This window comes from Bubalus kerabau, chromosome 16 (assembly GCF_029407905.1).
Source record: "Bubalus kerabau isolate K-KA32 ecotype Philippines breed swamp buffalo chromosome 16, PCC_UOA_SB_1v2, whole genome shotgun sequence".
Classification (NCBI taxonomy): Eukaryota; Metazoa; Chordata; class Mammalia; order Artiodactyla; family Bovidae; genus Bubalus; species Bubalus kerabau.
In genome coordinates, this window is record NC_073639.1 from 44,418,034 (window position 1) to 44,706,391 (window position 288,358).

Sequence of the window (288,358 nt, forward strand, 5' to 3'; positions counted from 1 at the left end):
AAACGTGCTTGTTACTCCAGGTATCTCTTCACTTCCTGCTTTTGTATTCTAGTCTCCTATGATGAAAAGGACATCTGTTTTTGGTGTTAGTTCTAGAAGGTCTTGTAGGTAAGTCTTCATACAAGCGTTCAACTTCAGCTTCTCCATCATTAGTGGTTGGGGCATAGACTTGGATTACTCTGATATTGAATGGTTTGCCTTGGAAATGAACAGAGATCCTTCTGTTGTTTTCACATGATTCATTTTACTTCACGACAAAGCACGATCCTGATGCCACCCAGCAGAAAAGCAGACTGGAGCCTCAGACGTGCTGGCCTTGCACACTCAGGTCCATCCAGCAGTGGGTTCAGGATTGGAACACTGGGGAATGAGCAGGGAACCTGGCATGCAACCCACAGTCATTCACAGCCATGAGATCGCTGAGCAGCAGGAAGGGGTAGGTCAACGTGCTGACTGAGACCCCCATCACAAATTTAGGGTGGCTCTGGATAGCCAGGGCCTGGCTGAACTGGGAACCTGGATTGTGGTCTCATTGCCCAGCCCTCCTGGGATGTCCCTCATGCAGTCACCCGCCAGGTAGGCATTGATGAAGTGCCCAGCAGGTCCACAGGAAAACTGCATCTCCCAAGAGTTGAGGGGTTAAGCCCATAGAGAATCCCAGCAGCCCCTCTTTTATGAAAATCTTCCCCATGGGGCTCAACTCTGGGCTGTCCTTGGCCCTCCGTCCACAGAACCAACTCTGCAGATGATGGAGATGATAGGCAGAGGGGCGGGCCAGCATGCGGGACACGACCTGCATTGGCGTCTCTAGGGGTCTCCTTCACCACTTCCGTTCAGAGAAGTCCTTGTGTCATCTGTGCTGGCAACCATCTCCATCTCAGTCAGAGGAAAAGCAGTCCTCATACCACCCAGGTCACGGTGGGGAGGGCGACAGACATCAGCCAGGGGCTCAGGCCTGGGAACAGCCTAGCTTCCCATCTGCTTGCACAGGGTCCACAGTGTAGATGAGGAAGCTTGGTGGGCAGAGGACCTTCCTCCCCAGCATGCTGGTCCCAATGGTGGGACCACTCATGACCTATCTTGATAAGAGACTTCACGTAGAGCAGCGGGTTCCTGAGCACTGCCTCACCCAGCACTGGGAAAAGAGCCTTGGTGGCCAAGGTGTTTTCCCTGGAGCCCAGCCTCGTGGATGCACCACAGGCCTGGGGTATGTGCTGGGGTGCCAGTGGCAGATGGGGAACCTGGGCCTGCATCCGCACTGATACTCTGCCTCAGCTCTTGCTTGGGCTCCCCACTCCCCATAACTATCTGGTAACTGAGCACAGAAGAATTGATGCTTTTGAACTGTGGTGATGGAGCAGACTCTAGAGAGTCCCTTGGACTCTAGATGATGCTGATGCTGAAGCTCCAATACTTTGGCCACCTGATGTGAAGAGCTGACTCATTAGAAAAGACCCTGATGCTGGGAAAGATTGAAGACAGGAGGAGAAAGGGGCAACAGAGGATGACATGGTTGAATGGCATCATTGACTCAGTGGACATAAGTTCAAGCAAACTCCAGAAGATGGTGAAGGACAGAGAAGCCTGGCCTGCTGCAGTTCATGGGGTCACAAAGAGTCAGACATGACTTAGTGACTAAACAAAAACAAAAGTTTTAAAAATCTACTAAATGTCCACTGACAGAGGAATAGATATAGAAGATGTGGTACATATACACAATGGAATATTACTCAGCCATAAAAAGAATGAAATAATGCTAGGCAGAGAAAGACACATACTACATGATATCATGTATACATGGATTCTTTAAAAATGGTACCAATGAAATACTTACAAAATAGAAATAGAATCACAGATAAAGAAAACAAATTTATTATTACCAAGGTGGACAGTGGGGGAGGGATAAATTGGAAGATTTGGATTGATATATACATACTACTATACGCCAAAGAATTGGTTCTTTTGAACTGTGGTGTTGGAGAAGACTCTTGAGAGTCCCTTGGACTGCAAGGACATCCAACCAGTCCATTCTGAAGGAGATCAGCCCTGGGATTTCTTTGGAAGGAATGATGCTAAAGCTGACACTCCAGTACTTTGGCCACCTCATGTGAAGAGTTGACTCATTGGAAAAGACTCTGATGCTGGGAGGGATTGGGGGCAGGAGGAGAAGGGGACGACAGAGGATGAGATGGCTGGATGGTATCACTGACTTGATGGACGTGAGTCTGGGTGAACTCTGGGAGTTGGTGATGGACAGGGAGGCCTGGTATCTGCGATTCATGGGGTCACAAAGAGTCAGACACGACTGAGCGACTGATCTGATCTGATCTGATACATAAAATAGATAAGAACCTGCTGTGTAGCACAGGGAACTGTACTCAGTACCCTTTAATGGCCTATACTGGAAAAGAATATAGAAGAGTGGATACATGTATATGTATAACTGAATCACTTTGCTGTATAGCAGAAACTAATACAACATTGTAAATCAACTATTTGTTGTTCGTTGTTCAGTTGCTCAGTCATGTCCGACTGTTAGTGACCCCACAGACTGCAGCACGCCAGGCTTCCCTGTCCATCACCAACTCCCAGAGCTTTCTCAAACTCATGTCCATTGAGTCGGTGATGCCATCCAATCATCTCATTTTCTGTTGTCCCCTTCTCCTCCAGCCTTCAATCTTTCCTAGCATCAGTGTCTTTTCCAAAGAGTCGGCTCCTCGAATCAGGTGGCCAAAGTATTGGAGCTTCAGCTTCAGCATCAGTCACTCCAATGAGTATTCAGGATTGATTTCCTTTAGGATTGACAGGTATTGATCTCCTTGCAGTGCTAGGGACTCTCAACAGTCTTCTCCAACACTACAGTTCAAAAGCATGAATTCTTTGGGGCTCAGCCTTCTTTGTGGTCCAACTCTCATAACCATACATGACTACTGGAAAAACCATAGCTTTGACTATATGGACTATTGTTGGCAAAGTATTGTCTCTGCTTTTTAATACACTGTTTAGGCTTGTCATAGCTTTTCTTCCAAGAAGCAAGTGTCTTTTAATTTCATGGCTGCAGTCACCATCTATAGTGATTTTGGAGCCCAAGAAAGTAAAGTCTGTCACTGTTTCCATTTTTTCCCCATTTATTTGCTATGAAGTGATGGGACCAGATGCCATGATCTTAGTTTTCTGAATGTTGAGTTTTAAGCCAGCTTTTTCACTCTCCTCTTTCACCTTCATTAAGAGGCTGTTTGGTTCCTCTTTGCTTTGTGCCAAAAGACTGGTGTCATCTGTATATGTGAGGTTATAAGTCCTTTTGGAGGAGGTCCCTGTTAGCTCCACCGTAGAGCCACTGAGCTGACGATCCACAAACTGGAGAACAATGATAAGAAAGAGGTTCTTGCCCTGTTGGAAAAGTTCTAGGGCCCACAATGGATTTCCCAACCTGGGAATTTGGCAAAGAGACTGAGAACCCCCAGGGAATTTGACTTTGAAGGCTGGTGGGATTTGATTTCAGAACTTCCACATGACTGGGACTCTTGGAGGGCACAACAAAACCTTGTGTGCACCAGGACGCAGAAGAAAGGAGCAGTGACCCCACAGGAGACTGAGCCAGACTTACCTGGGAGTGCTGGGAGTCTCCAGCAAAGGTGTGGGTGACAGTGGCCTGCCACGGGGTCAGGGGCACTGCGTACAACAGTCCTGGGAGCTGCAGTGTGCTGGCATAAGTCCTTTTGAAGGAAGTTGCCATTACTGCCATTGCCTCTATCATAGTTTGGCCTTAGGCCAAACTATAGGGAGGGAACATGGGCCCACCCATTAGCAGAAAATTGGATTAAAGATTTACTGAGCCCACCAGAGCAAGACCCAATTTTCCCCACAGCCAGTCCCTCCCATCAGGAAGCTTTCATAAGCCTCTTATCCTCATCCATCAGAGGACAGACAGAATGAAATCAACCATACTCCAATAAAAATTATTAAAAAAAAATCTCCTTAGGCAAAGAGCATGACTAGAAGGAAAAGTTTTCCACATACAAATGAGAATTTCTCATGAGTTAGTCTTTGAACAATTAAGAGTTTTGGTATTATTTAAACTTCTCTCAAACATTATTAGATTTTGGAGAAGGAATGAAAATACTGTGTGTACTCTAGAATTATATATTTATATATAGCCAAGTTTTGCTTATAGTTGTGAGTTTTGAGCAAACCTGGGTGAAATTGTGAGTTCATGGGGAATTCTTTTTCTGTTTGACTTTGATGTATTTAGACCATCATTCTGCACTAGTTTTTTCCTCAATGAACTGAGCATTGAGGTCCTACTCTTATCAGATGTCCTGCTATTAACCTTCCACCATGTTTTCCCCCATGCTTTGGGAATAACAGCTTCTCTTCTTTCTCTGGCTTTTAATTTTTTAAATGGAAATCATTTTTAGGCCATGCCATATATATAATATTAACAGGTGTCCCCAGACTCTAGTCTCTTAGCCTGGTGAAGTATTTTCTGGAATTTAAGAAGACTTAGATCAAATCGCACCTCCCCTATAAAATTGTTAGAGAACTCCAAAGTCTAATATTCCAATTTTTTCCCACAGTGTCTTGAATATAATACATATTATTATGTATATGCATTATTATACATAAATTGCACATATATTATCATGATTTGTCTCTTTTAGAAAACATTGAACTCCTTAAAAACAGCAACTCTGTTGTTCTTATAACGATATGTTAGCCCAGCAGGTTTTAGGTACTCAGTAATGTTGGCTGAATAACAACAGTTTTTTTTCCCAGTAGATGTTGTACTGCTAATGGAAATACTTCAGCAAATATTATCACTCTATTATATATGAGTATCTTATTAGCTATAAAAGTAAACCAAAAGAATAGAGTCCTCATCCAACATGTATCAAGATTCTGAGTACAGAGGAATTCTATTTTCCTAGATCTAGTTGCAATTTAGTTGTGTACTAAATAATTATGATCTAAATTCTCCATTTGAAGCTTAAAAGCTTTTTTATTTTTTTAATGACCTGAATACACGGCCTCTTTTCAACAGTGTGATCCAATAGTCACTTTTAAGGGATTATTCAAGAAGCGACTGAATCTGTTGGCTCATGTTTTTTTTTTCTCAAAAGCAACAATGATAAAACTGTCATCACTAATGACAAAAACAAAATTGTTATTATTGGCAGATATTCCCAAACATCCAGATAGGAGAAGAACAATGCCCTTGGGGACCTTGGAGGCATGTCTCATGGCCTGACAGCTCGACATCATGGTCTTGGGGTACTTCTTTAATGTCTTATACTCCATTTCCTCCTCTGTGAAAAGGGATCCAAACACCAGCCTCACAGTTTTATATTAACAATAAAAGCTGACCTTTTTTGGATGATGCTCTGTTGTATGAATTTCTGGAGCAATCATCAGAGTTCCAGGATTTAAATAGATCCACCGTTGTGATCTGAAAAAAATCAAAACCCTCTCTGAAACCTTTCTTCTTAGCAAGGTGAGATATTCCATTCTGTGGGCGAAAATACAAAGTCAGCTCTTTGCTTTTGGTGTGCAGTCCAGGGCACTTGAATGACTCTTCTCTCAACTTCATAGAAATCCTTCCTTTCCCATTGTTGCTTCCCAAATCTTGATGATGAAGCCACAGCACAGCACCAAAGCCTAGCTGAAACCACAAAACAATCAACAGGAATTGTATAAAGAATATGATAACCATTAAACCCTAGCTTCACTAAACATAATCAAATTCAAAGTCCTTCAAATTTGAATTCTAGGAACCTATTCCCTTCAATAGATACTACTATTCTGCCCACCTGTAAAAATGACATAACAGTATGTTCATTTGTTTATTTGTTTTTGAGGGTCAAAATAAGAGAAGGAATTCGGAAGTAGTTCATTCTGTATTTTTGGTATTATCAAGAATGCCTTTAGTCAAATATGGATGAGAGAGCTGGACCATAAAGAAGACTGAGTGCCGAAGAATTAATGTTTTTGAATTGTGGTCCTGGAGAAGACTCTTGAGAGTCCCGTGGACTGTAAGGAGATCAAGCCAGTCAACGTCCTTAAGGAAATCAAACCTGAATATTCATTGGAAGGACTGATGCTGAAGCTGAAGCTCCAATACTTGGCCATCTGATGTGAAGAGCCGACTCATTTGAAAAGACCCTGATGCTGGGAAAGATTGAAATCAGGAGGAGACGGGGATGACAGAGGATGAGATGGTTGGATGGCATCACTGACTCAATGGACATGAATTTGAGCAAACTCAGGGAGATGGTGAAGGACAGGGAAGCCTGGCGTGCTGCAGTCCATGGAGTTGCAAAGAGTTGGATATGACTGAACGACTGAATGGCAAGAGCACATTCTATAGATAGAGAATAACTTACAAAATGTATAGGAGCCTAAACTGCTTTATAATATCAGGTCAAAACTGAGTTATGCAAGAATAAACCGAGTCCAGCACTAACGTCATGAGGAGCTCAAAGCCCTTTACATATCTTGGTGTTTCTTACACAATATTTAAAACTTGTAGGTTTAAAGATAGAGTGTTAGGTTTTATCTTTCTAGTATTGGGTTGGTCAAAATGTTTGTTCGTTTTTTTCTGAAGATGGTTCTAGTTGTGCTTAGTTGTCTTTAATTTCATTGAAAACAATTTTGTTAAATTGTATTGTGATCGCTCTCATATTAGCATGCATTAAAAAAAAACTTATCAAAATTGGTGAATTTTTGTGTACCCATTTTAAGATTGAAGATGGAAGAAAAAAGCAACATTTTGGCATAAAAGCATAAAAGCTTTATTATTTCAAGAAAGCTAAAAATATAACTGAAACACAAAAAAAGATTTGTGCAGTGAATGGAGAAGGTGATGTGACTGGTCAAACATGTCAAAAGTGGTTTTTGAAGTTTCATGCTAGAGATTTCTCTCTAGCATGGTCAGGTAAGCCAGTTGAAGTTGACAGCAATCAAATCATTAATTGAGAACAATCAATATTATACCATGCGGGAGACAGCTGACATACTCATAGTATCCAAATCAAGAGCTGAAAATCATTTGCACAAACTTGGTTATATTATTAATAATTGCTTTGATATTTGGCTTCCACACAAGTGAAAAAAAGCCTTCTTGACTGTATTTCTGCATGCGATTCTCTACTTAAAGGTAATGAAAATATTCTGCTTTTAAAATATACTGTGATGGGTGATGAAAAGTGGATAATGCACATAATGTTGTGAAATAGCGTATTTCCTGCCGTATCTGTAAATAAGGATGTCATCGCCATCAGCTATCCTTGGCCTTCCAAAGGTAAATTTCTGGGCCTGGAGTGACCCCAGGAAGAACAATGCCTGCTATGTGGCAGCCAGTGAACCACCTCAAGCTGCCACTCCTCCCTACACCAAACGAGAAACTAAAGATGTAAAAAATCAAATCACAAGATACTGATCCAGATAACTAAGATACACATAAAAGAAATGATTTCAGTAAGCCCAGACTTGTACATCTTCCCATACATAAAAAACCCACTAAATTCCTTAACTTGAAATATCTGGTTGTCCTTAATTAATAATAATGTTTTGATGTTCAGACTACCTGCCTCTTGTTACAAACTTCTGTATAACCTGATTCACCCTACCCCTGCGTCCTCAGAAAGTTCTCTCAGGGTCACTTGTAATGCTGTCTGTTGGGGTTAAAGTCCTAAAATTGCCACCAAATAAAACATAACTCACAACATTTAGGTCTTGACTATTTTTTACCTTGGCAGTGTGGAACGTGGATTCCCTGGTGGTCCAGTGATCCAACTCCTGAGCCCAGGCACTGCAGTCACTGAAGCCTTCACACCTAGAACCTGTGCTTTGCAACAAGCAAAACCAGCCACTGTGATGAGAAGCTCACACACCACAATGAGGAGTAGCCACCACTTGCCACAACTAGAGAAAGTCTTTGTGCAGCAACAAAGACCCAGCACAGCCAAAACTAATAAAATACATTTTAAAAATAATGTGGAACAGAAGAGATTGTGGGTTAAGCAAAATGAAACACCACCAACCACACCAAAGGCCAGTATTCATCTAAAGAGGGTGATAGTGTATATATGGTGGGATTGAAAGGGAGTCCTCTATTATGAACTCCTCCTGGAAGACCAAAGGATTAATTCCAACAAGTACTACCCTCAGACCAACTGAAGGCACCTCATGAAAAGTGTCCAGAAGTAGTCAACAGAAAACACATAATCTTCCATCAGGATAACTGAAGGCCACGTATTTCTTTGACGACCAGGCAAAAACTGTTACAGCTTGGGTACGAATTCATCCCCTGTATTCACTGAGCCTTTGAATTTCCATTTATTTTGGTCTTTACAAAATTCTCTTAATGGAAAATTTTTCAATTCCCTGGAATACTGTAAAAGGCACCTGGTATTAATAGTCACTCAGTCGTGTCTGATTCTTTGTGACCTCGTGGACCGTAGCCAGCCAGGCTCCTCTGTCCATGGGATTTTCTCAGTAGCAGTAGTGGAGTGGGTTGCCATTCCCTTCTCCAGGGGATCTTCCTAACCCAGGGATTGAATGTGGGTCTCCCACATTGCAGGCAGATTCTTTACTGTCTAAGCCACAGAGCCCTGGCTTGCTATTAATAGTTCTTTGCCCAATAAGAGAGGAAGTTTGGGGAACATAGAATTATGAAGTTGAGTGAAAAGTGACAAAAGGTAGTGGAACCAAACTGAATATATTGTTCAATAAAGTTTTTGGTGAAAATGAAAAATGTGTCTTTTCTTTTTACTTAAAAAAGCCAAAGGAAATTTTTGACCAACCTGATACATAGTGAATTGGCTTTGGAGTCAAACTGGGCAACTTTTGTGACCTCACTGGCACTTATTTGTCTGATAATAGGATGTTAATATCCCCTATGACACAGTTAAGTTGAAGACTGAATAACATTCATTATGTAAAGCACTTAGCACAGAGCCTGGCACATGGCAGTGAACAGTAGGTGCGAGTTATTATTTTTGTGATAATTATAAAATCCATGTCGAGGAAGTCCTTTTAGATAAATGTAAACTGGATTTCAACAATGGTTTTTTGGGTTCACATCAGTGTATCATTGGTTCTGCTCTATCAGAGAACTACACATTTTGCAACTGAAAAGTTAAAATTAATCTTATTTCTCCTCAGAAAAGGAATAGACATAGACCTCTTACTTGGTGTCATTGTCAACTGATCATCAGTAACGTTTTTGTTGTGTCACCTCCAGCACCTAGAAGAATGTCACACTGGGAGTCCTCAGGCCCGGAGTCCCAGGCACCATTTCTGTCTGTGGGATGATTTCTGCTCGTGGCAGACTCTGCTGTCCCCTGGTGGCCTCTGCTGTCTTCCATTGGTTCAATGTTCCAGGTCAGAAAACCAAGTTATTCTTATAGAGTCGTACATATAGTAGGCAGAGCCCGTGAATTGCCTTTCCATTCTTGTAGTGGAATCAGCCATTTCTCTATGTGGTTCAGAGCAGGGGCCCTAAGTCAGTACTCTCTCCCTCACATTACCACCTCATGAACACCAGCCCTCCCCTCCAGGAGCAGAATTGTGTTGTCTCCTTAAAGAGTTACATGTTGACCAGTTCCAATTTTGCTGTCAGTTCAGTTCAATTCAGTTCAGTTCAGTCGCTCAGTCGCGTCCGACTCTTTGCGACCCCATGAATTGCAGCACACCAGGCCTCCCTGTCCATCACCAACTCCCGGAGTTCACTCAAACTCACGTCCATCAAGTCGGTGATGCCATCCAGCCATCTCATCCTCTGTTGTCCCCTTTTCCTTCTGCCCCCAATCCCTCCCAGCATCAGAGTCTTTTCCAATGAGTCAACTCTTTGCATGAGGTGCCCAAAGTATTAGAGTTTCAGCTTTAGCATCATTCCTTCCAAAGAACATCCAGGGCTGATCTCCTTTAGAATGGACTGGTTGGATCTCCTTGCAGTCCAAGGGACTCTCAAGGGTCTTCTCCAACACCACAGTTCAAAAGCATCAATTCTTCGGCGCTCAGCCTTCTTCACAGTCCAACTCTCACATCCATACATGACCACAGGAAAAACCATAGCCTTGACTAGACGAAACTTTGTAGGCAATATAATGTCTCTGCTTTTCAATATGCTATCTAGGTTGGTCATAACTTTTCTTCCAAGAAGTAAGCGTCTTTTAATTTCATGGCTGCAATCAGAGCCTGACTTAAAACATCTAAGATCTTGAAGCTTTCTCCCCAAACCCTGGTGTCCTTCCTATTTCTTGTCTTTGACAACATGCTTGGGTGCCAAGGTTGTCTGTGTCCTTGTCACAGCCTATAACCATGCAAATGTATAAACACAAATTTATTTTTTCATAACTCACCTTTAAGTTCAATTTTGAATTGTCTATTCCAAAGGGTTGGTGATACCATAATCTTTGCCAATTTCTGGTATCCCACCTTTCCCCACCACCAAGGTTGGATCTAAATTTGAGAATGTCTAGTGTGGCGGCAAGTGTTTAGGTTGGGACCTCTGGTTCCCAATGCCATCTGTCTACATGGGCATACAGTGAGAAACTCAGCATCCTAACCCAGTCATTGGTTCTTCCAGCCTCTACCGGGCTCAGAGTTCCTTTCTGCAAGCTCCCATCTAAGAAAGAAGGTGTCTCCTCTTCCAGGAGGAGAAGAGGGCATCAGAGGATGAGATGGCTGGATGGCATAATTGATAGAATGGACATCAACTTGGGTAAACTCCGGGAGATGGTGAGGGATAGGGAGGCCAGGTGTGCTGCAGTCCATGGGGTCGTGAAGAGCTGGACACGACTGGGAAACTGAACAACAGCAAGCTCCAGGGCACACTGACAAATACAGGGATGTTGTTTTGCTCACTCTCCAAGTTAAGGATCATTTACACCGGTCCACTTCTACCTTTCCTCTTTCTCCCCACTTTCTACCATCTACAACCTCCTCTTTCTCCAGCACAAGAGGGGAGTTTGTTTGTTTCAGTTTTTTTCTGTGAGTGGAAAGCCATGCTCTTACAGAACATGTTTTATCCACATCTCTTGCTCTGCCAGTTTTTTTTTTGTTCCTGTAAGCCAAGCCTTTTGCAGTATGAAAGCCAGGACGGACTCCTTTTATTCTCTCCTCTGTTTTCTTTCTCTGCATCTTTCCCTTAAAGCAATAAATAAGCACAGGATACCTAGCTGCTTGTTTGGGGTGGAGTCATGCACAAAAACATTGAAAGAAGATAATACTGGTTAGGGGAGGCAATCTGTTAATATTATCTTACCACACTAGGAACAGACAGAAACAGTAACAGGGCTCTTAGGAATAATATCCCTCCCTCTCTCCGAACGAAATTGTGTCCTTAGCCTTAAGAAATAGTGCATAGTCAACTGAGTCCTTTTGCTGTCCACCTGAAACTATCACAACATTGCTAATTGGCTATACTCCAACATAAAAAGAAAGTTATAAAAATTATATATATATATAGAGAGAGAGAGAGAAAGAGAGAGAGAGAGAAATAATTCATAGTCTTGGTGCTGTTCCTTCCTACACATTGGGCAAGACTTCAGAACTCAGAGTCCTGTCTTAAGCAGACTGACAATGAGACAGGTTGTCTTCTAGGATAAGGATTTATCAGTTCTGGAAAGATTTTCAAAGGTAGATTCTGTTAATCCAGTTGGTTCTAGGAATATGGCAGTTTATATAAAGTTGTGACTTTACTGTGAAAAATCTAGACAGAATGTGAGTAACATTTGGATTCGTCTTTTACACCCAGAAACCTGTATCAGAGAATTACGTTGCATTTTCTGACAATGCAGAGGCATCCTCAAAGCAATTTGCTTCTTTCATTTGAAGTATTATTCAAAATTGATATTAGTAACTTTTAATATTAGTAATTAACTGTAATATAGTATTTAGTAATATCAACATTGATATTAGTAATATCAACGTTGGTATTAGTAATTATAATAAAGTATTAGCTATTTATGGTTAATCATTGCTTACACTTGAGTACTTACTATGTGTCTGAAACTAAAACACCTAAATAACTTATTTACTCCTCATAAAAACATTAGAAAATACATATTGTCTTAACTTACAGATAAGGAAACTAAGACACAGAGAGGCTAAGTAACTTCTCGAAAATCACAAACTGCTATTAGAGATTCAACCCCAAGTAGAAGTGCTTAGCTATGCTGCTTAGTTAATGGTAATGATAATCAACCATAATAACGGAAGATTATAGTGCATGAAAGACTACTTTTGGAATAAGCTAAAAGCTGAGTTTAAGCTCGTAGATTAGAATAAAAATTTTACTTAATCATTTGATATTTGTGAGAAAAAGTCTAAGCTACCAATTTGTAGTTCTGAAATGAGGTTGGGTTAAGGAATAATTTATTTTGACTCTATCAAGCGGCCTTAGAGGTTATGTGCTAAGTAATTTCTTCTGGATATTCAGGGAACCACAACGGATAAACACCATGAAACTGAAGGCCACTAATGCATAAAAGAGTAACATTTTACATTAACTTTAATGTGCTGGAATTTGAAAGGATCAGTACGAGGAGCTGATACAGGAACTCTTCCCGCATTGTACATAAAGGCATATGAAAATGAAATTTCTTGACATTTTCCTATAAACATTCTCAGGGCCTGACACTGTGAGAAGTGTTGAGGTTAGAAAGAAGAACACCAAATTCTTGTCTTCGTGTTTAACGGGAGAAGACAGATGAATAGGTCAATAAACCATTAGAATATTATCAAGTGGTAAGGACCATAGCACCACTCTTCTCCAGAATTAAGCTTTATCAAGAAGTTAAGTGTGAGGTCATGCAGCGAAATCAGAAGCTTGAATACAGCTCCCCAGGGAAAGCGGGCGATCTGTAAGGCAGCTGAACCAGGAATCTTCGGCCTGGCCTCCTGCCACTGCTCACACGGCCAAGTAAGAGAATCGATTTACAACACGGCCGCCACCGCACAGGGATCAGCGACTCGCCGCCGCTAGCTGCGCCGCCAGGAGGGTACTGAGGCCCACCGTCTCCACCCTCTGACGACCCCCGATGTGAGCATTTCCAGCCCTGTTTCGCAGACAAACGGATTTTCAGACAGCCGGCCCTTCGCCTGAGAGCGGAGCCCCGAGGTGGAGCGCAGCCTCGAGGTGGAACGGGGTGACAACCTGACAACGCTCTCCCAAAACACGAGCGACAGGAATAAAAACAACTGCCTGCAGCTTCAGTGAACCAGAAAAGAGGAGAAACCGGGCTCACAAAGCGCAGAGCCAGCCGCGCGGGCTCAAGCACCAGCGGACTCCAAGGGCAGCGAAGCCGGAAGTCGGGCCGCGCCTCAGGAAGTTGAGGGGCGGCGCCGGAAAGTCGGCCGTGTCCTCCGTGCCCCAGCCGGAAGCAGCTCACAAGTGGCGCCGTTCTTCGCGGACCTTGTGGCTTTAGGGTTCGAGCTGCACGGTGACCACGCGGTGTTACGAGGCGGTCGTACACGCGTCCTAAGGCCACAATGTCGCATCCATCCCCCCAGGCTAAGCCTTCCAACCCCAGTAACCCTCGAGTCTTCTTCGACGTGGACATCGGAGGGGAGCGAGGTGAGGAGGCGGGGCGCCCTGGGTCGGGGTCCCTGAGGCTGGAGCGCAGCTCGGGCAGGGGGCTGCTCTGAGGTGGGGGCCGGCTGCCCACACTGGGACCTGGTCTGGTCCAAGCCTCCGGGCTGGGTTGCGCCCGCGACCTTGTACCGGGGCCGTGGGGCGTGGAGAAGTTTCTGGAAATTTCTATTCGAGGAATGCTGGAAGCCTTTGGGTTTATCTGTCCCGAGTTGGCCTCACCTGCCCGCCACCTAGCACCGTGAAGTTAGCACAAAACGAGATGATTTTATGTTTGTAGGGCGAAAACCTGTTTTGAAAACCCCAGGTTAAGCGTCTGGTGGGCTCCCGTCACCCTGTGTCTTTTGCCACGTGATGTATGTCAGCAGTTGCCATGTTATCTGTAAATTAAAGCGACTTTTGCGTGTTTTTCTTTTTTTCTTTTTTACTACTGATTCTTCTTTACTACTGATGCATTCAGATTGGTGGACATTTCCTCCGTTTTGGCATGGGGAAAATGAGTTCTGTGTGGCGGTGTGGTTGCCTAGGCTACAGTCGCAGCTTGGAGGCGCCTCAGGTCTTGTGAATTCTCACGTTGCTTTGTAGCTTAATTGCTCCTGTTCTGGAAGACGTTACAACTGCTTTAAAGGAAAAAACTGAGGCCTTAAGCCTGGGACAGAGTTATCTCAGCTCTGTTCAAAGAGATGGGGAAGGAGTCAAGGTATATAGGAGTTTTTGCAACAAAGACCAGGTGGTCGGAATATCGAAAAAAGATTACTGTTTATTAAAGAAAACCAGGTATCTCTAGTTAAGGAATTTAGGGCTTTTCTCTATATGGGAAGATGTAAGAATCTGGGCTCCCTGAAATCATTCATTTGATGTGCATCTCAGCTGTCTGGAGCCAGTATCCTGTGTTTTCTCATCCTTAGTCTCCTCAGGGTATACTGTTCAGGGTGGCTGCAGCAACTGACTGGTAGGTGGACTTGGAAGTGGGCAGCCCGTTTGTCTCCATGCTGAGTTCCCTCAGGGCTCTTCAGCAGCCTCAGGTCAGCATAATGTGATGGCTTGATGGCTGCAACATTCTTTGTTTACTGAGAAGGCAGGCAAACACACACAGAGAGACTTAGGTGTGCATTCATTTTGTTCTGAAATTTAGTGCTAGGTTTATTGCCTGCATTAGGAATTGCCTAGAATGGCAACTTTTTCAGGTTTTGCTGCAGAGGCAGCACTAGGCAGGTTCCACAGAGCACAGAGACTACAGCTAGACCTAAAACTTGGCCAACCTGACCACTCAGAATATTTCATTTTCTTCTATTGGTCATTTGGTGATTTAAAATTATGCACACATGTCAGAGAAAATCAGTCAAATGATGGTGTCCTTTGTTGTTGTTGAGTCACTAAGTCTTATCTGACTCTGTGACCCCATGAACTGCAGCATGCCAGGTTTCCCTGTCCTTCACTGTCTTCCGGAGTTTTCTCAAACTCATGTCCATTGAGTCAGTGAACCCTGAATATTCAGTGGAAGGACTGATGCTGAAGATCCAATACTTTGTCCACCTGGTGCGAAGAGCCAACTCATTGGAAAATACCCTGATGCTGGGAAAGATTGAGGGCAGGCGGAGAAGGGGGCGACAGAGGATGATGGTGTCCTTATATGCTGCTGGCTACTGTTTATGATCTTTTGTAAGATGTAGTAAAGTAGTTATTTTAAAGTCATCTGGATACATGATACTCAATTTAGGTAGACTGAATTAGAATATTAGAAAAATGACCAAAAAAGGAAAACTTGGTATTTTTCAGTCACCGTAATTTTACCAATTCTATCATGTGCTTGTTTAGTTGTTTTGCATACTGACACAGTTTTATTTTTTCTTTCAGTTGGTCGAATTGTCTTAGAATTGTTTGCAGATATTGTACCCAAAACTGCAGAAAATTTTCGTGCATTGTGTACAGGAGAAAAAGGCATTGGACCCACCACTGGGAAACCTCTTCATTTCAAAGGATGTCCTTTCCATAGAAGTATGTATACATTTTGTGAATCTGATTCTTCTTAGAGGTCATTGAATCCTGTTCCTTAGGGAGTTAGGGAAGAAAATACTAAGGAGAGGGTGAGAGTTAAAAATTACTATTAGTTTCAAAAGGATGCTTTAATATCTGAGACTATAGGTCAGTTTCATTGATGTTGGGCTGTGAAAGGTGGAAGTAATTATGGGAGGGTCCTAAAGGTTTATTTATTGAGAAATGGGTTACCCTTGCTTCACCAGGATGTGGCCATGATAAACAAATAGAGCTTGGGTAGCTTGACTGCCTGGTGACAAAAAGTTATGCCTACTTCTTGGGCAGGATTGCTTGGGAAGACTGCAGCTGACTTAAAGATTGCATATTTTGGATCCCTGGTGTGACATGTGATGACAAGGTGACCTTTCACTGTGTTGTAATACTTCTGTTTAGTGATGATTTGCTGGTACTCCCCATGGAGTAGCTCCATATTTGAGGAACTGCATCTTCTCACCATTTTGTCCTCAGCATCTAGTATCGTTACTGAGTAGGCACTCAATATTTATGTAATGAATAAACAGATAAGTTAATTTGTAGTTATATAAGTATTTAAAGAAACTTGATTAAGAAAAAATTAACATTGATTTTAGATTACTTAAACTGTTGATTTACTTTTGTGTTTAATAAAATACCAAAATACAAGCATGTGTGTTTGTGCTTAGTCAGATCCAACTCTGCGACTCCATGGACTGTGGCCCACTAGGCTCCCCTGTCCATGGAATATTCCAAGCAAGAATACTGGAGTGGGTTGCCCTTTCCTTCTCCAGGGGATCTTTGCAACCCAGGAATTGAACCTGCATCTCCTGTGTCTCCTTCTTGGCAGGTGGATTCTTTACCACTAGCGCTACTTGGGAAGTCCCAAATACAAGCATACCAGGGAGATATTGTAGGTTTGGTTCCAGATTACTGCAATAAAGTAAATGTTGTAATAGAGCAAGTGACAAAGTTCTGGTTTCCCAGTGCCTATAAAAGTTATGTGTGCAGCATACTATAGTCTATTAAAGTGCACAGTAGCATTGTATCTGGAGAAAAATACATATCTTAATCTAATACTTTATTGCTAAAAAAATGCCAGAACAATTACAGTAGTAACATCAAAAATCACTGGTCACAGATCACTGTAGCAAATAATAATGAAAAAGTTTAAATATTGTGAGAATTACCAAAATGTGACACAGAGACATGAAGTGAGCACATGCTGTTGGAAAAATGGCACTGATAGACTTGCTGATGCAGAATTGCTACAAACCTTCAAGTTAAAAAACCACAGTATCTGCAAAGCGCAGTAAATCAAGGAGTTGCCTGTATTCTAATAAAGTGTCTGTGGACAAGAGTTAACATTGCAGACCTGAGATTGCTGTCCATAAAGTCTACTTGCAAGGGTGGAATTGCCTGAAGTCAGAGCACTTAACCATTCTCTGAATTGTAAGGTGGCTTACTCTGCTGAGACTGTACAGTTTGATTTATGCTGAACAGTTGCTTTCCTTTTGAAGATGTGGTGGAATTTTGGTATCTGCTAGGCAGAGAGTGCCTTCATCATCAGCCCCTGTAGAAACCTTGGGTGCTGAGTTTCTCAAGGGCTTTCCTGGGAAGCAGCATTGTACACGTGTTGCTGCAATTTTTTGGCTGGGGGAAGAAGGCACCCTGTGACCTTTCACATAAGGAAACACATGGATTCTTCCAGGCTCTGCCTTATCTTTTTCCTTTATTGTCCAGCTGTGTCTCCTGACCACATGAGTGTCATACAAGCAGATACAGAGTTCTGGGGAATCTGAATGTGGTGGCAGTGTTAAGTAATAACATTTGCAGAAGTAATTCCAGTACAGTGTAACAGGCCTCTTGGGAATAATTGGTTTATTCAGTAGGCATTTTTGAGTAACCATTATGTGCCCAGCCATGCACATGGTTACCACGGAAGAAAAACGGTGTTGCTGTTCTTAATTGTTTGCTAGAAGAGACAGATCATTACGATCCATATTATAAAAGAAAGGTAGAATCAAGGTACTATGGGAGAAAAGTTAGTAGATCCAGTCTTGAGGTTTGACAGTGTTGTAGGGGAGGTGCCATATGAACTAATTCTCTGAGTGTTAGGGGGGATTTGGATTGGGAAAAGCCTTTTAAGAGCCTGGAGTTGTGCGTATAGGTGGGGAGAGCAGGAGGGAAGTTGTCTTTATCGCCACACATTCATTAGTTAACATTGCTTTGGTCATCTGTATTGTAGTTTCTAATGTTGATTTTCCTTTTTTTTTTAGTTATTAAGAAATTTATGATTCAGGGTGGAGACTTCTCAAATCAGAATGGGACAGGTGGAGAAAGCATTTATGGTGAAAAATTTGAAGATGAAAATTTCCATTATAAGGTAAAGTAGACAAAAATGTGTGTTGCTAACAATAAAGGTTGTCCTGTGTCTGGGATTCTTGTCAAATTAAGATAAATGCATCAGATGTGCTTAGATTGCCTTTATTTGTGAAAGGTATCATATTTATAAGTACACATCTTTAATATGAAAAAACTCATCCAGCAATGATTTTATTGGCAAAAATACAACAGCTATTTCAGTGTGATTCAGGTTTGTACACTGCAGTAAAGCCACTGAGTTTTCATGGGTGGTCAGCATATGGCAAAATTGTTTCCAGGAAAAATGTTCCCATTAGAGGGATGGTAAGTTGTGCATCTTTATGCCTAAATTTGAAGAGCAGCAAAACCATGGCTAGTGTCCGGGGTGTCAGGGCATTTGCAGACTAGCAGATCTCGTTAATGTCCAGGCTCCTAAGGGACCTTCGTGACGCTTGTGCCTGCTTAACTTCAGTGACCCTGGGGTCCCGGTCGGGGTGTGGTATCATTCAGTCCTGACAATGGACATGTAAGAGCAAAAGTAAACATGGGTTTTTGGAAATGGGGAACAGGAGCAAGGTGATTAGGATCATTTGAGAATAAACGTCATCAATGTTTTAAGCAGTTTATTTCCTGTAGCTAATATAGTCACTGGCACCAAAGAGTTTATAAAAAGGAAAGACCTTCATGATAGGGAATAAAATCTTGCCAAAAAGGCAAGATTAAGACACATAGGGCAACTGGAGAATAATGTAATAATAGGCAAGTAAATGCTAAGTTGACCAATACCTGTGCATACTACAGGAGAAAGGTATGACTCCTGTGGTCTGGATTACTAGGGAAGACATCAAGGGGGAATGGTGCATGAACTAGGCAGACTGGACCTCACCAGGTGGCTGAGATTTGGTTAGAAGGAACTAAAATTCAGATACTTTTGAGGGAGGGATATGAGTGAAGAGGGAAGAAGGCATGAGGAGGCTGAGGAAATAAAGTTAATAATATTTAATATTGTGGGGAAAGCACCAGACTTTTGGAAGGGAGAAAGAAAGTACCAGAAGGATGAAAACTCAGATTATGTGATGGAAAAGTTGATCAAAAGAAAGGGGGTAGACTTCCCTGGTGGTGCAGTGAATAAGAATCCGCCTGCCAATGCAGGAGACACAGGTTTGATCCCTGACGTGGAAGATCCCACATGCCACAGAGTGAATAAACCCATACGCCACAACTGTTGAGCCTGTGTGCTGCACCTGGTGAAGCCTGTGCACCTAGCGCCTGTGCTCTGCAGTAAGAGAGGCACCACCATGAGGTGCCTGAACACCTCAACAGAATAGCCCACTCGCCACAAGAGAAAACCTGCACAAAAGCGACAAAGACCCAGTGCAACCAAAAATAAAAATAAAATTTTAGAAAAAGAGGGGCTATTTCATGGACACATGATTCTTCCGCACACTTGGTGGTCTTGAGAGCTGGATTAGATTTGGGTTTAGGGGTAAAAGGCATTTCAGGTGGGAGGGCTAACATGAGTGTTACACGGGTAGAGAGTAGGAAAGGACCTAACTTTGCTGACGTGTGAAGAGAGAATCATAATGTAGGCCCGAAAGTGGGAACACTGTTGAGTGCCTTTCAGAAAAAAAGTGCTTCAGTCATAAGAAAGGGTGAAGCAGAATTACTAGATTTCCCTCCTGTGGCATCTTCATCTTAATGATGAAGTCCAAGCATGTTCTCAGTATGATCAGTTTAGGAGTACCACCCCTGCCCCCACTGTTGTTGCATCTTATTTTAGTTTCATAAGCTCTCCTTAAAGTTTAAAAAGTGGTTAAGTACTCTCATGTTTTGTGAATTAAAGTCGCACTTGATAATGAAGTAAAATCACTCAACATTATGTGCTCTAAGTGGTATTCCAGCAGTGCCACCCCCCCTACCTTTTCTGTGAATGGTTGGCAGAGTAGAGCGGGAACTCTCATCTTGGTTTTCTTTATGGTTTATTCCCGCAGCATGACAAGGAGGGATTGCTGAGCATGGCCAATGCGGGCAGCAACACCAACGGCTCCCAGTTCTTCATCACCACCGTTCCGACTCCACATTTGGATGGGAAGCACGTAGTGTTTGGCCAAGTGATTAAAGGAATGGGTGTGGCAAAGATTCTGGAAAATGTGGAGGTGAAAGGTGAAAAACCTGCCAAAGTGAGTAGCAAGATGGTAATATTATCTTAGCTGCTGGATTAGAGAAGCGTAAGTAAAAGGGTGATTGTTAAAAAATGTCCTGAAGGCTCTTGTTCTAGAAGCCTGTACCTGCCACTTTTTCTTTGAAGCTGTTTTCTACTGTGGGAAAGATGAGGGCAGCTTAAAAAGAGACTTCTATTATTTTAACTTCAGTCTTGCTGATCTTGATAACTGAAGTCTCCTACGCCTGTAGAACTTTGCGTCGGTGTGTGTACGGGTGCAGAGTACAGAGCAAGCAGGAAACCAGGAGTCCTCTGGTCTCCTCTGCCATGTAACTTGTGGTCTAGCCTTGCTCTTGTGATTTCACTTTCCTTGGCCTGATTTCTCATCCTATAGAAATCACTCAAGGGTTTGGACTAGATCCTGTCACTGCCAAGATCCTTGTGTTCCACATGTCTGTGGATCAACACAGCCATCACAGGCACCCTGCATCCACAGGGTTGGGAGTGGAAACTGGAGAGTCAGACCTGCGGGGGGTGTGCTGTCACTCAGTGTGCGAAGCAAAGAGTCAGTTGGAAGCACACGTAAGGGAATGGTGACACCGTCCACTCACTCTTTGTGCACTGAGTTACTGGCCGCGGTGAGTGCTTCCGTAGCGTAGGGGCGTGGCTGTGCCCCTGCCAGTGTGTCAGGTGCCTTACTGCAGTCGCAGCAGGTGCGCCTGCCAGGAAGCGACGTGGACAGTGTTGCACATGGCTTGCGGCTGTAGAGCTTTTAAACCCAGACCTTTGAAAAATCATCATTAATGTAGGAGTGCGCTTCTACAATTGAGGGTTATTTTTACAGTTGTGCGTTATTGCAGAATGTGGAGAACTGAAAGAAGGGGATGATTGGGGAATATTCCCAAAGGATGGATCTGGTGACAGTCACCCAGATTTCCCCGAGGACGCAGATGTGGATTTAAAAGATGTGAGTAACTTAAGATTTGGGGCTTTCCTGGTGGCTTAGATGGTAAAGAATCTGCCTGCAATGAAGCAGACTGGGGTTGGATACCTGGGTTGGGAAGATCCCCTGGAGAAGGGCATGGCAACCCACTCCAGTATTCTTGCCTAGACAATCCCATGGACAGAGGAGCTTGGTTGGCTACAGTCTACTCAAAGAGTCAGACATGACTGAGCAGCTAACAAACACTTTCAGATTGGCCAAACTGCTAAAAAAAATTTAGTACTAAAATTTTTTAAATTTTACTTATTTATCGGCCATGCTGTGTGGCACGTGGCATCCTCGCTTCCCAACCAGGAGTGGAACCATGCCCCCTGCAGTGGAAGCACAGAGTCCTGACCGCCACCAGGGAATTCCCAGTGCTAAAATTTTGAGCCCTTTGTCAGTCTGTCTTAAAGATAGAACTTGGGACTAAACTGCATTACATACTCAAACCCCACATATTTGTATTCTTTCTTTTTTACAGGTAGATAAAATTTTATTAATATCAGAAGACTTAAAAAACATTGGAAATACGTTTTTCAAATCCCAGAACTGGGAGATGGCCATTAAAAAGTACACAAAAGTTTTAAGGTAATAAAACATTTTTAATAAATTGCATTTAAGAACTTATAAATTGAATTACAAAGTGAAATTCAAGAGTTGCTTTTTGCATTTTTGGCCTACTACTTGCAGAGTAACCAGGTATATTGAAATTTTAGTTGCCTACAGATTCTTAATTGAAAAATTTCAGAATATGGAAAAATTAAGAATAGTACATGAATACTCATGTACCTTTATCTGCATTCACCAATTTTTAACTTCTGCCACGTGTATTTTTGCAGAATCATTTTGAAAGGAAGTTGTGGATACCATGACACTTTACCCCTTAATATTTTAGCAAGTATCACGATTTCCCCCAAATGAGGACATTTTCTACTTAGCCTAATGCATAAAAACATCTCCCAAATATAGATACACTGTTATCTACTATGTAATCCATATGCAAATATGCCCAGTTGTCTCAAAATGTTTTTTTAACTCCAGTATCCATTGGATCATTTGTTTTTATGTCTCTAAGGCATCTCTAATCTTTAATATCCATGTTTTTTAAGTCATTTCCATTTTGTGGAGTCTAAGCCAGTTGTCTTAGGGAATATCACCTGTATGTGTTTATTGCTTCCTCCAGATTAGTTTGAGGTTAAATATTTTAGCAAGAGGATAGTTGATGTGTCTATATCCTATGTATCATGTCCTGAAGGCACATGGCAGTTTGGCTTATTTTGAGTTCTGGCACTTGGTTAAAGTGGTGTTAGTCATATGTCTCTATTACAGAAGTACCTTTACCTTTTATTTATTTATTTATTTTTTAAATTTAATTTTATTTTTAAACTTTACAAAATTGTATTAGTTTTGCCAAATATCAAAATGAATCCGCCACAGGTATACATGTGTTCCCCATCCTGAACCCTCCTCCCTCCTCCCTCCCCATACCATCCCGCTGGGTCGTCCCAGTGCACCAGCCCCAAGCATCCAGTATCGTGCATTGAACCTGGACTGGCAACTCATTTCATACATGATATTTTACATGTTTCAATGCCATTCTCCCAAATCTTCCCACCCTCTCCCTCTCCCACAGAGTCCATAAGACTGTTCTATACATCAGTGTCTCTTTTGCTGTCTCGTACACAGGGTTATTGTTACCATCTTTCTAAATTCCATATATATGCGTTAGTATACTGTATTGGTGTTTTTCTTTCTGGCTTACTTCACTCTGTATAATAGGCTCCAGTTTCATCCACCTCATTAGAACTGATTCAAATGTATTCTTTTTAATGGCTGAGTAATACTCCATTGTGTATATGTACCACAGCTTTCTTATCCATTCATCTGCTGATGGACATCTAGGTTGCTTCCATGTCCTGGCTATTATAAACAGTGCTGTGATGAACATTGGGGTACACGTTGTCTCTTTCCCTTCTGGTTTCCTCAGTGTGTATGCCCAGCAGTGGGATTGCTGGGTCATAAGACAGTTCTATTTTCAGTTTTTTAAGGAATCCCCATACTGTTCTCCATAGTGGCTGTACTAGTTTGCATTCCCACCAACTGTGTAAGAGAGTTCCCTTTTCTCCACACCCTCTCCAGCATTTATTGCTTGTAGACTTTTGGATTGCAGCCATTCTGACTGGCGTGAAATGGTACCTCATAGTGGTTTTGATTTGCATTTCTCTGATAATGAGTGATGTTGAGCATCTTTTCATGTGTTTGTTAGCCATCTGTATGTCTTCTTTGGTGAAATGTCTAGTTAGTTCTTTGGCCCATTTTTTGATTGGGTCGTTTATTTTTCTGGAGTTGAGATGTAGGAATTGCTTGTATATTTTTGAGATCAGTTGTTTGTCAGTTGCTTCATTTGCTATTATTTTCTCCCATTCTGAAGGCTGTCTTTTCACCTTGCTAATAGTTTCCTTTGATGTGCAGAAGCTTTTAAGTTTAATTAGGTCCCATTTGTTTATTTTTGTTTTTATTTCCAATATTCTGGGAGGTGGGTCATAGAGGATCCTGCTGTGATGTATGTCAGAGAGTGTTTTGCCTATGTTGTCCTCCAGGAGTTTTATAGTTTCTGGTCTTATGTTTAGATCTTTAATCCATTTTGAGTTTATTTTTGTGTATGGTGTTAGAAAGTGTTCTAGTTTCATTCTTTTACAAGTGGTTGACCAGATTTCCCAGCACCACTTGTTAAAGAGATTGTCTTTAATCCATTGTATATTTTTGCCTCCTTTGTCAAAGATAAGGTGTCCATATGTGCGTGGATTTATCTCTGGGCTTTCTATTTTGTTCCATTGATCTATATTTCTGTCTTTGTGCCAGTACCATACTGTCTTGATAACTGTGGCTTTGTAGTAGAGCCTGAAGTCAGGTAGGTTGATTCCTCCAGTTCCATTCTTCTTTCTCAAGATCGCTTTGGCTATTCGAGGTTTTTTGTATTTCCATACAAATTGTGAAATTATTTGTTCTAGCTCTGTGAAGAATACCGTTGGTAGCTTGATAGGGATTGCATTGAATCTATAAATTGCTTTGGGTAGTATACTCATTTTCACTATATTGATTCTTCCAATCCATGAACATGGTATATTTCTCCATCTATTAGTGTCCTCTTTGATTTCTTTCACCAGTGTTTTATAGTTTTCTATATATAGGTCTTTAGTTTCTTTAGGTAGATATAGTCCTAAGTGTTTTATTCTTTTCGTTGCAATGGTGAATGGAATTGTTTCCTTAATTTCTCTTTCTGTTTTCTCATTATTAGTGTATAGGAATGCAAGGGATTTCTGTGTGTTGATTTTATATCCTGCAACTTTACTATAGTCATTGATTAGTTCTAGTAATTTTCTGGTGGAGTCTTGAGGGTTTTCTATGTAGAGGATCATGTCATCTGCAAACAGTGAGAGTTTTACTTCTTCTTTTCCAATTTGGATTCCTTTTATTTCTTTTTCTGCTCTGATTGCTGTGGCCAAAACTTCCAAAACTATGTTGAATAGTAATGGTGAAAGTGGGCACCCTTGTCTTGTTCCTGACTTTAGAGGAAATGCTTTCAATTTTTCACCATTGAGGATAATGTTTGCTGTGGGTTTGTCATATATAGCTTTTATTATGTTGAGGTATGGTCCTTCTATTCCTGCTTTCTGGAGAGTTTTTATCATAAATGGATGTTGAATTTTGTCAAAGGCTTTCTCTGCATCTATTGAAATAATCATATGGTTTTTATTTTTCAATTTGTTAATGTGGTGTATTACATTGATTGATTTGCGGATATTGAAGAATCCTTGCATCCCTGGGATAAAGCCCACTTGGTCATGGTGTATGATCTTTTTAATGTGTTGTTGGATTCTGATTGCTAGAATTTTGTTAAGGATTTTTGCATTTATGTTCATCAGTGATATTGGCCTGTAGTTTTCTTTTTTTGTGGGATCTTTGTCAGGTTTTGGTGTTAGGATGATGGTGGCCTCATAGAATGAGTTTGGAAGTTTACCTTCCTCTGCAATTTTCTGGAAGAGTTTGAGCAGGATAGGTGTTAGCTCTTCTCTAAATTTTTGGTAGAATTCAGCTGTGAAGCCATCTGGACCTGGGCTTTTGTTTGTTGGAAGATTTTTGATTACAGTTTCAATTTCCGTGCTTGTGATGGGTCTGTTAAGATTTTCTATTTCTTCCTGGTCGAGTTTTGGAAAGTTGTACTTTTCTAAGAATTTGTCCATTTCTTCCACGTTGTCCATTATATTGGCATATAATTGTTGATAGTAGCCTCTTATGATCCTTTGTATTTCTGTGTTGTCTGTTGTGATCTCTCCATTTTCATTTCTGATTTTATTGATTTGATTTTTCTCCCTTTGTTTCTTGATGAGTCTGGCTAATGGTTTGTCAATTTTATTTATCCTTTCAAAGAACCAGCTTTTGGCTTTGTTGATTTTTGCTATGGTCTCTTTTGTTTCTTTTGCATTTATTTCTGCTCTAATTTTTAAGATTTCTTTCCTTCTACTAACCCTGGGGTTCTTCATTTCTTCCTTTTCTAGTTGCTTTAGGTGTAGAGTTAGGTTATTTATTTGACTTTTTTCTTGTTTCTTGAGGTATGCCTGTATTGCTATGAACTTTCCCCTTAGGACTGCTTTTACAGTGTCCCACAGGTTTTGGGTTGTTGTGTTTTCATTTTCATTTGTTTCTATGCAAATTTTGATTTCTTTTTTGATTTCTTCTGTGATTTGTTGGTTATTCAGCAGCGTGTTGTTCAGCCTCCATATGTTGGAATTTTTAATAGTTTTTCTCCTGTAATTGAGATCTAATCTTACTGCATTGTGGTCAGAAAAGATGCTTGGAATGATTTCTATTTTTTTGAATTTACCAAGCCTAGCTTTATGGCCCAGGATGTGATCTATCCTGGAGAACGTTCCATGTGCGCTTGAGAAGAAGGTGAAATTCATTGTTTTGGGATGAAATGTCCTATAGATATCAATTAGGTCTAACTGGTCTGTTGTATCGTTTAAAGTTTGTGTTTCCTTGTTAATTTTCTGTTTAGTTGATCTGTCCATAGGTGTGAGTGGGGTATTAAAGTCTCCCACTATTATTGTGTTATTGTTAATTTCTCCTTTCATACTTGTTAGCATTTGTCTTACATACTGCGGTGCTCCCGTGTTGGGTGCATATATATTTATAATTGTTATATCTTCTTGGATTGATCCTTTGATCATTATGTAGTGACCTTCTTTGTCTCTTTTCACAGCCTTTGTTTTAAAGTCTATTTTATCTGATATGAGGATTGCTACTCCTGCTTTCTTTTGGTCCCTATTTGCATGGAAAATCTTTTTCCAGCCCTTCACTTTCAGTCTGTATGTGTCCCCTGTTTTGAGGTGGGTCTCTTGTAGACAACATATGTAGGGGTCTTGTTTTTGTGTCCATTCAGCCAGTCTTTGTGTTTTGGTTGGGGCATTCAACCCATTTACGTTTAAGGTAATTACTGATAAGTATGATCCCGTTGCCATTTACTTTATTGTTTTGGGTTCGAATTTATACACCGTTTTTGTGTTTCCTGTCTAGAGAATATCCTTTAGTATTTGTTGGAGAGCTGGTTTGGTGGTGCAGAATTCTCTCAGCTTTTGCTTGTCTGAAAAGCTTTTGATTTCTCCATCATACTTGAATGAGATCCTTGCTGGGTACAATAATCTGGGCTGTAGGTTATTTTCTTTCATCATTTTAAGTATGTCTTGCCATTCCCTCCTGGCTTAAAGAGTTTCTATTGAAAGATCAGCTGTTATCCTTATGGGAATTCCCTTGTGTGTTATTTGTTGTTTTTCCCTTGCTGCTTTTAATATTTGTTCTTTGTGTTTGATCTTTGTTAATTTGATTAATATGTGTCTTGGGGTGTTTCGCCTTGGGTTTATCCTGTTTGGGACTCTCTGGGTTTCTTGGACTTGGGTGATTATTTCCTTCCCCATTTTAGGGAAGTTTTCAACTATTATCTCTTCAAGTATTTTCGCATTGTCTTTCTTTTTGTCTTCTTCTTCTGGGACCCCTATGATTCGAATGTTGTAGCGTTTAATATTGTCCTGGAGGTCTCTGAGATTGTCCTCATTTCTTTTAATTCGTTTTTTATCCTCTCTGATTCATTTATTTCTACCATTCTATCTTCTAATTCACTAATCCTCTCTTCTGCCTCTGTTATTCTACTATTTGTTGCCTCCAGAGTGTTTTTAATTTCATTTATTGCATTATTCATTATATATTGACTCTTTTTTATTTCTTCTAGGTCCTTGTTAAACCTTTCTTGCATCTTCTCAATCCTTGTCTCCAGGCTATTTATCTGTGATTCCATTTTGATTTCAAGATTTTGGATCAATTTCACTATCATTATTCGGAATTCTTTATCAGGTAGATTCCCTATCTCTTCCTCTTTTGTCTGATTTGGTGGGCATTTATCCTGTTCATTTACCTGCTGGGTATTCCTCTGTCTCTTCATCTTGTTTAAATTGCTGAGTTTGGGGTGTCCTTTCTGTATTCTGGCAGTTTGTGGAGTTCTCTTTATTGTGGCATTTCTTCGCTGTGTGTGGGTTTGTACAGGTGGCTTGTCAAGGTTTCCTGGTTAGGGAAGCTTGTGTCGGTGTTCTGGTGGGTGGAGCTGTATTTCTTCTCTCTGGAGTGTAATGAAATGTCCAATAATGAGTTATGAGATGTCTGTGGTTTTGGGGTGACTTTGGGCAGCCTGTATCTTGAAGCTCAGGGCTGTGTTCCTTTGTTGCTGGAGAATTTGCTTGGTATGTCTTGCCCTGGAACTTGTTGGCCCTTGTGTGGTGCTTGGTTTCAGTGTCGGTATGGAGGCGTTTGATGAGCTCCTGTCAATTAATGTTCCTTGGAGTCAGGAGTTCCCTGGAGTCAGGGTTTGGACTTAAGCCTCCTGCTTCCAGTTATTGGTCTTATTTTTACAGTAGTTTCAAAACTTCTCCTTCTATACTACACCACTGATAAAACATCTTCGTTAAAGATGAAAAGTTTCTCTACCGTGAGGGTCACTCAGAGAGGTTCACAGCGTTACATGGAGAAGAGAAGAGGGAGGAAGGAGTTAGAGGTGACCCAAATGAGATGAGGTGGAATCAATAGTGGAGAGAGTGGGCTAGCCAGTAATCACTTCCTTATATGCACTCCACAACTGGAATGCTCAGAGTTGTTCACGGAGTTATACAGAGAAGAGAAGAAGGAGGAAGGTGACAGAGGTGGCCAGGAGGATAAAAGGGGGGAATGAAAAGGAGGGAGACAGATCCAGCCAGTAATCAGTTCCCTAAGTGTTCTCCACCGTCTGGAACGCACAGAAATTCACAGAGTTGGGTAGAGTAGAGAGGGGTTAGGGAGGAGACACAGGCTACCTGGTGGAGAAAAAGGAGAGTCCAAAGGGAGAGAGAGCAGTCAAGCCAGTAATCTCGCTCCCTAGTGAAAAATGGGTACTGAAGATTGGGTTCTTAAAGGTACAAAATTGGTAACAAATACATAAAAGCAAAAATTAAAAATCTAGAGTAGAGTTTGGAATTTCAAAAATACGATGTTAAAGAAAAGAAGAAGGAAAAGAAAGAGAGAAAAAACAAACAAACAAAAACAAACAAGGCTGCGAAAATTATAAAGAAAATATAGGTACAAAATTGATAACTAATGCCAAAAAGCAAAAGTTAAAAATCTAGAGTAGAGTTTGGAATTTCAAAAATACAATGTTAAAAAAAAGAAGAAGAAAAATAAAGAGAGAAAACAAACAAACAAACAAAAACAAACAATGTCGTAAAAATTATAAAGAAAATTGGTTCAAAATTGATATCAAATACCAAAAAGCATAAATTAAAAATCTGGAGTAGAGTTTGGAATTTCAGATATACAATGTTATATAAAAGAAGAAGAGAAAGAAACAGAGGAAAAAAAAAAAGTCACAGAAATTATAAAAAAAACTATAGGTACAAAATTGATAACATATACCAAAAAGCTAAAATTAAAAATCTAGAGTAGAGTTTGGAATTTCAAAAATACAATGTTTAAGAAAAGAAGAAAAAAAAAAAACAAGGTCAAAAAATGATAAAATATATATATATGAAGTTTGCTGAAGAAGAAAAAAATAGGATTTTTTTTTTTTTTTGCAAAGTAATAGGTTATAAAAGTGAAAATTAGAGGAATAATAGAGGACTTAAAATTTTTAAAAAATATTTAAAAAAAGAAAGGATGATCGTAAAAATAGTAAAAATATATCTAGGTCTTTCTCTGGTTTTGTTGTGAGTATTGTGGGTTCAGTTCATTTTTGGCTAGTTCCTTGGTCTGACTTATATTTCTCAAGATCTATAGGCCCCTTCCTATGTAGTCCGTAGTAACCACAGGGTTTTAATCTATGGCCTGTAGCTTCCAAGGCGTTTCCCTCTGTTATAACTTCTTCTGTTTGCTGGTCTCTTCAGTGTCTGGTTTCCGCCCTGACACAAAGGGGATGGTGGAGGACACTTTTTTTTTTTTTTTTTTAGGCTCACTTGTTCAGTCGCGCTGTGGGGAAGGAGGGAGGGAGGGATGTTGCAAACAAATAACACTGGCGTGCGCTCGCAGTGCCTCAGCCACACTGGGTCTGCCCCCGCTCACTGCGTGTGTAGCCTCCTTGCCCACACTGCTCGGGCTCTAGGTTGTTCCACCGGGAACCATCCGAGGTCGGCCCTGGGCCGCATGCACCTCCCAGGTCCAAGCTGCTCAGGTTCAGGCTCTTGCATAGTTCTCAGAGGCGCAGATGCAGTTGGGCCTGCGTTTTGTGCTCTTCCCAGGTCCGAGCAGCTCAGGTGATGAGGTGTTTGGCGGGCGCCATTGCTGCAACTTATCGCCTCCCCGCCACTCGGTTATCTGGGTGTACAACTGGCGCACCTTCTCAGGCAGATGTTGACCGTCCAGACCCCCAAGAAGTTTTAGTTAGCAAAGAAGCTTGCTTACAGTTTTATAGATAATGTCTCTCTGGGGCTGCGATTGCCCCCTTCCGGCTCCGGCTGCCTGTCACCGGAGGGGGAAGGTCTGCAGCCGGCTATCTCTGTTCAGTCCTTTGTTCCATGCGCGGGCCTGGCGGTGTCTTAGGTTAGGGCTGGCTTTTCGTGTGGTAGATATCCCACAGTCTGGTTTGCTAGCCCAAATTATTTCGCTTAGATAGCGCTCGGGGTATTCAGGCCAGATCCTTGCAATGCAGCCCGCGCTGCGCCTCCCTGCCCAGCCCCCGCTTGCTAATGGCGTGTGCAGGCGTCTGCGCTGCTTCTCCGCTGGGGGAGTTACCTTAGGGCTCGCAGTGTGCGAGTTTTGTTTATTTATTTTTTCTCCCTGTTATGTTGCCCTCTGTGCTTCCAAAGCTCGGCACAGATTAGGCAGTGAGAAGGTTTCCTGGTGTTTGGAAACTTCTCTCTTTTTAAGACTCCCTTCCCGGGACGGAACTCCGTCCCTCCCTCTTTTGTCTCTTTTTTTGTCTTTTATATTTTTTCCTACCTCCTTTCGAAGACTTGGGTTGCTTTTCTGGGTGCCTGATGTCTTCTGCTGGCATTCAGAAGTTTTTTTGTGGAATTTACTCGATGTTTAAATGCTCTTTTGATGAATTTGTGGAGGAGAAAGTGTTCTCCCCGTCCTACTCCTCCGCCATCTTGGCGCCTCCTCCCTACCTTTTATATAAATAAGACGTCCTCTGTGCAGTGGTGCTGTGAGATTGTATGACTAAGTTTCTAGGAATTCATCCAGTGGTCTCAGCATCACTGAAGACCTTTGCCTGAATCACTTACTACATTGAGGCTTGCAGAACTGTGATTTTCTGATTTTACCAGTCATTCTCAGTTACTAGCTGTCATTCTGTTTGAAAGGACTCCTTACCCTTTTTAGTATCACTATAGATCTGAAGGTTATTTTTTTTTCAGTTCAGCCTATTATACTGTTCCCATCATTCTTTCTGATGCTGTAAGGTTTCGGATTTGCCCAGTGGAAGCCCCTTGGCTGCACCCATCTGACGTGTTCCTCTTAGTCTGTGAGCACTTGTCTGCTTTCTGCCACAAGATGGTCCAGGCTCATCTTACATTTAACCTCATGTCCAGATCTGAATTTCTTTCAGGAGCCCAGATTCTTTTCATTGAGGGAGAGAGACTAGGGACTAGACTGTCGGACCAGGTACATGTACTGTTTCAGGGCCCCTTTCACGGGAACTACAGTAAAAGATGAGTCAGCGTTACTACCGCCGCAGGTTTCCTCACCTTTCCCAGTCCCTCTCCTGCTATGACAACCTTAGTTCCAAACCTAATTACATTGGAAAGTGGCTGATAAAAACCTTAATTTTACAAATAGAAAAGTGTTAATAGTATATATAATCTTTAGGTTTGGGGATTGTTCTTAAGTTGGTGTTTTGAACATTTTGGGGAAAAAAGTTGGAACAAAAAAAAATCTTCTAAAGGAAAGCATGTAATAAAAAGATGGTGGTCATTAAGAATATTAATATTAGCATCGGTGAACTTTTATATCAAAACTGATGAGTTATGAGTGAGTCACAGGCAGACTTTCTTAATGGGGTGTTGCTTGCTGCTTGTACGGGGGTGTTCTCCAGGTATGTGGAAGGTTCCAGGGCTGCTGCTGAGGACGCAGATGGAGCAAAGCTGCAGCCTGTCGCTTTGAGCTGCGTGCTGAATATTGGCGCCTGCAAACTGAAGATGTCTGATTGGCAGGGCGCAGTCGATAGCTGTTTGGAGGTAAGTCTGTTGATGTTCTTACGTCTGAATATTTGGATCTCAGTTCTTCCTCTCAAACCATTCATTTAGCTTATAACACGAGATCACTTAACTTCCATGAAGATACTGTCTTTCTCAGCTCATTTATTGACTATTGAGCACCTATTATGTGCTGGACATTGGAACATAAACCCAGGAATGATTAAGAATGTGGCTGTGGAGTCAGTCAGCAGACATGGTTTTTCTCTTAGACCACTGTCACTTTTTTATTTTGAGGAGGTTCTTAATTTTAGAGTCTTAATTTCTTTGTGTTAAGTGGAAATACTGCTTTCCTCCTGGGATTGTTATAAAGACTGTGTTATGTGTGTAAAGCATTTTAAGCGCAGTGTTGGGTACAGATTAAGCAGCTGATAGGCGCTTAGGTGTTTTGATTGAAAGACCCTCCCGTCAAGGAATTTACTTGGTGGGAGAGGGAGTCAGTTTCAGTTTAGGGTTGTCAGGACTCTTCTGGGGGGATGAGTGCTGTTGGAACACACAGGAAGGCTGCCTGCCTGCATGGGGATGTCAGCAGTGCTGACGGAGGGAGCTGGAAGGTGGCCCCACTCCCTCCTTAAGCACAGCAGTTAGGACAGTGTGTGTGATCAAGTTTTTCAAATGAGAACATACATTTCAGAAAGACCACCTCCAGTCATTTTTATGTATATTGCCCATTAATTGGTGTACACAGGTCAGCTATGCCTGAGCAAGTAGAAATGAAATGAGGTCCCAGTTTATGGGGTAGGTGGAATAAGATGTAAGAGTATATTTAGAAGGGAGTAGGCAGCAGAAGACAAGGTGGTTCTTCACTCTGGATTGCTTTTTTGACCTTTGCGAGGCAAGTAATATACCCTTTTCAGTAAAATCTGAGTGCTGACCTTTAAAAGATGTTAAATAAATAAAGTTTGTTTCAGAGGAGAAGCCTATTAAGTTACTCATGTTCCTGCAAAAAACCTAGATGTCAGCTTAAATGAGTATATACAAATTTTTATTCAGAATATTTTTTCCTATCAGCTAGGGCCCAAACAGAAGATAGGTATTACACAGGAATTTCTGTAGAGAAAGTTTACTGTAAAATAGATATAAGGGGGAATTGGAGTAATGGAGGTTGGCTAGTAAAGAGAACCCTGAGGAATATGGCCACAACAGGTATATATGTATTTATATGTGCATCTGTATGTATAACATAGGAGTGCCCACTCCCTCTGGGCTGGGCTGAGATCCAGAGTCCTTGCGGAGGGGATGGCCTTGCTTCACTGGATGGCAGGGAGGTTGGGTGCTTGAGGAGCCTGCAGGCAGGAGCCTGGAAGGGACACAGGTTCCTTGCCCATGTCCCCTTAGCGCCCTCTGCTGACCAAACAACATGTCAGCAGGCAGAGGAGGCTCTCCAGGGTCTAGCGTTGTCACAAAGCGGTGAAGAATCGATTTGGAGCTGACAGGCAGTAAATTGAAATCTAAGATATATATTTAGTATTTAATGTTTGGATAAAAAAAATGATTTTATAATTTTTTTGTAGGCCCTTGAAATAGACCCATCAAATACCAAAGCACTGTACCGTAGAGCCCAAGGATGGCAAGGATTAAAAGAATATGATCAAGCATTGGTAAAACTTTGTTCTAAATTTTAATTAAAAAAAAAAGCAAACCACTTTCATGAATCATAATCTATTATTTCTTTTTTTTCCTCTCCCAATTAAAAGGCTGATCTTAAGAAAGCTCAGGAAATAGCACCAGAAGATAAAGGTAAGTTGGCAGTTTTTGGAGTAAAAGTTCACTTTGTCTTTTAAGAATTTATGTTTGTGAGCCATTGTACCCTTTGCCATTAAAGAATTTTATTTGTTAAGCAGATACTACAGAACGCCTGTTATGGGGCCAGGCTCCAATCACACTGCAATGAATGAGTCAGGGCCCTGCCCTCGGCTTAGTCTAGTCTCTGTCCAGAACACCCATTTGCACGTATCTGGACTATTTGCTTTACTGTCCGGTAATGCTAGATGAAGGAGCAGCATTAGAAAGATCGTATTTATGGCAGATTTAATTAATGTTTGGGACCATTCCTTAAGCTGAATGTGGACATATCCCGAATAGCTACTGGATATGTTGTAGGAAAGTTTTGGAAAGCTGTGGCAAAAATAAGGTGCTTTCCCAATAAACCAATTACAAATAGTGATCATCAGTCTAGATATTGAAATATATCTTGAGTCTTTTGCTAAAATGAAACAGGGGAGACACTTAAGAGCCGCCTCTAACAGAAGGGAGAAGGCACATCTGTATGTAATTGTTAGTTCTCTTGGTGGGCAGTCTTCTAAATTATGCTCTGTTAATAGGGCTCAGTTACTCTTCAGGAGAAGAGTTTTATCTTTTTTTTTTTAAACCATACTAAAGCATCAGTTTGGTCAACGTAATTTTTTGGATGTTTTGAGAAATAACTTATACTCCATATTTATTTTGCAGCGATCCAGGCAGAATTGCTGAAAGTCAAGCAAAAGATAAAGGCACAGAAAGATAAAGAGAAGGCAGCTTATGCAAAAATGTTTGCCTGATGAGGAATTCAGTTTTGCTTAAGTGTGTGTTTATTGTATGAGCGAGGAACAGTTTAATGGTTTGTCTGTTCTGTGGTCCCTCCTGTGCTCCCTCGGATACTTCGGTTCCCTGTGTTTACAGTCCAGAAATATGGATAGGGACTTACTGTTTAACACACCAGTGTTATAAACTACAATGGCGTCGATTCCCTCTTCAGTGACTCTCTGCATTATTCAAAGGATAATGGTGTTTCCAGCTTGTTTTTAAACTCCTAAAGACACATCGTGTTTGAATAAACAGGCAAAAGCTTGAGTCTGTGTATTGTTTTTCTCAGTTCTTTGATGCGCCTCTCTGCAATACAGGCTCTGGGCTGGCAGGCGTCTCTAAAGGGTCAGACGTTACTGTCTCAGCTACTCAGTTCTGCACTTGGAGCTCAGAAGCAGCCACTGACAGCATGTAAGCCAGGAGGTGTTGCTGGGCTCCATAACACTGTTTGTAAGAGTGGTGGGCTGGATGCCAGCCTCTGGTCTACAACATAATACACACTTTACGTGAAGTGTTGAACTTGACAAGTCAAACGTACATTACAGGCTAATGGTGTATCTTGCTTTTGGTGCTGAATCTTGGAAGAATTGGAGACGTAAATAGATGCTTCAGCACTTAACAAAGTTTTATTTAAGAGAAATATTCATAATCTTTATGGGACAATTGTATAAAATGATTTCACTGGTAATTATTGTTTGAATACTGATCACTAATATATTGTAAGGTATTTTGATACCTGTGAACTTCCAAATACTGGAAGTTAGTTTGCCATCTGTTTTAGAGACTGAAGCCAGCTGCAGTTTACATTCCGTTGTATGCAGGGCCTCCCCCGCCTTCAGGTACCACCCAGTTAATGTTCTGACTTGGATCCTTAATATCACATGTTTTACAGTGCACACAGTTCTGAGCATTTATCTGTAGCCGAAATCCATCACCTTGTTCCACAGGGACAAATTCATAAACTCCTGTGAGGAAAAATAGACAACATGGTGCAGTAGCTGACTTCAAAGTAGAAGCTGAGGTCCTGGAGAAACTAGCCACAGAAACCCACAAGGTTTGCGGACGGAACATTTACCCACAGAGAATATTATAAAGATCTGGGTATGTGCATTTGCTATTGTTTTAAATCAGATACGATAAAAGCAGAAGGTGTGGTAGCATGTGGTTGAGTTGGTGTAACTAACAAGGGAAATCTTCATTGAGCAGTTTCTGAATGTGATGTTATATATAGGCCTGCACAGGAGACACCACAATACAATGAAATAGACTGCATAATGGGGGTTTTGTTTTCAGTGTATGTAGCAGTTACATTATAGTGTTACTATCTGAGCCTTCAGTCAGTCACAGTAGTAACATCAGAGATCACTGATTTCAATATCAAATATAATGAGAAAGTGTGGAATTTTGCAAGAATTTCATGTGCCATGTGAAATGAGTAAATGCTGGGAAAATGGCACCAGTCGGCTTGTTCAATGCACGATTGCCACAGATGTTCAATTTTTAAAAAGCGCAACATCCACCAAGTGCAATAACATGAGATCTGTTCATATGTATGTGGCTACAGCTGCAAAGATCAGCTCTTACCCTCAGTTTACAAGCCATTGAGATTACAGGGTTAGGAGCGAAAGTCAGAGACGGTCACAGCCCTCCCCTTGTCCAGAGTACACTGGTTTTCACACACCTGAGTACAGTCTGTCTCACCACTGCTGGAGACTAGTTCCTACTATAATTCTAGTTGAAAGCTTAGCACTAAAAGATACAGTATCCATGATGGATTTAAAGTCTGGAAGCATTTCCCTCGGCTGCATGTGGCCAAAATCTAGTATTTTAGGATATCTACATACATATTGTATGTGTATATGTGCGTGTGTATGTCAGCATAGAAACCAGTCAATCCTAAAGGAAATCAACCCTGAACATGCACTGGAAGGACCAATGCTAAAGCTGAAGCTCCAATACTTTGGCTACCTGATGTGAAGAGCTGACTCACTGGAAAAAACCTTGATGCTGGCAAAAGGAGAAGGGGGTGGCAGAGATGGTTAGACAGCATCACTGACTGGATGGACATGAATTTAAGCAAACTGGGAGATAGTGAAGGACAGAAGCCTGGTGTGCTGCAGTCAATGGGGTAACAGTCAGACACAAGTTAGCAACTAAACATGTGATGGGTATACACACATACGGATGGGAGCAGCTGTGACAAAAATGGTTTTTAAGTCGCATGAATATGGAGAGAGATGTTTGGTGCTTTTTCCCACAACCCTCACCTTGGGCTGAGGGTAAACAATTTTTCTGAGAAATGCCATCTAAATTAGGCTTAAGAAATCCCTACTCTAAATTGCTAATGAGAGTAAGAACCGTAAGAATAATGGTTTTCAAAAGGAATCTAGATGTAGGAGTCGTTTACAATTTCTAAGCAATAGGAGGAGAAATTTCTTAAAATCATAGAAGCCTGTTTTTGATGTGTTAAAGCGGATACTTGGAGCACATGTGGAAATGAACGTACTAACCTGCAGGGCAGAATCGCTGCTCGGGCCCATCATATATGGACAGGTTTCTGTTGACAGGCACGCTGTCGTCTTTCAAGGTCAGATGTGCTGGCTGGTCGTGTTCATGGTTGGTACCGCTCAGAGCCACGGATGACAGAAGGTCAAAACTGATCTGCCCGTCTGGTTTTGGATACTCAATGGGTGTGCAGTCCTTGGCTGGCTTGAGCTTATCTGAGTCAGACCCTTCCAAAGTTTTGAGGAAGATTTTTAGTAAAAACAACTAATTTTAAAGTACTTCCTTAGACACTTAATAACTTGTAAATATTATACTGAAGAAGCAAGATTTTAGCCCTCTTAAAACAATACCCTGTTCTCTTAACGACACTGAATTAATTTCTCTCATATGGCAAGTTTAGAACAGTAAAGTAAGAAAATTCTCCTTCTTCCGACTGACTGGATCCCGTTCCTGAGTTAATGACTAACGCTTATGCTCACAGGGGCCAGAATTACCTTTATGTTTCAGAGTCCAGGGCTCCATCCCCCTGAATATCCAGTAGAAGATTCCAGTGTAAATCATCCCTCCGTACACACCCAGGATGCTGTGGCAGGACGGTCGGATGTTCCTGACAGCATAGAGCTCTTTCCACACCCACGACTTCTTCAAATTGTCCTCGTACTCAGTTATATCAAGCCCTTTTTATTAAAAAAAAAAAAAAAATAGTGTTAAATTGCCTCAAGGAGTCTTACTGTCAAGGTACTTGGCTACCAAAATAAGTGATGCATCTTACGTAATTACAAAAAGCAGGTGGTCATGTAAGACTACACTTGAAGAATCTTTTGTACATAAATGTTGACATCATCCAAAAAGAACCCATTTGATGTGGTGTTAATAGGCAAGGCAGTAAGGCCAAACTGGTAGCATGGGAAATAAGTTTCAAAATTCAGTGAACCTGAAAAGGAAGCTAAGAGAGCTTATGCTACTTATGAAAGTGAGAAATCTCAGAACTGATCAGCGAAGCCCTCCTACCTGCTATGGGTTGCACTGTACCCACCCCGAAAGGCATTTTGATGTTGTAATCCTGAGGAGTCTCAGACTGGGTCACGCTGGGCTGTCTCAGATGGAGTCAGAATAGGGTCGCTGCTTGTGTAATGAGTTCAAACGAGGTTATATTGGAGTGGACTGGGCCCTCAGTCCAATGATTGGTGTTTTAACAAGATGACACACACAGAGAAGACTTCAGAGGAAGCCAGGGCAGAGGCTGGAGTTGCTGTGCCAGGAGCCAAGAATACCAGGGGCTCCCGGAAGCTGGAAACCAACCTGGAGAGGGAGTGGTCCTGCCAACACCTTCACTTCGAGTTGCTGGTGTGGGGAACTGAGAATAATCAAGCCGCCCAGTCTGTGGTGCTTTGTATGATAGCCCTAGGAGATGACTGCCTGACAATGCCTAAAGCTCGGGGCTTGCATTTAACCTCTAGCAGGATGTCTTAGTTCTGGTTACCTCCTGTGAGCTCCACGGTGAGCAGCCTCACTGCTCCACCTGGTCTCGGTGACCTGCTCACTCCGCCCTTCCGGTATGGAACCCCGTGTGCAGTGAGAGCACCCTTGGGACACACCCTTGGTGCGGATTCTGTCCCCTGCAGCTCCTCCCCCTCCCCACTGCCCAGGCCTCCACGCCTCCAGGACACCTGAAGGTACAAACTCCTGGGCAAGCATCAAGTTACTGGACTCTGGAGTACGGTGTAAATCAAGTATTGAGTTGCTACTGTTGTTTGCGGTTCACAGGGAATGAAGCCCCTGCTCTTGATTTTCCATCCAGGAGGCAGGAGATAAAGTTGATCAATTTGGCCGAAAGGTGGAAAATACCATACGGAAAGAGGGGCTGGGGCTGGGAGTGCTGTGTGTGTACATATGTGTGTGTGTACATATGTGTGTACATATGTGTGTGTGTACACAGTGTATGGATCAACATGGAGCCACTAGAGAGATCTGAGCAGAGGTGCAGGGAACTCAGGGGTGCCTGGCGCTCCCAGGACCTGGGAAGCAGCAACAGGACCAGAAAGGAGAGTGAAAGGAGGTGAAGGCCAGAGGGGTGGGGCAGGTCCTGCTGTTCTTGGGGAAGAGATGAGACTGCCTGAGAAGAGGCTGTCCTTGGATGAACGGTCTCCTGAGGGGTCCTTGGGCCAGGCCTGTGGAGCCTGCAGCCATGACTCCTCTGCCTGCCCAGGAACAAACATCTGGGGGTGCTGGCGAGGGTCTCCCTGGGCGTGTGTACGATGTGATGTGGGGCCCTCATGCCGATTGTGTTCCTGGGGCCGGGACACCACAGGCACTGTTCCACTTTCCACGTTCATAAACTAGAAGGTGGCCGTACAAACCTCGCTCACTGTGAGTAGGCCATAGGTTTCTTTGCCCAGCACGCATCTTAGTGCTTTGTATAAAGGGACAGACACAGTAAGCATCTTCCAGTATCCAGTGAAATAGACATAAAGACCAAGATTCTTAATTGTATTTACTGTCCTCCTCCATGTGCACACTGAGTGTATGTTTAAACATGTCTCTGTGAAGAACCTGAGAATACACAGGAAGTTCTTACCTATCGTCTTTGATTGGCGATTTTCATTAGTTAGTTGATTAAAAATAGATTCTGCTGCCAAAATACCACTTTTCATTGCTGTGTGAGTGCCTTTGATCTTGGGAACATTCATGAAACCAGGGCTACAACCAATAAGTAATCCCCCAGGGAAGGTGAGCTTTGGTATACACTGAGGAAAGAAAGAAAGTGCATTTGTTAGTTCAGATTCAACAAACACTCTACAACTAAATACTCCACACTACAGCCTCTTTTAAAGCTGTAGAGAAAAACTGAAAAAAAAAAAATTACATGAAAATGAATATAGTTAAAGGAAAAATCGGAGCAAAAGCAGTTTTCCCCCTTCCCTGAAAATGAGGATCAGAACTGTCACTCTTTTTCTATTAAGGATTTTCCCATCTTCCTCCCCATGACTTACCCACATGAGACATATGTAAGACCAGAGCATCAGCACTTAAATAAAATGTTATTTATACATATCCATGTCATAATTAAAAGTATTCTCTAAACCTGAAAGACTATTATGTAAATTGTGATTTGCTTTTATAGCCATTCTGGGTAACACAGGATTTACCAAGAATGTTATCTTAACTCTACGTGCCCTTTTGTCTTACCTTGATGTTCAGGGATGGAAACCTAGATTGTAATCATGGCATCACCACAATTAGCTACCACCCTAAATAATATATTTTACTTAACCTAAGAGTAAACTGAATTTCCAAAATAAATCTTAAGACGACTGTTTGGACCTTAGTATACATTTCTGATTAAAAACAATGTAATCAAAGGTGGTGATGTTTTGGTTTAGTCCCATAATGTAGCAGCTAAGTTGTGGATAGTTAGCACGGGAAAATGTACTGTAATCTAATCTACAGAGTAAAAATGAAAAAAGAGACAGTGGCTCTTTCCTCGTCATGTATTATTTCCTTCTCTGGAACCTTCCTAAAGAACGCCATGAGTCTCTGCTGAGAAAGCGGTGGGTGGTGACAGTCTGCCAGATGAAGCTGACAGGGACCCCGAGGACACCAGCTGCCACACCGACGGCATGCTGCCCCGGCTCCTGGCAGTTACTGAAGTCTAACCTTGAGGGGGAGGTGGTAACAAGTCAAGGGAGTGCTGGCAAAAGAAGGGTTGGGCCAGGGCCTTTCACAGTACGTGTGGGGGTCACTGTATGACTGGGGTTCTCAGACCAACTCAGTATCAGAATCACAGAGACAAAAGAGCACAAAATTAGGATCACAGAGCAGACACAGAAAGAATGCCAGGGGCTGAAAACAGAGATAATGGTCAGGAACCTGGATTATGACAATGCTTTTCTCAAATAAGGCTGTGGCCTTGCTATTCCTAAATTTGATTCAAGAACCAGAAGACTGAAGTTTAATAAAAGGACATGGATTGCTAGTGTAAATTCTTCCCAATGGGCGCTTAAGTCTTAAGTGTTATGGCCCAAGGGAAATGCGTGTTTTCCAGTTCTGGGAGGACCCCAACCTGTGTGGGAGGAGTTATTGGCAGTTGAGCATCTTGTTAAGGAGCTAGGGGCCCAGGAAAACTCGTACTGAAAAATGTATCCTGGGACAACTGTTGAACAGGGCTAAATAATTAGAAAGCTTTGGTACAGACTGAGGAAAGAGAAATAAAAAAAGTCATGTAATACTTGTTATACTCAAAATAATACTTGTAATACTCAAAATAAAATCCAATGTTCTCAATTTTTGCATCTTAAGGGTCTTCAAAAACTTAATGGGAGTTTCCGAATCTCTGACTAAATCAGAAAACTTAGGTAAGAAGTGTGTGTGTGTGCAGGGCGGGGGCGGATCATCTCTTGCTGCCCATCTAAAGATCATCCGGGACGCTGAAGTGAACAGGCAGATGATGTAAATACGAATCTGTATGTACTGCTGAGTATACAGAAGCCTTTATACTAGAAATGAAAGAGCAGCATTAGGGTGGCAGTAGCTATTGTGGACATTATTCAGAAGAGTTTAATGGGCTTGAACACAGGGAATTTAACAAAAATTACTGCAAATGAGTAACTACTCTAGAAATAAAAACCTCATGAGAGGTAATCCTGTAGCAATGGAACTTAGGGACAGTGTTATTTTAGAACTCTAGCAATTCCATTCATAATTTAGTTGTGATTTTACTTGACTTTATGAATGTATTTAGAACTTCACTTAAGGTTAAGTTAACTTAAAAAAGATACCCAATTTCTGAAGTAGTTCTAATTTTGAACATATACTACAATAGGACAAATAAGGGTAAAAACTTAACAGAGGTCACTTAAAGGACATGGATATTACTAGGTAGTTGAGATGAATTAATTACCTTTGCTGAAAACTACTATTGTCCTTGACTTTCCTGGCAGCTAGCTAAGGAATAAAGGAGAAGATCTTGTTTAAATTTTCTGGTTAAAAACAAACCAACAAACAAAAAAAGGCCCATGAATTTTTCTCTAGAAACAAGTATATCCTTAAAACCAAATCCATGGTATAATTTATTTAACTCTGGTGTGGTAGGTACAGTTTTATAAATACTAGAGTGCTTTGCTTGGTTACTTAAATTTTCTCCCTATGAGATAACCTTCTATTGTTTACCTAGAGTTGTGACCTCATGTTTCAACATTGCATTCACCAATACAGAAATAAGGAATAAAAAAGAAGGCAGAGTTACCTGAAGGCCACCTTCATTGAGTGCTCTGGCTCCATAGGCAATCCTTTTCCCACCTTCCAATGTTGACTGGACGCTGGGGTGGTGTTTCCACCTTTGAAACTCTCTAAATGGACTGAGGTACGGGTTTTGATAGTCCAGACCAACCTTAAAATGTTTATATTTAAATAAGACATTGCGATTTCAAATTATATCAAGATGAAGTATGGGCAATTATTTATCAGAAAACATATACATTAAAATTCTTATTCTCAAAGGACTTAGAGAAATATATGCAATGATCCAAATTTAATTAAATAATTGGAATAAAATCTCTTTGGAAAAGAAGGGCAAACAATACATGCCATGTGTTTATAACTTGCAAAACTTAAAATACTTAGAACATACTAATAAATCACTGTACTAAGTCAAAATTAAAATTAAAAAATATTTGTAGGTAGGTGTCATGCATTATGTGTCTACAAAAGGAGTTGTAATAATTTATTATTCATTTATCAACACCAACTCTAGAAATCAACTAATAAGCTCTATATAGTACACTGAGGCAAAAATTAAGAAACCGAATATAATCGTATTTATAAAGAGGGCAAGAAATATGAGGTTATATTTTACACGGTATTATGAAATGCTGAAATTAGTAACCAAGTCTTTTTTGCTCTGAGAAGATTAAATCACTATAAAAAATAAACAAAAGGAATGCACTGAAGACACCAATAGTGCACAAAGTTAATGTATGATATACAAGTCTAATCAACATTGAACTATAAAGCTGCAACCAGCGGCAAGGCGCAATTACTCATTGTTTTCCATTCCCTGTAATGGTCAAGATGTAATTTATTGCAAAGACGTAAGAGACCAAGAGGGAGAAAAGGTGCCTGTTAAAAAGTTACAGGTTCAAACCTGGTGTGGACTGCATTTCCAGAGATGGTGTGCCTCAGTGGACACGGGCTTCAGGTAGGACAGGTTTGGGCGGGAGTCCTGCCTCTGTCACTTAATTGGGTGTGTTTGGGAAGGCTGTTTTGCCTATGGGAACTTCAGTTTTCCCATAAGTAAAATAAGGATGGACAGACTTCATGGGAATCTTATGGAACGGCATTCCCACGGAAGCACCCAGCACAGGGTCTGGCGTGTAGCAGAAGTAGACTGATGTTGACAATGGCCATAAGCATTTCATGCATGGATAAAAGCAGAAAGGAAGCTTTAAGTGATTAGCCTTTCACATTCTCCAGATTTGACACCCTGGTTTTGTAACACTGAGGAGCACTGACTCTCACAGTGGAACTTCCTATCATGGGCATATGACTCACCACAAAGCCAAGTGCTACCAGGGGCTCCCCTTCATTTAGGTGGTAGAAGAACGAGCCCCCATAGGTGTGTCTGTCCAGGGGCCAGCCGACGGTGTGATCCACTCTCCCAGGTTTCCACTTCTTCTCATCAATAACCCATAACTTAAAAAAAAAAAAAGGTCCTAGTGTATAATTTAGATATTTTATGTCACCACATGTACAAAAGCTGCTAAGTTTTATGTTTTATTTTTGAAGTTATAAGTGGAAAACTGTAATGAGAGAAACACATAAAAGGCATTTCAAACATCCCAGCAAACTGCAGGGATGAATGGAAGTAAATAAATGAGTTAGGAAATTCAGGAATGCTTAAGACATTAACCAGGTTCTCAAATGGGTAAGGTGTTCATGTTTGTAGGAAATGCCATAGTGGGAATGAGGTCTGGTAGCCACCTAACATCTGGATCCAGGTGGGGGCCACGCAGGAGTGCTTGCCTCATAAAGTGCACTGAGCCCTGCATGTCAGAGCTGCTACTTCACAGGACAGATGTTATTTTTCAGTAGAAAAAAGTTTATTTCCTCCTGCACTGCCTTCCCCCCAACTGAAGCAAATAGATCATCCTACTTTCAGAAGGGTAAGGTCTAAATTTTATACAACAATTTTCATGTGAAATACTATCTAAAAATCAGGTTTTACGTGACATCACATAGTGTTAAGTGCTATCTGCCAAGTGAAGGTTGCTCAGTCATGTCCGACTGTTTGTGACACCATGGACTATACAGTCCATGGAATTCTCCAGGCCAGAATACTGGAGAGGGTAGCCTTTCCCTTCTCCAGGGATCTTTCCAACCCAGGGATCAAACCCAGGTCTCCCACATTGCAGGCAGATTCTTTACCAGCTGAGCCACAAGGGAAGCCCAAGAATACTGGAGTGGGTAGCCTATTCCTTCTCCAGTGGATCGTCCTGACCCAGGAATCAAACCAGGGTCTCCTGCATTGCAGGTGGATTCTTTACCAACTGAGCTATGAGGGAAGCAATCCACCAAAACAAGCCCTTATTCACAATATAACAACTCTAGTTATGTACAGAATTTGAACCTTTCTGAGTTTTACCCCCCAAAATATTTTTAACAAAAGAATTATAATGAAACTCTTATGTTAATAAACCTAAAGTTTGGGAAATCAGACTAGAGATCGGATAAACTGAGAAAATATCATTTAACCTAATAAAAATGTATGCTGCAGATTAAATATATTGAGTGGGTACTCCATAAACTAAGTTATTTTTACATTATAATTTTGTATAAGCAATTCTTATAGGATGTGGTCATCTTACAAAGAGCATATGGATAACAGGTCAAATCCTATTAGGGAGATGGAATTACAATGAAAAAAAATTAATGTCACAAATATTTTCAAATTCAAGACTTATTTCAATCAACATTTGACAAAACAAGTAGGACATGCAGACACAATTTATATAATAGTGAAATTTGATTAGTTATATTCTCTAGCCCCTTGAAAGAAAGTGAAGTCGCTCAGTCGTGTCCGAATCTTTGTGACCCCATGGACTGTAGCCTACCAGGCTCTTCCATCCGTGGGATTTTTCCAGGCAAGAGTACTAGAGTGGGCTGCCATTTCCTTCTCCAGGGGATCTTCCCAACCCAAGGACTGAACCTGGGTCTCCTGCATTGCAGACAGATGCTTTACTGTCTGAGCCACCAGGAAAGCCTCTTGAAAAATATCCCAAATATCTTCAGTCATTATGAACATTTCCAATTAATGATAATTACATGACAATACAAATGAGTATAAGCTTCATCTTGCCACATTAAAATTACACCAGCAAATGCAGGTACCTCCTTCAGCCCAATTCCATAGGTCTGAGGCTCGCAGTTGGCCCTTAAGTCGAACTTCCTATACAGCTGCTTGGCCAGGTGTCCGTGGCAGCCCTCTGCAAAAATTGTGACTTTAGCATGTAGTTCCAGTCCCCGCTCGAAAGTTGTCTAAGAAATAAGAACACGTTAAATTGCAACATTTGACAGTTTTTAAAATATTCACATTCTGGTTGGTTTTGAATTGAACTATGATTTAGATATAGAAGAGAAGGTACAAATATATAATTTTAGAAGTAAAACTAATTACTGTTATAAGTGGAATTTAAATTTATAAGGCAGTCAATCAATATCTTGTGTCTTTATTATATTTACTTTTTCACTTCAAAAGTACTTGATTGAATGGTTAAGTTTGTAAGAATTAAAACAAACAAACAAATAGAGCATGCTCCCTCTCCCCATTACCTACAAATGAATGTACAGTGAGAAGTGAGGGGGAAGGGCCAAATGGATGAAGGGGGTCACCTGTGCGGTGACAGATGGTAACCAGGCGTGGGGTGGTTGTCACTCTCCAGTGTGTACAGAAGTTGAATTATAACACTGGATGCCTGAAACTTCTATCATTAAAAAACATTTTTTACCTCACACCAGTCAGCAGGGCCAGCAGCAAAAAGTCTGCAAATAACAAATGCTGGAGAGGGTGTGGGGAAAAGGAGACTCTCCTACACTGTTGATGGGAATGTAAACTGGTGCAGGCGCTATGGAGAACAGTATGGAGATTCCTTAAGAAACTGAAAACAGAGTGACCATATGATCCAGCAATCCCTCACCTGTGCATATATCTGGAGAAAACTCTTAATTCAAAAATCTGGAAGCACTCCTATAGTCATTGCAGCACTATTTACATTAGCCAAGACATGGAAGCAACTTAAATGTCCATCAACAGATGAAAGGATAAAGAAGATGCGGTGCATATACACAAAGAAATACTCAGCCATAAAAAAGAATGAAATAATGCCATTTGCAGCAACATGGATGGACCCAGAGATGATCATTCTAAGTTCAGTAAGTCAGACAGAGAAAACCAACTATCACATGGTACCATTCATACGTGGAATCTAATTTTTAAAAAATGAGACAAATGAACTTAGTTACACAACAGAAATAGATTCACAGACTTTGAAGACAAACCTATGATTACCAAAGGAGAAATGTGTGGGGAGGAGGGGAGGAATCAATCAGGAACTTCCATTACTGGGAGTGTGAACACCTTTCACATTTGCTGGTAACTCTGTGCTTGTCTCGTGCATCATCCACGTGCACGTGCACCCTATAAATGACTCTGCTTAGTGCCTCTGAATTTGTTTTTGTCTTCCTCTTACTACACTTCATCATCCATAAACCATGTTAAGAACCTAGTGTGCGGAGTGTTACCCAAATATATACACACACCTATATACTGAGATCTTACATATACAACCAAACTTTTCTGGTTCCTGATGTCACAAAAATAGGATCATATAATCCAACCTTTTGTGCATCTTATTTTCTCACCATAGCACTTCATAGAAATCTCGAAAGTCACTGTGTGGCTCAAATCTTTCCATGCGGGAACACCACAGGTTGGTGCTTCGGTAACAGGTAACAGACATTCACTGTTTCCAGTTCATTTGTGATGAACAGCGTGTTATAAAACATACACCCTGTGGACGTGCCCTTACAACATTGGTGCTTCTGTTCCTGAGTGTTAGGTTTCCAGGAGTGGCACTGCTCCTCCTGGACACACCTACTTTAATTTTGCTAGCTGTCCCCAGAATGTCTTCCCCAGAGTCTGAACAAGTCACATTCCTGCCCGCAGTATGTAAGAAGACACTGTCCCTATTTCCAGCTCGTGACAGTATGTGTGTGTGCGCGCTCAGTTGTGTTTGACTCTTTGCGACCCCATGAACTGTGGCTCATCAGGGCTTCTCCAGGCAAGAACTCTGGAGTGAGTTGCCATTTCCCTTTCCAGGGGATCTTCCCAACCCAGAGATTGAACCTGAACCTCCTGTATTGGCAGGCGGATTCTTTACCACTGAGCCACCTGGCAAGCCCATACCTTTTCTTCTTATGTTTTTGCTAAGTGTAGTACTAACGCACTGCTATGCTAATTTGCATTTTCCTGATTACTCTCTTCAGCATCCTTTTCTTTTTGATTCAAGAACTATTAACTGAATGCATATGGTGTACCAGGTTCTATGCTAGGCACTGGGGAAGAGAGGACAGAAAAGCACCATTCCTTCCCTGGGGTGAGGCACAGGGGCAGGACTAAATATCAGGAACTACGTGGGTGTACAAGGACCAAGTGTGACTGGATGCACGGAGGAGAGCATGGTGGTGGCAGGGGTTCTGGGGAAGAGCCGCGTGACTGGGAGAGCAGGAAGGGTCTCTGTGAGGAGCTGGCCTGGGAGCCGCAGACCCTGGACAAGAGATGTCTAAGGACCTGCCTCCTGGTCAGTGCTCACCTGGATCTGCTCTTCTGTCCATTGTTATGTTTTAAGATTCTGCCTGTTTTTCTAACGTGTTCTCTTTTTTTCTTGTCAATGCAGAAGTGCTCTTTGATATCACTGGCACTTAAACTTTCTCCAATCTACTGCTTATCTGCAGACTTTTTGGTATTTTTGGTATACAAAAATACGAAAAAAGTGCTTAATTTTTAAGTCATTAAAAAAGGCCTGTCTCTTATAGGTTTCTAATTTCTGTTATAGGATGGCTTACCTTACACCTAGGTTGTAATTATAATCTAGATTTCTTTCTAACTTTTTTTTATTGTTTTAAGAAGTCATCAGAATTTTTATAAAATGAAGGTCCAACCCTATCTGCTTCCAGATAGACATGCAGTTTATCTAGCTTAACTTACGCCACAACAATTCAATCTCAGTGAACTAAAGTACTCCTCAGTATATTTCTGCTTCCTCTTAGAGGCAACATACCCTTGTGTGTGCAAGGGGCAGTCCTGGAGCCATACCGCCTCTATTCCAATCCCAGCCCCACTGCCTAACAGGGGTCTGACCCTGGGCAAGTCACTTAACCTCTGAAATGTGAAAACATCCACATCAGAATTCTGACAGGGGGCTTCCCTAGTGGCTCAGTGGTAAAGAATCCACATGTCAATGCAGGAAATGCGGGTTCGATTCCTGGTCCGTGAGGATCCCACATGCTGCGTAACAACTAAGCCCATGTGCCCCAACTACTGAGCTTCTGCTTTAGACCCTGGGAGCCACAACTACTGAAGCCTGCGTGCCTTAGAGCCCGTGCTCCACAACAAGAGAAGCCACTGCAATGAGAGAAGCCCATGTACTGCAATCAAGAGTAGCACCCACTTGCTGCAACGAGAGCAAAGTCCTCACGCAGCAACAAAGACCCAGAGCAGCTAAAAATACGCAAACAAATAAAAATTAAAAAAAAAAGAATTCTGACAGTAAGAAGCCTGACAGATCTAAGATTAGAGCTACTGAATGAGCAGCTGGACAATAATTCTGGGACTTGGAGGAGAGGTGTTTAAAGTTATGTCACTAAATGAGGCCACTACGGAGAAAATATAGGCAGAGGATCCCACAGTGAAGCCTAGAGCCCAGATACTCAGAGGATGGGCAGGGTGGGGGCAGCAGAGGATGCGCAGGCAAAGGCAGAAGGGGGCCCATGAAATATCAGGAAGACCAGGAGAAGGTGGGGTGAAAAGCAGGAAGTGTTTCCGGAAGAAAGTTATTCAGCTGTGCCAGCGTGCCCACCAGGAGGCCGGGTGACAGGACAGAGAACTGGGTCTGCTCGGCGAGGTGTCTGTGAGCCATAAGAAGGGCAGGGGGAAGCCCAGCCATGCCGGAATAAATGAGCCGAACAGCAGAGGACACAGAGTCCACCTTCAGTTCTTCCCCTTCCACACGGCCATCTGAAGACAGACTGAAAAACTTAGACTCTGTAGCTCAAGTTACTGAGATTCCACTGTACTCTTCTATGCTGTTACATCTATACATACACAATATATAAAATATAAAAATCTTTTTACAACTACAAAGTACAGAACACAAAAATATACATTTGGACAAATATCACCAGAACACACACAAAAAGAAAGTATCAGAGTGGGAGAATTTGTGTGCTTCAATGTTGTAATATTAAAAGTAAAATTTTTTAAAGACTAAATGGCAATTTATAATTACCTGACCATAATATAGAAAAGAATAGCCATAACACAGGAAAGAATATAGGAAAACAATATTCTGTTATTATTATTAAGTCCCCTTAAAACTAAGTTCCCCTTCTTACACTGTTAGTAGGAATGTGAGCTGGTGCAGCCACTATGGAGAAGAGAATCGAGGCTCCTTTACAAACTAAAAAGAGAACTACCATATGATTGAATAACCCCATCCCTAGGCATATACCCAGAGAAAACCATAATTTGAAAACAACACATGAACTTCAGTGCTTACTGCAGCACTATTTACAACAGCCAGGAGATGGAAGCAACCTAAAATGTTCATCAAGAGAGAAACAGATAAAGACGATGTGGTATGTATACACGATGGAATACTACTCAGCCATAAAAAGGAATGGAACTGTGCCATTTGCAGAGACATGGATGGACCTAGAGACTGTCACACAGAGTGAAGTGAGTCAGAGACAGAAAAAAAAATTGTATATTAATGCATATATGTGAAATCTAGAAAAATGGTACAGATGATCTTATCAATATTTGCAGAGCATTAACAGAGAGACAGATGAAGTGAACAAACATATGGTTACCAAGGAGGTAAGGGGAGGTGAAATAAACTGGGAGATCGGGACTGACATATATACACTACTGATACTATGTATAAAATAGATAACTAACGAGAACCTACTGTATACCTCAGGGAACTCTACTCAGTGCTCTGTGGTGACCTAAATGGGAAGGAAATCCGAAAGAGAGGGGATATATGTAAACATATAGGTGATTCACTATGTTGCACAGCAGAAGCTAACATTTTAAAGCAACTGTACTCCAATAAAAATTAAAAAGAAAAAGACAGTAGCAGTCATTTCTCTACCAAACGACGTCTTGGACAAGGCTTACTCTCTTTTCAATAAGTCAATAAAAAATACTATGTACTACTTAAAAAGAAGTTGAAAATGTAAAAAAAAAAAACTCAGAAAACTGAGTTCCCTAAAGCAAGTTTCTCTCAATCCAGAATTTTTTTCCCTTTCTGTCGCCTCTGACCTCACCCTGTGCTCTCTGAACACCAATCCACCAGAGTCAGGTGACTACAGTGGCTGTTATGAAAATGCCTTTAATGCACTACAACTGCTGTTACAGGTCCATCACTAACGTACAAACTCAGGCTGTTTCTCCAGTGCGACATGAGCCCACAAACCCTGGAGGCACGGAGCACCTAGCCAGAGAACCATAAACCAGAGACATCCTGACTTCCCAGTCAGAGGAAGTGGTTAATCCCAGCTGCTGCTTTTTTCTCTTGGCCACACTGTGTGGCTTGCGGGCTCTTAGTTCCCCGACTAGCAAATGAACCTGGGCCCTCAGCAGTGAGACTGCCAAGTCTTAACCACTGCACCCCCAGTGAATTCCCAATCCTAACTTCTTCTGCTTTAGGATACCCTCAGCTCGAAGACCAAGCTGGCGTGGATCTGAGGGGCTTCTTTCCCCATGCTGCTCGGCATCCTGGAATAAACCCTTACTTTGTCATAAACTCCCGTTCTCAGAGTTTTGGCTTCTGTGCTGCAGGTACATTCCACACTTTGAGAAGCAGGATGAGATGACAGGTGTCTGCAAACCTGGCTGTGCATCAGAATCCCTGGGGCCAGTTACAAGACAGCTCCGTGGCCCTGCCATAGGGCAGGCTGAGTCCCACAACCTCACGACATTCTGTACGGCCAGGTAAGCCAGCAGCAGGAACAGCGAGGCACTAAGACTTGAGAACGTGGGCACGTGTTTCTCTCTAAGCATGAAGGAGAGAGAAGCAGGAAGACCTGCTTGGGGAAATGCTAGACTAGAGGCGCAGTTCTGTTGTATAATGGGAGAAAAGGACTAACTAGGAGGTGACCCATCTTTCCGGAGGCCCTGGCATTACCTGGCTCTGTGCCAGCCTTGGCGTAACCCTCCATGATCTCAGCCTTCAAGGAGCCTCTATTCTAGTTGAGAAATTAAGACAATAAACAAGCATGAATAGACAAATTTGTTTATCAAGATGTTAATCTGTGTTTTGTTCTTGTTATAGGAAAGGAAGGTTATTCTTTCCTTGTCCTTTCCAAAGGACCTAACAGAGCTGAAATCCATGTAAGAGCTCTTCTTTTACAAATTCAAAAATAATGAGCTGTGAAAACTGGAAGGCCATTCAGGCATATTCTGAAAGCTAGAAAGGCAATCAGTCTTGTATTTACCAAAAGGTGTCAAAGATTCAATCCACATTACTGACAGCAGTGATGCAAACGACTCTCGTGCACAGAAGTGAGGACTGTGGAGGGGAGTGAGCAGCTGGCCCACGCATGCACGGTGTTGATCTCCTTGACCTGGCTATCACATCTTACCAAATCCCTCATGAATAAATGAGTGAAATAATATCTGTGACCTGTGTTTGTTTTATATTTATACGAATCATGTTTTCACCTTTTAAGAAAATTGTTCTTAAACATGTTATATCCACTTATCTAAATTATATTTAATTCAAAGATGTTTATTTTTTAACAATGAGATAAAATTCCACATTAATAACTAAACACTAACATGCACTTAATTAATGTGCAGTCTGTAGCAAGACTAGATCATTGAGTGTGAGTTAATTTTATATTTTACTGTCAGTCTGCAGAGCATGAACTGTCCACAGGCTCACCTTTGGTGCACCGTCCTTCTGTATCCCTACGTCATTTGTGGCAATTCCTTTCACACTGCCATCTTCATGAAAAAGGACCTAAAACAAAAACACTTTTCATTATCACCTAGAGACTCGTAACTGTCTTGCAAAGAAACAACAAACGGCTTTTGATTTTTAGAAGGTGAACTTATTCTGTAGATTATATAGACACAGGCTTAAGAATGTTCAAGTAAAAATAAGAGATGTGCTTTTAAGATACTCCCTTCAAGATCAAACAGAACTCAACTCAAACAGCTTGAAATGGAGGAAATGTCCCAACCTGACGAGGAAGAATGGGAGAGCTACCGAGAGGACACCAAGGAGCTAGGAAGATGCAATGTTTCAGAGGTCAAGGGCATATGTACACAGCCTGGACTCAGGGCCTGTGACACACTGGACTGTCAGTTGGGGTCGCTGAGGACAGTGTCAGGAAAGCCTCTTCCCCAGTGAGCTCAGACCCCAAAACCAAACACTCGAATAAGACAAAACAGAGTGGGGCTGAAGACAGCCCGGGGGTGATTAAAACTTATTTCTGGACCACGAAGAAAGAGGGAAAACTGATCAAAAGTGTGATTGTGAAGATGAGAAGGAACAATTCTCTCTTTTACTCAGTTTCTGTTTCTTCCAGAGGAAGACACTCTTTGGACAGGAAAGAACTGGAACCTCGTGCCAGAAAGCATGCGAGTGAAAAGGTGAGATGAGAACCAGCAGCAATGCACATGGCACCTTGAAACAAACCCATGCCAGGAAGGGCTGTGGCCTGGACCTGTAGACGGCCTTGACAAACAGGAAACTGCAGAGCAGAGGAGAGCTGCTGGGGACTCTGAGAGTGAGTGTGTGTGTGTGTGTGTGTGTGAACCATGGATGCCACAAACCACCTACTTGTGGCTTGGACACTGACTCCCATTAAGAACAGTTTATTTGGGAGAAATGCAAACCCAAATCCACGTGTATGAACTGGGAACATAGAAACCAGTAGCAGGACGTGTAGTGCCGAGGCCCATGTGTTTTATTTGGCTTACATCTACTGTAATGGGAAAAACAAAGATGGTTTTAATTTCACTGGTGACAAAAAGGACAACTCCCTCTCCTATCCAGATTCTTTCAGCATTTCCTTTAGAAAACTTGACTGTAAATTCTTTCTGTCTCTCGTAGATATATGGGAATCATATAAAAAGCTAAGTAAGATTTCTGGTAGGTCAGCATCTTAGTGTTTCTTGGGTCCTCAGAGACACATCTGACATGTGACCACGGAGGATGGTGTCCAGTCTCCCTGTCTCTGGGGGATAGTCTGGGCTACGTGCCTGCCTCCACATTGTCACTTGCTGCCAGTCAAAAAGATATAGGACGCTTTATTTTTTCCTCTGGAGAAAGATGATTAACATGTATGTAATGGACGGTATCTGTCTGGCTGAGTAAAAGGTTGAGCTCCCTCCGTCTTGGCAATCACCCTAGCAGATGGCCTGTAACTGCACTGCAGTCTTGGTTTAATGCTCATTCAGTAATAAAACTGCTTCATTTTTGTTTATAATTTGTAGAGGTGAGTTTTTTCTGGTTTGGCTGGAGATTTTATTTTTAATAATTTCCCCAACAACAAGTAGTGAGACTCTATATAGTGAGATGTAGTTACCAGAGTTATTTTGAAGGAATTATTGGAAGCACAGTTTCTAGAATGAACATGGTAACCCTTGTTACCATGCTGTAACCAGGCTTCAAGTAGTTGATTCACTCTGGGTGGCAATGAGAATACTGCAGCAACTCAAAATATATAACATGGTGGTTGTCAGAATTGAGAATATTTAACCTGGAAAAAAAATCACCAGTGAAGGTGGGGCAGGAGAGCGGGCATAATAATTGGAAAGCTGTCCTTGGGGGAGGGCACAGATTTGTTCTACACACTGTAAGAAAATAAAGAAACGTCTACTCAATTTACAGAAGAAAGCATTACCAACAATCTGTACAGAGGCTTTTTTCATTCCAGGTTGACCAGAAACCTGATGTGGAAATACCAGGACTTCAAGTACTCTTTGGATTGATCCTGCTAAGATTTCTTCTGATCTTACAACTCTAATATCCTACGGCTTTTTGAAAATATTTATCTATTTACTTCTGTATCATTCTTGGTTTAGTTTCAAAAGAAAAAGTGACCACTTCCCATCAGCATTAGGAGGAGAGAGGCACAAACCTCGGCAGCTGCGTAGCCAGGGTACACCTCCACACCCAGGGCTTCCGCCTGCTCCCCCATCCAGCTCACCAGATGGCCCAGGCGCACGATGTAATTGCCGTGATTGTTCATCGGGAGACCTACAGACAGAGGCTGGATTCAGAAGTCTCACTTTTTAGTGGTAAGTTACAAAAACCTAAGTACTAAATTTAGAAATTCTAAGGTCTAATTTCTGCATTATATACACGCATCATCTTCTGGCCATAATTTCAATTTACTTCCTAATAATTTTGGTCTAGAGTTCAAACTGTTACATTGAAAACAACGTTACAGAGCTAAATCAGAAACTCCTGGTTGCTTTACAAGACTATCCCAATGCTGCTAGACTGGAAGACAAAAAAGCTCTGGGCTCTGGTCCTGCTTTCTTTTCCACAAGCTAGCTGTGTAATTTTGGGCAAGTCCTTAAGGTCTCTGGGCCTTTGCTTTCTCATCTGTAAAAGGAAAGGATTTAACCAGATAAAATGTAGTTCCTTCCAGCTGTGGAATTCTGTATGTCCACAATATTTATCATTCTTTACCTGGAAGAATTGGCACAGGAATTCTGTATTTCTCTGTTAAAATTCCAAATCTATCTTCTGTTACAGGAGTGTTGAGAGGGGCCTGGAAACAAGAGGAGGAGAGAAAAGGGTGTTTTGAGTTCATATCTGTAAGGGTAAACACAAAATAGTAAAATAATATGTCAAAAAGGAAAGAGAACTGTCTTCCTCACTTTTCTTCCATCACTTCCTTTGGAAAACCTGACACTGTAAATCCTTTGTCTCTTTGAGATGCATGGGAATCTTTTTAAAAACTAAACAAGCCAGTTTTCATCTCAGGACTGTCTTTCCTGGGGGACCTGGAGCCACCTTTGAGTGAACCTAAAGGAGGCTGGCCTCCTGTCTCCCTGCCTCTGTGGAGGTCAGGCTGGACACTGGCTCCAGTGCTCAATGGACACAGAAGAGAGGCTTTATTTTTCTTTGGATAAAGACAATTAACAGGTATGGAATGGATTGGATCTGCCTGGCTACATGAGGCTTTGATGTGAAAATTTTTTTCTATTAATATTAGAATTGCTATTTTGTCAATACTAATTAAATGATGCCTATTTCTGAAATACACTGAAGAGAGAAATTAGGCATAATTACAGCATGTCAAGTTTCAAGGAGTCTGCTACTTTAGAAGGAAGAGCATTGTCACTCGTGCAAAGCCCCAGGTCAGCACACCCAGCCTCAGCGCTCACCTCCCAGCCTCGGCGCTAACCTCATTCCATCTCAGCCTCTCTGCCAGTCCTGGTGAGGTGTCCTCCTGGATTCCCCGCCTGGGAGGCGACAGTGCCTGAGACAGCGCTTTTGCTTATGACTCCCGTGCCCCAGCCACGTTCTGTCTGTCAAATCCTCTCCTTTTCTGCTGCTCTTTGGAGCTCCTTTCTGTTTGCTAGATGGGGTGCTGCTCAGAATCACTGAATGAAGCCAATTTGACCTTTAGATTTACTTAGGTGAATTGTGTTTGTTAACAGTTTTCACAACTGTATATATAGAATACTTAGTATTCACAGATACTAAATATTCTAACCTTGAATACCTTGAATAGAAATAATATGGCTCATCTCACAGAAGAAAAAACTGAGATACGCAGAGTATAAGATTTTAACCAAGGTCATACAAACGATGAGCATAGTAAGACTAGCACTGGGTTCTCTGTATAGCTCGCCGGTGACATGTCTGCTTAGGTTATAAGTCTTACTAATGTATTTCTTTAGAAAATTAGATTAAATTACCCTCTTTGGCTTTAGGTATTAAAAAATAGGATAGTTATAGAAAATTTTATTAAGAACAATGATATAAACACCTATGGAGTAAGTTAGGAAATATCCTCAAAATCAAAAAGCTGTATTTTATTCAAAGACTTTCTCAAGATAATGTCTTCTCATAAATCCAGTACACAAACACAACATGTAGAAAGCATTATGTGAAAATGAGTTAATTTAAAAATTATTGACTATATTTGACGTTAGTCAATTTTTTTGGCCCTTTTAAAATTAAAAACCTATCTATAGTTACCCTCTAAGAGCTAGAACCAGGTGAAAAGGGTTCTCCACATTCCTTTCATCTGGACATAGCAATACAATCAAGATGAGACTTGGTATAAATAACAACTTTTCATACTCCCTTCTCCTTCCAGTCTGGGAACAGCTCTTGGAAAGCTCGTGGATCCAGGCACGCCCCTGAGAGGGTGTGAGCGCCTATCTGAGCAGCTTTCTCCACCAGACACACACGGATGTCCTTCTCATGCTGGGCGGCCAGCTGCTTGAGCCGTGCAGCCGCGGAGAGCCCCGCGGGACCGGCACCCACAATCACCACGTCTGCCTCCTCTGCAAACCGCTCCATGTTCACTCCTGGGAGTGAAGAGGATTTAAACATGCATGACAATTCTGGGATGACTATGACCTGATAAAATCACAAGGTTGGGTTATGAGTACTCACTATCCTTTATAGCATTATTATTTTTTTAAATAAACTTTTTGTTTTGTATTGGGGTATAGCTGATGAACAATCTGTGATAATTTCAGGTGAATAGCAAAGGGGCTCAGCCATACACATACACGTATCCATTCTTCCCCGAACTCCCCTCCCATACAGGCTGCCACAAGGCATTGAGCAGAGTTCTCTGAGCTATACAGTAGGTTCTTGTTGGTCACCCACTTTAAATATAGCAGTGTGTACATGACCATCCCAAACTCCCTATCTGTCCCCCCATTCTCCCCTCCCTGTCACACCCCCCCAAACATAAGTTCATTCTTTAAGCCTATGAGTTACAGCATTATGTATATAAATTGTCCCTCTGCTTCCTGCGAGAGCTATACTAAGTATATTATTGTTTCAGCAGAATGTTCTCTTAGGTTCTGTTTGAGGGCATTATCTTACTTCAGCTTCCATAAATCAACTTTTATTACTGAGATCTATTAGTGTAAGTTTGCAAATATTTGCTTATCTAAATATTAATATGTAACAGATTTGACAAAGTTATAAAATCTTAGGTGATTTTATGCTATCATGAAAGATATAATATCAATATTTACCTCCACAAAATGATACAAAGTTTCTAGAAAGATCTCAACAGTTTCACAGAAATGAAGACTTACCTTCCCATCGCTTGTCCTGATCCCGGGGATAGACAGTATAGTGGGTAGTAATTCGAGGTACAACAGAAGTTGAAGACCATCGTGTGGCACAAAGAGGTAGGTAATTTTTCTTAATTTTTATGGCATGAAAGCACTGGTAAACTGCACAAAAATTAGGAACAGTATTATTTTTTCAAATAGTTTTTCTCAGGAGTAGTTTGGAAAAAATTTTAAAGCGCACACACACACAAAATCTAGGACTGGGGATCTGATCTGTTTTCTGTTTGTTGTTGTTTAGTCACTTAGTCACGTCCAACTCTTTTGTGACCCCACAGACTGTAACCTGCCAGGCTCCTCTGTCCATGGGATTTCTCATGCAAGAATCCTGGAGTTTTCTGTTAATTAGCCCTAAAACCTTAAAGAATCACTCAACTGTTATAGGTTTGTTTCCTCATTCAAAAAAGTAAAGGGTTACCAGGTGATCACTAAGGTACCATCTTTTTTTTTTTTTTTTTTTTTTTTTAAGTCTTGCCACACAGCTTACAAGGTCTTAGCTCCCTGACAAGGGATTGAACCCAGGGCCACGGCAGTGAAAGTGCTGAGTCTTCACCACTGGATTGCCAGGAAACCTCCCCCCCCACTAAGGTAACTGTGTGAGTCCACATGATGCCTTCTCTTTGGAAACCTGTTTATCTTCTGGCCACATCAACACTGCAGACATTCAGTCAGTGAACAGTTAAAGCTACACTGCAGAGCCCTTAGCTGGGAGAGAACTGAAGCAGACTATCCTCTTTCCAAGGTAGACAATCCAGTTGGCTTTTCCTCATAATGCAATGTTCACAAACTAGAACATTTTAAAAGCTTCTTAATAAGCTAATCTATTCAATTTACCTTATGTCAAGCTTCACCTATAAATAGAATGACTGTATAATTTACCACCTAAACCAGATACTTGGAGAGCGCTACAGTGAAAGTGAAAGTCACTCAGTCATGTCCAACTCTTTGTGACCCCATGGACTATACAGTCCATGGAATTCTCCAGGCCAGAATACTGGACTGGGTAGCCTTTCCCTTCTCCAGGGGATCTTCCCATCCCGGATTGAAGCCAGGTCTCCCACATTGTGGGCAGATTCTTTACCAGCTGAACCACAGGGAAGCCCTTCATGGTCAGCACCAAGGGAGGTACTAATGGTTACCCTGGGACCACGAGGGCAAACTGTGCTTCAGGGTCGGCTTCATTTTAAATGAAGGAGACCCACCTTCCAACTGAGTTAATGTATATATTCTTTGAGTTAGCAAATAAGAATTTTATGGAAATAGACATGTGTGCCAAGATTTATCTGCAAGAATGTTCATTAAACTTGCATTGCCCTTAAACCTGCATCTCTCTCTCCTCCATGCCTTACCTGAAACCGAGCACAGCAGGCCTCACAGAAAGAGAGAACTAGTGAGGTGGGAACTGTCTCAGTTCCCAGCAAGAAGTTCTAAAGTCATCTGTGTTGTGTTGGACCTTTGTTCATTCACTTAGGTTACATTAAAGAGAGGTCTTTTCTCTTCACTTAGATGAATGCTTCCACCTGGATGATGAGGCTTTTCTCTCCCATCTTCTTAAGAGATATTCCTACTTTAAATATTAATACCCTCCTTTACTCCTGGATCTTCAATTTCTTACCCCCTTCTCTAGCACTCCTCTCCACAGTGATCCTTCCCTTAATAATAATAAAAATAAAAAGACAGAATCCTTCCTTGGCAATAGCCCTGAATGCTATCAAAACTTACATATGGAGCTATGGGAGTCTGTCATGGGAGAAGGAATAAAATCATCAAAGGAACAGAATAAAGAGTTCATAAAAAGGTAGAATACATATAAGGATTTGGTATATGATAAAGATACTTTTTCCGGAGAAGGCAATGGTACCCCACTCCAGTACTCTTGCCTGGAAAATCCCATGGGAGGAGGAGCCTGGTAGGCTGCAGTCCATGGGGTCTCGAAGAGTCGGACACGACTCAGCGACTTCACTTTCACTTTTCACTTTTATGCATTGGAGAAGGAAATGGCAACCCACTCCAGTGTTCTTGCCTGGAGAATCCCAGGGATGGCGGAGCCTGGTGGGCTGTCGTCTCTGGGGTCGCACAGAGTCGGACACGACTGAAGCGACTTAGCAGCAGCAGCAGCAGCAAAGATGCTTTTTCAAATCAGGAAGAAGAGATAGTTCTTCATTAAATGCTCAGATACTGGAAGAAAGTTAGCTTTTTCTTAATATCAAAATGAATTTCATTTGATCAATGATTTTAATAGAAAAAAGTGAAAGTATAAAGGATTACAGTGATAAATCCACAAATTATGAGTCTCTGCTTTTGAGTGTGGGCTGAACTTCAGAATCAGCTTCCAGTGAGTAGAGTGTGGCAAGGAAAATACTAAGTTTACAGTGGAGAACCATGACAGACACTCTGACCAAGTGATCAAGTTTACCATTACTGCAATAAGATATATTAGTATCACACGATGTGATGTGATGAGAAAAGCTCCTCACCTCTGTGGCACACCTCCCCCAAGTCTACAGCCTTGATCTAATTGTGAGAAATAACCAGACAAACTCAGATCAAGGGACATCCAACAAAATGCCTGCCCAGTGCACACTGAAGGTGTCAAGGTCATGAGACACAAGAAAAGAGAGAGGAAGTGCCACACTCAAGTAGACGTGACAGGAGAGGACGTGACAACTAAAGCAAGGTGGGGACCAGGCCTGGGTCCTGAACAGAAGAAGAATCTGGATAAAGGCCACAGTTTAGTTAACACTGTTGTCTCAGTGTTAATTTCTTTACATTTGATGATTATTTTATGGATACGAAGTTAAGCTGGATGAAGGATATAATATCTAGAATTCCTCATGCTATCAGAAAAGATTTTGAAAGAGTGTAAACGCTTGTGACCTTGGATCAGGCAATAGTTTCTTAGCTATGGCACCAAAGCACAAGCAACAAAAGAGAAAACAGATAAACTGTACTTCACCGAAATTAAAATCTTTTGTTTTCAAAAGATATCATCAAGAAAGAGAAAAGATAACTCATGGGAGGGGAGAAAATATGTGCAAATCATATCTCTGATAAGGGGCTTGTATCTAACATACACAAAGAACTCATTTCTAGTAATAAAAAGACAAATAACATGATTAAAAACACAAAGAACCTGAATAGCTGCTTCTCCAAAGGAGATAAACAAATACCCAATATGCACATGAAAAGATGCTCAATATCTTTAACCATCAGAGAAATACAAATCAAAACCACAATAAGATACCACTTGATATCCACTAGATGGTTATAATCAATAAGATAGATAACAACAACTGTGGGTGAGGATATGGAGAAACTGGAACCCTCCCCTACACTGCTGGTGAGAATGTAAATGGTGCAGCCACTCTGGAAAACAGTCAGTCGTTTCCTCAAAATGCTAAGCTTAATTTCCATGTAAATCACTCTTAAGTATATACTCAAGATCAAAGAAAACATGTCCATACAAAAACTTCTGCATGAATGTTCATAGGTACATTATTCACAGCAGCTCCAAAGTGGAAATGACCAAATGTCCATTAGTGAATGGACAAATAAAAAGTGATCCTGACATACTATTCAGCAACAGGAAGAAGTAAACATGGACAGACCTTGCAAACATTAAGTTAAAGTGACTAGAAGCCAGCCACAAAAAGACCACATTAGGGACTTCCCTGGTGGTCCACTGGCTAAGACTCCATGCTCCCCTTGCAGGGGGTCCAGATTCAATTCCTGGTCAGGGACCTAGATCCCATAATGCTGCAACTAAGAGTTCACATTCCACAATGAAAGCGTTCACATGCTGGAACTAAGGATCCTGCATGCCACAACTAAGACTCAGTGCAGTCAAATAAATCTATATTTTTAAAGACCACATATTATATGATTCTATGTATACAGAATATCCAGAATAGACTAATTTATAGCAATAGAAAATAAATTAGTTACCTAGGGCTGGAGAGTTGGGATTGATTTCTAACGGGTATGAGATTTCTTCCTGGGATGATGAAAATGTTCTATCACTGTGTGATGGTTGCAGAACTTTGTGGACATACTAAAAACCACTGAATGGTATACTTCAGATAATGTAATGATATGGTATATAAGTTACATCTCAGTAAAACTGTTATTATGGAAAAGACATTATGGGATTATGGGAAAAACACAATTTTTAGGAAGAAACTTGGATTTGGAAAAGTTTTTCTAACTATAGTTAAAAAAATCTCAAAAATCATAAAATCATTTAACTAAAATTGTAAACATCTATATGAACAAAAAATGACATAAATAGTGTCTTATTTGTATTCTCCAGTAGATAGCATACTCCTATTTAATTTTTGTGTGCTAAATCTTAGTGCTAGCCTATATATATGTATAAATATTTGTTGACTGAGTATCAGTCCTTTTTATATTCCTTTGTACCGGAGTACTTACTTATGACTGACTCATGCTATTATGAAACAGGTTAGTCCTGTTTTATTGTAATTCTCTGTGAAAAGGCAGGCTAGAGTCATAAATGAGAAGCATTAAAAGGCCAACAAGAGGGAAAGAAAAGCTAAGCCATAGGCTGGGAGGAAATATCTGCAGAAAACATAGCCGATAAAGGGCTGACATACAATATACACGAAAAACTCATTTATCGATAATTCAACAAGAAAGTAAACAGCTCAATTTAAAAACAGGCAAAAAGATCTGGACAGACACCTGGCCAAAACAGTTATTCATATGGAAAATAAGTACAGGAAAAGATGCTAAACACCCCGTTTCATTAGGGAATTGCAAATTAAAACAACTGCAAACTAAAACACCTATTAGAGTGGCCAAAACCCAGAACATGGAGAGCACCACTGAGGAGGTGGAGCAGCAGAACTCATTCATTACTTCTGGGAACGCAAAACGGTATAGACACCATGGAAGACAGTTTGGCAGTTTCTTACAAAGCTAAAAATACTCTTTCCCCCCCTCCTTTAAACTCTTTTATTAAGTAAATACTTTATGATCCAATGTAAGTATTAAAATAACACAATGCTGAATAAAAGGGAAAGTGAAAATGCCCCGTCTCAAAATGTTTCAAGAATAAATGAATGCAGGACTTCCCTGGTGGTCCAGGGGGTTAAGAATCTGCCTTGCAATGCAGGGATGTGGGTTCGATTCCTGGTTTGGGAACTAAGATCCCACATGCCGCAGAACAACTAAGCCCATGCCACACCTCCTGAGCCCATGTGCTACAACTACTGGAGTCCATACAAAACAACTCGAGGGCCTGCATGCCACAACTGAGCCCATGTGCCACAACTAGAGTCCATGCACCACAACCAAGATCTTGCCTGCAGTAACTAAGACCCTGCTGCTGCTGCTGCTGCTAAGTCACTTCAGTCGTGTCCGACTCTGTGCAACCCCACAGACGGCAGCCCACCAGGTTCCCCTGTCCCTGGGATTCTCCAGGCAAGAATACTGGAGTGGGCTGCCATTTCCTTCTCCAGTGCATGAAAGTGAAAAGTGAAAGTGAAGTCGCTCAGTCGTGTCCGACTCTTCGCAACCCCATGGACTGCAGCCTACCAGGCTCCTCCATCCATGGGATTTTCCAGGCAAGAGTCCTGGAGTGGGGTGCCATTGCCTTCTCCGGAGTAAGACCCTACATAGCCAAATAAATAAATCTGAAAAAAAAAGAAAAAATGAGGCCATGCTGTGGACCCCCTGCCAGCCCTTCCTCCACCTCTGCCTTCTCTAGACGACTCAGGCCCTCTGTCCCTGAGAGGAAGCCATATTCGGTCTCCTTCGAGGGCCCGAGGTGCAGCCATGGCAGACAGTGGGGACACCCATGTGATGGGCAGTGGCAGTGCGGGCCAGGCCTCCACAGGAGCCGCGATGGCACGATGGGCGCTGTTGGGAGCGGTGGCCCCATCAGCCCGGCCTCAGTGCCTCTCTGGGACCTCACACTCATCATGCTCGTCTTGGAGCAGTTCAAGAACCAGGACCTATTTGACAGCTTCTGCCAGGCCTGCCTGGCCCAGATGGACATCAAGCCAGCTTACCAAAACCAGAGGCAGAAAGTGGATAATTTTGTTGTCAACACATCTGGATAAGCAGGAATGGAATCCTTCTATGAACAAAAACCAGCTGTAAAATGGTCTGAGGCAGAGTGTGGTTTAGTCAGGGATGTTGGAAGCTGGAGTGGACAGAATTCCTTCTGAGGTGGTGGATCTCAAACTAACTCATATCTTCTGGCCACAAACAGAATGAGCAATTCATGAATTCCTGGCAGCCTAGAAAAAAGAAGTTGTTCCAGCGCTGCCCGCCGCCCCCCACCAATCCCCCTGAGCCTGGAGGCCAAGACCCTCCAGCTCCACCCCAGAAGGCTTCTCTAGAACATGCCTGACACATTTTGGAAGCTCCTTTGAATTAATGGTGAAGAACTGGATTCAATTACTTCATTCAACTTCAGAATGAAGACAAGCCAAGGTCCTCACTGACTTCAGAGTTCAATGCTGACTGTGGGGTGTTCAGACAGGACAGGGAACAAGCAGGGCTGTAGGAAAGTGACTGTGTGGGCCCCCGCATGGTGCTGCCATCTGGCCAGCCTGTCCTAGGGGATGACACCCAGCAGACACTACAGCTATATTAAGAAACACCACATCATCTTGGGGGTTGTCCTGAAAGTAACCTTCGTTACTTAAGAGACTGTGTAAGCAGAAGCTACCATGAATTAACACAATGATTCTCAAAGATGCAGTTTAAAAGAATGACAGTAAAGGTTGGCCAGGAGTAGGTATTTGACAATGCTTATTTGATACTGTTTCTCAAAGTTGCAAATCAGAGTGTACAAGCTATTAGCACCAGATAGCTGTAAGATTGTTGCCACCCTCTTTACATAACTCTTGTAGCTTCTGCTTCCTTTCCACTGCAAAAGGGGTCAAAACATGGGACCCTCGAATGGCTGAGGAAATGCAGAGCTGGGTGTAGGGAAAAACATTTGCAGACTCTCTGTCCAGGGCTTCTTCCTATCCTGCAAGGGCTAGGAAGTCTTGGTGTGTTTATTTTATTCTCCTGTTTGTGTTTTTTAGAGGGTGAATAAGTGGCTTAAGTTTTATATTAAATCATTTGATACTCTGAAAAAAATAAATGAATATAAGATAAATTATATATTCTTTAGAAGAGCATACAGGATCTCTTACTATCTGAACCCAGTTTATCTTTTGAAACTATTTCCCAGCATTAATCTATTAAACACATTCCCAAATATTGCATTTTTTTCACACCACTGGGCCCTTTGCTTCGTATTTTGCTGTTTTTCTTAAAAATTATTATTATGGTCAAATATACATAAAATAGGGTTTATTATCTTAACCATTCTTAAGTGGACAGCTTGTTATTTTCTCTGTCTGGAATATTAAGAAAAAAAAAATTTTTTTTTTGGCTGGGCAGCAAGGCATGTGGGATCCTAGATCCCAGACCAGAGATGGAACCTGTGCCCCCTGCAGTGGAAACGAAGAGCTTTAACCACTGAACTGTCAGGAAATCCCCTCTTTGCCGGGAATTTTCCTTCAGTTTTCTATACTGGTTAAACTTCCTTTGGAAATTTTGAAAATTTTTCTTGATAGTTCTAACCCCCTCCTTGCTCTTGTAACACATTGTACAGGATTGTCTTATCTGTCTCCTCTCAGCTTGTGGATTCCTCAAAGGCAGAGAGGGTCTGATTTATCCTGAAAACCTAGTGCCCGTTACAGGGGCTGAGCAAAGAAAGTGCTCCATCAGCTCTTCCTACACTCCTCTGCATCTCTGATACTTGCTTCTGAAGCTAAACATACTCTTAACACAGGATCCAGCAATTCCTATTGCATCTGGCATTCACCAAAATGAGTTGAAAATTAACATCCATACAAAAATCCACAAACAAGATGAACAAACTCTAGAGATCTACTGTACAACACTGTACCTATAGTCAATAACATACATTTAAAATTTTGTCCAAAGTGTGTATGTCATGTTGTGTTCTTATCACAATAAAATATACAGAATTTAAAAGATTCACCTGAATGTTTATAGCATATAACATAACTACCGAAACTATCGTAACTATCGAAACTGGGGAGATGTCCTTTAATAGGTGAGTGGATCAACAGACTGTGGTGCACCCATACAATGGAATGTTAATCAGTGCTAAAAAGAAATGAAGAGACACTGGAGGAAATGAAAATGCATACTGAAAATGCTACACCCTTTATGATTCCAACTCTATGAATTCTGGAAAAAGGACGGTAAAAGAGCAGGTCAGGTGTTCAGAAAGAGGGAGGAAGGGATCAATATGTGGAAAAAGGGGATCTGTGGGGCAGCAAGGCTATTCTGTATGATAATGTTATTAATGGAGGATATGTGTTATTACACATTTGTCAAAACCCACAGAATGTAGGACACACAGAGTGAACCTGATATAAACTCTGAACTTTAATGTATCAATACTGGCTCCCCAAGTGTGACCCATGTACCACACTAACGCAAGATGTTAGCAGGGAATGGGAGAAAGTTAGAAGGAAACTCTGTGTACTTTCTGCTTGTTTTTTTTTTTTAATTTAAAGCTGCTAAAAGAAATAACATTTATTAACTGAAGAAACAAACAAAAAAGACAACACAGAATAAGGTAGCAGCTAAGAGAGTTCCAGAAAAACATCCATTTCTGCTTTATTGACTATGTCAAAGCCTTTGACTGTGTGGATCACAAGAAACTGTGGGAAATTCTGAAAGAGATGGGAATACCAGACCACCTGACCTGCCTCTTGAGAAACCTGTATTTAGGTCAGGAAGCAACAGTTAGAACTGGACATGGAACAACAGATTTGTTCCAAATAGGAAAAGGAGTACGTCAAGGCTGTATATTGTCATCCTGCTTATCTAACTTCTATGCAGAGTACATCGTGAGAAACGCTGGGCTGGAAGAAGCACAAGCTGGAATCAAGATTGACAGGAGAAATATCAATAACCTCAGATATGCAGATGATACCACCCTTATGGCAGAAAGTGAAGAGGAACTAAAAAGCCTCTTGATGAAAGTGAAAGAGGAGAGTGAAAAGTTGGCTTAAAGCTCAACGTTCAGAGAACGAAGATCATGGCATCCGGTCCCATCACTTCATGGGAAATAGATGGGGAAACAGTGGAAACAGTGTCAGACTTTATTTTCCTGGGCTCCAAAATCACTGCAGATGGTGACTGCAGCCATGAAATTAAAAGACGCTTACTCCTTGGAAGGAAAGTTATGACCAACCTAGATAGCATATTCAAAAACAGAGACATTACTTTGCCAATAAAGGTTCATCTAGTCAAGGCTACGGTTTTTCCTGTGGTCATGTATGGATGTAAGAGTTGGACTGTGAAGAAGGCTGACCACTGAAGAATTGATACTTTTGAACTGTGGTGTCGGAGAAGACTCTTGAGAGTCCCTTGGACTGCACGGAGATCCAACCAGTCCATTCTGAAGGAGATCAGCCCTGGGATTTCTTTGGAAGGAATGATGCTAAAGCTGAAACTCCAGTACTTTGGCCACCTCATGTGAAGAGCTGACTCATTGGAAAAGACTGTGATGCTGGGAGGGATTGGGGGCAGGAGGAGAAGGGGACAACAGAGGATGAGATGGCTGGATGGCATCACTGACTCGATGGACGTGAGTCTGAGTGAACTCCGGGAGTTGGTGATGGACAGGGAGGCCTGGCGTGCTGCGATTCAGGGGGTCACAAAGAGTCGGACACAACTGAGCGACTGAACTGAACTGAACTGAACTGAAGTGAACAGACTCTGGAGTTTGTCTAGACTGTGTTTGAATTCAGCAAGTTATGAACTCTCCCCACTTCATCAGCTCTGAGGTTTATTGTCAACCTTTGTCTAGAAAATACTATTGTGCAGGACCCAGTACGTCTCACACAAAGCAAGTGACTAATACACATCTGTTAACCTGACAGGTACCCTCCTAATTACAAGTGACTAATACACATTTGTTAACCTGGTAGGTACCTTCGTAATTACAATTTTAACTCATCCAGCAATCTGCAAATCTCTGGTTTATTTTCCTAAAACTAATTCCTGGATTATAATGATAACGATGAGGCCTTTCTCAGTTTTTGTCTCTTATAGTGAAGCATCTGTCTGCATGTGAAGGAGTTTCTAAACATGGAACAAAAAGAGTAAATCTCAACAAAGGGTTTTGTATTTTGGATTTGGAGTATATAATAAAATTTATATTTTCATGGGCATATAGAACAGTTATGAATTTTCAATTTTATTACCACATGGTACTCTTTTATGACTTTATGAGACCTGTGGGACAGCTACAATCCTCATTTACAACAGAAAGAGAGAAATTCAGATGACCCCAGTTAACCCAGTCTCTATCCTTCCAACACCAGTCAAACTCTGAGGCTACAACTGGACTTGACCTTGTCTCTGAAGTTATAGGACCTGAAACTAGCTGTTTCCTTCCTCCCTCCCTTCTTCCTCTCGCTTTCCTTCTTTTCTGATTAAAAGGAGATGTCGGCCTGGCAAAGGCTAATTATTTATATTCTTAAGCACTCAACTGCATAACTGATTTATTTTTACGCTTTATGCTTTCCAATAAAATGAATTTTTTAAAAAGTAAAACCTAGCATCAGACAATTAGATTATGATGAACGCAGGAGGGGAAGGGGTTTGAAGCACTGAACCCTAAAGCCTCTTAAACACTAGAAATCTGTTTTCTGAGAGTCACTCTTTTATTAAAAAAAAAAGTCAAGGTATTAATTTTCTCTACTTGCAAACAGCATACTAAAAACTGTAATATTGGGAATAACTTTTTAAAATCTACGTATCCCTTCACCTTTACTAAATCTTAAAAAAAAAAAAAAGGCAAATAAAGATATTATAAGAGAGCTCAGTTCCAGAATTCAAATAGAGTATTATCATCATTTAAAAGAATACTTACTTATTTATTACAAAAATACATTTTTTTGATGCATTGTAATTAAGCATACAGAAGTTATCATTTGCTTTAGAAATCTGATGGTTTGGTCCCAGACAAAACTGTAATTCCATTGCTATATAGCTAATAATTTTCTTAAAAATATCTGGAACTGGGTAGTCTAATTTCCTTCAGGGGGTTAAAGAAAGTCACAACCTTTACTCCTTTTTTGAATACAAATCTGACACTTAACTTTAGAGATTTAAACACTTAGATACCTTGGCTAAATTTTGGTAGAGAAGTGAGGTCAAAAAGTTCAGCGAACTCATGATATCACCATACAAAATCACACTGATGGCAATTCTATGTCCATTTCTTTGATGTCTGTAGTCCTAACACCAGGCCATGAAAACAGCAATGATTTAGCTGCTGCTGCTGCTGCTGCTGTTAAGTCGCTTCAGTAGTGTCTGACTCTCTGCAACCCCATAGATGGCAGCCCACCAGGCTCCTCTGTCCATGGGATTCTCCAGGCAAGAATACTGGAGTGGGTTGCCATTTCCTTCTCCAATGCATGCATGCACGCTAAGTCGATTCAGTTGTGTCCGACTCTGTGCGACCCTATGGACAGCAGCCCACCAGGCTCCTCTGATCACAGGATTCTCTAGGCAAGAATACTGGAGTGGGTTGCCCTTTCCATCTCCAGCAATGATTTAGAGACCTAATGAAAATAGAAACAGTAATTCTGGTGGGATCTGGATAGCACCTGACCCAAGAATGATTTCAATTAAATTAAGAGGAGGGCAGATTGCATCTGATTACTCTGAAATTTTGATAAACATAAAGCATATTGTGGACAAAAAATGTCACCTGCTAATTTCAGTAAATGAAAGATGTTGTGGCCATCAAGCGATCAGCCATAGCAGCTGCCTCCAACAGTACAACCCTGAGGGGATTCAGAATGGAGAAAAGCAAGGTGCTGGCCCTAGATAGTAAAGATGCTTGTCAAAGGAATAACTGCAACGAGCCCAGACTCTCGCATCTTCCCATACAGAGAAAAGTGCTAAATTCATTAATTTGAGATGTCTAGTTTTCTCTAATTAGTAACCTTTTGATGTTCCAGCTACCTGTTTTTTCTGTTTTCACTTCCCCAGCCCTAAACTCCTGTATATCCTGGCTATTCCCCTAACTCTCTGAAACAGTCCTTCAGAGCTATCTCAGAGGCTGTCTCCTGGGTTTAAGTCCTCAGCATTTCTGTTGATCATATCAGGCTTCCCTCATGGTTCAGTGGTAAAGAATCTGACTGCCAATGCAGGAGATGTGGGTTCAATCCCTGAGTCAGGAAGATAACCCTGGAGAAGGAAACGGCAACCCAATCCAGTATTCTTGCCTGGGAAACCCCATGGACAGAGGAGCCTGGTGGGCTACAGCCCATGGGGTTGCAAAGAGTCAGATATGACTTAGCAACTGAGCATGCACTCATGTCTGTTGAATAAAACATAACTCTCAACTTTTAGGTTTTGCCCTTCACCCCACACACCTCACTAGTTGACCTGACTAGTTGGTGACCACAAAAGGACCTAGATCTGACTCCTCTCCTTCAACCTGAACCCTACGAGGAACGAGAGCCTTGGTACCAGTAGTGGCCTCTTCTGCTCACCCACCTCCTTGGAGAGTCAAGATGAATCCAGGTGACTCTTTCCTGGTTCTAGGAGCTCCAGATTATTGGTTGATGATTCTGAGTTTTATCTGGAGAAGTATAATAGGTACCTAGCTCCCCAGTTTGCAGATGTTGAGTTGAAAGCTCCCTGGCTGAAAGACACTGAGTGGACTGGGTGATTAAGTGAGAGGCTGGCCTAATATCTTTGCCTCCAATTAACATTCCAGCTAGGTTTATCTACATACAAAACTTACACTTCCAAGTATTTACTTAATTGGGAATTATAGGAAATCATGCCTTAAAAATGACTAAGATGGGGTTGTTTCATTGTGTACAGAGTTAAGTCAGAGAAAGCCAGCTTGATAAAACATCTTTTCAGAATTCCCTTAAAGAAATAAAAGTCCTCTAGGAGGAACTTGCATTTCTCTTTCTGTGTCTTTGCCTACTTGCCTAAATGCCTACTTGATCTTTGGTGTTGTATGGGGATGTATGTGTGTGTGTCCTGAAAGTTGGTCTCGGCCATCCAGAAGGTACACATATGTGGTACATCTGTCAGCCAATAGAACAGACTGAGATTCTGCACAGTCTGTTGTCCACTGTGCCAACTCTCAGGGACTTTGCAATCTTAATCTTTATTGTGTCAGCCTTCATTTTCTTAGACTATTTTGGGGAGTAAAGCTTCTGGATCTTGTTTAGGTGGCATTCTCCACACTCTCTTGTGGGGAAGCCTCTTGCATCTTATATGTTTGAGTCACTTTTAACATATAGCTCTTTAAGGGCCAGATGATGATCTTTTAATTGGAAAAACTTTTAAATTGGTAAATTTTTAGAGCGCTCTCATAACAAGCACTGTTTTAATGGTACCCATGAAAAAAGCAAATTAGAGGGTGGGAAAACACATATAATGATTAACCTAAGAACTCCTTTAAAACAAACAAAGAACAAAAGTTTGGGAAGACTTATTTTTGGTCTCTGCTTCCCCCTCAATGGGTCTTATAGATGCTAATAAAAGCATTAGAATAATTAATGTTAAGATGAAAGTTAAAAAAAAAAAAACTGAAGGGGAAGTCTACAGACTTCTTCCCAACAAGGTGAAAATTTTTAAGGTACTTGTTTCCCAAAATAAAGAAATCTATAGATGGTTATTGATAAATGGGATAAATAAGACAGATGTTAATGGGATTAAAGCAAAAGGATTTGATGCAACACTAAGTAAAGATGGATGAGCCAAAGGGACCCTGTTGGTTCCCAATATTAATGAGCCCCAAACAAGTCTGCTGTATTTACCGAGTTTAAAAAATATATACCCTTAAAAGGCTGGGGAAAAAAATATACTTAGCTACACAGAAGAACTGTACAAAAAAGATCTTCACGACCCAGAACATCCTGGAATGTGAAGTCAAGTGGGCCTTAGAAAGCATCACTACGAACAAAGCTAGTGGAGGTGATGGAATTCCAATTGAGTTATTTCAAATCCTGAAACATGATGTTATGAAAGTGCTGCACTCAATATATCAGCAAATTTGGAAAACTCAGCAGTGGCCACAGGACTGGAAAAGGTCAGTTTTCATTCCAATCCCAAAGAAAGGCAATACCAAAGTATGCTCAAACTACTGCACAATTGCACTCATCTCACACACTAGTAGAGTAATGCTCAAAATTCTCCAAGCCAGGCTTCAGCAATATGTGAACCGTGAACTTCCAGATGTTCAAGCTGGTTTTAGAAAAGGCAGAGGAACCAGAGATCAAATTGCCAACATCCGCTGGGTCATGGAAAAAGCAAGAGAGTTCCAGAAAAACATCTATTTCTGCTTTATTGACTATGCCAAAGCCTTTGACTGTGTGGATCACAAGAAACTGTGGAAAATTCTGAAAGAGATGGGAATACCAGACCACCTGACCTGCCTCTTGAGAAACCTGTATTTAGGTCAGGAAGCAACAGTTAGAACTGGACATGGAACAACAGACTGGTTCCAAATAGGAAAAGGAGTACGTCAAGGCTGAACATTGTCACCCTGCTTCTTTAACTTATATGCAGAGTACATCGTGAGAAACGGTGGGCTGGAAGAAGCACAAGCTGGAATCAAGATTGCCAGGAGAAATATCAATAACCTCAGATATGCAGATGACACCACCCTTATGGCAGAAAGTGAAGAGGAACTAAAAAGCCTCTTGATGAAAGTGAAAGAGGAGAGTGAAAAAGTTGACTGAAAGCTCAACATTCAGAAAACGAAGATCATGGCATCTGGTCCCATCACTTCATGGGAAATAGATGGGGAAACAGTGGAAACAGTGTCAGACTTTATTTTTGGGGGCTCCAAAATCACTGCAGATGGTGACTGCAGCCATGAAATTAAAAGACACTTACTCCTTGGAAGGAAAGTTATGACCAACCTAGAGATTAAAAAGCAGAGACATTACTTTGCCAACAAAGGTCCGTCTAGTCAAGGCTATGGTTTTTCCTGTGGTCATGCATGGATGTGAGAGTTGGACTGTGAAGAAGGCTGAACACCGAAAATCGATGCTTTTGAACTGTGGTGTTGGAGAAGACTCTTGAGAGTCCCTTGGACTGCACGGAGATCCAACCAGTCCATTTTGAAGCAGATCAGCCCTGGGATTTCTTTGGAAGGAATGATGCTAAAGCCGAAACTCCAGTACTTTGGCCACCTCATGCGAAGAGTTGACTCATTGGAAAAGACTGTGATGCTGGGAGGGATTGGGGGCAGGAGGAGAAGGGGACAACAGAGGATGAGATGGCTGGATGGCATCGCCGACTCGATGGACGTGGTGAACTCCGGGAGTTGGTGATGGACAGGGAGGCCTGGCGTGCTGCGACTCATGGGGTCGCAAAGAGTCGGACACGACTGAGCAACTGAACTGAACTGAACTTGTCAGGTTGTCAGGTTCAGTTCAGTTCAGTTCAGTTGCTCAGTGTGTCCGACTCTTTGCGACCCCATGAATCGCAGCACGCCAGGCCTCCCTGTCCATCACCAACTCCCGGAGTTCACCGAGACTCACGTCCATCGAGTCGGCGATGCCATCCAGCCATCTCATCCTCTGTCGTCCCCTTCTCCTCCTGCCCCCAATCCCTCCCAGCATCACAGTCTTTTCCAATGAGTCAACTCTTCGCATGAGGTGGCCAAAGTACTGGAGTTTCAGCTTTAGCATCATTCCTTCCAAAGAAATCCCAGGGCTGATCTCCTTCAGAATGGACTGGTTGGATCTCCGTGCAGTCCAAGGGACTCTCAAGAGTCTTCTCCAACACCACAGTTCAAAAGCATCGATTTTCGGTGTTCAGCCTTCTTCACAGTCCAACTCTCACATCCATACATGACCACAGGAAAAACCATAGCCTTGACTAGACGGACCTTTGTTGGCAAAGTAATGTCTCTGCTTTTTAATCTCTAGGTTGGTCATAACTTTCCTTCCAAGGAGTAAGTGTCTTTTAATTTCATGGCTGCAGTCACCATCTGCAGTGATTTTGGAGCCCCCAAAAATAAAGTCTGACACTGTTTCCACTGTTTCCCCATCTATTTCCCATGAAGTGATGGGACCAGATGCCATGATCTTCGTTTTCTGAATGTTGAGCTTTCAGTCAACTTTTTCACTCTCCTCTTTCACTTTCATCAAGAGGCTTTTTAGTTCCTCTTCACTTTCTGCCATAAGGGTGGTGTCATCTGCATATCTGAGGTTATTGATATTTCTCCTGGCAATCTTGATTCCAGCTTGTGCTTCTTCCAGCCCACCGTTTCTCACGATGTACTCTGCATATAAGTTGAATAAGCAGGGTGACAATGTTCAGCCTTGACGTACTCCTTTTCCTATTTGGAACCAGTCTGTTGTTCCATGTCCAGTTCTAACTGTTGCTTCCTGACCTAAATACAGGTTTCTCAAGAGGCAGGTCAGGTGGTCTGGTATTCCCATCTCTTTCAGAATTTTCCACAGTTTCTTGTGATCCACACAGTCAAAGGCTTTGGCATAGTCAATAAAGCAGAAATAGATGTTTTTCTGGAACTCTCTTGCTTTTTCCATGACCCAGCGGATGTTGGCAATTTGATCTCTGGTTCCTCTGCCTTTTCTAAAACCAGCTTGAACATCTGGAAGTTCACGGTTCACGTATTGCTGAAGCTTGGCTTGAAGAATTTTGAGCATTACTTTACTAGCGTGTGAGATGAGTGCAATTGTGTGGTAGTTTGCCAATTAGTTGGGGCAACATTTAGACCAGTTACAATATGACAAGAGGGCTTGTGCCCCTTGGCTCAATCCCTTACTAGGGATCTGAGAACCTTTTATACAAAATGGTCAAAATGGTTGGAGAATAAAAGAAAGGAAAGCTTCTAGGACTGCTTTTAAGACCAAAGCCTATTCATTGGGTTCTAATTGTCAACTAAAAGTTGACAGAATTGAGATGAAAGTTTATAAAAATTGGTATGTTTAAATAGGCTTTATATAAGATGTTTTACATCTCTTTTGCTGAATTATATTGTGGGATAGACATGTTTCACTGGGCTTCCTCTTCTTGGTATTCTAAGACAGGGTATATTAATCTGGCCCCTAGGAAATATTATTTAAACATGTGAAAGGAAACCAATAGGGTTACCTGAGCCAAGACAATATAAAGTAAAAACTGGGAACTAATATTCAGAGGCTAAAAAATAATAATAGACATTTTGCTCTGGGTCTTACCTATGTACTCAGAAAGAGGGGCTTTGTCAATGCATTACGCAAGTTTTTGAAGGCATGACAAATTAAACCCTAAAGTTCTAAAACCCAGGACTCTTTTTTGATTTGCAGTTTAGCTGGAAATCTCTGATACAAAAGCAAATCATAGTAAGTATAGATGGACAAATCAGTCTTTTACTATCAGGAGCTACTGTATCTTGCAAGTCTCTACAGATCAGAAATGTAAATACAGCTCCCAAAAAACTGAGACTGAGGCTAATTAGCTCAATCAAATAAAACCTGAACTGGAGGGGGGAAAGTGGGAAAAAGACCTTTTAAAACTCAAACTGTTGGAAAGGTCCCCTCACCCAAAATCTAATTCTTAGCCTCCTTAAGGGTTTATCAAGGACAAATATAAATCTGAAGACCTTTCCACAAATAGTGAAGTATTAATCTGACCAAACAAATTTATCTTATTCCAACTGTTACTTATAAACTTGTGAGTTTATATGGCAATACCCGATTCATAACTAAGTTTTTAGAGTGAATCTATGCGATCTCTAGTTTTGTCTGTTTATGTGTCTGGGTGTACATCACATATGAGATATCTCTGACTCTGGAAAATATGAACAAAATTAAACTTATAAAAGAGGTCTATTTAATTGACTTAAAGTAAGTGTTTACAAACTAAATATTTCTAAATATAAAAGCAACTTGTTGGAGGGAATTTGGGGTTCACATGGTCTAGACAATATTCAATATTAAATTAACATCTGATATTAAAGTTATATTAAGCTCATTGGTTTAGTCAATACAGACATGTCTTACTTTTATTGTACCTAAGTTTACTGAAGGTCAGTAAGTTCATGTCATTTCTGTTATAGAGTTTGTCAATGTGAAAAAAAAATTAATTTGATATGACTTTAAGTTAACCAATAAAGGTAAATGAGAAAAGTTTTCTGGTGAACTCTTTAGGAATTCTTTTGTTTTGGGTATGTTTATCTTAAAATAGTTTCTTCAGATTTTTGGTAATTTGAATTTTGATAAGTTAAATGATGGTAATTCCTTGAATATCCAGGTCATTTCAAATAAGATAAAATACTGGAACATTAATTGCTAAACAGGTCTGAATTGACCTACTTTTGTTTCCTCACAAGAGGGAAACCAAAGATCTTTGGCTTTATTGGACATATCTTATATCACATAGAATAAAGAAATTATGTTATGAGAAGATATATGTTTCTAGAAGTTATAGAATATCCCAAATGGGAAATGCTGGTTTCACAAACAGTTCATAATCACTTGTTCCTTTCAGGTTTCTGCTAAAGATTAAGGTTTTTAAGGGTTAAAACTATAACATGTAATCAAAGCCACTAAAACTATCAAGGGAAGTAGTTCAGTGTATAAGCAAAGTAGGATGTATGTTTTCGGCAAAAGAAGACTGAAGAATAGAAATGAACCTGTTGGAACTGTAAGGGTGATTTTGTCCTAGAGCCAGTTATTTCTGGATTAAAAAACTTAAGGAACAAACTAATAAGAATAGAGAAAGTTGTGGAAGGTCTATAGAAAAAGAGCCCTGAAAAAGGAGTTTTGAAAATGGTCAGGCTAGGATTAGATTAAATTTAATAATGTAAATGGATTTTGTAATTAAAAGTAGGCTGGAGTAGGACTGGTCTTGGTTCCTCTCTCTGTTAAGAGAAAAAAATTTTCCCTGCTTTTGATAACAGATTGAGTTTCTGTGCCTCTAAATGATCTGTTTTTGCTTTTGAAATATTTTGTCACTTTGGTTAAGTGAATAAGTGTTGTTTCACAATGACCTATGATCCTACTTGACCAGTGTTTTGAAACCTTTTTGATATTTTTGACAAACGTCCCAAATAGCAAATTCTAACTAAAGTCCTTTTGACCTTCAACTAACTCTGGGATACTTCAAAGGAACCCTGATATCGCAGAGAGATATTAAACTAATTAGGTTTATTTATGTTAACGTACATGGGAAACATTGTCACATAAGCGGTGGTGAAGCCATCTAAGGTTAGATGTCATTAACACATATATTCTAAAATAAATAAAGAACTCCCACAAATCTGGTATACCCTGTTATCAATATAATGCTATTAATCATAATTCTAGTTATTATCTTAAAATGCTGTCTGTCACAGAAATATCCAAGTTTCTTGTCAACTGCATTGTAATCAGATCTTTAACCATGTCATTTTAAGTATTTTGTCATTTATAGACAATCATTGCTTCACTCTGATACTTTTGTAAAGTGAAGATTTTCAAGATTTATAAAAATGACTTTTTGGCATATACAAATTCCTGATAATTTTCAGATCATATCACTGAACTGAAAAACCTTTCCTCTTACACTTACCTACAACAAGTTGATAAAGTATACCTTTGTAAATGAAGATGAAACATTATCTTTCTCTCTATGTGATCCCTCCAAAATTTGGCTTGTTCAGCTGGTTCTCCTCTGGGTTGGATGGCTTATTTCAACCAGACTACAACTAGTTATACTGATCATTGTTTTAATTTGCTCTCTTGTTGGATTCAAATTACTTATGACTCGTCCCTCTCTCTGCTGCACTATGACCTTATTAATGTTATTAGCTGAATTACTTATATCCTTTCTATTTCATAAGATTTCCTTTGGCATCATCCAATGTTTAACCAGGCCTCCAACAAAATTAATGTCTTAAGACAATTTACATATAGATTAACTCTACACAGAATAATTGTAACAGTGCAATTCAGATATGGGAATAAACGGCAAGGGAAAACATCTCCTGGATCATAATAAACTAGTGAGACAGGCACTCCAGAGAATTTTAGATTATCAACAGGGCCTGATCCAAAAATAACACATTGGGTGGCCTATCAACAGAATCTTCGCCCGATCTAGGAATGAACCTTCCTAGCACCAAGGGACAAAAACTGGTCATGAAATGATTCCCAAACGTTGGTCAAATTTATGACTTAGAGGAGGCACTGTGGACAAAGAATATCACCTGCTGTATCAGTAAACAAAGGATGTTGTGGCCATCCAGCTCTCAGCTACTGCAGCTGTCCCTGACCGTGTACTCTGAAGGGACTCAGGATGGAGAAAAGCAAGACACTGGGCCTAGATAGTGGAGATGCATATCAAAGGAATGATTTCAATGAGCCCAAACTCTTACATCTTCCCATACACAGAAAAGCTCTAAATTCATTAACTTGAGATATATATTTTTTAATTAGCAGTAATCTTTTGATGTTCCAACTACCTATTTTGTGTGTTTCACTTGTTTGTTTTTGCAAAAACTCCTATATATCCTGGCTTCTACCTTACCTCTTCAGAGCTGTCCCTCTTAAGAGGCTGTCTCCTGGGCTAAGTGCTCCCTGTGCCTGCTGAGTAAAACATAATCCTCAACCTTTTAGGGTGTGCATTTTTTTTCAGTCAACAGTATTTACACATTAGGTGTCGTAAAACATGCACCAGTAACAGAAACTTTAAATTCCAATTATTTAATACATGGTAGACAAATTTGACAAAATTCTACTTTTGTGAAATTTACATAATAATATCCGTGAATTTGCAATATGTACACTTGTTTATTCTAGAACCAAAATTTAATTTAAATAAACTACAGAAAACATTAAGTCAGTTTTGAGAGATATCTTGGAGTAAATTTTTTTAACTGTTTTTAAGTAAAACAAACAAAAACCGTCCAACGACATCATTCTACTTTTTTTAAGGTGAAAGGGGAGGTAATGAGGTATTACCAAGTCATCATGATGGTTCTAGGGGCAACCATAACACGATACGCCGTAGAGTTAATTTTAGACAACACAGAAAAATTCCCGGCTCCAGAGACAACCTGATGACTTGGGTACCATATAAAAGTCAGTGTGACAGAACAGAGTTCAAATTCTTAAGAAAGGAGTAGGACGGCTGCAAGACGCAAGTCAGGAGAGGACCAAGGAGAAAACCTGTGTAATAGCTAATTTACCCATTTTCCAACAAGGCTGTTGCAAGTCTAGGACATCTGGGCTTTGGGAAGAGGGTCAGCACCAGGGTTCGGGGAAGATTCCGCTCGGGAGCCGCGTTGACAAGTTTCCTCCGCCCGTGACCTCTGCCCTAGTTGTCAACTTTTTCAATAGGGACAAGCCCGGGGAGGAAACCAGGATCCACCTGGCGCTGATCGCGCGCCCTTGCCCGAGTTCCTCCCTAGAGAGGTGAGCCCGGACTGGCCCCGCGACCTTGCCCTGTCAACCCGCGCCCGCCGACCCCGCTCACCCGGGCAGGCCAATCTGGCCAGCAGCACCTGCATGTTCACAGCAGACAGGACGCTGGCCGACGCCAGGGGAGGAGGTTGGGCTTGACTCGTATGGGCGCGGGACCTCTAAGCCACTGGGGGCGCCATCGCCCGCCGAGACGCAAGCAGTTACCACCTGTCTGCTCCGCGGAACGCTCCAGCTTCACCAGGCTCCCGCCTGTCTTGTTGTACGCGGGCGCCACGAGTGACGCCACGAGAGACGCGACGCGACGCGACGCGACGCCCGCAGCGCTTCCGGGTCACGGACCGAAGGGGCAAGGGAAGGGACTCAAAGTCCCAGCGCCGCCCGCGGCTGCAGGCTGAGCGGCCTCTCACCCGGCGTGCGCTGAGGGCGCCAGAATGGTTGGGGAGGGGTGGGGGGGGACCACAAATCCCAGGATGAATTGCGCGCAGAGTCCCAAGACTGTGAGGCGGAGCGGCGCGCACGGCACCTTGGGAGCTGTGGTCTTCTGCTCCGGCGTCTGGGAGCCCGTTGGGAGGTTTTCCCCTGGAGCGGAGAGCAGCCTCAGGCGAACTCATTGGCATCTGATTGGCTGTCCCGAGAAAGTGACAAGGCTTCGCGGTCCCCGGCGGAGAGCCGAGAGGAGGCGGGCCCGCTGGGCTTTGGGCGCGAGCGGTTGAAAGACGGTTGGTATTGGTTCGGCCTCCCAAGTCCGGTCCAGTCGCCCAGCCCCGCTCCATGGCGAACCCTGAAGGGCTGCAGGTTTCCCCGCCGCCGCCGCCCCCTTCTTCTCCTTCGTCTTCAGACACGTCTTCAGCATCTTCCCCCAGCGCCCCGGGGGGTTTGGGCTGGCCGGTTCCGAGCAGGAGCAGCGGCCGACTGGTGGACCCGCTGGAAGAGGTGGAGCTGCAGATCGGAGACGTGAGTGCGGCCGGCGGGTCCGGGCCGTGTCCCGCACGTATTCAAGAGCCGCGTCGGGAGTCCAGGGCATCCCTCTCCCGCCGCGCCCGCGCCGGGTCTTCGTGCCTGGACGTCTGGTTCAGCTCTCGCGCTGTAACCCGAAACGGCGCAGTTTACAAACCCACCGCCCTGCCTCGTCTGCGGGGCTGAGGGCCAGACAGGGATTCCTCTGCTGGATCTTGATCCGTCTCCCTCCCCCTCGCCTTGTTTAGCTGGCCGCCTGCCCAGAGCCTGCTGGCTAGGCGATTATCCTTCTGAGCGGACCCAGTTAGGATGGGTTAGTCCCCGCCCCGTGGTCCAGATTGCTTCCCCTAACAGTACAAAGACCCGTCCCTCTGATGGCCGGGATTCCTGGTCTGAACTGCTCCTGTTGAGTCTCCAGTTTGTAGACGCGCGCGTACACTCACAGCCACCCAGCCACCCATCGCACACAGTCGGGTTTCTCAATTTAAGGTCAAGTGAATGAAGTCTGTAGGGTGTCGTCTTAACTGGGAGATCCTCCTGTGCAGATTGCAAACCGCGGGGTGAACTCCGTTATTCTCTCATTCCTCAGCAAGTATTTGTTTTAAAAAGGTGGCTGAAATGCTAACACAGCTTCGTCTTTGCTGAACCAGGCTGTTCCAAGTGAGTGTGTAGAATGCAGTGCTGAAGTGTTTGTTACCCAGGAACAGTGTTACTTTACACGGTGGGTGAAGAAAGCATTTGATCAAGAAATGAGTTTTCCACCAAGAGTACCGTGTTTTCTGCATGGGTGTTGTTTTTGTTGGTGTTAATTGTGAGCTCAGAGTGTCTGTTCTTTGGTTCATACGATTTCATTGTCTCCAGTGTTAAACAGATAAAAATAGCGGAGCAAGTCGCTTCCTCCCATCAGTAAGAGCTGTATCCTAAGTCCTTCAAATACTTCTGGTACTTGGTGTCAACGGGCCCAAGTCGTCTTGTTGAGCTAAATGAGACTCTAGTGTATTATAACCCGAAAAAGATGCTGACTGGTCATGTCTCATACATAATGTATATCTTTCTAGTAGGCATATGTCCTCAAAGCTTACTTAATGTAGAAATTTTTTTAGGTTCCACTAAAGAGCTGACGTGTCTTAGTTTGAAGATTTTTAACTTTTTAAAGAAAAGAACTTGGGCATTGGATTCTAAGCTATTTTCAGCCAGGTTCATAAAATAGGGAGAGAATTTAAAAAATAAACTTACATTGTTTGATTTTTTTTTTTTTTTTTTTTAACTTTCAGGCAGCATTTTCATTAACCAAACTTCTGGAAGCCACATCTGCAGTATCAGCTCAAGTGGAAGAGCTTGCTTTCAAATGTACAGAAAATGCACGTTTCCTTAAAACATGGCGGGACCTCTTGAAAGAAGGCTATGATTCCTTGAAGCCTGACAATTGATTTGACTGTAATAATGCATACCTCCTCATCTATGGTGTTTGCACATGTACCATGGAGACTGGATAATCACACGGTTTTGGATACTGAAGATGAAATTTTTCTTGGTTTTCTTCATTTTGTGTAAACAGGATGCTGATGTTATTTTTGAGGCTGATTCATATTTGTTTATCTTTAAACACTTTCTGTTCTCTGAACTTTCAAAGAATCTTTTATGAAAGTTATCAGTAGATAATAATGCCACAGTGTTACCAGTAGCAAACTAGGTGGACCATTATGCTCTTCTATTTGCAAGAAGATGCCAAGAATAGCAGAATTTGAAATTGAGCTTTATTTATGGCCCAAAGAAGGTAAACTTTCATGTTACCAATGTTAGATTTAGCTCCACTGGGCTAAGTTCCCTAGAACCAATGATTGTGTCTTAGTTACTTACATATTTCCAGAAACCTAAAACACTGTTACACAACAGTCACTAAATGTTTGTTAAATAAGAGTTGACAGCATAATTAAAAGCTGCTTTTTCTTCTTAATTTTAGCATAAGGATGTTAATTGTTTCTTGAAAAAGTATTTGAGTCAGAACCTCACTGACTTGAAGGAAAATGTTATCTTTTTTTTTTAAACAGGAATTTGAACTTTGATAACAACTTTTTAAAATATATGATATTTTTTGCCCCTCTGTGATGCTTTTCAAAAAAACTTTTACTGAAGCCTATCTTGAAAAAATACATATTTTTTTCCCCCTCTATTTCTGAGGTTAACTGCTTTTATGGATATTTCTTATATTCACTGTTTTGTATGTTTAATTGTTCTCCTTAAAGTGCCTTATAAAATTATGGCTTTGTGTTATTACTTTTGGAGCTTGGCAGGTAATAATTTTATATTCTGAATGTAATAATTCTAAACAAGTACTTTAAAAAATGCATCAAATTTAAATGATGTAATTATTTTCATATTATTTGATCTTCATGAAAATGCTCTGTTTTACGTCTCATATCATACGTTGTGCACGCGTGCTGTCTCTTTTGGTGAGTTTGTGTCATATGTATCGATGATTAAGCCAACTAATTCTCTGTTGTGTGACTTCTGGACATATCTGATGCAGCATCTTAATTCTTGTAGCTGTGGAGGTATGCACAGAACTACACTTCCAAGCCCCACAATGGGCCTGTGAAAGGGGACACATGGATGGGCAAAGGATAGTTTTATTTAACATATTAAGTCACGGTTCTTGATTAATCTTTTATGTTAAAGATAACATTTGTGGTGTGTTACTATACCAAAGAGATGCTTATTTTGATGCTAGAAAAATATTTTTCTTATGTGTCGTGAAAATTGCAATTTTTAAAATCTATAAAAATAAGCTTGTTCAAAGCAAATGTTATTTTCATTTCTTCAGGTTCATTATTTTAAAACTTTGTTGAAATATTTCAAACGTAAGAGGAAAGGTGAATCACTTAAAGAACACCCGTATATTTCCACCATGCAGATTTAATAAATGTTAGCATTTGGTTATTTTTTCTTTAGATCTATGAACATATTAATATGAAAGTGTTAGATGCATTTGAAACTTATTTTATTACCTTTTGATTCCATCCCTTTCTCCCCAGAGATAACCTCTGTCCTAGAGGGATTGCATATTCTAGTTTGTGTTTTTATGTTTTTAATACACATATGTGTTACCAAAACACTACAAAGTACTATCTTGAAACTAATATTATTGACTGTATGTCAAATAAAAAAAATACTATGTTGTGTGTGTAGTAACCAGCCTCCAGAGGGCCCCAGTGGTCTTCTTCTGATATTCCTTTCTTATAGATAGTCCCGCACACTGAATAGTGCTGCCTCGTGTAAGTACAGGACATTGAGGAAATGCAGTATGATTTCGCAGGTGATACCTTTTGCCCATTTTTCTGTTATGTTTTGTCTTTTCTGTATGGATTTATAGCTATTACATATTTTCGATACTACATAATGCTCTGTTATGTATGTTCTTTCCAAAAGTTTAAAAAAAGTTTTTAGTGTTTTTAGTGTTTAGATGTTTAATCCACCTGAATTTCTTTTGGCTTGTGGTTTAGTTCTTGGGTTTTGTTTTATTTATTTTTGTATGTGTATAGCTGTTCCTCCAAATACCATGTTTCAGATGCTATATGTCATTCAATTCACATACAAATGACCTGGTCTGAATTCTGCATTCATTGTTTTGATCTGTTTGCTTCATCTCATGCTAAGATTCTCTGTAACTTCCCCTGGTTTAGCTGTATCATAAATGTGATCTGTACTACTTTGCTCTTTGTGTGTGTGAGTTCCTCTCCCTGCCTGCCCCACCCCCCAACATACGTTTTTCTAAGGTAGAAAAATCATGTTAATTGATTTCTAATTTTATTCAATTGCCATTTGCTTGGGTTAACCCCCAATTTCAGGCAGTGAGCCTTCTGAGGACACTTAATTCCTCTTGCAAAACTCATAGCCGCTATTGTTTGGAGTCCACAGGCCCACAGCTCAGCTCTGCTCACAGTTTCTGTTGCCATGTGTGGTCCACAGAGAAGTTCATCTTATTTTCAAGAGTGACTTAAAAAAAATCATACCTTTTTATATTTCTTTTTGCTGTGCTTCATGGGAGAGATGGGGAAGGAGGTCAAAATGTAAATATTTTGTCTTACTTAAAGACAAAAAATTTTAAAACTTAGTAGTTCATTGCCATATCTACATAAATCTCAGAGGACAACTTAATGTTCTGACTGATGTAAACTTTTAAGAGCCTCAAGAGGATGATGACAGTAAAATGAAATTTTTAGTATTAAAATAGTATGTTTAGTTTCAAAAATTCTGAGCATGAAATACATGCCAAACAATGTTAGGTTTATAAACATTATTTCATGTAACCATATTAGCTCTTTGAGGAAAGTGATATTCCTATCTATAGAATGGAGAACAGGCTGAGTTGAAATAATTTGCCTGAGGGTCTCCAACACCAAAACTAATATGCTTGTCTACACTATGCCTTGCTACCTATCTCTTGGTTAACCTTATTAATATTCAAGGCTGTGATTTTACTTAGTTTCCCCATCACTTCAGTTCAGTTCAGTTGCTTAGTCGTGTCCGACTCTTTGCGACCCCATGAATCGCAGCACGCCAGGCCTCCCTGTCCATCACCAACTCCCGGAGTTCACTCAGACTCACGTCCATCGAGTCAGTGATGCCATCCAGCCATCTCATCCTCTGTTGTCCCCTTCTCCTCCTGCCCCCAATCCCTCCCAGCATCAGAGTCTTTTCCAATGAGTCAACTCTTTGCATGAGGTGGCCAAGGTACTGGAGTTTCAGCTTTAGCATCATTCCAAAGAAATCCCAGGGCTGATCTCCAGAATGGACTGGTTGGATCTCCTTGCAGTCCAAGGGACTCTCACGAGTCTTCTCCAACACCACAGTTCAAAAGCATCAATTCTTCGGTCCTCAGCTTTCTTCACAGTCCAACTCTCACATCCATACATGACCACAGGAAAAACCATAGCCTTGACTAGAGGAAACTTTGTTGGCAAATTAATGTCTCTGCTTTTGAATATGCTATCTAGGTTGGTCATAACTTTCCTTCCAAGGAGTAAGCGTCTTTTAATTTCATGGCTGCAGTCACCATCTGCAGTGATTTTGGAGCCCAGAAAAATAAAGTCTGACACTGTTTCCACTGTTTCCCCATCTATTTCCCATGAAGTGATGGGACCAGATGCCATGATCTTTGTTTTCTGAATGTTGAGCTTTAAGCCAACTTTTCACTCTCCTCTTGCACCTTCATCAAGAGGCTTTTTAGTTCCTCTTCACTTTCTGCCATAAGGGTGGTGTCATCTGCATATCTGAGGTTATTGATATTTCTCCTGGCAATCTTGATTCTAGCTTGTGCTTCTTCTAGTCCAGTGTTTCTCATGATGTACTCTGCATAGAAGTTAAATAAGCAGGGTGACAATATACAGTCTTGACGTACTCCTTTTCCTATTTGGATCCAGTCTGTTGTTCCATGTCCAGTTCTAACTATTGCTTCCTGACCTGCATACAGATCTCTCAAGAGGCAGGTCAGGTGGTCTGGTATTCCCATCTCTTTCAGAATTTCCCACAGTTTCTTGTGATCCACACAGTCAGAGGCTTCGGCATAGTCAATAAAGCAGAAATAGATGTTTTTCTGGAACTCTCTTGCTTTTTCCATGATGCAGCGGATGTTGGCAATTTGATCTCTGGTTCCTCTGCCTTTTCTAAAACCAGCTTGAACATCTGGAAGTTCACAGTTCACGTATTGCTGAAGCCTGGCTTGGAGAATTTTGAGCATTACTTTACTAGCCTGTGAGATGAGTGCAATTGTGCGGTAGTTTGAGCATTCTTTGGCATTGCCTTTCTTTGGGATTGGAATGAAAACTGACCTTTTCCAGTCCTGAGGCCACTGCTGAGTTTTCCAAATTTGCTGATATATTGAGTGCAGTACTTTCACAGCATCATCTTTCAGGATTTAAAATAGCTCAACTGGAATTCTATCACCTCCACTAGCTTTGTTCATAGTTATGCTTTCTAAGGCCCACTTGACTTCACATTCCAGGATGTCTGGCTCTAGATGAGTGATCACACCATCGTGATTATCTGGGTCGTGAAGATCTTTTTTGTACAGTTCTTCTGTGTATTCTTGCCAACTCTTCTTAATATCTTCTGCTTCTGTTAGGTCCATACCGTTTCTGTCCTTTATCGAGCCCATATTTGCATGAAATGTGCCCTTGGTATCTCTAATTTTCTTGAGATTTCTAGTCTTTCCCATTCTGTTGTTTTCCTCTATTTCTTTGCATTGATCGCTGAGGAAGGCTTTCTTATCTCTTCTTGCTAGTCTTTGGAACTCTGCATTCAGATGCTTATATCTTTCCTTTTCTCCTTTGCTTTTCGCTTCTCTTCTTTTCACAGCTATTTGTAAGGCCTCCCCAGACAGCCATTTTGCTTTCTTGCATTTCTTTTCCATGGGGATGGTCCTGATTCCTGTCTCCTGTACAATGTCACGAACCTCATTCCATAGTTCATCAGGCAGTCTATCTGTCAGATCTAGGCCCTTAATCTATTTCTCACTTCCACTGTATAATCATAAGGGATTTGATTTAGGTCATACCTGAATGGTCTAGTGGTTTTCCCTACTTTCTTCAATTTAAGTCTGAATTTGGCAATAAGGAGTTCATGGTCTGAGCCACAGTCAGCTCCTGGTCTTGTTTTTGTTGACTGTATAGAGCTTCTCCATCTTTGGCTGCAAAGAATATAATCAATCTGATTTGGTGTTGACCATCTGGTGACGTCCATGTGTAGAGTCTTCTCTTGTGTTGTTGGAAGAGGGTGTTTGTTATGACCAGTGCATTTTCTTGGCAAAACTCTTTGTCTTTGCCCTGCTTCATTCCATATTCCAAGGCCAAATTTGCCTGTTACTCCAGGTGTTTTCTTGACTTCCTACTTTTGCATTCCAGTCCCCTATAATGAAAAGGACATCTTTTTTGGGTGTTAGTTCTAAAAGGTCCTGTAGGTTTTCATAGAACCATTCAAGTTCAGCTCCTTCAGCATTACTGGTTGGGGCATAGACTTGGATTACTGTGATATTGAATGGTTTGCCTTGGAAATGAACAGAGACCATTCTGTCATTTTTGAGATTGCATCCAAGTACTGCATTTTGGCCTCTTTTGTTGACCATGATGGCTACTCCATTTCTTCTGAGGGATTCCTGCCCGCAGTAGTAGATATAATGGTCATCTGAGTTAAATTCACCCATTCCAGTCCATTTCAGTTCGCTGATTCCTAGAATGTCGACATTCACTCTTGCCATCTCTTGTTTGACCACTTCCAATTTGCCTTGATTTATGGACCTGACATTCCAGGTTCCTATGCAATATTGATCTTTACAGCATTGGACCTTGCTTCTATCACCAGTACATCCACAGCGGGGTATTGTTTTTTCTTTGGCTCCACCCCTTCATTCTTTCTGGAGTTATTTCTCCACTGATCTCCAGTAGCATATTGGGTACCTACTGACCTGGGGAGTTCCTCTTTCAGTATCCTATCATTTTGCCTTTTCATACTGTTCATGGGGTTCTCAAGGCAAGAATACTGAAGTGGTTTGTCATTCCCTTCTCCAGTGGACCACATTCTGTCAGATCTCTCCACCATGACCTGCCCATCTTGGGTTGCCCCACGGGCATGGCTTAGTTTCATTGAGATAGACAAGGCTGTGGTCCTAGTGTGATTAGATTGATTAGTTTCCCCATATGTGATAGTTAATGTGTCAACTTGACTGGATCACAGGGTACCCATATGTTTTGTCAGACATTAAGGGTGTTTGTGTGAGGGTGTTTTTGGATAAGATTAACAATTCAGTTAGTAGACTGAATAAAACAGATTGCCCTCCATAATGTGGGTGGGCCTCATGCAATCAGTACAACCATGGACCTTCCTGCCTGATGACCTTTGAACTGGGCCATTGGCTTTTCCTGGTTCTACAGTAGCTTCTGGCCTTTGGACTTGAACTGGGATATTGGCTTTGCAGGTTTTTGGACTTGCCAGCCTCCATAATCTCATGAGCCAATTCCTTATAATAAATCTCTTGGCATATGTAAATATATATATTTTTGTTGAAAGTATGACATTCTTCATGTAAAAAATGTATTATTTCATGTAAGAATGGAGAAGGCAATGGCAACCCACTCTAGTATTCTTGCCTAAAGAATTCCGTGGACTGAGGACCCTGGTGGGCTGCTGTCCATGGAGTCGCATAGAGTTGGACACAACTGAAGCAACTCAGCAGCAGCAGCAGCATATAAGAACAGAAAGGACTCAGACCTGGCTTCAGTAATGATGACATACAGGCTTATTTGCCCCACAACCTGTGGGGTCTTCCCAGTTCAGTTCAGTTCAGTCACTCAGTTGTGTCCAACTCTTTGTGACCCCATGAATCGCAGCACACCAGGCCTCCCTGTCCATCACCAACTCCTGGAGTTTACTCAAACTCATGTCCATCGAGTCGGTGATGCCATCCAGCCATCTCATCCTCTGTCGTCCCCTTCTCCTCCTGCACCCAATTCTTCCCAGCATCAGAATCTTTCCCAACGAGTCAACCCTTCACATAAGATGGCCAAAGTATTGGAGTTTCAGCTTTAGCATCATTCCTTCCAAAGAACTCCCAGGACTGATCTCCTTTAGCATGGACTGGTTGGATGTCCTTGCAGTCCAAGGGACTCTCAAGAGTCTTCTCCAACACCACAGTTCAAAAGCATCAGTTCTTCGGCACTCAGCTTTCTTCACAGTCCAACTCTCACATACATACATGACCATTGGAAAAACCATAGCCTTGACTAGATGGACCTTTGTTGGCTAAGTAATGTCTCTGCTTTTGAATATGCTGTCTAGGTTGGTCATAACTTTCCTTCCAAGGAGTAAGTGTCTTCTAATTTCATGGCTGCAGTCACTATCTGCAGTGACTTTGGAGCCCCAAAAATAAAGTCTGACACTGCTTCCACTGTTTCCCCATCTACTTTCCATGAAGTGATGGGACCAGATGCCATGATCTTTGTTTTCTGAATGTTGAGCTTTAAGCCAACTTTTCACTCAACTCTTTCACTTTCATCAAGAGGCTCTTTAGCTCCTCTTCACTCTTCACCATAAGCAGGGATCAAATCCATGTCCCCTGCATTGGCAGGTGGATTCTTAACCACTGGACCACCAGGGAAGCCCTTAGAACTTGTTTTTGCCCAAGAAGTTACCCTGTACTTCTCAGGTATCATATCTCCAACCCCTCTACCCTGGTAACCTCTGATCTACTTTCTGTCTGAATTTGCTTATTCTAGGTATTTCATGTAAGTGGAATCATGTAGTTATTTCAACTTTTTGTGTCTGGCTTATTTCACATTCATTATGTTCTAGCATGTGTCAGAATTCATTCCTTTTTGTGGTTGAATAATATTCCATTGTGTGTGTACTCCACATTTTGTTATCTGTTCATCAGTTGATGGGCACTTGGGTTGCTTCTATCTTTTTGCAGCTATGAATAATGCTATGATGAGTATTTGCAAACAAGTATCTGAATCCTTTTTTCTTTTGGGTTTATACCCAAGAGTGAAATTGCTGTATCATATGGGAATTTTACAATAAACTTTTGTGGAACAACCAAATGGTTTTCTACAGAGACTGCATCATTTTACATTCCCACCAGCAATGTAGGGGCTTCCCAAGTGGCTCAGTGGGTACAAAATCTGCCTGCAATTAAGGAGACTCAGGAAATGCAGGTTCGACCCCTGGGTCAGGAAGATCCCCTGGAGGAGGGCATGGCAACCCACTCTAGTAGTGTTGCCTGGAGAATTCCATGGACAGAGGAGCCTGGCAGACTATAGTTCATAGGGTCACAAAGAGTTGGACATGCCTGAGCATGCATGCACAAACAAAACCAGCAATGTAGAAAGGTTTCAGTCACCATATCCTTGCCAATGCTTGTTATTTTCCATTAAAAAAAAAAAAATGTAACCCCCTAGTAGGCCTAGTCAGAGAAGGCAATGGCACCCCACTCCAGTACTTTTGCTTGGAAAATCCCATGGATGGAGGAGCCTGGTAGGCTGCAGTCCATGGGGTTGCTAAGGGTCGGACACGACTGAGCGACTTCACTTTCACTTTTCACTTTCATGCATTGGAGAAGGAAATGGCAATCCACTCCAGTGTTCTTGCCTGGAGAATCCCAGGGACGGGGGAGCTTGGTGGGCTGCCGTCTATGGGGTCGCACAGAGTCAGACACGACTGAAGCAACTTAGCAGTAGCAGTAGGCCTAGTGTTATCTTATAGTGGTTTTGATTTGTATTTTCCTAATGATTAGTGATACTGGACATGCTTATTGGCCATTTGTATATCTCCTTTGAAGAAATACCTGTTTAAGTCCTTTGACCATTTGAAAAATTGAGTAGCTTGTCTTTTGTTGAGTTGTAAGAGTTCTTTATATATTTTGGACATTACACCCTTCTCAGACATATGATTTATAAAAATGTCCTTTCATTCTGGAAGGTTGTCTTTTCATTGTGTTTGTTTATGTTCTTTGATGCACAAAAGTTTTTGATTTAGGTGAATTCCAGTTTATCCATTTTTTCCTTTTCTTACTCATGCTTTTCATGTTATATCTAAAAATCCACTGTCAAATCCAAGGTTTTGAAGATTTCCCATATATTTTCTTCTAAGTGATGTATGTTATGTTTATATCATTGATCTGTTTTGAGTAAATTTTTATATATAGTATAAAGTAGGAGTCCAAATTCATTCTTTTGCATGGTAATATCTAGTTGTACTGGAATCTATTGATAAGACGGTTCTTTCCCCATTTGATTATCTTAGCTTATCTGTTGAACATCAATTGACTGTAAATATGAGGGTTTTATTTCTGTACTCTCAGTTCTATTCCACTTATCTCATTCTAGCTTTTCTGATTCATTCCTTTGCAATACTTTTATCACTTTTTTACAATCTCATATAATGGTGCTCATTTAAAGCAAAAAGACAACTGGGCAGGAAATTGATAGAAAGGTGCTGTTTTGAGTTACTATCAGAGCATCTTTTTTTCCATAAGAATAAATGTGTATTGCCTCTCAACTGTATGAAGACTTGAAGAGAGGTAAAATGAGTTCTTAAAACAAAATATCTGTATTTTGCAAATAATGAGACATTTTCTCTGATGTTAATATATTGATTATTAGAAAACATTAAACTTTTATTTAAACGTGTCCATGATCCTTATGTTTCAAGACAGGCAAAGCTGTACCTTACACTAAAAGTTGCAGGTGGTCTTTGTATTAATATATTCTTGTAGTTATACAATTTAACATTGCAAGATTTTTTACTATCTGCTCCCAGGAATTTACCACAGTGCCATGCACATAGTGGGTACTCAGTAAATGCATGCTAATAGAACAAATGAATCTTTCTGAAATATATTTCTCTTAATTTCCTATCCAAAATATGTACTAATACATACATATTATCAATATAATTTATTTCCCTTTACACGGGCATCAGTCATTTTGTTTTCTCCCAAATAACCTCATGTCCTTCTAAGCAAATTGATTTTAGCCATTATTATAAATTATTTTGTGGCATTTAGTTTATACTCATAAATCCATCATGAAACATCTCACAGTATTCTCTGTTTAGAATTGGTATCCACCAATTATGAATAGGAGTTGAGTTTAGTTGATTGAGAAATAAGTGATAATTCAGAGGAATCTGCGAAAAGAACTGGCTCCATTAACTCAGAAGGCATCTCCTGCATGGGCCACATTTCTATCCAGATGAATGACGGAGCATATGTCTTCTGACTTCCTTTGCTGTCTATAGATCTTCTCTGTCTGTAGTTATACCAAAACTGATGGATCATTTCTTTGAATGGTCTTGTGGTAAGAGTATAGAGAATTGGGTTCAAAGCACTGTTGATAGGCAGAATAAAAATCACTACCCAAGAGGTTATGGTACCTAGAAGAGAAAAATGAAATTCGTTGAGTTTCTGTGGATGTTTATAAGGTATGTAAACGTCTTTTCCTTAGTTCTCCCCCAGCTGTCTTTTTAGTCTTAATTTTTCACCCCTGATGTCACATAATTAAATACCAAGTCTACATGTAGTTCCAGGATGTTTTTCCAGGGTGCTAGTATTTGAGGGGGTGCTGACATTTCACCCCGTATATTGTCACCCTACTTATTTAACTTATATGCAGAGTATATCATGTAAATTCTGGGCTGGATAAAGCACAAGCTGAAATCAAGATTGCCAGGAAAAATTCAATAACCTCAGATATGCAGATGACACCACCCTTATGGCAGAAAGTGAAGAAGAACTAAAGAGCCTCTTGATGAAGGTGAAAGAGGAGAGTGAAAAAGTTAGCTTAAAGTCCAACATTCAGAAAACTAAGAGCATGGCATCTGGTCCTGTCACTTCATGGCAAATAGATGGGGAAACAGTGGAAACAGTGACTGACTTTATTTTTCTGGGCTCCAAAATCACTGCAGATGGTGACTGTAGCCATGAAATTAAAAGATGCTTACTCCTTGGAAGGAAAGTTATGACCAACCTAGACAGCATGTTAAAAAGTGTAGACATTACTTAGCCAACAAAGGTCCGTCTAGTCAAAGCTATGGTTTTTCCAGTAGTAATGTATGGATGTGAGAGTTGGACTATAAATAAAGCTGAAGAATTGATGCTTTTGAACTGTGGTGTTGGAGAAGACTCTTGAGAGTCCCTTGGAGTGCAAGGAGATCCAACCAGTCCTCCTAATGGAAATCAGTCCTGAATATTCATTGGAAGGACTGATGCTGAAGCTGAAACTCCAATAATTTGGCCACCTGATATGAAGAACTGACTCACTGGAAAAGACCCTAACACTGGGAAAGATTGAAAGCAGGAGGAGAAGTGGACAACAGAGGTTGAGATGGTTGGATGGCATCACTGACTCAATGGACATGAGTTTGAGTAGTGGGAGTTGGTGATGGACAGGAAAGCCTGGTGTGCTGCCGTCCATGGGATTGCAAAGAGTCAGACACAACTGAGCGACTGAACTGAACTGACATTTCAAGGACCAGTTTTCTGCCTAAGTAACCTCCTGAATATATCAACAAAAGAATTCTAGTAGCTAGAAATGTGTTTTTGTTTTTGTTTTTTTAACCGGGTGATTACATATTACTCTGATATGATTCAATTTTAGGAAAAACAATATTGTTTAGTATTTAAATCATACCTTTGCAAGTGCTTTAATTATTAGGTAGTACATGTATTTCTTAGAATATATAGACTTATCCTTAATATATTTCTGCTATTTATTTGGTTTGAAAAACTGGTATGCATTTTTAGGCTTTTGACTAGCTATTTATTTCAATAAAAACATCTTTGGCTAAACTTTTTTTAAAATTACTGTATATATATGCAACTACCAAATCTGCAGATTTTCTTGATGATTTAATTTATGCTATGTTTCCTCTTGTACTTGTAAAATGTAAGGCACTGTCACCACTAACCATGGGAAAAAGCAAAATTAAAGTTGTATGTTTATAAATTTTTAAAGTATGAGTGCATATTGCAACATGCATACAGTTAACAGGATTTTATACATTTTTATTGTGGTAATTATACATAACATAAAAACTTCCATTTTAACCATTTTTAAGTGTACAGTTCAGTGGCATTGACTACATTCAGATTGTTGTGAACCATCACCACCATCCATTTCCAAAGCTTTCTTGTCTTTCCACACTGAAACTCTGTGCCTTTATACAATAACCCCCCATACCTTCCTCCCCCTAATCCCTGACAACAGCATTCACAAAATTTCTGTCTTTGTGACTTTGATTACACTAGTTGCCTCATATAAGTGGAATCATACAATATTTGTCCTTTTGTGACCGGCTTGTTTCAATAGCATAATGTCTTCAGAATCTATCCATATTGTAGCATATATCAGAAATTCCTCCCTTTAAAGGCTGAATAATAATCCACTGTGTGTATATAATATATTTGGTTTAAGCATCGACCAGTGATGGACAGTTGGGTTGTTTCATTTCCACATTTTGGCTTCTGTGAATAACGCTGCCTTGCACTTGGGTGTATGAATGCATGGTTCCCTAATTTCAGTTCTTTTGGGTATATATTCAGAAGTAGAATTTCTGAGTTCCATGGGAATTCTATGTTTAATTTTTTGAGGAACCACCATAGTGTTTTCTATAGCAGCTGTGCCATTTTACTTTGCTACAAGAGTTCTAATTTCTCTACATCCTCACCAGTACTTGTTGTTTTCTGTTTTTGAGAACAACCATCCTAATGAGTGTGGTGCACCTTATTTTGAAATATCAAGAGTGCCTTATCATCTCTCACACTTTGGGGCAGTGTTCCTTAAGTTGCTATGTATTTCAGAAATAAAAATTTCTTATGTTCTGGAAAAAATGAAGCAATTACTTGATAATCATATTGACCTGTGTTCCTTTCTGGTCATATCGAGCATGGAATTATTAGAATTTCAACACACTGAGTGTAATTTATTTGAGTAATTAATACACTGCTGCCGCTGCCGCTAAGTCACCTCAGTCGTGTCCGACTCTGTGTGAGCCCATAGACGGCAGCCCACCAGGTTCCCCCGTCCCTGGGATTCTCCAGGCAAGAACACTGGAGTGGGTTGCCATTTCCTTCTCCAATGCAGGAAAGTGAAAAGTGAAAGTGAAGTCGCTCAGTCGTGCCCGACCCTCAGCGACCCCATGGACTGCAGCCTTCCAGGCTCCTCCGTCCGTGGGATTTTCCAGGCAAGAGTACTGGAGTGGGGTGCCATTGCCTTTTCTGAATTAATACACTAGAGGATATCAATGGTAGATTGGGTGATACAGAAGAACTTGGAAGACAGAATAGTGTAAATCACCCAATTAGAATAGCAAGAAGAAAAAATAATTTTAAGAAATGAGGATAGTTTAAAGGACTTCTGAGACAAGTATACAAATATTTGCATTATTAGGGGTCCCAGAAGGTGAAAAGAGACAGGAAGGGGGAAAATGTATTTGATTAAACAATGGCTGAAAATTTCCTTCACCTGAAGAAGGAATCAGATATCCAGATCCAGGAAGCACATAAAGTCCCAAACAAAATGAACTCAAAGAGATACACACTAAGGCATACAATAATTAAAATGGCAGGAGTTAAAGATACAGAGAGAATTTTAAAGGCAACAAGAGAAAGACAAAGAGTTGCCTACAAGTTGATTTTTCAGAAGAAATTTGCAGGCCAGAAGCGAGTGGCATGATGTATTTAAAGTGCTGAAAGAAAAATACCTATAACCTGGCAATGTTATCATTCAGAATTGAAAGAGCACCAAAGAGTTTCCCAAGAAGAAAAAAATTTAAAAATTCATCACTAGTAAGCCAGCCTTACAAGAACTGTCAAAGGGACTTTTCCAAGTGAAAAAAAGAAGGCCATAATAAAAAAATAATATATATGAGGAAAAAAATCTTATGGATAAAGGTAAATATATAGAAAAGGCAGTGGATCAACTATTTAAAAGAACTAATATGAAGATTAAAAGACAAAAGTTGTAAAATAAACATCAAATATAACTTAAACAGTTAATGCTGTAAAACAGACATCAAAATGAAACTTCACAGGGAAATAATAAAATGTAGAATAAAAAGTATATATATATATATGTGTGTGTGTGTGTGTATAGGAAACTACAAACCATAAACCAACAACAGATACACACAAAAATACAAAGGGAAAGGAATCCAAACATAACACTAAAGAAAATCAAGGATAGATGCTAAAAGACAAAAAGGAAAACTATAAAAACAACCAAAAAACAAGTAGCAAAATGGCAATAAGTACATAACTATGAATAATCGTTTTAAATGTAAATGGACTAAATGCACCAGAAGAAAGATATAAGGTGACTGAATGGGTTAAAAAATAAGCACCATCTGTATGCTATCTACAAGAGAGTCACTTCAGAACAAAGAGTCACACATACTGAAAATGAAGAGATGGAAAAGGATATTCCATGTAGATGAAAAGAAACCTGGGTTAGCAATATACATATCAGACAACATAGACTTTAAAGGGAAGTCTGAAGCCAAAGACAAAGAAGGGCACTTATATAATGAAAAGGGGTAAACCCAAGAAGAGGATATATAACATTTGTAAACACATATGTACCTAACACAGAAGCACCTAAATATATAAAGCAAATATTATCAGACATAAAGGGAGAAATTGACAGTATTACAAGATAGTAAGGGACATTAATACCCCACTCACATCAATGGCTATATCATCCAGACAGAAAATCAATAAGGAAACAGTGGCTTTAAGTAACACATTATATCAAATGGACTTAATAAATATCTACAGAATATTCCATTAAAAACAGAAGATTAATAATCTCAAATGTGCAAATAACCTTTTCTAGGATAAATTACATGCTAGACCACAAAACAAGTCTTCATAAATTTAATAAGACTGAAAGCATATCAAGCATCTTTTCCAACCACAATAGTATAAAACTAGAAATCAGTTACAGGAAGAAACTGGAAAAACACAGATGAGTAGATTAAACAACATGCTACTAAAAACCTAATGGGTCAACAAAGAAATCAAAGAGGAAATAAAAATAGCTTAAGATGAACAAAAATAGAAACACAACCCTACAGAATCTATGGACTACAGCAAAAGCAGTTCTAAGAGGAAAGTTTATAGTGAGTCATCACCACCTCAAGAAATAAAAAATTCCAAATAGACAACCTAACTTTCTAATTAAAGGAACTAGAAAAAGAACAAACATAGGCCTAAGTTAGTAGAAAGAAGGATGTAATAAAGGTCAGAGAAGAAAGAAATGAAATAGAGACTAAAAACAATAGAAAAGAACAGTGAAATTAAGAGTTTGTTTTTGAAAAAAATATTGATAGATCTTTAGCCAGACTCATCAAGAAAAAAGAGAGGAATCAAAATGGATAAAATTAGAAATGACAAAGTAGTTACAATTGGTATCATATAAGTACAAACAATCGTCAGAGAAGACTACAAACAGTTATATGCCAACAAATTGGGCCATCTACAAGAAATGGATACATTCCTAGAAACATAAAATCTTATAAGAGTGAATCAGGAAAAATATGGGAAAAGGTATTCCATGCAAATGGAGATCAAAAGAAAGCCAGAGTAGTAATATTTATATCAGACAAATGACTTTAAAATGGAGAGTGTAACAAGCGAAAAAGACTCTTACTACCTAATAATGAAGGGATCAAATCAAGAAGAACATAGAACAATTAAGTCTCCTGCATTAGCAGACAGTTTCTTTACCACTGATCTACCTGGGAAGCCAAGCAATACAAGCTTACCTCAGGAAATAAGAAAAATCTCAAACAACCTATACATACAGGATCTATGGAAAAAAGAACAAACAAAATTCAAAATTAGTAGAAGGAAATGAATCATAAAAATGAATCATAAAAATGAATCATAAAAAACAGAGCAAAATAAATGAAATAGAGACTCAATATACAATAGAGAAGATAAACGAAACTAAAAGCTGGTTCTTGGAAAAGATAAACACAATTGATAATGCTTTAACCAGACTCATAAAAAAACAAGGAAGAGGGTTCAAATCAATAAAATCAGAGATAAAAAAGAAGTTACAACTGACATCATAGAAATACAAAGATCATAAAACTACTACAAAAAACAATATACCAATAAAACAGACAACCTAAAAGAAATGGACAAATACTTAGAAAGGTACAATCTCTCAAGACTGAACTAGGAAGGAATAGAAAATCTGAACAGACCAATTACAAGTACTGAGATTGAATCTGTGATTAAAAACTCCCAACAAAAGTCCAGGACCAGATGTATATTTTTATATACCAATTATGAACTATCAGAACATGAAGTCAAGAAAACCATCCCACTTACACTCAAATCAAAAAGAATAAAATACCTAGGAATAATCTAACAATGAAGTGAAAGACCTGTATTCTGAAAACTGTAAGACACTGATGAAAAAAATTGAAGATAATACAAATACACGGAAAGATATACCATATTAATGGATTGGAAGAATTAATATTGTCAAAACGTCCATACTACTCAGTGCAATCTATAGATTCAATGCAATTCCTATCCAAATACCCATGATATTTTTCACAGAACTAGAACAAAAAATACTAAAATTTGTATGGAACCACAAAAGATCCCAAATAGCTAAAGCAATCTTGAGAAAGAGGAACAGAAGTGGACGTGTCATACTTCATGACTTCCAACTATACTACAAAGCTACCATAATCAAAACAGCATGAGGACTTTCCTGGTACTACAGTGATTAAGAATCTACCTGCTGGGACTTCCCTGGTGGTCCACTGGTTAAGATTCTGACCTCTGAATGATGTGGGCCTGGGAATTAGATCCCACATGCTGCAACCAAGAGTTTGCATGCTTGTACTAGGACTTGGCACAGACAAATAAATAAAAAAATAAAAGAATCTACCTGCCAAGGCAGGGCACATTTTTTCAATCCCTAGTCTGGGAACTAAGATCCCACATGCCACGGAACAGCTAAGCCCATGCACCACAATTACTAAGCCTACATGCTGCAACTACTGAAGCCTGCATGCCCTAGAGCCCATGCTCCACAACACAGAAGCCACTTCAATGAGAAGTCTATACACAGCAACTAGAGAGTAGTCCCTGTTCACTGCAACTAGAGAAAGCCCATGCACAACAATGAAGAGCCCGTGCATGAAAAGCCCATGCACTACAACAAGGACCCAGAAAAGCCAAAAATAAATACATAATTAAAAAAAAACAAAAAAAAAAAAACAGTATGGCACTAGCACAAAACAAAGACACAGTCAATGGAACAGAATAGAGAGCCCCAAAATAAACCCACACATTTATGGTTAGTTCATCAATTCTTCGGCGCTCAGCTTTTTTCACAGTCCAACTCTCACATCCATACATGACTACTGGAAAAACCATAGCCTTGACTAGACGGACCTTTGTTGGCAAAGTAATGTCTCTGCTTTTGAATATGCTCTCTAGGTTGGTCATAACTTTCCTTCCAAGGAGTAAGCGTCTTTTAATTTCATGGCTGCAGTCACCATCTGCAGTGATTTTGGAGCCCCCCAAAATAAAGTCTGACACTGTTTCCACTGTTTCCCCATTTATTTCCCATGAAGTGATGGGACCAGATGCCATGATCTTCGTTCTCTGAATGTTGAGCTTTAAGCCAACTTTTTCACTCTCCTCTTTCACTTTCATCACGAGGCTTTTTAGTTCCTCTTCACTTTCTGCCATAAGGGTGGTGTCATCTGCATATCTGAGGTTATTGATATTTCTCCCGGCAATCTTGATTCCAGCTTGTGCTTCTTCCAGCCCAGCATTTCTCATGATGTACTCTGAACTGTGGTGTTGGAGAAGACTCCTGAGAGTCCCTTGGACTGCAAGGAGATCCAACCAGTCCATTCTAAAGGAGATCAGCCCTGGGAGTTCTTTGGAAGGAATGATGCTAAAGCTGAAACTCCAGTACTTTGGCCACCTCATGCGAAGAGTTGACTCATTGGAAAAGACTGTGATGCTGGGAGGGATTGGGGGCAGGAGGAGAAGGGGACGACAGAGGATGAGATGGCTGGATGGCATCACTGACTCGATGGACGTGAGTTTGAGTGAACTCTGGGAGTTGGTGATGGACAGGGAGGCCTGGCGTGCTGCGATTCATGGGGTTGCAAAGAGTTGGACATGACTGAGTGACTGAACTGAGCTGAACTGAATGTATGACAAAGGAGGCAGGAATATACAATGTGAAAAAGGCAGTCTCTACAATAAGTGATTGTTGGGAAAGGTGCACAGCTACACTGAAAAGAATAAAAGTAGAACACCACATTATACCTTATACAAAAATAAATTAAAAATGGATTAAAACCTTAAATGTCAGACCTAAAGCAATAAAACTAGAAGAAAACATATGCAGTAGACTCTCTGACATTAGTGTTAGCAATATTTTTTGGTTTCTATTTCCTCAGCCAAGGGAAACAAAAAAGTAACAAATGAGACCTGATTAAAAAGCTTTTGTACAGCAGAAGAAGCCATTGACAAAATAAAAGGCAACTACTGCATGGGAGAAGATACTTGCAAAAGACGTGACTGACAAGCGGTAATATCCAAGATACATAAAGAGCAAATACAACTCAATATAAAAAAAATCTGTTTAAAAAATAAGAAGAAGACCTGAGTAGTCATTTTTCCAAAGAAGACTTATGGATGGTCAACAGACACAAGAAAAAATGCTCAACAACCCTAATCATTAGAGAAATGCAAATCAAAACCACTGTGAGATATCACCTCACTCCTGTCAGTGTGGCTATCACCAAAAAGACAAGAAATAACAAATGTTGGTGAGGATGTGGAGAAAAGGAAACCCTTGTACACTGTTGATAGGAATATAAATTGGTGTAGCCACAATGTAAAATAGTATGGAAGTTCCTCAAAAAATTAAAAATAGAACTATACAATCCAGCAATTCCACTCCTTGGTATATATCCAAAGAAAATGAAAACACTAATCCAAAATGATATATATATCCCAATGTTCATTCCAATGCTGTTCTCAATAGACATGATATGGAAGCAACCTAAAAGGCCATTGACAGATGAATGAATAAAAAAGATGTGGTATATAAACATAATGGAATATTACTCAAGCTTAATAAAAAAAAGAATTAAATCTTGCCATTTGTAACAACATGGATGGCCCTGGAGGGTATTAGGCATAGTGAAATAAGTCAGAGAAAAACAAATACTATATGTTTTCTCACTTCATTTAAGAAAAAAACTTAATTTACAAGTAAATAACATTAATCTAAAAATAAAAGGAATGGCTTAGGAAAAAAAGAACTAAGCAACTTCCTCCTAGTAAATATCTGATGGATGAACAGAGCTTTAACTACATGTAACTCTGACTTATGATTCTTGAAATGAGTTACTGTTAGGGATCTTAATACTCTTTCTAGAGGAACTCTGTAGAAACAGATTTATTATTTCATTATAGGAAGAAAAAATTTGTACCTGGTATTTCTACCTGAAGCAATGAGAGAAATTTCAGTATAAAGATGGGTATCCAGCATAATGCATCAGTAAATACAATAAAGAAAAACCGTTTGGCAAGGATCATCTCTTTTTTAACTTGATTCCGTACTTCATTTGCTGTTATGGCACTTTGATGAATGCTGTAAAACATACTTCCGTAGGAAAAAACTATGATGATAAATGCTGCCAAGTTAATACCTATTAAGAACACATAGATTATTATTAATAAATACGAGCATTCTTTCAAAACAAACATACCCTTAACTGTTATTATAAAGGAGAAGGCAAAGACCACAATGTGTTTTTTGTTCTTTATAAGAATTACTAAAGTGCAAAAATCATGAATTAAAAATTTTAAATATTGTTGAAGTTATAAGGATGATGAAATGTTTAATTTTAAAATGACATATTACATCAACATGAATCTGCCACAGGTGTACACGTGTTGATGTATGGCAAAACCAATACAATATTGTAAAGTAATTAGCCTCTAATTAAAATAAACAAATTTAAATTAAAAAAATTAAAAAAAGGCATTTATTAAAAAAAATAAAATGACATACTAAAATTAGATTTCAGTGATTATAATGATTCAGTGAATATCCTGGGCTTATTAAATTAATATGTCTATTTTTTTTGTAATTCAGTTACTTTAAATTATACTTTGAGAATATTTTTTCAAAAGGAAACACTTGTCTACTCCCAAGCCAAAGACCTGTGTTGCTACTTTGAATCTATTCATATTATAAAGGCAAAGAGTTGAAATATATTTTGCTTAGTATTATTAGGGTGAATGCATGAAATGCAAGTGTTTAATATCTTGTCTTTTATTAAAGTGCATCATATGTGAATTAATATTATAAAGTGGTAATTTAGAAAAAAATTCCCTTTAGGGAGTTTTGATAAAATCCACCCCCAGTGTCCATTCTGGCTAGAAGATCTGAAATTAAAATGTAAATGTTAAAAGGCATAATGACATTCATATTGTGACTTATTTTAGCACTTAAATAAAGGGGCTTTTAAAAAATACTCATTTTAAGTCTTGAATCTGCTACAATATTTTTTTCTGTTTTTTTTTTTTTTTGGCTGAAAGACATGTAGGATCTTAGTTTCCTGACCAGGGATTGATTTTATTTTTGCTATTCTTTTTTTTTTTTTCATTTTTGGATGGCACACAACATGTGAGATCTTAGTTCCCTTGCCAGGGATCAAAATCCACATCTCCTGAACTGCAAAGCAGATTCTTAACCACTGGACCACCAGGGAAGTCCCTCTGGCCAGGGACTGAAACTGCACCCTTTATATTGGAAAGGGAAATCTTAATCGCTAGACTGTCAAGTCCTTGAAAAGGCTTTTAATACAGAATTTCTTACCAAGAAAAATTGCCACTGAATAAATCTGGGCTCCAGTACTTTCTGCATCTTCTGAATGAAGAGGGAAACATACTCCATTGGTACCATAGTAGTTTTTGAAAAATTCCTTATTGCTCAGTGGAATGAAAGCCACGATAACCCCAATAATCCAAATAAGAATCAAAACTGTAATGGTTCTGCATTTTCCAGGTCTTAAACATCTAAAAGGATACACAATGCAGATATATTTTTCCAGTGTCAGAAATGTTAAAAGTAATACAGATACTTCTGTGGACAGAATGGCCAGGGACCCCAGAAGCTGACAATGAATGCTCTCCATCCACAGCTGCGCATGTTTATTGTATTCTCCTCGAAACTTCAGGTCAAAGGCTCCGATCACAAATAAATAGATTCCCATCAAGCAGTCGGCACCTGCAGGAATCAGTAAATTTAACAAATGTAGAGAAATAAATAGGCGAAACGGAATTATCATTAAACAGTAATATTTTTAACATTAGCCCCAAATAGACAAGTGTCTCTATCTTGGGGGGAGGTAAGATGTATTCTAAGAATTCATTTATGCGTGAGGACCTTTTCATCAACTCTCTATGATAACAACGCTTACAGCATCCTCTGCAGCTAAATATGTAATCATGTCTCTGCTTTTATCTAACACACAGATCTGTAAGAGCAGGAGTCTTGTCTGTTTTGTTTTCCTTCCTAGTCCCATCACCTAGAAATGCTGAATAAATGAGTAAAATGCAACTATGTTCTGCATTCAATTATGAACAAGATAGGGGTATTATAATTTGGTTCATTTCTTCCACTGAAATTCTCCCAGTTTAAGAAGTTAAGTCATTCAAAATCCCAGAGAAAGTGTTTCAGAAGCTGCTATGATAGAGTAATGACTATGAATTTTGAGGTCTATAATTTAGAAGATATGAATAATTATGAAGTGCTCTGTAGTTAGTATAATTTTAAGGGGCTTAAATGTCTTATCCAGAGGTGGTCTAAGCAAAACTGTTCTGATTCTTTCTTCCCATGTTAACATCTTTCTCTGTCTCTTTTCAGACTCCTCCAAATCAGTTATTCATGTGATACATTTCTTGGTGTATTTTCTTTTTTAAGTAAATATTGCATATCATAAAGAGAATTTTTTTTAACTGTGCAAACATTCTGCACAATGATCCTAAAATCACATCACAGTATTAACCACAAGGGTAGCCTTAATCTTTAAACACTTAGGTTATATTCTAGCCTTTACCAGGGAAATTGAGTGAACTCAAAATTTTATAGCTAGCAATACAAAGTAGTTAACAATTTCTGAGTTCTGTTTCTTAGGCAGTTTGCAATGAACAAACAGCTCAGCCTTAGACTTTGAATGAGTGCAGGGGTAAGACATAGCACAGCACTCATAAAAAGCAGGACATCATGTAGATGGATGTTTGCTTGAGGGAGTATGGGTGAATTATAGGCCACTTGACCCAGATTATAAGCAACCGGAAAACTAGTTTCTTGCTTTTATTTATTTATTTTTTATATTCTTCCTTTAACATACTACATTGCATTCACGTTTCAGCAACTTAAAAAAAATTAATACTACTTAAAACACTTTCTTATTTAAATATTTCAAATTATGAATGGAAAAGATGTTAGAAGCTCAGAGACCAGAAGAACAATAATGTCTGAACTTAGTGTCTATGAATTGGACGCGCACACAAAAAGTAAACAGAGCTCTGGGCGTGGTAATGTGATAATGAAAGGTTTCAAGGTTATTCATAGTACAAAATTTTACATGCTTTCAAAAAATACTACACTGGCTTCCTGGTGGCTCAGCCGGTAGAGAATCTACCTATAATTCAGGGGACCTGGGTTCGATTCCTGGGTCAGGAAGATCCCCTGGAGAAGGAAGTAGCAACCCACTCCAGTATTCTTGCCTGGAGAATCCTATGGACAGAGGAGCCTGGCGGCTACAGTCCAAGAGGTCACAAAGAGTTGCCCACAACTGAGCGACTAACTCACAAAATATTATACCTTTAGAGAAGAAAGTGAATGAACAAATGCTTCCTTATCAGACAAAATTAACGAATGAGTGCTTCATTAATCTGTGTAAGGTGACTGAGTTTTCTTACTTTAAAAACTTTCTTATCACTTTATTTTCATGTAGCATTTCATTGAATGCTTAGAAAACATCTAAGCAAAGGGGAGAAAATTTTAACATCCTATGATTCTAGTACTCTGGTTACTTATTTTCTAATAGTAACACTTTTATACATTTCAAAACTTTTAATTCCTCTTCAGCCAGGAAATACTCACAGCAGAGAGAAATGATTGACATGGCATGCAGCTTGTTCTCAGACCTGATATAAGGTCGCATACAGATGACAAAGATGTTTCCAAAGCATGTAACTGCAGACACAACCCAGACGAACACTCTCTGAATAATGCTCGCCAAGAGATCCTCTAAAGATGAGAGTCCATCGGTGTTTGGTTTACAGATGCGAACATGCGGTGCATAGCCACAGTACTGAAATCTCTTAAAATAGCTGTTGTGCAAAGAGAAGGGAAAATAAGACTTTAAACGGAAGTGTCACTCTACCTTAACATCTATTTTCTCCATTACCTCAGTAAAAAGAAAACATCTTAATATCAGTCTTAGAGGAATAAAGGTGAACATTCAGGACACTCAAGTTTTATTAAGAAACTTGTTTAATTCGTATTAACTTGATTTTACTATAAACGAATGTGTGGGTGAGAGCAGTAAATGGGCATAATGAACAGACAAGCATTAGACATATTTTAGAATGTAAATCAATTGTTGTCATGTGATCTAGATAATCCACTGAAGGAAACTGTTACTGGGTTTTCAGTGTTTGGTGCATAACTCCTCTGTTGCTGCAATTGATTTTGCTTTTTTAAACCCAGGGGAAGAGAGTTAAAGGCTTTGTCCTCTGTGCTCTTATGGCTTTTCTATTATGGAAGTTGTATGATCTGTAACTACTTGCTAACACGTTTATTCTCACACTAGGTTTTGGTACATGATAAGGTGTTTGATAAATATTTGTTGAGTGAATTCTTTCATCAGTAGAGAGACCTCCCTTGTTAATAAAAGACACCACGTGGATAATCAGTAGTTACTACTGTGTACTACCGACACCCACACCATTTATTGAGCATCTTCTAAGTATAACTTCTCAAATCAGGAATAACTTCTTAAATCAGTTCAATGAGGTTGGTGTTGCTATCACCATATGAGAGGAGGCAAATTATCTGCTAGGAAACTTTCTACTAAGTGCAGAAATTTAGTATTCAAATTAGATCCGTTTGCCCCTAAAGCCATGTACTCTGGCAAAAAGTATAAATGATCTTTATAGTATAAAGAGCTGTAGTAATACAAGATAAAAACTTGACAATTGCAGTCTATAGTCCTGTTGTTTAACTCTTGCTGCCTGGATCCCAGGATCTGCTCATTTCAAGTCTAGTCCTTGAGTTGTTTCTTGGGTTTTATGAGTTACACCATTTTCTTTCAATAAACTCTGCTTTGCTAAATTTAGTCCGAGTGCTTTATATTGTGCATAACCAAGGAAACTTTTATAAACATGCCCTGAGGAATTATGGAAAAAAAAGTCAGTGTCCTCTGTTAGATTTAAAATATAAGCAAGATTATAGAGTGGTTGTGGCTGCCATGACATTTTCTAAATTATTGAGAATTAATTGCCTTGGCATGGAGCTCACTCTAATATTGTGTGTGTATGTGTGTGTATATTATATATATATATATATTGCTATATACTACATTCAACTAAAGAAAATGTTTCTAAAGCTTGTAATGATGGCATGATGAGACATGATGTTTGAATAAAAGATTTTTCAAAGTTTGCCATTTTATCCATACACCCCTGCTCCATCATGTACTGACACTGTGGGCAGTTTTCACTGAGGAGGCTTTCTCTCTTCCTTCCTCCATTTACATGAATTATTTATAATTGTTTGATGTCGTTTATGTGACTTCCTACTTTTTCACCTGGTTGCATTTATGCCATGTGCACCAGTTGCTAGCTCAGTGGACAAACTTGAATATCTGTGAATGTCACGAGAGGTCATTAGAGCTTACAAGCCTGAGTGGGTTCCCTCCACACTCCTGTTGTCTGACACTCAAACAAATCTCATTTCATTTTCTCAGACCAAACCATGGACAACTAAAAATCACCTCACCCTATATCTATGCTTTAAAAGTTAGTTATTGTTTAGGCAAATTAGTCAGTAGAAAATGTTAATAAATTGGATGTACTGCATATGGGGGTATTGCCACAATACAGGTGGAAACCTAAAAGATTAAAAATCAAGGTGAAGAACAAGAAAAACATCTGCTTACATGTAAGAGAGATTCATGAGAGGTCTAAACATCCTTTGTTGGATATTTGAAATTTCAATTCCTTCTAGGCTGCTAAAATATCAAATTATCAAAAAACATATGTTATGCAGGGTATAATGAGCTTTTATGAAGGACAGTTTAATATACAATTATTTAACACTTATTCTGAACTAAAAATTCATACTTAGCCTTCCCTGGGCACTTTCCCAGTTCCTTTCATTGCATGAAAGATTTTTAAAATTCTATAGTGATTTACAATTTTCCAAAGTTTCACACACATAATTCCACATGATCCAATAATAACCCTATTTTCCCCCAATGCCTTTTTGACTCTGCTATTTATATACAATATAAATACTTATATTTATATTGATTCTATATCTTTCCTATTTCAATTTTTGGCTTCTAATAGATTGTGGCATGATGCTTTTTTTCATAGTAACTACTCAACAAATATTTGTGAAATAAATGAATAAACATTGCCTTTTGATGATGCAATTGCAGAGAGGGACATTTTACATTCTTGAAATTTTTCTAATAATTTTTAAATAATTTTTTTCTAATAAAATGACATTTTACTGAGGGAATACTTAAAAGAACTGAAGCACACTTTCTTAAGGCAATTCATAGAACTAACATAATTTAGGTTCTAACATAATTTAGGGTTAACACCACACATAATGTGTGTGTGTTTGTGCATGTGTGTGTGTGGCAAGTAAAGATTTATATAATCTAGAACATTCTATTTTGGGATAACAATAGTTTTAATAAACTCTTAGATACCCCCAGTGTTAATGAAGGAATAAATATGTATAGATGCCTTCAGAGGATCAAAACAAAGAATCCAATATAAGCTCCTGGTGATTATAGAAACATAGAAAGTGATTACTTATTATCTAATTTTTAGCTCATAAATATGAAAGATTAAACGAATAGCCATCTGTTTGTTTATAGCTCAGCAAGTACTCATATGGTTTCTGTAGTTTAACTAACATCCTGGGAATAAAGCTTCTGATTCAAGATTCTATTAATCTTATTTTATAGAATTTATTAGCTATTAGTACATATGTAAAAAATGTATCATAAAACTATCCCCATAGGCGTATACTTACAGAGACTTGAGTTTGACAAGATTATCAAATTGGTTGGCTTGAATTGTCTGGATTGGGTTATAGGAAAGATTCCTGTTTAAAAAAAAAAAACAAAGAGCAGCAATTGGTCATTTCTAGAAAGGATTTGAGTAAAGAGGAAGTATACCTGTTGACTGAGGGTTGCTTGTAAACATTAGCAAAAAAGTACATCAACGGCACTTGTACCATAGGGCTCATTAGACATCAAATGGATTAATGTAGATAGAACTCTTAGAACCATGCGTGGCTCTCAGTAAGTGTCTTAGTGACAGAGAAAAGCTAAGACCACATGATCATGAAGGTGGGGTGGTCCAGGATGGTCCCACCAGGGAACCTGCAGACTTCCCAAACGGAAGGCACACCACTTCAGATTTTGCCTATCATCAGGTGTGATTTAAATAAAAGAAAAAGAATCTCATTTAGTCAAAATTTGAATGAATGAAACCATATTGAATTCTTTTTACAATAAATCATGTCAAATAGTGGCATACTGTGTTAGCAAGTTATGAGGCATGAAGTGAAAAGTAAATGGCTTTACGGCTAGGAACAAAGAGATGAAGATAGTGCTAGAAGTTCTATCCAGAGGGATTAGGCAAGAAATAAAATAAAAGGCATCCAAATTGAGAAGTGAGAAGTAAAATTATCTGTTTACAGATGACATTTTATGTGCGAAAAGTGAAAGTGTTAGTTGCTCAGTGGTGTCAGACTCTTTGTGATCCCATGGACTCTAGCCCGCCAGGCTCCTCTGTCCGTGGAATTCTCCAGGCAAGAATACCGGAGTGGGTAGCCACTTCCTTCTCCAGGGGATCTTTTCAATCCAGGAATAAAACCTGGGTCTTCTGCATTGCAGGCAGACTCTTTATCATCTGAGCCACCAGGGAAGCCCATTTTATGTGTATAAAACTTTAACGATTTCACACACACACAACTGTTGGAACTAATACACAAATTCAACTAAATTGCTAAATACAAAATGAATGCACAGTAATCAGACAATGATGAATAATCAAATGCATTTCTATACATCAACCCTGAGCAATCCAGAAAGAGAATTAAGAAAGTAATATAATTTACAACAGCATCAGAAGAATACTTAAGAATAAACTGAATAGAGACTTCCCTGGTAGTCCAGAGGTTGGGAATCTACTTGCCAATGTAGACAACATGGATTTGATTCCTGATTCAGGATGATCCCACATGCTACAGAACAACTAAGCCCATGTACCACAACTACTGAGCCACAAGAGAAGCTACCGAAATGAAAAGCCTCCGTACTGCAATGAAGAGTAGCCTCCGCTTGCCATAATCAGAGAAAGCTCATGTGGCAGTGGAGACCCAGGGCAGCCAAAAAACCCCAATAAACTGAATAAAGGTGAAAGGCTTGCACTGTGAAAACAAAATATTGTTGAAAGAAATTAGACACTGATAAATGGAAAGACATTCTGTGTTTTGGGACTGGAAGATTTAAAATCATTAAGATGGCAATACTACTCAAAGCAATCTAAAGATTCAGTGTAATGTCTATCAAGATCCCAGTGACGGTTTTTCTGAATAAATAGAAAGATCCATCTTAAAATTTGTTTGGAATCTCAAGGGAACATGAATAAGCCTTGAAAAAGAAGGACAAAGTTGGAGGTCTTACTTTCTGAATCAAAACTTACTACAAAGCTACAGTAATCAGTAATAGTGTGGTGCTGGTATAAAGACAGTTTTATAGGATGATGGAATAGAATGGAGAGCCCAGGAACAAACTTTTGTATGTATGGTCAAATAATTTTTAACACTTGCCAAGACCTTTGAATGGGGAAAGGACAAACTTCTCAACAAATGGTTCTGGGAAAGCCAGATAGATGTCCACATGCCAAAAAAAAAAAAAAAAAAAAAAAAAGAGCTTGACCCTTAGCTTCCACAATGTACAAAATTAACTCAAAATGGATCTAAGTCCTAAATATAAAAGCTAAAACTATAAAACTCTTAGAAGAAATCATAAGAGAAAAACTTCATGACATTGGATTAGGCACTGATTTCTTGTATATGTGATACCAAAAGCATAGGTAACAATAGAAAAAAATAAAAGAATTGGACTACATCTAAATCTAAAACTTTTGTGCATCAGAAAACACTATAAGCAGAGTGAAAAGACAACCTACAGAATAGGAGAATGTATTTGTAAATCATATATCTGAAATTATTTACTATCTAAAATATATATGATCTAACAACTTAACAGGGGTTCCCAGGTGGCACTAGAGGTAAAGGACCCACCTGCCGATGAGGGAGACATAAGAGATGCAGGTTTGAACTCTGGGTCAGAAAGATCCCTGGAGGGCATGGCAACCCACTCCAGTGTTCTTACCTAGAGAAGCCCATGGACAGACAGGCCTGGTGCACTGCAGTCCTTAAGGTCACAGAGTAGGACATGACTGAAGTGACTCAGCATGCATACACAGCTTAACAATGAAAAACCAAACAACCCAATTTAAAAATGAGTAAAGGACCTGAATAGACATTTTCCAAAGATGTGCAAATGACCGATAAGCACATGAAAAGATGCCCAACATCATTAATCATTAGAGAAATGCAAATCAAAGCCACAATGAAATACCATGTCACATCCATTAGGTTGGCTATTATTTAAAAAATACAAAATTACAAGTGCTGTTGAAAATGTGGAGAAATTAGAATCTTTGTGCAGTTAGAATGTAAAATAGTGCAGCCACTATAGAAAAGAGTATGATGTTTCCTCAAAAAATTAAAAATAGAGTTACCATATGATCCAGTAATACTATTTCTGGGGCTATATATGCCAAATAATTGAAAGCAAGTTCTTTAACAGATATCTACACACCCATGTTCATAGCAGCCCTATTCATAACAGCTAAAAGGGGGAAACAACCCAAGTGTCCATCAACGGAAAAATGGATAAATACAATGTGGTACTTACACACAATGGATTGCTAATACGGATGATAATATTCAGAAATTCTGACACATGCTACAGCACGGATGAAACTTGAAGACATTGCTGCTGCTGCTGCTGCTGCTAAGTCGCTTCAGTCGTGTCCGACTCTGTGCGACCCCAGAGACGGCAGCCCACCAGGCTTCCCCATCCCTGGTATTCTCCAGGCAAGAACTCGGGAGTGGGTTGCCATTTCCTTCTCCAATGCATGAAAGTGAAAAGTGAAAGTGAAGTTGCTCAGTCGTATCCGACTCTTCGCGACTCCATGGACTGCAGCCCACCAGGCTTCTCCGTCCATGGGATTTTCCAGGCAAGAGTACTGGAGTGGGGTGCCATCGCCTTCTCCTTGAAGACATTAGGCTAAGTGAAATAAGCCAGTTGTAAAAGAACAAGGTATGTATGGTTCTACCTCTATGAGGTACCTAGAGATGCAAATTCATAGAGACCAAACAGTGATGGAGGCTGGTTGGGGAGGGGTGTCGATGGGGAGTTAGTGTTTAATAGGTATGGAGCTTCAGTTTGGAAAGCAGGACAAGTTCCGAAATGGATGGTGGTGATCGTTACACAACAGCGTGGATGAACTTGATACCACTGAACTGTACACTTAAAAATGGTTAAAATGGTAACACACATACTGATGTGTATTTTAATGGCAATTTTAGAAAATGAAACAAATTAAAAATTAAGATAAAAATTCATATCAATCTTACAGTTGTGAGAGCTCCTTCAGATCCTTAAAGATATGTGGAGAAAGATTTTCAATCTTATTGCTTCCTAAATCCCTAGGGAAATAATTGCAAACATGTCATGTTATTTTCTTAAGACTTTATCTATAGTTCTGTGATTTATTAGAAAACCATTATACAACTTTCAAACAATGTTATTAGTGAGCTATATTAATTGGTGGTGGTGGTTTAGTTGCTAAGTTGTGTCCAACTCTTGCGATGCCATGGGCTGTAGCCCACCAGGCTCCTCTGTCCATGGGATTTGCCAGGCAAGAGTGCTGAAGTAGGTTGCCATTTCCTTCTCCAGGGGATCTTCTAGACCCAGGGATGGAACCCGGGCCTCCTGCACTGCAGGCTGATTCTTTACTGACTGAGCCACCAGGAAATTAACAGAAGTAAAAACTTTAAAAAGGGAATGCAATGTAAAAGATAAAAATATTTCCTCATTTTATTCCTCATTCAGAGACAATGCTTGATGGTATTTGATCTGGTTCTAATAGATCCAGTTTTCTAATTTAATTAATATTGTGCTGTCTTCTTTTCTCTTTTTCCCCTCTGCCACCTCTCTCTTTCCCTCCCATCCATTCTTCTTTCCTTCCATCTGTGCTAAAGTAGAAATATGGTTTGGAGATTTAATTTTTTCTATTGTTTCAGTTGATTATGTATATTGTCACCCTGCTTATTTAACTTATATGCAGAATACATTATGAGAAACGCTGGGCTGGAAGAAACACAAGCTGGAATCAAGATTGTCGGGAGAAATATCAATAACCTCAGATATGCAGATGACAACACCCTTATGACAGAAAGTGAAGAGGAACTCAAAAGCCTCTTGATGAAAGTGAAAGAGGAGAGTCAAAAAGTTGGCTTAAAGCTCAACATTCAGAAAACGAAGATCATGGCATCCGGTCCCACCACTTCATGGGAAATAGATGGGGAAACAGTGGAAACAGTGTCAGACTTTATTTTTCTGGGCTCCAAAATCACTACAGATGGTGACTGCAGCCATGAAATTAAAAGGCACTTACTCCTTGGAAGGAAAGTTATGACCAAGCTAGATAGCGTATTCAAAAGCAGAGACATTACTTTGCCAACAAAAGTTCATCTAGTCAAGGCTATGGTTTTTCCTGTGGTCATGTATGGATGTGAGAGTTGGACTGTGAAGAAGGCTGAGCACCAAAGAACTGATGCTTTTGAACTGTGGTGTTGGAGAAGACTCTTTGAGAGTCCCTTGGACTGCAAGGACATCCAACCAGTCCATTCTGAAGGAGATCAGCCCTGGGATTTCTTTGGAAGGAATGACGCTAAAGCTGAAACTCCAGTACTTTGGCCACCTCATGTGAAGAGTTGACCCATTGGAAAAGACTCTAATGCTGGGAGGGATTAGGGGCAGGAGGAAAAGGTGATGACAGAGGATGAGGTGGCTGGATGGCATCACTGACTCGATGGATGTGAGTCTGAGTGAACTCCGGGAGTTGGTGATGGACATGGAGGCCTGGCGTGCTGCAATTCATGGGGTCGCAAAGAGTTGGACATGACTGAGCGACTGATCTGATCTGATCTGGTGGTTTTTAACTGGAAGTGGATTATTTCAGGTTCCAGTTTCTTCCATAGCTGATATACACGAGGTCTTATTTACTCTTGGGGCAGGATACTTCATATATATATAGAGGTTGGGCTGCCCACTGTGGTGTGACTTTGTAGCTTAGCTGTGAGAAGATTTTGGACAGTACCAGCTCTTATGGTAGCTTTTACAGTAGCAACTCTCATGAGAAAGGCCTAGAATTCTTCTAAACAAGGTAGGCTTGATTTCTCCAATGTCATCACGAGAAAGTCTAACCACTTTCCCTATCTATCCTCAGAAGTATTAGTTGCCACAGGGAGCGGTAAGGATGTAGATCTAGATGCCATGATAAATTGGAGTGCTTATAAATCAAAAGTTAGATTATTGAATTTGAAAGGGCAGGGCAGTTTTAGATTGAGTTTTAAAACTAAAAACAAGTAAGTAACATAATCGAAATTATAAATGTCTTTGCTGTAAATGTTATATTTTCATATTGTAAAATGGTTCTTGAGACTGTTTTTGTTATTTACATATTTTTGGGTGAATTGTCTATGTGGATAGATTCTCTGATTTGATAACCAAAGGAATCTTTCAAAAATTTCATCCCCTTTTAAAAATTCTTCAATGGCTCATTGCTGCATAAGAGATAAAACCAAAACTGCTTAGTGTGATAGAAAAAAGTCTTTAAATATTTTGTACTTTTCAGCTTAGTTTCCTATCAGTTTCTGCTCAGTTAAATTGACTTTCACCAGGACCTCAATGCACCTCAGTATTCTAACTTCAGGGTTTTGCCTAGGTGCTTCCTTCTACCTGGAAAAAGCTTTACTTCTGGTCTTTCAGGTGAACACCTTCAAGATTCTGCTCAGAAAAACAAAACAAGGAATTACTGTATAGCAGAGGGAACTATACTCAATATCTTGTAGTGACCTATAATGGGAAGAATCTGAAAAAGAATAGATGTGCAAAACCAAATCATTTTGCTGTACACCTGAAACTAACACAACGTAGTAAATCAACTGTACTTTTTTTGGGCTGTGCTGGGTCTTCGTTGCTGCGCACAGGCTTTCTCTAGCTGTGGTGGTGGTGGGGGCGCGTCTCTAGTTGAAGTGCTCGGGCTTCTCATTGCGGTGGCTTCTCTTGTCACAGAGCACGAGCTCTCGGTGTGCCAGCTGCGGCTCATGGGCTCTAGAGCTCTGGTTCAGTAGTTGTGGACGGTGGGTGTAGCTTCTCCTCGGCATGTGGGATCTTCCTGGACCAGGGACTGAACCTGTATCCCCTGCATTGGCAGGTGGATTCTTAACCACTGGACCACCTGGGAAGCCCAACTATACTTTTAAAAAAAGATTCTTTTCACATGTCACTCCTTCATGACTGGGAGAGTCAGGCGTTCTCAAGTACAGTACTTACAGCATCATATTAAAACTTTTTCTGTCCCTACATTCTTTTCTGAAGGGTGTGAGCTCTTTCAGGGCAAGATCTGGGTTTCCCAGCATATAGCTTAGTTTTGGACTAGCTATTCTTTCCATCCCTACTGGCAGACTATTAATAGACTGAAGATCTCTTTTCATATTTAAGTAAAAGGGGCAGGATAATTCCAGTTCCTTGTATGGGAAGCCAAGTAAAATATCGATCATGCTAGTGAGGCAATGTGAAAAACAGATTTAGAAGAGTCCACTAGAATGTTAAATCTCGATCCATGTTCAGCCATTTCTGGTGAGAGTGCTGGCTTTGGCTATTGAAGCAAATTCGGACAAATAATTCTTTCATCATCAATAACGTAATGGGGACCATTTGGCTTAGATCCTAAGTGACAAGAACAAAGACCATTTTATCAGTTTAGTTTTAGAAAAGTTGGTCTAAACTTAACTAGACTTGAGGTCCATTTCTGAATGGGCTCAGGAAACACACTGTCACCTTGAGTAGTTGCTTTAAAAGCACAAATTAGGGCTTCGCTGGTGTTTCCGTGGTTAAGAACCCGCCTTGCAATGCAGGGGACAGAAGTTTGATCCCTGGTCCAGGAAGATGCCTTGGAGCAGCTAAACTTGTGCACCACAGCTCCTGAAGCCTGTGCTCTAGAGCCCAAGAGCCGCAACTACTGAGCCCACGCGCTGCAGCTACTGAAGCCCACATGCCAGGAGCCAGTGCTCCACAAGAGAAGCTGCAGTGATGAGAAGCCCGAATACCATAGCTAGAGAGCAGGCCCCACTTGCTACAACTTGAGAAAACCCATGGAGCGAAAAAGACCCACCACGGTCAACAAATGCATCAATCTTATTAAAAGAAAACTAAAAAAGCACAAGTAATAATAAATCAAGTATGTAGCAAAGTTTCTGCCACTATTTAAATTAAAAAAAAAAAATGTGGCTACACAGTGGGGCATGTGGGATCTTAGTTCCTGACTAGGGATGGAACTCATACCCCCTGCAGTGGAGGCTCCGAGTCTTAACCACTGGACCACCAGGGAAGTCTCACCAGAACTCTTTAAACTCTACTCTGAGAAGTGAATCTGACTGTTGCTAATTTTGCCCTCATTTATTCTGTCAGTGGGATCAAGCAAGGAGGGGCACAGAATACAGTCCAACCTTCTTTCAAAGGGAGAGTCACTCATTTTAGGTCTAGACCCATCCATTTAAGGGACCTCCCTGGTGACTCAGATGGCAAAGAATCTGCCTGCAATTCAGAAGACATGGGTTTGATCCCTCTGTCCAGAAGATTCCCTGGAGATGGTAATAGCAACCCACTCCAGGATTGAGCGACTTCACTTTCATGCATTGGAGAAGGAAGTGGCAACCCACTCCAGCGTTCTTGCCTGGAGAATCCCAGGGACGGAGGAGCCTGGTAGGCTGCCATCTATGGGGTTGCACAGAGTCAGACACGACTGAAGCGACTTAGCAGCAGCAGCAGCAGCAGCCAGGATTCTTGCCTGGAGAATTCCATGGATAGAGGAGCCTGATGGGCTACAGTCCATGGGGTCACCAAGAGTCAGAAAAGACTGAGCAACTAACACTTTCACTTTCATTCATGTAAAACCATTACCTCTTAGAAAACATGCCGTTTTCATCTTTGTAAATCTGATTTTTCAGGCATGGGATTTGACAGGATTTAGGTAGGACTAATTCTTGATGCCAAAGCCTTTGACTGTGTGGATCACAATAAACTGTGGAAAATTCTGAAAGAGATGGGAATACCAGACCATCTGATCTGCCTCTTGAGAAATTTGTATGCAGGTCAGGAAGCAACAGTTAGAACTGGACATGGAACAACAGACTGGTTCCAAATAGGAAAAGGAGTACATCAAGGCTGTATATTGTCACCCTGTTTATTTAACTTATATGCAGAGTACATCATGAAACGCTGGACTGGAAGAAACACAGGCTGGAATCAAGATTGCCCGGAGAAATATCAATAACCTCAGATATGCAGATGACAACACCCTTATAGCAGAAAGTGAAGAGGAACTCAAAAGCCTCTTGATGAAAGTGAAAGAGGAGAGTGAAAAAGTTGGCTTAAAGCTCAACATTCAGAAAACGAAGATCATGGCATCCGGTCCCACCACTTCATGGGAAATAGATGGGGAAACAGTGGAAACAATGTCAGACTTTATTTTTCTGGGCTCCAAAATCACTACAGATGGTGACTGCAGCCATGAAATTAAAAGACGCTTACTCCTTGGAAGAAAAGTTATGACCAACCTAGATTGCATATTCAAAAGCAGAGACATTACTTTGCCAACTAAGGTCCTTCTAGTCAAGGCTATGGTTTTTCCTGTGGTCATGTATGGATGTGAGAGTTGGACTGTGAAGAAGGCTGAGCACCAAAGAATTGATGGTTTTGAACTGTGGTGTTGGAGAAGACTCTTGAGAGTCCCTTGGACTGCAAGGACATCCAACCAGTCCATTCTGAAGGAGATCAGCCCTGGGATTTCTTTGGAAGGAATGATGCTAAAGCTGAAACTCCAGTACTTTGGCCACCTCATGCGAAGAGTTGACTCATTGGAAAACACTCTGATGCTGGGAGGGATTGGGAGCAGGAGGAGAAGGGGATGACAGAGGATGAGATGGCTGGATGGCATCACTGACTCGATGGACATGAGTCTGGGTGAACTCTGGGAGTTGGTGATGGACAGGGAGGCCTGGCGTGCTGCGATTCATGGGGTCTCAAAGAGTCGGACATGACTGAGCAACTGAACTGAACTGAATTCTTGGTGTGGGGACCCTCTCTGCCACTTTGTTGCTCTTTCTTTTACCTCTGAACCTGGATTAGCACTGGCTGAGGACTAAGCTGTCCTGCCCCATGCTCACTACTGGTTTCAGAATCAACAAAGTGGTGTCCTTTTATCTCCTGGTCTCTGAATCCTAACTCTCTAGAAAACTTAAAGATAAATTTGCTGTCCTTCTCTGGCAATGGGTTAGAGCAGTGTAGGATGTATTTTACTCGTTAATTTCCCCTGACTTTATTCTTTCTTGCACCCACACCTTAGGGCCACTGTGCAAGTTCGAATTTGGAGAAACTTCCTTCTGGCATTTAAATTGGAGTTGCAAGTATGATAAAACAAGGAAAAGTATGGACCCCTTGACTAACTTGTATTTTAATGGCTAGATAGTACCTTTTGAGTCACCTGCATGCACTGCTCCCCACTGCTGAGAATAAAATAATTTCCTATGTGCTGATGGTATAGTTCATTTGCCAGACACCAGGAGTCATAACAGCAGATGTTTGGTTCTGATACTTACTGAGATTTTTCTTGTGTGTTTTGTGAATGATTGGTACTGTCTACCAAAAAATGTTTCAAGCTTAAGGTTATGGAAAAAATGTTGGGGTTTCAATGGCTTGTTTATGAAGTTTTGGAGCAGAATGCTGGATTGTTTCCTGAGGGATGTTTTTGCCTGTGGCATGTGTGTTTCCTCCACTTGTCTTAGTATGCAGGTGAGAAGGAAATGGCAACCCACTCCAGTTTCTTGTCTGGAGAATCCCAGGGACAGGGGAGCCTAGTGGGCTGCCGTCTATGGGGTCGCACAGAGTTGGACACGACTGAAGCGACTTAGCAGCAGCAAGGTGTCCTGAGCAAAATTTTAGTTACATTCTTTAATTTTTTATGGAAAAGTTTTAATGAATCCAAGTTCTGCCTAGCTAATTGTCAAAACATGTAGTTCTGTTCACACTCCAGATTCTTTTCAGAAAACACAAAATCAAACTAGTGGCGAGTCCAGACTTTAAAAAAACTCCAATTGAAGAAATGAAGCCATAAAAAAAGAAATACAAACTGTCTGAAGAGCATGGGCTTCCTCCATTGTCTTACGTATATTTTATTTGGAGAATCAACTACTCTGTGGCTTGACTGCAAGGCTTTGTTTCATCAGAGATTTGCTTTACTGTCCTTTGGAACTGTGTCATTGATCTTAAAATGGGACGTTATAAATAGCTGTCTCAAGCTGCTCTCTTGACCTTTATTACAGATTTGGATGTTGTTATCCATGGCTGTGTCTAATCTTACAGATCCAAGATTGTTCTTTGGTTTCAGAACCAGCAAAGTGATGCCTTTTTATCTCCTGATCTTTGAATCCTCACTTTCTAGAAAATTTAAAGATAAATTTGCTATCTGTCTCTAGAAGTGGATTAAAGTGATGTAGGATGTAATTTATTTATTAATTTCTCCCAGCTTTATTCACCTCCACAGCTGTTTCCTTTACTTCAGTTTCCTCAAATATTTATTTTACAGATTCCTTTAACACATATTTGTGAAGCTTTCAGAATTCCTGAAATACCTGTGGCTCAGGGTATACAGAAGTAGTGCTATATTTGTAATCAAATTTACAAAATACATGTGTAATCAAACTTACAATTCATCTAGTTTCTGGAGAGGTGCAAACGTATTTTCACTAAGGTGATTAATTTTGTTTTTCCTCATTACCCTGAAAGTAAAAAGAAAAAAGATGTTGTAGCTTCTGGAGGTAACTTACAGGTGAGTTATTGGAGAGGAGATTAACAACCCGCAAAAACAAAGATAATTATGTATAATGCATTTCCATATCAAGGTTCGTTGAAATAATATGACAAATTATCCAAGCTCATTTTAATCTTAAATTTCCCAAATCTTTTAGTGATGATAAAAGTAAAATAGTGTTCACATTTTAAAGTGTTTTAGGGAAGAGCTCCACAGCGATAAGAGTGAAAAATCTCGACCTCTGAGAATACAGTCTGAGTATCAGCACAACACTCTTAGAGTCGCCTGTGCAGTCTTTGTGGCATGTCTGTCTAACAAAATATAGCCCCGCCCCCAGCACCACAATAGTACTCGTGCACGTTGGGTAGTTGCTGTGATTTAAAGTGGAGGTGCTGGAATATGTCTACTCTAAGCTGGACCAACTCAGAAGATCTCTGATTTGTGATGCTGAATCAGACTCTAAGGCCTGACAGTTCATTTCTGCACTGATCTGGTGTTATGAGCTAGCAACATGGATTTAAAATAAGACAGAGTGGCATAGGAGAAATTATATTCGATAACATTCTATGGTTTATCCTGGTGGGTGTCATAGTCGTATCCTCACAGATGTGACCATTCTGCAGCTTTTGAAAAAAATTATAATTAATCTTTTCCCACAACCTTTGCAGTAATAATTCTCATAGAGTAGGACTTGATCTTGGTATTTCTCAAACTGCCATCCAAGGACAGATTCTAGGTGGTTTATGAGAATTTTTTTCCACTAAATCGGGTATTACTTAAGTTTGAGAAAAGTAGGTCTCATGTACAAGTACCACTGTGATGATTCATGTACTGATATGTTGTGAATCTGTGGTTACGCCTGCTTTGAACTTCAGTAATTTTGCCAATGTGCTTCCATTTCAAAAAACTTCAAAATGAAAGGGAACATTTGCTATAATTACTATGCATGTGTATGCCAGAGCCTGTTCACATAAATGATTCATTTGGTTTGTAAAGAGATAAAACATTACTTCAAAAGGACAAAACATTACTTACAAAACAGTTAAATTACTGCAGGAAATAAAAGTCAAGTTTCTTAAATTATGGATATGGTTGCCTTCAAAATCCCTGAAATATAAAAATAAAAGTGACAAAGCTAAATTTTAATCACAGACAGAAATCAATTGGTTAAGAATTATTTAAGTTTTCTCATAAAATATCTTTTCCCCCACATACTGTTTATTTCATATAAATTCTCATATAATGTAAGTGTAGCCAGCTACCTAATAGCTAAAATGATATATTTATATATAATGTTTCTTTTTTCTGTGTTAATAGTAAAAATGCTTTGAGTGGCATCTGTATCAGGTATTCATATGGATATATATGTTATCCCAACTAACGTGAAGAGAATGAAGAAAATCGCGTGAAACACTTCCAACTACATGCATGTGTGCTAAGTCGCTTCAGGCATGTGTGACTCTTTGTCACCCTATGGACTGTATCTGCCAGGCTCCTCTGTTCATTGGATTCTCCAGGCAACAACACTGAAGTGGTTGTCATGCTCTCCTCCAGGGGATCTTCCCGACCGAGGGATCTAATCTGTGTCTCCTGAGGCTCCTGCATTGCAAGCAGATTCTTTACCACTGAGCCACCAGGGAAGCCCCACCAACTATATAAACAGATATCAAATGGTGATCCATATTAAACATCTGTCCAGAGATCCAGAGGTACCCATGACTACTCTAAGTGGTGTGCCTCCATTTGTTCAGAAGATCCCACTATTGCAGAAGTTGCCACTGCCAAAATAAAGTTTAACCTCTACTTCCTCTGCCTAAACACTCCCCAGAAAAAATTCTCAATAGTCTTTTACCACTGAGAACACCCTTTCTTGTTTTAGTGTATGGCCACATAGGCCAGTGCAGAGGGAGACCCACAGCTGCCCTTGGCTGTCCACTCCCAATTCAGGATGCTGTGTGCAGACCTGATTTGAGCTCCCTTGCTGTGCGATACTAGGTTACCAACAGGAATCTGGTCTGAACATCAAAACTTGTCAAATAGTTGATGTTTTATTATCTCTACTTCAGAGTTATCATGAAGGTATTCTTCTATTGTCTTTAATCTATCATAAGGCTTATGGTGGAATTTTGTGGAACAGAGTAAGCTGAGCTCAGGAATACACTTTCAGAAATAGATGCTGGCTCTTAAATCTATTTATTTTACCCCAACACTTTGCTGACTGATCACCATACCATGAAGAGCCATTCAGGAACAATTGGGACTAAAATACATGAGCTGAAGTGTGACACAGCTACTAAAATCATGAGCATGAATAGACGAGCCTTTGTTCTGCTGGCGACGCTGTATCTGGGATACAGTAAAAATGGATGCAGACAAATCAAAGTCTATCTGAAAAATCTAGAAGGCCAGCATGTAAGGGTTCTAGAAATCAAGTCAATGGGACGAAAGCGTGTATTTATCACAGAGAAGAGCAAGTCAGAGAGATATATTCGAAGTCAGGCATAGGGTTTTTCTCTTTGGCATTGGATTGCAAAATCAGATTTACTGGTTGAAGGACACAAAACATTTCAAATTTAAGCTCACAGCCCATGGTGTACAGAGACTAAGCTTTTTATTGCTGTAGTGATTTAGCAAGGGCATACACTGTAACATACCATAAGAATTCTATAGACAGGATTTCTGTATTATATGGAATATTGTATTAAAATCTTAAATTTTGATCCTAGATTACCCTTTTAAAGACAAATTCTATTATTTTATTAAGTTGGAAATGAAACACATATTGGGTCATTAGGTTTGGCCAAGCCCTTTGGCCTTCCATTACACAGCCTGTCAGTGACAAAAACTGTTCATTTCTTTTTCCTGTTTTTGTTGCTATTACTATGAATCTACCACCAAGGGGGGGACTCTCTCTTGAACCTCACAAAATATCTTTAGGAGAGTTGATGTTCTTTTCTTGTTAGCTACACTTATAACTTTCTTTTTCTATTTAAGTAGCAAAAATATTTCATTTAATATTCATATTAATTTACTAATTTGTAAAAGTCAGTAAGAGGTATAAACTAGGGAATTTTGATCAAATTGTTACATTCAATGTTGAATTTATTTCAGTCTTTATTTGTGAATTTGCTTTGGCTTTCTTCCTAAAATTAGAGGTATTAGTTCTTGATATTCAGGGATCAGGTATACAAATCTGCTGCTTGTGCCAGGGCCCCAAGCTCTAAGTGACTTGAGGGGGTGTTTTGCTTACTTAATTCCTGGATCAGTTTTCCAACTTAATGAGCCTCTGAATCTAACCACTGTAATTTTTCCTTTATATATAGCAGGACTAGTTGAAAATGAAAATTTGGTTTTTGGACCTGAAGTACAATAACAGAAAACAAAAATAATCTTTCCTGCTCAGCTCCCTCTCTCATCCCCTAGTGGCATTGTAAACATGCAAATCTCCTCTACCTCTACTTCCTTCCCTGCCTTTTAAACACTTCTGGCTTTTCTTTCACAGAGAAAATCTAGGCAATGAAGGCAGGAAAAGCCTCTGTCTTTCCGCCCAACATCTGTAATTTACCTGAATGGGCACCTGGTCTCCTACACCCAGTGTGTGATGACCCTCCTCTTGTTTTAAGCTAATCCTATGTTTTCTGAGTTTGGTTTGTGAATTTGGAAACTCCAGGAGATAGTGAAGGAAAGGGGAGCCTAGCCTGTTGCAGTCCATGGAGTCGCAAAGAGTTGGACACGACTGAGCAACTGAACATGTCTTAAAATACATGGTCAATTTTGGTGAATGTTTTTCAGCCTTTTTTCACTTTCAAGTTTATATCTATTAGGATTAAGTGCAGTTACACAGAACAGAGGGCTTCCCTGGTGGCTCAGTGGTAAAGAACCTGCCTGCCAATGGAGGAGACGCAGGTTAGATTCCCTGGGTTGGGAAGATCCCCTGGAGAAGGAAATGGCAAAACTTCCCAACCAGTATTCTTGCCTGGAAAATCCTATGGACAGAGAAGCCCATGAGGTTACAAAGAGTTGGATACAACTTGGTGACTGAACAAGTACTCTTGCAGGCATGCATGTAGAACAGAGAACCAACTATGATAGCATAACATCACAAGGATTTAAAAAAAAAAAAATCTAGGGTTATGTAGTCCAAGGCTAGACTGGTAATTTTACCAAGTTGTTAGAAACCTAAGATCTTTCATATTCACTGTTCATATGCCCTTGTCTTCGTAGTCCAAGAAGATTCTAAAACTCAAGCCATCATATCCATCTTTTCCGGATAAGAAGAGAAAGGAAGGGTCTGTCTGTTTCTCTATAAGGGGATTTCCCAGAAGTTCCACCTGATGCTTCTTCCTCGTCATTAGTGCCTAGTCATGTGACTTTGTCTGGAGCAGGGAAGTCTGGGAAAGTAATATTTCAGCTGGGTACACTGCCATTCCAAACAAATCAGTTCTGTTGTTGAGAAGGGACTTGGCAGTTTGATATGTGCTGATCAGAGTTAACTCATTAACAGTGTTATTTAGTTCTGCCTATTGTTTTTTGGTGTTACTTGATCTTTCACAGAATGAAACAGGCTGATTCTTATCTCTTACCAATTATATATGTTTATTTTTCTTTTGGTGGTTAGATGCATCTATTCGGTGCATATATACTCTTAATATAATATCTTATATTGGAAATTGCATTTTTTTTCATTATTTTAAAAATAGTTATTTCTTTGGCTGTGTAGGATCTTAGTTGTGGCAGGTGGGATCTTCATTGCATCATACGAGATATTTCCTTGCGGTGCACAGACTGGCTGAGGTGTGCAGGCTTAGTTGTTCCACAGCACGTGGGATCTTAGTTCCCTGATCAGGGATCAAACCTGAGTCCCCTGAATTGAGATTCTTAACCACTGGACCATCAGCGAAGTTCCACAGTACAGCATTTATATGTCCTTCTTTGTACTGCTTAATCCAAATTGGCCAGAATTCTACTATTTAGAAAAAAAAAAGTGTCTGTTTTTTTTTGGTTTGCATTTACATGGCATACTTTGGAACAGTCTTTTATTTTTAATCTTTCTTAATCACTTAGTTACAGTTGCCTTTACTTTGTAAATAATGTTGAGTTTTGCTTCGCGAGCCAATCTGAAAATCTTTTTTCTTTTTAGTAGGTAATTTTAGGCCACTTATGTTCATTGACAAGGCTAATATACCTGACCTTCACCTGCTATTTAAAAATATTATTTTATATATATATATATTTAATTTAAATAATACAGTTATTGGAGGTGTGTGTTTTCTACCACACTGGATTAAATAAACTTGTTGAAGTATGGTTTTTGTCACCTTCTGGGACATTTAGTAATTTGCTGTTCTTTCTTTTATGTACCTGTTAGTACATATGGCCAACTGATCACCTGTAAAAGGTACATCTCATCTTATTAGATACACAGGTAAGAAAAGTTACATTCATCGTGTCCTTGGCTCAAAGCAGCAGGGCTCCTTAGCACACAAATCTTGGCAGAATCAAGTGTCTACTATTTTATAAATACATATTAATATTAAAAAGCAGTAAAAGGACCAGACTGCTTGGATTAAACATTCTGTGCAGAAGGATAATACTAGGTTTTGCTTTTGCTTTTCCTCAGCTGTAGTAAGCTACCCTTGACAGAACTAGCTGAACTGTTCCAAATTTGCTTCAGTGCAACCATATGTGATAAAGGAAAGCGAAGTCCATGAGACTGTTTCCTCACTTCCCATCGTGTGTGTCTCTAACCTATTCTTTCAGGAATGATAGAGTAAAGCATCTTTTCTCCAGTTTCATCAGATGGATCTTGATCCGGTCCTACGGTGAGGACAAGGTGGTCTCTAAATTGCAGTCTCGCTGTGTTGTCCAACCCTGGTAACTGTCCACCTGGTGTTGAAAAGCTCTGCCGAACTTCCCATATAGTAAGGAGAGAATCCATTCATGGCAACATCCTTTCTCATGTCTGCTGAAGGCAGTTCTTTGATGCCCTCTAGCTGGTCTGCAAGCATCCTCAGAAAGCCACCTTATCTTCTTGTTGCAACAGCTGTGGTTTCCATCTGTGGGAGCAGCCGCCGGCGGATGCCAGCCCGGAGCTCAACGTCTGCCTTGGTGGTATCAAACACGAGCCCCAAAATGGTGTCCAAAAGGAAATCTCTCCACGAACTGCTCCGGAGGTGTGGATGGTCACGTGCGTGGAGTTGGCCAGACCCTCCGGAGTGTCCGCCTGCTGGATGGTCCCTCTGCGAAAGCTCAGATCTGCCGGCTTCAGCGTGAACTCCTGTGCTAGCGCCCCACGTTTCATTCCGGTGCCCGCGAGGCGGCTGAGGGGTAGGTGGGGCGGGGGGCGAGCGGCGGGGCGGGGAGCGGTACCGTGAGTTGGTACAGGCACCAGTGTTTCTTTCCCTCCAGCTGCAGGATGAAAACCTCGACATCATCGTAGTGGGGCTGCAGGCCCAGATCTCCCGCGGGGGTTATGTACACATTGGAGTCAAAGTAGCATTCCAGCTTCTCCTAGAACTTCCAGAGCTCATCCGTAATTTTCCGAGCCTAGTGAAATGGAACTGTTGCACTTTTCTGATCAAAATCTTTTCTCAGCTGAAGAAAGTGCACTTTGCCCTCTTGTTTTAAAACCTTCTTCTTCCCATGGACACAACTGTAGACATTTTCGAATCCTCCATAGTACTCTTCAGATCTGAGAGCGTGAACAGGAAGTTCAAGGTCATCTCTCTGGATGAGAAGGGGCTTCTGCTCCCGGAATTCCTTGAAAAAAGTCTCGGACTTGATGGGCGAGATTAAACTTTCAAAGAGGCCACAGGGGCTGTCAGAGTTGAAAGGGGAAGGTCCACCGGCTGCCTCCATCTTCGTCTGCTTAGGAACAGGCCCCCTCTTCCTTCCCATCCCCAGCAGGCTTCTCTTTCTTTGACCTTGCTGTCGTCCAGAGGAGGCAGTGAGGAAATGCAAACCAGACTCAAGCCTGTTGCCAGCGGCCTCCCTATATTGTTTTTATAGGCTAAAAAACCTTTGAACAAATGGCTTTAACTTCTTCTAATATTTAAAAAGCTTTGTATATTCTACTGGTGACCTTTATAACTTTATCCAGTATACTCTATCTTCTTTTTCTTAGAGAGTAACACTAGTACTTAACAATTTCCTATTATTAGAAATGATGAAATTAGTATATATTGTCTTCCTGACTTTCTTTCCATCTGTCTCTCACCATAGGATTTCGATCAATTATATGCTATTTATTAATGTTCCTCTTAGGAATATCAAATATCCACGTACTGGTAGATTTCTTAGTTTTAAATGACATCTTTTGACACCTAGCTTTTTTCCTTAGTAGTTTTATGGTTTCACTTTATTCATTTTGAAACTGCCTTCCCTTTTAAGTTATTGTGTCCTCTTCCTGAATTGAGCCCTTTATCATTATGTGATACCTCTCTTTATCCTTGGTGATAGTCTTTGTTCAAAAACCTCTTTTTCTCCAACGTTAACACAGCCCCTCCAGCTTTTAAAAAAATCACTGCTGCATTTCTTATCTTCATTTAGCAGCATGTATTATAATATCTCTTTTTTCTCTGGTTGCCACAAACTCTTTTCCTTTATCTTTGGTTTTCAGGAGCTTGATTATCATTTATCAAGTTTTTTCCTTTCTACTTCTGTTTGTGTTTTTCTCTGAGGTTCTTAGATTTTTTGGGTTCATTATGTTATTTTAGAATATTCTTGGTCATTATCTCTTTAGATATTTCTTTAAAATTGAGCAGGACCCTGTGTCTCCTGACTTGCCTCTTGTTTCTAGAAGAGTTTTATCCTCTTTCTCGAATTCCAAGGAATGACTTTAATCAGAGACGTGAGAAAATGCAGAAACAAAGGAAAACAGTCAAGCAAGACTGTTAGCCATAAAACAAAGTCAAGGATGTTAATTTCCTCCTCAACGGCTGTAGATAACACCCTGAGCTGTGTCCTTGAGTTGTTTTGCAGATAGTCACCCCACCAGGTGGAGGAAGTTAACTGCTGACCACCAGCATGTAGATGCTAGACTGACAGGAACCAGAAGGTTGAGGATTGAGATTCTTGAAACACCACCTTGCTACCTCACCATCAACCAATCAGAGAATTGAACCTCAATTGATCATGCACCCTGCAATATTATCCCTCACCTTGCCTTTAAAAACCCTTCCTTGAAAGACATCAGGGAGTTTGGGTCTTTTGAACTTGAACTGTCTGTTCTCCTTGCTTGATACTTGCAGTAAATGCTGTCCTTTCCTTAACCACCCCTAGTGTTAGTAAATTGACCTTGCGCATCGAAAAAGCAAGAGAGTTCCAGAAAAACATCTATTTCTGCTTTATTGACTATGCCAAAGCCTTTGACTGTGTGGATCACAATAAACTGTGGAAAATTCTGAAAGAGATGGGAATACCAGACCACTTGACCTGCCTCTTGAGAAATCTGTATGCAGGTCAGGAAGCAACAGTTAGAATTGGACATGGAACAACAGACTGGTTCCAAATAGGAAAAAGAGTACATCAAGGGTATATATTGTCACCCTGCTTATTTAACTTATATGCAGAGTACATCATGAAAAACACTAGGCTGGAAGAAGCACAAGCTAGAATCAAGATTGCCAGGAGAAATATCAATAACCTCAGATATGCAGATGACACCACCCTAATGGCAGAAAGTAAAGAGGAACTCAAAAGCCTCTTGATGAAAGTGAAAGAGGAGAGTGAAGACGTTGGCTTAAAGCTCAACATTCAGAAAATGAAGATCATGGCATCCGGTCCCATCACTTCATGGGAAATAGATGGGGAAACAATGGAAACAGTGTCAGACTTTATTTTTCTGGGCTCCAAAATCACTACAGATGGTGACTGCAGCCATGAAATTAAAAGACGCTTACTCCTTGGAAGGAAAGTTATGACCAACCTAGATAGCATATTCAAAAGCAGAGACATTACTTTGCCAACAAAGGTTCGTCTAGTTAAGGCTATGGTTTTTCCAGTGGTCATGTATGGATGTGAGAGTTGGACTGTGAAGAAGGCTGAGTGCCGAAGAATTGATGCTTTTGAACTGTGGTGTTGGAGAAGACTCTTGAGAGTCCCTTGGACTGCAAGGAGATCCAACCAGTCCATTGTGAAGGAGATCAGTCCTGGGTGTTCATTGAAAGGACTGATGCTAAAGCTGAAACTCCAATAATTTGGCCACCTCATGTGAAGAGTTGACTCATTGGAAAAGACTCTGATGCTGGGAGGGATTGGGGGCAGGAGGAGAAGGGGATGACAGAGGATGAGATGGCTGGATGGTATCACCGACTTGATGGACATGAGTTTGAGTGAACTCTGGGAGTTGGTGATGGACAGGGAGGCCTGGCGTGCTGCGATTCATGGGGTTGCAAAGAGTTGGACACGACTGAGTGACTGAACTGAACTGAACTGATATGTCTGGAGAGCAGACCCAAGTTTTGTTTGATGACATCTTGTTTTTCCTCTCCTCTTTTTCTGTGACCCTTTAATGCAGTTTTAGGCAATTTTATATTATCCTGCAACTTTTGGATTCTTGACTCTGTATTTCATTTTTTATTTCTTTTTGATTCAAATGAAAGCTCTCTATTGATCTATCGTCAAGGTGATTGATTCTTTGCTCAGCTGCTAAGCCTGTTGAAGTAATTCCTTGATTCTCTTTAAAGCTTCCATCTTTTTTGCAGACATTTTACACATGTGCATGTATGTTGCCTACTTTTTCCAATAAATCAGTTAACTGATTAATGGTAAGTTTTTAAGAAAGATTTTTTGACATGGACCATTTTTAAAGTCTTTGTGGAATTTATCACAACACTGCTTCTGCTTTATGTTGTTTTTTGTTTTTGTTTTTTTGCTATGAGGCATGTTGGATCTAAACTCCCCAACCAGGAATCAAATCTGCACCCCTCTATTGAAAGGGGAAGTTCCAACCACAGTACTACTGGGGAGGTCCCAATCATAAGTATTTTAATTTCCTTGTTTGGTAGCTGTAACATCTGAGTTATCTCTAGGTCTAGTTCTGTTGATTGCTTTATAATGTGACAAGGATTATTCTTCCTGCTCTTTTCGAGGACTGAACTTTCTCAGCATTGCTGTTAATCATGACCCAGAAGCCCCAGCCCACTTTGTAAAAGTACAGGATCCTGGGCTGGAGAGGCTTATCTGCCCATGTTGCTGGAGTAGAGAGCTTTGGCTACTACCACCCTTTTGGGTTCCCAGGTGGCTCAGTGGTGAAGAACTTGCCTGCCAATGCAGAAGCTGCAAGAACTACGAGTTTGATCCCTGGTTTTGGAAGATCCCCAGGAGGAAGAAATGGCAACTCAGTCTAGTATTCTTGCCTGGGAAATTCCATGAAGAGAGGAGACTGGCAGATTATAGTTCATGGGGTCGCAGAATTGGACATGACTGAGCACACACGGAGAAGGCAATGGCACCCCACTCCAGTACTCCTGCCTGGAAAATCCCATGGACAGAGGAGCCTGGTAGGCTGCAGTCCATGAGGTCGCTAAGAGTTGGACACGACTGAGCGATTTTACTTTCACTTTTCACTTTCATGCATTGGAGAAGGAAATGGCAACCCACTCCAGTGTTCTTGCCTGGAGAATCCCAGGGACGGGGGAGCCTGGTGGGCTGCCATCTATGGGGTCACACAGAGTCGGACACGACTGAAGTGACTTAGCAGCAGCAGCAGAGCACACACACACACTGGTATCATAAAGCTTTTGCTTCCTAAGAAGGAAGTGTCTCAGGAAGAAGGAGGGGTTTGTGCCTGTGGGCCACCAAAGAAGACTGTCTAGTTTCTTTAATCAACCCTAGCCTTGCTGTGAGTTGGTGGAGACCAGAGGAAAAGAGCCTGTTAGGAGTAGCTGACTCCCCTGAGTCTGGGGTTCACAGCTATTCCAGAGGGTTACACTATCCCACACTTAACCTTTACAGATTTATTACAGTTTTAGCAGTTTTCTTTGTACCTGCTTTATGACCATCAACTCTTCACCTTGTGCTCTGTTAAAGGCAAAATACTGTAGATGTCCTATCTCTCCTGGTCATCCCTTAGAATTCAGTTTACTTGCTTGCCTTATGACTGTAGCTCTCTGATGGGCTTGAGAAAATTATGATTGTGTAGATTGTAAAGTTCTTTCTCATTGGTAGAGAGGGAGCAATATTGTCTTGGGGGTTTCTATACCTTCAGCACAGCATTGTTGGAATGGAATTGTAATATACACTATTTTCTTTATATATATATTGATAATATATAACAAATATATATATATAATATTTTATTATATATCTATAATATCTATTTTATTTATATTATATTTTATATATTGCAATATATTATTTAATATATAAAATAATATGTATATTTTCTTTATACTTCATATTATGATCTTGAAATTGCACTGTGTTGATGGGAGCAGGGCGGGTACATTCATCTTTACTGTACCTGTGTTTGTACATCACATCTTAATTGCCTGTCCTTTCCATGGCTTCCAGGACCTTGCTCCATAATGCATCCTCACTGGTTTCTATATTTTCAAATTCTTTATATTAGCTTCTTCTCCCTATATATAAATTTGCTTAGTCTCATCCAAAAATGAAAGTTTACTTTACTCTTGGGATCATCATTTCAACTTTGGCTATTGCCCCAGCTTTTCGTATGCTTATTTACTACTTATTTTTCTTCCTTTTTGAATTTCACATATTTTATTGTGGTGTTTATAGGTTTTTTAAAATTGCTTTGAAAGAGCTATTGGGTTTGGCCAACCCTGGGTGGCACATGGGTAAAGAACCCACTTGCCAATGCAGGAGATGCAGGAGACGCAGGTTCTATCCCTGGGTCAGGAAGATCCCCTGGAGTAGGTGATGGTAACCCACTCCAGTTGTCTTGCCTGGGAAATCTCATGGACAGAGGAGCCTTGTGAGCTACAGTCCATGAAGTTGCAAAGAGTTGGACATGACTGAGCTACTGAGTATGCACGCACATATTAAAGGTTTTAGTCTGCTGTCTGTCGTATATCTTACAGGTATATTCTCCTAGGCTGTCATGTCTCTTTTTATTTTATTTATATTTTTCTATGTTTGCTAACACATCCAACAGATTTTCTAGTTTATACTTTGCTAAATGAAAGTTCATATGCAAGGTAAAGTCATTATAATTAATTTAAAAGTGAATACTTATAAAGCAAAAATTATTACTAGCATTAAATTTGGGATAGTATCACTATCAGGAATGCATGTGGAGTGAGTTGTTTGGATAGTTAAAATTGAAAGATTATAATTTTTATAAAGATTACAACTTTATAAAGAAATTTAAAAAGTCTACCTCTTTAGTGATAAATCCTAATTGTTTTATTTTTATCTGAAATGTAAATTTTCCTACCTTTTTAAAAGCAAAGCAAAGTTTTATTATTGTATGAGTGCCCCACATTTGCTTCTGTTTTCAACCAATGCATGGACTTTTAATTGCTAATTTATTCATGTAAGTATTGCTCAATTTTACTTAATTATTAAGTTGGGATTACTGAGTATAACAGTTAATGAATTCTTTTGAACCCAAATTTAATCACCACAAATGATATTGCACTTAATTTGCCCTTTGCTTTGTCATTAGTGAGGGCACTATACTGTTATACCCAGATTCCCTCTGGACTTAGTAAGTAACGATTTAGGAGATGTTTCTCTTTTCCTAGATGGTTCCAAACTAGTGTGTTTTGAATTACAGGGTCTGCTTTTTACAGCATTTCCTGCTGCTGCTTTGTTATTAGGTTGATAGTTGTTACTTCTCACTAAAACCAACCTTACTAACTTCCCCTCCTACTTTCAAGCTGGCACTTCTAGTCTGCTGTGAGCTTAAAACTCCAACAACCAAACTTTTGGGAATCTCCTATAAAATAAAACACAGGGAATTTTCATATGACACAGTGCATGCAATTTATGAATCAAATTTTGAAGAGATATTTTGGATTCACTTCTTCATTTTTTTACCTGTCTCTTAGCCACATTTACTGGATAATTGAATTTTGCATAGGTGGGCTGATGCTAAGTACCACCAACAAAGCTATGGTGTGAAAAATTCCATGGAACATATTCTGTGTGATGAGGCTTCAAAAATAAATTCTAAATATCATATTCTTGTTACACAGAATTTAGAGATGGAACTAAAGTCACTTAGTCTGTCTATACCAAATGAATGGGTGAATAGATTGACAAAGAAAAGAGGTGATGTTATACAATGTCACAACATCCCTTCTGTCTTCTTCCTGCCTCCAAAGTATTTTGTTTTTTTGGAGATATTTTATTTTAGTAAGAGTTTCCATCCAGTATCACAGTAATCCAAGTCTATGTCCCAACCACTAATGCCGATGAAGCTGAATGGTTCTGTGGAGACCTACAAGACCTTCTAGAACTAACACCAAAAAAAGATGTCCTTTTCCTCACAGGGGACTCGAATACAAAAGTAGGGAGTCAAGAGATACCTAGAGTAACAGGCAAGCTTGGCCTTGAAGTAGAAAATGAAGCAGAACAAAGGCTAGGGAAAATTCGTAAAGAGATGGGAATACCAGACCACCTGACCTGTCTCCTGAGAAATCTGTATGTAGGTCAAGAAGCAACAGTTAGAACCAGACATGGAACAACAGGCTGTTTCCAAATTGAGAAAGGGATATGTCAAGGCTGTATATTGAATCCTTGCTTATTTAACTTATATGCAGAGTACATCATATGAAATGCTGGACTGGATGAAGCATAAGCTGGAATCAGGATTTCTGGGAGAAATATCAATAATCTCAGATATGCAGATGACACCACCCTTATGGCAGAAAGTGAAGAGGAACTAAAGAGCGTCTTGATGAAGGTGAAAGAGGAGAGTGAAAAAGCTGGCTTAAGACTCAACATTCAGAAAATGAAGATCATGGCAATCCATTCCCATCCCTTCATGGCAAATAGATGGGGAAACAATGGAAACAGTAACAGACTTTATTTTCTTGGGCTCCAAAATCACCGCAGATGGTGACTGCAGCCAAGAAATTAAAAGACACTTGCTCCTTGGAAGAAAAGCCATGACCAACCCAGACAGCATATTAAAAAGCAGAGACATTACTTTACCAACAAAGGTCCATCTAGTCAAAGCTATGATTTTTCCAGTAGTTGTGTCTGGATGTGAGAGTTGGACCATGAAGAAAGCTGAGTGGTGAAGAATTGATGCTTTTGAACTGTGATTTTGGAGAAGACTCTTGAGAGTCCCTTGGACAGTAAGGAGATGAAACCAGTCAATCCTACAGGAAATCAGTCCTAAATATTCATTGGAAGGACTAATGCTGAAGCTGAAACTCCAATCCTTTGAGCACCTAATGCAAAGAACTGACTGATTAGAAAAAACCCTGATGCTGGGAAAGATTGAAGGCGTGAGGAGAAAGGGATGACAGAGAACAAAATGGTTGGATGGCATCTCTGACTTGATGGACATGAGTTTGAGCAAGCTCTAGGAGATGGTGATGGACAGGAAGCCTGGCTTGCTGCAGTCCATGGGGTCACATAGAGTTGGATGTGACTGAGCTACCAAAGTGAACTAAGCTTAGAGGAGTTAGTTTAGATAATAGGAATGTTTAATAAAATCATGCTAAAATTTTTGAGGAATTGTGACACAATATTGACAAGTACCATTTGAGAAAAACCCGATATCCAAAATGAACCAGGCAAAAATAGAAAAGTTAGTTGTCTTCTGTAAGAAGAGATACAGGGAACCCTCCTATACTGTTGGTAGGGATGTAAATTGGTACAGCCACTATGGAGAGCAGCATGGAGTTTCCTTAACAAATTAAAAATGAGCTACCATATAATACAGCAGCACCATTCCTGGGCATATATCTGCAGAAACTCTAATTTGAAAAGATACATGCACCCCAATATTCACAGCAGCACTATTTACAATAGCCAAGACATGGAAGCAACATAAATGTCCATCAACAGAGTAATGGATAAAGAATATGTGGTTACTCAGCCACAAAAAGAAAGAATAATGCCATTTGCAGCAACTTGGATGGACCTGAAGATTATCATACTAAGTGAAGTAAATCAGACAGAAATACAAATATCATATGATATCGCTTATGTGTGGAGTCTAAAGTATGATATAAATGAACTTATTTACAAAACAGAAATAGACTTACAGACATAGAAAACAAACTAATGGTTACCACAGAAGAAAGGGGGGAAGGAAGGGATAAATTTGTTGCTTGGCATTAACAGATCGCACAGTACTATATATAAAATAGATAACCAACAAGGACCTATTGTATAGCACAGGGAACTATACTCAATATCTTGTAATAACCTATAATTCTTTTCCATTATACACATACATATATATAACTAAATTACTTTGCTGTACTCCTGAAACTAACAGAACATTTTAAATCAACTATATTTCAATAAAAATTAAAAAAGAAAGATACAGCAACTTACAGCCAGTGCAGTCTGGGCATGTGCTGACAAAGAGATTTGTCAGGCAAGCGGGTAAGGACGTTATTCATCAGTACTCTGAAAAAGAGAATCAGAAAGGAGTCCCATTTTTCTGTTTCTTTTTTCAACCGAAGTCAAACATGGGTTTATCATTATTCTCATGAAGCCGTGAACATCTAATAAGTTAGGTGCATTCTTACTCTAATTTTTTGGTAAGTTTTGTTATATTTAAGTGCTTGTTAGTAATAAAATTAGACAGGCGATATTTGTCATATGGAAGAAGCAGTGACACCAGCAGACTGAAGAAAACACCCGTACCCTTCAATTGTGGGTAGTGAAAAGAAGGTGATTTCAAATGAACGTTATTTTTCTTTACCAAGATTAATGTACTAAGTCCCTTACATATGAATGAGTTCCATTCCAAGAGCATGTTCTTTAAGTCCAGTTTGTTCGTAAGTCCAACAAAGTTAGCTTAGGCACCCAACAAACACGATCAGCTATATAGTACTGTACTGTAATAGGTTTATGATACTTTTCACACAAATAATACATAACAAACACAAAAGATAAAGAAAATATTTTTGATCTTATAGTGTAGTATCTTGAAAAGTATAGTAGTGTAGTACTACAGCTGGCATACAGAGGCTGGCACTGAGTGAACAGGGAAGATGAGCTACTGACTGGAGGAGGGAAAGAAGGTGGGAGATGGTAGAGCTGAAGGATCTCATCAGCAACAGGCAATGGAGGACAAGCTGCAATGTCACTCATGTCTGATGTTGATGGAACGCATGTTCACATCTTTAAAAGTTCACAGCTTGAAGGTTTGCATGTAGGGGACTTACTGTAGAGCACAGTACTGGTGTGCCTAAGAATATTGGAATGAAACATGACTGTGAGGCTGCGTTCAGTTTCGATGGGCTGACATTCTAGAAGACAGAAGATCTTATAAAATTGTTACGACTACAGAATAGCCTCATAGAATAGGACTAGGAAATGGTTTTTAGTTGGAAAGGTCTTTTTCGGGTTCTAATTCCAAATAAAACACTATTAAACTCAAAGTGATCATTTTTATTCATGTGTTTTCCTTCAACTGAAATATTTGCTTAAATTTTTAGTACTTACAGGAGAATAAGAGAATTTAGTCCATAAAATGTTAGTGGGGAAATTCGATTGAGGTGATTATCTTCAATTATCCTGCCAGCCAGAAGAAAAAATGGATTCATTTTATATATTTTTTCAACATAAAGACAAATACCATAATATGCCACAGAAATGAAACATACAGCCACTCTAGTCTGTGGAGATCTTCAAAAACACCCGGCTTCAAGAGGGTTATTCTGTTATGACTGAGATACCTGAAAAAAGAGAAATGATGACAGTAAGTCTGTTATCTTCTTGATATCTTACAATGAGGAAAGGAAGAACAATAGTCATTCATCTTAAAGTTTCTTATATGCTGTTCTCATCAGGCCATTTTCCTGCCTTTGGAGCTCTTAATGTTCTTTATCATTTACCTTTCCATATCCAGTTTTTAATTTCTTAATTATCAATCAACCATCAACCAGTCAATCACTCTATCTATTCATCTATTCATCAGATTGTTTTGACAGTGTTGCTGCTGCTGCTAAGTCACATCAGTTGTGTCCGACTCTGTGCAACCCCATAGATGGCAGCCCACCAGGCTCCCCCATCCCTGGGATTCTCCAGGCAAGAACACCGGAGTGGGTTGCCATTTCCTTCTCCAATGCATGAAAGTGAAAAGTGAAAGTGAAGTCGCTGAGTCGTGTCCGACTCTTCGAGACCCCATGGACTATAGCCCACCAGGCTCCTCCGTCCATGGGATTTCCCAGGCAAGAGTACTGGAGTGGGGTGCCATTGTGCTAGGTCTCTAATCCCTTTCTTTGAGGAAGATGACATTGGAGCAGATAAATAGTATAGCAGCGGAGGGAAAGAGCTAGAACATACAGTTACTCTGACTTTCTAGCAGAGAAGACGCTGACTGCTGGTTGGGGCTGTGGAGTTTGGAGGGGAGAGGAGACAGCGAGTCCTAATGGAAAGAGGTTCAACTGAGAAGAGATTTGGATGAGGGTGTGTCATCCATAAAGCAAAGCATGGGTGGGAGTGAGTTCCAGAGAGAGGAAATGACTTATGCAAAGGCAAGAGGTGTGAGGGTGACAAGTTGAAGGGTCACTGTGAAGAGGCTGAGAGGGGACACAGGAGACACCCTGGGGGCAGGCAGGGACCTGCTCTGGAGAAAAGACACTGAGCACCTTGTGGGGAGTCTGACCCCCTGTACTCTGAGGAGACTTGACTTCTCACTCGTCTGCAGAGTAGATGCTCTCTTCCTTCTGTTATACTGATTGCTTATGCGTTTTTCTTTTTCTTCCAAGAGCAAACACCAGCTTTTAATAACTTTCAGAATCACCTCTTGTATAAGTGGAATCAAGCTAGAATAGTCAATTCATAGAGTCAGAAAGTATACTGGTAGATGCCAAGGGCCAGGGGTGAGGGGTGGGGAGGGGAATGGGGAGTTAGTGTTTACTGGGGCCAGGGTCTCAGTTTAGGAAGGTGAAAAATTAGGGATATGGATGGTGGTGAGAATGCACAACAATGTGAATGTATTTAGTGCCACTGAACTGTACAATTAAATATGATTAAATTCTTTTATATTTTGTAACTTTAACCTCAATATACAAAACATTAAAAAAAATCACCTCTCTTCTTTTATAGAGGCCTTAGAGTCTTTGTGTAGTTTCTTTTTCCCTGAAGAAAACTTTTGGACACACACACACACAGACACACATAACCCAACAGAATAAATAAATAATGGGATAAATAAAGGGAAATATTTGCAAAAATCTAATTCCATTTAACTAATTAATCTAATTTAATAAAATTAGTTTAATCTAATTCTATTTAACTTTGTCCTTTTGATTTGGGAAAGTGGAGGTGAAACTCTCAAAATACCTAAGGTTGCCAGTGGTAGCAAGAGTCCAGGACTGAAATGTGTGCAAAATTCCTCTCCTTCCATTTTGGCTTAAAATGGCAGAGAAACTGTCTTACATGTTTATTTCTGTATCAATTTCTCTGGCTTAGCAATTCTGCTCTGAATTGCTGTCAGATAGTTTGGTTCCTAGCTCTGCCACTTAACAGTGTGACCTGAAGCAAATGACTTCTGAAATCTTCAGTTTCCCCAGTTCTGAAGTGGAAATAACATCAGAACCTAATTCACTGGGTTGTTGAGCATTTGAGGCCAGGCGTGTCAGAAGAGCTTGGCACATATTATCATGACAATGTCTCTGTTCAACTTCCCACATCAATTTCTTGCCTCCTCTTTTTCCCCACTGCCTGTGATTCCTATGCAAGTGTTCATTCAATTCCATTTTTACTGATACGTGGACCACATTGATTTCTCTCTTTACTCTGACAAATCGGGCAGTTGTGTGTGATGTGTTGTTAGTTGCTCAGTGGTGTCTGACTCTTTGTTACCCCCATGGACTGTAGCCCTCCAGGCTCCTCTGTCCTTGGAATTCTCCAGGTAATGATACTGAAGTGGGTAGCCATTCCCTTCTCCAGGGTCTCTTACCAACCCAGACTTCCTGCATCTTCTTCACTGTAGGCAGACTCATCGTCTGAGCCACCAGGAAAACCCAATTCCACTTCTACTCATATGTGGACCACACCGATTTCTCTTCTTTTCTCCACTCTGACAGATCAGGGAGCTGATATCCTATGAAATCTCTCCTGCCAAGAATTTCCTTTCCCTCTCCACCCCGCAGATCTGACTTTTGCTTGGGGGTAGCATGGGATAAGACCCCCACACTCTAGCCACTTCTTCCCTTCCCTTGCAAGCCTGGAGCCTCAGTTGGGCTTGGGAAGATGGAAAGCATCTCAGAGGCCCCCTTAAGAGTCACTGGAAGTCCCCCAAGTAAAGGTATTTGATCCATCCCCACCCCCAAAGCCCTGTGCTCTCTGTTTCACCCAGTCCTCTTCAGTTTTCGGAGTCTTCATCCACTGCTCTGGACCTGAAATGATCACTGCTTTCAGACAACTATCATAGCAGCTGTGGTTTGAGCAACACAGGTTTAGGTCCTAAGAAAGTAAATCCCTCACCATATCTCTAACTATGATATATATGTGGGCATTGTTTCCCCAACATAGACTGTAAGCTTCTGGAAAGCAAGGGGGTGCCTCTCCCCAGAGGAAGCACATGGTTCTCCCTGAAATACCAGAGTGTAATGTGCTGGAAGGCAGCAGGTCTGACTTCTCTTTCTCTGTACCGCCCTCTAGAATGTCTAGCTGAAGAACTTGCACAGTCTGTGGGATAATGAACATCTACGGATGAGTGACGAGCAGAATCTGATGGTGGTCCATGAAAACCCAGGACCGTGTGACATTTTTACATGCAGACAATATTCTAGTGGCAGGAAAAAGCCAAGGAGCGGATGGAAGACACTTCTGCATTTACTCTCCAGTTTCTACTATCTTTCAAGAGCCTCCTGCATATTCATTGAACATTGTACCAAGCAGATATGTTTAAAAGTTTTGAATAGATTTGTGACAGATTGTAAAGGAAGGTAGTCAGAAATATGATAAGGATGAGTCCAGTCCTGACTTCGGGTAATTTGCTATGACATGAAAGACCAGGGGACGGAAGGGAAGAGGACACGGCTACAGGGGTTACTGTTAAGACTTTGGAACTCCAGTGACTTTCTTCCCCTTTGTTACTAAGTGATTGGGTGGCCTTCTTGACTCAACCCCAAACTCTGATACCACCAGTGAGCAATCTGACCAAAGTTTCTTGAGCTAAGGATTAAAAAATGGGATAGAATAGAAAGCAAGGGGCCAGAAATAGAAATACAAAAAACTTTTATTTATGTGATTTTTGGGTCATAAATCCCTTCAATAACTCCTGGGAGTCAGCTGCTTGGTAGAATGCAATGAAATGGAACTCTGAGAACGACTATTTTAAAAAGCTTTGCTCTTAACTACAATGAGATACCACTTTACAGCCATAAGGATGGCTGTCATTAAAAACTACACAGCACAAAACAACAAAATCCCAGAAAATAGCAAGAGTTGATGAGGATGTAGAAGAATTGGAACCTGTGCATTGCTGCTGAGAATGTAAAATGGTGCAGATGCTGTGGAAAACAGTAAGGTGAATCCTCAGAAAATCAAATGTAGAATTGCCATTTAACCCAGCAATTCCAGTTCTGGGCATTCACCCAAGAGAATGGAATCAAGGGCTCAAAGAAATATTTGTACATCAATGTTCATAGCAACATTATTTACAATGGCTGAAAGATGGAAATGATCTCAGTGTCTGTCTATCTAAGTCAATAAATAAAAAATGTGATACACAGAGTGGAATATTATTCAGTCTTATTATCGTTACATTCAGGAATGAAATTGTGATATATATTACATGGATGAATCTTGAAGGCATAATGCTAAGACTAAGATGTTAGGAAATAAGCCTGACACAAAAGGGAAAATATTACCTGTTTCTACTTCTGTGAGGTCCCTAGAGTAGTCAGATTTGTAGGGACAGAATGTTCAATGGTATTTGCAAGAGGCTGGAAGAGAGGCTTGGGGAGTTAGAGTTTAATGGATGTGGAGTCTTAGTTGGGAGGATGAAAAGTTCTGGAGATGGATAGTTGAATAGTGTGAATGTACTGAATACCACTGAACTATATCCTTAGAAATGACTCAAATGGCAACTTTGCTATATGTATTTTACCATAATGTTTTTTTAAAACTTTGTTCTTTCAAACTTATCATGCTTTATATATTTGTACAAGGAGAATTAGTGGGCAAAGCACAACTTTGGGTTTTCTCCTTCATAAATTTTAGCCATCACTAGGTTTTCTCAGGTTGATAAAGGTCATTCAGTCCTCATTCCCATCACTATGGCTAATGCATATTGTGTGCCTAATTCTTCTGGTTTTTCTCATTCATTCCTCGCAACAACCCTGAGGTAGGCACTGTTGTAGTTTTCACTTTTACGGGAGAGGGAGCTGATGCTTGTAAAGGAAAGTAAGTCCTCAAGTTCGCACACCCAGTGAGTTGGTGCAGCGTGTGTGACTCAGGGTCCCATGCCTTTGGCCCCAGTGCGGCAACGTCTGCTGTCTGCACGTGCCCTGAACGCTGTCATGGGTGGTGGGGCGATGTGCAGCGGGATGGGGCGGGTCCACAGGCCACCACGGAATGGGAAGACTAATTGGCCCTGGTACTTACAGTTTAGTAAGATTGTACAGTCCTCGGAAAGCATAGACAGATACGGATCTAATCTTATTGTTTTGCAGGCACCTGTGAAAATGATTATTAAAGGGAAAACATGAGGAAAAGGAGTTTCAGTTTTGCAAGAATGAAAAGAGTTTTGTAGATGGATGGTGGTGATGGTGGTGCAAAAATGCGGGTGTGTTTAATGCCTCTGAATGTACACTTAAAAATGGTGAAGATGGTACATTTTATGTCCTGTGTATTTTACCACAACATCTTGTAATTACCTATAACGGAAGAGAATGTAAAAAAAAGAATACCTATGTTTATATATATGTATAATTGAATCATTTTGCTGTACATCTGAAACTAACACAACATTGTACTATACTTCAATAGTTTTTTTTTTGAAAAAAATAAAAAGAGAGGAAATGTCAAGAATTCTTTAAAATTAAAAAAGATAAATAGGACGAAATAGTGAAACTGGATATATGTCATTTTGTTTCTTGATTAAGTTCATAGATTACTGGGCTGGTTTTTATTTAGAGCTTCTAGTTATAAATTTAGACATATGATGCCTAAAATGTAACATTTGAATTTTCAATGAGTGAAACTTCAGTTTTAGGGCCTAGCAAGGTACTTACTAATCAAAGAGGCCTAGAAGCCTTTTTAACATTCTGATATTTCCTGATGTAATTCTATAAACTTGATAGTATTCAGCACAGCCCTGGTAGCACTACAAGGCTATGACATTACTAAGACCCCAAACCATATGCCATGTTCATCACAGATTGGCCAAGCAAGTCAACTTGGGTTGTATTTATTTGACACCCAAGTTTTGCTCCAAAAAGTGTTTGAGAAAATGTATCAAATGTACATACCACAGAAGAGAAAAACAGAAATACAAAAAGTCAGGTCTAGAAGACTATAAATGAGCTTGGAAGGCCAAGCAAGGATGCTGGCTGCAGAGTTCACTGAGGTCATGCTGAAGGTTGGGCCTGGAATTAACAGGAGGTCAGAGGAAACAGAACCTGGACCACAAGCCCTTGCATCCCATGTACCCAGTTAAGCTCCACACATTCATAAACACCGGCCCCAGGTTGTAGCAAGGAGGAAGCAAGGATTTTAAGCCTGACTTCTTTTCTTCTTCTGATACAGGTCACCATTGTCCTGGTGTGAGTGTGTGCTAAGTCGCTTCAGTCGAGTCTGACTCCTGGCAACCCAATGGACTGTAGCCCACCAGGCTCCTCTGTCCACGGATTCTCCAGGCAAGAATATTGGAGTGGGTTGCCGTGTTCTCGTACAGGGGATCTTCCCGACCCAGGGATTGCACCTACGTCGCTCACGTCTCTTGCACTGACAGATTGGGTTCATTACCACTAGTGCCACCTGGGAAGCCATATATTGCCTGGAGGTGGAATCAAAGGATATCTCTAGCCACCAATTACAACTTTTTTTGGCAATTAAGCTATTTTGATCTATTACTTGGAACAAATTGATTGTTCAAGAATTAAAGTTCATTGTATAAAAATGCCAACATACTGAAATCTGATATTTAGAGTTGAAGTCCTGACTCCTTTTAAACCATGTGAACACAAGGTGGTGCTACAGATCAGGAAAATTCTTCCTACTCCAGAGATCAGGAAACAGGAAGAAAGTGTCCTCTTGCAGTTTGTGCATCAGGCTTAAACTTGAAAACCTCTTCTCTCTTGATTGATTAATACCTAGAATATACTTCTGAAAAGTCTTTTATTGGAATTCAGTTTTCTGATGTGAAAACTTTTTCTTCAGATAATCTGAGCTTTGAGAATATTTCATCAAACAAAATGGATAATTTTTCTTCTGATTCTGTTCTATTTCTATTATCTTAAAGAAAAAGTACAGATAGATGATATCTATGTACCAGGGTTCTATAGTGTAAACACAAACCCAAAACCAATGTAGATGTGAAAATGAAACCAGGAATTCTGACATGTTTTCTACATAGTGTAATGCAGACACAGAATACTTAAACCTAGCAGTTTAAGCCTATGACAATATAATTCAGCCACAAAACTGACCTAAATAACAGGCGACCATCACCAGGGCCATTACAGATTTTGAGAGTACGTAGGTAATCTTAGACTGATGGGAAGCCAACATGTCAGATAAAACTCAATGAGGTAGATGTGAACATGGAATTAATTCTACAAAACAACATGCTTGGAGGTTTCAAACCACAAGAACTTGCTATCTTAGGTAGAGATTGGACTTGCAAACATACGGAAGAAAAATTTCCCTATCTAAGCATGAGGGCAGACCTGGTAAAGGGTACTAACATCCATCTCTAAGATTGACATTGAGGTGCAGAGAGCAAAGCCTCTTGAGTGTCTTTACTTGGGGGAGGGGCAAGATAATTGAGAGAATTCTCAACATACATTGAGAATTCAGAGTAAGAGAATTCACAGTAGACATACTTTGGTTTCTTTAGGGATAGGTATCTGAGAGTTTGCTAGGGTGGCTACTAGAAGCAGTCAGAAAAACAATGTTACCTGGTAGTCTCCAGCTAACAGTTAAATACTTCCCCAAAGAGGGGTTAGACTTAAGCAGAGGGGTAGTGTTGGTCTCTGCAGAAGTGGGAAGAAACAGATATGCCAAAAAACATTAGTCAATTTAATACTAAGAATTAAAATTTTTTCTTACAGAGTCTGAAGACCATGGTACTTTTTGAAGACATTAGGAGGAAGCTTTCTTATTAAGTTCCGCCTGAGTGACCTGAAATAAATGTAAATTTTGGATTTTAAAGTTCTTTTCTTTACTTTTAATAGCAGTATGAATAATTATAAAGTCTATTTACTTTAAGACTAGCTTTCAGGAAACACTTAGCTTCATAATGTCACTTTTGTATTCATATCATTTAAAATTTTTTAAAAGAGATTTTTGTTTGAGAGATATCTTAATTTTATTTTAATTAATTAGTGTTTTATTCAGATACAGCTGATTTACAGTATTATATTAGTTTCAGATATACAACATAGAAATACAAAATATTTATAGAATATACTGCATTTATAGCTATTAGAAAATATTGGCTACATTCCTGTGATGTAGCTCATTTATTTTATTCACAGCAGTTTGTAGCTCTTAATCCCCATTTTACCTTGCCCCCTTCCCTCTCCTCACTGGTAACCACTAGCTTGGTTTCTATACATATGAGTCTTTTTGTTTTGTTATATTTGGTAATATGTTTTATTTTTTAGATTCCACATATAAGTGAAAACATAGAGTATTTGTCTTTTTCTGACTTATTTTACTAAGCATAATACCCTTGAGGACCATCCACTTTGTTGCTAATGGTAAATTTCATTCTTTTGTATGGTGGAGAAGTATTCCATTATATATATGTACTACATCTTCTTTATTCATTCCTCTGTCAACGGACACTTAAGTGGCTTCCAAGTCCAAAATAGCGTTTGCCAGCACCAGGGTCTGCTTGGTAGAATGAGCTCCCAGAATGGCTGCCCCCTTGTCTATGTCCCCAGAGTGAGCTCTAGTTGCCTCCTGCCTCTTCAGGAGGTTCTCCAAGGTCAGCAGGTGAGACTAATCCAGGTTCCTTTCAAATTACTACTTCTTCCCCTGGTCCCTGAGCAGGTAAGGTTTTGCATGCACCGCTTAAGAGTGGAGTCTCTATTTCCCACTGCCGTCTGGGACTCCTGAAAGTAAGCTCTGATGGCCTTCAAAGACCAGTGTTCTTGGAACTCCTCTTCTTGGTATTCCAAGAAGAGGAATACCAGATTGAGGAGCCTGATGTGTGGTTTGGACCCCTTGGTCCCTTTAGGAGAATCTCTACAATTGCAATTGTTCTCCCATTTTTGGGTCGTCCCCTGGGGTTATGGGTCTTGATTATACGAAGTTTCTGCTCCTACTTCCCTTCTTGTTGTAGTTACTTCTTTCTGACTTTCGTTGTAGACGGTCTTTCCTGATAGATTCCAGTCTTTTTCACAGATGGTTCTTTTGCAGATAGTGATGGTTTTGGTGCGCCCATGAGAGGAGGTGAGCTCAGGGTCTTACCATCCTTTGGTCTTGAGAATTACTTCTTGTCATAGTACCAGTTGAACTAGGACTAACTGTTGATTTTGAATTATTAGAGATAGTGTTCTTAAATTTGTTACAACATTGTAATTCTGAAAAAAACTTGAAACAATAAAACTGGAAAAATAATCTTCAGTTATGTTCTTTTCTATTTTCATTTAACAAACAGAAAGCGTCTCAGTTTTTGAGTGGCAATAAGGATAGTGTTTTCTTGTTTAAAGCATATTCAAGAACCTAATACTATATTCCTCAATATTTCAATTTTCACATTCCATTACCTTTGCTTCCTTTAAAAATTATTTAGAAAGGAAACTGTCCATTGGTCCATATAGTTGAACCATCTTTATTCAAGAAGTAATCCCAATGCAATTTCTAATAAGTTGTATAAAAAAGATTTCCACTTGTATTACAGTTTATAAGCAGCTTGATACAGGCCAGGTTCACATAATTGTGTTTGTATTGAAAAGGACCTAACGTTTAATTCTTTAAGCAATATAATATGGTAGGAACAAAATAAAGCAAGCAAAAAATCCCAACCATTGAAGCTGGCGGTCCTTGGCATGAAACATACACAATCTTTCCATGTCAGTTTCTTTAACAGTGAAAGAATGTATTTGGACTACATGACCTCTAATAATATGGTGCCACTGTTGTTACTGTACTTGTCTATTATGATGGAGCAGATGCTCATTAAGAAATGAGCAATATATCTCATTGACGGGAGTTTGATCTGCTGTGGGACAAACATTTGGAAACAATGGTCAACATAAAGAACTCAGTGAAGAGACAGCTTCATACAAAAGACATGACTGGTGTTACTTGTGTTGGTGTGGACCAGTATTGCCTGAACTTGATAATGAATCCTTCTTAAAGAAAAATAGCTTCTCAGACTCTTGAGAACACATTTTTGGGAGCTAATTGGAGAAAAAACTATTCTAGAATATAGAAAACTATGTATTCTCAACACAAGCATTATTAGAAAACTAAGAAAATAATTTCTTAAGAAGTGAAAAAAATCTTACTTTTTTAATAGATAAAGAACTAGTATATGTAAATATACACAGTATATCTGAAGTATTAAAACATCACAGACGAGGACAAAACTGTCTAAAAAGCCTCAGGAAGGGAGGCAATAAAGAAAAGAAAAAAGGTTAAGAAACACCGTTCTAAACTATACATACCCATCATTTAGTGATTTTTTTTTTTAAATGACTGAATGTCAAAGGTTGATTAACTAGTAACTTTCTCTTGAAATCACTCTTAGCTGCTGGGTTATCACCAAATGTTGTTTCATTCCTTATATCAGCTAATTGAAAATCCCTTTTCTACTAAGAGTTCTCACTTGGCTTAGAGCTTCAATTCTGCTTTATATCCTGTTTAAATATTTGTGTTGTGTAAAGATTAACTGCTAAATGTTTGGGTTTGATTTAAAGTTATTGATGAAAGTTTAGTGTGCTTCCAAAAGTGTGTTCATTCATTAATTTTCTCAACAAACCTGGGTTGAATGCCTTCTATTGTACTTTGCAAAAAAGATAATATCCCTGTCCTGGCTAAGCTTATACTCTATTTGGATGACAAATAACATACTTTATTAAATAAAGATTCTTCTTTGGATAATAGCTCAGGACTATTTTTTATTGTAATGATTTACTTGTAAATTCAACTCAGAAACACGGTTTAGAGCTTATTGTACTTGTTAGGGACTTGGAAGTTATATAGAAAAACCACACTGTAGGGCCCCCATGGAGCTTATGGCATTCTCCTTTTTCTGGTGGAGATTAGGACCCCAACCACTATGGCATGAGGGAGAACATTTGATGTACTTAAATGAGATACAAATGAGGTTCTATGAGAGAACCCAAGAGGAAGAGGCTAATTGCTCATGAGTGAGAGGGTGACTCTAAAAGGAGGGGCAGCTCCTTTAAGGACTCCTGAATAATGTTTCTTAGGAAGTTAAGTTTTTTATTAATAGTGCCTAGAACTTATAGACTACTTTTTTCTAATGCAGAATATTTCACAAGTAGCATTCTCTGTATTTTTATAATACCCTACTGACATAAAAAGAGGTAGGTGTTAATTCTCTCACTTTACAGGATGGACCAAAATACTTTTTAATATAGTAGAGCCTTGTATTTTAAAATTTAATATTAATGAAATGTTATAAACATGAATTCCTGAACTTGACCCCTACATTTCCAAATGCCTGTTGGCAATTTCCATGGAGTGGTCTTTAATCTACCATTGAAAAAACAACTAAATTGAAGTTCTAATCTTCCCCACTAACTGTCACCAAGTCTCCCCTATCACCCTGTTACTCAGGACGGAAACCTCGGAGTCACCCTGAATCCTTTCTTTTCTCTTGCCTTCTGTATCCAATCATTCAGGAAGATCAGATTCCATTCTAGATGCAGATGTAGAGGATGAATGTGTGAACATGCGAGTGGGGGGAAATTGGAATTGATATATACACACTGCTGCTGCTAAGTCACTTCAGTCATGTCCGACTCTGTGCGACCCCACCATGTATAAAATAAAGAACTAGTGGGAAGCTGCCGCGTAGCCCAGGGAACTCGACTTGGTGCTATGTGATGACCTGGAAGGCTAGGATGGGGAGTGGGAGGGAGGCTCCAGAGGGACGGGATATATGTATACATATAACTGATTCACTTTGTTGTATAGCAGAAACTAACACAAAACTATGGACTTTCCAGGTGGTGCTAGTGGTAAAGAACCCGCCCGCCAATGCAGGTTAGAGGTAAGACATGCCGGTTCTATCCCTGGGTCGAGAAGATCCCCTGGGGAAGGCAACGGCAATCCATTCCAGTATTCTTGCCTGGAGAATCCCACGGACAGAGGAACCTGGCAGGCTACAGTTCATAGGGTTGCACAGAGTCAGACATGACTGGAATGACTTAGCACACAGCACACAATGTAACACTGTAAGCAATTATGCCTCAATTTAAAAAAAGATCTGATTCCAGCTTTTCTTTATATCAAGGGTTGAAAATTGGCAGCACATAGGTCTGTATACATCTCTTTATAAATGTCTATATGTTTGGATGCATGTGTATATGTATTTTGAGCCAGGATAGCCTTTTCTAAGTTGAATTAGAATGCCTTAGGGGCACTTACACTCTCTTCTTAGTCACTGCTATATCCACTTCCATTCCTCCAGCCCTTTTCCTCTTTTTCCTTTTATAAAAATTAATTAAATTGTTGAAAATTATATTCAAATTCTATTTGTGGGAAAACACAAGATGAGATTACCAACATCAGGGTATTCATTGATTTGGACTTGCTAGCATTTCTGTACAAGCAGTATTAGTGATAATTTTTTTCTTTAAAACTAGAAGAAACTCATCTTAAATTTTTATACCTAGATGTTCTAGTCATAATTTAAATCGCAGAAACTCTCCACAGGACCTCAGACTTTTTTTTGGGGGGGATATCTTTTTTCTGGCAGGACTAATTACTATGAAAATAGCTATGATGAGTCTAGGATGAGACTGAGTGCTGTTCTTAGTATATGGGAAAATGTCACCTCCTTTGGAAAACAGATCTTTGTGGCTTAACCTGTCCAGTGTTCTTAGCTCACTGACAAATTGGGTAAGCTCCTCAGATTCTGTTAATTTGATTATACCATTGTGTACGGGAACTCTGAGCTGGAGTTCTTCTCTGTTCCTTGAATATGTCAGGCATATAAGTTGCAGTGTTATGTGGTTTGGGTTGAAAAGGGCAGGACTTGCCAACATTTATCACCTTAAGAATTGCTCCTATCTCATCCACATATATATATACACATATATACAAAAGTCAGAGCCGTAAGGCACTATAACACTTGTATGAAAACAAAAAACTCAGCAGAAATATTGGATTAAAATGTCTATCCTTTGCTAATTTCTTTTAACAATTCAGCCAAATGTGTGTGTTTGTGTTGCTGAAGTTTGTTGAATTCAAATTAAGGCTGGATCAGTAAGTTGTTTCTTATGAGGATAATTTTCTTTTACATGGCTAAGTATGAGTTATTTAGGGAAAAAATGAACATCAAGTTTCTGGGTCAAGTGTGACTCAGAAGAGTTAGATTTTAAATGTGAAGTGATGGAATATTTTATCCAATTTATTTTGTTGTTATTGTTCAGTAGCCCAGTCGTGTTCGACTCTTTACAACTTCATGGACTGCAGCATGCCAGGCCTCCCTGTCCCTCACCATCTCCCATAGTTTGCCCAAGTTCATGTTCATTACATTGGTGATGCCATCCAGCCATCTTATCATCTGATGCCCTCTTTTCTTTCTGCCCTCAGTCTTTCCCAGCATCGGGACTTTTCCAACAAGTCGTCTTTTGCATCAGATGACCAAAATACTGGAGCTTCAGCTTCAGCCTCTGTCCTTCCAATGAATATTCAGGGTTGATCTCCCTTAAGATTGACTGGTTTGATCTCCTTGCTGTCCAAGGGACTTTCAGGAGTCTTCTCCAGCACTGCAGTTCGAAGGCATCAAAAATTCTTTGGCGTTCTGCCTTCTTTATGGTCCAACTCCCACAGTCATACGTGACCACTGGGAAGACAATAGCCTTGATATATGGGCCTTTGTCGGCAGAGTACTGTCTCTGCTTTTCAACACATTGTCTAGGTTTGTCATTGCTTTCCTGTCAAGAAGCAATAGTCCTCAGATTTCATGACTGCAGTCACCATCTGCAGTGATTTTGGAGCCCAGGAAGAGGAAATCCATAGCTACTTCCACCTTTTCCCTTTCTATTTGCCATGAAGTAATGGGGTTGGATGCCACTTTATTTTACTTGCTTTATATTTTTATTTATACATGAATGTATTAAAATTTATTTCTAATAATTAAAAAATTGACTCTTTTAATGTGTCAATTCCGGTGTGAAGAAAGCTTTATATAGTAATTTGATCGTAGCTTTTTTCTTTAGTAGCACATATACTTGATGGCATCTTTTGCTTAGATACAACATAGTGATACTAAATACTTCATAAGATTGTTATGAGAGACTGAATAAGTGAGTACAGAGAATAACTTAGAGTAGGATCTATCATTTAATAAATACAGATAAATATCAACAATCATTATAATTGACCAAGGAACAATGATATCATCTTGAATGACAATGCATTATTACCAATGATGATTACACCTTAATTACGATACAGTTTTACAGGTGCTATACTGGCTGTCAGAATGAAAACATTTTTTTCTACTTACATAAAAGTCACATTTGAAGAAACTGATGGAACAGTTCGTAAATTGATCTCATCACACTCAAGCTCTAAACCTTGGCAAATACATTGCATGGGTGCAGAACCGACCACTGAATAGAGAGGATGTAGTAAGGAGAAGGGATGATGAGGGACCAGGAACAGGAGGGGAATGAAAAGAAAGAAACAAAAATCTATGAGAAAATCATACACCAAAGTGTGTTGTGTCTTATGTAAGCAATTTGTGCAAAGCTTTAAATTAAGTCTCCAGAAGTTTGTTTTAAACATTAAAATGATATTAGGACCTTAAGATAGGGAAACATACATATTTAACAGCCCATGCATTAAAAAAAGTAGCAGCTTGCTTTTCTCTATTTGTTGGAAAATGAAGTCATCTGCTCTTATTTTATCCTTGGAGAGTAGCTATGTCTAAAGGTGACACGACTGTGTGTGATGGGCTTTAATGTTCATTTTAAAGCTGCTACTTAAGAATAAAGTGTTCCTTTTAATGGAATGCTAAGCTGTTTTTAACTAGCAAGAAAAAGAACTTGACTATGAACTATAGTGCTGGTAGATTTTCTTTTTAAATTCAGGAACTCTTCAAAGGACTTCTTTTGGTTTATATAGGACTGTAAGAATGGCTACTGCTTCACTTAAGGAAGTGAACATTTTTTATGCACAGCTCTTCTGTTCTCACTGATGGGAGTTGGAAAGAGAGGGAAAATGGGATGTATGCCGTCGGCTACTTGTGGGCTCCTGATATTGCTAAGGTTTATTAGAGATTTGGGGTGGTGTGTTCATATAGCTAAATGGGAATATTATTCAGTGTCACAGACATTGTCTGATCCCTGACTTGATGAAGAATGGATGATGCCTCATCAAGAGCAATGGGGGATATTCTCTTTTACATTTACTTTGAAACCCTGCACTTAGAGCAGAGCTTATAGACTTGAATATTTACAGAAGCAGGCAAAGCGGGTACCGATTGCATCTTGAAGTCCCTGTGGGACAGCTTCTCCTAACTGTTGCCCTATTACCATAGGAGCATGTGTGGCCAAGTCAACCAACTTCCTCAAAGAAGCCAGAAAGACAATACTTTTTATATAATTACCTACTTAAAAACGGTAATACTTAAAAACATTTAAATCACTATAGGACAGACAAAACTTCTTGTGAGAACTTTCTGTTTGCAGACTTTTAGTCTAGAAACTTTACAGGAAAGTTTCTAGAGAGTGGAAAAGCATCTTGATGGCAAAGAAGACATTCTGGTGGCAAAGATGGTGGATGATGGTGGGAAATTTGCACAGTGAGCTCCAGCCTTGGAAACAGCCAGGTATTCCTTTGCTCAGATATGTGGCCACCGGGTGTTTTTTGTCTCCTTCCAAACAACTCTGCAGATTCCCTACAGAATCCTGAGAGCTTACGATCATAATTTAGGTTTTGTGTGTTTTCTGTGTCAGCAGAGTCTGTGCCAAGAAGTTTTGAACAGTCTTATGGTTGTAAGTGACCATTTTGGCAATGGATCCCTAAAAATTAATTCTATCTAAATTCCTGTGCTAACGTGTGTATTGTTGGGAGGGGACAGGGAGCTTTTGGAGGGAAGATGAAGGGCCTCAGAAGTTGGTACAAAGGGTAAAAATAGAAGGTGGAGAAGATAGCATTAATCTGGTGGTTTTTTTTTTTTTTCTTTCTATTTTTATAGGCTGAGTTAAGATTGATAATTCATATGTGTTGATAAGGAAAGTGAAAAAATAGCACCTAAATATCCTACCAGGAAAGAAGGATGAAGCAAATTATGTCACTTAAAAATTTATGGTATTTTGAAAGATTTATAATATGAATACCTGACTATGCTAAAGTGCTACCTCAAAATATGACAAGAATGGATTGCACTGAAAGTTTCAACTGTGCTAAAATAAAAAGAAATTTGAGTAATGAACCAGCAAGTTAATGCTGGTGGCTTCTGAGTGGTGAAATTATGGCTAAGTAAATACTTTTTTCCAAATCTCTATACTTTCCATATTCCTCAAATTTAAACTTTATGAATATATTTGTTATGATGGATATGTTTTCCGTGATATTTTTCTTGAGAGGTGACTTTATAAATGTGAGTTCCTCACATTCATCCAGTCATAAAGTATTATAAGCCAGTTAAATTTCTCAGTTAAGTTTCCAATAAATACTTATAATAAAATTGAATAAAGTGATACAGTAGGAACCTTAATTTAAGTTTCACCCCCTAATTTTACACTACGCTTTACATTTAATTTTTACACTGGTTTTAAGTTTGAAAGAAGACACTGAATTTTAAATTACCACCCCACCCCTATTTTTCTTGAAAATTCTAATAAAAAATTATATGTTTGCTCATTTCTAAGAACAGATAAAAAATTGCCTTTGTACTTTTTGAAGCATCACTCTTTGTGTAGCTGCATTTCTCTTATGTAAGAATACTTAGGGAACATTTCTCCCAGAGCTCATCATCTGGCAAAAAATTTATTTCGCTTGCTGACTTGATCTGTTCTCCCCATTTGTTTGTTTTTGCTTTACAGACCAGACTATGAAAGTTATGCAACCCATTATTTTCCCTCTTTGACCTAATGACTACAAAATTAAGAACTAGGTAGTAACTTTTCTTATATAATTTTCCTTCTCTACTCCTTATCCCATTTACCATGGAATTTTTGTCTCTTATGTTAATGGGTTAAGTCTGCTCATAGCCATATTTATTTTTATTGAAAATTGCCTAAATCCTTTTGGGAATAATGTAAAATATAAAGGGATTCAATTAAAATTTAAGAAATGAAAAGGATATAGAATGAATCAAAAGAGAAAAATAAAAATGATATTTTGAGACTGTATGGCTTAATCCATTAGTTTTACGCTTGATATTAGTAGTTAAATTATACCCGTTAACTTTTTCCTTTTCCAAAAGCTTTCAGCTTTTTCATGATCAAGTAATCTGGTCTCTCTCTCTATATATTTTGGCTGCACCATGCAGCCTGCGAAATCTTAGTTTCCTAACCACAGATTAGTTCCCTAACCCTAATTGAACCCATGCTCCCTGAAGTGGAAGTGCAATCTTAACCACTGAACCACCAAGGGAGTTGCATGGTTTCCATATTTTGACAAGAAGACAACATTGAGATAGATTGCTGAGTGACCTGTGAGATTAACAGGAGGGATTATATCCACTCAAAGTGGGGATTGTTAGCAGTTTTTATGAGTTTTATTTGAGCAGTAAAGGCAAAAAATATTTAAAAAAAATTAAAAAGCTGCACTTTACAGTTTGTGGTAGAACATAAAGTGGAAAATGTAGTAAAGGATTCTTTTCCCCAAACCCTTCTTTTTAACCAAGGTTTTGAAAGATATGATTGAAATTACAACTTTAAGGCACACATTTATATGTGAATAATTTATCAGAATAAACCTAATTTATTTAAAAAGAATTATGTATATTAATCTTCCTGATTTTAGAAATTATAGAGTTTATCCTCAATGTTATACCCTCCTACAATCCTTTCCATGGTTTTTGTAAGTTTTTGTTATGTGACTAAATGTAGAGTATAACAAATAAGGTTTTTTTGGTAGCTGTAAAGTATGACTTAGATCCCAGAAGCTTTTTCACTTACACATGTTAAAATCCCAACAGCTTCTCTGCTCTTGTTTCCATTTCCTTTATTTTTTTTTTTCCATTGGTTAAAACATTTAATTGGTTCTGCACACATGAGGTTAAATCCAATATAACTATAACATAAGTTCAGATCCAACATCAAACATGGGTACAGCCACATGAATAAGGGAAAGAGACTTCACTTTTCTTTACGCAGCTTCCACAGCACAATGCAGCAACTCAAGGTGATTGCTTCTCTAATTTGCTATAGGGACACGCACATAGGTAAGTTTTTCTTCCCTCAAATATCCTGGTATGGAGTTGCTTTTATATCAGAGTTTACAGTGACTGTGAAAAGGGGACATGTAAAATAGAAACCCCAATGCACTGACATTAATTTTGTTTGCATCAATACCTAGCATGATTTAGTCCTGTTGCACTTATGATCCCTGAGTCATTTAAAAATCAAATTCTCAATTTCAGGTTGTATGTCTAATAGAAAATTATAATTTTGCAAATAGAAAACTGCAATTAACTTTATAAAAATATTAAAACCATTGTATCCAACTTTTAACAACATGGTATCTTACTATAAGCCCATAGACAAGGATGCTCAGCCCTTCTAACTACTTACAGCATTCAGATGTTTCTGCCACAATACTGGGATACAAGGCAGGCATTTTGTAGTTATTGCCATAATATCTGTCAAATTGTGTAGACCATCCGTTGATGTCTCCTAAAATAAAGATCAGAGAACAGAAAGGTTCAAGAATAGAAATATTCTGGAGTGTTGGGGAAAACAGATCTTCTCCTTAAGATAATTTAATGACCTTTCAGAAACAGAATCTAAAAAAAGTAGACGTATATGTATATATGGATGGCATCACCGACTTGATGATCATGGGTTTGGGTGGACTCCGGGAGTTGGTGATGGACAGGGAGGCCTGGCGTGCTGCGGTTCATGGGGTCGAAAGAGTCTGACATGACTGAGCGACTGATCTGAACTGATATATACACATATCCAGGGCTTCCCTGGTGACTCAGACGGTAAAGAATTTGCCTGTACAAAACTAAATTGCTTTGCTGTGCAGCATAAACTAATGAGACATTGTAAGTCAACTACACTCCAATAAAAATTAGTTTAAAATAAGAAATGAGTGATCGACAAACAGAGAAAGATCATCTGGGAGCTTGTCAACAAGGAGAATTTCTGGCCCCTCACCTAGAGATCCTGATTTCACAGGTCCCCTAATCTCTGGTTTCAATAGGCACTAGAGGTGATTCTTCACCAAGCAGTGCTTGAGCCACACATTTTTAATTTTATATTGGAGTAAAGTTGATTTACAATGTTGTGTTAGATTCACGTGTACAGCAAAGTGATTCAGTTATACATATACATGTATCTGTCCCTTTTCAAATTCTTTTCCCATTTAGGTTTTTACAGAATATTGAACAGTTTCATGTGCTATAAGTCCTTCTGTATTATCTCTTTTAAATATAACTGTAACAAACAGTACTTTTGATGTACTGAAACACAGCACACTGTTCTTAGCATCTTCATTTTAACTTTCCTCAGTCTCTTCACTCATGTTAGACTGATGCTGGAGATGGACGGCCATAGTTGTTAAATATAAAAAGAAAAAATAACATGACCAGCATGATCTCATTCTTTTTTTTAAGGCACTGTGGTATCATGGATAGTGTCGAGTGATTATCCTTTGGATGCTTACATATTTTCTCATCTATATTTTCTGATTTTGATACGAAACTCTTGTCTCATTAATCAGGAATTTCACAGTGTCTTTTAATATGGCCCAATGAAATCAACCCAGACCTTTAATGTGATGTTATTTTGTTGTCAATTTGATCAGTTTGAACTAAAATTTCTTAACCAGTTTTGTTTGCTGTTCTAAGTGTTATATTTCCTGAGCCTGTCAAAGTTCTTGTTCATATTTCTGGATTCCATGTTAAATGATGAGAAAATACAGATTGCTGGAATTAAAAAAAAAAAAAAAGAGACCAAAATTAGTGAAAAAAAAAATCTTCATTTGGTGGGAGGGAAAAAATAATTTTTCCTCACGAAATTCCTCATGAACTTGCAGTTATTTTTGAACATGAGACCATGAGGCCAGTCATGAGATGGAAAGGATGTGAGCTGGGGTGCAGGAGCAGCTTCTCTGTACCATCTGCAGAGGGTACCAGCCCTATCCCATGGCAGGCTGGGGATGGGTTTAAAGGGGATCCTTCCCAAAGGTACCAAGCTTTTTTCAGGATGCTGTTGGGACTCTTTAAGGATGCATAAACAAGAGACCCGAGTTCAATCCCTGGATGGGGACTATCCCCTGGAGAAAGGAATGGTTATCCACTCCAGTATTCTTGCCTGGAGAATTCCATGGACAGAGGATCCTGGGGTTGCAAAGAGTCAGACATGACTGAGGGACTAACACTAACTTTCAAACATATAGACAGGTGATAGAAGTGATAAAAGTTTATCTTATGTAAGTTAGGATTAAATTTAAGCATCTATTTTATAAGTTATTTCTGCTGCGTATGTATAACTCAAACCTGAGCTTGAGTCTAGATAGTGCAACTTTGCCTGGATTTGGTGAACCTAACCTCATCCATGGTTTTCCTTCTAATCAGAAGACTTCCAAATTATGTTTCCAGCCTGCACTTTATCTTGTGTAACATGGAGCCCGCTCACTACAAGCACCTTGAATACAACATTCACCAAATGGAACTCATTATCTTTCTCCATATAATCTTGCTATTTCTCCTAAATTTTCTGGATTGGTGAATGGTCTGCTCAAGTCAGAAAATTTTTTGAATGTGCTCTTATCTGATTAAATATAACTTGTACAGTTTTCCTCCATCTCCAGGTTATTTTCTTATTTTCCATGGCTCTTTAACTCTTTCATGAAGATTACATTTGGGAAAGGCAAGGTATTCTAACATAAGTGTTATGTATGCTTGTAAAACCAGGCTTCCTTTTAAAGTCTCACTAAAAATAAATTGGAAAGAAGAGATGCTATTTAAAGATTGTATTTATAGCTGTTTCCATCCTTTAGTATTACTTATTAGTTTGAACACTTCTTTATTATGAAGGATTTCAAAATAAACACAAGTAGCAAGGCAGTATAATGATATCCCAATGATATTTTTATGATATCTTAATGATATCATTATGATATCTCAGAAGGAGATGATTGATGGACCTCAAGTTTACCATCTGCAGACATCAGCTTGAGACTCCAACTGAGTGCCAGTAATTGGATGGACAAAAGATACACCCAGAAACAGCAAATCCCAGTGTCTGAACAACCAGGAACCAGATCGAAGTGCCTCGCTGACCCTTGACATTGTGAGTAGAGTAACAGGAGGAAGTGAAGGAAACTTGAAAGACTGAGTTTGTTTAGGTGAATAGAGACGGTAGCTTGTTGCAACTGTGAAGATTTAATGCATCCTTTTTTTTTTTTGGTCTCTCACCATTCAGTTTAGAATGCTTTCTCATTCTTCAGAAGCTGGTAACTTAGTTCTATATTTTCCAGGCCCCAGGAAGTTCAGTTCTTACAGATATATTTCTACCAGTGGGATGCACTCTATGTGACACTGGAAGTCTGTAGACTCCATCTTATGGGTACCTATTGCAGGTGGGACAGTTACCATGGTCCCAGCTTCCTGGGTAAAGAGCTGACGAGCTATCGTGGATGCTTCTTAATCTTGGGCTTGCAAGTATAGTAGTGTTTTCCCCACTCCTGCTTCTATGTTCTTTATAATGATTCTATAAATACATTCTTCTCTATGTGAAACCTCTTTTTTTTCTTAAGCCTCCCAAACTCCAGAGTGGTTTCTGTTTTCTCCTTCCAGAAGGGGTTGCAGATAACGATCTCAAGGATAATAACATTGGATTGGTTATCTGACCTGAATGGTTTTGAAGATAACAACGGTCCTATTACTATTAGAAAATTGTACTCTCATGGTCTATGGCACACTGTGACAAAAAATGTTGTTTAAATGATCACTTATGGCTTCCTGGACTATGTGCCTCTTTAAAAGATAAACTCTGGCAAAGCAGTTGCTATGGTAACTCATCAGAATGAAAATGAGAAATGTCAAGTGTTGTGGAATGAAATGACTATGAGGATAGCCCTGGAGAGATTAAAGAGAGAAAATAACAATCTCAGAAAATGACGTCATTAGCTCAAGAAGGTTCAGAGAATCAAGGAGCTGCCATAACTACCCTAAATAACCTTTTATCTTTTGGGACCTTAGGACTCAGATAGGACTCAAATCTATTGGGTTGCTCAGGTTACAACATTAGCTGAATTCACATTTTGTCCTTTCTTTTATTTATTTTTGAATGCTCTGGGTCTTTGTTGCTGTGCACAGGCTTTTCTCTAGTTGTGTGTGAGCTTCTCATTGCAGTGGCTTCCCTCGTTGCAGAGCACACACTGTAGGGCGTGTGGGCTTCGGTAATTATGGCACATGGGCTCAGAAGTCGTGGTTCTATGGTTCTAGAGCAGAAGCTCAATATTTGATTCATGGGTTTAGCTTCTCTGTGGCATGTGGGACCTTCCCAGATCAGGGATCGAACTCATGTCTCCTGCATTGGCAGGCGGATTCTTTACCACTGAGCCACAAGGGAAGCCCTTGTCCTATCTTTAAAGTGAACACTAGGACTCTGATTTGAAAAGAGAGGGACCCTGGGAATTGTAGTGAGACATTTGAGCATGTTCAATTGAATTTGTATCCCCCCAAATCCCCATCCCACTGAAGCTCCCTGGCCAGCATAAGCAGCTGCCTTCCCCTGTCCGATGAGGTTACTTGTTTGTTGGAGGCTTGCTAGTTCAGTTCAGTCCAGTCACTTAATCGTGTCCGACTCTTTGGACCCCATGGACTGCAGCATGCCAGGCCTCCCTGTATCACCAACTCCTGGAACTTGCTCAAATTCCTGTCCATCAAGTTGGTGATGCCATCCAACCATTTCATTCTCTGTCACCCCTTTTTCCTCCTGCCCTCAATCTTTCCCAGCATCAAGGTCTTTTCCAATGAGTCAGTTCGTTGCATCAGGTGGCCAAAGTATTGGAGTTTCAGCCTCAGCATCAGTCCTTCCAATGAATATTCAGGACTGATTTCGTTTAGGATGGACTGGTTGGATCTCCTTGCAGTTCAAGGGACTCTCAAGAGTCTTCTCCAACACCACAGTTCAAAAGCTGAAATTCTTTGGTACTCAGCTTTGTTTATAGTCCAACTCTCACATCCATACATGACTACTGGAAAAACCAAAGCTTTGACTAGACGGACCTTTGTTGGCAAAGTAATGTCTCTGCTTTTTAATATTCTGTCTAGGTTGATCACAGCATTTCTTCCAAGGATCAAGTGTCTTTTAATTTCATGGCTGCAATCACCATCTGCAGTGATTTTGGAACCCCACCCCAAATAAAGTCTCTCAGTGTTTCCATTGTTTCCCCATATATTTGCCATGAAGTGATGGGACCAGATGCCATGATTTTAGTTTTCTGAATGTTAAGTTTTAAGCCAACTTTTTCACTCTTCTCTTTCACTTTCATCAAGGGACTCTTTAGTTTCTCTTCACTTTCTGCCATAGAGGTGGTGTCATCTGCATATCTGAGGTTATTGATATTTTCCCGGTAATCTTGATTCCAGCTTGTGCTTCATCTAGTCTGGCATTTCACATGATGTATTCTGCATATAAGTTAAATAAGCAGGGTGACAATATACAGCCTTGACATACTCCTTTCCCGATTTGGAACCAGTCTCTTATTTCATGTCCAGTTCTAACTGTTGCTTCTTGACCTGCATACAGATTTCTCAGGAGGCAGGTCAGGTGGTCTGATATTCCCATCTCTTTCAGAATTTTCCACAGTTTGTTGTGATCAACACAATCAAAGACTTTGGTGTAGTCAATAAAGCAGAAGTAGTAGTTTTTCTGGAACTGTCTTGCTTTTTCAATGATTAAACGGATGTTGGGAATTTGATCTCTGGTTCCTCTGCCTTTTCTAAATCCAGCTCAAACATCTGGAAGTTCTTGGTTGAAATATTGTTGAAGCCTGGCTTGGAGGATTTTGAGCATTGCTTTGGTAGAGGGTGAGATGAGTTCAATTGTGTGGTAGTTTGAACATTTCTTTGGCATTGCCTTTACTTGAGGAAAATAACTTGCCAGCTTTCCTCAGGCCCCTTTATGACCATGCTTCCTTGTCTTCCAACTTACAGCCCATCCCAGAAGACATGCAGCATTTGGAGCTAAGAAGAGAAGATTGACATCACAGAAGATCTTGCTCTTTGATAATGGCAGGAACATAGGGAATTTGTGTGAGCACAGTTTCTGAGAGCACTGCACCAGGAGGAGGGACTCTAGGTGGGGCAAAGTGGGTTAATATGGGTTTCTGAATTCAGTCTGCTAGCTCAAGCTAGAGTTTGCAAATTGTTGATTGAAATCTGAATTCAATGTTGTCTTGGGCAAAATAAAGTTGAGCAACGGATGTGTGTGGATGACAAGTCACTGAAGGGATAGAGTATGAGGGACATGACCGTTGCATTGCAGGGCTGCAACAGATCCGTAGCGGATACTGTAGATTGACCCTTTCAACTTCCATTTGACAACAGCTTTCACTGGTGTGTTTTTGCAGAGCAAGGCCTGAAAAGCTTACAGCATTTTACATCTCCATTACAGCCAGAATTTGGGATGCACTTACACATATTTTGGGCTTCCCTAGTAGCTCAGTTGGTAAAGAATCTGCCTTCAAGGTGGGAGACCTGGGTTCTATCCCTAGGTTGGGAAGATCCCCTGGAGAAGGGAAAGGCTACCCATTCCTGTATTCTGACCTGGAGAATTCCATGGACTGTATAATCCATGGGGTTGCAAAGAGTCGGACACGACTGAGCGACTTTCACACATAGTTTGGTTGGTAGAAGAGAGGTAGTAGTCATTTTCCTGCTCTTCTGTCTAAACAGAGATGTAGCATTAAGAAGCGGTGGTGGCAGTGGTAGGGCATTGGGAATGTGACCAGGGGTGTCTCCATCTCTGGAGAGGAGCATTGGTGCTGTGCTCCTGGATTCAGTGGCTATTTAGGGGCTATCGTAGGGGCTTTGCTGATGCCTACGTTTCCAGCCTGTGTGAGAATTTTGTAAGCATCCAATTTCTGTTTGACATACCTTGAGTTTCTTGTATGAGAGCTTGATGGATATAGAGACTGATTTAATTATTGAATTAAAACATGGTTTAAGTGGCACTGGATATTTAACCATATGGGGGAACTCAGGTGGAATCTCATGAGTGAGAACAAAGCAGTGATTTTCTTTTTCTGAACCCAGGCACTTCAGTGTGGTTTGGTTCAGTGGGCTCCCTGCAGGAATGGTGGGGATAATTTCCAGCATTTTACTGCATTGCCCATATGGGTTCTGGGGGTGGAGTCAGGAGCCTTGCAGAATGCTCTGCTCTACTGGGCTCCAGAAACCATCTATTTCTTTCCTTGGTTGCCAGGTTTTGAAGTCTACGACATTGGGTTGTTGCTCTTCCCTGAGCTAGCTGCATTTGATTTTTTTAGGCAAGTTTTTACTTTTAAAAACTGAGTTTGTGTCTTCAGATGGGAGAATGGCATTGAAACATGTAAAATATCATGTATGAAACGAGTTGCCAGTCCAGGTTCGATGCACGATACTGGATGCTTGGGGCTGGTGCACTGGGACGACCCAGAGGGATGGTATGGGGAGGGAGGGGGGAGGAGGGTTCAGGTTGGGGAACACATGTATACCTGTGGCGGATTCATTTTGATGTTTGGCAAAACTAATACAATTATGTAAAGTTTAAAAATAAAATAAAATTAAAAATAAATAAATAAATAAATTCTAAAAAAAAAAAAGAAAGGATGATACTGTGAGAAATTTAAATTCTCTGATTTTTTAACAGAGAAGTTGAATATTAGCTCTTAACACTGAGAGAACTGGCACTTAGCAAGTACATACTATACTGTATTACTACTTTTATTTTATTCTCATTGTATCTCTATTTGGTCATTATTGCCAGCTCCACTTACAGATGGAAAAACTGATTCTGAGAAGTTTAAGTGATCTAAGAAAAAGAATTATTAAAACTAACTGAAGGATTAAAATAATAAAATTATTGTAATCATTTCTAAGCCCCAAATATGCTTTAGTCAGTTTATATTCTTCTTACAGAAATTTTAGCTTTTATATGACATTGCTTTGAAATATGTAACTGTCGCTGTTACCTATTGTTCTATTGCCTGTTTCACCTCCATTCTACAGGCTCTTACATCAGCACTGTGTGGATTATACAAAAATTCATCTAAATGATAATCAGAAGCTGTTATTAAATAGCAATTAAGTTCATCATTACTGTTAGCCATGGAATCAATGGAAGTATTGTGAATCGTTAAAGTATAACTGGGTTTCCCAGGCGGTGCTGGTGGTAAAGAACCTGCCTGCCAATGCAAGTTAGACTTAAAAGACGTGAATTCGATCCCTGGGTCAGGAAGATCCCCTGGAGGAGGGCACAGCAACGCACTACAGTATTCTTGCCTGGAGAATCCCATGGACAGAGGAGCTTGGTGGGCTATTGTCCATGGGGTCGCACAGTTTCGACATAACTGAAGTGACTAAGCATGCATGCAAGGTATAACTAAAAAAAATTTTAAAGTAAATTAATTTTCCTACTGTGGTGTTGGAGAAGACTCTTGGAGAAGACTCTTGAGAGTCCCTTGGACTGCAGGGAGATCCAACCAGTCCATCATAAAGGAGATCAGTCCTGGGTGTTCATTGGAAGGACTGATGCTGAAGCTGAAACTCCAATACTTTGGCCACCTGATGCAAAGAACCGAGTCATTGGAAAAGACCCTGGTGCTGGGAAAGATTGAAGGCAGGAGGAAAAGGGGTTGACAGAGGATGAGATGGTTGGATGGCATCACCGACTCAATTGACATGAGTTTGGGTGAACTCTGGGAGTTGGTGATGGACAGGGAGGCCTGGCGTGCTGCGGTTCATGGGGTTGCAAAGAGTTGGACATGACTGAGCGACTGAACTGACTGACTGAATTTTCATACTAATGTTATTGAATTTTATACATTTATAAATGTTACAAATAAAACACGTGGGTAAGAGAAGTCATTTGGCTCTGGATGTGTCAAGGCACTGATTATTCTATAGAAGAGTTTTTTTTGTATCTATAGCTAGAGGGTGGAAGTCTGAATGACTCAACCTCACAGGCTGCCAGGGCCTGTCTGGGGCAGGGGAGGTGCTCCCATGCTCACGTTCCTGTCCTGACCCATCCACCCGGACCTCAGCACACAGCGATGGGACTCAGGTGACGTGACAGCATGGCAGAGCCAGGCTTGCTTCCACCGGTGGCGTCTCACTGCCGCTATGACATTCATAAGCCGGGAAGCTTGGATGACAGCCAGTAGATGTTGCTTTTCCTTTGCTCTGGTTCTTCAGCAGGTGCTATATTTAACTGAGATTTTACAACTGAACTGTTTCAATTTGCAGCACTTTTACCATTAATAGCTGGGGCAGTGCTTCACATCAGGGGCATTAGTAGCCTTTCCTAATGCTTTGTCCTTCAGCATCACTTCCTCGCCCTTCTGTTCTAAAGGGGTTCACCGAGCATGATGTATTTGTAACAATTTAGTCCAACAAATCTAAGTGATGTAGTTACTTATACTGCTTCTTTGCTCTGTCCCTTTCTAATCTTATCTTTTCTCTCCTTTTCTATCTTATTCTACCTCAACACACACACACACACACACACACACACACACGAGAGAGAGAGAGCGCGCGCGCGTGCACGAGAGCAAAAGTGCACAAAAAAGAGAGGGAAAAGAGAAAGAGAGGTGATGTGGAATTTGAGAATGCAGAGGAAAGAGGACAAGACGGCTTATATAACATTTCCCTAAGTCAGAGCATATATTTTGTAGGGAGTTCTCTTTTTGAATAGTAACATCTTCAAACAAACAAGCTTTTTCATAATTAACATTTACCTTCCTTCCTGCCTTCCCAAAGCATTTTCTTCTTCCCACCCATTACTTCCTCTCACCAGAAGGTAGGAATAGAAAACGTAGCCAAAATTGCAAAGTTGGAAAGTTAGCATTTTTAAGAAAACAGCTTTTGGCATATGTGTTTCTGTATTTTAAATCCTATATCCTTCATATTTTAAGGATGTATGAGACAGTGAGCAGAGTGGTTTTTCATGCTTTAGTTATGATCCCACTGAAATGGATTCTCTGGTGTTTCTTGAAGCATCATGGAGTAAACTGCATGGTACTAAGAGGATGCTGTGTTAGGGTATATGGTTTCCTGTATGTGTGGGTAGTGAAATATGAACACTGTTGATCAGATATATATGTATTTACTAAAAATAATTTTTTAAAGCTAAAAACATGTAATGATGCTCTGAATAAAAATGAATGCCATAGACCAAGAAAAACATGGTCTTGCATGCTTTATTAATAAGTATTTATTAATTCAATGAATGAATGAATGAATGGGTCTCTGTCCTGAAAGACACTTCAGAGAAAACACAGTTTCTCTTATATTACAGTAAAACTTGGGAACTGGGGCTCTTAACAAAAACACACATTTCCAGGCTTCTTTCTCTATTGGAGATTCTGATTTATTTGGTCAGTAGGGGGTCTGGAGGTCTATATTTTCTATCAATGCCTTGGGGGTTCTTCCAGCAAGTTTTGGGAGAACTAATTATGGAATGTTCTCTGATTAGAGCACTTCTCACATTGCTGTGGAGAAGAGTTAGATTTAGCAGTGGAAAAAGCCTGTCAATCAGAATGAGCAGGTTCCTTTCCTTAGTAAAGTTGCTGATTGTTAATAAGGTTAATGTGAGTGGTCTGTAATTTAAGGGCACACTACTCATATGTCTTGTTACACTTGTTATAATCTGCTTCATACTGTGACTATTTATATATGCATTTTATCTCAGAATATGATAGGAATTAATCTTAGCCTATGTAGTTTTATTGCCTCAGTGACTTCTAAGGTACTTTTAATATAGTTAAAATATGACTGTTACTAGCTCTCATAAATTACATAAAACAGTAAATTATTATTTCATCAGCATCAAATATTAGTTACAATTTAGTTTTATGGAAAAGTAGGTGAGACTCATCCACTTGAATTCTGGAGCACACATCTCTCCTCCACGCTCTGATTCCCTGGTATCCTTGGTGTCAGGGGTGGGGTGGAGGGGGTGTCAAGAGATGAGGTCTGGAGGGAGGTGAGAAAGGTCTAAGTTTCTTGAAGGCACTGCATAATTTGCCACGATGCTGTATTAGGTTGTCCTCAAACAGTTTTCCAGGATTCTCCTTGAGAAGAGAGTTCTGTGGCTTAATATGCTTGGGAATCCTGTACCCCCGCTTGGAATTAATAATTCAGGTTAATATGATGAAAGGAGAACTCAGGCTCAAAGAAATAACTTTAATTTTGTTGAACCCTTTTATAAAAGTGAAGTGAAAGTGCTAGCTGCTCAGTCACGTCTGACTCTTTGCGACCTCATGGACTGTAGCCCGCCAGGTTCCTCTGTCCATGGAATTTTCTGAGCAAAAACACTGGAGTCGGTTGCCATTCCCTTCTCCAGGGGATCTTCCCAACCCAGGGATCAAACCCAGGTCTTCTGCATTGCAAGCAGATTCTTAACATCTGAGCCAGCAGGGAAGCTCAACCCTTTCATAGCACCATCTTTTAATAACTTTTGGGAAGTGTTTGCTTTTGCATTTGCACAAGACATGTCTAGTTGAGTGGTTTTCCGAGTGCAGATCCAGGATAAGTAGCTTCAGCGTCACTTGGGAACTTCAAAGAAAAGCAAATTCTTGAACCCTACGTGAGGGGTTTCAATTAGAAACTCTGTAGATGGGGCCCATGTTTCTGCATTTTAACAAGCCCTCCAGCTGATCTGATTTCTGCTCATGTTTGAAAATCACTGCTCTAGGCTAATAAATCACTTTCAATAGGTTCTGAATTTGGTAATAAAATTGTCTGGATCAGGAAGTGAGTCATTTCAAACCTTTAACAAGTGTGCTATATACCCAAGATGTAAATTTATGGGCCCTGCTCCTATGTACTGGAGCAATGTCTCTGGGGGTGGAGCTCAGGACTCTGCATTTTTCACCAGCCTGTGGGACCACCTGTGTTGGAGCACACTTTCCAAACCATCCTGTAGGTTTGCAGGGGCCACTCCTGGGTTCCTTTCAAGTAGGGATTTTGAATATTCAAAAGTTGAGGGATCTGTGCCTCTGTTTTATGAAACTGAAGGCATAAATCCTATTGCCTACAATGTAGTCTTATTGATGAATGGATGAAAGAAGTGTTATTCGGTCAGTGATGTCCAGCTCTTCACGACCCCATATACTATAGCCAGTCAGGCTCCTCTGTCCATGGGATTACCCAGGCAAGAATACTGGAGTGGGTAGCCATTCTCTTCTCCAGGGGATCTTCCCAACACAGGGATTGAACTTGGCTCTCCTGCATTGCAGGCATATTCTTTACCGTCTGAGTCAACCAGGAAAGCCAGAATAGATGAATAGGTGGTTAGTTAATTCAGTTTAGATTTATGCCAATTGGAACATTCTTGATTTTATATACTTCCTCAATTCTCAGCACCCATTCTGGGGAACACAGGGGAGCATCTTTTTCTCAGGAAATAATGATCCCTAGAGTAGAAGCGTCCTGGGCCATTAGAATAGACCTTGGGGTATTTAGATCTGACCTTCACCTGGTCAGATAGACCAATTCATCAAACCAGTAGTGTGAGAGCTCCTTGAATTTGAATGACAATAGTTCACTGGATGAAATGGGCATGCCTCTTTGTGGGTACCTTTATTTTTAAATTTATTTTAATTGAAGGATAATTGCTTTATAATATTGTGTTGGCTTCTGCCACACAACAACATGAATCAGTCACAAGAACACACATGTCCCCTCCCTTCTGAACCTCCCCTCCACCCTCACCCCAACCTACCCCTCTAGGTTGTCACAGAGCACCGAGTTGAGTACGCTGTGCTCACAGAACAGTTTCCCACTGGCTATCTATTTTACATATTGGGAGGATCCCCTGGAGAAGGGGAATGGCTACCCACTCAAGTATTCTTGCCTGGAGAAGTCCATGGACAGGGGAGCTTGGGGGGCTACAGTCCATGGGGTTGCAAAGAGTCGGACACGATTGAGCGACGAACACATATGCACAATGTGTACATGTCAATGCTACTCTCAATTCTTCCCCCCTGTCCTTCCTCCCCCCACACCAGATACATAAGTATGTTTTCTATGTATTTCTATTCCTGCCCTACAAATAGGTTCATCAGTACCATTTTTCTAGATCACATATGTATGCATTAATATGTGATATTTGTTTTTCTCTTCCTGACTTACTTTGTACAACAAGCTCTAGGTTCATCCACCTCATTATAACTGACTCAAATGTGTTCCTTTTTATTGCTGAGTAATATGCCATTGTATACATGTACTACAACTTCTTCATTCATCTGCCAATGAACATCTAGGTTGCTTCCATGTTACGGCTATTGTAAATAGTGCTGCCATGAGCACTGAGGTACATGTGTCTTTTCAATAACGGTTTTCTCAGGGTATATGCCCAGTAGTGGGATTGCTGGGTCATATGGTAGTTTTATTCTTAGTTTTTTAAGGAATCTCCATACAGTCTTCCATAGTGGCTGTATCAATTTACATTTCCACCAACAATACAAGAGGGTTCCCTTTTCTCCACATCCTCTCCAGCATTTATTCTTTGTAGATTTTTTTGATGATGGCCATTCTAGTGGGTGTGAGGTGATACCTCATTGTAGTTTTGATGTGCATTTCTCTGAAGGAATGGTGCTAAAGCTGAAACTCCGGTACTTTGGCCACCTCATGCAAAGAGTTGAGTCATTGGAAAAGACTCTGATGCTGGGAGGGATTGGGGGCAGGAAGAGAAGGGGATGACAGAGGATGAGATGGCTGGATGGCATCACCGACTTGATGGATGTGAATTAGAGTGAACTCCGGAAGCTGGTGATGGACAGGGAGGCCTGGCGTGCTGCAATTCATGGGGTCGCGAAGAGTCAGACAAGACTGAGCGACTGAACTGAACTGAATAATGAGTAATGTTGAGCATCTTTTCATGTGTTTATTTTCTATCTGTATGTCTTCTACAGAGAATGTCTGTTTAGGTCTTCCTCCCACTTTTTGATTGGGTTGTTTGTTTTTCTGATACTGAGATGCATGAGCTGCTTGTGTGTTTTGAAGATTAATTCTTTGCCAGTTGTTTCATTTGCAATTATTTTCTTCCATTCAGAGGGTTGTCTTTTCATCTTGTTTACAGTTTCCTTTTTTATTTTTAAATTAATTTCTGTTAAGTATAGTTGATTTACAATGTTGTGTTAGTTTTAGGTGTACAGCATAGTGAATCAGTGTATATGTATACACATATCCACTCTTTTTAAAAGGTTCTTTTCCCATTACAGAGTATTGAGTATAGTATCGAGTATTGAGTATGCTGCTGCTAAGTTGCTTCAGTCGTGTCTGACTGTGTGCAACCCCATAGATGGCAGCCCACCAGGCTCCCCCATCCCTGGGATTCTCCAGGCAAGAACACTGGAGTGGGCTGCCATTTCCTCCTCCAATGCATGAAAGTGAAAAGTGAAAGTGAAGTCACTCAGTCGTGTCCAACTCTTAGTGACCCCATGGACTGCAGCCTACCAGGCTCCTCCGTCCATGGGATTTTCCAGGCAAGAGTACTGGAGTGGGGTGCCATTGCCTTCTCCCAAGTATTGAGTATAGTTCCCTGTTATCTATTATATCAATAGGGTATCAGTTGCCAGTCCCAATCTTTCAATTTACCCCCCACCCTTTTCCCCTTTGATAACCGTAAGCTTGTTTTCTACATCTGTGACTCTATTTCTGAGTACCTTTAGAGGCAACTCTTTGAAGAAACTGAGTGTGATATTATTGTGGGGATATTTTAAAGGAAATTGAACCACTACAGAAACTGCCTTTTGTGTCCTATCTCAAAGGAAGCATTCTAAGCTGAGAGTCTTTGTGTAGTTAACTCAAACTTTGAAGAATTGTTGGATAAACATAGATAAACATATTTGAGGTTTTAAAAAGGTTTGTATTTATAGAAAAGCCAAGGGTTCAGCTACTTAGGTTTCTCTAATGCTATTTTGAGAATAATAAACAGAAAAACAGCCATTTTTGAGCATACAACGAATGGTTATTTATCGGTTCGTGTATTTATGATGTGTGTCACTTTTCCTCCTGTGTTGTTAGCCTTAAAAAAGACAAACCCACAACTCTGATGAAATAGTCTAAAATGAGAACACTAAGTTCTACATCAAATAGATTGGCATTGCCATCGTTCTGACAGCTCTGTAAAAAGCTGTATTGAAGAAAGGAAGGAATATTTAGCAACTTAGAATTTTAAATGAAGGCCCAATTAAAAATTAAAAGAATCCTTGAATACACTTCAAGCATTCTTATAAGCCTATTAAAAGGTATATATTATCACCATCATACCCATAAATAAATACTGTTTATCTAATTCTTATAGATTAGTGCCAGCCAGTGACACGCAAATATTTGGGATGTTAGTTTCCTTTCCCTTGAATGCCTTGCACTCTGCCCTTTTCCTGTAACAAGAGGCTAGAATTTTCCACTTTTATTGCCTTGGAGAAGAAACGAAGAGATGTCTGCAGGAAACAAAGGAATCAAATTTTTAGTATTTAATTGCCAAAGGCCCAGGTTTGAGCAGTGACAATGATTGTGGAAAAACAAAAAGAAGAGCTAGGCTTTGCTCTTCCTGGACTGGACAAGAGATTTGAACCAGAAAGGGAGGGGAGAAGGGTCTGCCTGGGCTGCACCAGGGGAAACCAGAAACTCCTCAACTTCATTATATCTACAAGGACCCTATTTCCATGTAAGATCACATTCTGAGGTTCTGAGTGGACATCAGTTTTTAGTGCAGGCTAACCTACTGCATCATGCAAAATGTATTAGAGAAAGCTTCCATTTTCCCTGTAGAGCAAAGAAATACAAATATGGAAACAGAGGAACCAAGTTTTTGTCTTTCTCCTGTAGACTAGGCTGCTAAAGTGCAGAGCAGGGCCAATGCTCTGAGTCTACAGAGGTGAGCATCTGAACTTGGCTCTTCATGGTAGAGTGATTCAACCTGTCTCCAAGGAGGATGAAGTTGGGTGAGTGTGACTGTGATGAGGAGCCTTCTTTGTATTGCCATTTATTTATAATACAGAAGAACTGCTGGTAAATTCTAATCTGGAAATGCAAACAGTTTCTTTAACATAAAAATCTGGGTATAATCAATAAAGTGCAAAGCATCTGTGAAGCTGATGCTATTTTAATGTTTTATTTTTACTGCAAAGTTAGGAAATTCAATTTGAAATGAACGAAAATAATTTCCTTCCCCTCTTTTTTTGACTATGTCTCATGGCATGTGGGAATCTTAGTTTCCTGACCAGGCATTGAACACATGCCCCCATGGGAGTGAAATCACTGGACCACCAGGGAAATTTCCCCAAATAATGAATGAATGAGAGTAGTTTGTACATTTCCATGTTGGAATTTATCAGAAAGGATCAAAGTTATAAAAATGATACAATCAATTTTGTCTAGGACTTCACTGGTTTGGAGTCCAGTCAAATGTAAACAATACCTGGGATAGAATGAAAAAGATGTGAACTTCATCATAACCTTCTAGTAGACATATATATATATAAATTCTGTATTACCCAAATATTTTATAAAGAAAGGGATCTCTGTGAATTCAACTGAAAATTTTTGACAGTTTATATCAAAAACTTGATTAAAATTTGTTCATGCATTGGTCCATGCAAAATGTTCAGTGATTTGATATCTTATGCTTGTTGTACTGAGATATTTTATTTTTTAATATTTTATATTCTTTTTTATAGGTTTTCTAAGAGAATGGGACCTTATTGCCAAATAAGGCTTTTTTGTTTAAAATATCTGTGATAATACAAAAGTAATCAATTCAGTTCAGTCGCTCAGTTGTGTTCGACTCTTTGCGACCCCATGAATCGCAGCACGCCAGGCCTGCCTGTCCATCACCAACTCCTGGAGTTCACCCAGACTCATGTCCATCGAGTCAGTGATGCCATCCAGCCATCTCATCCTCTGTCGTCCCCTTCTCCTCCTGCCCCCAATCCCTCCCAGCATCAGAGTCTTTTCCAATGACTCAACTCTTCGCATGAGGTGGCCAAAGTACTGGAGTTTCAGCTTTAGCATCATTCCTTCCAAAGAAATCCCAGGGCTGATCTTCAGAATGGACTGGTTGGATCTCCTTGCAGTCCAAGGGGCTCTCAAGAGTCTTCTCCAACACCACAGTTCAAAAGCATCAATTCTTCGGCATTCAGCTTTCTTCACAGTCCAACTCTCACATCCATATATGACCACAGGAAAAACCATAGCCTTGACTAGCCAGACCTTTGTTGGCAAAGTAATGTCTCTGCTTTTGAATATGCTATCTATGTTGGTCATAACTTTCCTTCCAAGGAGTAAGCGTCTTTTAATTTCATGGCTGCAGTCACCATCTGCAGTGATTTTGGAGCCCAGAAAAATAAAGTCTGACACTGTTTCCACTGTTTCCCCATCTATTTCCCATGAAGTGATGGGACCAGATGCCATGATCTTCGTTTTCTGAATGTTGAGCTTTAAGCCAACTTTTTCACTCTCCACTTTCACTTTCATCAAGAGGCTTTTTAGTTCCTCTTCACTTTCTGTCATCAGGGTGGTGTCATCTGCATATCTGAGGTTATTGATATTTCTCTTGGAAATCTTGATTCCATCTTGTGTTTCTTCCAGTCCAGCGTTTCTCATGATGCACTCTGTATATAAGTTAAATAAGCAGGGTGACAATATACAACCTTGACGTACTCCTTTTCCTATTTGGAACCAGTCTGTTTTTCCATGTCCAGTTCTAACTGTTGCTTCCTGACCTGCATACAAATTTCTCAAGAGGCGGGTCAGGTGGTCTGGTATTCCCATCTCTTTCAGAATTTTCCACAGTTTATTGTGATCCACACAGTCAAAGGCTATGGCATAGTCAATAAAGCAGAAATAGATGTTTTTCTGGAACTCTTTTGCTTTTTCCATGATCCAGCAGATGTTGGCAATTTGATCTCTGGTTCCTCTGCCTTTTCTAAAACCAGCTTGAACATCTGGAAGTTCATGGTTCATGTATTGCTGAAGCCTGGCTTGGAGAATTTTGAGCATTACTTTACTAGCCTGTGAGATGAGTGCAATTGTGCGGTAGTTTGAGCATTCTTTGGCATTGCCTTTCTTTGGGATTGGAATGAAAACTGACCTTTTCCAGTCCTGTGGCCACTGCTAAGTTTTCCAAATTTGCTGACATTGAGTGCAGCACTTTGACAGCATCATTTTTCAGGTTTTGAAAGAGCTCCACTGGAATTCCATCACCTCCACTAGCTTTGTTCGTACTGATGCTTTCTAAGGCCCACTTGACTTCACATTCCAGGATGTCTGGCTCTAGGTCAGTGACCACACCATCGTGATTATCTGGGTCGTGAAGATCTTTTTTGTACAGTTCTTCTGTGTATTCTTGCCATCTCTTCTTAATATCTTCTGCTTCTGTTAGGTCCATACCGTTTCTGTCCTTTATCGAGCCCATCTTTGCATGAAATGTTCCCTGGTATCTCTAATTTTCTTGAAGAGATCTCTAGTCTTTCCCATTCTGTTGTTTTCCTCTGTTTCTTTGCATTGATCGCTGAAGAAGGCCTTCTTATCTCTTCTTGCTATTCTTTGGAACTCTGCATTCAGATGTTTATATCTTTCCTTTTCTCCTTTGCTTTTCACTTCTCTTCTTTTCACAGCTATTTGTAAGGCCTCCCCAGACAGCCATTTTGCTTTTTTGCATTTCTTTTCCATGGGGATGGTCTTGATTCCTGTCTCCTGTATAATGTCACGAACCTCAGTCCATAGTTCATCAGGCACTCTATCTATCAGATCTAGGCCCTTAAATCTATTTCTCACTTCCACTGTATAATCCTAAGGGATTTGATTTAGGTCATACCTGAATGGTCTAGTGGTTTTCCCTACTTTCTTCAATTTCAGTCTGAATTTGGTAATAAGGAGTTCATGGTCTGAGCCACAGTCAGCTCCTGGTCTTGTTTTTGCTGACTGTATAGAGCTTCTCCATCTTTGGCTGCAAAGAATATAATCAATCTGATTTCGGTGTTGACCATCTGGTGATGTCCATGTGTAGAGTCTTCTTGTGTTGTGGGAAGAGGGTGTATGTTATGATCAGTGCATATTCTTGGCAAAACTCTATTAGTCTTTGCCTTGCTTCATTCCGTATTCCAAGGCCAAATTTGCCTGTTACTCCAGGTGTTTTCTTGACTTCCTACTTTTGCATTCCAGTCCCCTATAATGAAAAGGACATCTTTTTTGGGTGTTAGTTCTAAAAGGTCTTATAGGTCTTCATAGAACCGTTCATCTTCAGCTTCTTCAGCGTTACTGGTTGGGGCATAGACTTGGATTACTGTGATATTGAATGGTTTGCCTTGGAAACGAACAGAGATCATTCTGTCGTTTTTGAGGTTGCATCCAAGTACTGCATTTTGGCCTCTTTTGTTGACCATGATGGCTACTCCATTTCTTCTGAGGGATTCCTGCCCGCAGTAGTAGATATAATGGTCATCTGAGTTAAATGCATCCATTCCAATCCATTTCAGTTCGCTGATTCCTAGAATGTCGACATTCACTCTTGCCATCTCTTGTTTGACCACTTCCAATTTGCCTTGATTCATGGACCTGACATTCCAGGTTCCTATGCAATATTGCTCTTTACAGCATCGGACCTTGCTTCTATCACCAGTCACATCCACAGCTGGGTATTGTTTTTGCTTTGGCTCCATCCCTTCATTCTTTCTGGAATTATTTCTCCACTGATCTCCAGGAGCATATTGGGCACCTACTGACCTTGGGGAGTTGCTCTTTCAGTATCCTATATCATTTTGCCTTTTCATACTGTTCATGGGGTTCTCAAGGCAAGAATACTGAAGTGGTTTGCCATTCCCTTCTCCAGTGGACCGCATTCTGTCAGATCTCTCCACCATGACTCACCCATCTTGGGTTGCCCCACGGGCATGGCTTAGTATAGTTCTTTCTAAGTATAATCAGTTTATATTGTAGTTCAATCCATGGGGAATTAGTTTAATTTATTTGATGCTGTTTCATTTTTTTAGTGAGTTCTCTAAATTTTGTCACTAATTCCGTTTGACTTATTTCTCTACTTTAGTAATTATTATTGGTGCCAATGTTTAAATTGCTTAAGGGAACACAGGAGAGGTTTTTGGAGCTACTTTTTAAAGGATGTATCTTTTAAAAGGTTTTGTTAAGAAAAATGTCCCCCCTTCTGCTAGAAAATTGTTTTTATTCTACAATATACTAAGCTGTAAATAATCACTCTAAAAGTGATTTTTATCTGTGGGTTTTCCTTTTATTTATATCTAAGGTATTATATGTTACGTGATTACAAATACATTTAATGCTGCTTATTCAAATATGCATGACATTTACATATTCTGAAAAAAACTAACTTTCTGACTTGATTTAATTAGCATTAGACCAAATTTAAATGTGGATGTCTTAAAAATGGACAGGCTAGGGAGTGTAAATTATCCAGATACTATAAAACAAAGAAAAAATACAGCTGGTGAAGGAAATTAATAAGAAGCAGGAAGAAACAACTACATCTCATAATTTTTATCACTTGGACTGTAAAGATGGTGTGAAATTCTGACATCCTCTTTGGGAAGTCCCAACCCACCCACGTGTGGACAGCAGAAGCATCCCAACTGGCCATCTTCGAGGTTTTGAGCATAGTTCGATTTTTTGTTTTTTCTAGATGACTGCCACTAGTAGAGCAGCAATTTGTCTTTTAGAAATGAAAACAAATGGATAATGACAGTGATAATGGAGTTTCTTAGCAAGTAAGAATGCTTGCACACCATACTGAAGTCTTGATTTTGGTTTAGATTTTCTGCGGCTACTGTTTCCTGTGCATGCCTTACTTTCTGCTCCTTTGGGTTTAGGTCAGTGGTGCTCAAAGTCTACTGTGCGCCTGAATGACCTGAAGATCTTAAAGAGCAATTGCAGAACCAGTGGCAGAATTTTCTGAGTCAATAGAGCTGAGATACAGACAGAGAATCTGCCTTTTTAACAGCTTCTTGGTTGCTGCTGATGACTTTGGTTCTGAACCACGTTTGGAGACCTTCTGGATTAGGTAAATTTCATGAGTGTTATCTAATTTTGGCATAAGAAGACCAGTAATAGTTTAACACAGTATTTGTTACAAAGACATGTCTTCATAAGGGTGGATCATGATTTTTCCCATGTTTACCAAACTGGACATGTGGATTTTTAAATGTTGACAATGATGAACAAGAAAGATTTTAAAAGAGCATACTCTTATTTTGTCTAATAAAAATTTAAGATATTAATTGCTTTTCAAATCTCACCTGTATTTTTAAAAATAATAATTGATTAAACAAAATGCTGTTTATCTCCACATGCTAAGGTTTAAGGTATTTATATGTGCATGTAGCTAGAAGTTATTTGATCCATGCTCTGAATATTTCTTTTTCATAAAAGTTAGTGATATACACCATTCCCTGCTCATGTCAGAGATCCCTAAGATGACATATTATCAGAACCTTGGGGACAGATTGCTTATACTACCTTGTCTCAACTTGCTTCATACTTCCCTTCACAACTGCAAACCAGAACTTCCCTGGTGTGGTGGGTGGGTGATGGTTTAGTCACTAAGTCATGTCCAACTCTTACTACCCCCTAGGCTGTAGCCCGCTAGGCTTCTCTATCATTTTCCGGGCAAGAATACTGGAGTGGGTTGCCATTTCCTTCTCCGGGGGATCTTCCCAACCCAGAGATCAAACCTGGGTCTTCTGCACTGCAGGCAGATTCTTTATCAACTGAGATACTAGGGAAGCATGTTTGGAGTCCAGTCAAATCTAAACAATTCCTGGGACAGAATTTCAAAGATGTGAATTTCCAGAGTAACTGCCAGCATAGTAGTCAATACTCTGGTGTGCCCAGAGTTACTGTGTGCTCGTTACACGACAAGCATTTCTACCCAGATAATTCACTTAATCCTCACAACAAATTTATTATTCTGGTTTCACAAGAAAGAAAGGGGACTGAGCCTAAAGAAAGGATTCCCCCAAGTAACAACAGAAAGAGACACTTCCAAGTTCTGAGTCTTAGCCTTCTGATGTCTGGTTAAGGAATCTTCCTACAACTTTGCTTCTATTTTAAAAAGAAATCAAAGATGGTAAGGAAAAGTTGTTACTGTTGCAGTTATTTGAAACTATGTACACAACCTATTGATTTTATATGAACAAATTTGGAGTGCTAATTGGGAGAAACTGATTCCAATTCATAATGAAATTGTTTCTTTTTAGGAGATTTCTGTTTTAGCCAATAGCAGACATAAGGAAGCTTTTTACCTTTTAAAAACTCTATACCTTTTGTAAAGCTGATTAAGTTACAGAGACTTTTCTTATTGAAAAGGCACATGTACACAAATACACAACATTTTATAGTCTTCAGGGGATTTATAGATGGCTCAGATGGTAAAAAATCTGCCTACAGTGTGGGAGACCTGGGTTCTATCCCTGGGTCGGGAAGATCTCTTTGGAGAAGGAAATGGCAGTCCACTCCAGTATTCTTGCCTGGAGAGTTTCATGGACAGAGGAACCTGGCAGGCTACAGTCCATGGGTTTGCAAAGAGTTGGACACAACTGAGCGACTAACACACACTGAAGATTTTCTTGATTCTCAAAGAATCCACTGACCTTAAGATACAAACCACCCTTCCGGTTTACTCAGCCCAAGGGTGGGGTAGGGGTGGTAAGCATCTTTTTATAGCTACTTAGAAGTTAAAAACAAGTTCTTGGGTTCTTTCTTTGGAAATAAAGGTGTTAACATCTTTGAAATGAGCAGCTTATAAACTTAATGAAATGAGTTCAATAATAAACTCTAATTTATGAACACTGTGGTGTGTTTGGTTGGAAAGAGCAAAGAATGGAGGACAATAGAAGGATGAAATAGGGGAATTGAGAGAGAGTAAAAGAAGGAAGGGAGGACCAACTCCACGTCCAAGGAGCAGTGGCTGTGCGGGCGCAGGAGGGCCTAGAGGTGCTATCCCACGTTGAAGGTCAGGAAGGGCAGCGGTGAGGAGATACCCCTCGTCCAAAGTTAGTCCTGGTGTGCTGCGATTCATGGGGTCCCGAAGAGTTGGACACGACTGAGCGACTGAACTGAACTGAACTGAAAAGAAGGAAGGGGGGCAGCTGGAGAGGAGAAATAGAAGGGGAAACCTATGGGCCACAGACCTGCAGAAGGTGGAAAAATACTGGAGAGAGAGGATGGAAAAGAGAGGGGAGAGAAGGAACCGTTACAGGGAATTCACCTCCAACCTGATTTTGCTTCCCATCATTCTCAGTCAGTCATGTTGGACTCTTTGCGACCCCATGGACTGTAGCCGGCCAGGCTCCTTTTCTGTCCATAGGATTTTCCAGGCAATAATACTGGAGTCAATTGCCATGTCCTCCTTCAGAGGATCTTCCCAACTTAGGGACTGAGCCCACGTCTTTTACGTCTCCTGCATTGGCAAGTGAATTCTTTACCACTAGGGCCAGCTGGGAAGCCTGTGACAGTCTCTAGGTCTTATTAAGTGTTGTTTCCACAAGAGTCATGCCCATGCTTTTTATCAAAATTAAGTTCTTCTACAGATGAAGAAATAGACCTTTCCTGATTTAGGTTTGACATATACACACTACCATGTGTAAAATAGATAGCTAGTAGGAACCGGCTATAGCAAGGGGAGTTCAGCTGAGTGCTCTGTGATGACCTCGATGGGTGAGATGGGGGAGTGGGGGGGAAGTCCAAGAGGGAAGGGACCCATGTCCCTTATAGCTGATTCATTTCATTGTACAGAATAGGCTAACACAGTATTGTAAAGTGATTACACTCCAATTAAAAAAAAAAGAGAAACAAATAGACCTTAATGTCTTTCCTAGTATTACATTCTATTAAAATTCACCAGGATTTAGAGTAATGAATATTCTGAAAGACCAAATATAGAAATCTGCATAATTTATCTCCCCCCAAAATAAACTGCAGTTACATTTTCAGAAGATAGGGGAAAACTTACCCACCTCCTGAATAAGTATCTCTGAATCAAAAGGACACACACACACACAGACACACACCCTACATACACACATAGTGTCGAAAAATACCACTTCTTCAAATATCACCTGCTATTTTAATAAGATAAGTAAGCACATAAATCATGGTTACTCCTTGAAATCTTTAAATTTTTTAACAGAACTTCCTAAGGTCATGCAAGGGGGCTCTGAGCCACTGCGAGTCAATATTAATGTTTATAGGAAAAGCTAATGTAATACTGACCATGGCAGAACTTGCAAGCTTAGCTCTAGTCTGCCCTCCCTCTGTCTGAGCTCCTTGCACTTGACTTTGAGCTGCTCTTGGCAGGAGGAGGGCTCCATTTCTTCTATTGGGAAAGGACTGGCCCCAATAGGATGATCAAATGATGTGATCTGCAGAAGGGCCAGTGTCCCCAGCTGTCTCAGCCCAGGTCGCAAGCATGGTGACAGAGCTCACCCACAGATGCCTGCAGAGGCATCAAGAAAGCCCAGCAGAGGCAGGAAGATGGTGCAGCTGATCTCAGTTGAGCCCAGCAGGGATTGCAGAGCCCAGCAGGGATTTCTGGGCCATAGAATCTGAGGTAAGACACTGGGCTTGTGACATACCCACAGCTGACTGATGTGCCAGGGAGAATTTATGCAGGGTTATTATCTGCACCATGAAGAAGGCAGAGCGATGGAGAATTGATGCTTTTGAACTGTGTTGTTGGAGAAGACTCTTGAGAGTCTCTTGGACAGCAAGGAGACCAGACCAGTCAATCTTAAATGAAATCAACCTCTGGAAGGACTGATGCTAAAGCTGAAGCTCCAATACTTTGGCCACCTAATGTGAAGAGCTAACTCATTGAAAAAAAACCCAGATGTTAGAAAAAATGGAAGGCAGAAAGAGAAGAGTGTGACTGGATGAGATGGCTGGATTGCATCACCGATTCAATGGACATTTTTGTTGTTGTTCAGTCTCTTAGTCGTGTCTGACTCTTTGAGACCCCATGGACTGCAGCACACCAGGTTTCCCTGTCCTTCACCATCTCCCAGAGCTTGCTCAAACTCATGTCCATTGAGTTGGTGATGCCATCCAACCATCTCATCCTCTGTCATCCTCTTCTCCTGCCTTCAATATTTCCCAGCATCAGGGTCTTTCCAATGAGTCAGTTCTTCGTATCAGGTGGCCAAAGTATTGGAGCTTCAGCTTCAGCATCAGATGAACAATATGAAAAGGCAAAAAGATGTGACAGTGAAAGATGAGCTCCCTAGGTTAGTGGTGGCCAATGTGCTACAGGAGAAGAGTGAAAAAATAACACCAGAAAGAATGAAGAGACAGAGCCAATGACAGAGACAGGTCAATGATGCTGTCCAAACATCTCATCCTCAGTCATCCCCTTCTCCTCCTGCCTTAAATTTTTTCCAGCATTAGGGTCTTTTTCAGTGAGTCAGTTCTTCGCATCAGGTGGCCAAAGTATTGGAGTTTCAGCTTCAGCATCAGTCCTTCCAATGAATATTCAGGACTGATTTCCTTTAGGATCAACTGGTTGGATGGATCTCCTTGCAGTCCAAGGGACTCTCAAGGGTCTTCTCCAACACCACAGTTCAAAAGCATCAATTCTTCACCACTCAGCTTTCTTTATGGTCCAGCTCTCACATCCGCATATGACTACTGGAAAAACCATAGCTTTGACTAGACAGACCTTTGTTGGCAAATTAATGTCTCTGCTTTTTAATATGCTATCTAGGTTGGTCACAGCTTTTTTCCCAAGGAGCAAGCATCTTTTAATTTCATGGCTGCAGTCACCATCTGCAATGATTTTGGAGCCCCCAAAAGTAAAGTCTCTCACTGTTTCCATTGTTTCCCCATCTATTTGCCATGAAGTGATGGGACTGGATGCCATGATTTTAGTTTTCTGAATGTTGAGTTTTAAGCCAACTTTTTCACTCTTCCTCTTTCACCTTCATTAAGAGGCTCTTTAGTCCCTCTTTGCTTTCTGCCATAAGGGTGGTATCATCTGCATATCTGAGGTTATTGATATTTCTCCCAGCAATCCTGATTCTAGCTTGAGCTTCATCCAGCCTGGCATTTCACATGGTATACTCTGCATAGAAGTCAAATAAACAGGGTGACAGTATACAGCCTTGACATACTCCTTTCTCGATTTTGAACCCTTCTGTTGTTCCATGTCCAGTTCTAACTGTTGCTTCTTGACAAGTTTCACAGGAGGCAGGTAAGGTGGTCTGGTATTCCCATCTCCTTAAGTATTTTCCAGTTTGTTGTGATCCACACAGTCAAAGGCTTTAGTGTAGTCAATGAAGCAGAAGTAGCTGTTTTTCTAGAATTATCTTGCTTTTTTTAATGATCCAACAGATGTTGGCAATTTGATCTCTGGTTCCTCTGCCTTTTCCAAATCCAGCTTGAACATCTGGAAGTTCACAGTTCATGCACTATTGAAGAATGGCTTGGAGAATTTTGAGCATTACTTTGCTTGTGTGTGAGATGAATGCAATTACGCAGTAGTTTGAGCATTCTTTGGCATTGCCTTTCTTTGGGATTGGAATGAAAACTGACCTTTTCCAGTCCTGTGGCCACTGCTAAGTTTTCCAAATTTGCTGGCATATTGAGTGCAACACTTTGACAGCATCATCTTTCAGGATTTGAAAACACTCAGCTGGAATTCCATAACCTCCACTAGCTTTGTTCATAGTGATGCTTACTAAGGCCCACTTGACTTTGCATTCCAGGATGTCTGGCTCTAGGTGAGTGATCACACTATCATGGCCATTAAGGTTTTTTTTTTTGTATAGTTGTTCTGTGTATTCTTGTCGCCTCTTCTTAATATCTTCTGCTTCTGTTAGGTCCATACTGTTTCTGTCCTTTATTGTGCCCATCTTTGCATGAAATGTTCCTTTGGTATCTCTAATTTCCTTGAAGAGAGGTCTTGTCTTTCCCATTCAATTGATTTTCTCTATTTCTTTGCATTGATCACTTAGGAAGGCTTTTTTTTTTTTTAATTTCTCCTTGCTATTCTTTGGAAACCTGCATTCAGATGGTTATATCTTTCCTTTTCTCTTTTGCCTTTCACTTTTCTTTTTTTCTGAGCTATTTGTAAGGCTTCCTCAGACAACCAGTTTTCCTTTTTGCATTTCTTTTTCTTGGGGATGGTTTTGATCACTGCTTCCTGTATAATGTTATGAACCTCTGTCCATAGTTCTTTAGGCACTCTGTCCATTATATCTAATCCCTTAAATCCATTTGTCACTTCCACTGTGTAATCATAAGGGATTTGACATGAACTTGGGCAAACTCCAGGAGACAGTGAGGGACAGAGAAGCCTGGCATGGTGCAGTCGATGGGCTGTAAAGAATTGGCCATGACTTGGGGACTGAACAGCAAGTTCAGTTTGTCAGGTGCTCAGTCTGGCAGGTGCTCTGCTCACCATTTTGGATACAGAATCGTATTGAATTCTCTGAACAGCCCACAGACACAGATACTCATATCATTTCCATTTTACAAAATGTTTCACCAGAATTTATGCCTAGGTCTCTGGGAGCCTGATCTTAAAACCTCCATGCGATACTGCTTCCATCCGGATTCTGAGAAACTGCTAGAGTTTAAGGATTTGAATGAAGAATGTCACCTGCCACATCAGCACCAAGGCTTCAGTCCCTGCAGCCCTCACCTGACTTGTACGTTGAGGGGATTCAGGATGGAGAAAAGCAGGATACTGGCTCTAGATAGTTAAGGTGCATATCACAGGAATGATTTCAATGAGCCCAGGCTTCTGCATCTTCCCAAACACAAAAAAGTGCTGAATTCATTAATTTGAGATATCTGGTCTTCTCTAATTAGCAGTAATCTTTTGATGTTCCAACTACCTGGTCTTTGTTGCAAAAACTCCTCTTTATCCCACCCTCTCCCTTACCTCTTCAGAGCAATTTTTCAGAGCTATTGAGAGGCTGTCTCCCAGGCTTAAGTCCTCTGTATGTCCACAAAATAAAACGTAATTCTCAACTTTTAGGTTGTGTGTGTGTGTGTGTGTGTGTGTGTGTGCTTGTTTTCTCAGTTGATAGCTTGATACTTTTAGATTGTTTCTTTCATTACTTGGTCTTTTTAAACTTAACTCAAAGACAAAACTTCCAAAACCCTTTTCCCTGCAAAGCTGTTTGCGGGTGAATTTAGTGCTCCTTCTGCTTCCTGCCACCATTTCAATTGGGGGGCAGGGAATAACTCCTGTCACTCTGTCTGAAATTGCTAGCAGCTTGAGGGTGAAGTGGTTGGCAATGGACAGGACCTATTTTTCTTAGTTTAAAAAATTACGTAGTATTCAGTTACTTTTAACAAGGTGATATATATATATTTAAAGAAGAAAAACATTTGCACAGCCATCCTAAACAAAGGCAACTGCAGCCTAAGCTCAGATATAGACAGTGTGCTCACTTCTGAGTTACTGCCACCACCTAGAGACAGTTCTCCAGACCAAGAAGTTTAATTCCTTCAAGGCAATGCCTTAAAAAGTCTGTAATAGGGACTTTCCTGGTAGCTCAGTGGTGAAGAATTTGCCTGCTGGTACAGTAGATGTGGGTTCAATTCCTGGCCCAGGAAGATCCCCACATGACGTGGAGCAACTTATACCATGGCTAACAACTACTGAGGAGAAGGCACTGGCGACCCACTCCAGTACTCTTGCCTGGAAAATCCCATGGGTGGAGGAGCCTGGTGGGCTGCAGTTCTCGGGGTCGCTAAGAGTCGGACACGACTGAGCAACTTCCCTTTCACTTTTCACATTCATGCATTGGAGAAAGAAATGGCAGCCCACTCCAGTGTTCTTGCCTGGAGAATCCCAGGGACGGGGGAGCCTGGTAGGCTGCTGTTTATGGGGTCACACAGAGTCGGACACGACTGATGTGACTTAGCAGCAGCAGCAGCAGCACAACTACTGAGTCTGCGCTCTAGGGCCCAGGAGCAGCAGCTACTCAGCCCACTTGCCCTAGGGCTCATGCTCCACAGCAAGAGAAGCCACCACAATGAGAAGCCCTCGCACCATGACTAGAGAGGAGCCCCTGCTCTCTGCAACTAGAGAAAAGCTTCCACAGCAACAAAGGCCCAGCACAGCCAAAAATAAATAAAATTAATATTAAAAGGTCTGTAATGCTTCAGGGAGTGATAACAGTGAGGTATCAGCTGTTTATGCAGCACAAAATTGTGCATGAATGTCTTGATCCTCTAAAAATAGTACCTTATTTTTCCATGAGTGAGAAATTTCATTATTTTACACTATTAACCAAGGCCCATTTCCTCTCTGCCCCCAGATCCAGCCAATTTAAGTTCTTTTTATAAATTTGTGTTTTTAAGACCTTTAGGAATTTGAACAAAAAACCTATTTGAAAGCCAAATTTTAACTGTCTTAGAAGCCCTACTTTTGGCTTTATAAGGCCATAAATAGGGTTGTTAGTTAAGAGAGAGGTAAGCTGGACTTACTGATTTTGTCTGTTTTAGGAGGCCTCATTTTCCCTTCATAATTGTACCAAGTAAATGATAACAAGCAACTGACGAATAGCATCTGCTGCATACCTGTGCTTTTCTGATTCAATCTGCTCAAGTTCCCTTGTGTGTGTGTTTACAATCACTCAGTTGTGTCCAACTCTTTACAACCCCATGGACTGTAGCCTGCCAGGCTACTCTTGTCCATGGAGTTTTTCAAATTCTATTAGTGTGGGTACAATTCTCAACACAAGGAAATTGAGGCTAAGAGAGGTTAAGAAATGCCTTCAAAGTTAATAACTTGCTATTTTTGCACCAGTTTTCAACCACTCAACCTTGTCTCCAGAGCCCATCCTCACAATTACACTGTTCTGTCTCTAAGACATTAACTGAGCAGGTCTATGGCTTAAATTTAACCATGTGCCACAATCATTTCTTTCTTGAAATATTGGCTGTGATACTAACACATAGAAGAGAATGCATTAAAAAATATATTGGAGTATAGTTGATTTACAATGTTGTGTTAGTTTTTGGTGTATGGCAAAGTGATTCAGTTACACACATATAAATTATTATACTGGATGAATAGATATATATATATATATAGTCTTTAACAGATTCCTTTACATTATAGTTTATTACAAGATAAAGAATATATTCCCTGTGCTACAGAGTAGGTCTGTGTTGTTTACTTATAAAAAGTGTGTATGTGTTAGTGTCTAACTCCTTATTGCTCTCTCCCTAATCTCCTTGAAAGTGAAAAGTGAAAGTGAAGTCGCTCAGTCCTGTCCGACTGTTTGCAACCCCGTGGACTGTAGCCCACCAGGCTCCTCCGTCCATGGGATTCTCCAGGCAAGAGTACTGGAGTGGGTTGCCATTTGCTTCTCCAGGGGATCTTTCCAACCCAGGGATTGAACCCAGGTCTCCTGCATTGCAGGTAGACGCCTTAACCTCTGAGCCACCAGGGAAGCCCCCTAATATCCTTATGCATTCAGTAATCATAAGTTTGTTTTCTATGTCTACCAGTCTGCTTCTGTTTGGTAAATAAGGTCATTTGGGTCATATTTTAGATTTCACATAAAAGTGATATCATATGGTATTAGTCTTTCTCTGTCTGGCTTGCCTCGTTTGGTACGGTCATTTCTAGGTCCAGGTCCAATGCTGCAAATGGCATTCTTTCACTCTTTTTTATAGCTGAGTGGTATTCTGTTGTGTGTATATTATATTATATATGTATAATACCACATCTTCTTTATAAGAATAAATATTTTAAACTAATAAAATAAATGTAAGATTTCCTTAAGTGACATGTATTTTTGATTCTCAACTTCATTTCTCTTTTCTCATTTCTATTTCAAGAGTCTCAGCAGCTGGATACTGGCCCTTCTGCCCTTGGGTCCTGCCAGGACTTGACCCTGGTCCTTCTGCCCGCCCAGCTGTGACCCAGGAGACTGCTCACCACAGTTGTCCTCGTCCACGTGGTTTTCGCAGTCGTCCACGCCGTTGCATTGCAGCTGCTGAGGTAAGCACTTGGTGGTGTTGCCGCAGGGGAAGTAGCCCAGGTCGCAGGGCACATTCTGCACTGAGCCGGGAGCGACTGTGATGTGGAAGGGGAGAGAGGTTTACACAAGGCCCTGCACGGAGTGACTCCCCACAGTGTGCAAACCTACTTCTTGTCATCCTGGCAGGTCCCACCTTCCTTATGCTGCCTCACCTTGAGCATTAGCCTGATGCCAGTGCTTTTCCAAGAACCTCCACACCTAAACAAAGTTCTTTTCCACATCTTCAGAAAATGCCAGGATTCCCCGCTCCTTGCCTTTTCTCATGTTTCCCACCTGCAATGTCCTCGTCATTCCTCTTTTCTATGAAAGGTCTGCCCATACTTTATAGTTGAGCTCAATTCTGCTGTTCTCTTTCAAACATTTTTCACCCAATCATTTTTAAAATAAGGACATTCTTACTGTTGACTGAGGATCATGGCTGGTTTGGCACTGGGGTGGAAGAGAACAGGCCAGGCAGTAGGAACTGCCGTAGCGGGTTCCTGAGGGCAGGCCCTGTGCCCTGTAGCATGTAGCATCCAATAAAATGCTTCCTGCCCTTTTCATATGGGCTTCTTTCTCTTATAAATTTCATTTAAGGTTCCTCTACGTCTATTCATGATTTAACTCATTTCTTTTTTGTGCTAAATAATATTCCATGGTCTGAATGAAATATATTGATAGATTCTATTGATTCACCTAACAGAAGGACATCTTGCAAGCTTTGGCAGTTTTTAATAAAGCTCCTATTCACATCTATGTGTAGGCTTTTGTGTGAAGGGACATAAGTTAATTTTGCCATTTAAAACTCCAGATTTATATGAGCTCAAAGATTATTATAGAATCCAAGATAATTCTGTTGCTTATTATCCTTCTGAAGTTTGTACATCCTTGAGACTTTCTAGAATAATAGTCAGTTATAAAGAAAAACACAGAATGGATTGAACAGTCAATGAAGGACTTTCTTGCATTCTTAACTGTTGATTGAGGATTGTGGCTGGTTTGTACTGGGGAGGAAGAGAACAGGCCAGGTTGTAGGAACTGCTGGAACTCACTCATATGTGGGAGTGGGGGGGTGTGATGCCTATTTAATGTTAAAAATCAAGTTGTTATTTTGATATTAAATTGTATGAACTATTTATATATTTTGGATATTAACTCTTTACTGGTTATATCATTTGCAAATATTTTCTACCATTCGGCAGGTTGTCTTTTCAATTTTTAAAAATTAAAAAAAAATTTTTGGCCATGCTGTATGGCATGTGGGATTTTATTTCCCCAGTCGAGGATTGAACCCATGCCCCCTGCAGGGGAAGTGTGGTGTCCTAACCACTGGACTTCTAGGGAAGTCCCTTTTTGTCATTTCATTTTGTTAATGGTTTCCCTTGCTGTGTAAAAGCTTTTAAGTTTCATTAGGTCCCATTTGTTTATTTTCACTTTTATTATCTTTGCCTGAGGTGACAGATTAAAAAAAAATATTGCTATGATTTATGTCAAAGTGTGTTTTGCTTATGTTTTCTTCCAGGAGTTTAATGGTTTCCCGTCTTACATATAAGCCTTTAATTCATTCTAAGGTAAAACAATTTGGTCCGGTTCTATTTTTGAAATTATTAAGATAGGAATAAAAAATGACTTTTCCAAATATAAACTTATAATATTGGGTCTGCTTTGCCATACATGCCTTACACTATCTTTTCCTCAATCCTGATGGGATCCTCTTCACTGAATCTCTGTTCAGATGATTCTATGCCATTTGGATCCAAATAAGGAAGATTCAGTCATTTCTGGATGTGGAGCTTAAAAGGAGTAAACAAACACCTTTTCACATCTTTGTTTACGTTCATCTCGGGTATATGTGAATTTGCAAAATGCACTTACCAAGCGTCAGAGGAAGAGAAAGGCAGCAGAAGGACAATGCGTCGTTTCATTTGAATCATTTTTTGCTTATTTTTAAATTTAGTCCTAAATTTGGTAGTAAGCTCTTTTCAGATAAGGAGCGAACAGATGAGACAGAAAAGTTTAAGAAAATGGGGTTTAGTGCATGTGTTGCCAAGTTTAATAACAGGGAAAGTATGTGGCTTAGGAGTAGATGAATTTCTAAATACATTTTTGAAGACTTTCTGACTATAGTAACGGAAATGTTAAGTATATCTAGCTTCCCTGGTGGCTCATATGGTGGAGAGTTTGCCTGCCACTATAGGAGACCTAAGAGATGCTGGTTTGATCCCTGGGCCAGGAAGATCCCCTGGTGAAGGGCATGGTAAGCCACTCCAGTATTCTTGCCAGGAGAATCCCATGGACAGAGGAGCCCGTCAGGCTACATTCCATGGGGTCATAAAGAGTTGGACACAACTAACACTTTGACTTTCACTGGATATATTTATGCACTGAGAAGAAGAAGGTCGTTCACTCATGTCTGACTCTTTGTGACCCCATGGACTATACAGTTCATGGAATTCTCCAGGCCAGAATACTGGAGTGGGTAACCTTTCCCTTCTCCAGGGGATCTTCCCAACCCAGGGATCGAACCCAGGTCGATCATAGCAGGTGGATTCTTTACCAGCTGAGCCACAAGGGAAGCCCAAGAATACGGGAGTGGGTAGCCTATCCCTTCTCCAGGGGATCTTCCTGACTCAGGAAGTGAACCCGGGTCTTCTGCATTGCAGGCAGATTCTTTATCAACTGAGCTATGAGGGGTTATGCAGTGGAATCAGAATATTAATAATTTCAACATAGACTGTGTAGTGATAGGTTCAGAACTGAATGAAAAAGACCTAGCAGAGCACTCGTGATGCAGGGACCGTCTGATGGCAGTGGCAGCACGGCGGTGACGAGGCACGGCTCTATCAGCACCGTGTAAGTTAGTACTTAATATTGGCACAAAGGTATCTTGCTTTTCGAGATACCTGAATTTAGATTTTTGTGATTATAGCTTTTTAATTTAAATACTCTCATATAATACAAAAATCACGTATAATTTAAGAAATTCAAAAATGATTTTTTTAAAAAGCACCCTAACTGAAAAATTACTCTAGTGTGTAAGAACTCAAATAAATATCACAGTCAAAATTTGAAGCAATTTGGAAAAAATGCATGATAATTTTAATTGCAATAGCAGAGACTTTTTTTTGATGAAGCACTTAAATGTCTTCCTTCTTTTGGAAATCCTATGAGATTGCGTGCGTGCTAAGTCGCTTCAATCCTGTCTAACTCTTTGCGACTGCATGGGCTGTAACCTGCCCGGCCCCTCTGTCCATGGGATTCTCTAGGCAAGAATACTGGAGTGGGTTGCTGTGTTCTCCTCCAGGGGATCTTCCTGAGCTAGGGATCAAACCTGTGCTTCTTACGTTTGCCTGTATTGGCAAATGGATTCTTAACCACTAGCGCCACCTGGGAAGCCCACTATAAGATGGAAAAGCCCCCTATAAGTAGATGGAAAAACTGAGGGAGAGCTCCATGAGCTGATTGCCAAGTGAAACACAGTGCTGAATGAAAATCAGTGACTTTCTTTTTCTCTGCCAAAGAGCAAATTACTGCATTCTCCTATGACTAAAAATATGTATGTGCCTTGTCTGCATTTTGTGGGTCTGGGTAATGCACAAAGAAGGAACAGATAGTCCAGAGTTTGTTCAGTGATCTTAACTTCTCTTTGACTTAATTGGGTCCTCATGTAATTCCCTGGTGGTTCAGAGGCAAAGAATCAGCCTGCAATGGAGGAGGCTCAGGTTCTATCCCTAGGTTGGAGAGATCCCCTGGAAGAGAAAATGGCAACCATTCTAGTATTCTTACCTGTAAAATCCCATGGACAGAAGAGGCTGGCAGGCTACAGTCCATGGGGTCTCAAAAAGAGTTGGACATGCAGAAACTGAACGATAACAGCAATGTAATTCAAGGGCCAGAGTCAAAGAAGTGAAGTGAAGCATGTTAGTAATGTGGTTTTGAGGAAACTGTCCTTGTTTCCGTATCAGTTCAGTTCAGTCATTCAATTGTGTCCAACTCTTTTCGACCCCATGGACTGTAGCACACCAGTCTTCTCTGTCCATCACCAACTCCCAGAGACTACTCAAACTCATGTCCATCATGTCGGTGATGCCATCCAACCATCTCATCCTCTGTTGTCTCTTTCTCCTCCTGCCTTCAATCTTTCCCAGCATCAGGGTGTTTTCCAATGAGTTGGTTCTTTGCATCAGGTGACCAAAGTATTGGAGTTTCAGCTTCATCATCAGTCCTTCCAATGAATGTTCAGGACTAATTTCCTTTAGGATTGACTGGTTGGATCTCCTTTCAGTCCAAGGGACTCTCAAGAGTGTTCTCCAACACCACAATTCAAAAGCATCAATTCTTCAGTGCTGAGGTTTCTTTATAGTCCAACTCTCACATTCATACATGACTACTAGAAAAACTGTAGATTTGACTAGATGGATCTTTGTTGGCAAAGTAATGTTTCTGCTTTTTAATATGCTATCTAGGTTGGTCATAGCTTTTCTCCCAAGGAGCAAGCATCTTTTAATTTCATGGCTGCAATTACCATCTGCAGTGATTTTGGAGCCCAGAAAAACAAAATCTCCCACTGTTTCCATTGTTTCCCCATCTATTTGCCATGAAGTGATGGCACCAGATGCCATGGTCTTAGTTTTCTGAATGTTGAGTTTTAAGCCAACTTTTTCACTCTCCCCTTTCACTTTCATCAAGAGGCTCTTTAGTTCTTCTTCACTTCCGCCATAAGGGTGGTGTCATCTGCATATCTGAGGTTATTGATATTTCTCCCAGCAATCTTGATTCCAGCTTGTGCTTCATCCAGCCTGGCATTTTGCATGATGTATCCTGCATATGAGTTAAATAAGCAGGGTGACAATATATAGCCTTGATACACTCCTTTCCCAATTTGGAACCAGTCTGTTGTTCCATGTCCAGTTCTAACTGTTGCTTCTTGACCTGCATACAGATTTCTCAAGAGGCAGGTCAGGTGGTGTGGTATTCCCATCTCTTTCAGGATTTTCCACAGTTTGTTGTGATCCACACAGTCAAAGGCTTTGGTATAGTCAATAAAGCAGAAGCAGATGTTTTTCTGAAACTCTCTTGCTTTTTTTGATGATCCAACAGATGTAGGCAATTTTATCTCTGGTTCCTCTGCCTTTCTGAAATCCAGCTTGGACATCTGGAAGTTCACAGTTCACGTACTGTTGAAGTCTGGTTTGGAGAATTTTGAGCATTGCTTTGCTAGTGTGCGAAATTAGTGCAATTGAACATTCTTTGGCATTGTCTTTCTTTGGAATTGGAATGAAAACTGACTTTTAACAATCTTGTGACCACTGCTGAGTTTTCCAGATTTGTTGACATATTGAGTGCAGCACTTCCACAGCATCATCTTTAAGGATTTGAAATAGCTCAGCTGGAATTCCATCACCTCCACTGGCTTTGTTCATAGTGATTCTTCCTAAGGCCCACTTGATGTCACATTCCAGGATATCCGGTTCTAGGTGAGTGATCACACCATCATGGTTATCTGGGTTATGAAGATCTTTTTTGTACAGTTCTTCTGTGTATTCTCACCACTTCTTCTTAATATCTTCTTTTTCTGTTAGGTCCATACCATTTCTATCCTTTATTATGCTCATCTTTGCATGAAATATTCCCTTGGTAGCTCTAATTTTCTTGAAGGGATCTCTAGTCTTTCCCATTCTGTTGTTTTCCTCCATTTCTTTGCATTGATTGCTGAGGAAGGCTTTCTTATCTTTCCTTGCTTTTATTTGGAACTCTGCTTTCAAATGTTTCCATATAGTAAAGTGGTTATGATGGGTCTGGCTATCATTTTGTGGGGGAGCGACATGATCTGACCTGGGTCATGTTTAAATCTTGAATCCCTCTATCAGAACTAAAATCTTAAAGGTTTCAATAAATATGTGTTGGAAACTAAGTTCCTTCTGATTTATCTTTAGTAGAATAAAAGTCAGCTTTTACTTTTTGACAGACCTTGACAGAAATGCACAAGCAATTATGGATGTGTCTAGGGGAACTCATTTTTTATGGAAAACAGTAACTCAGTGAAATTATAGCCCTTATTCTGTAACAACATTAAATGTTAATATAGAAAAATGTCAGCTTTGTTGCTCTGGAATCAGTGCAGTCCCTGCATTAAAGGCCATTCTGCAAACTTAAATTCAGAATAAAGGAGGTGAATATAATTGGTATGTTTAATTGTTTATAGTATTTCTGAATAGCCATGACTTGGCAAACACTAAGATAAGAGTTTTATTGGATTCTGTGTCTTACTACCAACATTTGAAATCCCTTTTATACTCTAGGGAAAAATATGCAATATTCCTATTTTGGGGGTAACTACCCACAGCATCAAAAGTGTAGAAGGAGTTTGTTAAAATACTTTGTTAGGAAATAAAACTTAAAACAACAAGACAAGGAAAACCAAGTAGAAATTTTCCATATATTTAACCCATTTATTTTATAATTTCTATCTTAAATACCCAGGTCTCCTGCATTGTGGGCGAATTCTTTACCATCTGAGCCATGAGGGAAGCCCAAATGCTGACTATCAATAACTATTTCAGATATCCAACAACAAAACAAATAAAAATACCAGTAGTAATAGAGGATTCTTAAGTAAATATGTTATGTAATTACAGAACTATATGTTATATAGCTATGTGTTATATAAGTGAATCACTGTGCTGTACACTGGAAACATTATAAATTAACTATATTTCAGTAAAAAATTTCTTCTTCTTAAAAAAATCTGAAGCTATTTACAGATAATTCAAATGTATGAAAATCTGGTTTATTGGCTATAGATGAAAAAACACTGATTTGTAATCAGCCTGTTTTCTTTAGGCTTTTTGAAAAGAGGTAGGACCAAGCCAGTGGCTCTCAATCAGGGACGATTTTGTAGCCTGGGGACAGTTGGCAGTCTGGAGCTTTATTTTATATTATTACTACTTGGCAGGAGGTGCTATTAGCATCTAATAAGTAAAGTCCAGTGATGCTGTTAAACATCTCACAATGCACAGGACAGTTCACTCAAAGATTTGTCTTCCTAAAATGTCGATAGTGCCCAGATTGAGAAACCCAGAAGTAGGTATTGATGAAGCACCAGTGGGGTGCTTTTTTTCATTCCTTTTCAGCAGCCTAGAACACATGGGCTCACTTGCAGGCAGGCAGTTTGTTACTTTTGTGACGTGTTTACCTCCTAGTGGAGATTTTCTAGTTGCTTTCATGAGATCTTAGAAGTGGGTGGACATTACCAAACAGAGGCACCACTGCAGCTCTTGTGTCTCTTGGAAGGTTGTTTCACTGTTCTTTTGGCAAGTAACGCAGGGAAGAGACTGCATTTATTCTGTGCCCTGATGCCAGGGATGACATTCAAGTCAGTTATAAGGAGTCATCTCTTAGCTACAGGAATCATTGAACAGTGGATGGGGTTACTGAGACAACCTCTGGAGGTTTTGAAAAATTGGATAGCTAATTTAAGAGTATTCTGCCAAATTAAGTGAATTGGGAGCAAAATATTTTCAGGCTGCTTGAATTCATTCCCTCAGTCTGTGAATAACATAAACAGATGTTTAAAAGAAATTATTATTTAAAGGAATATTTTAGACTTCAAATTTGAGATTTTGCTGCTGCTGCTGCTAAGTCGCTTCAGTCATGTCTGACTCTGTACGACCCCATAGATGGAAACCCACCAGGCTCCGCCATCCCTGGGATTCTCCAGGCAAGAACACTGGCGTGAGTTGCCATTTCCTTCTCCAATGCATGAAAGTGAAAAGTGAAAGGGAAGTTGCTCAGTCGTGTCCGACTCTTAGCGACCCCATGGACTGCAGCCTACCAGGCTCCTCTGTCCGTGGGATTTTCCAGGCAAGAGTACTGGAGTGGGGTGCCATTGCCTTCTCTGTTGAGATTTTGAGATATACACAAAAAAACCTTGAAAAATTCAATTGCTTATACCTCAATAAAGCTGAAACAGTAAAAACAAAAAACAACAAAAAAAAAAACCAAGTAAAACAAAAACAATGACATCACCAATGTCCTTGAAGAGGAAATGTTAAAATTTTACATAACTTCCTGCTCGTTCTGCCTCTGTAACTTTGCTTCTTACAAAGTCTGGATCATGTAGGTCATGTAGTCTCAGAAAGTGGGGACTCACAATACTAGGAACTGGAGCTTATCTCACTCACCCTTGTCCTGCTCTTTGCAATTGCCCAGCCCCTGCAAACCTGCTTAATCATGCCTGTCCATGTAAAGGTCAGGCATCCCCCTCCCTGTCTTGACTGCTGTTCCCGGGCACATGAAACCCCTTAGTTTAAATCAGCCTATTAGCAGCTAGTGTTGCCCTACTATAGTAGGCTGACCTACTATATAGTTGACCTACTCTAGTAGGTCTATGGAGAAGGCAATGGCATCCCACTCCAGTACTCTTGCCTGGAAAATCCCATGGGTGGAGGAGCCTGGTAGGCTGCAGTCCATGGGGTCACAAAGAGTTGGACATGACTGAGGGACTTCACTTTCCCTTTTCACTTTCATGCATTGGAGAAGGAAATGGCAACCCACTCTAGTGTTCTTGCCTGGAGAATCCCAGGGATGGCGGAGCCTGGTGGGCTGCCGTCTATGGGGTCACACAGAGTCGGACATGACTGAATCGACTTGGCAGCAGCAGCAGCAGCAGCAGCATAGGTCTATAAAAAGTCTGTAACCTTTGTTTGGGACTCAGAGCTTAGAGTGTTAACTCCTCTGGGCCCACCAGCATAATAAAACTGAGTTTTCCAACTTTCTGAGTGTAGTGCTTGGTTTCTTGATTACTGGTTTCTGCAACATCCTGACTAAATCCTGGTACTCAATGTCTCTTCATGATCTTGTCTTAGTCCAGTTTCTTCTTATAACTCATTTGGGGCCAGATGAACTAGACACTCAGTTTCTCAAGAATTATGCCTCTCTTATTGACTGTCCTCACTGCAGTCTGACTGCAGAACTTATAGAGCACTGACTCACGAGCAGAATTGTCTGTGGTCCCCAAATGTGCCAGGCACACTACTCTTCCTTCCAATAAAATGGGAGGGGGCCTTGATGCCATGTGGCAGCGGATCTCTGTTCTATGCACTCTCCCATCTCCTAGACGATGATTTCATTCCTTCTTTCCTTGAGCCTACATTGCACACTCTGCCTCCTTTGCACCCTCTTTACACTAGTCCAAAATCAGCATCCCACCCCTACCCCCCAATTTCCATCCTTCTTTCCTGCTTCAGATGGATCGATGATTCTCCCTTCTCTCTCTACCACATCCATTTTCACCTCTTTCGTGAAACATACTGTGTCCCCCTTTTTAAAAACAAGACTAAAGAAAACACATTTCATTCCCCACACCAGGTGCATCTTTATTTTGCATCTCCCCCTTTTAGCAAAACTTGTCAGAAAAGTCTATACTGGTGTGTCTGATTCTATTTTGGGTTGTAGCTTTACTTCTAAGGGCTTTCCTGGTGACTCAGAGGGTAAAGAATCTGCCCGCAATGCAGGAGACCCAGGTTTGATCCCTGGGTCAGGAAGGTACCCTGGGGAAGGGAATGCCAACCCGCTCTAGTATTCTGGCCTGGAGAATTCCATGGACAGAGGAACCTGGCAGGCTACAGTCCATGGATAGCAAAGAGTTGGACACAACTGAGCAACTAACACTTTCACTTTTTCACTTTTACTTCTAAAGGTTTGGCGATCTATTGAAACCAAATGAATTTGGGTTATCATGTTTGTAATGGGGAAGAACAACTTTGATTCCATATTGAAATGGCTTCTTTTACTTTAAACTTGGTATGGCTTTTGCTACACTTAATCACTAAAGGGATGTTGCCTACAGCTTAAAGTATACATAATGCCCCATCTCTGGGAACCTTGAAGGTTAAGAGTTAAGCTTGAGGGTTAAGCTATAATACCTTTGTTAAACTCACAGAAAATATCCTGACCGGATCCTCCAGTGAATGGCTACGGGAAAGAAGAAATTAACATATCCTTTCTGGAGTCTGGCTAGAACCAGAAAATATTTGCAACAACTTACTACCTTTTTACCTTTATCTCCTCCCCTCATGCTTTTTGTTCTACAAAAGAAACCTGGGAAAGGTAACTCTTTGGGGCACTGGTCCACCATCTTTTTGGTCTGGGGGCTTTCTGAATAAAGGCACTATTCCTTATCCCAACAACCCATCTCTCGATTTATTGGCCTGTCATGCGGAAGCAGTCTGAGCTTGGGCTTGCTAAGACACTGACACGTTAGGGCCCTGGAGGGCATTCGTGTCCTATAACTTTGACCACAGACTCCTATGCTTTTGGAGTTGTTTCAGCTTCTTGTGTTTTTTCCTGCACGGTTCTTTACCAGCTGTCACTTCAACTATCATTAATGTGTCTGCTCTGTAGTCTCGGTGCACTCATTACCATTTCTAATTTATTACTTAAATCTGCCGTGGCTAAAACTGCAGATACTTGGACATGACATGTAGACCTCTGTGTAAAGTGTGAGCCAGTGAGCTATGAAAAAGGAGAAGACTTCTTTCTTTTTTAATGCCTGGGTTTTCAAGAATTAAAGTTTTGGAGATTCTAGGATGAGTGATGTTTAGTTGGGTGAGATGCCATCATAAGCATTGCTCAAGGCTTATGGTTCTGCCATAATAAACATCCAGTGAGCATTTGCCAAGTGAGCGCACATACTTCCCAACACAGAATAGCTGGGAGTCCTAAATCTTGTATTTTTATACTTCTAGCCTATGTGTCAAACTAGGACACGATTCTTTGTCTACTGTTCAACCATCCCATTTGATTCCTGCTCAGTGGCTGACAGCAGTTTATTGATGACACTGCAGCAAAAAAACAGATTTGAAGTCAAGGGCAGTTAAACATCTTCCTAATGACCTTTCTACCCAGCAGCTCCTTTCCACTCCCATTGTCTCAGCTGTGATTCCAATCTAGATTATCTCACATCTGACTGGTACACTTTTTAAAAAAACATTTTATTTTGTATTGGGGTATGTTGTGATAGTTTCAGGTGAACAGTAAAGGCATTCAACCATATATTTATGTGTATCTGTTCTCCTCCAAACTCGCCTCATCCAGTTTGCTACATAACATTGAGTAGAGTTCCATGTGCTATACAGTTGGTCCTTGTTGGTTATCTGTTTTAAATATAGCAGTGTGTACCTGTCCATTCCAAACTCCCTAACTATGCTTTCCCCCCATCCTTCCCCCTGGCACCCATAAGTTCATTCTCTAAGTCTGTGAGTCTCTTTCTGTTTTGTAAGTTCATCTGGTTGATACACTTTTAATGGCTTCCTTTGCATTACAATTTAGCCTTAGACTCAAAGCAACTGCAACTGGCCACAATCTACTTTCTTAAACCTAAGAGTCCAGTGCATTGACCTTCTCACTCTGATCAGAAGACTTTTCTTTCATGTTTTTGAGCATTTACTAAATTTTAGGGACTAGCACTGAGAGCTTTACATATTTTATTTCATTCTCATAACCATGCCATTGAATCATTATTAATATTATCATGATTTTACCATAGTCGGTAATAGACAGAGGAGTAAATTGCTCAGGGATCACACAACTAGGACATGGCAGAACTGAGGTTCAGACTCAGGACTGTTTGATTTCAGAACATGTGCTTTTAACCACTGCTTCCCATGTATTGACAAGCCTAGGAGCTTCTGAAAACCACCCATATTTCTGTTTCTTGACTTGTGACAGTTGTTCTGCATATCTTATTTTCACCCAAGTTTTACCCTTCATAATCAAGGTCAATTACAACTTCAAACTGATTCCCTCTCTGAGCATTTCTATTCTGGGTGATCTGTCCCTCTTTTGAAACCTTTCAGTGCAAGGATGAGATGCTGGCTGCTTCATCAGCGTACTTTATATTTATGTTGCCTTAGGTGTTGCAAGATATTTCCCTACAAGGTCAAAGACAAGCATGATGCGTCTAAATAGACATAGTCCCACTGCTTCTTGACAGACATATTGGACATGGCAGCCCTGCAAATTCAGACTCAGGGTTCAGAGGAGCAATAATTTCCAAGGAAGGCAATGGTTTATCACCCTGGCTTCTCCTTCCCTCACATTTAGAGAGTAAATTAAAAAAGTAAAAAAGGAAAATCATGGTTCTCTCATTATTTTTCCTTTTTGGAGAAGTTTCCAGAAATAAACAACTGAATTGATGAAGCCTCATGGAGAACTTTAGATTTAAATATCTCAGGTATGTGCAAGAGGGGCCAAACAGCAGAGTGGAAAATAGGAACCCTGTGTTCTGAGAGGCAGATGTGACAATATTGAAAGCCAGTAGGGTTTTGTTTTACTCTTGGGTGTGCCTCTCAGTTGATGGGCAAATTTTAGCAAGGTTCTTCATCTTCCTGGACTCCAGCTTTCCTCACCTGTTAAAGGTGGAAACAGTACCAGTGGTTGTAATATTATTTGACTCAAGGAGGAAGGTGAGGTGTTAATAAACATGCATGAAAGTTCATTTTTCAAGGGGCCGTAGATAGAGAAGAGAAAGGAAGGAAAACTGACAAGAAACCTAGAATGAGATTGAGCAGGAGGGAATGAGTGAATCTACAGTGTTGGGAGGAGTCAGGGAATCGGTTGGTTGCTGACCGGCTGTCCATTTCCCTTTTCCTCTAATACCGGAATCCCCATTGTTTTTGTGTTGATGGTGCATTCAGTACCGAAAAAGACATGTCTGTCTAAATAGTAAAGCTACTTTTATTTCCCAGGTTCCCTGCTGCCTTGGCGTTTAGGCATGACTGTGGGACCAAATCCTGACCTATACAATCTGAGAATCAGAATTCTTCTAATGGAATTTCTGGGAAAACTATTGTGGAAAGATGGACCTACATGCCACTTGGACTTGGTGTCTGGAGCTTCAGTGGCCATCTTTCCATGAATTAGGAGATAAACCTTTAATATGATAATCAACACAGAGGATGGTGAAGTGGGAAATACAGGAAAAACCCAGGACCCTAATGGCATGGCTGGAGAGCTGATCTGGTGCCAAAAGCCCTGACTGCTGGACTGTTAATGTGAGCAAAATTAATTCTTCTTTGTTTAAGACACAGTTGCTTGGTCCTTCTCTTTGTTGCATGGAGAGGGCATTTCTCACTGATAGAGAAGGATGGATGAAAACAGCAACAGAGACCCTCTACCTGGCGGAGAATGTCAGAACTCTGAGGGTAAAGGAACCTGGGAACCATCACCAACTGGCCTTGGGTAAGGCTTCAGAGATGACTCTGAAAGTTAGGATAGATAAATGCAAGTCTTTAAGGATTATCTGAGGACATTTACAAGAATGCTGCTAAGTCACTTCAGTCATGTCCGACTCTGAGATAGAGATGGGTAAAACCTGGAAGTCTTGAGAGTCACAATTTTAAAGAAAAAGAAACAAAAATGGGACACAGTACTTTACAAAGAGATCCACTGTCAACACAGCAGCAATCTTTCCTCTGGTGCATTTCTATGACAGCTTCCGTAACAGTCTTGTGTTTGCATCAGACAAACCAAAATTTGAGGAATACTCTGTATGGTTCAACTGGCCCTCGTTCTAAACTTACGTCATTGTCTTCAGATTAAAGGAGGCTACAGAGCTGTGGCTGCTGAGTGCAAGGGTGTGATTAGGAAAAGAAATAATTTTTTTCTATAAAGGATGTAATTAGGATAATTGATAAAATATGAATATAGATGTTATATTAGATAGCCTTATTTTATCAGTGTTAACTTTCTTGAATTTAGTAATCATAAGAACGTAGTTTTTAGGAGAGCCAGGATGAAGTGTTTAGGGGAGAGGAGTCCTGGTGTCTGCAATTTGCTCTCAAATCATTCCTTGAGAAAACGTATGTGTGTGTATGTGAGTTTGTTGAGAGAGAAAAGGCAAATGTGGGAAAATGTTAATGGGTAAGCCCGGGGGAAAGGTATATGGGTGCTCATTGTACTACTTTTATCATAATTTTGTGGATTTGAAATTTTTTAAAGTACAATAAAAATTTTTGGTACATATTTTAATTTTTTAAACTTATTGTAGCTGAAACAGTTTGTAAAGTTTCTATGGCAATGAAAGCACAGAGTCTGAACCACTGGAACACCAGGGAATTCCCTAGAATTTTTATTATGTGAAGAACATTTAACTCACTCCTAGCTGCCTGGTATTTGGATATATACCAACAGTTTTTGAGTAAATATGAAATTACCTGGACGCCATATGTGTGTGTGTGTGTATAACGCATGTCTGCTTTAAGCTTTCTCAAATTATGGGAGTGAGACAAAGAATTTTAAATGCCAGAAGCATTATTTATTTATAAGATATATCATTCCATATCATCTGTGTGTTAATGAATTGGAATCTGATATTTTTCCATCTTTAACCCAAAGGACAATTTCAAAGGCATTTTTCAGGCTATGAGAGTTGGACAAGATTTTGTTGGCTATAATATAAATGTCTCCTGATGCATAGTGGGGATATTACCATTTGGGGAGGATATATGATGAGCAAGATTCTAAATGCCATTACGGGGCAGCTCAGGGCAGGGACACTTAGCCAACCAACATCTGCAGCCTGCAGATTACGTGACCACTGCTTCCTTTTTAGAATTCCCATGTGGCTGTTATTTTGTGAATGACATCTACCACAGGCTTAATTGTAATGCTTTTCCATACAGCTAAGTATCAATTCAGCAAAAATCAAACAGGCTCATTTAAATCGGAAAGCAGTGTTTTTCTGATCTTGCCTTTTCTTGAAGTTACTGCAACCACAGGCCACAGCATTCCCTGAGGCTTGGTCCCTACACCGTGCCTACAAGCCCAGTGCAGTTTGTACATGGTTGCCGTGGGGCGGGAGTTCCCATTGTGACCTGTGGACTCTAAGTATATTTTGTCACTTCTCAGTTTCCTCTTCCAGAAAGCAGGGAATAGTGAAACTCCTTCCCAGGGTTTTTGGTGTGATTAGATGAAGCTAATGGATGAGAAAGAAGTCACATATACTAAATGTGAATTTCCCTTCTTTAGCCCATTGGTCTTAATTTCCAGGTAATTTCTATTGTAACTAACAACTTTTCTAAAAATATATTTAATAGAATTTATAGTGTACAACCCATGAACGTGTAAGCACCATAGGATGAATATTGACTGAGATGATAAGAGCCACATGTGGTTCACTTGGATGCTAAGAGTCTATCTGCTGCTGCTGCTGCTAAGTCGCTTCAGTCGTGTCCGACTCTGTGCGACCCCATAGACGGCAGCCCACCAGGCTCCCCTGTCCTTGGGATTCTCCAGGCAAGAACACTGGAGTGGGTTGCCATTTCCTTCTCCAATGCATGAAAGTGAAAAGTGAAAGTGAAGTCGCTCAGTCGTGTCCAACTTTGGCAACCCCATGGACTGCAGCCCACCAGGCTCCTCCGTCCATGGGATTTTCCAGGCAAAAGTACTGGAGTGGGGCGCCATTGCCTTCTCTGAAGAGTCTCTCTAATACCAAGTAAACGTTGCTTATGCCTCTCTTCTTCTCTTATAAATGTCTATCAGGAATGAGTTAATATACTCCTCTTAATCTTTTGTAGAGCTCTCCCATTCTCAAACCCACCATGATTGAGTTCGAATGGACCTTGGCACCTGTGGGTACTTCGTTTTTTGTACTGACTGCTTGTCTTCCTATTTCTGTCCACCCTGCCATCTCAAATTAAGAGTGAAGCATATGATGTGAAGTGGCTGCTAATTCAGGTCGCCAGGTTAAGCAGTGAGGAAAGATTCATTTTCTTTTCTCTGGTCATACTTGGAGATTGCTGTTGTCACCTGGGCTGACTCTGAGTGGCTGCCTGCTGAGCTGCCCACCTGCACCCAGCTCACTAGACCAGTGTATAGGTTGGAAGCCCAAAGACACAAAAACCAATGGAACAGAATACAGAGCCCAGAAACGAATCCACACTTACATAGTTAATTAGTCTACAACAAAGGAAACAAGACTATATAATAGGGAAAAGATAGCATCTTCAATAAGTGGTTCTGGGGAAAGTAGAAGCTCCATGCCAAAGAATCAAACTGCAGAACTCTGCCACACCACACACAAAAATAAACTGAAAATGAATTATAGACTTAAAGGTAAGACATGAAACCATAAAACTTCTAGAAGAAACCATAAGCATTAAGTTCTTTGACATCGATCTTAATAATTTTTTTGGATGTGCTTCCTCAGGCGAGAGAAACAAAAGCAAAATAAACACATGGAACTATATTAAACTAAAAACTTTTGCACATTGAAGGAAACTATCAACAAAGCAAAAAGGCCAATTATGGAATGGAAGAAGATATTTTTATATGAGATACCTGATAAGGGGTTATTCAAAATATACAAATATCTCCTACAGCTCAACAGCAAATAAACAACCTGACTAAAATGGGTAAAGTACCCGAATAGACATTTCCCCAAAAAGATGACATACAGATGGCTGACATAGGAAAAGGTGTCAAAAATCACTAATTAATAAGGAAATATAATTGAAAACCACAGATATTCACCTCACATCTGACAGAATGGCAATCATTAAAAGACAAACAATAAAAGTGTTGGTGAGGATGTGGAGAAAAGGGAACCCTCATGCACTGGTGGTGTGCCCTTCAACCTCTAACCCTAATGCCCTTACCCTAAGGAGAGCCCTATCCCTAGCCCCTTGGAGAAGGCAATGGCACCCCACTCCAGTACTCTTGCCTGGAAAATCCCACAGGCGGAGGAGCCTGGTAGGCTACAATCCATGAGGTTGCTACGAGTTGGACACAACTGAGTGACTTCACTTTTACTTTCAGCATTGGAGAAGGAAATGGCAACCCACTCCAGTGTTCTTGCCTGGAGAATCCCAGGGACGAGGGAGCCTGGTGGGCTGCCGTCTATGGGGTCGCACAGAGTCGGACACGACTGAAGCGACTCAGCAGCAGCAGCAGCCCTAGCCCCTGGCCCTGGCCCCTTCCAGTCTTAGGCTCCGCCCCTTCTTGTCTAAGCCCCTCCTCCTCTGGCCTAAGCCCCGCCCTCCAAAAGAGGAAGTCCCGCCCCCCTCAATATAAATTGGTGTAGCCACTTTGGAAAATAGTATGGAGATTCTTCAAAAAAATTAAAAATAGAACTACCGTATGATCCACTCTTGGGTATTTATCTGAAGAAAATGAAAACATTAATTACAAAAGTGCACTCCTATGTTCATTGGAAGCAACCTCAGTGCCCATAAATAGAAGAATGGATAAAGAAGATGTTGTACATACATATGCTGCTGCTGCTGCTGCTGCTAAGTCGCTTCAGTCGTGTCCGACTCTGTGCGACCCCAGAGACGGCAGCCCATAAGGCGCCCCCGTCCCTGGGATTCTCAAGGCAAGAGCACTGGAGTGGGTTGCCATTTCCTTCTCCAATGCATGAAAGTGAAAAGTGAACGTGAAGCCGCTCAGTCGTGTCTGACTCTTAACGACCACATGGACTGTAGCCTACCAGGCTCCTCTGTCCATGGGATTTTCCAGGCAAGAGTACTGGAGTGGGGTGCCATTGCCTTCTCCGTACATACATATAATAGAATACAATTTAACCCTAAAGAAGCATGAAAGCTTGCATTTGTGACAACATGGATGAACCTTGAGAGTATTAAGCGGAGTGAAGTAAATTGGACGGGGAAAGACATGCAGTATGATTTCATTTATATGTGGAATCTAAAAGATAAACAAAGAAACAAACATAAAAAAACAGAAACAGAGTTATAGATACAGAGAACAACCAGGTGGTAAGGAAGGAAAGAAATAGAAGAGAGAGATTAAGAGCCACAAACTTTCAGTTGTAAAATAAATGAGTCACCAGTATAAAATGCACAGTGTGTTTACATGCTTATTCCATGACTGCTTGCCCTAAGCAGAAAGTGCCTTTTAGGATCTATTTTCGGAGGTTTATTACACATGTCTGGTTCTCAATTCCAACAGTTTAATGAAGATCTAAATAAAATGCTAGGTTCTACCTTAAAAAAAAATAAATAAAATGCACAGTGTGGAGAATAAAGTCAACAGTTATGTGACATCTTTGTATAGTGACATAACCTAACTAGACTTATTGTGGTGATAATTTTGTAATATACAGGAATATCAAAACACTATGTTTTGTACCAGAAACTAACACTGTGTTTTAGGTCAGTTATGCTTCAAACACAATCAAATGAACAAATGCATAAAAAAAAAAAGATCAGAATTGTGGTTATCAGAGGTGGAGAGTTGGGGGGGTGGGTATAGAAAGGGGGAATTGGATGAAGGCAGTAAAAAAGTGTACAAACCTCCAGTTATGAAAAATCCCCAAAGCCTCCTGGGTGTGATCCTAGTACAGTCAGCCGAAAGTCTGACTATATTGGTCTTTGTTTCTCAAAGGACTTGAGACCTAGCAACTCTGAGGTCTACATTTTGTCTGTGGAACCATCATACTAAGGAGTCTTAGCTGTTTTTTTTTTTTGTTGTTGTTGTTAGGACAAGGAGGGAAAGGGAGGAAATAGAAAATTAAAGAAGAAAGGGATAAAGAGAGAAATATTTTTAGATTAGGACTAGCTTTTCAGTAAAGCTGGTAGTAGCATAATACTGTTTTTACCATAGCTGTAGTTTGTTATCAAATGATAGAGACAATCCTAAAGAGAGTTTGGATTTAGAATCTAGAATATACATGAGTATTAACTGAATGAATAAAAACTTATTTTCCTAGGTTAGCTAGGTTTCTCTAAATGACAAGAGATTAAACTGACATGGGATTTACTTTTGGGGTGAAACAAGAAATAAAACTTTACACATTATGTATGCATGAAATTCTTTCAGTCCACCACTGTAAACCCCATTTAGTAAACCAATATTGCATCTCCAGAATGAATATAATTTTCTATGTTATTTTTGAAGAGTTAATAGACTTTCCAGATGCACATTTAATTTATACCAGAAAGTAATTTATTCAATGAAAAGACATTACTTGGTCCAACTGAAGGTGAATCACTTGTCTTTTCATAAATGTATTGAAAACTATTTTTTTCAGTTTTATGTGACCTGTGGTTAAAGCATTTCTTATCATGTTAGAAGCCATTAGCATGGTTTTTATATAATGTATTTGCAAAAAAGAGCCTATTTTTATTCATGTATCTCTTTTAGTTCAGTACTTGAGTTAATAATTATTAATACCTTCAAGAATGATATAATGTATTCTGACTTCAAAGGTGTTCTGGGCAAGCTATTTCTCTAGTTAACATGACCATGGTTCTGCAATTTTTAGGGAGATTAAAAATGTGCTGAGGGTTGAAAGTATCTTGATGCATTTCCAATGATGCACTTTAAATATTCAGCACCATTTTACCCTATCCTTACTGTGCACTTTCTAAAGGAATGACCAAGAAATCAAGTCATGAATGTATACCTATAAGTGCCTCAAACTTACCATGGAGAGTGTTATTGATTAAAATGTAAATGCGTTAAAATAGAGTAAAATTATGCTCTTATAGATACTAGGTTTTGGACCTATTAACACAATATTTAAAATTATATATATGCTTTTCCTCCACTGTTGGGAGGTTGCAGCTGCTGAGTAAAGTCTAAAGTTTATTGACTGGACTGATTCTTAGTAACAGCCCTGACTTGCAAAGTTACTTATTGATTGAAGAAGACAGATTGTACCTCTAGCTGGTCAGTACTTTCTCTTTGATTTAAATGACCCTGTATTTGGACACTTTGTCCACCTACTTTCCATCATTGTATGCATCTTTGTTAATAATGTTTTCTGTTGTGTTTCTATCTATTGCTTGTTTGCAAATTGGACCCAGAAGTTAACAGATGGGTTAGTAACAAGAGAGCACAGGAGAAATTGAAAATGTCATCAATACAGACTAGGTACTAAGACTTCTTTGGGAAGGAGAAGTAGAGATGGGAGTTGCATGTTTGTGGAGTGCAGTGTCAAACTGGCCAGTCCTGTTGCAGTCAGGGTACTAGACAAAACTGTTGTATTGCATTCCACATGTATTTTGTATATTTCATAGGTATATTTATTCGGCACTAGTCAGGGAGAAAATATACTGAAAAGGTACTCAGGTTCTAGGAAAGCAGCTGACTTGACTTGGTCGTAGCCTCTTCCTCTCTAGTGATGAAGAGCAACAGCCACACTCCTTTAGGGCTTCCTTTCAGCTCCTCACACTCTAGATTATTTTGGGTAAGTTGCCAGAGTTAATTCTTAAGGAAAGATAGCTATTTCATTGTGTTCAAAACCTCCTTCCAATTGCTGATGCCCTAAGTCCAAAGTCATTTTTGAGTGCGGCTCACTAAGACTCATGGTCTGTATCCAAGGATCTCCTCCAACTTCATCTCCCAGCCTGTCCTCCTGCCCTCCTCTTAAGCCCCCACCTTCTCCTAGTTTCCCAGGCCTGGCCCCACCCACTCTCCACCTGTTCCTGCCCTGCCTTGACCTCTTCCCCAAGAAGCAGAAAGTGGGAGATCTGGATTGAGTTCACCTTGAGTGGTCAGTTTGCTCATCTGTCCTACAAAATGAGAGACAGTATACATAATGAAGCACCATGATTTTGGTATTCGTATGGCAAGTGGAAAAAACTCAGATAAACATGAATTCACATCCTGCATTAAGCACTTAGGAGCCTGTGATCTTGGCAATTCCGCAAGTCTCTCTGAGACTGAGTTCCTCCTCTGGGGAGGGGAGGATCCATCGCTCTTCATGGTTCATAGGAAGATTTAATTAGACAACACTTCCAAGTGTTTATCATTTAACCATAACTTCAGTACTGTAACTGACTCTAATTACAACTTCAGCAATATACATAATTCATGTTAATCATCAGAATATGGCAACTTTGGCCTAACACATTTCATGTCTCTAAGCACACTATGAATCATTAAAAATTTGAAAGTTTCCTCAGAATGAATTTAAAAAGTAGATTCCTGGGCACTCATTAGACATGTGTGCTTTGGATGGTGCAGCTTCTAGGTAGGATGGGATCGTCACACCAGACTCCTCTTCGTTCCTCTTATTTATACAAACTCTGCTGTTTAGACATTCTGTCAGAAAGAATTTGTGGAAGACAGTTAATAGACCAACACAATGATTTGGGAGTTGTCACTATTCGAGTAACACTTCTCTGTTTTGGTGGTTTTGTCTATAGTATTGTGATTCATGTTGGTTAGAGCCACAAGAAAAGAAAGCATTAAATAAAGTGTAGGTAAAAGACATTGAAAACAAAAATAACAGAAAAGGTAAGTGAAATAAGTATAGCTGATCTGGGCCACAGAATGGAAGAGTGGGAGGAAAGTACCAGAAAGAGCGTAGAGTTTTGAGTCATGATATTTGAGTTAGAATCTGAATAGGGTGGGCACATTTTTGGGTGATTAAAAAAAACTACCAAGCTTCCCAAGTGACTCAGTGGTGAAGAATCAGCCTGCCAATGGAAGAGACATGGAAAATCTGGAGGAGGAAATGGCAACCCACTCCACTATTCTTGCCTGTAGAAAATCCCATGAACAGAGAAGCTTGGAGAGGTCCACAGGGTCACAAAGAGTCGACATGCCCGAGCATGCATGCACGCACGCATGTAAAAAAATCTAACAAACGAAGATACCCCTCTGGTAAAGTGAATAACATTATCTACTACCATTATGAAAATTTTGCAAATCCTGATTTTTCTTTAATTAAAAAATTTTTACAATTGAAGTATAGCTGATTTACAGTGTTGTGTCAATGTCTGCTGTGCAGCAAAGTGACTCAGTTATACACATGCATACATACATTCTTTTATCTTTCGAAGTTTCTTGAAAGTGGGAGTAAACATGTGTCTTCCCTGCATCCGCTTAACAGTGGTGGAAATACAGCTATATATTTCATATTATATATTTTGAACATTCTCAAAAGAGTTCTTATTTTACTAATACATGTCATTGTAATTATTACTTCAAACTATTGATGTTTTGTGTTTATAACTCTCGCTTGTCAAACACCCTATGCTTTTAGCATTTATCCAAATATGCTGTCTTGTTGGTTATTCCTTTTTTTTCACCCTTCCCTGGCCATATGAGGCAGACAGACTGCTTGATTCTAGATGAGTGTCTTTAGATATGAGCCCATTCTGGGACTGTGCCACATATAAGAGCTTTATAAAAAATGACTTTATTAATATTATTATTTGGCCAGGCGCTATGTGGGATCTTCCTTGACCAGGGATGGAAGCTGTGCACCCTGCAGTGGGAGCATGGAGTCTTAACTACTTCCCAGGTGGATCAGTGGTAAAGAATCCACCTGCCTGTGCAGGAGACTTGGGTACGATCTCTTGGTTGGGAAGCTCCCCTGGAGGAGGAAATGGCTACTCAGTCCTGTATTTTTGCCTGAGAAATTCCATGGACAAAGGAGCCTGGCAGGCTACAGTCCATGGGGTTGCAAAGTCAGAAGGGACTCAGTGACTGAATAACAACAACAACCAGGAAAGTCCATAATGGATTTATAAGGGTTACACTAACATCATTACCAGTCCATTCTGAAGGAGATCAGCCCTGGGTATTCTTTGGAAGGAATGATGCTGAAGCTGAAACTCCAGTACTTTGGCTACCTCATGCGAAGAGTTGAGTCATTGGAAAAGACTCTGATGCTGGGAGGGATTGGGGGCAGGAGGAGAAGGGGACGACAGAGGATGAGATGGTTGGATGGCATCACCGACTCGATGTACGTGGGTCTGAGTGAACTCCGGGAGTTGGTGATGGACAGGGAGATCTGGCGTGCTGCGACTCATGGGGTCGCAAAGAGTCGGACGTGATTGAGCTGAACTGAACTGAACTGAACGAACTGAACTGAACATCATCACCAACACATATCCACTGTATCTTGTCCCTCTTGCCTCTGCATCATGGCCACCTAGGTGGTTTCACTGAGTTCTTTTATCTGAGGGCTTGGTCTCTGTCTGCAAACACTATTTAATTCAATACCACACGGCATCATTCTTTCTTTGACTCCTCCATAACTCCTGCCTTGTTAAATTTCATTTTTGATCAGTACCAGATTCATTCTCCATTTATCAATTCAGGCATTCACAATGACTATTCTACAGATAGATTGTTGACAGGATATAGTAATAATAACTTGTTTGGCCTTAACCTGTCTGTTATCATTTTAATTTAATAATTCTAGCCCATGTCTACGCATGTCTACAATATATACATTATGTCTTAGATTCTGAACTCTTGGAGGGAAGGGAATACATCTATTAATATCTTTGTGGTGATAATGGACCATAAGATAATAAGAAATCTGCTGCATAAACTAGCTTAGGAATCTTGAAAAAAGATGCCCAGGAGCCAGCAGCATTACAAAATGATTTTTTTTTAAATTAAAATGAACTTGATGGACAAATGAGTTGCCATGTTATTCCAGGTCAACATTAGAGATGGATGCTCAGTTGCCCCCAAAAGTTATTGAAAAAACAAAAACTATCCTTCTTCCAGGAAGCATTAACTGTTGTGCTGTGAGCTTAGAAGTTCAGCGGCAAGGACTGCAATCAGAAAGGCAGAAGTAAAAATCTATATTTAGCCTAGCCAAACCAGCCACTTCTCCTGATGTTAACACAAAGAGGGGGTTAAGTGGAGGTCCAGAGAAACTTACAGCATGACCACTGACGTCTTCTTGTCTTAATTTGAAATGTGTGAGAAAGCAGAACATTTGTAAACCACGAGGCAGTTTTGCAATTTCCAACAAATCGGCCACAATGCAGGAAGTAAAAATGGCAAATCTTTTGGACCATCGAAAATGAGTCAAACATTTCCAGCCTGCTCTGGGAAAAACCTATTAAAATATCAAAAGGCTGGAGTAAGCAGCAGAGAGTGAGAGAAAAGGATAAAAAGGAAAGGCGAGGATCAGAGGTTTTGCGAGCGAACGCAATGGGAGTGTGATTGGTGTTCTCAGGGCTCCATGCACCTGAGAATTTGATCAGTTATTTCATTAATCAGTACTTGCAGTATGTGTGCTGGATAAAGGCTTCCAAAAAAGCCTCTCTCAGCTTCTCTGACTTCTCCCAGTAGATCCAGGCACATACATTTACAAATTTTGTTCACAGTTTGTCAATTCATGTCCATTTGTATATCTAGGTCTGTAACATTTCAATTTCAAATCTGTAAAGAAAGCTGTCTCTGTTGAAATGACTACAACTACAGAAATTTGCAAGATCATAAGTTTCTTACACTGGGAGGATCAGGTATTGGAACCATCTTCCTAAATAATGCAGAATTAGCTTGGGTTTGATTCCTGGGTCAAGAAGACCCCCTGGAGAAGGGAATGGCAACCCACCCCAGTATTCTTGCCTGGAAAATTCTATGGATAGAGGAGCCTGGCGGGCTACAGTCCACGGAGTCACAAAGAGTTAGACACGACTGAAAGACTAACACAACAACGAAAAGCCAAAAATCTCCATGAATCTGGGTAACGGTGGAATGAGGTTGGAAGGATAAGGTATAATGTGCATAGAGTGTGTTTAATAGGCAGTTGTCCTCTATGAAAGGACGAATTTATGAGGAGAGAACCTTTGGGAGAAAAGATGGGTAGAAATAAGGATTCTGGTTCCAAGGTTTGTGACCAAAATCTCTAGTGTAAATTTTGTCAGGAGGTGTGGTGAGTCTGAGGAATAGAGACAAAAGTTCACATAAAAAAAGAGAGAAGGAGGAACTGGTTGGTTAGGACTGGGAATTAATATCTGGGCCACCCAGAGGCCAGAGTAGAGATGCTGCTGAGATTCCACTGGGAGGGATAAGAAGGAGGAGGAAGTGAGCACGGAGAACTTGTAGGAAGTGGGAAAGTGCCTGAGGAGACTTGCTTAATTTTCACTTTATCTCTCGATGCCTGGAGCCAAAATACGAAGACAATCTCACCCTACATGATAAACAGAATGTTGGAATGGTCTGGGAGTCAAGAGCTTACTACTTGTATGGGGTTTATTTGCTACTGAACCATGAATTGTTGATATTAATACCTGCGGGGAGTTTCACACAACAGTGAAGGTGCATTGCAGGACTTCTGTAAGCGTCCTTTCATGCTTCATGAAGTTGGAAAACACGACTCCATCTCGGGAGATGGTGTGTGAGCTGTAGGGGTGGGGGGAGGGGGCAGGAGGAAAGGAAATTCAGGGGCCTGTGTCCTTAGGAACAGAGTCTCCACTGCACCCCCTCCCTCCCCCCTTCCAGCATCAGCCTCAGAACAGATACAGAGAGAAGACATGGTATTTTGGGGTAGGGAGAAGGAAGGGATTGTGAGAAGGGTTAAACACATAAGCATTGGTGCCCAGGCTATTTGAGGATAATAGATTAAGTTCCCTGCAAACGAATCATCAAGTTGTGAACTTTCAAAGATGCGAACATGTGTTCCATCAGTGTCAGGCATGAGTGACATTGCAGCTTGCCCTCCAGCGCCTATTGCTGATGATCCTTCAGTTCTACTATGCTGCTGCTGCCGCTGCTAAGTCGCTTCAGTCGTGTCCGACTCTGTGTGACCCCATAGACGGCAGCCCACCAGGCTCCCCCGTCCCTGGGATTCTCCAGGCAAGAACACTGGAGTGGGTTGCCATTTCCTTCTCTAATGCATGAAAGTGAAAAGTGAAAGTGAAGTCGCTCAGTCGTGCCCGACTCTTCGCCAGCCCATGGACTGCAGCCTACCAGGCTCCTCCATCCATGGGATTTTCCAGGCAAGAGTACTGGAGTGGGGTGCCATCGCCTTCTCCCAGTTCTACTATATCCCACCTCATCTCCCTCCTCCACTCAGTAACTCTTCTCCCCTGATCACTCGATGCCAGCTCCTGCGCGCTAGCTGTTGTACTGTCCTACTGTACACTTCAAGGTACTGTACTGTAAGATTAAAAATGTTTTCTTTATTTTTTGTGTTTGTCTTTTACGTATAATTCGTGTGAAAAGTATCATAAAGCTTTTACAGTTCAGTACTATATAGCCAATTGTGTTAGTTGGGTATCTAGGCTAACTTTGTGGGACTTGAACAAATTGGACTTAACGAACAGGCTCTTGGAAAGGAACTTGTTCATATGTGGGGGACTTACTGTATGGAGACTAGGAAATGTCTGTCTTGAAGTGAGAAGCACTGAGGTTCTGATCGCATACCAACCTCTCCTGGGACGTGGATGGTTTCCTCCTGCACTCCCGCAGAGCCATCAGTCTCACGTGGCCTGCAGCACAGGCAGGAGGCCTCCTGCACTTCGTGAGGATGTCCGGCGGCCACATTCATTCATCTGCATGGCATGTGATGAAAATGATGCATCTTATAGCTGTCTGGAGAATAGCGTGGGAGTGAGGGATGTGGAGAGCGGACACATCCACGGGCTCTGAATTCCTCTGACAATTTGAAAAGCCCTTTCCTTTAAAGTTGGACCTGACGACAAGCATGGACTTGGGAAGGTGTCCTTAGAACCTTTCTCTCCTCTGTCCAGTCTTTCCTTAGTGAAGAGAATGGTTTTAAATGTTTATTTGCGAGGCAGGTGTGTGGAAGTGTGACACACGATAATACAAGATCAATGTATTTGCAAATCTTAATTTTTGAGGCTAGGATTTTGGTGGGTAATAAATGTAATTTAATAACTGTGGTTTAGCTTCTTTCTATTTAAAGGTGATGCTTTACCCTGCTGATTTTTCTTGCCCATCCTGTCCTACATATGAAATTGGAGGCATACTTTTAAAAGCGAGTAAAAGATATGAAAGCTGAAATAAAAGAGAGCACAGCTATCTAGGCTCAGTTTCTTCTTACATGAAAATGAGGGAGTTGTACGATATGAGCTTTACATCTCCTTTGAACTCAAAAAGTCTAATTATGTGAAACAAATTAAAAAAGTACTTGAGAGATATGAGGAAACTGTTCAATCAAATTGCAATTCACTGGAGACTTAGACTGCTGGAGGCAGAAAAAGAGACTTCATGTAATGTTATTTTACATGAATGAGGTAAGAATCAGGAGAACAAACTGTCAGGAGAAAAATAGTATAACGAAATGTTTTTATCAATGAATTAGCTCATGTAACTGTGTGGCCACCCAGGTCAAGCACACACTCAACTCTCTACCAAAAACAGAAAAATGATTTCAAATCTCAACTGAAAAAAACAAGGAATAAATATGTATACATTGCTACTAAAAAATAAAGTCTCAGCTGCCTTTGACTTAAAGGGGTGGGAATCGGGGGTGGGAAGGAGCCTCCAAAGGAGGGAATATATGTATGTGTTGTGCTAAGTTGCTTTAGTCGTGTTTGACTCTTTGTGATTCCATAGACTGTAACCCGCCAGGCCTGAGGCTCTCCAGGCAAGAATACTGGAGTGGGTTTCCATGCCCTCCTCCTGGGGATCTTCCTGATCTAGGGATCAAATCCGTGTTTCACGTCTCATGCATTGACAGTCAGGTTTTTTATCACTAGTGCCAACTGGGAAGCCCAGATATACCTATGGCTGATTCACTTTGTTGTACAGCAAAAACTAATACAACACTGTAAAACAATTATACACTAATTTTAAAAAATAAAAGAAAATCTCAACTGCCTTCTAAAAAGGGTGAATCTTACGATTAGAGAATGCAACAGATTATCTGCTGTCCCATTTTGAGGCTAATCACTTGGGCACCTTGACTAAAGGTGGACCTGGAATTTGAGTTTGGAGACGGGTTAAGGAGAGCTGTCTGTGTGTTCTTCATCATAGAATGAGAACTTGAGCTCTTGGGCCAATGTAGGTGGTGGGCAGAGGTCAGGGAGAGAGAATGGGGAGGGAGAAGTGGAGAGAGGAGCTGGCATAGTGACCAGAGGCCAGGGCTCCACATGGCCTGGAACAGCCAGTGGAGAAGCCAAGGGTCCCCTTCCCCCAAAATAATCCTTACTTTTTTTGAGAGCACTGAATATTAAAAAAACAACAACATATTCGTTATTAGAGAAGATTTAAGAAATAAGGTGTGTATGTGTGTGGGGGGTGCATGCTCAGTTGTGTCTGACTCTGCACGCATACTCAGTCACTTCAGTTGTGCCCTACTCTGTGCGACCCCATGGACTGTAGCCCGCAGGCTCCTCTGTCTGTGGGATTCTCCAGGCAAGAATACTGGAGTGGGTTGCCATGCCCTCCTCCAGGGGCTCTTCCCAACCCACGGATGGAACCCACATCTCCTTTCTCTCCTGCATTGCAGGTGGATTCTTTTCCCACTGAGCCACCTGTGAAGCCCCCAAAAACATTGACTTCTTTGGTTCTAGTTAATTCAGGTAATAATGAAACAATTATAAAATAAATTTATTTAGCAGAAAATCAAATCTCCAAATTATTATAAAATACAATGATTTTGTAGGAAAATGTCAATTTCTAACACAAATAACCAGAGATCCCAATTTATGTTGTTCTTTTAAAATTTCCTTTCAACATTTATCTAGGCTGTGATAGAGAATAAAACCTAAATTTTAAATGCTTACAACTCGCCCTCATTTTTTTCCAAAGAAGGAAAGAGCTTTTGGTTTCAGTGATGCCGCCCTGTTGTTCTGATCAGTATGATGGGTAGAGGCGCAGATTTGAAGATGATGAGAGGGTGTTGGGCCACAGTGAGTAAAACAGGGAATACGCTGCTGTGGTTGTGCAGACAACAAAGGCAGAAAACATCCAGCGGGTGGGAGAGGTGGGCTAAGATGAGAATTACATCACTATGGATTGGTTCTCCCTGTGTATAAATTTCTGTGACATGTGCTATCAGCAAAAGTGCTTTCGAAGCAAAATCCTGGAATCAGTACAGGTTGAGTGTAATGTTATTTTCATTCAAGTTATTTCCACATCTTTCCTCATCCATAAATCCCTGGTGCATAATCAGAAGTGTATGCAAAGCAGATGGTACCGGCCAACAGGAGGAGATGCACAAATATGGAGCATGGATTTTTCAGACTCCTGGGATGGGGATAACCTTGTTTTAGTGGAAACTTTGTTTTTGTTTGGATTTACCAGTTCTGTGACTATGGGCTGGTCCATATTTCTCTATTGCTTAATCAGTAAAATAGAGAAATAGCTAATGCATCTGAAGGCCATGGGCTAGGCCTTCCCTGGAGGTGCAGTGGTTAAGACTCCATCTTGCAATGCAGGGGACATGGGTTCAAACTCTAGTGCAGGAAGATTCCACATGCCATGGAGCAACTAAGCCCATAAGCCACAACTACTGAACCTGAGTGTTGCAACTACTGAAACCTCCATGCCTAGAGCCCGTGCTTTGCTACCAGAGAAGCCGCCACAATGAGAAGCCTGCACACCACAGCAAGGAGTAGCCCCTGTTCGCTGCAACTAGAGAAAGCTTGCACAGCAAAGAAGACCCAGCACAGCCAATAAATAAACAAATCAGTCTTAAAAGGAAAGCCAGTGGGTTAGATCAGGGGATCTGTTCAGGCCTCTTTTAATTCTCAGATGTTGAGCTTTAGAAGGTATTAACACTGAATCATGTTTTACTAGCGTAGGATGTTGGAGGACACAAACTTGGATTGAAATCTCTTTTGCAACACTTACTAAGGAGTGATGCCAGGCTTGCAACTTAGTGTTTCTCATTTTCTGTTTCCTATTTGTAACGTGAGAAAAACTCTTAAGGTTGTTATAGGGATAAAGTCAGATCATGTTCATAAGCATTTAGCACAGTTTGTGGTCCATGGAAAGCTCTTAATAACTGGCAGTGTATATAACACCATGTATATAACCACCATATCCATAACCACAATCATATAGAACTTGACATTAAAATAGTATAAATGGGTAAAGTTTGTTTGTTGGGAGATTTTTGATTACTGTTTAAATTTCCTTACAGTAAGTAAAGTCTATGGATGTGAGAGTTGGACTGTGAAGAAAGCTGAGCGCTGAAGAATTGATGCTTTTGAACTGTGGTGTTGGAGAAGACTCTTGAGAGTCCCTTGGACTGCAAGGAGATCCAACCAGTCCATCCTAAAGGAGATCAGTCCTGGGTGTTCATTGGCAGGACTGATGCTGAAGCTGAAACTCCAATACTTTGGCCACCTCAGGTGAAGAGTTGACTCATTGGAAAAGACCCTGAGGCTGGGAGGGATTGGGGGCAGGAGGAGAAGGGGATGACAGAGGATGAGATGGCTGGATGGCATCATCAACTCAATGGACATGAGTCTGAGTAAACTCCGGAAGTTGGTAATGGACAGGGAGTCCTGATGTGCTGCAATTCATGGGGTCGCAAAGAGTCGGACACGACTGAGTGACTGAACTGAACTGAACTGAACGCAGATCTTATTCAATGATGGATAAATGTATAAAGAAGATGGGATATAAGTCCATAATGGATACTGTTGTTGTTTAGATGCTAAGTGTGTCTAATTTTTTTGTGACCCCGTGTCTGTAGCCTGCCAGGCTTCTCTCTCCATGGGATTTCCCAGGCAAGAATACTGGAGACGGTTGCCATTCCCTTCTCCAGGGGATCATCCAGACCCGGGGATCAAACCTGGATCTCCTGCATTGTCAGGTGGATTCTTTATTGTTGAGCCACCAGGGAAACCCCCATAGTGGACACTATTAATCCATAAAAAAACAATGCAATCCTGCCATGGGAGACAGCATGCGTGGATTTGGAGGGCATTATGCTAATCCTATAGGAAATAAGCCCTTTAATTATAATTTTTTGCCCTGGAACAGAGCATTTACTATGTGCTACGCACTCCAGTACTCTTGCCTGGCAAATCCCATGGACGGAGGAGCCTGGTAGGCTGCAGTCCATGTGGTCGCTAGGAGTCGGACATGACTGAGTGACTTCACTTTCATTTTTCACTTTCATGCATTGGAGAAGAAAATGGCAACCCACTCCAGTGTTCTTGCCTGGAGAATCCTAGGGACGGGGAAGCCTGGTGGGCTGCCGCCTCTGGGATTGCACAGAGTCGGACATGACTGAAGCTACTTAGCAGTACTTAGCAGCATGCTAAGTAAATAAGTCAGATGGAGAAAGTCAAATACCGTATGATTTCATTATATTGGGAATTGAAAAAAACAAAACAAACAAAGGAAATAAGACAAAAACAAATTCATAGACACAGGGATTAGATTAATGGTTACCAGAAGGGAAGGGGGTGGCAGGGAGAGTGAAATGGAGTGGGTGAAGTGGCTCAATGGTAACGGATGGGTCAATCTAGACTTGTAGTTGTGGTAACTAGACTTGGAGTCGTGACCACTCTGTAGTGTATACAGATGTTGAATTATAATGCTATTACACCTAAAAATTATATAATACACATTCTTTTTTTAAGGACAAAAATTAAGCCTAAATAGAACACATAACTCCAGCCATTTCAGTTTAACAAGTCTGCCCAATGTGTGGAATTAAGCTTGCGAAATGATTTAGCTCCCAGATGTAATCATTTGTTTCTTTTCATACAGATCATGGTGCTGCATTTGCACAGACTTGTTAATTTTCTTTATGTTTGAGACATAAAGATGTGATTCCAAATTCCTAATTAAGAACAATATGAAATTGTTAGCAACCTTAAAAAAAAGTAAGGTGAACTGTTAGAGATTTCTGTAGCCTGCATTTGGAAAGATTTTTCTCCATCTTTTGGAGGTAGATAAATATGCCAGTATTCCCTTTTCTTGTGTGCTAATGGTCTGTTTTTCGTGTACCAACTATTAGTTCAGAAAACCTCCTGGCCCCTTCTTTGCAGTTAGAAGAGACAGTTGCTAGGAGATATGCCAGTGCCAAGACCCACAGCAAAGATCAGGTCATCTTGTACGTATTCACTTGAAATCTAAAAGTGAGGACCTTCCCAGCTGGGTCAGTCCTTGGCAAAATACTAAAGTGGATCAAGTTCATATTTGGGGCCTTTTATTTCCTATTTCCTTATTTATTCTCTGCCTATCCAAAGCGTTAAGCAAAATGATTGCTTTTTGCTTGATGATATTGTTTAAGTAACAGTAAAGCATTGTGGATAAGGACTTTTTAGGATACAATTCTCCCATACAATCCTCTGGGATACAATGATCCCAGAGGATCATTCTGTAACTTTTAATTTTAGACTCACAAGATGTTGCAGAATACTGCAAGAGGTCCCATAGATCCTTGACCTAGCTTTGCCTAATGGAATCATCTTATATAACCACAGTACATTATCAAAACTGAGAAATTAACATTGTAAGATACAGCTAACTAGACCATAGACAGAGGAAACTTTTTAAGAATAAAAATTTCTCAAGGATAAAAGGAGATCTTTTCTGAATCTTCATGTCACCTTCCCACCCCACCTCCTACTATGCACTCCTAGGTTTTTGCCCTTGTCTCAGAACTTGGTGATCCTAGGTACCCTTTTCTTCTCCACTCCAACCTTTTAGAGGAGGGATCATGTGGTAGCCATCCTTTAGTCTTATTGTTTATTAAAGTAACTAGCATTCAAAAAACATTTTTGACTAACGATTGCTTAGGTCTATAAGGGGCTTTGGGAGAAGGCAATGGCACCCCACTCCAGTACTGTTGCCCGGAAAATCCCATGGATGGAGGAGCCTGGTGGGCTGCAGTCCATGGGGTCACTAAGAGTCAGACATGACTGAGTGACTTCACTTTCACTTTCCACTTTCATGCATTGGAGAAGGAAATGGCAACCCACTCCAGTGTTCTTTCCTGCAGAATCCCATGGATGGAGAAGCCTGGTAGGCTGCAGTCCATGAGGTCACACAGAGTCAGACACGACTGAAGCGACTTGGCAGCATAAGGGGCTTTCAGTTTTCAAAGTCCCCTTATTATACACATTATCTCTACCGAGAACATTCATGGTCTAGGCGAAAGAGTGTAGATAATGAAAGCATTCAAACTTTGGCATTTATTAGGTTGAGCCTTGTGACAAGGTAATGAATGTCCTTGGTCTTGCCTTGCTCACGTGCTTAATTACATCTACCTGATCGAGTTGTTGTGAAGATCCAAGGAGGTAATGTATGCAATAAAGAACGAAACACAGGGGCTCTGGGAGGTAGAGAGGGCACAAGATTTTATTGCCATTTCACAAACTAAGGCTCAGAGGGTAAGTCCTTGTGGACAGTTATAAAGCTAGTACAGGGTGCTGCTGTCAAGAACCTTAAGTCTTTCATGACAGCACACTATCTTTCCCAGGCAACAGGAGATGATGTTAATAAACAAACCACCAGCAACAACCATGGGGTTAGTTAAGGAGATTTAAGATGTTGTCCTTATGTGGTTGACTTCTTTTGCTATATGCCCAGGAAATCCTCTCTTTGGTAGGGCTTGGTGATGAGATAAGCCAACAAGTGAGTCATGGGTGTGGGTTGCTGGGTTGGGGGCCCCTGTCAAATGCCCTCCAGCCTGCCCACTGTGTGGAGAGCATGTAGCCAGGAGTCCTGCTTGCCCAATTCTGCTTCTGGAGGGCGTGGAGGGAGGAGGACTTGGCATTCTCAAGTATTCACAGTGCATTATCAACATTATTTTTAAAATCCAAAGATAAATTTAAAAAGTTGGAGGGTTTTGACAATTATCGTCTTCATCATTATTACCTATTTTCTGCTCATGAAAATAATTTTCTATTGACAAAAGAACATAGAACTTTTTTTTTTTACTAAACATAGAACATTTTTACCACATTACTGGTAACACACTAGCCAAATTGCTTCTCAACTTGCCCTGAATTTCCTTGAATACCTCATACTAGAATGCCTATTTGGAAGTATTCCTTTGGCTTATTTAACCTGCTCATTTCATTGAAATGAGAGAGGAGTTGGCAAAATATATTATGGATTTATGAGGCTGTTGCTTGCAAATATCCACAACACTTGGATTATACTAAAACCACCCAGTTTTTGGTGGTGGTGTGCAATTTGACTTTTCACTCTCTAGTTAAAAAATGGCAATGACAGCAGTAAGATCAGAGATGGAGAAAGCTAGGAACTATCATGTTTCTCCAGGATTTGGAATCATTTTCTTGGTTTCACACTGTCTTCCATCTTTGACCGTCAAAGTGAGGTGTACTAAGAGGTCAGGAAGACTGGAGATAAAGGAAAAAAATCACTTGCGTGCAGAGTATGCCATCAGGATTGGGAAAGTTACAACTGAAATATGCTTTGGGGCATTCCTCAGTTCAGTGTCTTAGGGTCAATAAATTTCTGCGAACTTTTAAGAGACAGAGCAATGTAAATATGCTTGTGAATCCATAAGGTATGAAAGGGACCTAGAAAGTTTTCTTTCTCAATTTGCTTTGACTTTTCTCATCATGTATTACCCAAGAAGCAAAACATTTTATTTCTGTTTACCTAATATAGTTTAAATAAAGTTTAATGCAGAATAGCTTTTTCTTTTCATTAAAAAATAGATTTGTTTCGAAAACAATGTATACAGAGAGGAAGCAAAAAACACTGTCATGATAACAAAAGTAAACTGTCCATCTGGGCTCCTCGTGTGTCTGCGGTTTTCACTGCTTTCTACTTTGCCTTGTTTTTCTTCTCGGGAATAGTGAGAAACCTTGCTAAATAAAAAAGGAGTTTTCTGAAAGCATCTTTCTGTGAGGAGGCAAACCTATGAGACAAATCACAAAAGGCTAAGGTAAAAAAGTATTGCAAACACTCAGGAACCAGGAGCAAACAACAGAACATCCCAGGATGTGTCCTTGGGCACATTCCTTGAACACAATCTCTTTAAGGACCGCTCCTCTTGAAATATACCATGACTTATGAAACAAATGTTAACGTCAACTATACCAATTGATTGTTACGAAGCATAGATTTACACGGAATGTTAGTATTCCAGCTTTTAATGTAAATACCAGAAATGTATTCCAAAGAATCCTTCTGAAGTGAGATGACAGTTTTACCAGAAAAAAGCATTTGTATCTAAAAAGCATACATGTCAGTAATCAACATTTGTCCTTTTTAGTATTTCATAAAATCCTAAGATAGACAAAATTAAATGCTGAGTATACTTACAATATTTTCCAAAAATCAAGATGTAGAGGAAGACAGGACCAGATGTCATTTCCTTCTCAGAGAAACTGATTAATGAAAATGAATACAGTTTGGTCCTGGTTACTGAGTCGCTTCTGCTCATGGTGGTTGTATGCTATTTCTGTCTGCAATCTTAGCAGTTACACAGCAACCTCCCCACCCGCTTCTCCCTCTCTCTTCCCGGTCCTTCTTTTTTCTTTCTTCCTTTCCCTTTCACAGTCTCTCCTCCCCACCCACCTTTTGTAAAAGTCTTAATATTTTTCTTCACACACACACAGATGAAGTTTCAGAGAACACACAGGCTCTTCTTGACTTTAAATATTGAGCCTCCATCCCCAGCAACAGTCTATAAATGAGGATGTGTACGGACACTGACAAATGTCTGAACTGATCCAAGTTACACAGAGAGACAGAAATCGAGCTTGGAGATGCATCAGGAGCCAAAACTGTTTTTTCCCTGTGTGATTTGGGACTAGGAAAAGTGCAGGACTATGCAGCACAAAATGCCTTTGGGGAATGAACTATAAGGCAGGAGTTAAACTATAACTCAAGTAATCTTTTGTGAGCTGTCTGAGTTTAGGCATTTGAAGGATAGGATGTTGTTCACAGAAAGCAATCTAAAGGGATGACACACAAATCTTACATTTTCTTGGACTCATTAGTTTTACTATGGTGGAGACCATGCTGTGTCATTGGTGATGGAGTAAAACCTTCCTGGGTTTGAGTCACAGTCAGCCTTTTGAGAGTTGTGGAGCCACTGATTCTTGGCCGAGCCTTGCCTCCCTGGAGGAAGACATCTCTCTAGCCAGGTAGCTGTGATGACCAGCAGAGAACTCACTGAGTATCTGGCATGGGTCCCAGTACGTTGTAGGTGTTTGATAAATGGCAACTGTTCACAGGATGATGTTTTATTATTTTTAGCAGTGGGATTAAAAAGTCATGTAAATGTAAAGAACATTTACAGGTAACACACTTTCTTTTTATCTTAATTTTTATTGAAGTAAAGTTGATTTACAATATCATGTTAGTTTCAGGTGGGCAGTACAGCAATTCAGTTATACATACATATACATTCTCAGTCGTGTCTGACTCTTACTGGCCCCATGGACTGTAGCCCACCAGGCTCCTCTGTCCATGGGATTTTCCAGGCAAGAATACAGGAGTGGGTTGCCATTTCCTTGTCCAGGGGATCTTCCCAACCCAGGGATTGAACCCAGGTCTCCCTGGGCATTGTAGGTGGATTCTCTACCATTGGAGCCACCAGGGAAGCCTTACATACATATGTATATATGTATTGCTTTTCAGATTCTTTCCCTTCATACCTTATTGCACAATATTCAGTATAGTTCTCTGTGCTATACAGTAGATCCTTGCTGTTTATCTAGTTTATATACAGTAGTATGTATACGATAATCCCAAATTCTTAATTCATCCCTCCCTCACGTTTCCTCTTTGAAAACCTCAAGTTTGCTTTCTATGTCTGTGGGTATATTTCTGTTTTTTAAATAAGTTCATTTGTATTATTTTTTATATGTTATACATATAAGACAAATATTGTGTGATATTTGTCTTTCTCTATTTGACTTACTTCCCCTACTATGATCATCTCTAGGTCCATCCATGAGATGGACTGCTACAATGGCATTAAGAATGCATTATCTTTAAATCAGGCTGTACCATTCTTATTTTGCAACTTCATCATTTATTGCCAGAAGAAATGGGTAGCACTTTGACATGATAAATTTGTTTGTGAGGTTAATGTCTCCTAACCATTCATCATGTAGGATCTATTTAAATTACATGACTCTATATTTTTTTGGGCTCCAAAATCACTGTAGATGGTGATTGCAGCCATGAAATTAAAAGACGATTACTGCTTGGAAGGAAAGTTATGACCAACTTAGATAGCATATTCAAAAGCAGAGACATTACTTTGCCAACAAAGGTCCATCTAGTCAAGGCTATGGTTTTTCCAATGGTCATGTATGGATGTGAGAGTTGGACTGTGAAGAAAGCTGAGCACCGAAGAATTGATGCTTTTGAACTGTGGTGTTGGAGAAGACTCTTGAGAGTCCCTTGGACTGTAAAGAGATCCAACCAGTCCTTTCTGAAGGAGATCAGCCCTGGGTGTTCTTTGGAAGGAATGATGCTAAAGCTGAAACTCCAGTACGTTGGCTACCTCATGCGAAGAGTTGACTCATTGGAAAAGACTGTGATGCTGGGAGGGATTGGGGGCAACAGGAGAAGGGGACAACAGAGGATGAGATGGCTGGATGGCATCACCAACTTGATGGACGTGAGTCTGAGTGAACTCTGGGAGTTGGTGATGGACAGGGAGGCCTGGCGTGCTGCAGTTCATGGGGTTGCAAAGAGTTGGACACGACTGAGCAACTGAACTGAACTGAACTATATCATTGACTCTGACATAAGAAGTCTAATTCTAAATGGTGGCTAAATGATCATATTAACACCATTTTTTTTTCCAGTAGAGGTAATTAATACCATGAAAGGAGAAATGAGATATATGAATGCTCACAATTCCTTATTCATTTAGCAGACTTATTTAGTGAAATGTCATTCTTTTGGCAGCAATGTTTACAGTTAACTGGATTCCAGTGCTCATTTCATGATCAATAAGTGTTCCTTTAGTGTTTATTGTTCATAATAATACTTGATTTAAGTAGTTAATAATTTTAAAAATTACTTTGGAAATAGTGTTTCCTGGGAGGAGGCTGTGGGACATGTCAAGGGCAGACACATCAGAAGCTTCTTAACAGTAGTGCTGAGGAACTTGCTTTGGAAAGTGTCTGCATAAAGTGAGCTGTTAATACAGAGGTTTGCAAAGCAATCCTGATGTTATTTTGTCAGCTTTGAATGTTTTGCCTGAGCTGATGACACAGAAAGGCGCAATGGCCAGCAGCCAGGAAACACTCTTTCCTTAAAAAAAAATTATTTACTTGGATGCACTGGGTCACAGTTGTGGCATGTGGGATCTAGTTCCCTGACCAGAGGTTGAACCCAGGGCCCCAGCATTGGGAGCTGGAAGTCTTAGCCACTGGACCACCAAGGAAGTCCCAATATTCTTTTTTTCCCCTCAATATTCTGTAATAATATATACAGGGAGTATATTTTGGGGCTTCCCAGGTGGCGCTAGCGGTAAAGAACCCACCTGCCAATGCAGGAGACATGAGAGACATGGGTTCAATACCTGGATCAAGAAGATCCCCTGGAGGAGGGCATGACAAGCCCCCCCTTCCCCAGTATTCTTGCCTGGAGAGTCCCATGGACAGAGGAGCCTGGTGGGCTACCATCCATAGGGCTGCAAAAAGTCAGATACAACTGAAGCGACTTAGCACATAGTGTATTTTTAATCTCAAATTATCACTACAAAACTTCAAAATAATTTCTAATTTCTCTAAGACTTTATAAATAGATTTTGCTAAAATAGCTATTTATTCAGAGGAACAATTTTAAACATTTGATTTTCCAGGAAATGAAAAATCTTTCTTATTTCTGGCAAAGACAGTAAATCTGGAATATTAGTTTTACATAAGCACATTGATGGAAAAAATGCAAGTGTATCAGAGTGCCCCTATCACATATTGCTGCAGGCACTATTTTTATTTAGGGTCAGAGGCTTCTTTACTGTGAAGGGCTGTCTTTTGCTTCGTAGTCTGTTAATCTGCATCCTTGGCCTCTACCCACTAGATGTCGATAGTACTCCCTGGATGTGACAATTAAAAATGTCCCCAGACATTGGCAAATGCCTGCTGGGGGCAATGTGTTTCTAGTTGAGAAGTGCACTGTAGCAAAAGATTTCCCTGAACCATATTCAAGTACTGATTTTAAACAGATAATTGAAAGAGAATTCTTCCTACCTAAATTTACTTATTTATCTTTTAAGATTATTTTTTATTTGGACCATTTTTAAAGTATTTATTGAATTTATTACAACACTGTCTCTGTTCTATGTTTTGGTTTTTTGGCCACGAGGGATGTGGGATTTTAGTTCCCCAACCAGGGATCAAACTTGCACCCCCTGCATTGGATGATGAAGTCTTAACCACTGGACCACCAGGAAAGTCTCGCTGCATTTAAATCAAAGTATTTTCTCATTTTCTTGTTTGGCAATTTTTTTTAAAGATTTTATTAAATTTTTTTTTCTTGAAGTATAGTTGATTTGCAGTATTGTGTTCTTGTTTTGCAGTATTTGAAGACTACAGAGTTTTAAAAACAAACAGATGTTGGTGAGGGGAGGGATAAATCAGGAGCTTGGGATGAACACACATGACTATACATAAAATAGTTAGCCAACAAAGATCTATGGTACAGCACAGAAAAATATACTGAATATTCTGTCATAATCTTTATATGAAATGAATCTGAAATAGAATGGATATATGTATAACTGAATCACTTTGCTGTGCCCCTGAAACTAACATAACATTGTATCAACTATAATATGAAAAAAAAATTAAATTAAGAAAATAGAGGACATATGAGACAAAACAAACAAAAAACCCAAACGGGTGTTGTACATGTTTGACTTTCTCTTTCGCCCAGGTTGTTTGTTGATCACCTGCACCATTGGCCCCACAGGATCTGTGACGTCACTGCCTCCGCTTGGCTGGGTGCATCCAGGGTTTCTACCCCACATCTGTGCTGACACAGGCTTGTAGAGGTCAATACCTCTTGTTCAAACCTTATTGCAGCTCTCTGAATAGTAACAAAATTTTTGGTTTGAAGATTACTTCTCAGAACAACGTGGTGAGCCAAACCAGATGAGCATTATTAACCTGTCTGTATTATGTAGATTCAAGTTTCTAACCTTGGGTGGTTTTCCCATCCCACTACTACTGAAATACACAACAATGTTCTTCAGCATCATATTTTAAAATTAGATAATGATTTTAAGGGCTTTGGTCCATGCTTCTGAACCTATTTGACACCATCATTTTCAGCAGCAGAAACAGTCATTTTTATGAAATGTCTGTTTTTGAATGTAGACCTGGGGAAGTCCCAATGACAGAGGTTGATAAAACCTCGTTCAGGGCTTCACGATGTAGAGACATTCAGAAAACAGTAAGCCAACTCATACATTAAAAATAGGTGAGATCCAAGAGCTAAATGCATGCTGTCATGTAGCTCATCCTATGGATCCATCTGTAATTGACAACTGTCAGTCAAGCAACACCCTTGAGATACTCATCACTAAGCCATAGCAAAAGACAATTTTAGCTGTCTTGATTTAGCATTAATTAAACAATTCTGGAGTGCAATGATTGCTGAAGAATGATATCAAGCAAAATGTGCACCTGGAACAGAGCAATGAATAGGTACAGGCATTTCAGAAGACATTTTGTACAAAATCTGAACAATTTCATCCCAGGTGGAAGTGATCTGAAGCTATTATGTATATCATTTTAGCAGAGAATCAAAGATTAAACAGTAAACCAACTCTTGTATGGATTCATGTGTTGTCTTTGAAGCATATAATATGGAAATAACAGAATTAAGTGATCCTCTGCAGAACTGACAGTGTGAAGATGGGGTCAGAGTTAGCAAGCTCGACACCATCTATCTACCAATCCATCTATCTGTCTATTATCTACCATGCATCTATGCAATTTGTCTATCTAATCTATAATATAGCCTATCCGTCTATCATTTATCACATATCTAGCTAATCTGCTGCTGCTGCTGCTGCTAAGGCACGTCAGTCATGTCCGACTCTGTGCGACCTCATAGACGGTAGCCCACCAGACTCCCCCGTCCCTGGGATTCTCCAGACAAGAGCACTGAGTGGGTTACCATTTCCTTCTCCAAATGCATGAAAGTGAAAAGTGAAAGTGAAGTCCCTCAGTCGTGTCTGACTCTTTGCGACCCCATGGACTGTAGCCTACCAGGCTCCTCCATCCATGGGATTTCCCAGGCAAGAGTTCTGGAGTGGGGTGCCATTGCCTTCTCCATCTAGCTAATCTATTATCTACCTAATCTATTGCCTATCTAATCTGTCATCTATTGTGAGCTTCCCAGGTGGCTCAGTGTTAAAGAACTCACCTGCCAATGCAGGAAATGGGGCTTGATCCTTGGGTTGGGAAGATCCCCTGGAGAAGGAAATGGCAACTCATCCCAGTACTCATGTCTGGGAAATCCTATTGGCAGAGGAGCCTGGTGGACTATAGTCCATGGGGCTGCAAAGAGTCTGACATGATTCAGGAGCTAAACAACAACAATCATCTATTATACATCTGTCTAATCTACATAGCTAATCAATCTATCATCTACCATGTGTCTATCTAATCTATTATCTAATTAATGTATTATTATCTAATCTATCGGTAATCTATTACTTATCATCTATCTAGTCTATCTAGTTAGTTTATTATCTAACTAACCTATTATCTATGTAAAACATCTATCTATCTATCATCTATCATTTATTAAGCTAATCTTTTATCTACCCAATCTGCATGTGTGCATGCTCTGTCACAGACAACTCTTTGTGACCTCCATGGACTGTGGCCCACGAGGCTACTCTGTCCACGGAATTTTCCAGGTAAGAATACTGAGAGGGTTGCCATTGCCTACTCTAGGGGATCTTCCTGACTCAGGGATCAAAGCTGCATCTCTTGTGTCTCTTACTTTGGCAGGCGGATTCCTTACCACTGTACCATCTGGGAAACCCCATCTAATCTGTGTATCTATCATCTATTATGCACTATGTATCTGTCTAATCTATATATCATCTATTACCAATCATGTATCTGTCTAATCTATTATATAATCTATTATCTAATCCATCTATCTATCATCGTACACAGTAAATATCAATTGATGGCATTTGTTAAGTACAATCTAGATCTAGAATTTAGTAATATTAACCTTGCCTTACTTACTTACTATTGTAAGTGAACACACTCAAGTTTCAGACTCTTCTACTCAAATTGAGTCTACCCAGTTCAAGACGGACTAGGTGGTTCAACTATGGAAGATTTTTTAGAGAAGAATATCTGCATAGTAAGTGTGGAGACAGAGAAGATCATGAACTGACAGATAGAGCAATATTAGACACAATATTTCATGTCAAAAGCAAGTGAGTGCAGGGATAAGCATGTGAAAACAGCAGCAATGGATGGGTTAAGTCAGAAAATAACAAGAAATGATAGCAGAGAGTCATGGGGTAATGTTTTGTTGGAGAGGGTCAGACACTAGGTTGATTAATTTAGACCACAAAGTAGGATTTATATTACATGTTGATATTCATTTCTGAGCAATGAATTGATATAAATCAAAAGGCTGCTAACAAGGAAGACCAGTCTCATGACTATGGGCTTCAAAGATGAGCAAAAGCAGGGGTTGTAGTTGGGAAGATGAGGCTGTTTTGTCAGAGAGGTAAGTTAGCTATGTGGTCTAATGTGACTACAAAGGCCCACAGACAAGTCACTGTCGGAGAGAGCACCATTTTACTCATGGCTAATCATAAACGCACTTTGACTTTAATGAGACTTTTTTAAAGATTTTTTTTTTTTGGATGTGGACCATTTTAAGTCTTTATTGATCTTGTTACAATATTGTTTTTATCTGAGCAGAGTTCACAACCTCTTCTTTGCCTTCATTTGATTGGGTATACCCAGGTGGTGGTGGTGGTGGTTTAGTCGCTAAGTCATGTCCGACTCTTGAGAGTCTGCCAGGCTCCCCTGTCCATGGGATTCTCCAGACAAGAATACTGGAGCGGCTTGCCATTTCCTACTCCAACCCCCAAGGGCTCCAAGTGAATTTAAGGTTCCTGCTTCATCACTAAAGAATTCAGAGATGAAGTGATAGTAAGAAGTGGATTTATTTAGAGAGAAACATACTCAACAGGCAGAGTGAGGGCCATCTCAGAAGGCAAGAGAGCTTCAAAATATAGCGTGGTTAGGTTTGATGGGTTGAATAATTTCATAGACTAATGAGTGGGAGGGTTATTCCAGTTATTTTAGGGAAGGGCTGTGGATTTCCAGGAATTGGACCACTGCCCACTTTTTGGCCTTTTATGGTTGGCCTTGGAACTGTCATTGCACTGGTGGGTGTTACATCCAGCTAATGTACTACAGTGAGCATACACTGAGGCTCAAGCCCTACTGGAAGTTGAACCTTCTGGTGTCTTGGACCTACTTGGTTCTAACCAGCTTTTGTCATGTCCTATGGCTATGTCCATACCATTTCTGTCCTTTTTTGAGCCCATCTTTGCATGAAATGTTCCCTTGGTATCTCTAATTTTCTTGAAGAGATCTCTAGTCTTTCCCATTCTGTTGTTTTCCTCTATTTCTTTGCATTGATCACTGAGGAAGGCTTTCTTATCTCTTCTTGCTATTCTTTGGAACTCTGCATTCAGATGCTTATATCTTTCCTTTTCTGCTTTGCTTTCCGCTTTTCTTCTTTTCACAGCTATTTGTAAGGCCTCCCCAGACAGCCATTTTGCTTTTTTGCATTTCTTTTCCATGGGGATGGTCTTGATCCCTGTCTCCTGTACAATGTCACGAACCTCAGTCCATAGTTCATCAGGCACTCTATCTATCAGATCTAGGCCCTTAACTCTATTTCTCACTTCCACTGTATAATCATAAGGGATTTGATTTAGGTCATACCTGAATGGTCTAGTGGTTTTCCCTACTTTCTTCAATTTCAGTCTGAATTTGGCAATAAGGAGTTCATGGTCTGAGCCACAGTCAGCTCCTGGTCTTGTTTTTGCTGACTGTATAGAGCTTCTCCATCTTTGGCTGCAAAGAATATAATCAATCTGATTTCGGTGTTGACCATCTGGTGATGTCCATGTATAGAGTCTTCTCTTGTGTTGTTGGAAGAGGGTGATTGCTATGATCAGTGCATTTTCTTGGCAAAACTCTATTAGTCTTTGCCTTGCTTCATTCCATATTCCAAGGCCAAATTTGCCTGTTACTCCAGGTGTTTCTTGACTTCCTACTTTTGCATTCCAGTTCCCTATAATGAAAAGGACATCTTTTTTGGGTGTTAGTTCTAAAAGGTCTTGTAGGTCTTCATAGAACCGTTCAACTTCAGCTTCTTCAGCGTTACTGGTTGGGGCATAGACTTGGATTACTGTGATATTGAATGGTTTGCCTTGGAAATGAACAGAGATCATTCTGTCATTTTTGAGATTGCATCCAAGTACTGCATTATGAAATTAAAAGACACTTACTCCTTGGAAATAAAGTTATGTCCAACTTAGACAGCATATTCAAAAGCAGAGACATTACTTTGCCAACAAAGGTCTGTCTTGTCAAGGCTATGGTTTTTCCTGTGGTCATGTATGCATGTGAGAGTTGGACTGTGAAGAAGGCTGAGCGCCAAAGAATTGATGCTTTTGAACTGTGGTGTTGGAGAAGACTCTTGAGAGTCCCTTGGACTGCAAGGAGATCCAACCAGTCCATTCTGAAGGAGATCAGCCCTGGGATTTCTTTGGAAGGAATGATGCTAAAGCTGAAATTCCAGTACTTTGGCCACCTCATGCAAAGAGTTGACTCATTGGACAAGACTCTGATGCTGGGAGGGATTGGGGGCAGGAGGAGAAGGGGATGACAGAGGATGAGATGGCTGGATGGCATCACTGACTCGATGGATGTGAATCTGAGTGAACTCCGGGAGTTGGTGATGGACAGGGAGGCCTGGTGTGCTGCGATTCATGGGGTCGCAAAGAGTCGGACACGACTGAGTGACTGAACTGAACTGATGGCTATGTCATTCTTTTAAATAGTGAGATCTGCCCTTCTTTCCTCCTGTATCACAACAATGCTTTATAAACAGGAAGGTTGCTGTCTTTTTAAATTTTAAGCTCAGGTTAGTAGTCCTTGTCGGAGAAGGCAATGGCAACCCACTCCAGTGTTCTTGCCTGGAGAATTCCAGGGACGGGGGAGCCTGGTGGGCTGCCATCTATGGGGTCGCACAGAGTTGGACACGACTGAAGCAACTTAGCAGCAGCAGCAGCAGTAGTCCTTGTGGTAATACAACTCAACTTTTTCATGGACTTGATTGTGTACTTATTTGATTCCAATTAGTTTCACGTGTCAGCAGTCACCTCTATAGTTATTTTCTCAGGAAGGTTTTGTGAACATAATTCCCTGATTTTCTGTGTTGGTTTTTTTTGCCCCCACCCCTATCTCTTCATTTATCACTTTATTGAGGGTAACTTGAGTCAGTTAACTTTGCTGATAGTCCCTTATTTTGTCTTTTCTCTGACCTGTTGGTCTAATTGAAAGGATTTTCTGAGCCACACTCTTAGTTGGTCCTTTACTCTTAAATATTTTAGGGCCCTCAAAGATTTTAACAATGTATGTCATGGCCATAACCTTAATTTATTCCTTACTACAAGGCTGATTTTGATTGACCTTTGTCACTTAGGGAAGTGTTCAGTTTTATCTTTTACTGGTTGTGGTTGAGAAGCACACAGTCCTAATCCTTCAAATTATGAATTTCTGGACTCTGTTTCTTTTCATTTATTTATTTTTTGCAAACTGGCAAATTCTTTACTGAGCTCATTTTTTTTTTTATATAAAATCTTGCAGAACATCGGCAATATCAACCAGTGCATCCTACTGCATTTCTAGAATCTCTCATCCTTTTGTTGTCATTTAGTTGCTAAGTCATGTCTGACTCTTTGCAACCCCACGGACTGTAGCAAATCAGGCTCCTTTGTCCATGAGATTTCCCAGAAGAATACTGGAGTGGGTTGTCATTTCCTTCTCCAGGGCATCTTCATTAGGTATACTATCTAATTGCTGGGTTATCACTGGTAATGATATTAAGAAATGCTTTGCCACTAATCATCCATGGATGAATAGCCTCAGAGCTTCTGATAGCAGTTTCTTTTCTGTCTGGCCCCTAGCTTTTAAGCCAATATCACCCATTTTCTTTTTTGAAACATTATTAATTTTGTTAAATCTTGATCTTTCATTACATGCATTGTTTTCCTTTAATGATTTTCTTCTGTTTTTTTTTTAAATTAAAAACAGCTTTCCCTTAATCATTTTTTAAATTGAAATATAGTTAATTTACATTGCTACATTGTTTTCCTTTAATGACTTTCTTCTGTTTCTTATTTTCAAATTAAAAAAAATGTTTTTCTAATCCTTTTTTAAATTGAAGTGTAGTTAATTTACATTGCTGTGTTAGTTTCAGGTGTACATCACAGTAATTCAGTTTTATATATATATACACACAGACACACATATATACATATATATATTCTTTCTCAGATTCTTTCCCTTATCAGTTACTGCAAAATACTGAGTATAGTTCCCTGTGCTACACTGTAGGTCCTTATTGGCTTATCTATTTTATATATAGTTCAGTTCAGTTCAGTTCAGTCACTCAGTCGTGTCCGACTCTTTGCGACCCCATGAATCGCAGCACGCCAGGCCTCCCTGTCCATCACCAACTCCCGGAGTTCACTCAGACTCACGTCCATCGAGTCAGTGATGCCATCCAGCCATCTCATCCTATGTGGTCCCCTTCTCCTCCTGCCCCCAATCCCTCCCAGCATCAGAGTCTTGTCCAATGAGTCAACTCTTTGCATGAGGTGGCCAAAGTACTGGAATTTCAGCTTTAGCATCATTCCTTCCAAAGAAATCCCAGGGCTGATCTTCAGAATGGACTGGTTGGATCTCCTTGCAGTCCAAGGGACTCTCAAGAGTCTTCTCCAACACCACAGTTCAAAAGCATCAATTCTTTGGTGCTCAGCTCTCTTCACAGTCCAACTCTCACATGCATACATGACCACAGGAAAAACCATAACCTTGACTAGATGGACCTTTGTTGGCAAAGTAATATCTCTGCTTTTGAATATGTTATCTAGGTTGGACATAACTTTCCTTCCAAGGAGTAAGCGTCTTTTAATTTCATGGCTGCAGTCACCATCTGCAGTCATTTTGGAGCCCAGAAAAATAAAGTCTGACACTGTTTCCACTGTTTCCCCATCTATTTCCCATGAAGTGATGGGACCGGATGCCATGATCTTCGTTTTCTGAATGTTGAGTTTTAAGCCAACTTTTTCACTCTCCACTTTCACTTTCATCAAGAGGCTTTTGAGTTCCTCTTCACTTTCTGCCACAAGGGTGGTGTCATCTGCATATCTGAGGTTATTGATATTTCTCCCAGCAATCTTGATTCCAGCTTGTGCTTCTTCCAGCCCAGTGTTTCTCATGATGTACTCTGCATATAAGTTAAATAAGCAGGGTGACAATAAAAGGTGACAAAAAAGGAGCCTTGACGTACTCCTTTTCCTATTTGGAACCAGTCTGTTGTTCCATGTCCAGTTCTAACTGTTGTTTCCTGACCCGCATACAAATTTCTTAAGAGGCAGATCAGGTGGTCTGGTATTCCCATCTCTTTCAGAATTTTCTACAGTTTCTTGTGATCCACACAGTCAAAGGCTTTGGCGTAGTCAATAAAGCAGAAATAGATGTTTTTCTGGAACTCTCTTGCTTTTTCCATGATCCAGCAGATGTTGGCAATTTGATCTCTGGTTCCTCTGCCTTTTCTAAAACCAGCTTGAGTTTCAGGTATGTAGCAAAGTGAATAACTTATCATATACGGAGTTGGTGATGGACAGGGAGGCCTGGTGTGCTGCAATTCATGGGGTTGCAGAGTCGGACATGACTGAGTGACTGAACTGAACTGATTATTTTTCAGATTCTTTGCCCATATAGTTCATTACAGAGTATTGGTTAGAGTTCCCTGTGCCCTGTGCTATACAGCAGGTTTTTATTAGTTATCTATTTTATATGTAGTAGTCTATATATTGGAGAAGGCAATGGCACCCCACTCCAGTACTCTTGCCTGGAAACTCCCATGGATGGAGGAGCCTGGTAGGGTACAGTCCATGGGGTCACTGAGGGTTGGACACGACTGAGTCACTTCACTTTCACTTTTCACTTTCATGCATTGGAGAAGGAAATGGCAACCCACTCCAGTGTTCTTTCCTGGAGAATCCCAGGGATGGGGGACCCTGGTGGGCTGCTGTCTATGGGGTCGCACAGAGTCAGACACGACTGAAGCAACTTAGCAGCAGCAGCAGTCTATATATGTCAATCGCAATCTTTCAATTTATACTGATTTCTGAATCAGCCAGTACACGCACTGCAGTAAAAAGCCACCTGCAAAAATGTTTAATATTCATATTATTATCAGTTAGGGACCCAAACTGGTAATGTTATTTCCTAAGACACATTTCTTTGGTCTTCGGTTGTGTTGGGGAGAAAGGAAGGTGGCAAACCACACTCAGTCCTAAGACACAGGAGACAATAGTTCAGTCAGACATTTTTTAAACTGAATAAATTGCCAACTTTCCAGTCTTGGATTGAGGGATGGCCATTGCTTTCCTCCACTAATTAACTAGTCATGCCCACATTTAGCATATCTTACTTATTGACAAGGGCTTCCCTAATGGCTCAGGCAGTAAAGAATCCACATGCAGTGTGGGAGACCTGGGTTTGATCCCTAGGTTGGAAAGATCTCCTGGAGGAGGGCATCGTAGCCCACTCCAGTGTTGTTGCCTGGAGAATCTCCATGGATTCTCCAGGGCTACTGGAGAATGGGGTACATGGATTCTGGTGGGCTACTGTCCATGGGGTCACAAAGAGTCAGACACAACTGAGCAATTAAGTACACAAACACTTATGACCCAGCTCCCATTTTTATATTGTCAGGATTCACTGGGTTCAAGTGACATAAATCCAACTCAGCAGAGGTCATCAGTCTCTCTCTGTGCATCTGTCTCTGTTTCTTTCTGTTTTACTGTCTCTCTCACTCTATTTTCTTGTTTCTGCTTCTCTCTGCTTTGCTACTTTAGACAGATTTTTCTCCATGTGGTTGAAATAATGGATGCTGGTAACACCTGGTTGTTATCTTTTCATGTCCATTGTCCACAATCCCCAAAGCAAGGACACGTCTCCTAGTCTAGCAGAAAATTATTGGTCATGTCTCTGACTTTGGGCTCCATGCTTAGCCCTGAGCTAACTTACTGAGCTAATTTCTAAGGGAAGGGACCTTAGAATTACCAGAGACTAGATTGTATATTTACCTTGATGATTAGAAGGTAGTATAGGACACATTATCAAATGATGGAGAATGAGTAGTATTGATGGGCAGATGCCTAGCCTACTACAATCCAGAAATTTCTATGCCAGTAAGTATAGACAGAAATAGTACCAAAGCTGATAATATCTTAAGAGGTGTTCAGAGTTAGTGAGTATTGGCAAGAAGGAACTAGGGCAAGGGAGGGGATGAGAACTGAGGAAAAGAAAGATGGCAAAGGAAAGAACACATGGTAAATATGGTAAATAAAAAATCAATAACCACTATAAGTTGAATGAGGATATTTTCAGGCTTTGTGAGTTGGTGCATGTGGATCTTGTGAAGAACATAAAAAGTATTTGTAATTATCACAATAGTCATAAATGCAAACATTATAAAGAAATATACAATTAGGGAATTAAGTTTATGACTTTGCTATGTGCAGGCACACCACTTTAGCCAAATTATTTTTCTTTTGGTGAGATAACACTCTTCAGGCTCTGCTGCTGAAATGAGAAGGTGTTGGAAAAAGAAATCCTAGCTGTAAAAGCAAACATGTGTCTCCTTTTTCTTTTAGAATTACTACAGTTCAAATCTAAGTTCCCATGATTTCTAAATTGTGTCCTAGATAACTGACTATTGCTTATGTTAGCGTGCCATGAACAACTACAGGGAATTTCTCAACTTTTGCATCTTCCACAGACTAGTCAAACACAACACACAATTGGATCTGGGTGTAAAAAATTTAATTAAGACACATTTTGGCATCTCTTCACTCCTATCATGTTTAGAGTTTATTCACCTTTCAAAATGTGAAATGGGGTGTTTTCCATAATGTGTCAAATCTATAAACATATCAAATGGTCATATACTTAGAAAGATCAAATCTTACCAGATTTGCTTTAGGGGATAAGAAATATTCTGGATAGAATATTGCTGGAACTAAGGGGAGATGTTAAGTAGGTCCTAGAGAAATAGCAGTTTCTTCAATCATGGCACCAAGAGGTAAACCATGGAACAAAGCCAAATGGAATCATAAAGACTCAAGGTGAAAACACCAAGAGTCAAATAGGCACTTAACAAAAACTTGGCAGACTCTTGGGTACTAATGATCAATATAGAGACAAGAAGGCAGGTAGGAGGATAAGGCTCTGGAAGTGAACCCTGAATGGGTCAGCCTAGTGTGCTAGGCCTCCGGTCTCTGAGAATGATGTTAGTCAGCTTATGGGAAGCCTTAGACAAGGCCTGGTACTTGGTACCCAGAGATTTCCTGAAGGGAGAAGCTGGGAATATAGTGTTCATTAAAGGGTCAGAAAGGGTAGGACTTGAGAGACAATGAATCCAGGTGTATTATTTCGAATTAGCCAATTGATGGCAAACTATGCTTACTTGCATATCCTCAATGACCATTATTGGATTCACCTTTGTTTCCCCCAAATAAATAGTAACTGTTCTCTAACTCCAGCAATTTATTCATCTTTGTTAACGTTGTCCAAATGCTTTGTAAGTTTCCACCTCATAGTAGTAACTTATATCCCTTTGAAAGGCTGGGAGAATTGGTGATCCCAGTGTGAGTTTCTGAGCAGGATTGTCATTAAGACCTTGCCTGATTATTTAATGATACCATAAGAAAAATAACCTGAAGTCCTGAAAAGGAAACTTGTCTGAGGGCACCCTTGTTACCACTAAATTCTCTTTATCTACATTAGTCAGTATGCTCCAGTTTCAGAGAACTGAACAGTGAAAGACATTAACAAACATATGTTGTTAAATCTTTAAAGTGCTTCAAATGAGCATAAAAACATTTAGGGCCTAAAGTCAATTAAAATTAAACTCTTAGGCACATGTGTTTAATAATTTTCAGCTTCTAATTATCTCGCTGTTTGCTGAACCCTGAGTAGGCAAGGTGTGAGATAAGAGGATGGAAGAAAATGCGAGGAGTCATAAAAGCTGCAAACACATTTATTCTCTCCTGACTGGCATGGCAGCCATAACAGCTGACACGCTGTATTCTCTCTTCTCATGTTTGACCCAGTGGACACAGCCCTAACGCAGCCTCACGGCTATAATGCAGCCATAACGTGGCTCCAAGGGCTTCTTCAGGTGGCACTTATATATGCTTAGAGAACAAAAGTAGACCATGGCCAAGTGAGTCTCCTGATGCGCATGAGCAGTGCTAAGAGCTCAGCTGTTATGTAATCATTATTTACAAAATGTGGGGCGAGAGAGCCTCACCATGCCATTTTGGCTACTTTGCTCTTTCTTTGCACCAGTCTTTCACTAATGAATGAAAAATATTTCCTTTGGATGTTAGTTTTACACCATAAGATTTACGAAACTAATGCTAATAATTTATTACAAGAGCTAATCTTCTTTATTCTCTAATATAGTGTATATATTTAGAATTCTACAGGAAATTGATATTTTTATTATATTATCACATAAATGGCAGTATAACAATAAATGGTACATATTGGAAGTTTTAAAAAATGTGGCTTTGTTTTTAACAAATTGGTAGCAAACCACACCCATGTAATCATGTGTGATTTTAGAAAATTTTAACTTTCATATATAGCCAGAGTTTGCTTTGCAATTTTTGGAAAATCTATAAACGTATGAGAAGTCAATTTTAATTTAGTTTTTTGATGTTAATACAGTGTCTTTAGTTTTGTGTTATTCTGAGATGAAAGACATATTCTTTGGAAACTATAAGCTAAAACAAATAGCTGTGCTTAAACTTACAAATATGAAGACAACAATAGGTATAGTATATAGCATTAGACATATTTTGACAATTAAAAGTGGATATTTATAATATCATTACTTACAAAAATTCTTTTAAGAACTATTGTGAAATCATGATAAGATAAATTTTAGTCAGAAGTATGAGTGTTTTTATTTCTTTAGTGGTAATTTATAGCTATTGTTTGTAACAACTTTTGTTTCTTATTGGATCTCCACAGCAGTGATCCTCAGGCTGTGGGCTTGGAAACTGGTGAGAAATGCAAATACACAGACTCCAGCCCCATCTGCTGAAGCAGAGACTTAGCAGTACAGCCAGCAAGCTATGGTTCCACAAGCTTTCTAGATGATTCCATTACATACTCAAGTTGAAGAACCACTGGGCTAGAAGAAGTGGGATCTTTCTTGTCTTATTTGAAACTTGAAAAGCTAATGGAGAATTTTTGTCTTGCTCCTTCTTTGAGTGGGTAAACCCAGTTGCTAAAAACACCCATCAATGAAGAGCATTAGACAAAAACAATGGGGGTTCCTCTTCTCTTGGCTTTTCAAGTTGGCAGTTTGGAAAACAAACCACATCAAGAAGGCAAGAGGATTGCAGGGGAAAAGTACATTTATTTAATTTTCAGAAAAATGAACTTTTGAAAGTAGTTAAAAATTGCCACAGAGATTTGTGCCAAATGCTAACCAGTAATTCTGGTGGTCTAGAAGATCAATGAGTGGCCTAAAGTAAAAGTCTTTTACCTTTTTAATTGTTTATTTTTGGAAGGAAAGTTATGCCCAACCTAGATAGCATATTCAAAAGCAAAGACATTACTTTGCCAACAAAGGTCTGGCTAGTCAAGGCTATGGTTTTTCCAGTGGTCATGTATGGATGTGAGAGTTGGACTGTGAAGAAGGCTGAGCGCCAAAGAATTGATGCTTTTGAACTGTGGTGTTGGAGAAGACTCTTGAGAGTCCCTTGGACTGCAAGGAGATCCAACCAGTCCATTCTGAAGGAGATCAGCCCTGGGATTTCTTTGGAAGGACTGATGCTAAAGCTGAAACTCCAGTACTTTGGCTACCTCATGCGAAGAGTTGACTCATTGGAAAAGACCCTGATGCTGGGAGCAATTGGGGGCAGGAGGAGCAGGGGACAACAGAGGATGAGATGGCTGGATGGCATCACTGACTCGATGGACGTGAGTCTGGATGAACTCCGAGAGTTGGTGATGGACAGGGAGGCCTGGCGTGCTGTGATTCATGGGGTCGCAAAGAGTCGGACTTGACTGAGCGACTGAACTGAACTGAACTGAATTGTTTATTTTGGGGAAATATGTCTTAGGAATCCATGAAGGAATTTGAAAAATGCTCAATGTTCTTTTCAATCAGCAGCATGGGGATCAATGGAAGAAAATACATATGTACACAAGAGGTTGATTTAGCATCACCTATTTTTGGTGGGAACAAGAACAAGAAAATTTTGTATTTTAAGTGATATTTGAGGCTCGGAGATGTTAGAAAGTTCTGCTATGAAGATCTAGTGCAAGCTCCATTGGTGGAACCCCGTCTGGGCCTGTTGTATCTTTAATTCTGAGTTAAACACCTGTTTTTAGATCACATTACCACTTTAAGTGAAGTGAAGCAAATGCCATTGTGCAGGTGTCTTGTAGAAGGACTTTAGTAGTTATAGGAGTAAGGAATTTTTCCAAATGGTGTGTTGCATCCTGGTGACACATTTACCAAACATATTTACCTAAACTAATTTCCTTTATTCAAATAATTCTTGAATAAAGAATTAACTCTTAAGACATCTCCAAGTTAATGTGTGGTTTCTCCTGTTGAACTACTAAAAGTGATTTCTTTTGTATAAATTGGCTGTGATTACTAGCTGAATGCATATTCTTTGTTTAGAAGCAAATGATATAAGCAATCATTACTGCATGTCTAGTACATGAAATAAATTTGTCCTTGTTGAGTTCTGACTTTAAATACCTACCTGTGCTATCTAAAAGAGGTTTCAGAATTTTGCACTTGAAAGAATTTGTGTGACTTGAGATTTAAGTTGAAATTATCTAATTTGAAAAGATAAGGTAGAGAAGAATACTGTAAGATATCACCTAGATGTAAGATCTAAAAATGCCAAACTTGTAGAAACAGCGAGTAGAGTGGTGTGATCAGAGGCTGGGGTCTGAGGCTGAGGAAGTTGGGAGATGATGTAGAAGGGTACCAGCTTGCAAACTAGAAGATGAGTTAAGTTTTAGAGATCAAATAATGCATGGCATAGTGATTAGAGTCAATAATACTATATTATGTATTTCAAAATTGCTGAGAGACTAGATCTTAAATGTTCTCACCACATAAAGAAAGAAATGGTAATTATGTGACAAGATAGAAATTACATAGCTGAAGCTTCAGTGGTCATCACATAACAATATATGATGTAGTGAAACAACAAGTTGCATCTCTTAAACTTACACAATGTTATATGTAAATTTTATCTCAATAAAAAAATAGACTGAGGTGCTTTTTTTTTTTTAGCTCAAGTAAGAAGTGGTTATGAGACTAATATAGAAGATATTATGTTCCTTTATTTTTCTAAATAAATTAAATCTAGTTCTAGGTGCATCCCACCTGGCTCTGTTCTTCCCTTCACAGGGATCCTGACCCTGGATGGCCAGGGTGGTCACCATGGTTACCATTGCTTTTTTTTTTTTTTTTTTTTGCTATGTGACAGCTGATGTCAATAACTTTGCAGCCCTGCTGCTTGAGACACTGATGCAGCTTTCAGAGCCTAGCTCCTCTGTGAGGTCCAACACCGGGGACATTTGCTCTTGCTCTCAAAGCCAGGTGTGTAAGGCTTGGCCCAGCAGCTGTCTACTTTCTGCATCAGAACTTGCCCTCACTCTTGAGATGCCCTGATGGTCTGTGCACAGGCCCCAGCACTCACAGAGCCTGCCATCCTTTGAAGGTCCCATCTTGCAGAAGCCAAACTCCTCACTTGAACCTTGAGCTGTGCCCCTCTTCTGGTGGAGAGTAGCTGGTTCAGACATTTACCCAGGGACCTTGTAACCTTAGCATTTCTTGAACTGGCCCAGGGATCCTTTGCTAAAAGAAGTTTCCAAAAGACAAGGAAGTCATTTCTCTCCTGTTTTGCTGCTTTCCCCCCACTCCACACCACTGCCATCAAGTTGAGACTGAGAACAGAAAGTATGATCATTCTTTAGGAAAAGAGAGTTCAATGAGACTCAGAGGGGGTGCAAAGGCTTGTTATCTGTGGCTGAGGACACAGCCTCAAGAGTCTCCTTGTGTTTTCCAATCAGACAAGCTTCAAAAGCAGACAATGGCTTCTAAGAAACATCCATGACCCAGGGCCCCAGCAAGTCAGTCCTTCTTGTTACTTCCATGGGCTAGCTGACCACATACCTTGAAAGTCACTACAGAGAAAGAGAGTGAAACACAGGGCGACTCCTGGTTCCTGTTCTTTCCAGTCCTTTCTTCTTTGTCATCCAGTCAAAGGTAGACAGTACTGGTAGAATGTGCTGGATCAAGTTGTGAAATAAAGACAGCTTAAAAAAAAAGTATTCATTTATTTTAATTGGAAGATAATTGCTTTACAATGCTGTGGTAGTTTTCTGCTGTACAATGAATGAAGTGTATGTATACATATACTCCCTCCCTCCTGAGTCTCCCTTCCACTTTCTACCCCATCCCACCCCTCTGGGTTGTCACAGAGCACCAGGTTGAGCTCCCTGCATGATACAGCAAATTCCCACTGGCTATCTGTTTTACATATGGTAATGTATATGGTTCAATGCTACTCTTTCAATTTGTCCCACCCTCTCCTTCTGCTGTGTCCACAAGTCTTTTGTCTATGTCTGTGCCTCTTTTACTGCCCTACAAATAGGTTCATCAGTACCATATTTCTAGATTCTGTATATATGCATTAGTATATGGTATTTGTTTTTTTCTTTCTGACTTCGCTTTGTATAACGGACTCTAGGTTCATTCACCTCAGTTCAACCGATTCACACTTATTCCTTTTTATGACTGAGTAATATTCCATTGTATGTATATACCATATCTTCTTTATCCATTCATCTGTTGATAAACATTTAGGTTGCTTCTATGTCTTGGCTATTGTGAATAGAGCTGCAGTAAACATTGGGGTGTGAAGTCAAGTGGGCCTTAGAAATCACCACTACAAACAAAGCTAGTGGAGGTGATGGAATTCCAGTTGAGCTATTTCAAATCCTGAAAGATGATGCTGTGAAAGTGCTGCACTCAATATGACAGCAAATTTGGAAAACTCAGCAGTGGCCACAGGACTGGAAAGGGTCAGTTTTCCTTCCAATCCCAAAGAAAGGTAATGCCAAAGAATGCTCAAACTACCGCACAATTGCACTCATCTCACACGCTAGTAAAGTAATGTTCAAAATTCTCCAAGCCAGGCTTCAGCAATACGTGAACCATGAACTTCCAGATGGTCAAGCTGGTTTTAGAAAAGGCAGAGGAACCAGAGATCAAATTGCCAACATCTGCTGGATCATCAAAAAGGCAAGAGTTCCAGAAAAACAGCTATTTCTGCTTTATTGACTATGCCAAAGCCTTTGACTGTGTGGATCACAATCTACTGTGGAAAATTCTGAAAGAGATGGGAATACCAGACCACCTGACCTGCCTCTTGAGAAACCTATATGCAGGTCAGGAAGCAACAGTTAGAACTGGACATGGAACAACAGACTGGTTCCAAATAGGAAAAGGAGTACGTCAAGGCTGTGTATTGTCACTCTGCTTATTTAACCTCTATGCAGAGTACATCATGAGAAACGCTGGGCTGGAATAAGCACAAGCTGGAATCAAGATTGCCAGAGAAATATCAATAACCTCAGATATGCAGATGACACCACCTTTATGGCAGAAAGTGAGGAGGAACTAAAAAGCCTCTTGATGAATGTGAACGAGGAGAGTGAAAAAGTTGGCTTAAAGCTCAACATTCAGAAAACAAAGATCATGGCATCTGGTCCCATGACTTCATGGGAAATAGATGGGGAAACAGTGGAAACAGTGTCAGGCTTTATATTTTTGGGCTCCAAAATCACTGCATATGGTGACTGCAGCCATGAAATTAAAAGATGCTTACTCCTTGGAAGGAAAGTTATGACCAACCTAGATAGCATATTCAAAAGCAGAGATATTACTTTGCCAACAAAGGTCCATCTAGTCAAGGTTATGGTTTTTCCAGTGGTCATGTATAGATGTGCGAGTTGGACTGTGAAGAAAGTTGAGTGCTGAAAAATTGATGCTTTTGAACTGTGGTGTTGGAGAAGACTCTTGAGAGTCCCTTGGACTGCAAGGAGATCCAACCAGTCCATTCTGAAGGAGATCAGTCCTGGGTGTTCATTGGAAGGACTGATGCTAAAGCTGAAACTCCAATACTTTGGAGTTTCACCTCATGCGAAGAGTTGACTCATTGGAAAAGACTGATGCTGGGAGGGGTTGGGGGCAGGAGGAGAAGGGGACGACAGAGGATGAGATGGCTGGATGGCATCACCGATTCGATGGACATGAGTTTGAGTGAACTCCGGGAGTTGGTGATGGACAGGGAGGCCTGGCGTGCTGTGATTCATGGGGTCGCAAAGAGTCAGATATGACTGAGCAACTGAACTGACTGACTAAGAATAGGATGGTGTTTTGAAGTGTTTTGAAGATACAGTACCTGGCATTATATAGGTAGTTAGTGTCATAAATCGGAGAAGGCAATGGCACCCCACTCCAGCACTCTTGCCTGGAAAATCCTATGGACGGAGGAGCCTGGTAGGCTGCAGTCCGTGGGGTCGCGAAGAGTCGGACACAACTGAGCGACTTCCCTTTCACTTTCATGCATTGGAGAAGGAAATGGCGGCCCACTCCAGTGGTCTTGCCTGGAGAATCCCAGGGAGAGGGGAGCCTGGTGGGCTGCCGTCTCTGGGGTCGCACGGAGTCGGACACGACTGACGTGACTTAGCAGCGGCAGCAGCAGTGTCATAAACACATTGGTCTGTGCAGCATTGAAAACAAGATTTGGATTGGAATGATTTACTTAGACTTATGATTTGGATTACTCTTATTTTAGCCTAGTCATATTGAATTCAATTAGAGCTTGCAAGTTTTATTTTGATGAGAGGTGCTCTGGAGAGCATTATTTTCCCAAGTCTAATGGGTCTTGAAAAGATAAGAGTTGTCTGTGTATGTGACAAGTTGTATGTTGACAAGTCAGGTACACCCTATTGGGGAGAAGTTGCAGAAGCCCTTCTGATTTGAGGCTTTTTGTCACTCATAGTATAATAACTGGGGGAAATCTAAGGTCCAGAAATGACTAATCAATGATAGTTCCATGGGCATAGTCTGTTTCAAACCTTTCCAGGATCAAAGTGACTGTAACCCTGCATAAGGGCAAAGGTTTTGGAGACAGGAAAAATACAGATTTGAATCTTTGTTCTACTACACACTAGTTGCATAACTGTGTGACCTCGAGAGAATCAGCTTGGTTTTTCTGAGCCTCAGTTAGACCATCTTGGTGGACTTTTACGAGAACTGAAAAAATTGTATGCAATGATTTATATATACTCCTTGATATATATATATATATATATATATATATATATATTATATACACCACTTTGCTTGGTTCCAGAATATAATACATGCTTAATCCTGGAAAAAGTTATATTCCATTTATAGTTATTATAATATCTTGGCTATATTCCCTGTAATGTATAATATATCCTTGTTGCTTATTTCATACATAACAGCTTGTACCTTTTAATCCCCTACCTCTACATTGCCCTCCCCACTTCCCTCCCCACTGGTAACCACTAGTTTGTTCTCTAGATCTGAGTCTGCTGTGTTTTTTTTTTTTTTTTAATATTCACTAGTGTGTTGTATTTTTTAGATTTCACAAATAAATGATATCAGACAGTATTTGTCTTTGTCTGACTTATTTCACTTAGCATAATGCTTTTCAAATCTGTCCATTATGCTGCAAATGGAAAAATATTATTCATTTTTATGACTGAATATATATATATACAGATATATGCCACATCTTTATCCATTTGGTGCTAGTGGTAAAGAACTCACCTGCCAATACAGGAGACATAAGAGACATGGGTTTGATCCCTGGATTGTGAAGATCCCCTGGAGGAGGGCATGACAACCCACTCCAGTATCCTTACTTGAAGAATCTCCATGGAGAGAAGAGCCTGGTTGTAGTCCATGGGATTGCAAAGAGTCAGGCATGACTGAAGCAGCTTAGCATGCACTGATGAACACTTAAGTTGTTTCCATATCTTGGCAATTGTAAATAATGCTGTTATGAACCTTGGGGTTTCTTTTGAATATAAACAAAACAAGGAGTGGAATTATTGGCTCATATGGTAACTACTTTTAGTTTTCTGAGAAGTCTCCATTGCTCAGATGTTCTCCATTTCTCCACAGTGCCTGCAGTAATTTACATTCCCGCCAACAGTGTAGGAGGATTCCCTTTTCTCCACATCCTTGCCAACATTTGTTACTTATGTGTGTGTGTGTGAGTGTGTGTGTGTGTGTGTGTTTTGACAGGTGTGAGTTGATACCTCATTGTGGTTTTGATTTGCATTTCTCTGATGCCTATTGGCCATCTGTATGTCTTCTTTGGAAAAATGTCTATTCATGTCTTCTGCCCATTTTTAATTTTTTTTTTTGGATGTTGAGCTGTATAAGCTATTTATGTATTTTGATATTAACCCCCTATTGATCGTACCATTTGCAACTGTTTTCTCCCATTCAGTAAGTTGTCTTTTTATTTCGTTGATGGTTTCCTTTGCTATACAAAATTTTTAAGTTAAATTAGGTATCATTTGTTGAGTTTCACTTTTATTTCCTTTGCTTTAGGAGACAGATCTTAACTGCTACAAGTTATGTCAAAGAGTGTTCTGCCTGTTTTAAATAATTAATTAAATCACATATTTTAAATTCTTGTTGCATACTAGAGACAGTAAATCTTGACTTCTCACACTGGAATATGATTCTCTTTCACTTTTTGTCCCTGTTTCACCAAATTTCTGGCATTTCACTTTAAATTGCTAAGGTTGATAAGATATTAATTTTATTTAGTAACCATAATTAATTCATCTGCTTTTATTTAGTGACTGATTCTGAAACTGGAAAAACAGCAAATGCTGTTTACTTTGTTATCACTATGTGTGACTATGCCAAAGCCTTTGACTGTGTGGATCACAACAAACTGTGGAAAATTCTGAAAGAGATGTGAATACCAGACCACCTGATCTGCCTCTTGAGAAATCTGTATGCAGGTCAGGAAGCAACAGTTAGAACTGCACATGGAACAACAGACTGGTTCCAAATAGGAAAAGGAGTACGTCAAGGTTGTATATTGTCACCCTGCTTCTTTAACTTATATGCAGAGTACATCATGAGAAATGCTGGACTGGAAGAAACACAAGCTGGAATCAAGATTGCCGGGAGAAATATCAATAACCTTAGATATGCAGATGACACCACCCTTATGGCAGAAAGTGAGGAGGAACTAAAAAGCCTCTTGATGAAAGTGAAAGTGGAGAGTGAAAAAGTTGGCTTAAAGCTCAACATTCAGAAGACGAAGATCATGGCATCTGGTCCCATCACTTCATGGGAAATAGATGGGGAAACAGTGGAAACAGTGTCAGGCTTTATTTTTTGGGGCTCCAAAATCACTGCAGATGGTGACTGCAGCCATGAAATTAAAAGATGCTTACTCCTTGGAAGGAAAGTTATGACCAACCTAGATAGCATATTCAAAAGCAGAGATATTACTTTGCTGACATCTAGTCAAGGTTATGGTTTTCCCAGTGGTCATGTATGGATGTGAGAGTTGGACTGTGAAGAAAGCTGAGCACCAAAGAATTGATGCTTTTGAACTGTGGTGTTGGAGAAGACTCTTTTTTTTAATTTTATTTTATTTTTAAATTTTACATAATTGTATTAGTTTTGCCAAATATCAAAATGAATCCACCACAGGTATACATGTGTTCCCCATCCTGAACCCTCCTCCCTCCTCCCTCCCCGTACCATCCCTCTGGGTCGTCCCAGTGCACCAGCCCCAAGCATCCAGTATCGTGCATCGAACCTGGACTGGCAACTCGTTTCACACATGATATTTTACATGTTTTAATGCCATTCTCCCAAATCTTCCCACCCTCTCCCTCTCCCACAGAGTCCATAAGACTGTTCTATACATCAGTGTCTCTTTTGCTGTCTCGTACACAGGGTTATTGTTACCATCTTTCTAAATTCCATATATATGCGTTAGTATACTGTATTGGTGTTTTTCTTTCTGGCTTACTTCACTCTGTATAATAGGCTCCAGTTTCATCCACCTCATTAGAACTGATTGAAATGTATTCTTTTTAATGGCTGAGTAATACTCCATTGTGTATATGTACCATAGCTTTCTTATCCATTCATCTGCTGATGGACATCTAGGTTGCTTCCATGTCCTGGCTATTATATTGCAGAAGACTCTTGAGAGTCCCTTGGACTGCAAGGAGATCCAAACAGTCCATTCTGAAGGAGATCAGCCCTGGGATTTCTTTGGAGGGAATGATGCTAAAGCTGAAACTCCAGTACTTTGGCCACCTGATGCGAAGAGTTGATTCATTGGAAAAGACCCTGATGCTGGGAGGGATTGGGGGCAGGAGGAGAAGGGGATGACAGAGGATGAGATGGATGGATGGCATCACTGACTTGATGGACGTGAGTCTGAGTGAACTCCGGGAGTTGGTGATGGACAGTGAGGCCTGGCGTGCTGCAATTCATGGGGTCGCAAAGAGTCGGACATGACTGAGCGACTGAACTGAACTGAACTGAACTGCTTTTGCTCTGGCTCCCATTCTGCTTTGATTCTAGCTATTTCTGTAGGCAACTTTTGTTTTTTGCCTGAAGATTTTACTTCGGTTTCTAATTTGTTGCATTGACTGCTTTTATTACATTCAGAAGTTCTTAATAACTTCTCAAGAATAATATCATGTGCAAATATTTTCCTGAGATCACTTCTTCCTGGAATTCTGTATTTTCTTATAAGGATTATAGTGAGTTTGTAACTATTTTATTCCTTTGCAAATAATTTTAAATGGTCTTAGTAAAGAAGAGTCGGAAACGACTGAGCAACTTCACTTTCACTTTTCACTTTCATGCATTAGAGAAAGAAATGGCAACCCACTCCAGTGTTGTTGCCTGGAGAATCCCAGGTACGGCGGACCCTGGTGGGCTGCCATCTATGTGGTTGCACAGAGTCAGACATGACTGAAGTGACTTAGCAGCAGCAGCAGCAGTAAAGAACAAACATCAATACTTGTAGTCGCTTCTCTGTTTTGACCTTTGTTACTCTGACATTTACTGAAGCAGCTGCTGCTGCTGCTGCTAAGTCCCTTCAGTCGTGTCCGACTCTGTGTGACCCCAGAGATGGCATCCCACCAGGCTCCCCTGTCCCTGGGATTCTCCAGGTAAGAACACTGGAGTGGATTGCCATTTCCTTCTCCAATGCATGAAAGTGAAAAGTGAAAATGAAATCGCACAGTCGTGTCCAACCCTTTGCAACCCCATGGACTGCAGCCTACCAGGCTCCTCTGTCCATGGGATTTTCCAGGCAAGAGTACTGGAGTGGGTTGCCATTGCCTTCTCCATTACTGAAGCAGGAAGATGTGATTCAACCTAATTCTAACCTAGCTTATTATTTTTTTAAAATTTTAGTCTTTTCAAACTTTGTATATAGGAAACAGAATTAATTTTCTACCCAACCCCTGGCCCAACTGGCTCATCTGTAAAATGCAAATATTCTGAATGGCTTAAACCTTCATTGTCAAGGTGCTCCAGAGGCCTTGTTCACATCTTATTTTCAGAGTCTCAGGCAAATCTCTTCCTATCCTAGCTCAGTCACCATCCTTTTACTGCTAAGTCCTGAGTCAGTTTCTGCAGCTGAGACCTCTCTTTGGAGCTCCTCTCCTGCCTAGTAGCTGAGGCCTGTGGCATCCCAACATCATCTTAATGTCACCCCAGCGCCATCCCTGCGTCAGAACATACAGAGCTGTTCACCATCTCTCCTCCTCCATCTGCTCCACCTCCTGTGGTCCTGGCCTCACCCAGAGAAAACATCACCTGTTTTCTCAAGTCAGGGATCTGAGGGTCACTCCTGACTCCTTTTGTGTTTTCACTCCCTGGGGTCTCCCCAACTGTTAGTTGCATCAAGTCCATCCCACAATATTTCTCAAAATCATTCTATTTCTTAACCTTCACTGCCACCACTTGAACTGGTGTCATAATCTGAAATATGTCAGCCTTCCCAACTGCTCTTTTTGACTCTCCTAATTTCTACCTTTTCATACTGTTCATGAAATTCTCAAGGCAAGAATACTGAAGTGGTTTGCCATTCCCTTCTCCAGTGGACCACTGGAGAAAAAACCACTCCAGAGTTTTGTCAGAACTCTCCACCATGACCCATCTGCCTTGGGTAGCCTTACACAGCATGGCTCATAGTTCCATTGAGCTACACAAGGCTGTGGTCCATGTGATCAGTTTGGTTAGTTTTCTGTGATTGTGGTTTTCAGTCTGTCTGCCTTCTGATGGATAAGGATAAGAAACTTATGGAAACTTCCTGATGGCAGAGACTGACTGAAACAAGACCAGGGGAAACTGGGTCTTGTTCTGATTGGTGGGGCCATGTTCAGTAAAACTTTAATCCAATTTTCTGCTGATGGACAGGGCTGTGTTCCCTCCCTGTTGCTTGACCTGAGGCCAAACTATGGTGGAGGTAATGAAGATAGTCTTCCCTGGTGGCTCAGAAGGTAAAGAGTCTGCTTGCAGTGTGGGAGACCCATGTTCAATGCCTGGGTTAGGAAGATCCCCTGGAGAAGGAAATGGCACCCCACTCCAGTATTCTTGCCTGGAAAATCCCATGGATGGAGGAGCCTGGAAGGCTACAGTCCATGGGGTCACAGAGTCCTACATGACTGAGTGACTTCATGTTACTTCACTTATGAAGGGCAAAGCTAAAGGCAAAGGAGACAAGGAAAGATATACCCATTTGAATGCAATGTTCTAAAGAATAGCAAGGAGAGATAAGAAAGCCTTCCTCAGCAATCAGTGCAAAGAAATAGAGGATAACAATAGAATGGGAAAGACTAGAGATCTCTTCAAGAAAATTAGAGATACCAAGGGAACATTCATGCAAAAATGAGCACAACAAAGGACAGAAATTGTATGGACCTAACAGAAGCAGAAGATATTAAGAGGTGGCAAGAATACACAGAACAACTATACAAAAAAGATCTTCATGACCCAGATAACCATGAAGCTGTGATTACTTACCCAGAGCCAGACATCCTGGAATGTGAAGTCAAGTGGGCCTTAGAAAGCATCTCTACGAACAAAGCTAGTGGAGGTGATGGAATTCCAGTTGAGCTATTTCAAATCCTGAAAGATGATGCTGTCAAAGTGCTGCACTCAATATGCCAGCAAATTTGGAACCTCAGCAGTTCCCACAGGACTGGAAAAGGTTAGTTTTCCTTCCAATCCCAAAGAAAGGTAGTGCCAAAGAATGTCAAATTACCACACAATTGCACTCATCTCACATGCTAGCAAAGTAATGCTCAAAATTCTCCAAGCCAGGCTTAATATGTAAACTATGAACTTCCAGATGTTCAAGCTAGATTTAGAAAAGGCAGAGGAACCAGAGATCAAATTGCCAACATCCGCTGGATCATGGAAAAAGCAAGAGAGTTCCAGAAAAACATCTATTTCTGCTTTATTAACTATGCCAAAGCCTTTGACTCTGTGGATCACAACAAACTGTGGAAAATTCTTAAAGAGATGGAAGTACCATAGCACTTGACCTGCCTCTTGAGAAAACTGTTTTCAGGTCAGGAAGCAACAGTTAGAACTGGACATGGAACAACAGACTGGTTCCAAATAGGGAAAGAAGTATGTCAAGGCTGTATATTGTCACCCTGCTTATTTAACTTATATGCAGAGTACATCATGAGACATGCTGGGCTGGATGGAGCACAAGCTGGAATCAAGATTGCCGGGAGAAATATCAATAACTTCAGATATGCAGATGACACCACCCTTATGGCAGAAAGTGAAGAACTAAAGAGCCTCTTGATGAAAGTGAAAGAGGAGAGTGAAAAAGTTGGCTTAAAGCTCAACATTCAGAAAATGAAGATCATGGCATCTGGTCCCATCACTTCATGGCAAATAGATGGGGAAACAATGGAAACAGTGGCACACTTTATTTTTCTGGGCTCCAAAATCACTGCAGATGGTGATTGCAGCCTTGAAATCAAAAGATGCTTACTCCTTGGAAGAAAAGTTATGACCAACCAAGATGGCATATTAAAAACCAGAGACATTACTTTGCCATTAAAGGTCCATCTAGTCAAAGCTATGGTTTTTCCAGTAGCCATGTAGGGATGTGAGAATTGGACTATAAAGAAATCTGAGCGCTGAAGAATTGATGCTTTTGAACTGTGGTGTTGGAGAAGACTCTTGAGAGTCCTTTGGACTACAAGGAGATCCAACCAGTCCATCCTAAAGGAAATCAGTCCTGAATATCATTGGAAGGACTGATGCTGAAGCTGAAACTCCAGTACTTTGGCCACCTAATGTGAAGAACTGAGTCTTTAGAAAACACCCTGATGCTGGGAAAGACTGAAGGTGGGAGGAGAAGAGGATGACAGAGGATGAGATGGTTGGATGGCATTACCGATGCGATGGACATGAGTTTGAGCAAGCTCCGTGCATTGGTGCATTGGTGCATTGGTGATGGACAGGGAAGCCTGATGTGCTGCAGTCCTTGGGGTCGCAAAGAGTGGGACACCACTGAGTGACTGAACTGAACTGAATTTCTACCTGGGACATACTTCCCTCTCCATTTGTCCTTATTGCTTTTTTAAAAGTCTTCATTAAATTTCTTACAATATTGCTTCTGCTTTATGTTTTGGTTTTTTGGCTAGGAGGCATGTGGAAATCTTAGCTCTCTGACCAGGAACTGAACCCACAACCTCTGTATTGGAAGGCATGGTCTTAACTAGTGGGCCACCAGGGAAGTTCTGCTATTTATCTTTTATACACTTTTCCTTTTAGGAAGCTAGGAGAGAGGCTTATATGAGGTTAGAAATCTTTGCTAGTATTTCCACATCACCTTTCTTATTTATGACAGTATCTCACTTTGCAGTACAAAATTTTCCTTCATTAGCCTCTTCTGTTGAATAATTAAAATTGTGTTTTTCTTACTCAATATGATGTGTCTTGCCTGGCACATAGCAGAGGCACAATACATATTTTTGAGTGTTGAACAAGTGAATGAATGTTGTGTTTTCTGTTCCTTTGGAAGCTCTTTCATCAAAGATTAAAGCTCTTTTTAACATCTGAATAGTGAATTAAGTTAATCATGTACCAAGAGATAGCTCCCAACTAATACATTTCTCACTTGGTTATTAAACCACCATTATATTGGATTTCATTCATGGATAGGATTTTTTCTTTCATTCCTGCAAAAGCACTTCTCACTTTTCTGTTCTACTCCCTACTTGTCAGGCAGTGAATGTGTGTCACTTGCTCTTCTCTGGGGCCTCCCTGTTTCTTAACACTCTTTTGCAATAATTGAGTCATTTTTTTTTAAATTTTGTAGAAGTATAGTTGATTTATAATATTGCCTTAATTTCTTTGGTACAGCAAAGAGACTCACTTATACATTCATCATATATATTATGTTTCTTGTTCTTTTCCATGTGGTTTTTCACAAGAAATTGAATATAGTTCCCTGTGCTTTATAGTAGGTCTTTGTTTATCCATCCTATGTATAACAGTTTGCTCCTGCTAATCTCAAACTCCCAATCCTTCCCCCCCAGCCCCTTTTGCCCCTTGTAATCACAGCATTTAAAAAGTTTTATTAAAAGAAAAATTTTATTAGAAAGATAGTGAAGGGTTTTTATCTACAAAGGCAAAATATAAATGAATAGAGATAAAATACCTGCAAATATACCTGACAAATTATATTTGAGTGATTATTTTAATGGAGCATATTCTAAATATCTATCATTTAAATTCTAAAATTAAAAACTGCCTCAGCCATGAATTTAATACACTGATGACAAACATGTGAAAACATGATACCCACAACACTTAATGGCACTTTACATAGATTTATAAAAGATAAATCTTGGTGCACACTGAAGACGAATTCATTAGGAGTGAGAAATGTGGACAAATCAGCACAATATGTAAAGTCACTTTTTTCAGAATCACATATATGGAAACTGAAGGGGGTCAGGACATGTTACTCCAAAATGGCATAAGGATTATTTGGCATAAGGATTATTTTGAGCTGAAGGCAAATGAATATCTACAGATACAGGAAGAATTCTCTTCCTTCTCCTTTTCTGTCTAAAAGTTGAGCATAAATTCCCTTTGTGAAGGTGTCCTCTGCTGTTTCAGTAAGCGGTGAGTGATCCTTATAGATAATCTGCATAGCAATCTTACTAAACAACCCTTATATTCCTTTAGTACTCCTATATATTTCTTAGTCATTTTGCCTCAATCTGTTGCCTTTCAATGTCCAAATCTCCTTTCCTTTGCTAAAATGGTATATAAACCCTTGAATCTAAGTGTCTCCTTGGGTTTCATGTATTTTTTTGTGAACTCCTATGCACATAAGATGGAGAAGGCAATGGCACCCCACTCCAGTACTCTTGCCTGGAAAATCTCATGGGCAGAGGAGCCTGGTAGGCTGCAGTCCATGGGGTCGCTAAGAATTGGACATGACTGAGCGACTTCACTTTCACTTTTCACTTTCATGCATTGGAGAAGGCAATGGCAACCCACTCCAGTGTTCTTGCCTGGAGAATCCCAGGGACGGGGGAGCCTGGTGGGCTGCCGTCTATGGGGTCACACAGAGTCGGACACAACTGAAGTGACTTAGCAGTAGCAGCAGCATGCACATAAGACACTAATAAAATCTGTGTTTCTTTTCTCCTGTTAATCTGACTTTCATCAGTTGAATTTGTAGGCCACCAGACAATGAATTTAAGAGGGTAGAGGATAGAACGAAATAATTTCAACCCTATCTGAGAGAAAGAAAAAGAATCACCATCTGAAATGTTTGGAAGCCTCTGCTTAGTGAGTCTTATTTCTGACTGTAGCTCCCAGTGTATCCAAAAGACCTTGATGCTGAGAAAAACTAAGGGCAGGAGGAGAAGGGGGTGACAAAAGAGGAGAGGGTTGGATGGCATCACTGACTCAATGGACAAGGGTTTGAGCAAACTCTGGGAGACAGTGAAAGACAGGGAAGCCTGGCATGTGCTGTCTGTGGGGTCTCAAAAAGTTGGATGTGACTTAGTGACTGAACAACAAATAGGGCCCCCTGAATGGATCTTTCAGGATGGAAAATTCTTTGCTTCCTTATGAGCATAGAGTCAATGGAAAGGTAAAAATGCTAGAGAGAGAAGATGTAAGTGTGTTTTCAGGGCTCTGAATAGTTGGAGAAGTTTGGAATCTAGGGCAGGGGTGGGATTCACTTTCAGAAGGATGGAAGGACAAAGAATATGAGGTGAATTATCGATAATAAAGAAGTGAAGCTGATAACTGCTGATGGATCTTGTTTTTACAACAAAATAGAAGGCAAACGCCTCTTGTTACATTGCTGGGAAGGAGGAGGTGTTGTATGAGGTTTTTGGTCCTCAGCATTTAGCCCTACAGTTGGCTATTATGGGTTAAATTGTCTGCCTCTAAATGTACCCACATTTGTATGTTGAGGTCCTAATTCTCAGGATGGCAAAATGTGATTTGGAAATAAAGTCCCTGGAGATGTAATTAGTGAATATGATTTTATACTGGAGTTGAATGGGCCCCTAACCCAACATGACTTATGAAAAAGGGGAAGTGTGGACACAGACACACACAGAAGCAGATGATGTGAAGAAACCCAGGGAAAAAGCAGTTGACTACAAGCTAAGGAAACATGCCTGGGATAGATCCTTGCCTTGAATTCCTTAGAAGGAACCAACCCTGCTCATACCTGGACTTTGGGCTTGTAGCCTCCAGAACTATGAGAAAATAAATCTTGTTTGTTTAAATAACTCAGTCTGCAGTACTTTATCCTGCAAACCTAGCAAGCAAGTATACTGGCTAGATGTGAAAGTGGAAGTGTTAATCTCTCAGTCATGTTTGACTCTTTGCAACCCCAGGGACTGTAGCCTGCCAGGCTCCTCTGTCCATGGGATTTTTCCAGGCAAGAACACTAGAGTGGGTTGCCATTTTCCTCCTCCAGGGGATCGTCCCCATCCAGGGATTGAACCCAGCTCTCCTGGGTCTCTCTGAATTGCAGGCCGAGTCTTTACCTGTTGAGGCATTAGGGAAGCCCTATGTGGAAATTTCTCTAGCTCTCAGTCCTGAGCGTCACTTCCTCACTTACCCATCCAATTTATTGATTGAGTGGATGAATGGATCAATAAGTTGAGTGGGTGGGGAAGTGACACTCAGGACTGAGAATTAGGGAAATTTCAGTCAGTCATTAGGTTATGCCAGAGGGTCAAAAGTGTTCTTAGACTTCAGTTAATGATTTGGAGAAAATAGTGAATTTGAAATAAAATGAAGACAACTTGAAGGAAGGAGATAGATAAATAGTTTAGAGGTAATGAGATGGAACAAGATGAAGATAAATCCTTTTTCCTGTCCCATTGAATTAAAGAAGAATTGGAAAACATGAACCTTTAACAAAGTGAAGAGCTGGGGGTGTGATAGAAAAGCACTCATTATTTTTGCTGTGTTAGATCTCATTTTCATTGATTTACCATTTAATTATTCAGGCAGGTCTCTTTCAAATACTGACATTTACAAAGCACTCACTGTCAAGCCTGGAGCCCAAACATGTAGGAACATACTAATTTTTCCTCCTTTGATAATTCTGGCACTCTTTGAATAAGTCCTTTGGATATTTTCCTGTTGCCTACCTTGATAAAATTTAAATGTTTTTAGATGTCTCTTTTCTCATCTCTATAGGTGCTATGAACACAAAGTGACATACTGCAAGATCCAAGAGGAAGACACGAATGCTTTCCAGGTGATAAATGTCAGAATTGAGTCTTTATGTTTCAAATATGTGCTTTGTAGACAATATCTATAAAATTGAATAGCAAGGGACAATGAGTGAATGATTTTGTTATTAAAAATGGCAGAATATTAAGAAGTAAGTGAAAGTGAAAGTTGCTCAGTCATGTCTGACTCTGTGACCTCATGGACAGTTGAGTCCGTGGAATTCTCCAGGCCAGAATACTGGAGTGGGTTCTCTTTTCCTTCTCCAGGGGATCTTCCTAACCCAGGGGCTGAACCCAGGTCTCCCATATTGCAGGTGGATTCTTTACCAGCTGAGCCACACAAGTGGAGCCCAAGAATACTGGAGTGGGTAGCCTATCCCTTCTCCAGCAGGTCTTTCCAACCCAGGAATCGAATGGGGGTCTCCTGCATTGCAGGTGGATTATATTATTTATGGTTTATGTAATATATTGGCATTTGGTCTCCCTAGGAAAATATTTACAAGATGATGGACTCAGGGAAGCAGGGTACCATGGTCATAATGCTGCTGAAAGGATGCTTCATGTGATGTTATGATCCCAGGGGGTCCGTGGACTCTGCAGCTTGTGCTTGTGGAGCTGTGCAGAGTTCTCAGGCAAGATCCTGATGACCCAAGGTGCTGCTCTTGACTGGGTGGGAATTCTTCTTATCGGGAAAGGCTTCTTATTTCTCATTTCCATCCCTCCACCACAGTTGCTATCCTCCTAGGGTTACAGAGCTAACTTAAAAAAAAAATTGTCTTGAAGTCACATAATTTATATGTATCCAGGGGCATCATACAGAAGATATATGTTCAGTTCAGTTCAGTTCAGTCACTCAGTCATGTCCTACTCTTTGCGACCCCATGAATTGCAGCACACCAGGCCTCCCAGTCCATCACCAACTCCCGGAGTTCACTCAAACCCACGTCCATCGAGTCAGTGATGCCATCCAGCCATCTTATCCTCTGTTGTCCCCTTCTCCTCCTGCCCCCAATCCCTCCCAGCATCAGAGTCTTTTCCAATGAGTCAACTCTCCGCATGAGGTGGCCAAAGTACTGGAGTTTCAGCCTTAGCATCATTCCTTCCAAAGAAATCCCAGGACTGATCTCCTTCAGAATGAACTGGTTGGATCTCCTGGCAGTCCAAGGGACTCTCAAGAGTCTTCTCTAACACCAGAGTTCAAAAGCATCAATTCTTCGGCTCTCAGCCTTCACAGTCCAACTCTTACATCCATACATGACCACAGGAAAAACCATAGCCTTGACTAGATGAAGCTTTGTTGGCAAAGTAATGTCTCTGCTTTTGAATATGCTATCTAGGTTGGTCATAAATATATGTTAGTGAGTTATAATCATGGTGGACTCATTAGCTGGAAGATAAGTAATCTATGAGAAAAATTTAGTGTTAATATCCCATCATAGTTCAGATAGTTAACATAGTTTTTCCACTCTAAGTCATCTAGACCTGGTTCTTCTGTAGAACTGGGAGAGCTACCAAGAGACATCCTTTTATACAGGCTATAAGGGAAAATATGCTACTCTGCCATGTGAGTAAGGGTTCTCCAGAGAAACAGAATCAATGGAGGGGGATGGGGGTAGAAGAGAGAAAGAGACAGAATGATAAAGTGGAAATACAAACACACACACACACACACACACACACACACATAAAGAGTTTCATTCTAGGGCATCGGCTCATGTGATTATGGAGGCTGAAAAGTCGCTCAATTTGCCATCTGCATCTGGGGACCCAGGGTTACTGGTGATGTAGTTCAAAGACCCATGAGTCAGAGGATCAATGGTGTAGATTAAAAGCTGAGTTGCAAGGCCTGAAAACCAGGCATGCCAAGGCCTTATTCCAACTGAGTCAGTCCCACAGAGAGGAAGTCAACCTTCCTCTGCCTTTGTGTTCTCTTCAGGCCTTCAAAAGATTGAGAACACCTTCCCACATTGAGGAAGGCCATCTGTTCATCTGTTTTACTCAGCTCACCAATTCAAATGCTAATCTCCTCCTGAAACACCTCCACAGACACACCCAGAAATCACATTTTACCAGCTGCCTGGGCATCCCTGGTCAAGCTGACACACAAAAGTAACCATCACAACCGCCCAACCCAAGAGTTACGGATTGACATATACATTCTACTGTATTTAAATAGGTGAGCAACAAGGGCCTACTATATAGCGCAGGGAATTAAACTCAATACTCTGTAATAATCTAAATGGGAAACGAATCTGAAAAAGAATAAATTGTAAGTATATGTATATCTGACTCCCGGTGCTGTACACCTGAAACTAACACAACATTGTTAACTGATTATGCTCCAATAGAAAATAAAATTTAAAGGCTGCTCTCTCCTTTTGAGATGGCCCACTTTCTGTCTGTGGAGTGTGTTTCTCTCTAAATAAATCCACTTCTTAAAACAAAAGCAGAACAAAATCCTCAAAAATTTATGATTACCCAGCCATGAAGCTGCCTTCTCTTTAGAACTTGACCTCAGTCTGATGTTGCTGTCCAACCAGTCACTATGCTATGGTATATAGTTAACTTTTTATAGTTTTCCATGGCCACATGTATACCTCTTGTCCTGGTGTGGAGTTATATCTGTTTTTCACTCTCTCTCCCTCTTTAATCAGTATAATAGCACCTGCCTTAGCCTGTTCCATGACTTAGGCCTACTGTGTCTTAGATAGGGCCCTTTTGTCACCCCCGAGGGGTCCATCAAATTGTAAGACACACAGTTGGGTCCTTGGAGAACTGAAGGAATCTGGTAAGAAACCAATGGAATGCTTCTGCATATCAAGTTATTCATGTTTATCACTCTAGCTAACATTTGTTGAGCATGTACTCTGTGACAAACACCAGAACCAAGGGTTTCCCATGTAATAGTAATTACAGAAAAGCTATTACTATCCCCATTTTTTCGAAAAGGAAATTAAGACTTAGAGAATAAAGAAACTTGCTTAAAATCACATAGCTTCAGTGACATTTCAGTGGTTGGGATTTGAAACTAGTTCTGTCTAAATTTACAGTGTTATGCTTTTGACAAGGGAAGTATTCTTTGTTATTATTATCAATACATTTGGGAAACGGTGGCCTCAGTGCCAGAAGAGAGCAAATATCTCAGTAGATCCCTCTGAAAGTGAAAGTTGTTCAGTCGTGTCCGCCTCTTTGTGACCCCATGGACCATAGTCTATGGAATTCTCCAGGCCAGAATACTGGAGTGGTAATTGTTCCCATCTCAAGGGGATCTTCCCAACCTAGGGATCGAACCCATGTCTCTTGCATTGCAGGCTGATACTTTGCCAGCTGAGTCACCAGAGAAGCCCAAGAATACTGGCGTGCGTAGCCTATCCCTTCTCCAGGGGATCTTCCTGACCCAGGAATCAAACTGGGGTCTCTGGCATTGCAGGCAGATTCTTTACCAGCTGAGCTATCAGGGAAATCTGAGGATGGCCAGATGCTACCTCTTAAAAACTTAATGTCCTTCCTCAGATTGGTTTTAGGCATTCATTTAACTCTATCTCATATTCTTAGGCATATTTCTGGTAAATGTTTTCAGTTTTAGGTTGACTGTCCTTGTTCTATGTTTCCATTGAAGGTTATGACACCAGTCTGATGTGGGGAGTGCTTTGCTTTCATGTCTCTGCAACATAAGATTAAAGGGATGGCTGAGGTTTCCTTTTCCCTGTTGAAAATTCTTAAAGAGAGGCAAATATCAGACCACCTCACCTGCCTCCTGAGAAATCTGTAAGCAGGTCAAGAAGCAACAGTTAGAACTGGACACGGAACAACAGACTGGCTCCAAATAGGGAAAGGAGTACATCAAGGCTGTATATTGTCACCTTGCTTATTTAACTTCTATGCAGAATAAATCATGCAAAATGCTGGGCTGGATGAAGCACAAGCTGGAATCAAGATTGCTGGGAGAAATATCAATAACCTCAGATATGCAGATGACACCACACTTATGGCAGAAAGCAAAGAAGAACTAAAGACCCTTTTGATGAAAATGAAAGAGGAGAGTGGAAAAGTTGGCTTAAAACGCAACATTAAAAAAACAGATCATGGCATCTGGTCCCATCACTTCATGGCAAATAGATGGGGAAACAATGAAAACAGTGACAAACTTTATTTTGGGGGGCTCCAAAATAACTGAAGATGGTGACTGCAACCTTGAAATTAAAAGACGCTTACTCTTTGGAAGAAAAGTTATGACCAATCTAGACAGCACATTAAAAAGCAGAGAAATTACTTTGTCAACAAAGGTCCATCTAGTCAAAGCTGTGGTTTTTCCAGTGGTCATGTATGGCTGTGAGAGCTGGACCATAAAGAAAGCGGAGAGCTGAAGAATTGATGCTTTTGAACTCTGGTGTTAGAGAAGACTCTTGAGAGTCCCTTGGACTACAAGGAGATCCAACCAGTCCATCCTAAAGGAAATCAGTCCTGAATATTCACTGGAAGGACTGATACTGAAGCTGAAATTCCAATCCTTTGGCCACCTGATGCAAAGAATTGACTCATTGGAAAAGACCCTGATGCTGGGAAAGATTGAAGGTGGGAGGAGAAGAGGATGACAGAGGATGAGATGGTTGGATGGCATCACTGACTCCATGGACATGAGTTTGAGTAAGCTCCAGGCATTGGTGATGGACAGGGAAGCCTAGCATGCTGCCATCCATGGGGTTGCAAAGAGCCCGACGTGACTTAGCAACTGAACTGAACTGAGGTTTCCTTAAGCAATTGCTGCATGACCTGCCCTGGCCTTCAGCCCCATAAAGGATGTAAACTGGGGTGAACCTGGTTATTATTCCCAAGGTGACTTGAGAGTTTATGTATGCATACATACTGGAAGAGCAAAGATAAAACATGATAAATCTTTGCTAACCTTAAGATCTCTTCCTTTTCTTTAGGAATTGCACAAGAATCACGTGTGAAACTAAGGAAGGTCACACTGAGCAGTGCACCAGTTAAAATGCTTTGGTTTTATATTCATTAAAAAATTGAATATGGGGGGAAAATTGGATTTTTATAAAAGTTTTTTTTCCAAAAAAATTCAAATAGCTGTATGAAAGCACTAGGTTAATTGTCCTCCTATTTCAATGAAATGATTCTCTGAAAAATGCATATCTTGTTTACGAAGCTCTCTAGTATATTTTGTTTGGCTTTTTCTACTCGCTCCACTCAGCAAGTTGACCATCAGCTGTCTCTGACACATTGTTTTTCTCTCTGGGTTTTATTTACTTGTTATTTTTAAAGTTGTCTATCAGTGAGTTTCCCATTTAATTATTTATAGAGGTATTTATGTTAGCATGTGAAGTAAAGGCCATTTATTGTCTTTTAAAGTATCACCGCTGCCTTACTTGGTGCTGTGCTGTGCTGTTACTTTAGTTCTGTCCGACGCTGCGACCCTATGGACTATAGCCCACAAAACTCCTCTGTCTATGGGATTCTCCTGGCAAGAATACTGGAGTGGGCCGCTGTGCTCTCCTCCAGGGAGTCTTCTTGACCCAGGGATTGAACCCATGTCTCTTATGTGGCCTGCATTGGCAAGTGGGTTCTTTACCATTAGCATCCTACTTGGTAAATATGCACAATTCCCGGTTGTATATGTCAATAATATGTATTTCATGCATAGCTACCAGTTCTGCATGACCGATTGCAGTCTGATATGGAGACTGGTCAGGACAAAACGAAACAGTACCAGAGAGTTTGGGGATGAGACACAGAGAGGAAAGCATGAGGTTACAAGCTGGAGAAAGAAAAAGGAGTTACATGCAATCTGAGAAAAGCAAGTACTATAAATTCAAAGGATCGCACTGATATCAGAGTTAAGCGATGGTGACATCAAAGGTGTCATAGGAAGCTCTACTGCAGACCTGGAGGAGAAACCTGGAGGTGGTAATGTAATTAGAATAAGAGGCCAGGAAATAGAATTTAACAAAACAGGAATACAGAAACCAGATAGTCTCAGAGTCCAATAACATTTGATGCGTCCACACAGACGTCTTCAGTTCAGTTCAGTCTCTCAGTCGTGTCTGACTCTTTGCGACCCCATGAATCGCACCACGCCAGGCCTCCCTGTCCATCACCAACTCCCGGAGTTCACTCAGATTCACGTCCATCGAGTCAGTGATGCTGTCCAACCATCTCATCCTCTGTCGTCCCCTTCTCCTCCTGCCCCCAATCCCTCCTAGCATCAGAGTCTTTTCCAATGAGTCAACTCTTCGCATGAAGTGGCCAAAGTACTGGAGTTTCAGCTTTAGCATCATTCTTTCCAAAGAAATCCCAGGGCTGATCTCCTTCAGAATGGACTGGTTGGATCTCCTTACAGTCCAAGGGACTCTCAAGAGTCTTCTCCAACACCACAGTTCAAAAGCATCAATTCTTCGGTACTCAGCATTCTTCTCAGTCCAACTCTCACATCCATACATGACCACTGGAAAAACCATAGCCTTGACTAGATGAACCTTTGTTGGCAAAGTAATGTCTCTGCTTTTGAATATGCTATCTAGGTTGGTCATAACTTTCCTTCCAAGGAGTAAGTGTCTTTTAATTTCATGGCTGCAGTCACCATCTGCAGTGATTTTGGAGCCCAGAAAAATAAAGTCTGACACTGTTTCCACTGTTTCCCCATCTATTTCCCATGAAGTGATGGGACCAGATGCCATGATCTTTGTTTTCTGAATGTTGAGCTTTAAGCCAACACAGATGTCTTACATGGATATAACTCCTCATGTAAGACGCAGATGTCTCACATGGATATAACTCCTCATCTCTGGAAAACAGTAGACTCTGTCTGAAAGCTGGATGGTATTGGGTTGGCCAAAAGTTCATTCAGGCTTTTCTGTAACAAACCCAATACTTCCCAGTCTAGAGAAGGGCATGGTATTGAGGATTTGGGTAAATAATTTAAATAAGGAGAAAGGTTAAGTAATGCTGGGTGTTGACTTCTTGACTGGCATATATTGAGGAATAATAATGTAACATTGGTAACTAGTAAAGTTCACGTGGGAATTAATGGCATTAAATAAACATCAAATGCATTTTTGGTGTCAGATAATGGCTAAACTGTCTATGATCAGAGTTTCAATTATAAATATTTGCCCATATTTTAAATAGTAATATTGGTCTTTGTTTTTTGATAATCTAAAATGTATCTCTGCAGTAGATAAAGAGGAAAGCATGAAATTACTACAGAATTTCCAGTCTGAGGCTAGTATTCTCATGAAAACAAGCAGTCCATCTTCCCTATAGAACCCATTCCTAATCAACACACATTGTCCTTGCTGTGTCAGAACTCTCCAATTTTGATGGCCAGGTGAGTTACCAACCACTTGATGAGGTCAGCAATATGATTTGTGGGTGCAAAATAGGCAATTTTTGGAAAAGCCAGGTGCTGGTTTATGCAACTTGTCTGATGACAGACACAGCAGCTGGCCTAGAAAGGCAGACTTGGGAACAATACATGTGGATATTTCCATAAACATGAATCGCTCTTGAAAAATATATTTGGCTTATTGGATGTGGATGTCTTCTTCCCCACCAGTGATGAATGTTTCCATTCACCAATGTCAGAAGACTAAATTTTACCATTAATCTTGGAAATCTCATAGAGCAGAGCTTTGAAAGAGGTATATGTGTTTACTTTAAAAAAAAGAGATTTTTGAAACTCTGGCAAGGGTATTGAATGATAATTTGTATAAATTGGGATGCATTCATGGAAAAAGAGGGTATTGTGAAAACTACTGGGATTCTGAGATAATCCCAGTATTATGATACTAGATTAGTAAATTTACACTTCATTTCTCCCTCTCCCTCTGATTGAATTTACTGTGTTAACCTTATATGGGTCTTTTAATGTCTTTGTACCTCAATTCTTCCTTGTGAACATGTAAATTAAGTCGACATAGTACAAATAAAAGTTTATGTCTCATCCTTGGAACTTTAGGTATTTCTTATAAACTAATGACACTGTCTATCTTCCAAATGAATTCATAAGCCAGTGAAGTTTCATAAGAATCAGACATGAAAATGGCATGCCTTGTTTATTCCTTGTTTGAAATGGAAATAACAGATAAATGGAATTTACTGTTCATTGACATTTCCCTCATGTCAATGGAAAATTGACATGTTCCAATTTTCTTGAGCAAAATAGAATTACTCCTTTCAAATTATTTTTCAAGAATCATTTGAATTTGCTCATTGTGTTTCACTCTAAATAAATCATGTGTTTTTAAATAGATCCTCCTAAATATTTTGGGCTTCCCTGGTGGCTCAGTTGATAAAGAATCTGCCTGCAATGCAAGAGGCCTGGGTTCAATCCCTGGGTCAGGAAGATCCCCTGGAGAAGGACATGGCAACACACTCCAGTATTCTTGCTTGGGAAATCCAATGGACAGAGGAGCCTGGAAGGCTACAGTCCATGGGGTTGCAAGAGTTGGACACGACTTAGTGATTAACCACCACCACCTAAATATTTTATAAACAAACTTTGTCTTTTAGATTGAGTCTGTGGTATTTTAGAGTAATGGTTTGGCTCTGAGATCACTCTTTAAAATTTAAACCAAGAGTATAGTATTTCTCAAGAATCATCCTTGATAAAATTAATAATAAAATGTTTTATGGACTTTCCCTCAATTTGTCATTAAAATTTACTAACACATTTGGTACAATTTTAATAGTGTTAAAATTTTACTAACACGATTTACTAATTCAGCATCTCTTGTTAATTTAAGGACAAGGAGATTGGAAGCTTCCTATTTGTTATGTCTTATTTCTGTATTTGCCGTAGCCCGGAAGAGATGGTCTGTGAAACACAGAGGCTGGATGCGAAGTGACCTGAAGCAAATACCTCTAATAATGCAGTGGTCTGGACAGGTTACTAATGCTGAGATACTTATCAGAGTTTGCTGTCCGACTTATCTCCAAAGTTAGGCTGTGGTTTATGCTGGTCATGAACTTTATTAGTGCTTCTTTTGTATCTAAGCCTCACAAACTATTTCAGTGTGATTCTTCCAAATTGCAAGGTGTTTTAAATATCAAAAGCAGAGACATTACTTTGCCAACAAAGGTTCGTCTAGTCAAGGCTATGGTTTATCCTGTGGTCATGTATGGATGTGAGAGTTGGACTGTGAAGAAGGCTGAGTGCCGAAGAATTGATGCTTTTGAACTGTGGTGTTGGAGAAGACTCTTGAGAGTCCCTTGGACTGCAAGGAGATCCAACCAGTCCATTCTGAAGGAGATCAGCCCTGGGATTTCTTTGGAGGGAATGATGCTAAAGCTGAAACTCCAGTACTTTGGCCACCTCATGCGAAGAGTTGACTCATTGGAAAAGACTCTGATGCTGGAAGGGATTGGGGGCAGGAGGAGAAGGGGACGACAGAGGATGAGATGGCTGGATGGCATCACTGACTTGATGGACGTGAGTCTGAGTGAACTCCGGGAGTTCGTGATGGACAGGGAGGCCTGGCGTGCTGCGATTCATGGGGTCGAAAAGAGTCGGACACGACTGAGCGACTGATCTGATCTGATCTTAAATAAGAAAACCATGCGTAGCTTAAATTAGATGAAAAACAAGCTTATTTCTTATTGGTGGTATGAATCTGATACTCTATTATTGAGTTGGGTTGTCTTTGAGTCTTAGTCGTATGGCTCATGGTGAGAACTCACCTCAAGATCTCCAATTTACAGGGCTTAAAATCCATCCTATTGAGACAGCCTGAGACCTGGGACCCTTTGTTGCAGTGCTCGCACCTAGATACACCTCTCCTCGAGCAATGAAATATAAAAAAATTCTATGGGACCAAAAATGCATGCATGTGCAGTTGGGGCAAATTCTGGACCCCAAAGATACAAAGAGATCAAACAATCCAACTGCCACTTTTGAAGAACCTGGACCAAAAATTGGGTGTTGGAGAAAAAGCAGGGTGCTGTTCATGCCCCATGGAAAAAACACCTCTTAAGGGTTGGGCAGACCACTTAAGCCGTCCCTCCAGCCTGATCCCTGGACATAGCCCTATCCTCAGCCCATATAAGGAACAAGTTGCCCCCTCTTGGGGAGTGAGTGAGCAAGGGAACTTGTTGGTTGTTCTTACCCTTCAGTGCCACAGTAGAGGCCCCAATAAAGCCTTGCCTGAATTTCTTGTCTGGCCTCTGATCAATTTCTATTGATTGGGGAAGGCTAAAAACCCTTTATCCTAAAAGTTTTTTCTCTGCCCTGAAACCACACTTTTATCATAAACAGGTGCCAGAGATGCTTTCTGCCTCCTGTGCTTTCTTTCCTTGACATGTTAATACTCTCCTCTGCTTCTCCTTTCTGAGTCTCTCTTGTTCCATCTCTGGGTCTCTCTGTCTATCGGTCTAGGTCTTTTTCTCAATTTGTGATGGGCTGCAGGAATCAGCACCTCTCCTCTACCTGCTACCCATTCTGACCCATGTGTCTACCAGAAGTGAAGTGAAGTGAAGTGAAGTCGCTCAGTTGTGTCTGACTCTTTGCAACCCCATGGACTGTAGCCTACCAGGCTCCATCCATGAGATTTTTCCAGGCAAGAATACTGGAGTGGGTTGCCATTTCCTTCTCCAGAGGATCTTCCTGACCCAGGGATCGAACCTGGCTCTCCTGCATTGCAGGCAGACGCTTTACCGTCTGAGCCACCAGGGAAGCCCCTGGTGTCTACCAGAGGGCTGGGTAATTGCTATTATACATTTGGAAAGAAATTCAGAGGGTAGTTTTTTATTTTTAAAAAAGATTTTTTGATGTGGACCATTTAAAAAATCTTTATTAAATTTGTTAAAATATTGCTCCTGTTCTGGTTTTTTGGCCAAGAGGCATGTGGGATCTGAACCTGAACCTCCTGCATTGGAAGGCAAAGTGTTAACCACTGGACTGCCTGGGAAGTCTCAATTTTTCACTTTTCATTTACTGCTTTATGTTATATGAATTTTATTGTTTGGAGTTGAAAATTTTGATTAGGGGGCTTCCCAGGTGGTGATAGTGGTAAAGAATCTGCCTGCCAATGCAGGAGACATAAGAGATGCAGGTTCGATCCCTGGGTTGGGAAGATTCCCTGGAAAAGGAAATGGCAACCGACTCCAGTATTCTTGCCTGGAGAATCTCATGGACTTAGGAGCCTGGGGGTCTACAGTCCCTGGGGTCGTGAAGAGTTGGACCTGACTAAAGTGACTGAGCATGCAACATGCATTTTGATTACAATGTATACAAATAAAGTAGGAAAGTATTTCAGTTTACTTGATGGGGATGAACACATGAACTTTTTGTGACGCTGGATGTCTTCAACACTACTGTAGTCTGCACTTGAAGAAATAGGACAGGAATATCACCATCATGTTTAATACCTACATATTAAGTGCTCATCTGTAAGGTATGAGAACTTGTGTAACACAGGTCCCCACTCTCTAGGAATTTACAATCTGGTTGATTAAAAAAAGACAAAAAGCTTCATGACAGTTAGAGAATTTGCATTTTAACTTGGAACTTCCCCACTTTTTCAATGTTGCTCCTGATATTCTCAATGTTCGTAGAAAATCCTACAAAAGCATAATGATTGACTCCATTACAAATCTGTGAATCCCTACTTTATCTGTAAATCCTTTTTCCTATTTCTCACAAAAACAGACTTATATCCCTCCTTCCCACTCCTTCCTCACATTTTGGTTCTTCACTTAAAAACCAACTCTATTGAAATAAAAACTATATATACATATATGTTTATGTATATGTATATGTAATGCACACAACTTGATGAGTTTGGAGATAAGTGTACACCTATGAAACCGTCACCACAATTTATGCCATAAACATATTAATCACCTATCAATCACCTCCAAACTTTAATCCTATTTTTTTTATTAATTAGTATTCTTTTGTGAAAAATTCCTGGGTACATAGTCCTTGTTTCCATGGTTTCCTGAGACTGGATTTGTTCATTTCCATCCTAATGACCTGGGTTTGCTCTGTGTCTGCATTTGGTCACCATCAGCTTGGTTCACTTGGGTCATCTTAAGGCGTGTGTTCCTTCATTCTGACCCCAATCACTCTTTGTGCTCTGTTCCAGCCTCTGTATCTGTCTTGCAGTTTTGTTGTCTTTCCATGATCTTGGCTCTGTTTGATAAGACTTTTCCTTTTGGTCTTGAATGTTCTTTCCTTGGAAGTCTCAGTCTGTCCCGGGTAATAACTGCCCACTAACTTGTTTGCACTCCAGTCCTGCCCATCCCTTCAGCTGTCACATTGCTCTCTCCACACACAATTTCCTGCACATGTATAATATGATCTTTCATCTATTGGCTTCTACCTTCATCTCCATCTGGTCTCCAAATGCACCATTTTTTCTGCCATATTGCACTGTTTATTGTCATCCCAGTAAGTCTATATCCTGGCACTACTTGAGAGAGCCAGACATGGGGTGGGCATTCTCATCTGAGGCAAAAGGGAAAACAACACAAAGGCAAAAAAAGTAATGAACAAAATACATGAAAAGAATTCTTCAATAAAGAAATATGAAAAACCAAACATAGAGAAAACTATAAGACACCTATGTAGTCAAGTGATGCTACTGAGAATAAAACATCAATTTCAGTTATCAAATTGATTGCTGTTCAGTCACTAAGTCATGTCTGACTCTTTGCGACCCCATGAACTGCAGCACACCAGGTTTCCCTGTCTTTCACTGTCTCCTGAAGCTTGCTCAAACTCATGTCCATTGAGTCAGTGATCAACCATCCAACCAGTGAGTCAGGTATCCAACCAGCTCATCCTCTGTTGTCCCCTTCTCTTGTTCTCAATCCTTCCCAGCATGAGGTTCTTTTCTAATGAGTGGGCTCTTCACATCAGGTGGTCAAAGTATTGGAGCTTTAGCTTCAGCAACAGTCCTTCCAATGAATATCAGGGTTGATTTTCTTTAGGATTGACTGGTTTGTATGCTCTACAAAACTTTAAAATAATAAATCCCAGTATCAGTGATTTGTGATAGTTTTAATGGTACCTGGATGTTTGTCCAGCAGGTAGGGTAAGACATATAGACACAGAAATGACTGTCATGAAGGAAGAAGTTTCTGCTATGCTCATAACCCCCTGGACACAGGAGGCCTGGCTGCCATGCAGGGCACAGACGGAAGCACCAGGGCAAAATGAGCAGACAGAGAGGAGCTGTGGGGTAGAAGACTTTACTGTGGTTTTCCTGGGAAGGAACAGACAAGGTAAGCAAGCTAAGCAGTTTTGGAGTTAGACACTTTGAATAACTTTGGTGGGCTCAGGGCTGCTAGAGTGAACCCTAGTTTTCCAGTTACTGGTCTTGGAGTGATTAGGATAGGGGGATAGCATTCCCACACAGCAAGAGCCTGATAAAATCAGGCAGAAGGGGATATGACTCAAATTGATTGGTTTTCATATTAAAGACATGCTTCCAGGCAACCCTTTATTCTCTCTAGGAATTAGATAACCTGGAATTAATGACTCCTCCCCATCAGCAAGGTCCCAGATACTAGAACATCAAGAATACAGAAAGTAAGAAAATACAGTCAACGCAATGAATGTGGGTGATCTTGTATACATACTGTAAACAATTATTTTCTCTCTTGAATCATCAACCTACTCTCTATCTATGGAGGAAAAAAAGAACTTAGAATTGCTAGAAAAGTCTTGCAAGAAAAGTTAGAGGACTTTCACCATCTGATTTCTACATTTACTGTAAAGCTATAGTAATAGAGGCAGAGAGGAACTGACATGAGGATAGACAAAGAGATCAATGAAACAGAATGGACAGGCCACAAACAGACACCCAGACATCAATTGCTTTTTGAAAAGTTGCCAGCTCAATTTAACTCAATGGACAAAGAAAGTCTTTTCAACAAATGGGGCTGAAATAACTGGTAAATATCTGGGGAAATAGTAAACCTTGACACTTATCTCACACTTCGCACAATGCACTCAAAATTAACTTGAGTGAAGCATGAAGCTAACTTAAAAACAAAGTTATAGTTTCTAGAGAAAATAAAAGCTTCTAGCATACAAATGAAAACTTTTACAATATCTTCATGATCTCGGGGTAGGCAAAAATTTCTTAGAGAGGGCAATGAATCCAGTAACTCTAATAGAATGAAATGAAGAACTTTACTTAATTGAAATAAATATAAAGAACAGTAGCTCAATAACAGCCCAACACAAATGAGCAAAGCTCTTGAACAGATACCTCACTAAAGAGGTTACAGAATGATTTACCAAGGAAATGCAAATTAAGTCCACAATGAATTCATGTGTTACTCCCACCGAAAGGGCTGAAACTAAGAAGACCGGTAGCACCAAATAATAGTGATGAAGAACTCTCACTTTGGAGATATGTGATTGTTGGTTTGAAACCTTCGGAGTTTGCCAGGTGAAATTCAAAGCTGGCCCCTGGACACAGAAGTCAGGGAGAGACTGAAGGAAAAGGCAGAACTCTCCAGATTGATAGGCAGTAAAATAACTTTTACAAACAAGGAGACCTACATAAGATGTTGTCTTGGACTCTGTGAGATGAGTAGATCTCTGGAATCTTTTTTTATTTTTAATTAACTATTAATTTGGGGGCTTTCTCTAGTTTCAGGAGCGGGGGCTACTCTTTGTTGCGGTGCACGAGCTCCTCATCGTGGTGGCTTCTCTCACAGTGGAGCAATGACTCTAGGGCGCATAGGCTTCACTAGTTGTGACACATGGGCTTTGTGGTTGCGGCTGTTGGGCTCCAGAGCACAGGCTCAGTAGTTGCGGCAGGCAGGCTCCATAGTCATGGCACATGGGCTTTGTTGCTTCAAAGCATGTGGAATCTTCCCGGACCAGGGATAGAACCTGTGTCCCCTGCATTGGCAGGTGGATTCTTATCCACTGGACCACTAAGGAAGTCCCCCCTCGAAGTCTCAAAGTTTATGTAGAGGCCTTAACAGGGTTCTTTCATGTATTCGGTCTGGCAATACGTTACTCTCTCAAGGCTGCACCCTTGCAGTATCTCCTAGTATAGGAACAGTGGGCAGAACCTATGTTCCAAGGTTGGGAAGGGATGAGGGGTATTGGTCATGACCTCTCAATGACCTCCTGCAACAGGTAGTTTTATATAAAATTAAACATGCTGCTGCTGCTGCTGCTAAGTCGCTTCAGTTGTGTCCGACTCTGTGTGACCCCATACACGGCAGCCCACCAAGCTCCCCGTCCCTGGGATTCTCCAGGCAAGAACACTGGAGTCGGTTGCCATTTCCTTCTTCAATGCATGAAAGTGAAAAGTGAAAGTAAAGTCACTCAGTCACGTCCGACTCCTAGCGACCCCATGGACCGCAGCCTACCAGGCTCCTCCGTCCATGTGACTTTTCAGGCAAGAGTACTGGAGTGGGTTGCCGTTGCCTTCTTCATAGATTTTTTTAATGGCATTTTACAACCTGGTAATTCTACTTCTAAGTATTAATATTTACCCAAAATATTGAAAGCACATGTCCACAAATACTTGTGTAAGAATGTTCAAATCAGCATTATGCATAATAGTCTAAAACTAGAAACAACCCAAATGTTCATCCACAGGAAGATATACTTACACTGCAGTCTACTCACACGATGTATTATGAACCAGCAACAAAAAGAAACAAACTACTGATGTATGTAAAAGCATGAGCAAATCTCAAAAATCTTGTGTTCAGCAAGAGAAGCCAAACAAAAAGATTACATAGTGCTTGGAAGTGACACATGTCAATCCTGCCTCTAATCAATCGGTAAAAGCAAAAATGGCTCCATCTGTATCCAACAAGGCAGAGGATGTATAATTATTCTATGGGGGGAGAATTGAAAATTTGAGAAATAATTCAATTTAACACACTTAGATTATAGTATGGGAACAATCTCCATAGTACAGAAATTCTTGCTTTGTGTTTTGATTGCTTTTTTCTTTTTGCCATGTTTTAATTTATCTTTTGACTGGGTTTTGGCAATGTAGACTGAAAATATAGTTGTTTTATTCTTGGTCTTATACTTAAGTGGATCAATACTCAATGCTGATCCTTTTGCAGTGTGATGGTTGTTTAGCGGTTTAGTCACTTAGTGACCCTATGGACAGAGGAGTCTGGCAGGCTACAGTCCATGGGATTCTCCAGGCGAAAATATTGGACTGGGTTGCCATTTCCTTCTCCAGGGGATCTTCCCAACCCAGGGATTGAACCCGTGCCTCCTGCATTGTAGGCAGATTCTTTACCAACTGAGCTACAAGAGGTAAATTTTCTATTCATTACTTGTTTGGCTGAAGTTTATCTTCTAGTAGGTTTAAGCAAATTTTGTTCTCTGGGTTTTAAAATTTGAAAAGTATTTTTCAGTTGTCTTTATGCTTGAATGACAGTTTGGCTGTGTATAAAATTCTTGAGTTGTATGTGTATAAATTGGGTTGTCTGTATATAAAATTCTTTGTTTGAGGGTTTTGTGAGTGTTATTCTATTGTCTTCTAACAGTAAATTTTTTTTTTTAGAGAAGTCACAGTTAGCCAGAATTCTTACTATAGAAGTCACTAGATCATTTTGCTTAGACATATTTTTCTAATTTAGTTTTAGTACAATTGAAAATGCAGATGTTGATAGTGTCTCTGTGTTGTGAAGATTAAATGAGATACTACCTGCAAAATATAAATATAAATGGTGATTATTACTATCATAATTTATTAACGTGGTTCTATTTTCTTGTGGAAATACTCCTTTCAATTGTTTGCTTCTTTTATTTCTGGACATTTTCTTAAGTTATTTTTTCCCCCAAGTTCTCTGGTTTTCTTCTTTGGTAACACTATATATATGCAAATGTTGGATCTCCTTCACCTATTTTCCTAAACTACCATTTCCTTTCTAATGTTTAAAAATCCTTGCTCTTCTAATTTTACTCGGTTTTTGTATAACTGTTCTCTAGTTTCTTTTTTTAAAATTATTTACTTATTTGGGTGCCTCTAGTCTTAGTCGCACCATGTGGGACCTTTCATTGCAGCCCACAGATTCTCTGGTTGTGGCATATGGGCTCAGTATTTGCCCACGTGGGCTTAGTTGCCCTGTAGCAAGTGGGATCTTAGCTCTCCGACCAGGGATCAGACTTATGTTCCCTGCATTGCAAGGCTGATTCTTAACCATTGGACTACACGGGAAGTCCCTGTGCTCTATTTTCTTACTGTGTATTATTTTTTGTTGCGGGGCTTCCAATTTGATTCTCATTCCTGTGATGACTTTTTTTTTCCCCTTGCACTTCTTTTTTGAGCTGATCTATCTTATTTTCCACCTTCAACTGTTTTGCCATGAGTGCTCTGAATTCTAGTATCTTTGATTTGTGTTTTCATTTTAAACAGGCATTTGCTTCCTTATGCTTTTCATATAAAGCACCTTGTATTGGGCTGCAGTTTTTATTTTCTCCATGTCATTGTTTCTTCAGTAACTAGTCTGCATACCATTTATTTTCCTTCTTGCTTTCCCCTTTAAAAAACAGATCTTATACAGTTTCATCTTTTCATTATTTTTTATTTTTGAAAGGTGAATTGTTCCTGAACTGTTCCAGAATTGCTCTTTTCAGGGGAGTTTGATAAAGAGAATTCTGTATCTGCCATGGGGCTAAATACATTCTTTTTGCTTTTATTCCTTTCTAGTCAATTAAAAATAGCACTGTAGCCTGGTTTTAATCAACCTTATCTCCCACTCAGGTGGTTGCCCAAATCCAGCTTGTCTGGGTGTTTCCTAAATTACCTCCACTGTCTGAGATATTTTACACTTGATAGCAAATATAACCCAGAGAGCCTCTTACTATTAGCCTAAACATGTCATTTATCTTGTTTCAAGTATGAAATAGTTCCTAAAACTATGCCAGGGCATGGCACCCACTTTATCTCACAAATGCCCTACCCAGCATTTGTGAGATTTTCAGCAGTGGTTGTTCTCTTTGCATTTTTCTGTACTTCCTGTCTGTCTCAATTTCTTGTCCACTTTTTTTTTTGTTTTATGATTTGGAGGATTAAATTTCTCTAGTTTAATCAAAGGTGGATTTATATTTCTGTTTCTCACCTATTTATAGAAGGGGCAATGCTTCATTTATTTATGATAAAATCTGAAGTTCCTCTGGGCTCATATTGCTAGATCCCAATCCGTCAAGGTGCTTTACAGTGTTGTGTTAGTTTCTGCTGTGCAGCCAAAGTGAATCAGCTATGCCTACACATGTATCCCCTTTTTAAGATTTCCTTCTCATTTAGGTCATCATAGAGCACTGAGTAGGGTTCCCTGTGCTAGGGAAGGTTCTCATTACTTATATATTTTATATGCACAGTAGCGTATACATGTCAATTCCAATATCCCAATTCATCCCACCCACCTTTCCCCACTTGGTGTCCATACATTTGGTCTCTTTGTGTGTGTTTCTATTTCTGCTTTGCAAATAGGTTTATCTGTACCATTTTCCTAGATTGCACATATATGCTTTAATATACCATAATCATTTTTTGCTTTCTGACTGACTTCTCTTTGTATGACAGTCACTAGGTCTATCCTTTGCTCCTCACCATGTGTGGATGCATATATCCAATCAATATCTATATGTGTCTTTATTTAGGAAATAAACTGAGAGCGAATGTTCTAAAATATTGGTTGTGATTCTCTGTATATGAAAGGAAACAATGAAGCCCAAACTCTTGTGGGTATACCAGAGCCTAGGAAACTTCTAACCATCCATCAGGTCACAGATACTGAAGGGGGAAAGAGGTAGCTATGAAAGTTGGGGTATGGAGCAGAAGTGCAGGGACAGGCAAATCAGGGATGAATTAGTGAGCAGCATGGGAGGGATATGAGGTTGAGCAGCTCTGTTATCTTTAAACCTGCATTTCTGAGCCCTGTGGGAAAGTTCTGTGTGGGTGTTTCGGTGATTTAAAGAGCAGTGTGTCAGAAGGCACAAGTATGTCACACAGCGTGTCCACTTTTCCATGTCCATTCACTCTGCCAGCCTGGAAAATTCTTACGCATTCTGTAAGATACAGTTTGAGGATGATCAGTTGTCTCCAGCTTGTAGGCGCCTACCTTCTCCCCACTCCACTAGAATTTCTTCTTGCCCCTGTTTTTGCTTCCCTTAGCTATTTAAGCTTATATCTATTACAGAACTTAAAATGTGTATTTAAATTATTATTTTTTGTCTGTTTCCTCTTTCAGCTATGAATTCTTTGAAGGTGGGGATTCTATCTTATAATTCCCCGTTCCTAGTACCCAATTTGAGATACACTGAATTTCTAATAAAGTTCATGTATTTCACTGAATCATGGTTTTTTAAAAGATCTTTTTATTGGAGGATAGTTGCTTTGCAATGTTGTGTTAGTTTCTGCTGTACAACAGAGTGAATCAGTTCTACACACATATATATATACCCCCTTTTTAGATTTCCTTCCCATTTAGATCACCACAGAACACTGAGTTGAGTTCCCTGTCCTATACAGCAGATCCTTATTAGCTAACTATTTTATATATAATAGTGTGTATATGTCAATCTCAATCTCCCAATTTATCCCTTACCCCTTTCCTGCTTGGTAACCATAAGTTTGTTCTCTACATCTCTTCATTTTTTTAAATTAACATTAAATGTCTGACATGACGGATGACTTAGCTTGATAATGGCTAATTCAAAAGTCCTCAGTGTATCAATTTAAATTTTGTATTAAAATTTAAAATATTTGTCTACACTCATAGTTTCTTTAAGTACATAGAAATATTTAATATAAATGTATCACAAATATTTTAGTTATAAAACATGATTCATTCATTGCGAGTCTTATTGACCATTCTGTGGAAAAATTCTAATTTTAAGGAAAGTTATAGAGAATAACTTCACAGTGTGTAAAACTTTCCTTGCTTGCCTTTCATGAATTTTTCAATTAATCTGTAGAATTTTAGTTCTACTAAACCTGAACCAAAATACATTCCCTCAGGCTGTTCTAGTTTGTGGCAACAGACCCACTGCAGAGTGACTCTACGAGTTATTTTCCAATGTTTTGATGATCTGTGATCTGGATATGCATGTATATTAGCAAAGACTATAAGTGTGATTTACTCTACTATTTTAATAAATAAAATTTATTGTTTATTAAATACATTGCTATTGCCATCACTGTGTCAATGCTTTACACAAATTACTGATCTTGATTCCTCATTTTATTGATAAGAGAAATAAAATTGGGGGAGGCTAAACAACTTTTCTTTACAGTCTGAGTCAAGTTTCTAGCCCCACCCAACCAGCAGGTGACTGAACAAGGTATCACCAAAGCTTGCACTCTTAACTACTGTGCTATTCCACCATCTTAAAGATATATGAAAAATAGCTACTGAATCTGACTTAAACAGATAAAAAATTGTTCTGCAATGCTTCTGGTTTTGCTTAAGCAGACTCAGAGTCGGGTCTAGCGGTTTCTTGGCAAATGATACAACTTCACAGGATTTTTCAATTACTGTGCAGAGCCATATGGAGCCAGCCTCAAACTCATCCGACTTGTGTGCTTGAAATTGCAGTCCCTTGTGAAATGGCTGAGGATGTTTTAAAAATTGGAAAAAGCTTCAGAAGTTTGGCTTTCCACGACCTCTTCTGCCTCTGTCAGAAAGATGATGTGAGGCTGGGGAGAACAGGAAGAAGACCATCTCATAGTAACAAGGTTATGTGGCTGAAACTCTGTGTGTGTGTGTGTGCACATGTGTGTTCATGTGTGCATGCACTGAAAGTCTTTCATTATAATTAAAAAACAAAACACACAAAACACTCAAAGATGTTTAGTTCAAAATCAAAAAGTAAGGCGTGAATTTGAAAGGGCATTTTTCTCTCTTTTGTTTTGTGGATGCTTGCTAAGTTGCTTCAGTCATATCTGGCTCTTTGCGACCTTATGGACTGTAGCCCACCAGGCTCCTTTGTCCAAAGGATTCTCCAGGCAAGCATACTGCAATGGGTTGCCATGCCCTCCTCCAGAGGATCTTCCTGACCCAGGGATGGAACCCAAGTCTCATGTCTCCTGCATTGGCAGGTGGGATCTTTACCACTTCATGCTGCCTGGGAAACCCCTTTTGTTTTCTTTTGTGCATGTGAGCTAAGTCACTTCAGTTGTGTCCAACTCTTTGTGACCTCATGAACTGTAGCCCACCAGGCTCCTCTGTCCATGGAATTCTCCAGGCAAGCATACTGGAATGGATTGCCATGCCCCTCTCCAGGGGATCTTCCCAACCCAGGGATTGAACCCTGTCTCAGGCATCTCCTGAATTGGCAGGTGGGTTCTTTACCACTAGCACCACATGGAATGACAGTAAATAGAAAATATCAGAGTTAGAAGTGTTTGTGGGTGAAGATATTGGTTCATGGATTTATATTTGTAGTAAAAATTAACACTATTTCTGTTGGTGAACACAAGGGAGAACAGATAGAATGGTCTGGGAGAGGGCTTCCCCATACCTTCCCTACCCAGCCCTTCCCTATGCAGTTCTTCTATCTGGCTGTTTCTGAGTTTTGTCCTTTTATAATAAACCAGTGGTCTAGTAAGTAAAAAAAGTTAACGCTATTTCTAATGACCAAAGTAATTTTTAAAACTTGGAAACTAAAAATCTAAACACTCAAATCCCCCAAAGTTAATTTGAACATGTGGATATGACTTTTCAGAATTTTATACACTACATCTGAAATATAATTTTTTGATATGAGGCCAAAGGTAAGACAAATTTATTTTTTTGGAAAATACAGCATATATGTGCTTAAAAACAAAATGAACTAATATCTGGCCTATAATTGAATGACTCTATATATACTTTTTCTCCTTCTTTTTACTCTATAAATTTATGTTGTTTTTAAACATATAAGAGATGGAGAGAGAATGAAGGGGCTAGAGGAATTAGGACACTTGGCTATTTTAAGAATCTTTGACAAAGGAGGCAAGAATATACAATGGATTAAAGACAATCTCTTTAACAAATGGTGCTGGGAAAACTGGTCAACCACTTGTAAAAGAATGAAACTAGAACACTTTCTAACATCATACACAAAAATAAACTCAAAATGGATTAAAGATCTAAACGTAAGACCAGAAACTATAAAACTCCTAGAGGAGAACATAGGCAAAACACTCTCTGACATACATCACAGCAGGATCCTCTATGACCCACCTCCCAGAATATTGGAAACAAAAGCAAAGATAAACAAATGGGACCTAATTAACCTTAAAAGCTTCTGCACAACAAAGGAAACTGTTAGCAAGGTGAAAAGACAGCCTTCAGAATGGGAGAAGATAATAGCAAATGAAGCAACTGACAAACAACTAATCTCGAGAATATACAAGCAACTCCTACAGCTCAACTCCAGAAAAATAAATGATCCAATAAAAAAATGGGCCAAAGAACTAAATAGACATTTCTACAAAGAAGACATACAGATGGCTAACAAGCACATGAAAAGATGCTCAACATCACTCATTATCAGAGAAATGCAAATCAAAACCACAATGAGGTACCTTTTCACACCAGTCAGAATGGCTGTGATCCAGAAGTCTACAAGCAATAAATGCTGGAGAGGGTGTGGAGAAAAGGGAACCCTCTTACACTGTTGGTGGGAATGCAAACTAGTACAGCCACTATGGAGAACAGTGTGGAGATTCCTTAAAAAACTGGAAATAGACCTGCCTTATGATCCAGCAATCCCACTGCTGGGCATACACACTGAGGAAACTGATATTGTGGGAGACACGTATACCCCAATGTTCATCGCAGCACTGTTTGTAACAGCTAGGACATGGAGGCAACCTAGATGTCCATCAGCAGATGAATGGATAAGAAAGCTGTGGTACATATACACAATGGAGTATTACTCAGCCATTAAAAAGAATACATTTGAATCAGTTCTAATGAGGTGGATGAAACTGGAGCCTATTATACAGAGTGAAGTAAGCCAGAAAGAAAAACACCAATACAGTATACTAACGCATATATATGGAATTTAGAAAGATGGTAACAATAACCCTGTGTGCAAGACAGCAAAAGAGACACTGATGTATAGAACAGTCTTTTGGACTCTGTGGGAGAGGGAGAGGGTGGGATGATTTGGGAGAATGGCACTGAAATATGTATAATATCATATATGAAACGAGTCACCAGTCCAGGTTTGATGCACGATACTGGATGCTTGGGGCTGGTGCACTGGGACGACCCAGAGGGAGGGTATGGGGAGGGAGGAGGGAGGAGGGTTCAGGATGGGGAACACATGTATACCTGTGGCAGATTCATTTCGATGTATGACAGAACCAATACAATATTGTAAAGTTTAAAAATAAAATAAATAAATAAATAAATAAATAAATAAAATAAAATCTTTTAAAACTTTACTTTTAGTTTTAGACCACAGCAAAATTAAGAGAGGAAGGTACAGAAATTTCTCATATACCCTTGACCCTCACATATGCACAGTCTCCACCATTATCAACATCCCTCGCCAGATGGGACATTTGTTACAAAGGAATCTACACTGATATATCGTTATCACACAGAATGCATAGTATATCATAGGGTTCATTCTTGGTGTTATACAATCTATCCATCCATCCTAAGTCACTTTGGTAGTGTTTGACTCTTTACCATCTATGGTTTGGGACAAATGTACAATGAAATGTATCAGATCAGATCAGTCGCTCAGTCATGTCTGACTCTTTGTGACCCCATGAATCGCAGCACGCCAGGCCTCCCTGTCCATCACCAACTCCCGGAGTTCACTCAGACTCATATCCATTGAGTCAGTGATGCCATCCAGCCATCTCATCCTCTGTCGTCCCCTTCTCCTCTTGCCCCCAATTCCTCCCAACATCAGAGTCTTTTCCAGTGAGTCAACTCTTCGCATGAGGTGGCCAAAGTACTGGAGTTTCAGCTTTATCATCATTCCTTCCAAAGAAATCCCAGGGCTGATCTCCTTCTGAATGGACTGGTTGGATCTCCTTGCAGTCCAAGGGACTCTCAAGAGTCTTCTCCAACACCACAGTTCAAAAGCATCAATTCTTCGGCGCTCAGCCTTCTTCACAGTCCAACTCTCACATCCATACATGGCCACTGGAAAAACCATAGCCTTGACTAGACGAACCTTTGTTGGCAAAGTAATGTCTCTGCTTTTGAATATGCTATCTAGGTTGGTCATAACTTTCCTTCCAAGGAGTAAGCATCTTTTAATTTCATGGCTGCAGTCACCATCTGCAGTGATTTTGGAGCCCAGAAAAATAAAGTCTGACAGTTCCCACTGTTTCCCCATCTATTTCCAATGAAGTGATGGGACCAGATGCCATGATCTTTGTTTTCTGAATGTTGAGCTTTAAGCCAACTTTTTCATTCTCCACTTTCTCCTTCATCAAGAGGCTTTTTAGTTCCTCCTCACTTTCTGCCATAAGGGTGGTGTCATCTGCATATCTGAGGTTATTGGTATTTCTCCCGGCAATCTTGATTCCAGCTTGTGTTTCTTCCAGTCCAGCATTTCTCATGATGTACTCTGCATATAAGTTAAAGAAGCAGGGTGACAATATACAGCCTTGACGAACTCCTTTTCCTATTTGGAACCAGTCGGTTGTTCCATGTCCAGTTCTAACTGTTGCTTCCTGACCTGCCTACAAATTTCTCAAGAGGCAGATCAGGTGGTCTGGTGTTCCCATCTCTTTCAGAATTTCCCACAGTTTATTGTGATCCACACAGTCAAAGGCTTTGGCATAATCAATAAAGCAGAAATAGATGTTTTTCTGGAACTCTCTTGTTTTTTCCATGATCCAGCAGATGTTGGCAATTTGATCTCTGGTTCCTCTGCCTTTTCTAAAACCAGCTTGAACATCAGGAAGTTCATGGTTCACATATTGCTGAAGCCTGGCTTGGAGAATTTTGAGCATTACTTTACTAGTGTGTGAGATGAGTGTAATTGTGCAGTAGTTTGAGCATTCTTTGGCATTGCCTTTCTTTGGGATTGGAATGAAAACTGACCTTTTCCAGTCCTGTGGCCACTGCTAAGTTTTCCAAATTTGCTGGCATATTGAGTGCAGCACTTTCACAGCATCATCTTTCAGGATTTGGAATAGCTCAACTGGAATTCCATCACCTCCACTAGCTTTGTTCGTAGTGATGCTTTCTAAGGCCCACTTGACTTCACATTCCAGGATGTCTGGCTCTAGGTCAGTGATCACACCATCGTGATTATCTGGGTCGTGAAGATCTTTTTTGTACAGTTCTTCTGTGTATTCTTGCCATCTCTTCTTAATATCTTTTGCTTCTGTTAGGTCCATACCATTTCTGTCCTTTATTGAGCTCATCTTTGCATGAAATGTTCCTTTGGTATCTCTGATTTTCTTGAAGAGATCCCTAGTCTTTCCCATTCTGTTGTTTTCCTCTATTTCTTTGCACTGATTGCTGAAGAAGGCTTTCTTATCTCTTCTTGCTATTCTTTGGAACTCTGCATTCAGATGCTTATATCTTTCCTTTTCTCCTTTGCTTTTTGCTTCTCTTCTTTTCACAGCTATTTATAAGGCCTCCCCAGACAGCCATTTTGCTTTTTTGCATTTCTTTTCCATGGGGATGGTCTTGATCCCTGTCTCCAGTACAATGTCATGAACCTCATTCCATAGCTCATCAGGCACTCTATCAGATCTAGGCCCTTAAATCTATTTCTCACTTCCACTGTATAATCATAAGGGATTTGATTTAGGTCATACCTGAATGGTCTAGTGGTTTTCCCTACTTTCTTCAAATAAGTCTGAATTTGGCAATAAGGAGTTCATGGTCTGAGCCACAGTCAGCTCCTGGTCTTGTTTTTGCTGACTGTATAGAGCTTCTCCATCTTTGGCTGCGAAGAATATAATCAATCTGATTTCGGTGTTGACCATCTGGTGATGTCCATGTATAGAGTATAACCTATCATTATAATGTCATACAGAGTATTCCCATTGCCCTAAAAATCCTCTGTGAGGAATGGATAAAGAAGATGTGGTACATATATACAATGGAATATTATTCAGCCATTAAAAAGAATGAAATACTGCCATTTGCAGCAACATGGATGGATCTAGAAAGTGTCATACTGAGTGAAGTAAGTCAGACAGAGAAGGAGAAATATTGTATGACATCCCTCATATGTGGAATCTAAAAATAAATGATACAAATGAGCTTATAAAAAAGAGAGACTCACATACTTGGAGAATGGACTTATGGTTGACCGGGGGGAGAATGAGAGGAAGGAATAGCTAGGGAGTTTGGAATGGACATGTGCACACTGCTATACTTAAAACAGATAATCAGCAAGACCTAATGTATAGCACATGGAAGTCTGCTCAATGTTATGTGGTGGCCTGGATGGGAGGGAGTTAATGGCTGAATCCCTTCACTGTCTACCTGAAACTATCACAACATTGTTAATTGGTTATGTTCCAATAGAAAATAAAAAGTTCTCTGTGATTTAAAAAAAGTCCTTTGCTATTCTCCTATTTATCCCAAAATAAAAAGTCTTCTGTGATTCTCCTATTTACCACTCCTTCCCCAATTTCCACAACACTAATCTATTTACTGCCTCCACAGTTTTGTCTTTTTCCGAACATCATATAGTAACACCAGGCTACTGGAGCAGATCTTGCCTTCAGATCAACATGCCTGGGTGTGCAGTGAGCTGCTTTGAGAAAGAGAGGTAATTCCCCACCTCCTGGGAGTCATTTCCATTGTTCAGAGGATGAATAGTAACTCCCGCAGCTGACAGCAAAGTGAGCATTTGATATCAAAGAATGACAGTGCAAAGAATAGATGGTATAAAACTTACTGTAAAATTAGACCAGAATACATTTCTTTGTCTAAGTTTGTGGAATGAACTGGAGTGCCAACAAACAGGAGAATTATTAAGCTCTGTGTCACATCTGCTATCTTCATTGATTTTTGCTCTTGGATCTATAGTAATATGACTAGATTGTTTTCCCAAGCCAGGTATACCTGTTGGCCACAGTGAATGCTGTCTCTGAACTCGGAATGTACAGACTTGATCCAGGGACAGTCTTCACCTAACTGTTATGAATAAGGCCCTTCAGGACTTGAATAGACATTTTCCCAAAGAAAGCTTATAAGTGAACAACAGGTACATGAAAAGGCACTGAATATCACTAATTATTAGGGAAATGCAAAACAAAACAACCATGAGATGTTTTTTCACACTGGTTGTTGGTGGTGGTTTGGTGGTGGTTTAGTTGCTAAGTCGTGTCCGACTCTTGCAACCCCTTGGACTATAGCCTGCCAGGCTCCTCTGTCCATAGGATTCTCCAGGCAAGAATACTGGAGTGGGTTGCCATTTCCTTCTCCAGGGGATCTTCCCGGCCAAGGAACTGAACCCAGGTCTCCTGTATGGTAGGCAGATTCTTTACCAACTGAGCTACAAGGGAAGCCCTCACACTGGTTAGGAGGGCTATTAGCACAAAGACAAGGGATAAAAATGCTGGTGAGGGTGTGAACACGGAGCCCTCTACACTACTGGTGGGAATGGAAATTGATGCAGCCACTGTGGAGAACAGCATTGAAGTTCCTCGGGAGGCTAAAAATAGGATTATCATATGATCCAGCTAATTTGACTTCTGGGTGTGTATCCAAAGGAAATGAAATCCCCATCTTGAAGAGTTATGTGTACTCCTGTGTTTGTTGCAGCATTATTCACAATAACTAAATTATGGAAACACCCTAAATGTCCCTTAATGGATGAACGGATCAAAGGAATGTGATATATATATATATATATATATATATATATATGTATATATATTACATGTGGTTGATATATATGTATATATATGAATATAATTCAGCCTTCAGAAAGAAGGTAATCATGTAATTTATGACAAAGTGGATAAGCCTGGAGGATATTATGTTAAATTAAATAAGCCAGACAAAGACAAATACTGCATGGAGTCACATAAATACGTGGAATCTGAAAAAAGAGTCAAATCAAAGAAACAAAGAGCAGAAAAGTGGTTGCCAGGGGTTGGGAGGTGGAGGAAATAGGGAAGGATTGGTAAAAGGGTTCAAGTTTTCAGTTATAAGGTGAATCATGTCTGAGGAATTATGTATAAAATGATGACTATAGTTGATAACACTGTATTGTACAATTAAAATTTGCTAAGTGAGTAAAGCATATTCCCACCAAAAAAGGGAAATAATGTGAAGTGATGTATGTATTAATTTTCCCCTCACAATGGATGAATATCAAATCCTAATGATGGACACTTTAAATACCTTATGGTTGTATTTGTCAATTATTCCTGAAGAAAGCTGAAAAAAAGGAATAGCCAATAGGAAAATTTGTTAAAAAAAAAAAAAAAGGTGAAAAAACAAAAACCCCCCTTCAAGTCTCTCAGGAGTTACTGTAGTACCCAAGAATGGGAAATATTGTTTATCCCCTCATTATATGAAAAATCTGAATCATTCAATCAACCAGTAGCTACTTCCTGAGTTCCCATTACGTGTGCTTTGGTACAGGGGAGGTTTTCACTCTTGACACCATTTATGAAATCTGACAAAGGCAGTTCAACAAAGTGATAGAGTTCAGGTTCAAGTCATGTTTTCTGCACTACTGGTTGTCAACCTCAGGCATTTCTCAACCTTTCTACACCTCAGTTTCCTCATTTGCAAAAAGGGGATGATACCCTTGTTCTGCTATGACTGTGTTTGTATAACGCAGACTTGGGGTATTGAACCCTACAGTCTGCATTGCAGTGATTGTTTGCAGGCTTCTTCCTGACTTTGGTGCATATGGCTCTGTGCACCTTCATCCTTTCTTATACCCAACTCAGGCCCTCAAACTACACATTTTTAGGAAGGTGCAGCAGCAGCAAAGCCCTGTTTTATTTGTTTTAAATTAATTTTTATTGGAGTTTAGTTGCTTTACAATGTTGTGTTAGTTTCTGCTGTATAGCAAAGTGAATCAGAACTGAATCAGAAAAGTGAATCATATGTATAAATTACATACATCTTCTTTTTTTTGGAATTTTTTTCCATTTAGGTCATTACAGAGCACTGAGTAGAGTTCCCTGTGCTGTCCAGTAGGTTCTCATTAGCAATCTAGTTTATACATAGTAGTGTATATATGTCCGGAGAAGGCAATGGCAACCCATCCAGTACTCTTGCCTGGAAAATCTCGTGGATGGAGGAGCCTGGTAGGCTGCAGTCCATGGGGTCGCTAAGAGTCCGACACGACTGAGCGACTTCACTTTCCCTTTTCCCTTTCATGCATTGTAGAAGGAAATGGCAACCCACTCCAGTGTTCTTGCCTGGAGAATCCCAGGGATGAGGGAGCCTGGTGGGCTGCCGTCTATGGGGTTGCACAGAGTCGGATACGACTGAAGCTACTTAGCAGCAGCAGCAGTATATATGTCCATCCCAATCTCCTAATTTGTCCCACCACCCTCTGTCCTGTGTTTCTATAGCATTTCTTCTATATTCTAGAGAAAGAGGCAAACTACACATAAACTATCACTTCTTTGATTATTAGGTAATTACCATATTTTAAAAATGTGTTATTTTAAATTGATTTTATTAATGCAGTGCTTAGAAAGTTGTATACATTTTGAACTGTTTCCTTTGAACCCTGTTTCTACCATAAACCCTGAAAGATTTAGTGCAAAATTTTGCAGAATGTGATGTTTTTCAGGACTATGTACATTTTATTTTAGTATCTATTTGGTATTCAGAGTATATATCTCAAAGAATTTTTTGTGGATCAAATGGATTATTACTCTTACAATCTCTGATAATGTCAATACCACTCACTATATTCTCTGCACTGCTCTGAACACTTAGCATGCAAATATTAGTTGAAGCTGGTAGTCCATAAATAATCACTTTAATCAAAGGAAACATTTAACTGATTTACATGCTTGTGGTGACCTGACTCAGACGGCAGGTTATGCCATTGCTTAAGTCAGGGGCAAGGGGGATGCACACCAAAGACACTGTATATTTGTATACACATTATGATAATTTCCTGTGGATGGCAGTGCTGTGTCTTGCTTTAACAAAATCATATCTTATGAGGGTGATAAACTGTCTTGAGGAAGAGGAGCCCATTCTAAGTGGTATAAATGTGCACCAACAAAGGACCTTTCATGAATAGTATTTTTTCTTGGCAATTTCTATGTATAAAGCTACAGTAAGCATCCAGGTACAGATTTTTGTGTGGACATATTTTCGATTCCCTGGATAAACACTAAGAAGCACAGTTGCTGAGTGCTAAGAGGATGTTTAGCTTTGTAAGAGACTGCCAAATGGTCCTCCGAAATGGCTGTGCCATCTTACGTTCCCATCAGCAATGAATGAGAGTTCCTGTTTGTTCTACAACATCATTAGCATTTAGTATTGTCAATCTTTTGAATTTTGGCCATTCTAATAAATGTGTAGTAGCATCTCAGTTTTAATTTGCATTTCTTGATGATATAAGATGTGGAGCTTTTCATATGCTTATTTGCCATGTGCATATCTTCTTTAGTGACGTATACGTTACAGTGTTTGGCCCATTTTTAAATTGGTTGTTTTCTTATTGTTGAGTTTCAAGAATTCTTTGTGTATTTTGGGTAGTGTTCCTTTATCATATGTGGTCCTTTGCAGTATTTTCTCTCAGCCTGTGGCTTGTCTTGAAATTCTCTTGATACTGCTTTTTGCAAAGCGGAAGTTTAAAATTTTATTTTATATTTGAAGTTTATGTTTAATTAGAGGATAGTTGCCTTACAATGTTGTGTTGGTGTCTGCCATACAATAATGTGAAGCATCTTTAATGATTCATATATTGCCTCCCTCCTGAACTTCCCTCCCACCCCACCTCCATTCCACCCCTTTAGATCATCACAGAACACTGAGCTGAGTTCCCTGTGCTATACAGCCATTTCCCACTGTCTATCTATTTTATGTTTAGTAATATATACATATCAATGCAGGTTTCCCTGATAGCTCAGTTGGTAAAGAGTCCACCTGCAGTGCAGGAGACCCTGGTTCAATTCCTGGGTCAGGAAGATCTGCAGGAGAAGGGATAAGCTACCCACTCCAGTATTCCCAGGCTTCCCTGGTGGCTCAGCTGGTAAAGAGTCTGCCTGCAATGCAGGAGACCTGGATTCAATCCCTGGGTTGGGATGGCCCCCTGGAGAAGGGAAAGGCTACTCACTCCAGTATTCTGGCCTGGAGAATTCCATGGACTGTATAGTCCATGGGGTCACAAAGAGTTGGACACAACTGAGCAACTTTAAAGAAAGAAAGAGAAAATATGTCAATGCTACTCTCTCAATTCCACCCACCCTCTCTTTCCCCTACTGTGTCTACAGGTCCATTCTCTACATCTGTGTCTCTATTCCTGCCCTGCAAATAGGTCCATCAGTACCATTTTCTAATTCCATATATATATGTGTTAATACAATATTTTTTTGTCTTTCTGACTTACTTCACTCTGTATAACAGGCTCTAGGTTCATTCACTTCACTTAAGCTGACTCAAATTTGTTCCTTTTCATGGCTGAGTTATATTCCACTCTATATATGTAACACAACTGCTTTATCCATTCATCTATCGATGGACATCTAGGTTGCCTCTGTCCTGGCTATTGTAAATTGTGCTGCAGTGAACATTGGGGTACATGTATCATTTTCAATTATGGTTGCTACAGGGTATATGTCCAATAGTGGGATTACTGGGTCATATGGAACAACAGACTGGTTCTAAATAGGAAAAGCAGTACGTCAAGGCTGTATATTGTCACCCTGCTTATTTAACTTCTATGCAGAGTACATCATGAGAAACGCTGGGCTGGAGGAAGCACAAGCTGGAATCAAGATTGCCAGGATAAATATCAATAACCTCAGATATGCAGATGATACCACCCTTATGGCAGAAAGTGAAGAGGAACTAAAAAGCATCATATTTTTTCTGGTAATTTTTTTTAATGTTTCTTTTTTTAATTATTGTTTTATTTTGATGAAAGTGAAAGAGGAGAGTGAAAAAGTTGGCTTAAAGCTCAACATTCATAAAACTAAGATCATGGCATCTGGTCCCATCACTTCATGGGAAATAGATGGGGGAACAGTGGAAACAGTGTCAAACTTTATTTTTTGGGGTTCCAAAATCACTGCAGATGGTGATTGCAGCCATGAAATTAAAAGACACTCCTTGGAAGGAAAGTTATGACCAACCTAGATAGCATATTCAAAAGCAGAGACATTACTTTGCCAACAAAGGTTTGTCTAGTCAAGGCTATGGCTTTTCCAGTGGTCATGTATGGATGTGAGAGCTGGACTGTGAAGAAAGCTGAGCGCTGAAGAATTGATGCTTTTGAACTGTGGTGTTGGAGAAGACTCTTGAGAGTCCCTTGGACTGCAAGGAGATCCAACCAGTCCATTCTAAAGGAGATCAGTACTGGGTTTTCTTTGGAAGGAATGATGCTAAAGCTGAAACTCCAGTACTTTGGCCACCTCATGCGAAGAGTTGACTCATTGGAAAAGACTCTGATAGTGGGAGGGATTGGGGGCAGGAGGAGAAGGGGACGACAGAGGATGAGATGGCTGGATGGCATCACTGACTCGATGGACGTGAGTCTGAGTAACTCCGGGAGTTGGTGATGGACAGGGAGGCCTGGTGTGCTGCAATTCATGGGGTCGCAAAGAGTCAGACACGACTGAGTGACTAAACTGACTGACTGACTGATGATAGTTTTAGTCCTAGTTTTCCTAAAGGAATCTCTATATGGGCTTCCCTGATATCTCAGAGGGTAAAGAAAGTGAAATGAAAGTGTTAGTCACTCAGTCATATCAGACTCTTTGCGACCCCAGGGACCGTAGACCACCAGTCTCCTCTGTCCATGGAATTCTTCAGATAAGAATAACGGCGTGAGTAGCCATTCCTTTCGTTAGGGGATCTTCCCTACCCAGGAATTAAACCTGGGTCTCCTGAATTGCAGGCAGATTCTTTATTATCTGAGCCACCAGGGGAGCCCAGAATGGGATGAATCCTACTGCAATGTAGGGGACATGAGTTAGATCACTAGGTTGGGAAGGCACCCTGGAGGAGGAAAATGGCAACTCACTCCAGTATTCTTGCCTGAAAAATCTCATAAACAACGGAGTTTGGCAGGCTACAGTCCAAGGGGTCACAAAGAGTTGGAGACGACTGAGTGACTACACTCACACACACATGCACACACTACTCTCTATAGTGGTTATATCAATTTACATCCCCCAACAGGGTAAGAGGATTTCCTTTTCTCCATATCCTCTCCAGCCACCATTTATTATTCGTAGATTTTTTTGATGATGGCCATTCTGACTGGTGTGACGTGATACCCCATGGTAGTTTTGATTTGCATTTCTCTGATAATGAGAGATTTTGAATATCTTTTCACGTGTTTGTTGGACATTTGTATGTCTTCTTTGGAGAAGTATCTGTTTAGGTCTTCAGCCCATTTT

The 288,358-nt window shown here is 40.2% G+C and overlaps 4 protein-coding genes and 3 pseudogenes across 5 annotated transcripts; 3 read left to right on the forward strand and 4 right to left on the reverse strand.

The window, feature by feature from the left end:
* Positions 1 to 244: 244 nt before the first annotated feature.
* LOC129630335 (mitochondrial carrier homolog 1-like) lies at positions 245 to 1,253 on the reverse strand (annotated as a pseudogene).
* An 11,723-nt stretch (positions 1,254 to 12,976) lies between these two features.
* PPID (peptidylprolyl isomerase D) lies at positions 12,977 to 34,712 on the forward strand. The gene is made up of 10 exons (XM_055551001.1): positions 12,977 to 13,579; positions 15,452 to 15,592; positions 17,884 to 17,990; positions 19,960 to 20,148; positions 20,974 to 21,096; positions 21,596 to 21,702; positions 31,721 to 31,862; positions 33,395 to 33,481; positions 33,578 to 33,620; positions 34,332 to 34,712. The coding sequence occupies exons 1-10, from the start codon at positions 13,495 to 13,497 to the stop codon at positions 34,418 to 34,420; spliced, it is 1,113 nt and encodes a 370-aa protein (XP_055406976.1). The 5' UTR covers positions 12,977 to 13,494; the 3' UTR covers positions 34,421 to 34,712.
* A 340-nt stretch (positions 34,713 to 35,052) lies between these two features.
* On the reverse strand, positions 35,053 to 79,319 carry ETFDH (electron transfer flavoprotein dehydrogenase). 2 transcript variants are annotated; one of them, XM_055550999.1, is made up of 13 exons: positions 79,093 to 79,319; positions 57,538 to 57,678; positions 56,561 to 56,790; positions 54,935 to 55,016; positions 54,378 to 54,496; positions 52,172 to 52,249; positions 45,336 to 45,482; positions 43,500 to 43,640; positions 42,196 to 42,339; positions 39,529 to 39,697; positions 37,445 to 37,627; positions 36,956 to 37,177; positions 35,053 to 35,410 (listed from the first exon to the last, which is right to left on the reverse strand). In XM_055550999.1, the coding sequence occupies exons 1-13, from the start codon at positions 79,124 to 79,126 to the stop codon at positions 35,247 to 35,249; spliced, it is 1,854 nt and encodes a 617-aa protein (XP_055406974.1). In that variant the 5' UTR covers positions 79,127 to 79,319; the 3' UTR covers positions 35,053 to 35,246. The 2 variants fall into 2 exon arrangements, with proteins under 2 accessions (XP_055406974.1, XP_055406975.1); XM_055551000.1 differs by lacking the exon at positions 79,093 to 79,319 and adding an exon at positions 78,806 to 78,947.
* Positions 63,370 to 63,949, forward strand: LOC129630273 (biorientation of chromosomes in cell division protein 1-like; annotated as a pseudogene).
* Positions 79,320 to 79,609: 290 nt separating the features above from the next.
* Positions 79,610 to 83,710, forward strand: C16H4orf46 (chromosome 16 C4orf46 homolog). The gene is made up of 2 exons (XM_055550319.1): positions 79,610 to 79,994; positions 81,272 to 83,710. The coding sequence occupies exons 1-2, from the start codon at positions 79,812 to 79,814 to the stop codon at positions 81,425 to 81,427; spliced, it is 339 nt and encodes a 112-aa protein (XP_055406294.1). The 5' UTR covers positions 79,610 to 79,811; the 3' UTR covers positions 81,428 to 83,710.
* A 7,462-nt stretch (positions 83,711 to 91,172) lies between these two features.
* On the reverse strand, positions 91,173 to 185,338 carry RXFP1 (relaxin family peptide receptor 1). Its single transcript, XM_055550866.1, has 18 exons — positions 185,293 to 185,338; positions 184,917 to 185,054; positions 154,338 to 154,439; positions 150,098 to 150,203; positions 143,488 to 143,559; positions 140,821 to 140,892; positions 135,864 to 135,935; positions 135,703 to 135,774; positions 134,584 to 134,658; positions 120,136 to 120,207; positions 118,997 to 119,068; positions 111,578 to 111,649; positions 107,891 to 107,962; positions 106,779 to 106,850; positions 104,720 to 104,949; positions 102,425 to 102,835; positions 101,031 to 101,249; positions 91,173 to 91,922 (listed from the first exon to the last, which is right to left on the reverse strand). The coding sequence occupies exons 1-18, from the start codon at positions 185,336 to 185,338 to the stop codon at positions 91,621 to 91,623; spliced, it is 2,277 nt and encodes a 758-aa protein (XP_055406841.1). The 3' UTR covers positions 91,173 to 91,620.
* LOC129630274 (ribosomal oxygenase 2-like) lies at positions 124,599 to 126,412 on the reverse strand (annotated as a pseudogene).
* Positions 185,339 to 288,358: the final 103,020 nt, after the last annotated feature.

Coding starts and splice junctions, on each gene's coding strand:
- PPID (XM_055551001.1), top strand. CDS start 13,495: ATGTCGCATCCATCCCCCCAGGCTAAGCCTTCCAACCCCAGTAACCCT. Junction 13,580..15,451: donor GGACATCGGAGGGGAGCGAG/GTGAGGAGGCGG, acceptor TTTTTCTTTCAG/TTGGTCGAATTGTCTTAGAA. Junction 33,621..34,331: donor AATAGCACCAGAAGATAAAG/GTAAGTTGGCAG, acceptor TTTATTTTGCAG/CGATCCAGGCAGAATTGCTG.
- ETFDH (XM_055550999.1), bottom strand. CDS start 79,126: ATGCAGGTGCTGCTGGCCAGATTGGCCTGCCCGG. Junction 55,017..56,560: donor CAGACTGGAAGGAGAAGGGA/GTATGAAAAGTT, acceptor TCTTGTTTCCAG/GCCCCTCTCAACACTCCTGT. Junction 54,497..54,934: donor TCCTGTGCCAATTCTTCCAG/GTAAAGAATGAT, acceptor CTCTGTCTGTAG/GTCTCCCGATGAACAATCAC.
- C16H4orf46 (XM_055550319.1), top strand. CDS start 79,812: ATGGCGAACCCTGAAGGGCTGCAGGTTTCCCCGCCGCCGCCGCCCCCT. Junction 79,995..81,271: donor TGGAGCTGCAGATCGGAGAC/GTGAGTGCGGCC, acceptor TTTAACTTTCAG/GCAGCATTTTCATTAACCAA.
- RXFP1 (XM_055550866.1), bottom strand. CDS start 185,338: ATGGGCAGACCTTTCATAGAAAAGAGGAATGACGAGGACATTGCAG. Junction 143,560..150,097: donor TCTTCAAATGTGACTTTTAT/GTAAGTAGAAAA, acceptor CATTTATTTCAG/GTCACTCAGGCGGAACTTAA. Junction 101,250..102,424: donor TTCAGTGGCAATTTTTCTTG/GTAAGAAATTCT, acceptor TGTTCTTAATAG/GTATTAACTTGGCAGCATTT.